Raw genomic sequence first — 281,703 nt, forward strand, 5'->3', positions numbered from 1 at the left:
TGCAAATCTGAGTGGCAAGACAGACCTGCATTGTGCTGCAAAGATCCTGCATTTTTCCAGGGAGTCTTGAGTTGTGGCAACCCACCAATTTCTTTCTGCTGCAGACTGTTAGAAGTAACATTGTCATGGGGGGAAAAAAAGATCAAATCACGGAAGTGGTCAGTATATCCATTTGTAGCAAGGTATTTTATTTTTATATGCAAAAATTTGCATAAACCAACAGAATTGTTTTTGGTTTAGGCTGAGATAAACGCTGTCATCCCATAATTAAGGGTGGATCCAATGTATGCATCCTAGAAGGCCCAGGGAAGCAGTTTCAGTATGTCTTAACAGTGAGTCTGTTCTAAAAACCTTACCCCGTGCGGTCACTGCAGAATTAAAACTTCTGCTGAAAGCTTTATGCCTTGCTTAAACCATTTCACACCACCTGCAGGCTCAGAAAGGGAGTCTCCACAGGGAAGTGTATTAGAGTAATTACGTGAGGGTTGCTGTAACTCCCTGTGTGATGCTAACATTAGACTGACACAGTTCTTGTCACTAAAGCTCATACGCAGCACTTCGGCCACTCATTTATTATTAGCTACACCTCTTCTGAAAACATCATTGCTGATGCTGTGATTCGAGGTCTGCAGGGCCAGGTCCTGCCATGCTGATGTCTCGCCGTGGACAGGTCATTCTGCTTACCTGTTGTCAGTTGGCCAAGCCAGAGTGTGAGGCAATGATCGAGGCAGTGAGAGGTGAAGTATTTGGTGGCTGCTTCTCCTCTTCCTGTTGTGTTTTGTGCTTGCTTATTAACCAGATCCTGTTGGGAGTAGGAAGTGGCAAAAAGCTGTGGACAAAGTCAAGAACGTCAGCTTTGTACAGGCAATTGAGCCAGCGTGAATTTGCCACGTATGCTTGAAGCTGAGCTCTTCTCTTCCGGCGTTCTCCTTTCAAGATCTTAGAGAGAAAACAGAGCTTCTGAGTCTTTCTGGCATCTTTTCTTCCACTCCAGTAGCCTAATACCTTGTTTTTTTCTGTCATATATGCCTCTACCTCATCTTTTTGCTGAATTAGGCCTTCTCCCTAGTCTGTCCCTGAGCACTTATGTGGCTGCAGTGCAGCGAAGGATTAGCATCCAACTGCTGAGATCAGACACTCCATGTGAAATTAATTTAGATGGCTCTGCTATTCAGCGAGCTGATATCAGCCCTTCTCCTTTGTCAAAGTGAAAAACAAGAGCAAAAGGAGCGATCCCCTTTCCTTGGCCTCTCTGGGATGAATCTCCTATTACATCCGTGACCAAGCAATAGAAGTAAGAGTCCCAATCTGAAACTTGTTTGCACCTCTAAGTATATTACAGACATTCCTGAATATGTTGATTCTGGCTGAAGAAGAACTGATCCTAGTGGCTTCTGTTAGCACATACGGTCTTGGGAGAAGGGATGTGGTTCAACTGCACTTGGGGGAGTAGGGTATGAAGCTCTCTACCTGAAACAGCTCAATGTGTGATTCCCTCGTGCCAAGGAAGACAAACACTCATCCTAGCCTGTGCTCCTACAGCAACTGGCCTGCTGCATTTTCTTCAGTTGTCCACAGAAAAGGAATCCATCCCGAGCTAAAGGGATGAATGACTGACCAACAGCCTCTGCGCTAAGCTGAGGATGTGGGTGAGCTAAAGCAGCTCTGAGCTGGAGCAGTGAGATGCAAGCATGCTACAAGGTGATACTTCCTTCCAAAGCCGAATGAGAGAGAGGTGTTTTCTGCCTCTGTATTGGGATACAGAGCCCTCCTAGCTGGTACGCTTAAAACAGAAGCAAAGGGTGTGGGTTGGTGGGAGGGTGTCCCACCTCCAGCCCCAGAGGTGGCAGAGTCCTTGCCTCTGGAAGAAGGGTGGAAGTGCTCCGTAAAGGTTAAGGGTGGCAGAGATGAAAATGCTACAGCCCCGGGCCTTTCACAGGATGGAGTCTGACTCCTTTGGATACCAGGTGGCTTTCTGATGAGCATTCAGCTACTTGACTGTACAATCCCTGTAAAATATTTTAAATGACAAAACCATTCACAATATGTATAACTGGAAGAAGTGCCAAGATTCCTAATGCAATTTAGACATAGCTATGGGGGAGGTGGCTGTGCTTGGAAGGACATTATGTACAAAAACGAGGGGAAGGGGATTGTATCAGATGATCCACAGCAGCCCGTCTGCCAGCACAGCATCTGTTTTTAATTGGCTAATCAGATCCTGTTTGAAGCCTTTCTCAGCTGTGCTTCCCTTGAAAACCAGATTCCTCGTCCAGATGAGGCAGGACTGTTTGCGATTACAGTGCGGTTGGAACAAGAGCAGCAAGACTCGAAACGTATTGTGTGCTCAACACTTTCACCAACATTTCATGGGAACATCTTACTCTAGCAGAGACGTAGCAAGCAAGAGTCTCTTCTTCGTTCCCTTGGTCTATCAGATGAGTCTGTCCTATGCTTTTTGGGGTTGGGGAGGAAAAGGAAGATAAATAAAGGTCTATCCCTGTGTTGTGAAGGGAGGACCATCTGAGGCGTCAAGCCTCAGTTTAGCATCCTCTAATACTGGTGTTTCTGGGTGGAGGCACTTGGAGGAATGAGATCTGGAAGTCAGCAGTGGCACAAGTAGCCTGGGCCAGGCCTTGGAGAAACCGTCTGCCTGGGTTTGAGAGGAGACGGGGCTGTACCTGGATTAGACACACAAGCCAGCATCCTCACCGAATGTGCAGTGTGTCTGCCACGTTAGTCAGTGTGGCCCTGACTCATCTCTGCCTGCTGCTTGCAGTTGAGCTGCTATCTGCATGTATCATTTTCAGATCACCCATCATCAAGGGAGCTGTGGGAAAATACAAAGACAAGAGCTTAATCTCAGTCCGTTGGAAACATTCTGTAACTCTCTGAGAACACCAACACCAAATGCTCAAGAGAAATTGTCAGCACGATTATTTCGCTCTTGCTGGCTTTGCGGTGATTTTTTTTTTTCCAGAAAGCAATGAACAACAGTTGTTGAGTAGTCAGTAAGGAAAACGACTGATTTAATCATTGACCCTTTAATAAAGACCTGGGGTGATGGACTCAGCATCTCAGCTGGGACCAGCTGTGTGGCCCATCACAGGGTTGTGCACGCACAGATGTATCAGGAGGCTGGTGTCCTGTTCTGGGGCCGGGTGCACGTCCTGCAGAGCACACTAAGTGTTGTCCGCTGGGTTTACCGTGTTTATTTCCTAGAAAGAAGTAGTCGCAAGCTCTATTTCTCATCCTCACCAGAATGTCTGCACAACAAGGAGCTCGTAACTTACGCGGTGTAAAAGGTTAATAGCAGCAGTTGGCTCACATAGCGACTTGGACACGCTTTAGCCATTGCTAATACTTTGGCAGAAGGAGCTGTATTTACATGATCTGAATAGGTTTGCTTATTCACAGGCAAGATGTTACCCTGTCTGCCCAGGAAGGGCATTTCAAAGGTGTCTGTGCTCGCTGAAGGCTCACAAATGCTGTCACAAGAACAGGGGAGGTGCATCGTGGCCCCTTGACTGAATTCGTACTGCGAGAAAAGGAAATGCCGGCCTGGCATTTGGTGGCTCTGCTGATTCTCCAGCTCGCTGATCCAATGGCAAACTCTTCACTGGATCTTGCTGAGGTGGGTTTCTACTGGAGCAGTGAGCTGCTCTGACTGCTGGCTACCATGTGCCCGCTGGGTTGAACATGGGAAATGGCAAAGGAACCATTTGGGGTAGGTGGGTTCATAGCAAATGGACCTATTTTCTCTTCAGCAGCCAGCAGTAACTTCTAAAAATGCCTTTCGGTGTCATTCAGAGCTCGCAGGAGAAAGCCTCTCTGGTTCCTTATCAAAATGCCTCCGGAAGGCCTTGCACATGGTACGAAAGGTGAACCTGGAAAAAGTTACTGAGCAAAGACCAGCTGGTGGTTAGCAGCATGGGCAGGATGGTAACGTTACAGAAGTTCAGAAGTTTTAGAAGTGCAGAGAGATAAGAAGGACCGCTAAGCAGAGGAGCTGCTCTGCTAGGAGAACAGACAAGAGCATTGTAGATCTCCAAAACGCAAACATGTTGTGCTGTAATGGTAGGACAGCTGTATGGGCAGAGCCAAATCAAATAGTTACATTAGAGGGAAACGCTGCTTGTCCTGTTTCAGAAACAGTTTGTTTGCACTGGAGAATCTCTTTGAACTTAACTTTGTTATAGCGGTACAATGAGGCGCTTTCAACAGACTGATCCGGGAATTTAAACACAAATAAAATAAAAACTTACAACCCAACAATTGACAGCCCCAAAGCAAAACACGTAGCAGTGTTCTGCAGTCTGGCTAAAGCCATCGGCAGGATTTATTTATGTGCCCGCCGGAGACAACTAAGCCCACGGGTACAGGGTGGGCACTCAGTACACAGAGGGGATGGATGGGTGCATGCAGATGGAGTGGCCCTGAGCAAGATGCCCTTTCAGATGTTTCCGGAGCCACTGATGCAGCTAGGCAAATGCTCTGCTGCATCGCATTTAAATGTTTCACTCTACGCCCCATGAGCATCGTTGTTATCACCAGCAGGCAAGACCAGTCAAATAGTCATTACAGGAGCAACGGCGAAGGCAATATTTGACCGCTCGCAGTGAGCTTTCCAACCCAGTGACTAAAAACAGCCTCTGGGGCTGCCCCCTGCAAAATCCCCTCCTGCCCCATCCTCCGCTGGCACATTTCCAAGGGGACTCCAAGTGTGACAGACCCAGCAGCTTTTGTGATCATTTGATCATTTTGGGTGGGGAGGAACAAAGCTGCTTAGGAGCCCCCTGGACCTATCAAGCATCCTCGGAGGTGCCAAAGGGCCACGAGTTGGGTGCACACCTGCACCTCAGGAGTGATGGGGTTGTGCTCACGCTGCCCAGCGCCCTCTTCTTTGAGCCACCAGTACCCTGCACGGTCTGAACAGCACGGGGTTTGGGGTTTGCTGTGCCTGGCAAATCCCAAGGGAGGAGCAGTTCCCAGACAGAGGCATGGTGCACACGGAGCCAGAGAGAAAGTCTTTTCTCTTGGCACCGTAGCAAGCCCTAACGAGAAGCAGCCCACCCAAGCGTTTGAAGAATGAACTCACCAGGAGACTCCTCCGCTCTGATCAGCCTCCAACCATCTCATCCGCTTGTGAGGAGTAATAAGCCAGGGCACACAAGTTATTTTCGTGCACGCAGTTTGAGTAACCTCACACAGCGCTGCAGTGCAGCAGGGAGCCTGGAGGGCCCACAGAAATCCTCTCTGGCCCTTGGGGAAGATGTGGGAGCGGGGTAGGGACAAGGGGACAGAGTGTTCCAGTTCCCAGGGCCCAAAAGTCCATTATTGTGAACATGGACATGGGTTAAAAATAATGCTGATGGGGGACCTGGTCCAAGCTCCCACCTGACCGCAGCCCAACATTTTTGGCAGAAGAAGGGAGAGCCCGGGCGCTCCACAAACCACATCCAAAGCGGCCCAGTGGAGCACAAGCACCGGCGTTGTTTGATGCACACACAGCGCACAGATGCCTTGCATTTAGTCCCCTTGTAGCATTCCTTCCAGAAATTTTCCAGAGATTCCTCTGTGCTCTGCCGTGAGGATACAAATCATATCAGCTCAGCCTCAGCATCCTCCCTGGGGAGAAAAAAAAGGCTTGTTCCTTGGGGTGAGACTCATCTTTTCAAAACATTGCTCCCAGGGGCAAAGGTGGCGATCGCCTCTGCTTTGTGACATATTTGTTGTAGGGCTTTTGCTTTCTGGTCCATAAAAAAAAAAAAGCAAAAGTAACCAAGAAGAGGATTACTGTTGTTTTGTTGTTGCTGTTTTGTCATGGATTTGATTTTTGAGTCCTGACTCGGGTTCTCTTTGCATGACCTGCTTTCCCTAACGTGTCAGTCCTAGCGTTTTTTGCCCTGCTTTCTGCCGGAAGATGGCTAGATAAGGGTAATTCGTGATGGAAACTTTCTCCATTTCTAACTGAAACAGCTAACGATCTTTGACTGTTCACATAAAACACCTTCCGACAACTCGTCAGACATCTGGAGACAAGCAGCTGCTGGGAGGAACCAGCCCAAAACACACATGTTTTGAATGATTTGACTGACTGAAATGTTTTTTTTGCCTCTTGGTCACCCCTGTTTTCCCCCCTTGGTTAGGCCATGTCAGATCCATGTTCTACATGGCCGCTTCTGGACAAAATCTTCCAGGAAAAAAGAGCAAGGAGACCTGGTTTCCTATCCAATAAATAAATAAATAAATAAATAAATAAATAAATAAATAAATAAATAATAATTCTCCCTTCCCTCCTCGTAAGGAAAGACAGAAATCCACCTCTCCTTTCTGTTTTCGTGCTGCTTTGAAGAGAAAAGGGACATTTTCAAGTTGTAGATGGAATGAAACAAGGTAATTTACCCTGGCAATTTGTGCTGATGCTTTTGGAAGGCTTTAGGCCACTGTCTCAGCAAAATGCAGCCCCAGCAGGCTCGTGCCCTACCTGGCAAACCGCAGCTAGGCAAGGCGAGGCCGAGGCACATTTCCCACACCACACCACCGCTGAGTGCAGCCAGGGGAAGCTCCAGCAGCTCACCAGCCCAAAGGGATCTTCAACTCAGTCAGCCCGAAAGGACCTAGAAGGGAATGAGCTGGCAGTCACCTGTATTTTTCACAGGACTTTTAATAAGGTCTGCTGGAAGATAATTCACAGACACTGCGTGTGGATACAGCATTGTGGGCAGCACGCTTAATTTATTTTGGCTCTCTTTTGCACGACGAGCAGATGACACAGCAGACAGCTGCCTTGCAGAGCCATTTCTGACCGGTCATCAAGGTCTCCTCAAGATCCTTACATCCAGGACAAGGCCTCAACACCCTTGTTTCACCCTTGAAACCATCCACCACTGAGCTGCTGGGCATCCCAAGCACACAAAGGTGGCCCCAACACCCTGCACAGACATGAAGGAGAGAGGAGGAGGAGGAGGAGGGGAGCTGAAGCAGCTCACAGAAAGGGGGCACCTTGTTCCTGCAGCCCAGGAAACACCTGGCTCAGACTGGGAGCCCAAGTGTCCTGTGCATGCAGTGGGATACGGCTGGTTTCTCTCTCCTTTTCTCCTTCCCCCGCTCAGTACATTATCACCACCTGGGATGCTAATAAAGGTTTTGTGTAGGCTGCACCTGGCCCTATGGCTTTGTCCCCTTTTAGTTGTTGCGTGCTCTTTCAGAACTGCTGTTCTGAGTAAGAAAGGACACCAAGAGGGAGGCTATTTCCAGCCACCAGCCCTGCTGTGTCAGAAACAGCCAGTCCTGTCCATCCTGGCTAAAACCCAAACAAAGCCACTCAAAATCCTTCAACAGCTGACATCCCTGTAGCATCCCAGTTTCAGTGTAACCAGGAGGCCTCTGGTACTAAATGCTTACCCTCTGGGCTCCAGCTCCTCTGGAGACTTGGCCTCTCTTCAGGGCTGTGGCTAGGCCACATTGGCCCTCGTACTTGCCAGCCCATATGGTCCAGCAAATGTGATCCCCTGGACAAACAGGACCTGCAACTCACTTCACCCCCTCCAGCTCAGTGCCCTGAATGATAAAAGAAAATCAAATCAGAGTTACATGTTGTGTAACTCTGATTTGTCAGGGATCATTTCCTGACGCTATCAATGCTCTGGAGGTCCCTACTTGAACACCAGCCAGCTTTTGCCTACATACAGCCCTAGGATAGCCCCAAACCTGGCCCTAGGGTCAGAGGTTCCCCTTCTCATTTTCTCTTGGTACTCGTCTGCCTCACCCAAAGCCATGTCCAAGCCTGCAGAGGGCCTTCACCTCCCAGGGACTCTGCTGGGGGCATCTGGACATGCCACCATGCAGGGCTCTGTATGACTCCAGCCCCACACAGCAACAAGGCTGCCTGTGACGTGCCGCTTTCTTGTAGGTTGTCTAAATTGGGGCCTGGGGCAGGCACCAAATTCATTACTGAGAAGCCAAGGTAGGAGGAAGTGAAAGCCACAAGGGCCATGACACCTGTTCGGCCTCTTTGTTTCTTTTGTCTCTCTCTCTCTCAGGAAACCTTGAGTTTCTATATTTGAGCACTGATTACCTCCTGAGTTTGTCCTTATCCTTGTTTGTGAAGTTTGACTGAATTCACACACTCCTGTGTACACAACAAGCTGCCCCAAGGCTGCCAGGGTGTTTGCACACCTGGCCAGGCTCCCCTCAGGCCACAGGGGCACGCACTCCTGGGTAGGAGGCATGCAAGGCAAACACTGGGCTCTGCAATGCTGAAATGCAAGCAGACCTGTGGAGCCAGAAGGGATCTGCTGGCAGCACAGGCACGGCACAGGCACATTATTTTGGCCCCCACACTGCTGTGCTTCTGCTTTGTCACTGTGCCACAGGGTCCCACGCACCTGCTCTGCCACCACGCTTCACATCCCACCACCCTCTTTGCTGCTCCCAGGCTCTTCTGTTTGCAGGAGGACACAGTCCTAATGCAGAGCATCCAGAACCACACAGGTTCTTCCCAGCAAATGACAAAGAGAGTTTAAAAGAAGGGACAGGTGCCAGAGGAAAGTGAGGACAGAGCATGGGAAGAGGTGCTCAGGGATGCAGCATATTGGTCCTTGCCCTGAAGAGTGGAGCAAGAAAAGGCAGGAAAGCTGCAGGGGGCATTTTCAGCTGAGCACAGAGAGGACAAGGCTTAAAGTCAGTCCAGCCTTGGAGCAGGTCCTCTGTGACCTGGTCAAAGGCACGTGCCCCTGACAGAGCTTCCAAGGGCAGCAGATGAAAGGCCACCAGTGTGTCCTGCTCCTTCTTCCCATTGACATTTCAGTGGTCAGGCTGAGCTAGTCGTGATCTCTCTCTCCTTAGTGACATGTTCTCCCTTCTGAGATTTTCTGTCCTTTGCACACCAGTATCACACTCATCCATACAGAGGCCTACTAAGCACCCATACTGCATGGTGGGCCTGCCCAACATTTCTCTACTCCATGTCAAACAGGCGAGAAGCTCCTTGTTAAAAGTGCTGCCCAAACGCTGCTCTGAGCTAATATGTGGTCTCCAGCCCAGAGAGCAAGCAGGTTGAAACAAGGCTGGGAGCTCACACCGTGACACCAGAAGAAAAGGGTGAATTTACTATTAAAACCCAACACCCAGGTGAGCGTGGCCTTTAAAATGTTCTCAGTTGTGTGGAAACAACCCCCTAGCAGCTTTTGACTAGCACACACTGCGGGAAGCAGAGGTGGGAAGCCGCTCTTCTCATATTTGACCTGTTATGGTCTACTCTTGAATTATCTTCTCTGTGCAGCCGTCTCCTAAACAGGCTTTGCCTTGAGACTTCCTTATGCTTGGCTGGGCTTCTTGAGGAGGAAGCACAGGAATCCGTGCAAGCCCGCGCTGCAGCGAGGAGTGTGTCGTAGCAGTTAGCTGGAAGGGACACAACACTGTGTGACTATTTCTCTTTTCATTTCCTTCTCCTTACAGGTCTCCACTAACAAATTTAAAAAAAAGAAATGGGGTTAAAACTTTCTCCCCCCGGCTGAAAGGCAAATCGATTGACCCAGGGCGGCGGGGCGGGACGGCAACAAAATGGCGGCCGCCCAGCGCACCCGGCCCGGGAGCGGGATGGGGCCGGCGCTGTCCGCGGTGCTGAGCGGGGTTTCTGCCCCTTGGGGGGCTGGATTAATAGGGTGGGGACGAAGTGTAGAATAAAATAGCGATTGGACGTTGGAAATCGGGTTTAAGGCATGGAATCGTGGATTGTAGAATATCCCCAGGTGGACCCACAAGGGTCATCGAGTCCAACTCCTGGTACCACATAGGTTTACCCAAAAAATCAGACTATAGGACCACGAGCACAGTCCAAAAGCTTCTTAAACTCCAACAGGTTTGGTTCCATGACTATATCCCTGGAGACCCTGTTCCAGTGCCCAACGACCCTCTCAGTGAAGAACCCCTTCCTGATATCCAGCCTGAACTGCCCCTGATGCATGAGTTTCTCCACCCTGTACCAGCTCTGGGGTACCATCATCTTCCAACCCTACAGACAGAAAATAACACCCAGTCATCTTGTGTGCTTCACAACATAATCCACATTCCAAACCAAATTTTCTAAATGCTGAAGGGGAGGGCTTCTTGCTGAACTCTACAGCAACCTGAAGTCTGGGGTGAAGCAGAGAGGCCGAGGAGTTTCAGAGAACCACTTCTGTAAGGACACACTGATAAGTGTCCTTACAGCTTTCAGCAAGCCTGCCTCTTCACAGACACTATGAGAATCCCTCCAGGCTGCCTCTGACCTGAAATTAATACAAATCACAAAATGATACTCAAGGCAGAGGTGGCCCATTTATCACTGCTCCAAAAAGGCACATGCAGCAGCTGAACAGGTGTGTGATGCATACAAATTATGGCAAGGAGCAATAGAAAATGACTGAGGGATTTACTCAAAGAACACAGCAAGCATGCACAAGTAGAACAAGTCACTGCTCATTCATTCAGGCAAATAATCAGAGACAGAATAGAAAGGGGAATGGCTTATCTCAGCCTAAATACAGGCATTGAAATACCTGCTTCTTTCCTCTCTCTTAATTGTAGAGCCTGTGTTTCTCTGAAATGAGAAATAAAACACAAAAGCTTTCTTCATTAGCAATATTTATTTAGGGTGAGCAGAACTGGTTTGCAGATAACATGACCTGTCCTAGAAAACTTCAGAGAATAAAGGTAATTGGCTAAATCATGCAGGAATTAAATAAAAAGGTATATATATCCACTTCTGCAGACAGGATCGGGGGTCTGAACGTTAGCCATTGCCTCGTTTTCTCTTTGTAAAATGAAACCTCTCTCTTGTACCAGCCTCACTGATCAGTGCACATTACACCATCCACTTTTCCCCTATATGGATCGGGGATGGATCAGGGAAAGCAGGAAATTAGAAGAGGCAAAGAGATAACATCAGAAGACTAGGATTCAAACAGTCCACCATGGTTTTAAGCTTTGAGGCCAAGAAAGCTGAAAGTCAAGAAACTCCAGTAACACTCTCCACCTCCTAGCATACATCTTCCTTTTCCAAGCACCAAAACTTTGTTGTAGAAAAAGAAAAAAAAACTCTCAGGTATAAAAAATGGTTGTCAAAACCTCCTCTCTAAAGCTGTAATCACTTAAAGGTGTCCATGTGAAACTGTTTTAAGGAGCATGTACCCATTTTTTAATACTGTGTAATAAGCAGAAAGCATGCACAATCACCTTTTCATTGTCATAAAGGAAAATGACTTCTTTGGCTATGTGAGTTTGTCAAGCTATCCTGATTGTACAAGCCATATTCAAAAGCAGGATAGTCATAAGTGGGCAACACTACATGAATGTGTGGAAGTCTGACCTCCATCAAGACACTTGTGAGGGGGCTCAGATGTCATCTTTTCATTCAGGAGGGTCCGTCTGAAAGACTTTCATTCTGTATTGTCCATCAGGATGGTTTTTGGTGGGTAGGGTGAGGACACCTATGTCTTTCCATGAAGATGGGGTGGCTGATCTCCTAAGTACTATTGTTCCACTGTCAGAGAAATTATTTTTTGTCTCCACCAAGGCCTTTTGCCCTTAGGGTGGCTCTAAGGAAGGGAAAAGCTGCCTTGCACTCAGCGGAGGCACTGTGCACCTTGTGATGACCACTGGGACTGGTGATGCACTCTGCTGTTGAGTGCATCCTAGCTGCCACTGCTCAGCAGGACAGGAGTAAGTGTGGAGCAGGCTACTGTGGGGGAGCCCCTATGGCCAAGCAAGGCTATGGGAGGATTCTCAGAGCTGACACCAGACTTCCAGCCGTATGAGGTGTGTAATCTCAGATCTGGGTGGACTGACAGGATTGTTTACGTGTGCTAACTGGGGCTGGATGGGGGCTTACACATTTGCTAGCTGAAACTGGAGAAGGCCATTTGTACGTGGTTACTTGACCCCTCAAGCCGGTGCCACAAAATGAAGGGACATATCTTGTATCATCTCTCCTTAGCCTACTTCCAGTTCCTCTCATGTGACTTAAGCAAGTGGGGATGGCTCTGTTGCTCTGTAGTCACAGCAACACCTCAACACCTGCGGCTGCTGGTCAGGACCTGTATTACCCCATGCTCTGCAGCGACACAACAAACTCAATGCCCTCACCCACAAAACAACATCCTGAAAAAGCCCATGTACTCCCTTACATGGACAAGGCATTTGTTCACTAACCTGTAAAACTGGAGTCAGAAATGAGGATTTATGCGGTTCTTCCTACATCCCCTCTTACAGTACTGGAACAGAAGCCATATACTTTCCTTCTCCTGCAGTTTACCCCGTACTCCGAGACTTAACATTAACATCGGCAGACCAGAATGCTCTCCAGCCAACTCCTATCACAAGTTGCTGTTTTCTAACAATTTCCCCCATTACTAATGGGCTGAAGAGCAGTTTGTCATTGAAGCAGAGCACCTTCCCTTCCAAACATTGTCAGAAAAAAATATTAAACACTTCCATCTTTTTGAATCTCTATTAAGAGACTTACTTCCAAACAATAAAAGGGTGCGTGCCTTCAGTACTGTAAGTTTTGTTCCAAAAATGAAATATCTTTCTATTATCTTCAAGGAAAATACTTCTTTAATGTGGGAATATAGCTATTTGGCTATCTAATATGTTATTCCTAAAGAATTTTCCCCTTTTGAAAGCTTATTCTTTATCCACAGAGTTTTCCTCCCATCTGTTTTACTCACAATTTCCTCCTGTTGGGATATTAGGCTTTTAGAAACATGCCACAACATATCAAATCACAGTTTCACTGTTTCACATCCTGAACTTGCAAACACATTTCCAAAACAGCCTCCAGACCCCTGCACCCCTGCTCTCTGAACCAGTCTCGTTTGCACAGTCCCCAGCCACTTCTCAGCACTGACTGAGTAGGGAGACTCAGTCAGACTTGTTTTAGAGAATAAGTCATATGAGGAGCAGCTGAGAGAGCTGGGGTTGTTTAGCATGGAGAAAAGAAGGCTCAGGAGAGACCTTACAGTACTTTACAATTACCTTAAAGGAGGTTGTAGTGAGGTGGGGATCAGGCTCTTCTCCCAAGCACCAAGTGATGGCCTCAAGTTGCACCAGGGGACGTTTAGGTTGGATGTTAGGAGAAATTTCTTTACTGAAAGGGTTGTGTGGCGTTGGAACAGGCTGCCCAGGGAAGTGGCTGAGTCACCATCCCCGGAGGTCTTCAAGAAACCTGTAGATGTAGAACTTAGCAGCATGGTTTAGTGGTGGACTTGTCAGTACTAGGCTAAAGGTCGTACTAGATGATCTTCAAGGTCTTTTCTAAACTGAGTAATAGGTGAAAATGGCTAGGAGAATGGGTTAAACATAATTGAAAGATGTGAGTCTTTCCCCTTTGACAAAGCTATGGTCTCTGAGACAGACTTAGCCCCTGAACACTGCTCCTGTCATCACAGCAGGGCTTCCTGGCACGTACACAGAAGTGAAGGAAAAAAAAAAAAAAAAAAAAAAAAAAAAAAAAAGGCAGAAACAAGCAGGTCACCAGACTTTAGGGAAGACTGGATGTCAGAGAATGTATAGACATCTCTTCCCTGAAAGGGACTTCTCTGCCCTGTTCCCTGCAGACCTTGGGCTGAAATGGCTCCTAACACCCAGCTTGACACGAAATGGCAGAGACTCAAGCAATCTGCAAGAACAGACCATGAGACAGAAAGAAATGCTTGCAAAGAAAGTGGGCTTGAGAGAAAAATTCCTGGTGTTTTTGTCTGATTTCTGACTGCTTGAGATAAGATTCTTCTTGACCCTTGTCGGTGTAGATTTCTGAGCCAGTCACTCTGGGATTTCTTCATAGTCACTGGAGACAAATTGTCATTTTAGAGTCTGAGTTTGGACCCCAGCTAACCTGAAACCAGAGCCTCAGAGAGCAAAATGCCCCAGCCAGGCTGTGCAGCCCAGCTGCCTGTTCTCACAGTGACTCCCCGGGCTCAGGACGCACGCTGTGTGAAACGCTATGAGCAACTTATTTTAGGTGGCTGCACATCAGGAAGCCTCGGCCAAAATAAACGCCGAGGTTTGTTCCAATGCATCTAGATTCTAGAAAATAATTTTTATAAATGATCTTTCATGAAAGAAAAATATTGTTGCAGGCCTGTGCAATATTTCACCCTGATTTTTCAAAGAAAATGTGATCTTCACTCCGAAGCATAAGTACTACATTAGCCTGAATACCAGTCAGAGCTACATTTTGCTGTCCTTATCACCTACGACAGGAATATCGAAGTAACATCTGGGAGCAAGGCTACAAATGGTAACTACCTGAAGAAAAATTAAAGTAGCAACTATGTAATAAAAGTAAGATTTTAGTTCTTTAAAAATATCTTCAGTAATAGGTTCCTCTGACCTTTAAAACATTTTTTTAAGTTTCTTTAGAACACTTATATAGCAGTTACACCTTATTTTTAAGTGCTTCAGTTCTCTGCTGCTCTATACTGCGAGAACGAAGATTTGGTTAAAGTCTCGATAATTTGCCAGCACTCTGGCATGTCTGGATTCTCAAGAATCCATCGCTACGGAAATAAAAAGGAAATTAAACCACTAGAAAAATAAAAAAAGTATGTTAGGTTGCTATGGAGCCTGATTAACAAGAGCAAGGAAATGTGGAGGTAAGATTCTTACTTTATGCTTAATTCACTCCATTATGCAGTGGCTATGGCAGGAGATTCAAGGGCCCCGTGCCACCGCTCCGCACTCACCTGAGCACCGAGCCCTCTCCAAAACCCACCAGGCACCCAGGCCCCCTCCTCAGGAACCAGACAGAGTGCTGCCAGCTTCTAGGCAGCTCTGGGCACCTGAACTTCACGTTTCTTTTTGCAGGTTTAGCCATTTATTCAGCCTGTTTCAAACAGCCCCGTGAGCCAGTACTATTACATCGCAGCCTATTTTTGATCTATTACAACTGCAGCAATGGAAGGCCTCCTCTGAGATGGCCCCTCTCACAAATTACACATCGTAATTTATTAAGCATGCCTGGAACAGCCTTGGGAATCATCAAGAAATCAAACTGTTTTTCTGCCGTTTTCCACTATTTGAGTACAGACTAATATAATGACCTACGACAGGACTACTACTTTTCAATGAAGTCTGTGATCCAGAGTTCTTGTCAGCAATGGATGTGCGCTCTTTGATAACAAGCGGGTATTATAAGACTGCAAGAAAAGTCAAAGGATCTCTGAGATGGACTGGAGCTCCTCTCACTGCTCATTCTTTATGAGCAATAAGTCAGGCAGTGGGGGCCTTCAAAGTAAAAGCAGCTGGTCTGGAATTAAAAGTCATAACTTTACAAGTAGTTTTGCACTTAAGGACAAGACCACTTCCATCAAACACAATATTGTTAGTTAATGAACTCTCATTTCTGAATTACTTTTTTTCTTTCTTTTTCTTTTTTTAACTAAATGAATGCTTTCCATTTCAATTTTCTATTTCAGTGAATCTGGATTTTCGGCAGTTAAAACAAAAAAAATCAGGTTCTGGTCACACAAAACAAAAAGCCAAGAGTACCAAAGGGCAGAGTTGACACCCTAACTGCTGAGGCCAGCCGGGTTTGTAGCACACGATAGCAGAGCAGGGTGTTAATCACCATGATTTTGTATTGCAATTGAGTAGTGCAAGAAATTACAAACCAGGAGGGTCTACAACGAGTACCTGCATGTGAACATGGGCACAGTGTGGCCCCCTGCGAGTCTCACTGGCATGTTGCTTCCATTGCAAGAGTCAGATGTGCCTGTAAGAACACGTATCATGCAGCTCTACCTCAAAACTACAATTCCCCAATTCATCTCTGTGCTTTAAGTTACCCTATCCTTCTATTCTATTTCTGAAATGAGTGAAACAAATGCCCCAGCACCCCCACCCTTCCCTCCCTACCCCAGCAATATGCAGGGCTTCCAAAATATCCACTCCTGGCCCTGTCAGCAAGCCACTGGGTTACCTAACCGTGCTGCTTCCTCTCCTCAGGGCTCGTTTTTTGTCTGTGAAACGGTAGTAAACAGGAATCCTCCTGTCACAGAAGTGCTGCGAGGAGGGAGGGTAATGGCTAGTGTAAAGTGTCTATATACTCAGCTAGAATATTTCTCCCTGTTCAAAGCTTCCTCCCATCCAAAACAGGCACCATTTTTTTAACATATATATATATTTTTTTACAAGTATTCCTCCAGAGTAACTCCATGAATTTGATCCTGAAGGCACAGTCCCATGTGCACATGTTGCTTCCTCGGGTTGAGCAGAGCTGCAGAGACACCTTCCAGGGCAGCCAGCAAGGCAGGAGCCCCGGGCACATCGGTCTGCCAGGCTGTTAGCAAATCCATCCTGCTGTTTGATGAACCCCCTTGGGAGCAGGAGAGTGGGACTGATGGCAGGCTCTCTTCCCCAAAATAGCTTACTTCCCCCTGGTCTTGAGGAAAGCTGCCTGGGAGGAGAAAGCAGAAGGCGGCTGCTCGTGAAGTCTATAAAAACTACATCAGCCCTGGCAATTATTCAGTACTACGCACCATTTGGGGAGCCCCAGATGAACAGTAAAACAGCCCGGCAGATGACATGATGACTACCAGATGTAACAGCAAGAGCAGTTCAGTCATGCTGCTAAGTCCTGCCCCTGGGATACTCGTCACTGCGGTATTTTAGGTGGAGGGGTGCAGAGGAAAGGACTGAGGAACTGCTGTTAAGCACAGTGGCAGAATATAGGCTTCGTCTGCTGTCTGTACCTTGCATTTGAAAAAAATAAAAATCCCAAAATAACCTGCGTCCTGTACCTTTGTGGACATGGTGCTGACATTGTTTCTAAGCCACCTGCAGGTTTCAAAGTGCCCGCAGCAACCTCAGGCACACTTCAGTATGCAAGAACAACCCAAAACCATGAGTGCTGCTGTCATTTGCAGGCATTTCACCACACTTGTAGGTCGGTGAGCTCGTGAACAATGAAGTTGAGTTGCTCTGTCCTTCTACTTTGTCAGGGTTTGACCACAGGACTCAGACAAAATGTTTTTCTAATACCACCAAATGCAAAGCGCTACATCTGGAAGCCAGGAGCACAGATGTTGTCAATACCAGATGGGAGACGGAGCTTTGAAAAGCAGCAGATGGACTCTGAGCTCGCTGCAAACAACTGCCAGCAAGAGCGCTCGGCATGCCATAACGCTACGGTAAAAACAGCAAGCACAATTTTGGGACGCAGGCATCAAGAAGTTGAGAAGTAATCTTAGCACTATTTCTTTTCCGTGGCTACGTGGAGCACTGGGCTAGCCACTGGGGCTGGTTCATTAGATACAGAGAAAAAACAGAGCTCCCAAAGAAAAGGTTTCCAGCTTCCAAATCGGATACATGCAATATCAGGCTTCAAGGGCTCATTTTCCTCAGTTCATCCAAGAGCTGAAGGGATTAGTGGCTAGCACGAGACAGCCTGGGACGTTTCAGCCGTGTTGATAAGGAAGCAGCAATCCCCAGGTCACGGATTCTCGGGAACCCATCGCTACAGAAATAACGTCATTCTCAGCGAGGGCTACAACCAAATATTAGAACAGCTTCTCAGAGCACACGCTAAATTTCAGGCAAGCGCTTTAGAAAGATTGAATGACTTTCCAGTAGTTATACTGAGATATAGCTTTCAGAGTAAGTAATTCAGATAAGGGAGATATAGGGGGTGGAGAAGGGAATTGCTGCAGGTGGCAGGTTGACTCCGAAGGGAGAAGAGTGCCCGCAATGAGACCTATTCGTGGGTGCAATTCACGTGCTTCACATCCTACATGCTCAGAAGCCTTGCCTTGCAGTGCGAAGGCAGCAACCGAAGCAGAAGGCTCACATTGCAACCCTTCCCTTGTAAGGAAGGCAATTTTCCCTCTGCCTGATGTACAATCAGTATAATCTGTAGGTTTCACCCTTTTCTGAAGCAGTTTTGCTGTCCAAGCACCATACGAGTCAGATAGAGAACAAAACTAATGTTTCGGGGATGGCAGTGAATGGGCACAGAGTGTTCCCTGCACAACTTAGCAGCCATGAAGACTCAGTGCAGCATTTTGCTGGATTAACTAGCCTAAGTAACTGGTTCCTGGTGGTTTACTGAACCCCCCATCTGAGAGCAAACGTGGTAACGCTGCAGCAGATAGCAGAGCTTCCCTTCATTTACATAAGCGAACTACCAGCTTCCATCTAGCAGCTGCTCTGCACATGGCTCTTGGCAAGGCTCTGTTTTTCCAGCACGATGACTCAACTCCTTCCTACTAGGAAAATTACTAAGGTTTGGGAGGTTAACTGCTCCCTCCGCTAGGCAGCCTTGCCCAGAGGATATGGAGCTTATCTTTTTATCACCAAACCAAACCCAACAGATTACAGCGCTGCTACTACAGTAAGACACGTCTGGTACGTCTAACACCCACACTCGAGTGGTGCATTGCATCCTTTGATACATCTCCCTCCTTAGTGGAGGCTGCATAAATGCAAACCCTATTTTACTGCTGAAGACAGCAACCACCCCTGTTCAGTGTGTTAGGGCACTAAATCTAGTAAATATGTAGTGAGCAATGCTCAAAATAAGCAGGCACACAGTCTGGTTCTCCCACAGAAGCATCTGCTCTGTCTGTAGGAGGGCACATCAAGCGCTGGCTTCAAAATATTAAAGCCAACAGGAGCCACCATCACAGGAGGCAGGCAGGAAATAATTACATCCACCAGAACAGCAGTGACAATTTGGAGGACCAGTCCTCTCAATCCTCCTGCTCCCTGTCACAAAACAGAGCTCATCTTGCTCAGCAGGGGTGAGGCTGGGTTCTGGCAGTACCACCAGACAGGATGCTTGTTTCCACTGACCATGCAGCAGCAAGAGGGTAGAGCAGTTCACTTCTTCATTTATTATCAGTTTTCACCGTGCTGGAGGTTCCTCGTGGAACTGAAAGTGTGAGCACAGCCACTCGCCTAACCCCGGCCGCCTGGCTGTGGCACCGTCTGACCCCACACATTTTAAAGTCTGGTATCCGAGAAACCTACGGGAGGCTGCCCAAAATAACTCCCGAAACTTTTACGACAAGATAAATCGAGGGGTTGAGGTAAGGGAGTTTCAGGTGACAAACAGATGGTTTGTGGCACCCACCCTCTGTGCAGCTGCATTATCAGTTCTCCATTTAAGTCCATAAGGGAGAAACTACACCTTGGAAAGGGACTACACAGGCTCCACGATTGCCTTTGTAAGATCACGGTGCTCCTGCTAGCCTCTGCAGAAGTTTCCACTGCAGTTGTTACAAGGTCCTGAAGGCTGGACTTTCCTCCAGCGTTACCTAACTGAGAGGGTAAAGCTTCTCTGAGCTCTGGGAGGGATTAGGAGCAGGCATGCTTTTTATAGTACATTTATTTTTGATTCTATAGCAGCAAATATACTGCCACACATCCCCAGCTTTTATTTAGCTTTGACCCGCTCAGCCTACATTGACCAGTAAGTTTTAGCAGTTCACTGCCAACAGAAGCATCAAATCTCAGGACAGAGGGAAAGCACAAAGACATTCAGCTTGTAGGTACCTTAGAGGGTTGCTGCTCATAGGACTAGGGACATGCTCCCACATTTCACTCTCAGACCAGCAGCAGAAGGCAAGTGCTTCTTTAAAAACCATCACTGTAATTTAAGTGAGAGATCAATCACACACCTGTCTCATTTAACTCACTCATCCTCAGCCAGTTGAGAGGCAGATCTGTAGATTAGTGATAAAAATTCTTGAGGAAGACCTAAAAAAAAAAAAAAAATCAACCATTTCTTCCCCTCCACCAGTGTATTTATACACACCACTCAATAAGCTGCAAGGACTCCCAGTCAGCACGACTCTGGTGCAGGAATAACTCGAGGCAAGCAATGTTTAGCATAAGTTTATTTGTACAGGAATTGCAGGATCATTAAGGTCCAAAACCCAGTTCCCAAGGGTGAACAAGTGAATACCACAGTGCAGAACAGCAGATCGAGTTCTTGTGACCAATCTCACATCAGGGCTCGTCACAAATCCAAGTACTCCTAGTATCTTGTTCTGCCAGCCTAAAGGAAAAACTCACTTTTTCGAACAAGCATGAGATTTTCCAAGAGCCGACTTCTAATATTAAAAAAAAAAAAAAAAAAAAAAAAAAAAAAGGAAATAAACATAGAAAAAAAGCTTTCAAATTTCAACAAAAAGTGTGGTTTTAATCAGAAAGAAAGACAGACAAGCCCAATGCAGATACTTCAGTGAGCGGCCTTCTCTTCCCATGGAGGAGAGAAACTGGAGTGCTCCAACCATTCCCACAAAAGCTCCTACAACTATCGCCCGGCATCCCACCTCGTAATGAGTTTCAATGAAATTAAAGAGCAGATATGAAAGACACTTTGCCATAGTTAACAAGTCATTGACAGCAATGGTTTGAGTAAGACTTCGACGCAAAAGCTACAAGTATCACTTATCCATTTGGCTCTCCCGATGCCCAAATTAGACCGATTTGCCAGTAACAATGGCCAGCTTATTGCTTATTTCTGTGCCTAACATTCATGGCACTCTGATTCAACAGGTTTAGTAAGAGGGACAGCAAACAATTTGTCAGTACGCTGAATTGAAGCAATTTGCCCAAGTTATTTCCTAAGAGGCCTTTTCCCAACCAATGGCACGACAAGCAGAGATCCCTACAAACGTTTGCAGGAACTCTAACGATCAGAAAAACCCACAACATCTAGGCACAAAAACATACCAAGTGCTTAACTCAGCAACTCCATCACAAAAACCATGGGGTTTTAAGTCTCAGTAAGATCTCCAGGTACTTGCGCTAGATTTAAACACTACCTTCTTCTTTGTAGATCAGCATAGGGATTTCAGGGAAGTGACTAAAATCCACCCTGGTCTCCGTGGTAGCATCTTGATCAAATATAAGACTTCATCCAGCTTACAAATGAGCAAAAATATCAATAAACTGTATGTTAAGGAGGACTCGGTGATAAATATTCAGAACAGATGCTTAGCCTCAGACTGACTTAGCCCCGCAGAGTTTAAGCTACAGGAAGAAGAGAGCTATTTTAAAGCATAAGGTCTCATTTCCCAGAAGCCTAGCCCTTAGGAATGATGCACAGACACAAGTCCTGCAGTGCAGTGTCGCTGTAACTTCGCTTTGATGCTGCTGCCTTGAGGGAATGCATTGGGGAAATAGCCTGTCCCAAACCTCCACTTGCTACAGAAGCAGAGGAGAGTGCAGGTTTGCATCATTTAGCACTGAAGGGAGACTGAATCAGGCAGCCTGAACTTGGCCTAGGGTCATCACTTTAACCTAGCACTTCTTCTCGTGTGACTCCCAGCTACAGGGTCCCCCAAAACCTGACCCCAAACCAACCAGCACGCAGCAGATTAAGCTGCTGCTACCTGCAACAGCAGGTTGCCAGGACAGCTTGAAGTCAGGAAGGGGCAGGCTGCTGGCAGCACCACGATGAAAAGCTATTAATTATTTCAGCTCCACCTAGACTGCCGAGCCGGGCTTGTTTTGAAGGCAATGAGACCACACATCATCCCAGCAATCCCTTATAACTTAGTGCCAATACAATAGGTAATGTGCAACTCCAGGCTACAGCTTAACTGCTCAAGACCTTCAAATCCAGACTAAAAAGCATCAAGTATTTATCATCCCAGAGCAATGTAAGATGCTGACAGGGGAACACAGCAGTCCTGCAAAGCTTAAACCGAGGAAGGCAGACGTTCAGAGAACAGCCATTCGACTTTTAAGAAAGCTTCCTTAGGATCCTCTGTTACAAGAGACATTAGCAAAAGCACAAATACTTTTGGCAGGAAGCTTGAGTTCTCCATAGCTCTGTCCCAACATAAATCCAGGAGAGCTTTCTAGCACTTTCTTTTCTATTAGATACATCTGGCCCGATGTACAGCAGCCAAGGTACTCAAAGACCAGTAAGAAACAAGGCAGCTTGCTTCAAGCTAATGAGGACTGTCCCCTGAGCATGGGCTGCTTCTCCCACAGGAGCTGATGCACAGAAAGTTCCTAAAGATCAGCCATGAGATTTCCTAAAGGTAAGCTGTGAGATGCTGTAAGACCAGAGTGTAAGCTACTTGAAATGAAAATCAAACACGTTCCTCTAGGCACAGCTATTTTTTTTTTTTTTTAAAGCCAACTGCAGCTATTTAAGAGATGAGAGCAATTAAACCCTTAAAAAGGCTTCCTCCCTTCTGGTGATACTCCGTGCTGGTCCAAGTATTGCTTCTCATGCAGAAGTTACTCATTCTGGCAGTAAGCTTGCTCTAAGTCTGACACACATGACAACACCAGCCAAACCATTAGTTTTTAAAAAAGCCTTCCAGCTAGTGTCTTGGGTGAGAGGTACCTTGCCTGTATGCTACTCCAAGTCCAAGCCACAGTTTATACAAAAGAATGGGTTTACTTTTGAATCCAACTCCTTTGGCAGACTATTCAAGAGCCTTCGATAATAAAAAAAAGCCACCAAACTGTCTATTTGCTACTGAAGATGCTTACAAGACTGCTGGAGAAATTAACCTAAAGCATGCCTGGCTGCAGCCAGCTTCCTCAGTTGGATCCCTCCCTGCCTTCCTAAGCTAACTGAAGCAAACAGCAGCTCTGCTGCTGTACTGATGTGGTCTTCATCAATCAGTTATGTTGCAAGTTCTCCCACTTTTCATAACCAGAAGTCTTTGGTCCTACCAAGAAGAGGCAGTTTTTCACTGCCAGGTAAGAGCTGCACTGCTACTCTTTACCTTTAATACCAGCTGTAGGTGTTTTACCTGCTTTCTGCTTTCCCTTCTACACATAAATCATTTGTTTGATCCAGCACTTTGACTTCCAGCTGTCTGCGTGAGCTTCTGAGACCCAAGAAGGGTTAGCAATTAAGTATCCTTAAACACTGCACTGCTACATATTAAGTATCTCAACAATTTGCCTTCCTAGTTCTGCACCCCTTTCTGTTTCTAGTACTTCTCTGGTGAAGCAAAGGAACCTCAAGATCATTTGCTATACATATTTTATTATTGCAGCTCAGTGAAAAAGTCTTCCAGTCAGTTTCTAGTACTGCTGCATACAGCACCGTGGAACTCCGAACCATCCTTATAAAGCACAGGGGCATCAAAGCAGCAAGTTCAGCACATACCCGTTAAGAAGGTCAGCCTCCAAGGGAGCACACGCTCTCTCAGAGGCTGTTCTGAAAGCAGGGGTAGACTTCCACTACACACAGCCTCTGTGGAAAGCTCTGCTTAGGGTTTATATACATGAAGTGAAGGTTAAGACTGCTAAAGACAAAGATCTCGGCTTTAACCTCCCCAAATCCTATCTCATACAGTGACCAAGTGATAGTGACAAACTTAAAAAAAAAAAAAGTGATAAAGATTAACCCTTAAGAGGAGACAGAAAGGCAAGCCTTCAGGACCTCCTGAATTTGTACAAGAAAAAAAACCCTTAGGAGGCACTTAAGGAATTTATGCTGTGGCAGACGTGCACATCAGACTACAAGTTAGTGGTTTGGTTTTTCTTTTTTTGCCTGCTGTGGACCCATGAGGAAGAAAGTTAAGTCACACTTCAGTGTAAGAGCTGCGCTACTTTCCAACTGTGCCAATAACTCTTTTGAAAGAGACTTTATCTTAAGCCTATACTTAATAGTATTTTCCCCATCTTAACCATTCAAACAGCAGTTCCAATTTAAAGGTTTTAGTGCCTTATTCCAAGGACTTAGTCATTTTTTTAGATCAGGTTTTGGTGCATGTTTAGACAAGCCACCTTCCATCCCTTTTTGTACTCAAGAAGGGTTTAGCCAGCTCATGCTTTAGGGACAGATTTACTAATTCATCTTCAACTTCCAAGACGTTATCTTGAACTTGAGGCAGGCCCACATACACCCATGTACAACAGAAAACACCCTTCAGGCCCTCTACGAGAGGGACAATATCCATCCTGTCATCAGTTCTACACAGCCAGAAAGTAGAAGCAGCCCAAGCATGACACAAGCCCACTCTTGCACAATTAGTTCAATAGAAAGCTGACTAAAAATTGAACTGAGGAAGTATAAAGTAATGAGATTAGGCAATAGAAAGCAGAGTTCGGGATCAACTTCTGCTCTGCACAAGACGTTTTCCAGTCTTTGCTCTATTAACTAACCCAGTTCACTGAATACTCCACACTTAGGTGACATTAACAGCCATTTCCAAGACTGGTGCCTAGTTTTGTAACTATTCCTCTAACACTTGGCTGCTGGTTCTCTTCTCCCAGTGAGGAGGTAATAAGGCTCCTTGGCATTTGTAGAGATATACTGAAAAAGGTTCTTCACACATCACCTGGCTGTGTATTCCTACCACACACCAGGAAATGGATAGTCCGACAGTCCTATTTATTAGAAAGCCTCCAACTGGCAGTCATTACTTGTGTATTTACACTCGGCAACTCGGCTTTTAGTAGCCTCCACTCAAGAACGCTGGAGAGAAACGATCAGTTGCAAGGCAACCAAGTCGGGTAGGACTGGCTATATGGCACGGGAGCATTGGCAAGGTAGTAGTTGCTGAAGTTCACATCACTAACGTAAGGTGCTGGCTGGTAGTAACAGGTAACAGTAGTGGCATTAGGGATGATGTTCTGCTCCGCCAGTACTCTGAGAGCCAGCAGAGAAATCAAGTTGAGAGTCTGCCTTCGCTCGTGCCCCATGAGACACACCGTGCTCTCGTTCACCACCCTGCGCAGGATCATGAGGTAGTCATATTTGCTCCTCTCTTCTTTGGAGAAGTGGTTCTGGAGGTAGGTCTCGAGCTTGCGCTGCTGATCCAGGATGTCTGGGAAGTCTATGAAGAACCGGGAGCACATGTAGCGCTCCAGTGTTTTGATCTCATCTTTATCCATGGGCCTGAAGTCCCGCACTAAGAGGTTACTGTACTTCAGAAGCCCACCACCTCGGATCTCTTCAGGATTTTTGGTAGCTATCAGCTTGTTCTGGAGGTGATCGAAAGCTGCTTCGAAGTCTCCATACATACTCTCCCCAATCACAGTTGGATGGAAGTGCTCTGACATGGGGTTTTCCGAGTAGTCATAGTAGAAAAGCAGGGAATCCAGTATGATTTGGAAGGAGTCCACACTGAACTCGAACTGCCGTCTTATACAGTCTACAAACTTCAGCTCCACGTTCCTACCATGTTTGTTGGAGAGTGATATCAAGCTCCAACGGTCTGATTCTGTGGACACTTTAACCAGCTTCTGGATGTAGGCTTCCTTCAGTGTTACTGGACTGATTTTTAGCTTGCTTACTCCTTCTGGCAAGAAATTCAGGAGGGAGCGCAACACCACATCTCGAACTAGCTGAAACTCTGCCTCACTCGGAAGAGACACTTGAAAAATGAGATCCAGGTCTTTGCACCCCAGACCATTATCCTTGACCAGGACGTGGCCAGCTGCAGAGCCGTTCAGACGGACATCATGTACCGCAATGCCTGCTTCATTCAGCCTGCTCCGAACGGTCTGAACAATGTCCTTCAGAGTTATCTTCAGCGTCGGGAAGTTACCTCGTCCATGGATCGGGACCACCTCTGTAAGAACCTCATGCAGGCGGCTGACCTGCTCCCAGTTCAGTACGCTGCATGACATGCAGTCTGTATTACTTCCTTTGCTTGCCATGTTCAGGTTTTTCTTCTCCAAAGAAACTGTAAGGAGGTGGAGGAAGAAAAAAAATGTAAGTTAAACTTTCGGTTTGCACTTCCTAAACATACATCTTATGCTCTGCTTGCTGTCTACATGTAGAACCTAAAGAGAAATAATTCTACAGACTAATGATTATCAGCAAGCCTTTCACCCGAAATGATTCTCAGCTTCCCTGCTTGTTCAGGCACAAAATGTAGTTGTCTGTGTCCTTCTTGGTGATGCAGAGTTAAGTACCGCACCACAGCAGTTCATTTCAAAGGGCAATTATCAATGAATAATACAAATAAGCTTTGCCCAGGTTTCTAAGATCCGCAGTACCAGCTGAAGCCAGAGAGAACCATAAGCACAGAAGGCTTCCAAAAGCTAACCTTGAACTTGTTTCATTATAGGTAAAGCTCAAACCTCTCTCCAGCTAACACAACAGTGGAAAACACTCAGGTGTTTTAGTTCCAGGGCTTAGAGATCCAATCCACTGAAAGCACTCCAGTTATGCCAGAGGCACAAGATTGCTTTTTCATAGAAGTTCTTTTTTTGTTTTTTGTTTTTTGTTTTTTTTTTTTTTTTAAAAAAAAAATAGTATTTCCAGTAGTTTCCATTATCTTCCTCTTACAGGCTAAGGGAGAAGTCCACCTTGCTCCTGCAAAAACTATAGAACTTCAGCATCTTGGAGAGCATTTCAGCTACAAAGCCAGATAACAGAACTTTTAAATTTGCATTCCAGTCTGCAAGCAGTTCTTTTTCAGATACACTACATAATCAAATTACCTTTTGGGCAGTATTCCTACTTTCCCTGACCTTTTTAGTCGTTTGTGGAGGGAAAACAAGCTTGTAAGAGCTAGCATATATTCAGGTGGGATTAAGGCGCACATGTCAGCGTTACACTAAGGACTTGAGAACCTCAATGACCAGATTTTGTCACAGCCTAGTCCAAGCATTAGCACTTTAAGGAGTGCTGTCACAGCTCTCATAACAGTTGAGCAGATATTCTCTGGTACTTCAGCAGCTTGTTTTGAGATATATCAATACTTACATATACTCTACAGTCACTCAACTCCAACAGGAGTTAATATGCTTTTCTGTTTTAAGTGTTACAGCTTTTTATGGTGGCCAGGTGCTCCCTGACAGCTACAGACTGAGGTCTCACCTTCATCTGCCCCAAGTACTCGTGAAGGCTGCGCTGGCAGCTGCCAAGGTCAGACCACTCAGACTTAGCTCAGTTAACTCCTGCCTACCGGGAGCTGCTTAAAAAGCAACCACACTGTTTGGCAACACGAACCAGCGCTGCGTGGGGAACGCTTCAAGCAAGATTCAAGCAGCAGCTCTTGTTATCTCTTGCTTGTCAGCCTCCAGCTTTTGGCTTTCAAGAAGCTCTTTGACTGTGTTCACGGAGGTGACAGAGCGAGACGGCAACGCAGAAGTGCTCCGGGGGAAGCAGCTTCTGTCCTTGGGCATAAGCAGCTGCGTATCATATCAGCTTCAGTAGCCATGAAACAAGCTTGCGATTCATAAAATAATTAATCCAGGACAAAGCAAGGGTTTCTTCAAACACAGACCTTAAAGCTCCAGCACAGTATAGCCCCAGAGGCACCGAGGCTGACAGGAGCTGCCCTCAGGCATATTAAAATACACTTTCACCTTAAAGCACTATCTTCTCCACAGCACGGGAGCCTCTCCTGACTCCTGGCTCACTCTGCAAGCCCACAGGCTCCTCCTTTCCAGCTGTGGGCTCCTCAGCAGCTGGGGCGAGGCACACAGCACCCCACGGGAGCACTTCTCCAGCGGAGCTTTCCACCCCACCACCCGCGCCTGGTTGGGCTCCAGCGTTTTTATCGTGCAGGGGCACAGCGTGCATCGCTGCCCTTATTACCACAGAAATAATCACCACACGCCTAGCCCCAGAGGCTCGCACAGCGAGGAGCTCCGCGCTCCTCCTCGCCTCGCCTCACCCCGTCCCGTCCCCGCTCACCTCAGCCCGGCCCCGCCGCGCCGCCCGGCCCCGCTCCCGCGCACGCCTCCCTGCCCCCTCCGCCCGCCCTTTATAGCCGCGCCGCCGCCCCGCCTCCGCTCCTCCTCCGCCCTCAGGGGCGGCTTCTCCTCACACACGGACACACGGACACACGGACACACGGACACGGTGCCGGGACCGAGCCCGAGGAGAAGGGGACCGGCTGCCTCAGTCACGGGGAGCCCAACGCCACAGGGGTTGTCCTGAAGAGACACCCCCCCCCCCCCTCGGGGCAAGAGCCTCAGGGAAGAAAAATTGCACTTGCTGCTGGAAACCCTCAGTATTTGGGGCAAAAGAGGAGAAAAGGGAGCAGGGGTGGTTTCTGTGCGCCTCGCCGTGCCACAGCTGTGTTTGCAAAGCACTGGGAAAAGCACATCTGGAGCGCTGTTCTGTCACACACGCCAAGGGGAGATGGGTTCAAAGCTGATCCTGTGAGAGGAGGCTGAAATGCTGCTCTTCGCTCAGCCACCAGAAACAGGCCCTCGGCCACCAAAACAAAAGCCGGGCAGGGATATGGGTGGGTTTCTTTTCTTTCTGTATCTTCCTCTATGAGCACACTTGGCGTAGGTCAGCATCTTTTTGTCTGCTGACAGCACCATCCCTTCAGGCTAGTGCAGTAGAGAAGGAGGGGAGTAAAACTAACTTGTTTTAGATACCTGCTAGATAACAAAATCCATAATAGGGTTGCCTGTGACAGAGTTACAGGGTTGAACTTCTGAATGCAGGACATCTTTTTTTTTTTTTTTTTTTTCCTGTGCTTCTGAAACAAGAAAGAGAAATAGGGAACTCAAAAAGGAGTAATAGCAGACATGACGGAGGCATAACCGCCGGTAGGGAAGTGTCTCACTCAGAGGTTAAAATACTGAATGGTGTCCCCTGTTAAAAAGGTGTTTTCAGCAGTACTTCTGCCTCACATACCATTGTCTATTTTGGATGGTATGTTTTCTGTTCCCTCTTGGAGAAACAGCAATTACACGTTGAAAAAATATTTTGTAGTATTTATTTGACATCAATAAAGGCAAAGAAACTTGCAACACAATGATATTACAGATGTTAAAATACTGATAGAAGGATCGTACTTTATTTGTTTAGAAGTTCTTGTTTCACAAAAATGTGAAAACAAAGGGGTGTCTCAACCATGTCTTAGACATTGAGTATGCTTCAGTGGAAGTGCGGAGCTCTTTGTCATGAATTTAAAGCTCCCAAAAATATGTCAGTCACTATCCATCGATCCTACAGGAAGGCCAGAGGGACTGGATTTTGAAACCTGCTGGGCCAGACTTGTGTAGGTTGCAGGAGGAGTGAGGAATGCATCTTTGAGCAATGGACGCCTAGGGGAGCGAGCCCATTTCCCCCTGGCAGGAGCCAGCCTCCTGTTATCCATCTGCATCTGTGCGGTGGATTCCTGTGCCGTGAGGATGGAAAACACGGGAAGGCACAGCCCACTGGAGAGACAAGAGATTAAAAATGCACGAGTGCTGTGGCTGCTGAGGGGGTTCTGACCCCGTCCCAGAGCACATAGTGCCTGACATTTAGGCAGGACTGACTGTCCCGCTGTCAGCTCGAACACCAAGCATAGGGAGAAGTGGCAGGAGACAATCCCAGTCTCAGCAAACCCTCCTTTCTTTGAGAACAACTGGGGGACAGATTCCTGCTGAGAGGCACCATCTCCCTCTGCTCCTGGACGATCACCCTCTTGCCCTTCTCCCACAGCCGCTCCGTCCCTCATCTCTGCCTGCAACCCCACAGCTATGCTCGCTCCTCTCCTGCCTGTAGCTTCCCTGTGTTGGGTTCCCCTTTGGGACACACTCTGTGGGAACCATTTCAAAGAGTTTACAGAGAGGATGGGGAAGGAAGAAAGACCAAATGGGTGCTGGGACATTACCGTAACAGAGGGAAAAAAAAAAAAAAAAAAAGAGTCTGGAAACCGCCAAAACAGAGCTAAGTATGAAGTTTTATAAACACAGAGCAACGTGTTCATTTTAATCCAGTAAATAGGGCAGCAAATTTGGCAGATGAAATGCACTTAAAAACTTGTAAGTCAGCTCAGTGACCTGGCACTGTCAGATTAGTTTCCTTTCGTGATGCATTGCCGAACGTAATGTGTCACTATAAATCTTGCTAGCTGCAACTGTTAAAGCCATAAAGTGAAGTAGGGTTATTAATACACACTAGTAAAAGCTGTCAGGCTCTATTCTGTAATTGAGCATCAAATCTGCAGTTGGAAAACGTTCCCTTTTGTTTGACATGTGGGATAACTGCATGTCTGCTGATACAGAGAGCATGGAGACAGGTAAGAACATCCCCGTCATGTGGGGTTATTGTGAAATCCTCTTTCAGAGTATCAGGACTGAGCTCCTCTCTCTGTTAGTAGCTGCCTCTACAAGTCTTTGAGGTTTCCTGTGGGGAGACGCAGCAATTTTCCCTCTCGATAAATCAAAATAGACATGTAAAGTCTTGTATAGACCCACAGAGTCTAATGCTGGGAAGAGTAGTCTTTCACAAACCTGAGGTTAAATTTGCCACTAAAAGCACAGCAACAGCTGAAAGGTTGTCCGAGGGATGAGATGCTGCTGTGTAGGGCTCTCCAGCTCCCACCAAGTTCCCGAGCTCAGCAAAAGCTGAGAGGTTTTTCTCCAAGAGGCAAGAAATGCCACCGGGGTGGTTCACCAGCAGGACCCATGCAAAGCATGACCTTCAAATGCTTGCTACATGGAGACCTGAGGAGGATGCAGAAACTGAGTCATTGTCTCTCACAAATGTCTTAAGACGTGTTTCCACCTGTTGGCCCTTTCACACAGCATTTTTGCTTCTGCAGTAGACCCAGTTTTGCTGATCTGGAGTGGGAAGCCCAGGGAAGCCCAGCACTTTCTTTTCCATTACGAATGAGCAGCGTTGAGATTTCTCCCACGTCATCCCTCCCTCGTGATGCATGCTGAGATGGAATGCACTTACTGGAGCGAGTGGGCAGTGGTCCGTCATCTGAGTTGTTTTTCCTTGCACCTGAGCTTGCCCCAGCTACTTAATTAGTCACACGGTTTCCCAGAACCCCGGGGGAGAACGAACCGTTAACAAATTTCGGTGGCGTAGGAGAAGACAAAAGCTGAAGAGGGGGAGGAGGAGGGGGAGTTTGCAAATCAAACTGAAAAAAATATTTACTCTATTTTGGGAGTTGTGAGCAAACCCAGGATACATCACCATATGCTCAAGCTGCAGGTGGCAGACACAGCAAAGGGGGGTTCACAGAAACAGTGAAGCTGTTTAGGGAGTGCAGCCTCAGTCGTGTGAAGCTCTTGCACACGAATCTTGTACTTTCCCTCACCACAGATTTTCACTTTGAAATTACAGCTTTTTCCCATTCCCTCATCATCCGTAGCTCAGGGAGCTGATGTACAGGAGTGTAGCGATCACACCACACCTGCAGCAACCCCACAGGCATCGGACAGCAGTCTTCTCCATGCAAGCTCAGTCTGTTGCTTCTGTCACTGTAAAAAAAGAAAAAAAAGGCTACTGGTCACCCCTACAAATTCACAGATTTGAAGGCTAACAGACATGATTAACTATCACTTAGTACTAAAAAAATACTGTCATAAAACTCACAGCCCCTTCAATAACATATACTTTCCTGCAGACTTCATTCAAATCCCTCCAGAGTTGGATAATCCAGTGCTTTGCCATAGTAGTTTGTTGCAGCTGTTAGTTACTTTCACAAATAAAGGTCCACAGAGTTTGATCTGGTTTTAATTTTCACCTACCTTTATTTTCAGTATGCTTTTCTTTTTCCCTGCTAGATGATGGGGGCTTTTATTGAAAAGTTGCCTGAATTCTTTATGATTTTTTTTTCTTCAACAAGTCCTTTTCTTCTAGCTGGTGGCAATGGTAACTGGAAAAGGAGGTTTTGCATACATAAAGTAGGTATGTAGTTTAAAATAATCTAAATCAGAGCTATCAGAGACTCCCCTAACCCATGCTCAGAGGTCAGGTTTATGCCACTGGGCAGTGAGGCAGCTCAGGGAACTGACCCAGCTGAAAACTGATCCAGCCGAAGAGGTCAAATTCAGCTGGGCTAGCCTGCTAACAGGGCCACCACGCAATCGCATGGGCACCAGCACAAGCACGGGAGGTGAGGCAGGTTGACAGCAAACTTTACATGGACTGAGAAGCCCTCTTGGCCTGCTTTGTGGGCCACCAGCACTGTGCATGGAAACTCTATAACCCTGTAAGCTGCTGCGTCCCAGCACAAGGCTGACAACCAGTGCATGCTCTCCACCAGTATGGGTCAGGGAGTCCTTGAAGAGCACGTGGGTGGGTAGCATCTCTGTCAGGATTTCTGCTGTGGCCTGTCCTGCAGTGTGACAGCTGCTCCTCCAAGCCCCAGCTCCATCCACCTCTCTTGGTGGATGGGGATAATAATCTCCCTTCCCACCAGGTTTAATCTCACCTTATCAGGTCTGAGGTGACTGCCAGCCTCACCCCCCTACATGGCCAGCTGGCATCCTACAATGCTCTGAGGGGTCCCTGCAGACTGTTTTTGCAGCAGTTCAGCCTACAGCTGTCTCATCCAGGGCTGTGCAAGAACAATCCTCCCAGAGAGAGATAATCGGGGCTTTCAGGCTCTCTTATCTCATACAGGGGAGGTAGGGTAAGGTTACACATCTCAGTCTGGGAAAACAGCATTACCATACCTCTTTCTAATGAAACCCAACATTTTCCTTCTGTTTAGAAACTTGTCAAGCAGCCTATGGGCCTTTCTGCCTATGCTGGGAAAAACTTGCAGCTACATGCTAGAGATCACTTTAGACAAATAAAGTTTGAGGAAGTAAAGTATCAGGATCTTTTGAGATAAGGAAAGGTTAAGGCTGTGGATGTGCTGCATGGTGATGTTTTCCATGGGTGTCCTGCTAAGACAGCACATCTTCCTCTGTGGGAGTAAGAGTGCTCTATCTCCTTTCATCGTATGACAGGTCTGAATCCTATGCAGGGCAGAAAAAAAAAGTAGCTGCACCAAGATTTCTGCATTGCTCCATGATCTTCCATAGCTTAACTTGTAATAAATCTTGGATTCAAGGAAGAAGGGTTGCCTCTGTCTACACGGTATCAGATTTCAGCACCAAATGCAAGTCATGGCCTGGTTAAGAGATCAGAACAGAAATAAGGAGTTAGTTAGAAGTCTCTTGCAGTTTAAAGTCCACTTGCTGCATGAGAACCAGCACAAAACAGATGAGTGTGACAGGTTTCAAGCTGGGACAGGCATTTGATTTTTAGTAGCAAGAAGCTACTCAGAGGTTTTACGCAAGGCTTGTGAGGAATTACTTGGTCTGGACTCAGTTTTAGGTTACAGTGAGAAGCACAGTCAGTCCGTAAGGTGTGTAACAAAAATGTTTAGAGGAATGCAAAATCTGTGACAAGTAAAAGGTGCTTATAGTTTGAGTCCCAAATGAGAAGCCTCAGTCTAGAAAGAGTTAAAGCTAACTGCTGGTAGTTTTATTCTGTAAATCAATTTTACTCATGCTTATGTGGATGTGATTGTGTAACAGATTTTACAAGTGAGCTGATTTTGTTTCCCACCAGATTTTCTGTGTGGCTGATTTTCTGTAGAAAAACTCAGCTCAGATAAAGAAACCTGCTTATCGTGAATATCCTACAAAGGTAACAGACAGGGAATGAAGGGCCCTCACAGCCCTAGGGGTTGTTTTAATCTCCAAGCCAGCAATTCACAAACACAAACCTGCATACCAGAGTTGGTTCCAGAGGCTTCCCAAATAAATACTCCTCCAGGCCTCCTTTCCTCACTGAATGTAGTGTTTACATCGCAGGACTACATTGAGGTAGAAGTTTAACAGAAATCTTTGAAAAAATGTAGGTGCTAGGTTGTCCTGCAGTGACTGATCTCACCTTTAATCTGTTTGTCCACTCAGGCCCTATTGTTTCAGCAACGCATCTGGAGTTTTATTAACAATGCTTGCTTTCTGAGTATTTGTAAGACCACAATATTCAATGCTTTCATGGTTTTCTCTGTGACTAGAGTTTTTTCTGTGACTGGAATTAAGTACATTAAAGGAGGCTGTAGCGAGGTGGGGGTTGGTCTGTTCTCCCATGTGCCTGGTGACAGGATGAGGGGGAACAGGCTAAAGTTGCTCCAGGGGAGTTTTAGGTTGTATATTAGGAAGAACTTTACCGAGAGGGTTGTGAGGCATTGAACGGGCTGCCCAGGGAAGCAGTGGAGTCACCATCCCTGGAGGTCTTTAAAAGACGTTTAGATGTAGAGCTTAGGGATATGGTTTAGTGGAGGACTTGTTAGTGTTAGGTCAGAGGTTGGACTCGATGATCTTGAGGTAGCTTCCAACCTAGACAATTCTGTGATTCCGTGATATTCCAGAGCTGGCATGTTCACAGCCTCATCGTAGCACCTGAAAGGCTGGCAGCACCGAACACGTATCAGCTACTACTTCTCGCCTTATAACATCTTATAAATGCAGGTTGGGGAAAAGAAGGGTGGGGGGTGCACCGCTGCCAGCCGCCCCTCACAGCTCCCCACAGACCCCGCCACCGCCTCCATCCCGCCCCCCTCCGCCATTTTGTGGGCGGCCGCCGGCGGCCGCCACCATCTTGTGGGCGGTACCGGGCGGCCGCCATGGCGGAGCCCGGTGCGGGCGGCATGGTGCCGGTATCGGCGGGGCTGTACGTGGGCGGCGCGGCGTCCTGCTCGTCCCCGGCGTCGCTGGCGGCCGCGGGGGTGGTGGCGGTGCTGACGGTGGACGCCGAGGAGCCGCCGGCGCTGCCGGGGGTGCGGAGCCTGCACGTTCGTGTGCTGGACGAGCCCGGCGCCGACCTGCTGAGCCGCCTGGACGAGTGCGCCGCCTTCATCGGCGCGGCGCGGGCGGGCGGCGGGGCCGCCCTCGTCCGCTGGTGAGGGTCGGGACCGGCACCGGGACCCGGACCGGGGCTCGGCTGGCAGCCCCCCGGGGCTGGCCTCGCCTCATCCTGCGCCTTTCCCTTGCAGCCATGCCGGGGTGAGCCGCAGCGTGGCCGTGGTGACCGCCTACCTGATGAAGACGCAGGGGCTGGGCTGGGAGGAGGCGTACGCCGCTGTCAGGGCGGCCAAGCCCGATGCCGAGTGAGTGCCTGGGCTGAAGGAGGGGGTGAGGAGGCGCTGCCCCTCTCCCCTTGCCCGGCCTCAGCCCCTGCCCTTCTCTCTCCGTCTCTCTCAGCGCAGGGTGAACCCGGGCTTCCAGGGGCAGCTGAAGCTGTACGAGGCCATGGGCTGCGCGGTGGACAGCGGCAGCGCCCTGTACAAGCGGTACCGCCTGCAGATGCTCAGGGAGAGGTACCCCGGTGAGTGGGGGGCTGGGGGAGCGCTGCCCATGACAGGCACTCGAGCTTGAGGTGAAATTTGCCTCTCTGGTCTGCCAAAGGCCTGGGTGGGTGATCACAGCGTAAGGGCAGTCATACGGTTTTTCTGCTCTGTGGTTTTTTGCCCCATGGGCAGCACCAGGCATCCAGGCGGATCTTTCTGCTGTGTGCTTGCTTTAAGTTATCATTGTTCGCAGTTCTAAGCCACGTGCCCCCATCTGTGGTCTCTGACCTGTGCTGCTGTGGTTTGTGACTGTCTTTCACTAGCTGTGCATCAAGATCTCTGTGTCTTGTGTGCTGTAGCGTATGACTATGGTGGCGGGCCATGGTTCACAGATCATTTAAAAAAAAACACAACAACAACACACTAATTGCAGAGCCTATTTGATGTCATTCTGCATGGACAGCAAAGCAGTGGATGTCCTTCCATAGCTAGACATCTCAGGTGGGATGAGCATGATGCATCCATCTATCCTTAAAGGCACACAGAAGCACATCAGTGAGATGCCACTTTACAGACTGAGCTCAGTTGTTGTTGACTGTGAGTACTGCCCTCAGAGTAGTCGAGCCTTGAGTCAACCAGACAAACAAACGTTCACATCATATTCTCTACACAGTTCTAGCTCATCAGTGGGAGAAAAAAGGGTATTTGAGACGTTTCTGAGAAACAAATCTGTGATGAACTGTTCTCTAACAATTCCTCCTATGCTCTTATTTCCTGTTTAAGTGAGAATACAGAGCAAAAGGCAACTAATTTGCCTTTATTAAGGCCAAATTCTAGATTCCATTTCACTGGGCTGAATCCTAATCTTACTTGTGGTGGGATGAAGCTGTTTTAGTTTGACCTTACCTAATGGAATGGGTGAGTGAATGAATTAATGTGGAGAAAGTAGCTTTTACATACAGTGACTAGGGCAGAGGCATGGTGCTCTCCCGCTGTAATGTATCATGGCTTTATTGATCTGATTTGCAACTTAATCTTGTCTGCTCCGCAGAACTTCAAGACTTACCTCGAGAAGTCTTCGCTGTTGATCCGACCAATATGTGTCAAACGCCGAGCACAGAGGTTCTCTACAGATGCAGGAAGTGCAGGTATTGAACCATTCATATTTCCCACAACATAGCATTTTGAAGTGATCTCAAGAGGAAAACAGCCTGTGTAAATCAGTGGGTATGTCATTATTGTTAGAATAGGGATAAGATCTTCTGTAAATGTCCACATAGCGTGTGCCACACACACTATATATATTGTGTCTCTAAGTTTCCACAGTAAAACCAAGCATTTTACTTTTTTTTTCTGCTTTTTCCTCCCTTCTGTCATGGAGGACAGGCGCTCTCTATTTCGTAGCTCCAGCATTTTGTCCCATGTGGAAGGAGACGGACCAACAGCCTTTATTCACAAGAGAATAACGGAGTCAACGCAGCTTTCTGGCGGTGGCCCTGATAAGTGCACCTCTTACTTCATTGAGCCCGTGCAGTGGATGGAGCCAGCGTTACTGGGAGTCATGGAAGGACAGGTGAATGTGTTTTATTTTTTATTTATTATTATTTTTTGCCAAGATAAACTGTTGCTATTCCCTCATGTGAAGGCTCCCACACCCTGTCCTAGGTCTCCCAGCCTCTCCTGCATCAATTTTGCAGATTACTGATGGATTCTCAGATGTGAAATATCCTTTTATAAGGAAATGAGCTTGAGATCTTGTTGGCCTGAGAACACTGGCAAGGGTGTTGGACGAGGGTTTGTGAGACTTAAAAACCTGCTGTGGTCTCAGGCTGGCTGAGGCCTAACTCCTGGAACCACACCAGGTCTGATGAGCTGCATTTCCACGCCATCCCTTCTGCCAGCACAGCTGTCTCCTACACCCTAGGGCATGGCAAGCACCAGCCCATTCAGCTCTCTTTTTGGCCTGTTTTTCTGTATCATTTCAGCTACGGGGACAGGAGCTGGCTTAGCGCAGGTTGCCATAATTTAATTTACCGCAGAATTACATTTCACGTGGAATTACATCTGAACGCAGCTTGTAACGGGGTCATTTGTTGTTCTTGCAGCTTCTGTGTCCCAAATGCACGTCGAAGCTGGGCTCCTTCAGCTGGCGGGGTGAGCAGTGCTCTTGCGGCCGCTGGGTGACTCCTGCCTTCCAGATTCACAAGAGTCGAGTGGATGAAGTGAGAACACTGCCGGCTGGTAACCTCCTCACTGCCAAAACCTGAACTCATCGCGGCTCCTGGTGGACTTCTAAAGGACCCCAGAAATGCTGGGTAGCCCACGATTGCCAGAGCTGAGGTTATGACTCGCACCCCCTTTGTAATACGATGGAATTACTTGAACACCTCCTCCGTTCTCACTTTCAGCATCTCTAATACATGATGTGTATGCATGTGTATATATATAAATATATATATAAAGGCAAAGCATGGCCCTTAAAGAGCTGTTACAGTGTCAAAGATGTACAGAAATGCCTGAACGTGAGTGAGAATATACTATTTACAGAAGGTTCAAACCCTTATATAGAAAGAACGTTACCATATTATTTTAAGGGTGTGGACAGTTGTACTACTAATCTGATACAGGAGTTCAGAACAATTTACCAGAAACAGGCACCTTAGATTTTAAGAGGAATATTCCACAACATGACATACAAGGCAGGGAGATACTTCAAGGCTTAGTGAAGTGCCTTAACCTTGGCACCATTACCGGGTGCTGCATTAGCACGTGTCACAGCAAGATCAGTGATGCTTCTGTTACAATAAAGCCCCTACACTGCAATATGACATTTTCCTGATAATGTCTGAGGAGATTATGTAAACTACTGGAGCGGGGGATCTGAGGTAAAGTGTCCCTGCTAAGTTGTTTGTTCCAAGGTTAAAGAGACCCCAAAATGATAAAAGTAAGATTTTAAGGAAGGTGCAAGCTTTGCTTAGGGTATACTGTGAACACCACCGTGGCACAGCTTTGGTTGGACAGCAGAAAATAGGACAGCTAAAACTACATTAAATCCATTTTATTCTCATTGACTTCAACAATTTTTTAATCTTTTTTACACAATTTCCAGCAACATACATTATGAAATATACAAGATAAAGTAGGTGGCTGGGTTCTGCCCATCTTTTTGTTCCTCCCACCTCTGTGGAGGGAAGACTTGCAGTACACAGTGAACATCAGAATCTCAACACTGAAAACTGAGACACAAAAAAAAAAAAAAAAGACAAAAATATATATGAAACTGTTTGAACTGGTCACACGTCAGGGCCAGGTACAGCACAATAAATATTAGAACTGCATTATCTTAGACATCTTCTGTAAAGTTTATAACATCCTCTATTTAAAGAGATAAGAACATCTGTTTTCTAGCATGAAATGCTACATAGTACAGTGCTGAAGGGTATGAACAACGAGGAATCCAGCAAGAGCTTGAGTGGTGACTATTCATTCACACATGCTCATCGTTAAAATAAGCAGCATTCACTGAAAGTTTCGTGAACTGTAAACCTAACCATTCACTACCAGAGTATCAGCTGTAGTAGTAGTTTCTTTTGGGAGAACCAAAAATAGGAAATCCATTTAGGTTTTGGCTGGGCTTTCCATGGCAAACAGCGAGCTGATACCGTAACGGGAGTGGCAGCGTTTGGTCCTTAGCGCCAAGATCCCTTTGCACCACTACTATTCAAAGCTGGCAGCTGGTGGAAGAACACTTCAGTGCGGAATGAATGCTTAAACAACCAGGCCACTGCCAGTGTCAGCCACAAGTTATGTTTGGTGACCATACCAAGTCAGCAGCTGCCAGCCAGGCGCGGTGCTGCACGACAAAGAAGCGTTAGATGTTGTCTGACCCAAGTGAGAGCCCAAAGACTGGAGAGGATGACAGCATCTTTTGCTCTCTCTGCAGCAACGCTCGGAGTGCTGGCACTTGAAATTTGTCAGCAAGGCTGCGCTATGCTCACTCCTCACCTCAAATCTAGTTTTGCCAATAAGCGAGCCCGAGACACAGCAGTTTCGGCTGCTTGACTGACTGTGCTTCCAGAGCATGGTGCAGAAGTCACCGGTTTCTCTTGCATCATAATCAAGAAGGCAGAAGTAAATCCGCTCTGTACTGTTGCCCTTCCTCCTCCTCACCCCCTAGCCCCAGCAGCTTTACATCACGGCATATTTTTACGCGCGAACCGAGGACCTGTGCCACTGCCAAACAGGCCAAGGAGGCAGAGGTGGGGCGGGAAGGTTAAGCACGTGCTTTGCTTTGCCTAAAAGCAACCTGGACACTGCACTGGAGGCAAGTGTTGGTAGAGAGCACCACCTAGGAAGGACTGCGTTCCTGGTCCACGCACGGAATTGCCACAGCCCGTTACGGCCTGTAGGACGAAGCAGCAGTGCCACGCTTCACAAACTAAAGCAGCTGAGTGTTGTGAATTTTTATGGGGTGAGTGGGATGTGAGAAGGCGAAAATCTGCTGGAAACCGAGCAGCTATGGCTTTGACTTTAGCTGATGCTCAGTCCAACAGTCCCATCTGTATTAGGTAGGAAAATAAAACTCTGTTTCTCCAGTGTACAAAAGCATACTGGCTACTTGTACATGCTCATCTTCTAGTCGGTCCTTTCTTGGAGAGAGCCACAACTACCACAATTCGATACCGACAGGCTCGGTTGGAGGTTGCAGAAAGGCCAGGGTAGTGAAGAACTTTGGTCATCACAGTATGGTCAAAAATTCTGCTTCAGAATAGGGAGTTTCATGATAGTCACTTAGCAAAGTGCTAGACCTAAATGCCCTTACCACTGCCAGCTCAGACCGTACCACACGACTGCATTAAGATTACACCTCCTCTGCCAGTGCAGCTCACTTGGTTGGGTCCCACGGCAAGAGACGGCTTACCAAGAGAGCTGGGAGAGGGCAAGGGGACGTTTTGCCTGCCCTAGAAGTGTACAACAGCATTTCTTCACTCAGCCGGGCCCATTCGCACGTCACTCACCATTTCAGACACACAAAGCAATGCCGAACACAAACTGAGAGGAATGTTTTGTAAAGACACTGAGGATGAACAGGGAAACGGGGCTATTTATCAACTCAAGTACTGTTGCATCATTCTTGTAAGGTAGGGAAGCAGAGGAGTTGAGATGAGGAATTTGGAGGACAAAACGGAGTGGTCACAGAGGCCGAGTCTAGTCTTCCAGACTGCGGAACGCATTCTGCATATCCTCAAACAGCTGAGCGTAGTCTGCCTTGATTTTTGCTTCACCATCTTTGACAGGGTCCTGGAAAACACCACGGCGGATGAACAGATCAGTCTCAAAAAGCCTCCAGTACTCGAGACAACCCTGCTTTGCCAGTGCTATCGTTTCCTGACCTCAGCATTAACACCTGCTAACTACAGAGCAGGCAGTTATAGCTCCGTGTCTGCTTTCTGTCTGTCCTTTGTCTCAGCAACAGCCCCAGGATTTAAATCTCATCCACTTCCCACATTCAGCGAGCAGGCAGAGTGGATGCTGAACAGAGAATTATTTGCATGAGCAGTGCTTACTTTACCTACTGAAAAGCAACTGATTTGGAGAGGATCCAATAATGCTTAGCGTCTTTTTTAGTCCTGTGTGATCCAAGAGCTGCAGCTCCTGGATCTGCAGCTCCTACCAGCTCCTGTCCCAAGAGCAAATGGAGTAAGGTTCTTGTGACTCAGAGAAATGCTCTGCTGTATTTTTGGGGGTGCATTCCCTGTAAATGCAAGAGTTACTTTGCCATCACTCAGATGTTGATCGGTTAATTTAAATAGCCTTGTGAAATCCTAACAAGCTCAAGGACATTTTTGAACAGCTGCATTTTCCTCAGAATACCTTTCAGGCAAGGCAAGGGCAAATACTGTAACAATCAGCCTTGTTCTGAGGCTCCAAGGCCTTTCCTGAAAGAAGCAACAGCAGTCAAAAGCTATGAAATCTGTTAAATGCCTTCACCATTCCCCTCTCAGCATTACGTTCCTCTAGGTCAGTGCAGCTCTTGGTGAGTGCTCTGTGTTTACAAGTACGATTGCATTACCTATCACTCCAAAGTGCACAGACAGCAGGACATTTAAGTTCATATGCCTTTTAGGCTGTTGCTCAGGAAACACATTTTTTTCTTTCATAACTATTACTGTGTTAGAGGGCCACCTCCACACAACGTTTTAATTCTACAGATTCTATTTTTCAGCCATGCCTATCCACTGCTACGCTGCATGCCAGATGTCTTCTAGTGGCCAGGGTTTGTAAATGAAAGTATTACTTCCCCTATTTCCACATAACCAGCTCTCAAGCAAGCTCCCACGCCCAAGTGTATCTTGTTTTGTTCTTGATGGTTTCAGAATATATACCAGGGATCTGCTTGTTGCAGAAACAAGCCGGTACCCTGCAGGAATAGAACACTGGCACACAAGAATGCTCAACTTTAAACATAATTTTATCTCATGGCATTAAGTCTTGAAAGATTTGTGATACTGGTTTATAAGAGTTTTAAAATAAGCATCGCATTTTTTAGAGAATATTACTTAGCTACTTCGACATCAGACAGTGCCACAGGTTACTGTCCTAGCAGTAAATGTTATGACCAGCAAGCTCTGCGTGTGTTTTAAGAGAGGAGTAGGAAAGCTGCACTTTAAAAAGATGGATACCGAAGTTACTCAGAGGATAATCCAATGTGTAGACCTACAAACAAACATACCTTGAATTTCATGGAGGTAAGTCTGTAGAGGATTTCGCTCATGTTCTCTCGGATGATGGACCACGTGATCTTGTTGTCACTCTGGGCTGTGGTTTCTACAGCACGGCGTGCCATGTCATAAAATGCAATCATATTGGAGAGCATTCCCACGGTTTTATAGAAAGGGCAGAACCTGATGGAACAGAAGAAGATTCGTCAGGCATCTTGGAACAGGACCAGCCTTTGCTTCTGCCTTCACAACAATGCTGAATTCTCACCTGAGATAACAGCCTGCTCTATTCCACAGGTTTCTGATACATGCTGTCAAAGGAGATAGTGAGCCTACGATTCACCTAATCAAAAATGTGGGACCTATTAGAGGCAAAGGCAATCACCCTGAAGTGAGGTTTCCTGAACACCCAAACACTGAACAAAACAGGAGATCAGTAACCATCACTGTACAACTCTCACATTCAGTCCTTCTTCCTGTTTGGTCCGTTATGGGATTAGGCCTTCTGCAAGCAGCCTGGGAGAACCTGACAGTTCCACAAGTTTCTTTGCTCACAGGAACGGGAGTATTTTTATGATAAGAACAATCCAGAGGCTCAACACACAGAAAGTTTCTTTTTTAATGGATAAGTGACTGCCACAGAAGGTTCCTCATTATTGTTTCTATACATCAAGGTACTTCCTGTGCACCTCTGTCCCATACAAGCATTCCTTGCCTTAGCAACATAACCCAAAGGCACACACCGTCATAGAACATATCTAAGTTTCTAGTGATTAACAAGAGAGCTACAGATTCAGACCTCACCTGTCATAAGGCGTATAACCATTCTGTTGCAAGAAGTCATCTTTTATCAGCTTGGCAACCTCCAAGGTAATCTTGTCTGTTTCTGCCAAAGAAGCCTAGAAAGAAAGGCCCACCGTTAGTTTGGTACTCAGCTCCACTGAAATCACAGAATAGTTTGGGCTGGAAAGGACCTTAAAGACCATCTAGTTTTAACCACCTGCAATGAGCACAGACTTCCACTAGACCAGGCCAAATCCAACCTGATCCTGGACACCTACAGGGATGGGACACTCACAACTTCTCTGGGCAACCTGTTCTAGTGCCTCACCACCCTCACAGGGAAGAATTCTTCCTGATATCTAATCTAAATCTATCCTCTTAGTTAAGAGATACATTGAAACATTACCTTCCTACATAAAGAAGTAAAACCATTCGCCCTTCCCTAAAATTCTGATATCCATGGAAGAACAGCAAGATCTCAGCATTTTAGATCAATAAATAATATAAGGATTTGATAGGAGCCTCCACAGCTAACCGTGGGCTTTCCCTTTGTGGCAGTCAAGAAAAATAAAGACGTTGATGCCAGCAGTATGTTGTACTGTGCAGGGCGGACACAACCCTGCTGCAGAGTTATTACTGGCACCACAGGGCACTCACTCTTCCCTACCAGTCTGAGTGCTTCTGTAGTGGGAACACCACCCGCAGTTACAACCACCAGGCTCAGTATCACTTCCGTGACAAGAAACCCATTCTATCCTGTTCTGTAAAGTAGTCTTTTAGAACCTATTTTTGTAAGAAAGAAATTGCAGAAGGCCCTAAGATGGTATTTCCTTTCCTTCCAAGGCATATCTAAAGAAGAGAGCTCTGCTAGGCAAGATCTGGTGAAAGGCCTCCTCTTAGCTGGGCTAGAACATCGGTGAACAGGGCTAGCATCAGGACCAAACTTTCTTCAAACAACAGTAGTTGCAACGTGTTACCAAGCATTAGCTGTACCCTGTAAATCAGCACAGCTTGCCTATGTACCATGGAATTAAATTACTCTCAAATATGTGCTGGGCGCCTTTCAATTATCATATGTACAGTGCTAAGCTAAAACAGTTTTCACTTGGTCCCTTTTGAGAGCTCTCCGGGGAAATTTTGCTGTCCAAGTTCAGCGCTCCATCCAAAACAGTGAAGTGAAGGAAGGAAATTAAAGGATGCCTGTAAAATGGAGCCATGTGTCACGTCACAGGTCTCCATACAGAAACTAGATAACCGCCAGTTTTAGAACAAGCAGACCACTTCTGTTTCTGCGTACCAACTTGTAAATACCAGCACCTCTCTTCTGCTGCTGGGAACATGGTTTCTGAGAAATTGTAACTTTCCAGGCTACTAAAAATAAAGGTCCGTCTGCATCATCTCTCTTACAAGGTCTACTTCCAACAGAGTGCTATTGCAGTTTGCAATACAGGGCACTTCAGCAGGACTTGAACACTGGAGCGAAGTTTCTGAACTCCACCATTAGATGCCCTGCAATCTAATTTACATGAGAAAAGGAGCCTCAAGACAAGATTTATCAAATCCAAAAAGATATGTGTCATTAGAAGTCAAATAACATACAAGAAAGTTTCACAGAAGCATGGTTAAATGCAGGAGAGCCTGGCATCTCCCAGCGAACGTTTGCCTTTTTTCCACGATGCAGTATCCATCAAGTTTGGCCTAGGATATGGTCAAAAGCCTGTGCTTGCAGTAAGGAAGTGGAGGACAGCTCACAAACCCCCTGTTCCCTCCCAGCTGGCTACTCACCTTCCCCACAAGCTGCACAATCTCTGCAAGGTCTTCCTCTTCTTGTAGGATCTCTTTTGCCTTTGTTCTGAGAGGGACAAACTCTGTAAAATGCTTGTCGTAGTACTCATCCAGAGCGCGCGTGTATTTGCTGTAACTGATCAGCCAGTTGACAGAGGGAAAGTGTTTGCGTTGTGCCAGCTTCTTATCCAGGCCCCAGAAAACCTGCCAGAACCAGAAAGATCCCCTAGTTTTTCAAACTGAAAGCAAAACAAAATAACTGAAAGCAAAATGAAAACACACACACACACAAAATCACAACACAACCAGCAAGTCTGAGCCAACAACACAGCAAAGGCTATCACAAAGAAGCCTGAGAAAGAAAAAGAAAACCTGCTTTATGCTAATTTAACTATAGCAGCGACTTTCAAACACGTATCTCAAAAAATGAAGAAGTTGTTTAAGCTGAATTTAGCTTGAGACTCCTCCTAACAGAGGAATATGCAGTAACAATGTCACTAGTGGAGCCTAGTTAAGCAGAGCTCTATTTAACTTTGCTCCTTTTCCCAAAACAGGGATTGGCAACCAGTTGCAAGATATTCCTCTCCCAGTCAACTGCTGTGAGGATTTTTTCCTGATTTTGATGTACCTACTAAAAGTGCTTCACTTTCCATCCTAGCCATGAGTGGCCGTGCTTCAAGTGCAGCTCGAAGGGCTGCAATCAGGAGGCACACGGATATTCCCGAGCAGTCACTGTTGGCAGGATTTGCCACCTCTTCTCCCTCTTCCAAAGGCTTCTCAAACACATCAGTTCAGAGACCGTCTCGTAAAGTCACCTCTTACACTGTTAGAACATTTTCCAAAGCACCCTACAAAGTTGCCTGTATCAACTGTGTTCAGTTTTGGGCCCCTTGCTACAAGAAGGACATGGAGGTGCTTGAGCGGGTCCAGAGAAGGGCGACGAAGCTGGTGAGGGGCCTGGAGAACAAGTCCTACGAGGAGCGGCTGAGGGAGCTGGGCTTGTTCAGCATGGAGAAGAGGAGGCTCAGGGGCGACCTTATCGCTCTTTTTAGGTACCTCAAGGGAGGCTGTAGCGAGGTGGGGGTTGGTCTGTTCTCCCACGTGCCTGGTGACAGGACGAGGGGGAATGGGCTAAAGTTGCGCCAGGGGAGTTTTAGGTTGGATATTAGGAAGAACTTATTTACCGAAAGGGTTGTTAGACTTTGGAACAGGCTGCCCAGGGAAGTGGTGGAGTCACCATCCCTGGAAGTCTTTAAAAGATGTTTAGATGTAGAGCTTAGGGATATGGGTTAGTAGAGGACTTGTTAGTGTTAGGTCAGAGGTTGGACTCGATGATCTTGAGGTCTCTTCCAACCTAGAAATTCTGTGATTCTGTGAAATCAAAGCTCTCACATCAGCACTGGCACAAAGGTACTGAAGCAAAACCATTTTGAGCCTGACAGTGTGGGCAAAAGAGCTGCAGCTTGAGGGACGTACCTGCACAATGCCCAACGTAGCTGATGTGACAGGATCTGAGAAGTCGCCACCTGGGGGAGAGACACTGAGCGGGAAGACAGAAGGAGAAATAATCAGAATCCCTGTCACGGTTTAAGCTGGAGTACCAAACATATGACTACTCAGGTCAGTGATCACAGGAACAATCAAGGCTAGCACCGTTTCACATAAATAACAGATCGCAAGCTTCTGCTGCATGATAGTGGCAGCGCATTTACACAGAGGTGATACCAAGCGTACCATGGATTACAGTTATTTCAGTAACTGATTGGTGATATCAAGGTATGATTTTCTTCGCTTTAGCTTCAGGTAGTAACTCCAGCTTGGATTACCAAACCCATCTCAAGAGGAACAGATTCAATAGGCATGCTGATAGGGCAGTTTGAGACACAGTGAAAAGATTATTTTACAGAAAATATCCCCCTTTGAAATTATTTCAGGTAAATATCACATATTTATCTATACTATAACCAATTCAATTCCATTTGGGCTTGACATGCCTTCCCAAACAGGTAAAAACCTTCCCTTCCCTTCCCTTCTCCCTGGTTTGACATCCCTTGCAGTGCCAGTGCTAATGACACTCTTCCTGGAGCTGCTGACTGACTGCTGCGACTGTGACTCCACACCTCACAGAACTACCCTCCATGCTCATTCTTTCTGCCCCTATGCACGTTTTAGCATTACTTAAGGGTGAACAGAGACTAAGCATCTATTTACAGATCTGTAGCTCTGCAGCTGGACAGAGCAACGAGGCCTTCTTCTCTGAAGGCACTTTGACTTACAAAGATATACGGGAAGAACTGCAGCCAGTGTAAATAAAAGAAACACTCACGCTCCAACAATGCTGACGCTGCCCTCCCTTTCGGGATTTCCCAGACACTTCACTCTGCCAGCTCGCTCATAGAAAGAGGCTAGACGGGCACCAAGGTAGGCTGGGTAACCGCTGTCTGCAAGTATCAACACACAGGAATCGAGTCAAAGGCTCTGAGTTTAAAGGACGCATTTACAAGACCGGACTGAGGAAAGGACTACTCACCAGCTGGCATTTCAGCCAGTCGTCCCGAAATTTCTCTGAGGGCCTCAGCCCATCGGGAAGTAGAGTCTGCCATCATGCTGACATGGTAGCCCATGTCTCGGAAATACTCAGACAGGGTGATTCCTAGAACAAAGACAACAGCACGCTGCAGGATACAGTTCAGAAAGGAATTCTACTTTCATGTAAGAGGCAAACAAAATAAATAATTTAAGTTCACATTCTGATGTCAACAGAGACTGAAAGGTACTCTTTCTTCCCACAAGATCATGTTCATGCTGCCTTTTTTTTTGTTTATTTTATTTCACTCTCCCCATTTTTGCATACAAACCACTCTGGCCCATCTTATATTTCTGTGTGTTTCTTGAAGGAGACAGGGCAATATCATTGCCAGTGTTCTTTGCCTCACTGAAACCATGAACAAAGCCTTTTCTTACTCTAAAATGTCTCCTTCCTTTCTAAGCTACCAGAACACAAATGTCAGAAAAGATGTTTTATCTGACAACTTTTCATTAAAAATATTAAAAAACAAAACAAAAAACTCTAAGAGGCTGCAAAGGAAAGCAGACGACTCAGAGAGCACTATTCCTGCCCACTGAGTAGCTGTACTTGTCAGTAAAAAGCAATTCATGAAGAATGTAAGCTTACATAATTAATACATGGGGCAAATCTAAATGAGACCTGGTGTGGCAAGTTCAACTTATAAGCAAGAATTAATGAGTGGAGATCATAGTTACATACAAGCAAGTCAAATTCAATTGTGACACTAGAAAGACAAGGCCTGAAAGGGTCGATTTCTGTAATTAAGCATGTTTCATGGTACCAACCATCTCAGGAACTGAAAATATTAGAGCATGATGGCTTGCTCTACACACAGAGCCTTTTCCAGCCTGCTGTAAATCTCACCAGTGTAGATAGAGGCCTCTCTGGCAGCCACAGGCATGTTGGAGGTATTTGCAACCAGAGCTGTTCTCTTCATGATGCTTTCTACCTTGCCATCAACTTCCATTGTTAACTAAAAGGGGAAAAACAAGACAAAACAATTACTTCAGCTAATTATTTAAACTGTAGTTCTCACCTTGTATCAGGACGCTGTACCACAGCCAGTCTAACAAAAGCAGCGACCAGATACAAGATTTCAGGACGCTACACAGTTTCCCCGTCCAGATTGCACACAGCTTAGCCCTAACGTACACACCTCAGCCTCATTTCACCTTCTGCAAGCGGCAATCCCTATTAAACCCACTTCTTACCACAAATGAGTGATGACAGATCCACTGCGTCAGGTAGTACATTATGTTCTTTCAGCCTCACTTTACTAGGCCAGAAGAGCCAAATATCTTACCCTCCCCTCCTAAGTCCATGAGGAAACAGAGCGTTTTTTCTCCCACCTATACCAATCTGAGATCATTTTTGACAACTGGACATAAACCCAGATACATCTCTCAGATGAAGTCTCACAAGCATGTGAACAACAGAACGCACATCCTGACATTCAGGCAGAACTCTTAAAAATATCCTGGGATCTACTTTTTTCATGGCCGCTCTCCAGCTTGGCATCCTCATCTTGCAATCGACACAAGCAAGATTTCTACCCCTCATTTCTAACAGTGGAGTTTCAACCTAACAGTTCAGACTATCTGCTCTTTCCCTTACTTTACAGAAGGCTGTGCCACAACTAATCCACAAATATCTAACAGGCAGGACGGAACCTGTTGCATTTTTTTTTTTTTTTTTTAATTAGGTATTTTCTACTGCATCCTTTAAACCCAAATGCTGCATTTGCTACATGTGCTAAAGCTAGAAAAGTGAGAGAAAACGCCAATAAAAAGTAGTATCTTTATAAATTACACCCAGGCATTCATGTTGGCTTTATTTTAAACAAATTAAAAAGCACATTCAAATACTAGCCCAGATGTTTCTTGAGGGGCCACTGAAGTCATTCCTGAATGAGCCAAAAGTAATTTCTGCTACTACAGTCAGAACTAACAGCCAGGAAGATCTTTTCAAGCCACTATGCCAATAAGAAATTGTACTCAGTAACAATACAGTATAATAGCAAGTCTTTCCAAAATGGTTTAATCTCCATGAATTCTCCGTACTAACCTCAGGGAAATCTCTCAGCACTTCAGACATTTCATTTCCTCGTTCTCCACAGCCTACATAAATGATGACATCACTGTTGGAGTACTTTGAGAGAGACTGGGAAATCACAGTCTTCCCACAGCCGAAGGCCCCGGGAATCGCTGTTGTGCCCCCTTGTACACACCTGAGAAAAGAAAAGGGACTCTGATTTGCAAGGAACTCAAGAACAACTCTCTCCCATCTCATAATAATTCCAATAAAGCTGTGTAATTAAAAGCAGAACGACAGGAGTAACATTCAGTGTTCTAGGTGAGAAGCACAGAGGTATTTCACCAAACCAGAAGACTGAGGGAATAAACTACCCTTTCCTTCTACTGCCCTTGAATTATGTGAGTTATGCTGGTACAACAGCTCTGCTTTCAGGCTTGAAACATGGTTGTTTTCACAGCTGGAAGCACTGATGGAATGCAAACGTCAAGAAAAGAGTATCAACTGCACTTAAGTGCGCATTATAAGAATAAAAAGCACAATATTTTAGGACCAAAAATTACCAAATTCAGTGCCTTGGAGGTTAGCCATTTAAAAGGGCATTTTGAGTTACAATTCTGCGTGATAGTTTTCGTAAGTAGTGATTCTAGAAATGCACAACCTCAAGACCATGGAAACAGATCCTACTCATGTGCTCAAATGGAGATATCCAAGCTTGAAAGCTATAGTCTTTCTGTAGATTTGGTAGGATTCCATGTAGACTTGTCAGTTCTTTGCTGGATTAATGAACAAGAACTATCTTGTCAAACTTCCTTTTAACCTTTTTCCACTAGTAGGTTCTCCTGGCAGATATATTATCAAACAATATTATCAACTAGGTGTGGATATTTTTTTTCTTCTGTTCATTGTTTTGTTTTTCTTTTTAGATTTATGTTCAAATACAAAGTGAAGGTTTGGCGTCTGTTTGCCCTTAAGAAATTAACACCGCCCTCTCCCCTAAAAGAGATTTCTTCCATACTAGAAAATTAAGGGTAATACTTACGGGAAGAGGGCATCCAGCACCCGTTGGCCAGTTAGCAAAGGATGATTCGCTGGTAACTTTTCAGTAACAGGACGGACTTGACGTACAGGCCAAACCTGGACCATAGTGAACTTCTCCTTCACACCTTCAAACTCCAGCTCTAAGACAACATCCTACCAAAGAGCACCAGACATCTGAAGTAAGCAAACAGTTGCACACTTCATATAGAACTTCATACAGAACAGGAAGGGTACATCAACCCTATGAAAGAGACATGGAATATCCTGGTAACCGCTGTTTGGGAGACTTACTGAAGTGTCATAGTTTCCCGGTGGAGCAATGTATGTGACTGTACCCCTGTTCCGTGGGGGCAGCATGATTTTGTGCTTGATAAGGGAATTTTCATTCACTATGCCATAAATATCTCCACCCGTGATGTGGCTGCCGACCTGAAATCAGAACAAGTCTATTAGTCATAAGTGAGAACTCTAGTTTAAAAAAAAAAAACGCTGACAAAGAATCATATAACCATAGCTATTAAGTCTAGTACCGTGATTACTTCTTTTGTAAGTGCTTTGTTACAGCACAGCAGCCCATTTACATAACTCATTGCTCCAACATCACATTGCTAGCAATACTACGTGTGTTCAGAAGCATTTCAAGGCTTAGACTGAAGCAATTACTGACTGGTGCAAGGAATTCTCCTTGTTCCTTCTATACCTCTCAGCCTAATGTGCTAAGTAGAGAAAGGACAGCATATGCTAACCTGAAGGACTGGAATAAAAAATAATAATAATTAAAAAAAAAAGCATACGCCAAGGGCTAAAGCTATGATATTTTCCACTTCTAAGGCTACCTTCACTGAGTGCTGTTGTTATTCTTTTTGCAGAGGTAGCACCTGCTAGTGTTTAGTGCAATTCCACTAGGCTCTTTATAGTGCTGCAAGTAAATTAAAGCTTTGAAAGTTTTCCATATGCAGCAACAACACCCAGTAAGTCACACAGGGTAAGTTTTCACGATGCTTGTCTAGTCCTCACTCTCATATATCCCTAACTCCTCCTTGCACCCCTTTTCATGAACTTAATTCATTGTAACCATGGTTACCAGCAGTGACAGCCTTCACACTCTGCTGTGGCTCTATACTCCAAGAGGAGAGGAGCATGAGAGGACGAAAGGCTTACCAGAACCTACCCGCAAATTTCTAGAAGGTGTGAAGTCCCATTTGACATCTCGGCTCAAAGCGGACACATTGACACCTCTAGGGATATAGATACTTTTGGTCAGAGTGCTGATGTCTGACAGAGGCCTCTGGATACCATCAAAAATAGCTCCCATAATGCCAGGTCCCAGTTCCACCGAGAGGGGTTTGCCAGTACGCAGTACTGGATCTCCTACAGAGACACCAGCTGAAGATTGGCTGAGGAAAAGTTCATCCAGACCAAGGACAGGGAAGAAGGCATCACATCCACATCATCATACTCTTAAGTCATCTTTCTAACCTTAATATGGTATTTTTGTTAATGTTATATATCATCATTTGAGAAGCATGTCACCTAATTTTAAAGAGCGTTTGTCTTAGATTAGCATTTCCCTCATCTCTAATGTTGAGCTGTCCAGTCTATGAGCTCCAAAGATGCAAAAGGCCCTATCAGAATACCAGAGAAACCCCCAAAAGCCTATGTAAGACTTGAGAGGTTAAATGCAAGTTGACCTCAGAAAGCCTTCATTATCCTCTCATGAGAGATCTAAGAGTAAGAAATACTTAGACGTTGGACTTGTTCAATGTATTGATGGAAGGCTACTAAATAGTGCAACGATGAGCCAACTAAAATCACAAATTATTAGGTACAGACACAGTCTAGTAACCAGTTTACCACCCAACTCTCCAAAACAAAGCTTTGGGAGTCAGCGCAGGCTTTTTCCTGGCCTTTACACACAGGCAGAGCCAACTCTTAAGTTTAAAAGACTGAGAAAAAAATAGTCTGGCTTCAAGTTTAAAGAACTGCTCTTATGTTCTCTTTTACACTTGCAACAGGAAATCCACTTTAAGGCTAGATTTCAGAATACAGGCTGTGCCTTGGCTGGACACAGACTCCACAAGCACAATACAGAAGCAAAAAGAAGAATTTATCACATCTGTCGGAATAGTCTGTCCAGAAGAAATCCTGCCCACTCTGCATTTCCTTCTGAAGTGCAATACAAGCAGAATTTTCAGAAGCAAAGAAAAAAACTATGACAAATACTACTGCTTGGTAGTTTTGCCAATCGTGGTCAACATCTGTCAAACAACTTTGTTAGCAAGGAGCTGTAATACTTGAATTCACGTGAACTTCAATATATATTACTTGGTTTCTACATAAAATAACAGGAATTTCTTTGTCACACAGCCAAACAAGGTAAGATTTACCTCAAAAGTGTCAGAATTTACAAAAGATGTGGCAGAACAGATGCTGCTGCCTGCTGGCATTGGAACTACCAAGCGCTGGTCCCAGCCAGCTTTGCTCATCACCTTTACCATAACCATCGCCGTGTTCTGGACTGAACAGGCCCGAAAAGGATACACGTTTCTTCATACACCTGGACAGTTGCCAAATCACCTTCCAGTCGGATGATTTCCCCCACCAGTTCGCTGTGGCCTACTCGTACCAGCTCATACATGGCAGCTCCTGCCATGTTGCAAGCGGTGACCACTGCAGAAGACAGACACACACGTGAATGTTTTTCCTGTCGTTCAGCAAATTTGCTCATCAGGAGTCAGTAAGAATTGGAGAGCACACGCCTGGTATTCGCCCAAATCAGAAGCACAGTTTTGATTTAACAAAGGGATAACTTGGCTGCCACAAGTCCTGATATTTTTAGTTTAAAAGCCTACAGAAAAAAAAAAGCCTTCTTTTCACATTTTACACTGTTCCTTTATGTTCATAAGACAATACTATCAGAGCATAGTACGCAGACAAATCCTCTGGTGTATCCTGACAGATGGTGAACGTTAAGGGTTTTGGAGGTGCACTGGACTTCGCAGGCATCATATTCAATAGTCACTTCTCCCTTTAAGTTAGCTGGGCCACTTCCCCTTCTGATTAAATTAAAGCATACAAGAAAATGTCAAAAGGTCACCTGATACCTGGTAGTTACAGCAAGATGCCGTTGGGGACTTGCATTTTCAAGTTTATGAATTTCTGTTTAGCTCAGTAACGTTTCATACTAACAAACTGCTTCCATCCACAGATCAATTTCAGGGTATTTGCTAAAAGCAACACATACCTTTATGTCTGAAGTGGCAGACATCTGCGCAAGTTTTAAGGGAACTCTATTTTGATATTATTTTGTAGAAAAAGGATGTGTATTTCAAGCCATTTAGTTAACCTCCTACAGATGAAGTCTACTTTACAACAAAGTTTGGGCCTGCAGCCTTCTACCATGTTGACTTAGATTTTAGCAGGTTGTACATGGACTACTACACAGGGTGTTGCTTTTACTACAGAGGGTTTTAGGACAAAATTTATCATGTCTTATATCGTATCCCATTTGCAGTTAAGGAACAGGCATTTTTCTTTAGGTACATACAAGCCGTGGAAGTTTCTCAAAGCAGCTTCACTACCAAAAATACATGCTCTTCTTCTGTGCTCACATTACTATGCTTTCCTTCATCTCTTGAGGGAGAGGAAAAGCCAGTACAGTTTGCATGTAATTCAAAAGCTGTTAATAGCAGAACCCAAATAAACCATTTAAGGTGATAAAACAGGAGGAGCAGTCATCCTTCTCCCAGCTGTAATACCACCACGTACTGCCACCCTCCCTGACACCTGCAGCACACACTCTGTGTGGTAACACAGGGCAGCCTGACAATGGCAGAGAATTGAGTGTTACAGAGTGCAAAGGGTCAAATGGGATTGGGTCTGGAGCACAAGTCCTATAAGGAGCAGTTGAGGGATCTAGGGTTGTTTAGTATGGAGAAAAGGAGGCTCAGGGGAGACCTTATTGCTCTCTGTAACTACCTGAAAGGAAGCTGTGGGGAGCTGGGGTTGGCTGCTTCTCACAGGTAACTAGTGATAGGACCAGAGGGAATGGCCTCAAGTTGTGCCAGGAGAGGTTTGGGTTCGAAATTTGGAGACATTTCATCTCAGAAAGAGCAGTCAGGCACTGGGACGGGTTGCCCAGGGAGGTGGTGGAGAGTCACCGTCCCTGGGGGTGTTCAAGGAAAGGTTGGAGGTGGTGCTTAGGGACATGGTTTAGTGGGTGACATTGGTGGTAGGGGGATGGTTGGACCAGATGATCTTGGAGGGCTTTGCCAGACTTTATGATTCTATGATCAGTGAGAACAGACTAAGCATCACATACGTTTATAGAGAAGCTTCATGCAGTTTCCTGAACAAGTGGCTTTATCTCAACAAGAATGCTTGCTAACTATTTTTTTGAAATATTATTCCTCAGCCTGCTTACTGGTCATTATATCTTTCAAAAAAAACTAATTAGCCTTAAAACCTTGCTAGTATATTTCTTAATCTTTTATCAGAGTAAAAGGCAGCGATCCTTCTTAAAAAGGAAAAAAAAAAATCCCACCCAGAACTTTATGATACTTCTTCCAAGTTAACAAGTAATAATATTTCTCGATTAATAATAAACTAGATGAAACAGAAGCTATGATTTTGCTTATGAAATACCTACCAGGTCCTGAGACTCCATGGACGTAGCCAACAAATGCCTCTCTGTCCTCATCACGGATTTTGGGTAGCTTGGAGAAGTCCATTTTGTCTATTTAACTGTACAGAAGGAAAAAGAGAAAAAAGTAATTTCAGAACACAAGCATATGCAGGAAGTTCCTTCTCTCCCTTCCCTCTGCACATTTTGTTTCCATTTAGAAAAAACACTGAATAATTCTGAACTCATACAGCCCGAAGCACCTTACCCACTCTGGTTTTAAAGCAACAGAATGTTAAAAAGTAACTCGTTTAAGCAAACAAGAACTGGTTTCCACTATTGCAGACACACACAGTGAAACATCACTCCCCAATATGCTGCACAGAAGAGACACACTCCAAAAATACCCTAAAACTGCTGGTCTTCTCTCAAGCCAAAGAACAAGATGTTTAAACAGTGGAGAACCTCTTCTGCCATCCACGTCTCATCTAGCCTCCTTCAAAACCCAGAGTTTTCCACGATTCTGAGTCCATGATTCTGATGCTGTATGCAGAATGTTCTGGGGCTGCTTTACCACCACGGTTCTTTAAAAAGCAAGACTTCAAATATTAGTTGTGGAAATTCGAATTTTGCTATCTCAGATTGCTGAATCAGAGTGTTCAGAGCAAAAAATAAATAAATAAATAAAATGACAAGCACCAGCACTCAAACGTGAAAGTCTGCTCCACATCCCTCACAGTCAGCAAAAGGTTTGAGGCAGTCTTTGCTCTTGGTGAAACCTGTGGAGCATTAGAGAAGAACTGTGCTGAATAATGGCCAAAAAAACCCACCGCACAACAGTGAAACAATAGCCTTGCCATTTGCTGCCTAGAGAAGTGAAACAAGGAAAAGCTCGTTAGAAGCAGACCTCACGGATCCCTGCCTGTCCTGTAATTGGCGGTTGGGCTGTCCTGCTTCTGGCGCCAATAAGAGCAGTTCAGGGTTTTGCTTTGTCAGCCCTTATCATGCTTTGTGTTACCTTGGAAACGGAGCGGTGTTCAAGCACAGCAAGGCAAATGTCTGCCCACTTCTACCTTACTGACACTTTTACAGTGCTGGTGGAAGCTGCAGCGTGGTAGCCCCAGCACACGACGTGCTCTGCTCATCACCAGGGCCTACCCAGCGCTGCGAACCTCGTGCTGCATCTGTGCACACTCACAGCCCCCCCCGAGAAGCTCGACCTGACCCTGCGGTAGCTGGTATTTGCCATCCTTAAATCTTATGATTATTTTCCATCTCTTTAACACTACGTTACAGATCCTCTGCCTATCTGTCCCGATGAGCAGCTTCTTCCAGGCTGCGTTTCTCACTGGAGTGGGTTGTGTAACACGGCTACCAGGGGTTCCTCTCCCAGCAGCCACCCCAACAGTTGATCGTGACTCAGTCGCTACCAGCCTGGAGTGGAGCTGGTAACTCAGAGCTCAAAGCTTCTCTAAGTGAGGCATCTGTGAGATCCCCCTACTCTCTAAAATGGCAATGTAGCCTTTAAGCTGCCTATTGTTCGGGCCCTGAAGATGACTTGAATTTCACTGCTTATTTTTCAGAATTCCCCTCTGACAAGTGGCAGAGGGAGGGCCTCACAAAGCAGTCTGCAGTCCCTGAGCAACTGGTAAGAGCTGGTTCTAATTGGACCAACACGATCGTTTCCTCTTTTTCTTTGCTTCTGACAATTAAAATGTTGCAAAACTCGAGCACAATTACTGTTTGTACTGAAAAAAAAAAATGCAGCCGGTCTTATAAAACCCACCCAAAATGCTCACTTCAACAAACTGCACGAAACAACTACCAAACCTTCTAGAGGAGCACAACAAAGAAAGGGTTAAACCATTTTTTCCTAAGTGAATCAGTGGCACTCTTTGGTGACTGGACAGTACGAAGTCCCCTAGTAAAGACTCAAATTACCAAGGTAAGCAAAAGTGGGAAGAATACTGGCCAGCTTCAATTTAAATTAACTTTTCGTATCCAAGTCAAAACCTGAAGCTGCTGCTTGAAGCAAGCATTTATTTTTCAGGGAGGCAAAGAACCACCTCAAAACTGTCATTCCACAGTTAAAAGGCAACATCCTCACACCCAACATTGGCCTCTCTTGTTCCTGTGGCTGCTCTTCCTACAGCCTTCCCCATTTAAAGTGCGAGCCAACTCCTGCTTCAAGCGTAAAAGAAGCAGTGAATTCTTCCTCACCTTTGCTGACCCCTTCTTTAAGGGGCTACACATCTTTTAGCCTTGAGTGCAGATTAAGAAAAAAATGTTATTTGTCTCTGCACTGCTTTCTCATCGTTGCATATCAGCCTTAGATGTTTATTTTGGATGGAAATGTCTCAGAGGGCAGAAATGTTATCTGCCTGCGCTGTTACATGTCTGCCTTGATAACACGACTTCCCTCAAGCGTGCCAGAATTTGCTGAGCATCGCTTCATGTGTGGGCAGACAGCACATACTGACCCCCGAAGCCACAGCAGCTAGCCATTTTGGAAACCTGCTGATTCTTACAGCCTTCCAGAGGCCTCTCGCCAGCACAGGATATGCAGCTCACTCCAGCAAACTCTACTAGCACACCTACACGAGGTATTAATTTTAATTTTAACCCCCATATCGTAACAAAAATGCATCTTGTATCTTCCACAACTTATAAATTAGTAACCTTCCTTCTCTCAAACTGTTCAACTATTAATTTGAAACAAGCTTTAAGCTCTAACATGGTCGTATTCTGCATCACAGTGCCACAAATCAAAATATTACGTGCTGCAGTAACATCTCAGACTGAAGGGTGCTTTAAAGTAACACTTTAGTCGCCGTTAAAGAAGAAATAGCCAGCAAACACGATTTTCTATCTTGATTTTTCCCCAGCACAGTGATATTACATTGCGGGGTAACCCCCCGCAATGAAAGTATGCTGCTCTCGGTGCTGTTTTCTGTTACCATTCCTTGGTTCTGCCTCAAACATTTGATCAGTTTGCACAACGATCTGCCTAGCCACAAAGATCTCTTCAAAATTAAGACTCCGGTGAGATTTTTAGAAGGAGCCTCCTTACAGCAAGGAAGAAAATCCGTGAGTATTTGAGGTAACCACAGAGTCTTACCTTATTTTGCAGAAATACAGAGGAACGCAGACCCCCGCGAACGAAGCGGCGCAAGAATTCAGCAGCTAAGCATCACCACTTGGGAAAAAAATTGTCCTTCTGGTGCCCCTGTACACAGGGATGAGAAAGCCTGCTGCAGAGGGGAACGAAATTTCTGACACACAGCAGAGGCACAGCCACCTGACTTGATGAGTCATCAGTCTCTCTCCCACCAGCGCTGAGGAATGCCGCAGTAGCAAACGCGGCTACCTAAAGCCCGGCCGAGCTCCCATCTGCGCCCTCCATGGCGCCCAGGACTGAGCCCAAATAATTCAGCAGCGGGCTCCAAGGGATGCATAAAAATCCTGGAGAAAGGGAGAGAGAGATGCCTGCTTTCTGCCTCCGGTGTAACAGATCCGTGCCGGTGCGCTCGGCTCCCCACCAGCTTACCAGCACGAGTGTTTAACGACAGAGTGCCCAGGGAGGCGCTGACAGCACCGCAATGCTAATTGCTGGAGGATTTAAGCATAGGTATTGATTCCTGGCAAAATAATCTTGTGGGGCTTACCACTGCTAACATAAAAGCCCTCCCCCTCGTCGGCAGAAGCGTGGATGCAGCTGCATGATAGCCAACGCCTCAGCTACACCGACTGATGCTCCGCACCGAGCGACAGCCACGTGCACGTGGTGCCAAAGATCAGCAGGCACTGACACTGTCCTGCATATCGTACAAAGGACGAGAAGCTGAGGGGTCTCTCCCAAAAAAAACGCGTGATCCCAAGAGCTCCCTGCAACTGTCACAAGTTTGCGAGGTCATCTTTGCAGGTTCGAGGGTAAGCAACATGTCATGTTGGCACAAATGCTCAAATACGCCAAGCAAAGCAGTATTAAATAGCGCAAGACTCGCAGTTCAGAGGCAGCAACATCATGTTAGCAAGTCAACAGCGCTTGGATTCATTCTGCTGGAGTAAATCTGAAGTAAGGTCACGGATTTTACTGCATCTGAAACAGAGCAATGTGTTTCGACTTCTTGGGTAGGAAAACAGAGTTAGAATACAAGCCCATACATTCAATATCCAGGAAAGCCTAACAGGCAGACGCAGTAAAACCGAGGCAAATAAAGTTTTCCAAAGAAATAGATAGAGGGCACAAATCCCACTATCCAGATGCACAAAGATGTGTTGCAGGAGTCCCATAAATATGGCAATCATTGATGTGGATTTGCTGGAAGTTGGACACTTCATACTTCCCCTTTGAACAGATGATATTTTTAAGAGGAAGTATTAAAAAGTACAGTGCCGGAGTTACTAGACAAATGCAGAAGTTCAGCAGCATTTCTGCACCTACAGTCCGGGAGATTTTCCCGGAAGGAACAGCATGGCCAGAGCTCTGACACAGGTCACTGGGAACGGAGGACAAACGCTCCTTCACACCACACAGTTGCAATTTTACCATAATACAGCAAGGAAAACGATTCCAGGTTGCTCAGGCACCGAATAACAGAATTCCTGAGGTTGGAGAGCGCCTCTGCAGATCGTCCAGCTGGGTTCTGGTGACCTCCAAGCATGGAGACTCCACAAACTCTCTGCACAGTGTTCCATCACTCTCGCAGTAAAGAAACAAACAAAAAGCTTTTTCTGATGTTTAAAGGGAACCCTGTGAATTTCACTTCGTGCCCACTGCTTCTTGTTCTTTCAACAGGTACTGAGAAGAGTCTGGCTCCATCTCCCTTGTGGCTCTCATTATGAATTTATGCACTTTGTGGTCAGGTTCTCCGAGCTTTCTGTTCTCAAACCTAAGTTCTCAGCCTCCCCTCTTAAGAGAGATGCTCCAAACCCTCAACCAATCTGTGTCCCTTTTTCCCCCATGTGCAAGGCTTGCCATTTGCCATTGTTGAACAGCATCAGACTCCCGTCAGCCCATTTTTTCTAGGCTGTTTATGCCCCTCTGAATGGCAGCACAGCCCTCTGGTGTGCCAACAACTATCTTCCAACTTCGTTACCAGCTGCAACATAAGAGAATCATGCAGGATTTACCTCCTGTAACATGCCTTAGTTTGCTCTTCATAACGAACATCACAGTATTGAGGCACTGACTGTACCAACCTTCATGCCCTAAGCCCAGAACTAGAGGTATCCTTGTTTCCTAAACTCAACAATACAGACAGCCTCCCATTTAAATATTCAGACGGTTCCACTTGCCACAGGGCACACTGAGGTTGTCTCTGCTCTTGGTAGGTCAGGAATTTGTGTAAATAATGCTCACTCAGAGCTATGGAATGACCTGCAACTCATTCACTGCATAAGTGCTTTGACCCACTGGGGATTTGCTCAGCTCAGTAGATAACCAGCCTTCTGACTTCAAACGCAGTGGTCACACGGTACTTAGAATCAGTAAAGATCCCAGTTTTGGCAATTAAAATATTCCCGTTTCCAGAGAAGCCACTTTGTGTGAGTAAATCTTCACCACCTGACTGCTTAAAAGCCACCCAGCGTTCCACAATACATTTTTCTACAGGGGTTCTTTCCTCTCAGCCCAGAAGGCTTCTCCAGAAGAGCTTTAGAGGTCGAAATGGATGAGCTTCCCCTGATTTCTGAGCCATTACATTAGTTTAGTAGCTTCCAACTGTGAAAAATTTGGCATTCCTTTCAGGCTGTAGTGCCTCCTGCCCCTTCTTTGGCTTGATAGGCTTTCACACAGAATAAAGATCTAACACAGCAGAGATCCAAGCTGTAACAGAGAACACCAATGCAATATTCATTTCTGTGTCCTACAGTGACCATTGTTTCTCATCCTGATCCCATCTTCTGACTGCTAGGGCTGAGAAGTTCTGCAGCCATCTGTTTTGTGCAACAGTCTGTCATTTCTCCTAGACAAGCAGTATTTTCATTAACCTCACCAACCTTACAGCAAAGCTTAAGTATCCACCCTTGTTTTCATAAAATAAAACAGTCACTCAGCTTTTAGGTGCATTTGGCCTTGTTACTTGAAGTATTTCTCATAGGGATATTAAGGACTCTTCATTTTATTATGTGATGTATTGGACAAACCAGCTAGCTTGAAGGGCTGAATCAAGAATGATTTTGCATGAAAGCCTTTAAAAAAAGATCTAATACACCTCGGAGATAGAAGCACTCTTTTCCAGCACTTTGGTGTAATGAAACACCTGGTTGGAATCACAAATATACACACTGGCATGGGACTCCCATAAAAAGGAAATTAAATTGAGGTTGACTTTCCCTGTAATGGAAAACTTCACCTTTATGTTTTAAAGCAAGTTAAACCACATTTGGGGATTTTATGTTCAATTACCTGAAGTATTTACAGATTCTTCAGAACAGCCAGAGCCCCTCCAACGTAAACTATGTATGATGGCAGTTGGCTGAATATCTACTAGGTGACACATATTTGTCACAATAACAAACCCCTCAAGATTTCATGGATCTAGAAGAAATTCAGTAACAAAATTGACTTTTATGAAGTCCTTATCAATGCTCTTTGCATTTAGCCACGAAACACCATGTGAGTTTTTCTGAAGAGCTGCTTTTAAAACTTTCTATTACAGTAAGAAATGAAATAATGATGTAATAATGAGAAGGACCAAACGTTTGTCCCACTAAAGATTTACTTTCACGTAACAGAGGCACCCTCTAGGAGCACCACTGTCCCTTAGGAGCTTGCATCTGCGACAGGTCAACTTTCAGCATGAGTTTCAGCTCATTTAACGGTCTAGCAGGAAAAATCTCAGTTGTTAATTGATGCAGCAACCATCTTCAACATTATCCTGCTCAGGAATGCAAAAAAGCAAATGCTAATGCAAACGGCCCAGTGCTATGGACACATGGTCATGACTGCAGCTTCTCATACTAGTTTTAGTACTCCTTGATTACAACATCCTAGAAGAGCCACAATGGACTCTCCAAAATGATGTGAACAATGACAGAAGAGCTGTCGACAGCTACCACACATGCATTAGATCACTGTCCGACAAACTATTTCTGGATTGAGCAGTGACACTGAAATTTACTGTCAGAAAAGCTCAGTGCAGTAACCAAAGTGATGACCTAGGAAATAAATTCAGCAGCTAAGCGGGATTTTCATCTGCTATTTGGTTAAGTGATAGGAATAAAGTCTGCTAGACTATGACTTTCGGGATTTATCCATGTATCTCTAACCAGTTTCAGAATAAGAATATCATTTTAGTACAGAAATGATGCTATTAGGTAAATTACATATAGAAGTCCAAAAAGCTGGCAGCAAAAGGTCAGTTGTTCTGAGTGGGAGAAGGTCAGTTGTTCTGAGTGGGAGGTGCTTAGGAGAATCTGACACAAGCAGGCGAAATAAATGCATGCAGAGATGAGATAAGCTAGCCAAAACAAAAATTACAGATACACATCGTAGAACTTATTGCTGCAAGATACAACCAAATCCAGACGTTTAGTATAAGCTCAGTCTTCCACTTTCAAAGGTGGAGGGGAGAATGATGACAATACACACACACAAAGCCCTTTTTCAGAACAAGGCCAAGATCCAGTGCTGACATCCAGAAGATCCAACCTAAGGCAGTTTTGCATGATGGATCTGTACGTAATCACCTACTGAAGAAGGAGCCTAGCCTCTGTACAGACAGAAAGGGTTGATTCATTCAGCTTCCTGTGCTGGAGCAGATCCCCATTTCTCTCCATCCAGCTGGAAGGCTGAAGAAGTCACATGCCTGAGGACAGTGAGTAAGAATGAACAAGCATGATATCCCCATTGTTCCAATCACCTGTTTTCCTTGATTGTGTTCCATTCAAAACAATCATGTGGATACCATTGCTCAACAATACCTCAATATTTCCAAATCTAAAAAAATAATAATACTTTTCTTTGTAAAAAATGATACAAGTATTGGGGAAAGAAAATCTGTTTTAGTTCACTGTGGTAACTTCTGCCTAAGTGCTAATATATTTCCATGCACTTTAGTTAAAAAAAATAATAATAAAATAAAATAAGGGCGCTATTATTGGCCAGCAACAGCATGCAACGTTTTTTGGTCAACACCAAAGTAACCAAATAGATCTACCAAGTTCTCCTGTAATGCTTTCACTCTTTTTAAAAGACTGGGGATGTCTAATTAGGAACATAGCTTCAGCACAAGCAAGCATGAGAACTCGAAGAGACAGTACTGTGATATCAAAACACAAAAGGAGGACCAAGGTGCATCTAAATGCATCTCCAGGGGAATCCTCCAGTAATCTGCTGGTCTACAGCTGTTTCAGATGACCACAAGTCATGCTAGTACCCGTGTGCATCTGGAAGATAAATGCTCCAAGTTTCTACTAGGAAAAAAAAAGACTGAAGCACACTGAAGCCTACAGACTTTGCAAGTTTATATTGAGTTATAAAGCAGTTAACATATACTTAGATCAAAATAAAAGTTAAACTTAATCTAAGATGGTATGAAAATTAAGGAAGTAGTACTAATCGCTCCTGGATGAACTTTAATAGCAGCACTATCTGTAGAAAACTGCTCTTGATTGGGAAAATGGAAGGGTGCATTTTCAGGAAACTGAGATCTTGTGTTACTATTGCAACACGAGACTTCAACCCCCATTTGAAGAGTCAGCTGATGTCAGCTGACATTTTCCAGCCTCGTCTTAGTTTCTCCTTCTCCACCCTACCAAACTGATGCTTCTGGTTGTTTGACATTAATGCCATGCTTTGTCTCCTGATCATGGAATTAACGCTAGCCTTTTCTGCCATACAATAATACAACAGTTTTCAAGAAGACCTGACCTAATAACCTGGAAAGCACAGTAAAAATAATCTGCAAGATTTCTGGGGTATTCAAAGACCTGTAGACACTGACTTCAAAACACATATTCTTAGTTTAATAAAACGTAACAAAATTACGAACAAATAATAAAACACCTTTAAAAGTACTGCATACAGAAGCCAAACCTTCATCTGCTGCAGGCCTGCGGAGTGCCAAAGTCAGTACAAATTCAGCAATTTACACAATATATTAAGAATCTGCCTTGTAGTTGTTCAAACTTTCACTCGGCAATGCCAACCTACACTTGGCACATGCTCACTGAGGTGCTACAAGTGGGCAGGCCCATGAACCAGCTTCAGCTTGCTGTTGGCAGGTTTTCCTTCTCTTCCCTCTCCACTTCACCAAGTCCTATTAGCATTTTAAACACTGCGAGGGATCAAATGGCTGGTGTGCTCCGCTGAAGCATTGCATTACAATGAATAAAATTATCACCAAACTGTTTTTATTCCCCACTGGAGTACGAATGCTGTAATTTGTCATAGGAGAAGCGAGTAAAATGTAGAAGAAATCGCTTTGGACGGATAGATCCTGATACGTACATGTCACGTACCTGAGGGTCACGGCTAGCGATGAGAGCACCCGGAACGAAGCCCCTTCACCCTTACCTTACTTTTAAACGAATTTTACGGGCAGATCACCTCACGAGGGCTCAGCTTCCACCCCTAACTCCAGGAACACAAACCGCCCCGGCCTCACCAGCGGCGTTATCAAGCGAACCACCACCGGCAGGCCCTGGCAAGCAGCACAGCGGTGCCACAACACCCTCAGGGCACAGCGGGGGAGCCCCCCCGGTGCTGGAGCCCCACAGACCCCACACACCGGGCCGGGCCGGGCCGGGCCATCATGGCGGCGGCGGCGGGCACCGGCGGCCGTTGGCGACCGTTGGCGGCCGTTGAGGGCCCTGACAGGAGACCCCCACGCATACAACGGAGGCGAGGGGAGCGGATTAGCGTGGGTAGGTGGTGAGAGGGGGGAGTGAAGGAGGTGGAAAGGGGACGGGGGGGCGCGATCCTCACCTGCGGCGCCCCGCTCCCTGCAGCGGCCGCGGCCCGGCTCAGCTGACGGCGGCCCCGTGTGCGCATGCGCCGCCGCCTCACCACCCTCACCACCCCCCCTCCCTCCCGCCCAAGCCACGTGACCCCCCGCACGCGCGCGCGGCGCCAAGCGCGCTCCTCTCCCTCTTCCCCCCCCCCCTCCTCCCCTTCTCGCCCTCCTCCGCCAATCAGCGCGTGCGGCGCGCGGAGGCCCCGCCCCCGCCGCGCACGCGCCGCGCTAACGGCCGGAGGTGAGGGGGCGCCGGGGGGCGGGCGGGTGGCGGCAGCGGCCCATGTGGAGCGGCCGCGGGGCGGGGGGGCGACGGGCAGCGGCCGGGGCAGGAGGAGAAGAAGGAGAAGGAGGCTGCGGTTCCAGGACGAGCCCGGGACGAAGAGGACGAGGAGGAGGAAAGCGAGGCCCGAGCCGCGCCGCCGGGCCCTGCACGCAGCCAGCGCGGACGGCGGGTAACGGCCAGGCCCGGCCGCGCCATGAAGGGGTGAGTGCGGGGGGGCCCCCCCCTCACGCCGCGGCCGTTAACGGCTCCCTAACGGTTCCCACCGGTTGGTTCCCGGAGCCCTTCAACGCCGCGGCCCGGCCCTGCCCCGCTCGCCGCTGGCTGCGGGTAGCCGAGGGCCTCGCCCGGCTTCTCCCTGCCCGGTGACCTTGCGCAGGGCTCGCCCGGCCGCCCTGTGGGGCCGCGGGCCTGCCCCTCGCCGTGTGAGGAGAGGGTTTCCCCCGTCTGCTTCTTAAAGCCCGCGTTATGCGAGGCTGGGGGTTAGTGTTCCAGTCTGGCGGCTTGCGGCAGGGTGAATGGGCGCTGAGGTGCTTGAGGCTTTGCTAAGGGATGGTGAGGGGTTTAGTTTATTAGCCGCAGGGGGGAGGTCGTGCAGCGAGGCTGCTTGATGGCAGGGGCTTTGCTGTTTCTTACAGCTCATAAGCAGCTTCCAGCGTCGTGAGTGGCTGGTGAGTATCAGTAGAAAGGCTTAGCGATGGCTGTGGTGAAAAAGTAATGAGCTAACTCTGTTAGATAGCTGTGCTTGGGGTCCCGGGTAATCCTGTAGTCACCTGGGTGCCCTAGACTTAAAAAGGGCCCTCTCATAGTTGGAGTGATGGGCTTCATGTGGAGTGCTGCTCGGTGGAAATAGTGGTGGGGATGTGATCCTTGCTCAGCAGTGCTCCTGACACGAGAAATGTGTTTTCCTTCCACCCTCCATCCACTAAATGGAGCGGCTGAGCTGCCCAGGCCAGGCGGCAGCCGCTGAGGTCTCCTGGCAGGTTGCAGCCCGAGTTGCCTGCTCTGCTGCCGTGCTCCACTAGGGGCTGGAGCCCGGCCTTGCTTGTGCTGCTCAGGACTTCTTACAGGAACTTCTTTTAAACTTACTTTTTAAAATATGAAAAACTATGGAAGTAAAGAACCCACAGCCCCCTTCTGCTCCCAGAGCTTTGCTTAAGTTTTTGTTCTCACTTAAAGGCAGCTTTATCACTAGTGTGGCTTGAGAATGAATCCCTTAAGGTTTTCTGCTTGCGTATTTCTGCTTTTCTGGTATTCCTTCGTGTCTTTGAAGAGCAGAGCACGTTCCTGTCTTGTCAAAGCACTGTTAGCACTGTGCAGCCCGTTCTTGTGTGGGATAAAATCTTAATATTGAATCCAGGTGTTGTCTAAAAATTCAGATTGAGGCAAATGGGATGACAGAACTCAAACTGAAAAATAACTGAGTTTCAGTACGATGAAAGGGCTCAATGAGCACTGCAGAAGGAACACATTAAATTACATAGGGATACTCTGGAACAAAAGCAAATTGTTTGTCAAGCTACAAAGATCAGAGGAGATCTCTAAAAAGCAAGTGCTCTCAGAAGATAGATCCCAAAATAGATCTAAAGCTTCAGATAAAGCTTCCAGCTTAGAGAAACTAATGTGTTGTTTGAAGAGATTCGATCTGTCTTCAGCATTTAATCCAAAATTGTGGACCAGTTCTTCTGAACAAACTAACTCCCATCTGAGCGCATTTTCTCTGGGAGTGCATATGTTGCATAGTAACACACACCACAAAGCCCAGCGATAATTTTGGGAGCACAAAGACCCATAACATCAGCTGTAATTATGAACAGTCTACTTTGGCAGAGAAAGAATTAAGAAAGCAACTAGCAAGTTCACAGATGTTTTTGACATTTCAGATCTAAAAGAGACTGTATAGTCAGTGTGTGTTGCTTTCAGCCCTCTGTTCCCCAAATCCAACGTAACACTGGTAATGACACAGAGCAGATTGTGGTGTTTCTGTCATCCAGGTATGTGAGATTAGGTGACCTCTTTTCCAGAGGACCTCTGAGTTCAGGGAAAGTGAAAGTTTTGTTTCATTTAAAACTTTCTCAGCTGCTTAAGATTTTTTCTTAATTGATGGGCTAAATACCAGTGTCTGAGCTTGATAATTGCTATTAAATCCCACCTGGGTTTGTGTTACTTGGTATTATGTTTGCTCTTCTCTCATCTTCTGAATGATTTAGGAGGAGACTTCTGTTTCCCATTTTTCTTAGACATGATTTGGAAAACTGAGATAATTCACTGTTCTGTAAGCGAACTTGATGAATCTCTAGAGGTCCATTTCATCTTTGTCATTTATTCATAAATGTTGTTATTGTTAGTTCTGGAATTTGAAAATCTATTTTAGAACTGTATTTGCATGAGGAAAAATAGCAATGGTAAGGACTCAAGTTTTACTGCCTGTAGTAATTTGGCTCTTTTTGTGGAGCAGATGTAAATAATACTCCCTGTGCTTTATTGGTTTTGCGGGGCTGATTTAGTTGTTGCTCAATAGTTTTGTAGTTTTGTTACAGTTGTTATGCTATTGCTTTTAAGGAAAGAAAACAGAAAATCTCGTGCTGATTCTTGAGCTGCTTGCTGTCTGGGGCCTTTTGATGCCTTTATTGTCCTGACTCGTGTCAGTTCAGAGGAAGCCCGTGAGGATGCCCTCCAGCCTTTCCCTGTTGCCCTTCTCTCAAAGCCATGCTACCGGAGGGGTGCAGAGCATGACTAGATGCACACAGACACAGCTCCCTGGTGCAGCAGCTGCTGTAACCGAGAGGTTTTGTGGTCTCACACTCCTCTAGCTGGCTTTGTGCAAGTGGCACCGCGGCTGGGGAACGCTGGTTATAACAGAAAAATATCAATATTATATATAAACACAGTGAATAGTTAGGGTAAGCTCTGATACCTCGGCTTGTTTTGCCTGGATTCAAGCAGCAAACCCTTCAAGGCCCTGAAGCTGTACGTGTTTCTCACAAGAACAGGGAATTCCCCCCCCCCCTCCAAGTTAGCATTACAGAGTTCGTGCAGAACTGTTGATTTGTTTCCATTTGCAAGGCACAGCGCTAAGCTTAACGTATATGGGAGGAAGTTCCAAGTTTATGAGAAAACTGCTGAATTGTCACGTGTACTGGAGGCAGGACAAAAAAGGTAATTGAGCCTGAAAATCAGTGTTTGGTTTCGGGATTTTTCTGAACCTAGAAACGTCCAAGCGTGAGCTGTATTTTCTGCACTTGATTTCTTGGTTAGTAAATGTAGACCTTGCCTAAAGCGTGCTTACAGTCGGCTTAATTTCTTCTAAATCAGCTTATTGAAACTCAGTGCAGTTTACTACAAGTTCTTTAACCAAACTTTTAACTTCTACCACTTCAAGTTTAATTCCTTAACCAGGTTAAGGTGCTCTGTGAATTAGGAAGCTTTGGCAGGAGAGGAAGAGAGTTGGGGTTGTAGTCTTTTTGTGAAAGCATCCTGCAACCGAATCATTGCTCTTGAGTGGAGTTTGACCATTCAGTTCCTTTTACATATATATATGGGCTTGCTAGTTTGGGACATGTTGGTTTGGGCAATTCTCCTGTGAAAAATGTATCTTTAGTTACCAAATGCCACAGACTCTGCTGCCATCTCCTGAAGACAAAAGAAATGATGCATCCTCCTTTTCCACTAAAATGGGGAATAATGGGTGATGGTTGAGCCAGATAAATACTTTTATACAAGTGGAAATGATTCAGAACTTAAAAATCCTGCCCATTTGGCAAATACTAGAAGTGTTCAGACCAATAATCTGAGAAGGCACTAGATATTTTTTCCCAGAAGAGGAGAAGGGAAGGACAGGAGAAGTCAGATCTCTGTATTTGTTTGGGAATCGATAAAAGAGAAGTGCAGTGGTCCCTTGCATCCCTTCTGCTTTAAGTGAGGCAGGCGATGTCAGGGTTACTTTCTGCTGAAAGAGGTGAAGGGAAGAAGTGACCCATGTGTTCTTCCTGGGAGCTTCAGAGGAGCAAAAGTTTGCCAGGAGGGAGATTGGAGTTGGCAACGGAGGGGAAGAGAAAAGAGAGGAGCAGTCAATGCGTAGAAGACTTGCTGGTTATCTGGAGCCTCCTGGACTCAAAGACCTGAGAGCGGAGAAGCACAGCATTGAAATGGGGTAACCGTATTTGTATCGAAGAAAGCATATTGAATTAATTCATTAAGGGGAGGAAATGAGGCTTTGTAGAAAATAGAACCAAGCCCACTTCCACAACAATCTCATTAGGAGACTAAAATTAAGATATTTGAATTTTCCTGGGGGCAGAGTTATTCTTTGGCTGGGTTGAGAATGCCATGCAATGCGGTAAGATCTTGATGTATGAAATGCTTCCTCAGCTCACGTGACCTTCCTTCTCCCTCTCCCCTTTCTTTCCCAAGCTCTGTTTGATTTTTGGCCCTAGCAGACTTGAATCTAAACCCCTGAAAAGTTTTCCCATTTCCCCCATCTCACCATTGTATTATGTGTTCTCCTGAGTACAAGGCTTGGGGCACTTTTCTCTACTTGGTGCTTATTTCTTGCCAGTAAGGATCACAAATTAGATGAAAATTTGCAGTTAAAGGAGGTTTTGTTTGTTTTTAATAAGTGGCTCTTAAGCACAAACTCTTTGTTTGAGACCATTTTATTCTTCTTGAAAATTAGGAAAATGAGAGGGGGAAAAAAACATCCTTTTGTGCTTCGTAAGTTAGGAGCTTACAATGACTGTTGCCTTTAGAAATGTTGAAGTTAAGCACATAAAACTGATAGCACATTCTGTTAGTTTTTCATAGTATGCTTCTATAATATGTGATTTGAACACCTGAAATAATATCTGTGATTAAAATCCAAAGTATGGGCAGGAGACCCACAATGAGTTGCCGTGTTTTCTTTACTAATTAAGAGCTTTGTGAGGAAAGGTGTTTTGGCAACTTACAGAAATAGTTTGTCTGATAGTTCTCTGTGGAGAAGTTTGTTACCTAGTAGAAGTACAAGAAGCCTCTCTGAGGTATTCAGAGGTATGTAAATCAGGCACTTTGTGAACCCAGCATCACTCCTGTTTTGAATCTGCAGGTAAACCTCCGTTCTCACCTGAGGATCATTAAGTACTTCATGAATGTTCATTAGTGGAGGTTGGTGATTTCCTAGGGGGCAAAGATTATAACTTTCATAGCCAGGGGTATTGATGGTATGGAAAGGGGCTGTAATTTGTAAGCAGTCCCAGGGTATCAGTAGCGGAGCCGCAAAACTAATTTTAAGTCGTTCCAAACTGGTGAAGGATTCCTGCTTTGACCAGAATCCTGGTTCAAAACGTGAACGTGGCTGTGAGCTTACCTGAGTAATGAGGAGAGTGGTTAGACCAGCAATGGAGAGTTAGGATTTCTGGCAGTTCTTCATCTGCTGGGTGATCACAGGCGAGATGTTTCCTCTTTTTTGCCTTACTTTGATGCACCTGACCCAGGTGCATCAATAAGCTTTTACCTCATGAGGTGCTTTGAAGAAGCAAAGTGGTGTGGGCTACTAAGTGATGTATGCATGGCTGCTTCTCTGTTCTAGACCAGCTATTAATTATTGCTATTATTTTGGGGTTTGGAAGTTCTGCCTGCTGTGTGTGGCGATTCCTGTTCTTTGTGTCCAACTGTGGAATGGGAAAGCTTTTAATTTTCTTGGGAAAGTTTATTTTTGACACTTGTTGAAATGACCTTATTGTCTCCCCCTTGCTCTTGCATAATCAGACAGCTGAGACTCTTCGTGATTGTATTGCCACTTTAAGGTTTTTTCTTTGCCTTTTTTGGGGATGGGGAGCTCAAAATGTAGATTTGAGCTTCAGTACATCAAAGAAAATAATTGAGGTGGGAAAATTGTGGGGCTATTTTAGCATAACTTTGTTTTTTTTGCATGGGAAGATCATCCAGTCCTTTGTATGATCCTCAAATTCTCCAGATTGAGGCGGAGAAAATTGTCCAAATATAATGAAGAAAAATTGAGTGAAATGCACCATGTATTTTCTGTAATAAAGGAGAGGGGACAGGGTGGTCTGGAGTGTGTCTTGTGGAATTGCATCATGTTGGTGAAATCTGTTCACATCTAGACCCATTTGAATTGCAATATGGGCAAAGTCTTCTGTTAATTCTGGTTCTAAAACTACATAGCTTTATGTCTGTTGCTGTCCCTTTTTACAACCCAGCACCCAGCTGGGGGTAGCTTCCAGCAGGGTATCAGGTGTTGTGAATACGTGGTCTCAGTAGTAAGTGGGGCTAAAGAAGACCGGGGGCTCAGGAGCAAATGGGTAAGAGTTCTTGCGTGTTCGGCTTCTACTTATCCTTCTGGTTTTCTGACAAGTGAAGTAGAGCAGATTTACAGCCCGCAGATCTTCTGGATAATTGAAAACATACTGGTCTGCCCACAAGAACTAGACTAACTTGTGCGCCTAGCAAGACAGCTCATCTGGTTGGGTTTTTGTTGCTTTTTTTTAATCTAGAGAGGCTCCTTTGGCTTTGGAGCTGAATCTGAGCAAAGCCACACCCTTCAGGTCTATAGCTTTCATAGCTCTGGTTTGGTTTTATTTTATGGGAGTGGATTATCCTGTCTAGACTCCTGCTTTGACTTGGAAGCCAAAATAGAAGCAATAAAGCTAGTTGGCTGCTTAGTGGGTGACAAGCCTTCTCTGAAGTCCTCTAATTTGTTCGGGTGCTCTTCTTCCCCTGCTCCCTCTCCTGCCTCTTCCCCTATACCTCAGTGAATTTTGTGAGTTGCAGATAGGGTTCTGCTAAATTTAGAGTGCCAGATGCTTTAAATAAGCCTGAGCCCAGCTATCAGTTACACAGAGATCTGTTTCAGGCAAGCACATCCCTCTGGGGAGGGACTTGCACTATTTAAAGCTGAATGGGACTGAGATTCGCACAGCATGAGGAAACTCAGCATTTCTCCCTCTTCTCCCTGATGCCTGCTCTGAACTGGTGTCCAATGCTTGCTGTTCCCTGTGACTGAATTAATTTCTCCTCACAAACTGTGACTCTGGAAATTGGCTTTTATGGGCTCTCCTCCTCTGTAGCAGTTCTGCGTTACTATAGAGCAGGAGGCAGAAATGCTAATGTCTTGCTTAACCTGTGTTGCTTCCAGTCTGAATTTAAGCCACTACTGGAAAAGCAGCCTCTGTGCAAATTGCAGCTGCAGACAGGCATGCAGCTGCAGTATAATTAATTGGGTTGCATTTGGTCCTGCAAAAGGTGTTGTGTGTTTTTTTTTTTTTTGTTTTTGTTTTTTCTGGCAAGTGCTTGAAGGATCTTAGGGCAGTGCATGTGAGAGCAGGAGTGTTGGTGCTCATGCTCTGGGCGTGCAGCCAGTTTCAGTAACTACTCTGTGTCACCTCTCTCAATTCCCACATCCATCAGGACTTTGTGAATCACGCTTTGCTCTGCTCTGACGTAGCAGGCGGCGTTGCTGTGCACCAGAAACCAGCTCACCTCACAGGCGAAGTCTGGGCGTGTGCCTTCTCAGCAGCTGAGCTGCAGTACGTTGCAGCTGGGAGAAATGCAAGTGTAGTCCCAGGACACATCAGGAAAATACTTTCAGTGAGGATGGGGAGAAGCTACTGGGGTTGTACAAGGTGCTAGTTTGCATTTAGAGTGCTGTGAGCAGTTTTGGTCAACTGTGTTTAAGGAAAATTAATCTGAAGGGGTGCAGGGAAGAGCTAGGATGACAATAGGGCAATAAAGAGGGAGGCTGGGATCTTGGCTTTAAGTCAAGATCAGGAAAGTTGAAAGAGGGCACGGTAGGTGTCTGAGAAGCCAGGCTGTGGGGTTTGATGCCTCACATCAACTGCTGAAGCAAATGAGCAGTGCAGAAGAGCAGATGGGTAGGGCTTGAATACATTCAGGGTGGGAATTGGAAATAAAACTTTGAGGATGATGATGGCTTGGGAGTAGCCTTGCAATGGATGATGTTTAAGAGGCTCCAGGGGCTGGAACTCCTACGCTTTCCTAGATGAGCACCGTGTGTAATGAGGCCTGATGTGATGAGCCACGAGTCCCTTCTGTCTCCCTGTTAAAACAAATTGCATGGGGTGTTGGGCCTGCAGTGCTCCAGAAGATGTGACATGTAAGATGGATACACTTGACTGCTGCCTCCTGCATATGGGGAGATATTTGAGATGCAGGATGACTGTATTAAGTCTGTATCTTCTTAAGGATGTTATTGGAATAATAGAATAACTTGTTAAGGAAGGACAGGTCACTTCCAAGTGCTTCAGGTTCTCTCATGATGTAAATTTTTCCTTGCAACAGTAAAGGATAGATGTTTGTGGTATAGCCTGTGCCCAGCTGGAATACACAGAACAGGCCTAATCAAACTAACTGATACAGGAAATTTGTTACTGGTTTGACTGAAAGTAACTTGAGAAAACTGGTCTACTTGTAACTAGCTTGCTTTAGGAAAAAAAAAAAAAGGCAATAGAAAAGCTACTGCAATTACTCTAGTGGAAAGAAAGGAGTGGCCAAGTGGTGTACTTTGAAACTAGGGCCTTAAAACAACCCCAGCCTCAAAAGATCTGAGACAAAGTACCTGTAACAAAGTGCATGCTGTTCCACATGTGATAAGGTAGAGCACAAAATCACCTACTCACTGAATTATCCCTGCGCTCCTCTTGCACGGCTCTTCCAGAAGCAGTTTAAACTGGGGTAAGCTAGCGCTTCTGCTCAAGAAGCAGTTCTGCCTCTGGCAGTTTTTTTTCCTCTGTGTTGGCAGCAGACTTTGTGTGGTGAACCCAATCGGGGGACTGATGTGGGTTAAAACTAAACTTTTCTTTTTTTGGCTAAGTTAGTTTTAATTGGGGTTGGTTCACCACATTGTTGCACAAACCTTTGTGCCAATAAGAGGGTGGAAATGAGTGGCTTGGGGACAGCAAAAGCACTGCTTTCATTCAGCAGCAGGGAAAGCTTTCCCTTGTTTTTACTTGAGGCCCCAGTGGCACTTTGGCTGTGCTGTCCTCCAGCAAAGTGAACTCTCATGATGTGGGTCTTCCTTTCCATTGGCTCATTTAGTTTACTTATTAAAGGTGTGTAATAGATGTGGTGTTGATTTAATCAGCCAGTGCTATACATTAACATAACTTATGGTTTGAGTACATAATATTTAAACATATGTACTTAGCATACCAGTTTACGCTTCCTGTGGTGGTTCTTAAACTTCTTTTGTATTATCCTCCAGGATAACTTGCTGGCCCTGCTGCAATTCTCAAGCCAGGAGGAAGCAGCTAGTGACAGAGCAGAGGAGGTTGGCAGGAGGAGATGGCAGGAGGCAAGCAATGAATGTGGCAATAGGTGACAGGGGTGGGGAGCCCAGGGGCTACAGGAAATCGGTCAGAAGCACGTTTCAGCCACCTGCTGCTGGAACTGTTTCTCTGGCCTGACCGCTTGAGAGGTTATGTCTTGGTCTGTATCTTCTGAAGAATATTATTAGAATAATAGAATAAAATAACTCCTTAAGGAAGGACAGGTCCCTTCTGAGTGCTTCAGGTTTGCTCATGATGTAAATTTGTTTTCCTTGCAACAGCTCCCTTTGGTTTCCACTCTGATGCAGACTGCAGCAAAAGAGGCCTTGTCTTTGCACCTGGTATGAGATTACTGAGGTGTTTTTCTTGAGCACAGCACTCGTGGACACTAATACATGCGGGAACCTCACATGTTATGGTTTAATTCCTGCCCTTTTTTGAGTAAAGGTGGCAGCAGTGCTGGCTGGGATGAGGCAAGGATGCAAGTTGCTTTGTGCATGCCTGAAGAAGCCCTGCCATGCTAGGCTGAACAGCTGTGCCAAGCTGGGCGTAAAACAAGTGTTAATTACCTCACTGTCTAATAACTTTGCTATCATTTGATAGCACGCTTGTTTACCGTGCAGTACTTCCGTGCTGTGAGGAGATCGTCCCTTACAAGCTCAGCACTTCATGTTGGAATATAATTCTCAGAAGGGCTTGCACAAGTGGTGAAACATGAAGAAGGGAATCCTACTATTGAGAGCAAACTCTTCTAGAAGGTGGAAGAAGTTGTAAAACAAAGGGCTCGTGGCAGTAGGAGCCATGGAAGATGGATACTGCTTACTGTTTGAGCAAAGCATATTGGCTTGTAGCTAGAAACTTCAGCGATATATCCTGCTGCTGCTTTTAGTATGCCTGGGGATGTTGGCATAGGTAAAGTGTAAGATTATGGACACTCTGGTTTCTTCTGTCAGTTCTGAGATCACTGTTGGAGAACATACTGTCCATTTCTGATGAAAGGTCCTTCAAGAGATTTCTGTGCAACAGGACAGAGCTCACGAGCAAACTACAAGCCTTCATGCTTAAGAAATCCCCCTTGCATTGAGGAGGGGGAAGAAAATGACCTGTTCATTGTGATGTGGGGAAGGTGAGGAGCTGCCTGGAACAATCTGTAGGCATCCGTGCTGCCACGAGATGTTTGACACAGAAGATTTTTGATCTGTTTGGTAAATATGTGATGAAAGGTTAGACTTTGTACGCAGCAAGGTTCAATATGCGAGTACCATCATTAGTTCTGTGTAGTTAGGATAGTTGAAACATATTAGTCTGATGGAGAATTGCACACTCATTGATGGTCCATTAGTTATGGCCAGGTGGTTCTCCAAAAGGGAAGCCTTGCTTATCAATTGTTCCTCTCTTGCAGGGCTCACTAGGTAGAGTGAGATCTGTGTCAGAGCGGGCAGTGGCGGTCCTTGGTGCATGAGGCTGAAATAGCTTTGCAGAACGGGAGGCTGTGGTTCTCCCTGTAAAAGAAAAGGGGAGAGGTGGGTGTGAGGGCAAGCTAGGCTTGTTGAAGTAAACGTTAAACTCTCTGTTCCTGTAGGTTTTTTTTTTCTGTTAATTGCTCTGCAGCCTGAATAACTGCCTAGAAAGCATTGGATACCTATCACCGTCATTGGTAGTGGCAACTAAAACCGATATGGTATCTCGAGTACTAATTGTTTAAGGTGATTTTTGATGCATAATAAAGGTCAGTTAATAAAGCAGACAAAGATTATGCTCAGCATTGTTGGTACAGTTCCTGTAGGAAAAAATGCTGTTGGTTATCATCTCTTCTTTGCTTTACTGGATTATGTAAATTGAGCTGAGCTGTTGTGCCCTAGGCATCAGCCTATTTGAAAAAAACAAGCTGACTAGGCACAAAAGGCGTTGGAGATGGAAAGCAGCTACATGTTACTAGAAGTAACGTTGAAGACTGGCATACAAGGATCTCATAAAACTGCCTTTTTTGAAAACATGTACATTTTTAAGAAGTAGCAAACAACCTCTTTAACGGTGTTGGGGCAGAAAACAATCTGTCTGTGTTTGGTAAAGCCGGGGTTGCAGACGAACCTAGAATTGTGTATATTTCTAACTCTGTAGGCATTGGCTTTGTTCCTGCCTGCATCTTCTGATGACTATTTTAGAAAAATATTGCTTGTCTTTTATTTTTCATTCTAGTAGTCCTTGCTAAAACTACTTGCCTCCAAAGAAATTGGCTTGGGGACATATTGCAGAAAAAAAGTTGTTCATATGCTTCTGGATATGATGCAGTGTTTTTACCAGGAAGTTAGCCTCATAAAAGGGAAAAGCTTGGAATGTTTCTTCTCAGCATAATTCATCGCAGTACTGGTATTTCAAGTCTGTCTCAGTCATTCTTCCTGTTGACTTCGGTGATGATCATAATTGATGCGTGTGCCACCCTGAAAGTGGCACTCTTACATATTAACAGGCTTAATAGGAGTTCGCTGCTGCACACAGTATTGCTGCATTTTAGAGACAGATATGTAATACCAACTTGTCTAAGCATTAACTTCATATTGATAGTTGGTAGAATTAAGGCTGTCTTTGGAGCATGGGTGAAGACTTCATTTTCTTGGTATCTACCTAGCCTCTTGTCACTCCCAAGATTTCTTTGTTGTAATGTTCCTACACAGGTAAGTATTCTCCTGTCTGCCAACCCAATAAAACATATGTACTATAGAGTATGTGAGTGTTAAGTGTGGCCTGAGAAACTTCTGACAGTATAGCACTACTTTTCTGAGTTAAATCAGCTACCAACAAAAGAGTTGATTGTATGAACAGTGTAGTTCAGATATGCATTGAGCTGATTCCTAGACAGGACAGTTCCCTAAACATGAAGTAACTCATTTTTGGTGTCCATAGAAATGTTGGAGTGTGTCAGATGTTAAGCATGTTTTGGTTTGTTCCAGTAGCCGGATCGAGCTGGGAGATGTGACGCCACACAACATTAAGCAGCTGAAGAGGCTAAACCAGGTCATTTTTCCTGTGAGCTACAATGACAAGTTCTACAAGGATGTACTGGAGGTTGGCGAACTAGCCAAATTAGGTACAAACTTTTTTTTCCAGTAACTGTGGGCTGTGGTGGCAGAAATGCTCATTGTTGCTGTCCTTAACGGTTTTGAATTGCAGATCCTTCTATTTTGTTGCTTAACATAATGAGAAATAACTGTTTGGGAGCCTTAAAAAGCTACAGTACCAACCTCAAAGGGTTTGTGTTCTAAATAGCTTGCATTTCACTGGGAATAGACATGTTTTCTGTTACAGCAGGAAACTTGATGTTTGCAGCCAGCTTACCTTCTGAAGTCATTGCTAGTTGGTTTTAACTGAAATAAACCAGCCACTGTGTCAGAGCACCGCTGGTAATTTCACTCAGTGTTGGCCACAGTCTAATTTTATCTGGGTGGGGGAATTAGCAACAGGGAAAGAAGAAAGATACAGGGCTTAACCGAAGGAGTTGCATGTGCAGTCTGAGTCTTGTGGCTGATAACGCTTTGTGTCTCTCCCTGGCAGCCTACTTCAATGATATTGCAGTGGGAGCAGTGTGCTGTAGGGTGGATCACTCCCAGAACCAGAAGAGACTGTACATCATGACACTTGGATGCCTGGCACCCTACCGAAGGCTAGGAATAGGTAAGGAGATCTTTTGTGTCTGAGTTCTAAAAAGAAACAAGGTTTCTGTGCAGCTACTGAAATTCCCTCTTAGAGTTTTTTCTACTTTAACCAAGATAGCCCAAGATTGTGCACTTCTAGAGCAGTGATTTCTCTAGAAGGAGCACAGGGGAGAGAATGATGTATGACATGCTCTTGCTTTCTTGCATTTCAGAAATTGACTTTTATTTGTAGAACTTTCTAATTCAGTACTTCAGATTCTTTTAATCACATCATCCTGTGATAGAAACACACAGCTTCTATAAATATGCAAATCAAAGCATAGAGATACCATGCCATAACTTGCATGCTGGCTGCATACCTCTGACAACTCACAGAATATTGTAGCTCAGTTGGAAGGGACCTACAAAGATCGTCTCATCCAACTGTCTGACCCTTTCTGGGCTAACCAGAAGTTAAAGCGTATCACTGAGGGCATTGTCCAAGTACCTTGAACACTGACGTCCATGGGGCATCAACCACCTTTCCAGGAAGCCTGCTCCAGTGTTTGACCACCCTCGTGGGAAATAAACTTTTCCTAATGTCCATTCTGACCGTGTTCTGGCACAGCGTTGTGCCCTTCCCATGCATCCCATCATCAGTGACAGGAGCAGAGGCTGCACCTCCTCAGGGAGTTGCAGAGAGCCATGTGGTCATGTCTCAGCCTCCTTTTCTCCACGCTGGGCAACCCAGGTGTCCTCAGCCTCTCCTCACAGGACATGTGTCCTGCCCTTCTACCAGTGTTCCCTTCCTCTCAATGCTTTCAAGTACATAAACAACCTTTTTGTATTGCTAAGCCCAGAAACACAGCTGTCCTTCATTGGGTCACTTCTTCAGTCTTCTAAATGAAGGCTTTTTGCTAACTTTTTATATAATTTTCCCACTGCTGACTTGTGCTACTCAGGGGTAGTACCTGTGTTCTGTCTATACAGAAATGACTATTTCTCTATGTTGCAAATCTGCAGGCCAAGTTAATCAAAACCTTATGGTATTAGCTACTTGCTTTAAAAACCTGAAACCAAGAAAAATATTTTAAATCTTATTAGAAAAACTTAGCAGTGTTCTCACTAGTTTATACATTGCTTTGACCACATCTTATCCGAGTTTGAGACCTTGAAGCTTGTATTTAGATAAGGTGCTCCATACTTGTGCTTATGGGCTGTTTTTTCTCCAGAGAAATAAAGAATAAAACTGAGTGGAATTTTGTATGTAGAAAGACGGTGAAGTACTTGTATACTGTATTTGATTTGCATTTCCTAGTTCTAGTAACCTCTTCCTGAATGCAGCAGTGGAGAAAAATCATAAGCTATTTAGAGAGTTGATTTATTCAAAGTTGGTGCATTTATAATTATAAGAGTATCATTCACAGTGATGGCTTTGCAACATGTATTTCTTACAACTGATATTTTTTCAAATTCTGGTGCTCACAGACGACATCTCCATATTAAATTTTATTTTCTGATTTTAGAGCATAGTGCTGATGTCATCAGTGCATGCTCTTTCATTTTAGCCTACCTTTGGTTAACCTGCCTCTGCTCAGGAAAGCTCTTATTGATTGTGCGCTTCTGGTTTTAAGTATTTCTTTACCTTTTGGCAGGAACTAAAATGTTGAATCATGTCTTAAACATCTGTGAAAAAGATGGCACTTTTGACAACATCTATCTGTAAGTAAATGGGTCGCGCCCATACATTCAAGAGAACTTGAGGGGTACTTGGGAACATAGGGAGGGAGATCCAGAAGCTTTTTAACATCTATTTCAGGGGGGTCATGAAACATCTTTCCTTGTAAATGCTAACAAGAAAGCTGGGGGTTGTATTTTGAGCTGCCTGTGTGATGCAGAGAAAACCAAGAGCTTGCTTGCTTTACAACAGCTTCTCTACATTTGCTGAATTTGAAAGCAGTTTAGTTATAAAGCGATGATCTTTAACAGAATTACATTGCATGAAAAAAAAAAAGGTGGTAAGTTTTCCATTTGAGGACAATGCTACAGTAAAAAAAAAAAAAGTATTGCATGTAGTTTTGAGTCATTTGCTATCTTTTATGATGGTATGTGTTAGACCATCAGCACAGGTGCTTGCAAGCCTGACTGTTTATTCCCGTTCTTGTGGTGTGACAGGTCAGCTGTTGTGCAGCAACACAGTAAACTTGGTCAGTGACCTGACCCAGCTGGGGAAAATTGTTTTTTTGGCATTTTAGTTCTGGGGTTGGTTGGTTTGTTTTTGAAAAAAATCAACCACGTGTCTACATAAGCACTTGGCATGATACCAACGTGTGGAGTACTAGGGTAGGGAACTGGGCTGTTTGAGAGGGCTTTGCCATCTTAATAGATCCCAGTGGAAATAGAGCCTGAAATCCATGGATGCCAGAGTTTTGCTTCCCCTCACTGCTGGTTGCACGCTTCTCCTTCTTCCTGTGCATTGGCATCTGTGATTACCAAGTGACCCAAAGCATTTTTGACCAGATTGCTTTTCTAAACTATGTTTTCCCTGCACATAACTGTCTGGTTGTTCCAGCACAGGCACTGGGCACTGCTGGGGGTAATCCCACAGCAGCTTTGGTTAGATGCACTTAGGCTGCCACAGGAACTGCACCCTGAGCTCTTGCCAGCACTGAAGATGTGTAGTGAGGACTGTTTCATACACTGATACTACTGTAGATAGAGTGACTTTCTCCTCAAGCTGAGGCCTACCGTGCCAAAAAGGTGCAAATCCTCTACTAGTGTAGCTCTGTGTGCACTCAATAAGAGGAGCAGGTATTTCAAAGAGGAGTTTGATTAAAGCTGCTTTTGGCTTACATTTCTGTTCTCTTCTCAGAGGAAGTGGTAATGAATTCTCTCTCAGATGCCTGCTAATTGGCACAGGCTTTCTTTTTTGCACATTACTGTGTGCACAGCAGAGGAACTGTTTGCTGTTATTAATGAAAAAAATCCTTCATAATCCTTCTTTCAGTTTAATAGAGTGGGATTCTGGGATGATGATAAATAGCTCCCACAGTTGGGCACAACAAAATTCTTTGATTGGCCCGTTGGTTTTACCGCTCTCTGTTGCTTGTGCCCCTACAGACTGAGCATACTTCTGCAGTATAGGCACCCAATTTGATATCACTGGTTAAGTTTGTTGTTATGAAATTCACTTTTAGATACTTGGTGTTTATTAGACTTGACACTAACATCTTTTTGTTTTGCTCTGCTGTTACTTCTAAAGTTGCTTTGGTTCTATGGTTATGCAGCACGTTGTCATGACAAAGTGATTCATGAGCTAGTGCAGTGTCCACTGAATTTGGGGGGTATTTGATGAATACCTTTTGCTGAGCCAAGCTTTTTTTTTTTTTTTGTAGAACTTGTGCAAATAAATGCCTTAGTTGCTTAGAGGGAAGAACTAGTAGCTGTTTTCTTTTTTTTTTTGGAGGCCTTCAAATTCTGGGAATACGCTGGAGCAAGATCTGTAAAACCTGTGGGGGAGGGAAGGGAGGAAAAATCTGTAAGTTCATAGGGCTGATTTGTGCTGACTTATTTTTTTGTGAAGGGAGAAGCTCAGTTAGCAATGAGCAAAGAGTTAAAATCATATCAAATGGCATGTTAGTGCAATCACCAGTTAGTTTTGTGTTACAGGATGTAGGGATCATCACTCAGACAGCTGTTTTGGGCCATCTGAGAAGTGTTTCTAAAGGAAGTTTAAAAAAAATTTCCAAAACTTTTTCTATGTATTTCTACAAAATTTCTTAATTTAGAAATGATAGATAAGTTGGGATTACGCAGCGGTATTGCAGAGTTTCTCTAATATGTGTTCTTTAAAATGGTTTTATTGAGGTTTGAGTTTTATTTGCTAATTCTCAGAATGATTGCCACAGGCCAGCTAGGAGCTGTGTTAGCTCAGGATTAAATTAAGATCAAAATTTTGAGTCCTGAACTACACAATCATTCCTGCCTCTGTCTATTTGGCTCCTTTTCTTACCTTGTTTATATTTATCCTTTGTTCACAGTGTGGATGCACAATTTTAACCCACAGAGTTCTGATACCTGTCTGTCTCTCCTCCTTTCTATCCCAGGCATGTCCAGATCAGCAATGAGTCAGCAATTGACTTCTACAGGAAGTTTGGCTTTGAAATCATTGAGACGAAGAAAAACTACTACAAGAGGATAGAGCCCGCAGATGCTCACGTGCTGCAGAAAAACCTCAAAGCCCCTTGTCTTGGCCAGAACGCAGATGTGCAAAAGACCGACAACTGAACAAAACCCCAACGAACACTTTCTTGCACTTGCTTGTCGCCAAATAAGGAAAGAGAGGCCTATTGATTTTTTTTTATTCCACCCCTTAATTTTTTTTTTATCTTGACCTCTCTCCAACAAAATGTAATGCTTCTTCCAAGGATTGTCAGATCATGGGGGTTTTTTTTTTTTGATCTTTTTATTTTTAGGGGTGGGAAGAGGTGTGCAGATCTCTTTAGTCTGAGGTGCGGAGGGCTTGAGCAGGTTATCCTGATGACAAGCTTCCTTCAGAGAATTAATCTCTTTCAGTAAGCAGAATGTAAATCTGAGGTGGGGGGGGGAAAGGAACAGCAATATCTCATCCTTTGATTCCTACATGATCATGTTTTTTATAACCTACAGGGTACTTTACTCCCCCCAGCCTTTGAATGTTACTTCAGTACTTACCGTACTTCCTCTTAATTCCCCCCACCTCAAAAAAAAGTATTTTTAGTTTTTTCCCAATATTTTTGAGTATGGCTTTTTCCTCCATCTTTTGCTGAGAAGGGCGGGCTACTTTACCATACCTTTTTACTCTGCCTGGGCTGATCTTTTTGAATGCGCTTTTTTTTTTTTTTAAAATAATCCTCACCCAAGCTGGTGCTACATTTCTTAACTGACTAAGAGGAGGGTTTAGAGTGGTCTTTGTTTTTTTTCTTATCTTCACTTATCAAATTCCCAGCAGACTTCTGCCAGAGTAAGAGCTATAGCTGGTGTTGGCAAGAGAAAAAAGAATCCTGAGGCAAGATCTTTGTTCTAAAAAATGGGTGAAACGCTGTCGGGCTCATTGAAAGTTAGTTTTACCTGTGTTGTTGGAATGGGAAAAGTGATTGTGACCATCTTACTTGCTTTGATCACATAAGGCAAGCACCTGTCTCCAGGTAAATCTGCTACGGATACTAAATCTGTGGTGACAAATCCGAGATGAGGAAATCTGAGATGAGGCAAGGGTTGAGGAAGCCAGGCAGCAGGGTTGAGAACATAAGTAAGAATCTGACCCTAATCACATAGCTTTGCATGGGTCTCCTGGATTTGCTTGGGAGTGGCTTGGCTTGCTGTGTTTGTGCTCCTTCGGGAGGAGGTGGTTTAAAAACTGCACGTTTTGCCCCCTTTGAAGATTCTTTTCCCCTTTTTTCCCTTCAGCTGTAATAATGCAGTTCTCCTCTCTTCAGAGGGTGTTCATGGAGCACTGGAGAAAGCAGCATATTCTAGACCACTTTATGGGTTTAGAAAAATAAGCTGAATGGCTTCTTCCTAGTACTGTAACCTCCAAGCTACAGTAAGCTCTGTTAAGCTCCGCTTTGCATCCTTCCACGCTTTCTTTGTGTGACCATCAGTGCTCCTTTCTATGCACTGTTGGCAGCAGTTTTACGTATGCCAATACAAATACCAACTTGAGCTTGGACTCTTCTCCAAGCAGCTGGGAAAGTGCACTGAGCTGAGACAACACCAGCCTGCCCCATTCCCCAAGTAGATGCAGAACTGCATTCCTTTCCTGTTTGAGTTTAAGTTTGATCCTGCATCTTGAATTCCTCCACTTCGAAAGCCTCCAACCTGTAGTGCGCACTGCAGCATACATCTTGGTAGTAGGTGCTGTCCAGTCGTTTGAGGGTGACTTGGGAACCAAGGGTTTTGAGGTGAGAGCTATCATAAGGGAAGGGATGGCACCCCTCATCGCACACTCTGTGGCCCTCAATACCTGAGGGGTGACCGTAGAAGCTGCTTCAGAATTACTGCTCCTTTCCCAGAGGTGTGGGGTGTTTATCTGGACAGACCTATGCTGGGAACCAGCTACACTCTTTGCTGGGTTTGCACTAATTGAGTCTTGGTGATGGGCAGATGTCTAACAACAGAAGCCCCTCTGCATGGCCTGGGCACCTGTGTTTGCAACACTTGGTAGCAGGCTCTGGCCAGGAAGCTGCACGCCAGTTTCTTTGGCCAGAGGCAGCCTACTGATGACAAAAGCTTATTTTTAGGACCTGCTTGCACTGGTGGTGTTGGCAGTTCCAGCATCTTTCTAGAAGGGGATGTACTGAAGCACAATTAGCTTGTCATATGCCAGCATAGTTTCCCTGGCCATCTGTAGACCAAATCAAGAGAAGTATGTGGCAGGAGAGAGAGAGAGAGATAGTATTGTACTTGAGGATGTTTGCGCAGCACAGCTGTAACTCAGACCATAGCTGCCTCTGGTGCCAAGCAAAGTGCTCTTCATTCTTCTAGAACTAAGTGGTAAGTGTTTGGGTTGGGTAGATGGGTGTGGGGATATGAACTCTTAGGATTTGCTGTTGTCGTAGGCTTCCACAAATCGGTGTGTTTCACAGACAGTTTTCCTTCAGGTTTAAAAGTACGAGTCTGATGTCTGAACTTACTTGGATTAACCTTTGTTTCTGTCTCTTTTTGCTTTGGGCTGCCATCATTCTATGAATGTATCCCTGAAAACAATTCTTAGAGCTCCTATTTCACAGCAAACCTGCCTCATTGTAACTTCTGATGAAATGTATTGTAGGAGAGGTGGACGAAAGAGTAACCACGCATCCAAGACTCCTTTTCCCAGGCTATTAATCCTGGAAAACGGTTGTTGAATCTTGAAAACAAGGTTTAATCTACATCTCTTAGAAAGCTGTGTTCCCTGTACATGGAGGAGAGTGAAGGTCAGTCCTTCTGAATGACAAACAGTTGCGTTAGTGTATCGGCTGTGTGGCTGTAGGAGGACAATGCCGTAGTGCTGTTTTCCAGAGACACTGAAACTGCGTGAAGCATGAGCTTACTGCAGAGAACTTCAGTTACTTTATATTTTGCTGCAACAGGACCTCCTTGTAGCTCAAAAATGATGACTTATAACGGCTTACGAACAAATACTTTTTTTTTTTTTTAAGTTAGGAGTTTAAGTGGAAAGGAAAAAAAAAAAGCCACCAGCATTTCCTGTTCTGGATGAAGATGTAGCAAGAAAAGGGTATGCAACTAGCAGCTTTAGAGCATAAGGTGTGTAAATAAGCGTTATTCCTGAACCTCTGCAACCGGTTTTGTCGTACATGGATTGAAGTATGAAGATGATACCTACAAAGAGACTCCTACTGGAGGACACCATGGTACAGGGGAAAAAGAATCATCCAGGAGAGATATCCCTCATTTTTGGGAGGGGGAAGGGAGAGAATTTATTTTGTGTATACAGAAACTGGCTGAGTTTACATGATGCAGCTAATGGTTAAACCTGCCAACTAAATATGACATACTGTTACAATTGAAACAAATTTATGTGATATTTTGTTAATTCTTGATGGTGCCCTGTGATGTCTAGTAAAAATTTGATCCCCCCAAACATCCATTGTTATATTCTCCCCCATGTTGTAATCCAGGGTCAGCTGCTATCCACAAAGTCTGTGTTTTGTAAAGTGTTTGCTGACTTGGATGTTTCTTTTGAATCTGCGACTGCTTCCTGATTAATTTGGCTGAGACCACCCCTGGTCTCTTGAGTTTCAATTTAGTTCAAGGTATGCTGTTTGCAGTTTACAAATGCATTCTCAATGTTACAATTTAAGTTGCAGGGGGAGCAAATTCTTTACAAATAAGATGGTCCATTTTTAATCTATATCATTGCCCTTGTTGTACATCAGGAGCATGTTTTTGTTTTTCTCAAACTCTTTAGAAATACCGTTCAGAATAAACGTGCACTATTTGAGTTATGTCACTTCTGACTGGTTGTGTGTTTTTTGCAGCCCAGCTGTGTCCTTCTGAGATCAGATTTAGAACATTCTTGCACAGCTTCATAAACTAACTGTGAAGATTTCTAACATAAACCGTAAATTAGGCTGCTATGTGATGAATGCCATGTGTGCCTGATGACTGAGGAAAGTGGGAGTTGTTTGTTTTCCCTGAAATCATGAGCCTTTTCTCAGAAATCCTCAGCCTTGTGGGGTGGAGGGAAGGAGAGGAATTACAACTGTCCTGGATTACTTTTGCATCAAATAGTGAGCGGCCTTGAAACAAGCAGACCAGGCATCAAGAGCCTAGTGCTTTATAGTTAAATTATTAACTGTATATTATTTATAACTTATTTGAGTTAAACTCAGGCTTTTTATAGGCTAAGTATTTTTAAAGGATTGAAACTAATTGCTAGCTATCAACAGACAATCTTTGGAATCTTTGGAAAAAGAAGTCTGTACATGTAAAGTAATTTATTGTCCTATGTGGTGAGTGTTCTTCAAAGCTGACCTTTTTTAGAAAGGTACTTAAGTGAAACTCACCTCTTCATAACTATTCTAGTTCCATCTTCTTACAGACATTTTTAAGCTGATTTTTCAGTTCCTTTCGTGCTTTGAAGTGCCATTTATGGAGTGATGTGTTGTGGTACACTTTTTTGGGGGGGTGGAATGTAACCCCAAATCTGTTACAGTGCATCTGCTTATGGAGATTGCTTTATCAGTGCTTGGAGTCTGCGTTCGTTAGGATACCATGCAAAAGTTGTCTCAGACTGCAGACTTGACTGAATTCCTGAGCTGCTGCTAGCAGCTGTCTTCCCTGACCTCTACTGGAGGGCCTAGAAGGCACAGCTGGAGATCTGTCTGGAGAGCAACCCTCATCTGCTTTAGCACCACAAGGCAGCTGCAGAAGCTGGAAGACTTGCTGGACTTCAAACTGCCCCAGCATTCCAAACCCCTCGGCTTATTTTGATCTCTTCAATGTTTCTTTCCTTCTCTGTGCTTGTCCCAGTCACCTCTCCAACCAGTCTGTAAAGTTTCAGACAACTCAGTGACTCCTGTACAGGGAAACTAGCAACTACCTCTGATTGTCCATGTTGCCCTCTTCTACAAATTAGGTGGCTCCTCTACTACTAGCTGAAGGCACGCAGTTACTCCCCCCCAGTATCCAATACTCAGGTATTTACATGGCCCTTGTAACACCTTGTGGTGTGCTATGATCTCTTTTAGCACTTCACATTTGTTCCTGAGGCGATGCAAAGTACAATTACAACACTAGTATCCAATTAAGTGGTAAATCAACTCATTTACTTCACATGGAAAATTGGGATATCTTTCTTGTTTCTCTGGTAGCCAGTACTGGAAGGCTCATCTGTCACTCATTATTATCCTTACTAAACTCCACTAAACTTTACCTCACCCTACTCCCTTTTTACAGTATGATAGCATTGAGGAAGATGGACCCCAGCATTGATTTTTGTGGGAGTACTTTTGTAGAGTCCTGTAGTACTCCAGGGCACCATGGGGTAGCAAAAAGTGAACTTGTTTTTCCTGGTTTGGACGAGGGCTGCCTTTTTAGGGAAAATCCTTAAAAAAGCAAGGTAAGGATTTTACCCTTTATGTGTGAGTGATGGGCTGCTAATTAGGAGTGCTAATTGCAGGGGGGTGGTGGGGAAGGGTAAGGGTGTCTGAGGCCAGTGTTTAATGACAGAAACAACTTTTAATTTTTTATATATATATATTTTTTTTTTATTTTAAACATTTTTATTACTTTTTTATTTTTTATTTATTTTTTATTATCCCTATCACATGAGTGTTCCATAAGCAAAACGTTTTAAATGGGGGGGGGACAAAATAAAACTTTTATTTTATTTCAAACTTTGCCGGCCGCCGGCTGTGGAAGCGCTGGGAGCCCGCAGCGCTCCCGAGCCCCCCTCAGGGCCCTGTGGGGCCGGTAACGGCCGCCCTGAGGTAACGGCCACCCGCCGGGGCGGGGCCTCCCGGGAGCTGCTTCCCCTTTAAGAGCTTCCGCCCTCCCCCGCTCTCTCATTGGCCGGCCGAGCTGCCCATCTCCCCCAGTTCCTGTTTCGGCCACCTGAACTTGCTGACGGCACGCGCCGCCAGCCTCGACCCCTCCGCCCTCCGATTGGCCCCGCGCCGCCTTCGCCCCTCCCCTTTCGAGCGAGCGCCACCTTCCCCCGCCCACCTCCCTCTGATTGGCCGCGGCGGCTCGACCCGCGCCGTCTGATTGGCTGCGGCGGGCCGCGCGTGCGGGCAGCAGGCTCGGCTGCGCGGAAGGGGAGCGGAGAGGAGCAGAGAGGAGACGGCGGCGGCGGCGGAGGATGGTGCCCGCCGTGGGGGCGCCGCCGCCCAGCCCGCCCAGCCCGCCGGTGAGGGAAGGGAAGGGAAGGGAAGGGAAGGGAAGGGAAGGGAAGGGAAGGGAAGGGAAGGGGTCGCCGTTAAGCCCCCCCCCCCCCGACCGTTATTCTGAGGGAGGTGACGGTTGGGGGGCGCGCGCCGGGCTTCGTCCTGTTGCCATGGTAACGGCGCGTGCCCCCCTCCTCCCCCCCCCCCCCCAACCGGGCCCCTTTGTCCGTGAGGGGGGGAGCGAGCGGGGCCCGGTTGTGTCCGGGGTTTGTTCCCGGCGCTTCCCCCCCGGCTGTGCCCTCAGCTCCTGGGGGAAGGAGGTAAGGATTCGGGCCGAGTTCAGGCAATTTTGGCGGCGGCGGAGGCCTCACGTTGAGCGGGGTAAGGCAGGAGGGTGCGTTGGGTCGCTGGCCGTCAGCACCTCGAAAATTGCATGCCTTGATTTCGCTTTTCGCATAACATCTTCGCTTTCTATTATATCGCACGCAGATGCGCTTATTGAAAGCATTAAGCAAAGGTAACAGTGGTTGCACGCCCGGCGGTCAGAAGTAGGTGATGTAAAAGCTTGGTTTGGAAACACGACTTTATAGTTTCTTTATTTCCTCCGTATCCAGTGTGTTGGAGCAATGCTGGTTATGTTGATTGTGTTATACAGCGCTTTAACAAACTGTGGGGTGCTACCTGTCACACGTGTGCAATAAGCAAACAAGCAAGAAGGAATAAATACGGAGAAATGGTCCTTAGTTTTATTATAAGGATTTAGAAGTGTAATTCTGGCTTTCAATTATTGCTATAATAACAATTATTCTAAAATAATACATACTTTTTGGAGTGAAGTAGTTTTGACAACTGGAAATACATTCATCACTGGGCAGGAACTAAACTTAGAAACTGTTCATGTTCCAAGCGCGATTTTAAGGTGAGAATAGATACAACCACATAGTATTTGGGTATTACTGCCTTTCAGCATGATGTTATCAACAGCTGGAAGGATTTTAAGAGTGGAGAGAAGACTGGTGCTGGAGCCTGGAGGAGTCTGACAGCTGCAAGGAGAGAATTAGGTTGTGGGTGCGTGCTGGGGGCTTTGCTCCTTTGGCTCCTGGCTTTCTAAGCAGTAAGTGCTCCCGAGAGCCGAGCGGGGATGGACTGAAGTGTCTGTCAGGTGTGTGGTGTTGTGGTGTGCGTCTGGCACGTGCCTGCTGTGTGCATCATGGGCTCGACTGTTGTAGCCGAGCACTAGCCTTAGGCTGCGATTTCCAAGACAGCACATGAAGAAGGTGGCAAAAATTAAGCAGCAGTGTTCTGCTGACCCCACGGGCTGAGGTGCTCCAGCCTTTCTCTTCTTGTGTCAGTGTAGAAGGTGCTTCCAATTTATTTAAGGGGAGGAATTACAGAGCTGCTTCTGCGTGTTGTTTGTTTGTTATGATTTCAACATGCTAAGAAAACAAACAACACCTCAGGCTTCCAGGTACTGAAGTCTGACAAATCAGTCAGCGGGGCGACTTGGAATTGAGCTCTGTTTGCATGCGCCTTTACTTTGCAAAGCCGGGTGGCACAACGTGTGTGGCACTGCACAGTTTGGGCATGAGTTAATGTAATGTATGGATTGAATTTGGATTCTAAGCAGCATAGAAGTCAAATACTCATGGAGGACATGGGTGGGGTCATGCTGAATTTGGCAAGAGCCAGTCAATTGTTTAATTTTTGTATGGGTGCTTGTGTTCTTATAATAACCCTTTGGATCCAGGATGGTCTTAAAGTTAATTTCGTAAATGACAGATGCCTGGGAAGAAATAGAAGTAGCATTTGATGTGAAGGGATCTTCAATGAATCACGGCTGCTTACATCTTAACTTTTAAATATATATATATATATTATTACACTCGTGTGTGTGTGTGTATAGATATATACACACACTTATTGTGAAGCCTTTGCCACTCTGAAGGGTAGTGAATGAGTGTCACAGCACCATGTTTCAGCTGATGCTGTTTTCTGTTAAGTAACATAATAATGAACATTGTCCACAAATACCAGAATCCCGTTGGAGATGCGTGCCTAGCTGTGTGCACAAACCAGATGGTTTTAGGAAAGTGGGTATATAAACTGTGTGTATATGTAGCATCTGACAACATTAATATCTCTAAGAGTTTAATAACAGGTTGAGTTACTGTTTTGGGGCCTCTGAAGACACGTTACACTTGTCTTCAGCTTTAAGGACTGCTCACCTCTGGTGTTTGGAGTCCCTTTAGCTAGCATTCTTCATCTCTGTTATATTTGTGACTCCAAGTCGAGTCCCTCAGGTACATACTTTCCTATTTTGAAGGGTTTCAATCACAACATGGTTCTGGAAAGTCAAGGGAAAGCATCTTGGATGAACCACTGAGCAGTAGGGCTTCCCTTTTTTCAGACTGCAATAAAGTTTGTAAGGATCGTAGCTCCCTGATGAAGTAACGCTGTGAAGTGCCACACTTATATAATGGTAACGTAATGCCACGATTAAATACAATTCCAGCTTTTACGTGTGCACTTCATGTATCCAAAGCGTGCTTTGTTGTGACTTGACAAGTGTAGCACTGCTGCCATGCTCTGAGTAAGCACAAAAGTGATTCTGCTGTGTGCACAGGGTTGACAAATCTTGTGCAAACAAAGTTTGTTTCCTGTATGAAGAGTTGTGGCATTACTCTTCTAAGATGAATGAGTTACTTTGAAGCCAGGACGGGATAGCGGGGCTTTGACATCAGCCAAGCCGTGTGCCTTCGTGCTTCAGATGAGAAGAAAGTAGCGGGCTGTTAAAAATGTGCAACCCCGATTGTGCTGGTACTTTCAAAGAACCAAAATGAGTTCTTTGGGGCCCCTCTCTAGTGAGGCTGGATCGATTAGAGCTTGAATCTAGTAGCTTATAAGTCTACGTGCACATTTCTCAGATCTTAGGATCTGGCAGTCATTGGGATGCCTGACTGCTTCTGTAGCCTGTAGTGAATGGTTGGCTTGTGGGGCATTAAATTCATGCCGGCCTTCACCCTTTGCCTGCTTTCCTGCATCAAAATAGCTAGAAATTGTTAGCTAGAAATTGAACACTGGTCTTAGGTTGTCTGCAAACTGCCTTTTCCTCAGTGCCACAACTCTTCTTTCTCATTTACTACAAGAATAACATGGTTCTATGCCAACGCGCTTGCACAGCCCCGTGTTTTCCTCTCTGTGGCTCAAGTTCAGAACTTCTCCTGCTGGAGGGGACTTAGCATGTGCCTCTGTTTGGAACGGGAAACTTCAACAGTTCTTTCCTTCATTTAAGTGGAAGTAGGAGAGAGCTGAGAGCTTTAAGATGTTCTTGCCAAGGTAGTCCCAGGTGGCAACTGGGGGATAATTTCAGACAATTATAGAAAAAAAGAAGATGGAAATAAAGTATTTCCAGTTTAGAGGAGGGTTTTCTAGTGAAGTAAAACTTGCAGGATCATGATATTTGTCTGTCTGTTGTTCCTGTCCCTTGCCATTACCCATTTGTTTCAAACTTCCACAAAGTAATAAGTTGGAAGTCTGCTTTTAGCTTCTTCTCCATTACTGGCGGTGAATTTCTAAAATAGTCCTGTGTGATTTTTCTGGTGTTCACAGAACTATTTACCTCTGGATAGCTCATGTACATTTATTCTCCCAAGCTAAATAACTCGTTCCTAAAGTAGACAAAGTAATTAATCCAGATTTCCTATGGATTGCATCTAGTTGTGCTGTTTTTCTGGTGTCTAACATACTGATCTCGATTTTAAATTTCTTTCTAAATGTGGCTGATAAGACAGTGTGTCTGTCCTAGTCACCTGGTCTCAGGTATCTTTAATTCTGACCTCTCTGCTACATCTGAGATAGTTTTGTGTGCTACTGGCAAGGATAAAGTTGCAAACTATCTGTCAAACATCCAGACTGCAAGGGGAGTCCCTTATTCTTGGAACTGAAGAAGGTGCCTGCTGACCCCTTTTATCTAGAAAAAAAAACTTTGGAGAGCAAAGAGGAGAAATAGCTCTCTTCCAGCTGCTAAAACCTTTTGGTAGGAGCCTGGAATAAAAAGGACATTGCAAGGTTGTGGGGTTTTGCTCATTTTTGTTGGGTTTGGAGTGGTGGTGGTTGATGTTAAAGCTTGTTACAGCTGATGGTAGTGAAAGTACTGTTTCTGAAATCCTGTGCTGACCTTTTCTGAAGGACATGGCAGTGCGCTCTGAACAGGTGCTTGGGAAGCGCTTTCACACAGTTGCTGTTTTGCAGGGAAGTTTGCTGTTCTCATGCTGGGAAGTCGATGTTCGTAACCGAATCTCAGGAAGGATCTCTTCTGCATGTTTTGTAGCATTTCAGTTCTAGGATATTTTGCACTGCTTATTAGTTAGGGACTTCAAGAGAGAACAGCAAGTTGTTTTAGCGAGTGCCCGTGCTTCTGGCATAGCTACAAGAGGACGTTCTTCCAGCTAACTCGATACCTCCTCAAGACCTTATAAACAGACTTTGCGAGGATCGTTTGTAGTGGCACAGCAGGCCAGGTTTAAACCCAAAAATTAAGAGGAGTATTCTGGGTGCGGTAGCGAAAATAAATGTTTCTGTGTTGATTTTAAATCGATTATCGAGCCCTGTAACCCAGTACTGATCTTTGACTAGAGATTTCTTTTGGTGGCAAGGTCATATCAGAAAGCAGAATCAGATTAGCTGGTGCTGAATCTAACTTCTCATTTGTTCAGTCTGTCTTGAATGTTTCGAATACAGCTCTCCAATGGGAGGCTTCCTCAATTACAAATAATCGTCTAGCTTCCACTAATCAGAGACCAGGAAAACTTGCATGTTACCGCTTTTTCAGGAAAAAGAAAGGACCTGTTCTTCAGGTGACATCCTGTCAGAAAGGTTTGGCTCCCTGCTAGATGCTTCTGCACCAGAGTGGAAGTGCACTCACTGCCGTGGTACAGGCTGCTTTTGTCCTCTGCTACAGGGAATGACGGCCTGTCACAGAAGGAAGCTGTCTGCACACCACTCTGCATCCACTTAGCCTTCCCCCTCAAAAAAAAGGTCTTTGCCTTTTTCAAGCATGATGTAATTAGCTATGTCTCCAATTTAAAATTAATCTCATGTTTTGAAGTGCCCAGTGGATCACTGAACATTGAAAACCAGGGAAATGAGCAGTGTCTTGCAGCTTAAAGAAGTGCCTCATTTTTTCTCACTTCTTTCATGAAATGGGTATGGGGTAACCTTTGAGTCTTAAATATCCAATGAGCATGGATGGTATCGTGAGGATTTCCATGGTCATTTTTCCCCCAATTTCCCAATAAGAGTTCTGGCCCCTTTATTTTGATTTAAAATAGCTGGAGACCCTCTTTAGGGTTTGTGATTTTAACTTGTGTGCTACTTGTGCACTAATCACTCTTTGCCCCCCGGGTGCCTGCTTCCATATAACAGTTCATCCCGGTCACAGGAGACAGTTTATGTAGGCATTCTCCTTTGCTAGCATTTCATACCACCTCAGTCTGTCTGTAATACCACAATCATCCACACAATGAGTGAAGGTGGCAGCAGCTCGCTTTTGGATGCTAAGGTCCAGGGGTGCCTCTCCAAACAGCTTTCAGAACAGCAGAGCAGGTAAGAGAGTTGGTTCAGTGAAGTGGTAACTCCTCTCTGTCTCCCACAAGGTTTCGGTGAATGAGGTCAGAGCAAGAAGAATAAACAGGACAGGTGGATCTTCAGAAGTTTCTTAAGCAGATCTGGTCAGGATTTTTCAGATGAACGGCTCTACAGCAATACTCTCTTGAAATGGCGTGTTAGGAAATGGTCACAAGCAATTATGGCTTTAATATTACGGAATTTGTAAGTATAAACCAAAATGACTGTAGATGTGGGAGAACATTGCAGGAAGAAACTGGCTTATCATTCAAGCAATGTAGTTATAGAGGGAGAGAAAAAAGACTGCCTTTCTAGTTCTCTTGCATGACCTTATGCAACATCCTTATGGAAACTTAATTGCTTTAAGTCAGTAGGAGGGAAAATACCAATGTCTTTGAGGTTAGATAGTACAAACAAAAGAGGTAAAAAACAATTCTCTAAAAACAGTGCCTTTTTTTCCCCCATCTGTTGTTTCCGGACAAGTTAAATGAATGAAGTGGATTCTATAACGAGCTGTAGTTGGTCAGCATTGGTTTGCTGACAGTAACTTTTGCAGAAGCTCTTGGAGCAGCCTGCTTGCTCAAGGAAATTATCAGCTGGTTTGAATTGGGAGCCTGTGTTCTGTGAAAAGCTGAGATAACTCTCCCCTGCCCTGTCATCTCTCATACACCCTCCTAGACCAACCTGGCCCACCCTGGTCAGCCAGCACGTGGGTGCTGTAGAGTTAGTTGGTGGCAGAGCTGAGCAGTATCCATCTGCTCACCGTCAGTGTCAGCGCTGACCTTACCCGTTCTTCTCGGCCCGGACTCAAGTTTTTTTTGTAAACAATTGGGAATTTAATGTCTTGGATTTCTTTTAGGTCTGTCAGTGGGCCCGGCTGTCATCAGCATGTGCAGTAACAGTGCAGTAACAATAAAACCTTCAGTTCTTCAGAAACCAAACTAAAAGATACCAAAGGTATTTTTCCTCTTGAAAAGGACTGTTTTTTCTTGTTGTTTTCCTGTACAGTAGTCTTAAAAGGTTACTTTTAGCAGCAAAAGCAGTTGGTAGGTAGGTAACAATCACAAAGATAAAGCTCCAAGTTAAATTTTCTGCAATTGAGAATGTGAAATGAGCATCGAAGCGTCTCGAGGGGAGAATAAAGAAAAGGCAGTAAGTCGTGGCATTTTATCTCAAGGGCACCTTGCTTGTGATTAAAAGCTTGAATTAAGTCCCTGGTTGAAGCTAGCCTTGTGTAAAACATACATGGAAGACTGGACAAATAGTCACTTGAATGAAGAGGACACTGTCTTGCTGGAAAGGAATTAGCATTTGTGTAGTAGTTACCCATGCCTTGGAACTGATCTTGGCCGTAAATCATGACCTGAGGTACGAAACTCCTAAGAACTGCGAGACTGTAGCGCTGATTAAAGTGCATTAAACTTAAATCTTCAGAAGACAAAGTATCTTTTCATTTCTGGGGTTGGCATTGCATTTAAACTAAAACCAGTATTTCAAGCTAACGTTGTAAGAGCTATAAACTACATCAAGCTTGGGAGTAAATAGCCATAAATGGCCAATTGCACCTCCTTGATCTGTCTAAAGAATTTATAATTTGGTACGTTATTTCTGCAAAAGATATTCAGCTGAGTCAAGTGAGCATGTTGCATGACTGAACTTAAAATATATTTGCCCCTGAGCTTATAAAGCAAATACTCGTCTTCTGCTGTGGTGAATCAGAAAATGAATCTCTCCTGGAAGCATTACTTGACATGGAATAAGTAAAGAGAAACCATTGTTCAAGCTTTGGTGTGGTGACAGCTGCTAGGAAGAAAAGGAGGTAGGATAAACATTATATAGCAGCCCACAAATGTCTCTGCCTCAGCAGCAATAATTTAATTTTTAATTTTCAGAGTCTGTGTTTTCAACAACTCTTTAGAATACCACCTCCCTACTGTTGCCAGCTCTGTTTGGGGGTTTATCAAATAAAATACAAAGGATTTTCTCACTATAGGATAAGAACAAGAAAAAATCTTCAGTTCCCCATCTTTCTTTTCATACAGTCTTGAAATAGATGCCCCAGGGTGGTATACAAGTGCTGTTTAATACATCTAACCACTTCTTTTCAAGGAGCAAATTGGAACATGAAATAAACTAATGGGTTAATTAGCTAATGCGTACAGCTTTGTTTGTTCTTATCACTCCTCTAAAACTGCTTTGAAACTTTGGGGGAAACATTGTTTGAATTGTGTGAATCTCAATAAGCTTCTGGCTTGAAGTAATCCCACAGTAAAGTGAAGTTGGAATAACACTCCTGGTACTCCTGTTCCCTGCTCCTGCTGTAGGAAATGAGCTATGCCTCCCAGCAGAACTGAAGCATACGAAATGCAAACTTAATAGGTATTTATATTTGATATTTTGTGAAGCTAATACACTCAATGTGGTGACATCTGGCTTGAAATATGCAGGGAATGGCACTGCTTAGAAGAAGGTTGTTGACCCCCATTAAAAATGAAAAAAAAAAAAAAAATGAGCAGAGGAAGATGAAACAGGGAGATAAGACATCTTTGACACTTTGTTATAAGAACTCTCCATTTTCTCAGGATCTAAAAATGTTTACAAGCTTTATTAATAAATTTCAAGACAAACTTCCCGTAAGACTTTGCCTTTCTTCCCAAATACGGGAATATGGGGTATCGCTGAATCATTTAAGGCATCTGCTAGGGAGGAAGGAATAAGGCCAGTGGAAAAATACAAAGATCTTGACTTTAGGAAATGGGGAGCCTGGTATTAGGAGTAAGAATTCAGCTGAGGGAAGGCAGACCCTGGGCAGAAGAAGCAGCTTTAGTGTGACAGCATGGAGAGAAGATGAGAATAGGATGTGATCTGGTTTGGGAGAGGGTTGGTTGTTTTTATGCCCATTAGCTCGGACACATCTGTGCTTTATCTGTAGCCTCGCACAGTAACTGGCCATCTAAATTCACATTAATGCTTTCTGCTTTAGATACACTGTACTTCAGAAATATTCCTTTGGTTCTGAAATTGTATAAATTTGAAAAAAAATAAAAAGAGCTACTTGGTAAATACTTAGTCTTTTAAAAATGTTAAACTCACCAAAATGGAGATGTATTTCATCTTTTTTTTCTCACTTCTAGAGTACTTGACATGGTCTAGTAATGTCCAATAACAGATGCCAGCTGCAGAAAAGTCAAGAAACAAGGTGCATGACTACCACAGGATGCGATCAGTGTCTTCCATCTTCTAAATACAGTGTTTGTTTGTGAGCTTTTCAGTACTAGAACTACGTCCACACACTCTGTTGCCCACATATTTACCCCACTGCATAGAAACAGCACAGCATATGCTAAATTGAATGCCCAATGTGCCCTCTTGCCTAGTGAGTTCACCTGGTACACGAGGTGCTGTCTTAAAGATGGACATACAAGAACGTAGCATCGCCAGCCAACGAGTCTGCTTCTCATGCCTTTTCTGATGGCTTCAGTGACAATAGATTTTGCTGTTCTGCTATTACACAACTGAAACATCAAACGCTGAAATGAGGTGTGCAGACCTCAATCCTGCAATGTGTATGTGAGCACCTCTCTGGTGGCCAGCAGTGTAAAAGATGCCTGGGGTATGACCAGATCTACTTTTACAAGCAGGATTGGACATCTGCTAAACTCTCCCAGTTAATCCCTTCATCATTCAGCATGGCCCCACCTGCCTGGTACAATGATTGCAGCTAGGATGTGTGTGAGGACTGCTGACCATCACCTCAGGGGAGAAGTTATAAATGTCTCGAGTGTGGAGCTGGGTTTTCTGGCCGAATTTTCAGTAACTTGAAGGACCTGAGATACCAACTGGACTAGTCTTTTTATACATAAACAAAGCCAAAATTGTTAGTGGATTAAATTAAATGGGTTTAGCTTAAATTAATTTAAAGAGAAGAAATCTGTTTTTAAGATAGTATCACAAGGTAATCTATAAGAGAGTGAATGAAGTGCTGAAGTCGCACCACTACTTTCTCCCACAATAAGAGACTACATTAACTCTCAGTTTTTCTCACACCTTAGGCAGAGCGTGGCTGGTGAGAATGGAGAAAGCAAAGCCTGTCGAGAAATAGGAGTAGGTAGTGCTGTGCTCCCTGTGGGTGAGGTGAGTTTTGCCTCAGCTAGGCTGTACACAGTGCCCAGCGGAGTGGTGTAGTGCTGTAACTCATCCTGCACAGCACTGCGTCTAACTTTGTGTTGGTGTGCGTGCTCTTGTGTCAGGTGGAAGGGCTGACGTAGGTTCTTGAAACCTTCACGCACTTTGTGTTTCCTGAGCTGGATCTCTCTGCAGAGTACTGCCTGTTTGTTTTATTTTGTGATTCGCCAACTTTTCCTCTGTCTTCCTAGGAATAGATACAGTGCTTAAATAAGAGACAGTGTGGTCAATGGCATCAGCTGCAATGTTCATCAGTTAAGGTTTACTGAGTGAGAGTGCCACGTTCAACTTTTAAGGGTGTCGAAAACACCCATACTGAACACTCCCATACTGGAGAGCAACTCCCAAGTTCTGCTCTGGCCCAATGAGGAATATTTCTGTGAACTTTACACATACATGCATGCATACTCCCTTCCGAATTGTGTGCTTCGGTGTTTTGGGAGCTCTGTAGGTGGCTGGGTTCCTAGTCCATAGGGATTTTTTTTTCCTCATCTTTTGAAGGTCTGTGTCAGTAACGGTAGACTCAGTTTACTGAAGAACAGCTTGATGTTGGAAGTTGTATTAGAACCTACCTGCGCTTCCTTACAGTAAAAACAAGCAAGCAGACAAACAAAACGCCCTAAAGATACAAAGCCTGGTAAAAGAAGGCGATGGGCTTTCCAGAAGGAGCCAGGGAGAGGTGAAGCCACCAGGAGTCTGTGGGCCCATGGGAAGAGTTGCAAGAACAAGTTGGCTGGCGAGAGAATGAGCAGAAGCATGAAGCTAAATACAGACCTCTGTCTTGTCAAAAATAAAATAAAAAAATCCCCTGGTGTCATCTACAGTATACTTCACGTTACTTGGTCTATAAAGCTCTATGCTCTAGTAGAAGTGTGATCATTCATCACTCATTTAACCTTATCTTCTGTTTTCTTTTTGACATATTTTTGTTTGTCTTAATACAGGCTACTTATGTGCTCGGGCTGAGCACAGGTGCAACGTACTCAGTCATCACCTATAACTTAATTTCATAACTTTATTTTTAACTGAATTTTATGTATCTGAAAACATGAACAGAGGGTATTGGTTTGGTCTGTTCTAAACTGTACACTAACTCAGTAACAAGCAAGTGTTGTGACTTTCTGCATTATGAGGTCATCTCATTAGAGTGCTATTAAACAGTCTAATAATTAATGTCCTCATTGTGGTTTGTATTTTGCTTAGCATTCCAACTTCATTTAGAACTGGGAATTGAAAGCCTATTCAGCTAGGAAGTGTTGATGAAAAAGACAAAGATCAGCTGTACCTCCTCCCATTCAAAAAAGCAAACAAAAAATCATATATTCTAATTTTCCTTTTTGCTTTCTTTAAGTAGTTGGGATTATAGTGGTTTTTTTTGTTTGTTTTGTTTTTTTGTTTTGTTTTTTTTTTTAGTTTAAATTAACTGATTAGAAACCAGTTCTTCATAGACAGCAGCAGTTCATACAGCATCTGTATAGGTAATGTACTTAATTTTTAGTGCTCACATGACTAGCCCCTCCACAGCAAGCTGATAGACTTCTTTGTACTGTGTAGTGTGGCCCTATCCTTGTGGTCAAAGGCAAAATGGTGTAACGAATGTGTGCTAAGAAGTCTGTAGAGTGCAGTTATCGTTAATTCCTTCCCCAATTTTCTTCAGGCTCTCTTCTCTGAAACCATGCCAGAGATGACAGAGAATGAGACACCTACTAAGAAGCAACATCGGTGAGTTTCTGTGGAAAAATGATTTGTGTGGTTCTGTAGTCTGTGGTCATACTGCAATGACAAAATTTCTAGCCAAACGTTTTTAAGGGGTAATAAGGGTATTAATGAGAAGCTCTGAGGGTTGACCAGGATTGATCCAAAAGTCAGGGAACTATGGCTACAAACCTGCCTCTTGCTCTTCCCCTGTCTATGGTGAGTTATTTGTCAGGTGTGTCTACCTTGGCCACCAAGGCAAAGGAGTTTCTTTATCACACAAACTACCCAGATGCATGTGTAAGACTGCGTCACCACCTAGGTTAGACTGCAACCTATATTATTGCAGAGACTCCTTGCAGGTGTTGGGGGAACACTGTGCTCATTTTGATAGACAAGTTATTATCTCTTATCTCAAATCGCAGGGAAATCTTAAATCTTCTCAAATCTCTGCTGGAAATCAAAACACACCCGCAGGTTGACTAGCAAGTCTATAACCAAAATTTCTAACAAAGGGACTCAAAGTTCATTACAACCTCCCCAAGTCTTCATTCCTGTGTAGTAGGTGATTGATCTAACACTTGATGTGGCAGGGCAGCCCTTCATTCCCTAGTTACACCATCCATCTATGCTACCTGGCCTTCTCGTATACAATTTACGATAAGAATGACAGATGATTGTTTTGTATATAAGTGGGAAAATTGTACTTTATTGTAAATTAAGAAAACAATGATCTCCTGCATGCATTTCAGTTCTGGTGGTGCATATTTTCAATGAACAGAAGATTCGTCTCTTCTTGAGTAGCTGTAGAACAGATGTGCAGGCTTCAGTGGCATTTATTTGACTTTAAGATGTTCATCTTCTGGCATGATTTCTTAGCAAATGTCTCCAGATACAGCCATCTGCAGTAACAGCACTGTCTTGTAAAGGTTGTCTGAGTTACACACTGCTTTTGGTGAGTTACCATAAACAGATGCCAACTCAAAGCACAAAAGGGTACGTGGCTAATAATAATCACACGTGTCATCCACATAGATCTTGCCTTCTCACTTCAGATTCCTTGTTACGTCTGGACTATGCTTTAACAGTGAGTGGAGAGCAGAAAATGCCATTCCACTTCTTGCAACTAGACTAAGAGGGCGCTGCTGGACAGAAATACTTTTGATTTATTTTTTTTTAATGAAACATTTCTTTTTCCATAAGACATGTGCTTTGCTTTAGTAGATTTCCTGAAAGTATTTGCCTTACTGCATGAATAAGCTACATTCGATTTTTGTATGGAGAGTACGTGTTTAGGATTTACTGACTTCAAGCAAAGCAATTTGAGGCTTTGCACAGTGATCCTGCTTGTTGCTGTTGGTCCAGAAAGCCCAGATGAACATATGAAAATAAAGACAACCCTCACACCCCAAAAGCATAGACAGAATTTTGAGGCAGTAAAGAGGAAAAGTTGCAGAAGAACAGTAATTCAGGCTTCTCACACAAGGGAAACATTTCATACTAGAAGGTATGATATCTGAAGGTAACAGATCTGAAAGAATCAACTTGTGCGGTAATTTTTTCTCCTGTTTCATTGATTCTGTGAATGTAAAAGCAATGTTTCAAACAAACAGCATTCCTGTTGCTCAAAATTAATGCTTTTTTTTTTTTTTTTTTAAATAATTAGCTTTATTGAACATTGGATAGTGTAATAGTTCCTGCTGAACAAAACCATAAAAATTCTGCTCTGTCCTGTAAATAGGTAACAATAACCAAATTGAGTATTACAGTATGCTGTTTTGCTGGAATTGATTTAAGTCTGAACACTAATTATTTTTTTGTTAGAAACTGTTTAGTACCAATGTCTAATACCAATCCTTTTGAGTGTAACTTCTGCTGTGTTCTTGTTCAGAGCAGAATACAATATTCAGTATTTTTAACTGTAATTGAAATAAGAAAATGAGAGAAATTTATTTGTATGCAGATTTTTTTCCTTCTGTTTCATATCACTGTTTTCCCTTTATGCTTAACAGAAAGAAAAACCGGGAGACACATAACGCAGGTAGGAACATGATTTTTGGGTTTTGGTCTAGAAATAAGCACGTATTCTTTGAACTATTAAAACTTACTTTGCATGGAGAAGGTCCCTTCATAGGAGTTTATTACATTAAAAAAAAAAAGCCACCCTAGCAAAAGCATCTTTCTGTGGTCCTGCTTAGAATACCTGTGCACAAGGGCCTCTTGATTGGTCTCCAGGTTGCTGTTTTCCACACAACATGTCCAAGTGTGAAAGTACGACCACGTACCCAATCTTACCATTGCTATTAAACTAAAAAGTGAACAATCTCTGTTCAGTTATAAAGGAAAATGAATGCACAGGCATTCACTCACAAATAATTATCACCTCATTTAAAACAGAGGTAAACACTTAAGCAAATCAGAGAGAGGTATCTCATCCAAGAGCTTTACAGGCTACGTGGATTAGAAATACTTCTACAACCTGTCCCTTGGGCACCCACCAGCAATTCTGTGTGAATACCATCTGTATGTTTTAGGACTTACTTCCCTCGCACAGCATGCAGCCTTTTGTCTCTGTCAGATTTTAGCTTCAGTGTCATTTGATAGGTATCAGCAGAAAGGCTTCGGAAGAGTCTGACAGATTCATCTATATAGATAAGAAATGCTAGGCTCTGAATCTGGTCCTCCCTTCATTAAACAATACAAATGTGTGGTCTTTACAAACTCAAATGGAAAAAGCACTGAGCAGTTTCCATGTGAAAGCCATGGAACATAAAGCTTGTAGGGCTGTACCCAGGGTGCGGCCAATTTCTTAAGGATTAAGAAGTATTAGGCAATAATCTTATCAAGCCTACTTTTAAGATTGCCAAACTCATTCTAATTCTCAGTTCCTGTTTTGCTTGCTGATAGCTTTCCAAAGTCTTCATCTTCTGGGCTGAACTCTGCAAGATGTGGGGACCAGCTCCCTCCAACCCTGTAGCTTGCTTAGTCATTAATATCTGGACAATCTGAGTAGAGCAGATAATACTATCAAAACAAAGGACTAGCACTTCACAACCACTGTGGTATCTGTATGTATAAAGAACAGTAAGAGATACAAAAACAAATTCCCAAGGATCATGGGTTTTAATGTCTATATAGCTGCTCTTGTATGACTGACCACTAGGAATACTGGTGAAACTGGCATCCATTAATGAGCTTTTAAATCCATATATGGTGTAATTGGATAACATTATGTAAAAATTACAGGCTTAACTCTTCAGAGCTGTTAAATTGCTTTAGAAGGTAGGCTATAGGATTTCTTTAAAAGCTGAATGCAAATGTCTGCCTTGGCTTTAAATAATAGTGTGAAATGCAGCTTTAGTTCAGAGTAACTGATTTGATCAGTTTTTATTTCTTTTAGGAGAAATGTCTTTAAGGAGTCTGTTGTTCATTTGTTCTAAATGAGGGTAGCCTTTTGCTGTAGACATGTTAGAACTGGGAAGAAGTGCAATGATGTTCAAACATTGCCCCTGCCTTATGTCTGGCAAGTGACTTAGTCCTCAGAGCAGAGAGGACACCTTGTGGATATACTTTAAATGAGGTGTATGAGACAGATTCCCGTGTGCTTCAGTTCCTTTCTAAATGGAGACTTGGGGCAATGCTTTTTATTTCCCCCCCCCCCATCAGATTTTGTCTTTGTTTTACATCATAAATTTCTTGCAGAGGACCCTTTATCTTGCTGTATTAGAATAGCATTTAGTGTATCTAGGCCTGTCTCTGTGAATACCTTTCAGTCTTCCCTGAAATAATAATAATAAATAAAAACTTCAGTAATTTGAAAAATGTAAATTGAAGTGACAGACTGCTGAAATAAAACTGCTTAAATCAGTATATCCTTGGTAAAGGAGCACAAAGTAAAGCATTGTTTCACCTGTAGAAAATGTACAGTAACCTTTGGGTTACTGTATGTTTCTGTATGCCATTAAAACAGCCCTGCTGTACAAAACATAAGGCACAGTGAATGACACATTGCTTCAAATCTTGACAGAGCTATGTCAGAACTTTATTCAGGCTCTTGTGTAAAAAGAGCTTGCAGAGAAAACGTAGAAATCTCAAAAAGAAAAAACAACAAAAACTTACATAAGACTGAACTATATTGGAAAGAAACTGACAATGGAGGAAAACAGAGATTAATACTATCTGGAAAAAAAAAAAAGCCCAGAGGTACTAGATATGTAGTGTAGACCCTTTTTGCAACAGTGTCTAGGCCTCATGAAGAATTAAATGATGTTACTAGAGGACTGTAATTTAAACGACCTTCTCTAAATAGGTAATTCGCCAGAAATATTGTTTATTAAATATTTTCCTTAGTCCCAATTATAATTAGAACTTGCACAGCAGTTATAGCTTTGAACATAAAAATGAGAAACTGATAGTGCCTAGAGCTGGAGCTAGATTCTGTGTTGGCTGCTACATCAATATGAATTTAACATTCAAATCTGATAAAAAAAAAAAATCTCTCTTTTGGTGCTAAACTTCACCTTAGGATTTAAGAGACACACATTTTGTTCCTAAACCTGCAACTGATTCTTTAAATAATCTTGTTTCATTTGTTTTCTGTATGCATAAAGTTACTCTGTCTGCCTTGTGAAAAGGGTTTCATAGAAATCAGCTAAAAAGCATTATCAAAACCTGAATTATGAGTTGCAATAGCTCTGCTTTTTCCACAAAGGGGTCCTGAACATCCCCACCTTTTAAAGATACTGCTTCTTACATTACAGCTCTTAGTGTCATTGAATGCTAATTCAATAACTGAGCTTTACTTTAGAGGATTTTTTTACCCTACCATATTATTAAGGTCCCAATAGCTCAGGAAATAATATATTTACGAGCCCTTACGTTGGTATTAGTTGTCCTGCTGTTGACTTGTCCAACTAGATGACAAAGTGTACACACTTTTTTATTTAGTGGAGAGACATCGAAAAAAGAAGATTAATGCAGGGATAAACAGAATTGGAGAACTCATTCCCTGCTCTCCAGCACTCAAGCAGGTAAGTGTTCATTCAGAGGTACATAGAAGTTTCCTGTAAAATGCTTGTGTGTTTCCTCGTCCGTAGAAGTATAAATACTTATTTCGCTATTTATCTCACAAAGATCACAGAACTGTCTGAATTAACGTGCTTGAAATCTTATTAGTTCTTAGTAGTATTAAAAATAAATAAATAACAACAACAAAAAATGATATGTAATAGACTTCCTTTTTGGAAGTACAGGGCCACATTAATGCAGTTGTACAGATTTTGAGCTTCATATCTGAAGGTGTTGCACATAACTGTTGAAGGAATGAGTTGGACATGTGACCGACCAACTTTCTCTTTGATTCACATTTGCGGAGAATTTTTTGAGAAGGCATGAGACAGACTCATTTGCCTGTAGCCATCTAGTCATCCTGCCGATGTCTGCCTGTCTGTCTGATCCACAGCTTCCCAAAGTTCTCATTAAAGGCGCCTGAACATTACTAACAACAGAAGATAAAAAACCTATTTCAGCTGCTGCCTTTCCTGTGTTGACCAAATAGCTGCTCACCCTCTCCTCCGATGAAAGGGTGGCAGGATGGACAGAAGTAGGTTGAATCTGGCCGATAGGTTGCTGGTTGGATTGTGCAGCTCCTGTTTGTCAAGTTGTTTTCTACTGCTTAATGTGGTCTTTGCAATGCTCAACTGGTGAAAGCTATGGGTTAAGAAAAATCATTTTTCAGGTCATTCTCCAGTCCCTCCTCTGCCCTTTGCTGGTGATCGCTTAATGTCCCAAGATATAAATTGAATTGCATGTACATTTCTTTCTGTAGTCTTCGGTATAATGAGATGAAAGCAATTCTGAAAGTCAGATGCTAATAGTGAGGTAAGACAGTGTCCTTGTGAGAGATGAAAAGACACAATGACAAAGGCTGATGCACAGAAGCATCTTTTCCCAGACACAACAATCTACAGCAGAGACTATTACTACAGAACAGCAGAACAAGAAAGAAACAGAAAAATGAATGAGAAGTTTAGCAGGCAGAATGAACGTTATCTTACAAAAAGAAGATGGTGGAAGGGTTATGGTATGTTTATTCATCCCATAGTATCCGGTATATTAGTTTCAAAATTATGCAAATGCTTCCCTGGATAATTGTTCTGTGATTGCTTCTTTTCTAATAAAATATGTATGAAGCCGTGTCCTGGAAATTTTGAGTCGTGTATATGTTTATTAGTGAACAATAACGATGCTTGCTGCTTGGATTCTGTGGCTTAGTATTTAGGTTTTGGCATCAGAAAATTTCAGCTCCGTCATGAAATATTTAGTTCTTTAAAAACTCAGAGCATTTTAAGGTCAGTATCACCCATGAAATTTCTGGTTCATCTTTTAATAAACAAAGAACAACAAAAAAAATGTTCAGAGAATCACTCTTTTTTTTTTTTTTAATGAAGACTGTTGGAATAATTGCAAGATCTGTTATTGGTAGATCCAATAATGATGAGGTTTCTCCTAATTTTTTCTTTGTTTTTCCTTTTAAAGAGCAAAAACATGATCCTGGACCAAGCCTTTAAGTATATAACAGAAATGAAAAGACAGAACGATGAACTTCTGTTAAATGGAGGGAACAACGAACAGGGTAAATAAAGATTTCACTGGAGGCTTTAGAATTTCTGTCACTTCTTTCCAATGTGTGTCTGTTAGTATTGGCTGACAACAAAGCCAGGGACTCAACAGACTTGATGAATCCCAAGACATGCATGCAGGAAAAATACATCCACTTAGAATAACTCGAAACAAGAAGTGAAGAAAAGCCCAAGTGCATGTTCTTGTACATAGCTATGAGATATAAAGCAATCATATTGTGATATAAAGTAAAGAGCTCATGGGTAATGCAGTATCATCTAGCAGATTCCATCCCCATGTATTCTACTGTAACATGCAGACCAATTTCTGACACTGCTAGATTTTTTTCTTTGGAAAAACGGGGTTTCCTTCAAGCATATTCTTTTTTTCTCCTTCCAAATACTTTGAAAGTAGTAGCAATCTATAAAAATATAATACATAATATAAATTCTTATTTAACAGATGCATAAAAATACAGTGACGGAGATGTGACAGAAATAATCTCAGAGCTAATGTTGTGGTTTGTAGTTTTTATTTCTCCACATAGAATAGAATTCTATTAAATTGTTCATCTTGTTGATGTAATTGCATTTGACAAGCGTAGTTGATTTTCCTAGATAGGTGAGCTGACTTCCAGGTGCTGTTTTTTGTGGCTTTACATAAGCGCATTGTATTTAGTTTTGCATATCATTTTCGTACATAATGAAACTTAGTGTCCTGGAAGGTCATGAGATTACCGATTCAATAAAACTAATTTTAGTGCCTGCAAAGGATCAGGGAGAAAAAAAAAAAAAAAGATAGCTCACCATGTTTGTTTTTCAATTGGTAATTAAATGATTAGTGTTCAGTTTCATCTGTGTTTTTTTTTTTTAAACTAATTAACATACTTAACTATTGGTAGTGGAGTATTCTGTGGCTTTCATTACTTTCCTGATCAATTGAAGGGTTTACCAGGATACTCTTAATTTACATTATTTAAACCATTTGAGGTTATTATTATTATCCATACATTGCTAGTGATGTATTTCAATATTGCATAGAACTTACTCTCCAAATCACATGGTAGTATTACCTGGTATTTGTACAGGTGCTGAAGTAACGGATTGCTCTCACTGTTTTGTAGCTGAAGAGATAAAAAAACTCCGGAAACAATTGGATGAACTTCAGAAGGAGAACGGGAGATATATCGAACTACTGAAAGCAAATGATATTTGCCTGTATGATGACCCTACGATCCACTGGAAGGGGAATCTCAAAAATGCAAAGGTTTCGGTTGTTATTCCTGGTGATCAGGTTCAAAAGAACATCATCGTCTATTCAAATGGGAGTCAACCCAATGGAAATAACCAGGGAGCATCTGTCCAGGGAATAACGTTTAACGTTAGTCATAATTTACAAAAGCAAACAGCCAATGTTGTGCCAGTTCAGAGAACATGCAACTTAGTGACTCCTGTGACAATTTCTGGTATTTACCCTGCAGAAAACAAGCCACGGTCTCAGAGTACGGTTTCTCCACTGGCACCCGCTCAGCCAGTCCCAGCAGGGAACGTTCTTGAGCTTTCCACCCTAGAGAATGAGCAAGGTGTGCTTGTTACAGCCACCTCACAGAGCACTTCTCAATCTGGAACAGAACAGGAACTCCAGCGTTCTCTAAGTAATACATCACAGAATGATCAAAATCTCCCCAAAAGTAAAAATGATGAGGGGTGCCCGAAATTAATGAAGAAAACACTCCTGCAGGGAATCAGCCTTCCTTCCAGTGCCTCCACGGAAACCTCTCAAGTTCAACAGGTGAATGCAACCTGCTCAAAAACACCTAATTCTAGGAATGAATTTCAAGAAGGCTGTGTAATTTCAACCAGTGACACAGGTTGCGTGCCGTCTGTGAGACTGTCTAGTACAGATAGCTTTTCCTCTGTAAATGTCCTCAAAAGTACAGACTTGGTAAGTAGTGCTGGAATGCCCATGACTTCTGCAGCAGAAGGAATTAAGGCTGTAACGGCAATAAGCACTCTGCCTGCCAGTCCCCTAGAGAACTGCTGGTCTTTTTCAGGCTCTACAGGCGTTGGCACTTCAGACTTGAAAAACATGAGTAGCCTTACACGCATGCCTTCAGCTGGAAACACACAGACCACATGGACAACTTTGCAGCTAGCAGGCAATACTGTTCAGCCACTTAGCCAAACACCATCCAGCATGATGACCGCGCTCCTGAATGAGCCCGGTAACGGCGCTGGTACTGTATCTACTGCTCACAGCAGGCCTTTGACTACAAGCATTAGTCTAAGTACTTCTCTGCCTGGAGACGTGCAGGCAGCTGAACAAATCGTAGTTACCTTGCCCTCGTGTCCGTCCTTACCTATGCAGCCATTAATCAGCCAGCCGCAGGTTAAAACTCAGGCTGCAGGAAATATCCTTCCACTGAATTCAGCTATGCAGGTGATTCAGATGGCGCAGCCAGTTGCGTCAGCCGTAACAGGAGCACCAGCCAACCAGAATGTCATAATTCTCCAGCCTCCAAACACCACGCCGTGCCCTCCAATCGTGAGAGCAGAAGTCCCTAGCCAAAATGTCAGTCAACAAATTGTAATTATACAAGCTGCTAGTCAGAATCCGCTTCCTCTCCTCTCTGCCCAGCCTTCTGCTTCTGTAAGAGTTCCCATGAATGGGCCTGCTGCGATCGCAAACTCTAGCAACTCTGTACAAAATGCCCCTCTTCCACAGACTTTTGGGGGGAAACACCTTGTCCATATATTACCAAGACCATCCTCTTTGCCATCTTCTAGCTCTACACAAACATTTTCAGTTACGATGTCAAATCAGCAGCATCCTCAAACTATCTCATTGAACGGGCAGCTTTTTGCATTGCAGCCTGTGATGTCTTCATCTGGAGCTGCCAACCAAGCCCCTATGCAAATTATTCAACCCACCACCAGCGAAGATCCAAACACCAACGTTGCCCTCAATACATTTGGTGCTTTAGCTAACCTCAATCAAAGCATATCACAAATGGCCGGACAAAGCTGCTTACACTTGTCTCTCAGCCACCCTGCCAATCCCACGACTGTCCATAACCAGATCGCCACGGTTAACTGCGTGTCGTTACCAACTTCGGTGGCGTCTGCAATATCTGCAGAGGGTTCAGTCTTAGCTAGCGCATCTAATTCAATAAACGCTTCCCCCAAAAAAGCTGCTGCTGGCTTGCCAGCTAATACAAAATCAAAAAGGACAAACAAAAAACCAAGTACTAAAAAACCCGTGGCAGCCAACAGTAAAGTGTCCTGTCCAGCGATTCCTTGCAAAGATGCGGGGAAGGTAGACTGTGCTCCTGTGGAAACTGCAGCAAAGCTTGCAAACAGTGAGGGGCTGCCTGAAACCACTCCGGCAGCATCACAAGCTTTAGCTACGTCGCAGGCAAGCGGTGTGGCAGCACCAAGTGGCACGAGCGTTGCTGACTGTCATTCCAAAGAGCCTGAGCGCTCTGAGCAGGCAGCAGGATCCTGCCCTGTGCCAGAGCTGCCTGCATCCTCGCCCCTGCAGCCCACGGTGTCCGAACCATTGGTGCCAGACCCGCCGGCTGCCAAAGATGCTGCTCCTCTCCCGCAGGTGTGTCGGTCTCAGAGCAATCCACCCGCTGCTTCTGCCTTGTCAGAGGCTTCTGCACCCCGCGAACCCCCTGGCACCTTAACGACCTCTCGTACTGAAGCACATGTGACAAATCCTCAGGTTGCTGGGATGGCAGCAGCACAGAGCAGCGCAGCAGATCACACTTCCAAGGCAGGAGCAATTTCAGAGTCCTGCACTGTTGCACACGATTCTTCAATTATCATGCAAGATGCGGACTTGTTAGAGGGGCAGGGTCTAACCAAAATGCTGTCCGATCTCACAAAAGACAGAACAGCTGAGGAAAAAAACTCTTCTTTTACCGTTCAGGGGGAGCATTCTAATTTTCCCATGGAAAACTCGAAATCAGCAGAATCCAGTGTTGATTTGCCTGAGAAGCAGGAACTTCTGTTAATGAACTCGGAGGGAGATTCTCTCTCCCAGCATCACACCTGCATTTCTGATCAGGAAGTAGTTAGTGCTTCCCTCATTGCCAGCAGGCAGGCAGACTCCCCGATGTCCACCAGCTCTGGTAGCAGTCGAGGCTTCTCAGTGGCATCGATGTTGCCAGATACCACCAGAGAAGATGTTACGAGCAGCACATCAACCAGTACGTGTAACAACTGCACATTTTCAGAACAACCCGACATCGTAGCTCTTGCAGCAAGAGCTATTTTTGATCAAGAAAACCTTGAGAAAGGTGGAGGAGGAATACAAGTTAACATGAGGGATGCCATCCCTAAGTCAACTGAGGTTGCATCTTTGGAGAGAGAGCAAGCGACTTTCAAACCTTTACCAGCGAAAGAAAGCAATGCAGGGCCATTAGAGACAGCATCCAACAAATTCAGTGCTCAGGATACGGTGCAAGCAAACGTTGATAGACAAGTTGAAAAACCAAGCTGTTCCGTAGGAGGTGTGGAAACCTCAAACACTTCTTTGCAGATTTCAGCCTCCCAGTCACCAAGCATAACCAGTTTAAGCGTGAATAATCTCATACACCAGAGCCGCATTGTCCATCCCCTTGTGAGTTGCCCAAGTTTATCCCAGCCTTCAGAGCCGCCAAGTGTTCCTGCAACGGTGAGCCTCTCCCTCCCATCTAGTTCGTATGTCAACCAGTCTCCGGGACCAGCTATGATGAATGAATATGCTCAGGAGCAACTGAATGCTATCAGGGCAAACACCATGCAGGCCCCCCAGCTGCAGGAATCACACTTAAAGCAGCAAGGCCACGAAGGTCGCAAAGACTCTGCCAAGCGGGCTGTGCAAGACGACCTTCTGCTCTCCACAGCAAAGAGGCAAAAGCAGTGCCAGACAGCACCTCTAAGGCTCGAAGGGATGGCGCTGATGAACCGAACACCGGAGAGCATTGCTGATCAAACGCAGATGCTGGTCAGTCAGATTCCTCCTAACTCATCAAATTCAGTGCCATCGGTGAGCAATCAAGGGCACACGGATGGCCTTAGCAGGTTATTCCCATCAAACAGCAACTTCGTAACGCCAGCTTTGCGACAAACTGAAGTCCAGTGCAACTCTCAAACATCGATTTCAGAACAGCAAGGTCAAGCAGGGCAGCACTTGCAGCCGATTCAGCACGGTCCTTCTCAAGGCATATCTCATCTCCACAGTAATCATCCCTACTTAAAACAGCAGCAGGCTGGGCAGTTAAGAGAAAGGCACCACTTGTACCAGCTGCAGCACCATGTCACTCACGGGGAAAACTCAGTCCACTCTCAGCCCCACGGTGTCCACCAGCAGCGAACAATACAGCAGGAGGTGCAAATGCAAAAGAAACGAAATCTTATCCAGGGAAGCCAAGCCACGCAACTTTCTCTACAGCAGAAACACCATGGGAGTGATCAGACGCGGCAAAAAGGTGGTCAGCCTCATCCTCACCACCAGCAAATGCAGCAGCAGATGCAGCAGCACTTTGGAGCTTCCCAGCCTGAAAAGAACTGTGAAAATCCCGCAACAAGCAGAAACCATCACAGCCACCCTCAGAGCCATATAAACCAGGAAATTATGCATCAACAGCAACAAGATGTTAGCAGCAGACAGCAAGGTTCAGCCTCTGAACATGTATCAGGGCATAATCAGATGCAGAGGCTTATGACCTCGAGGGGCTTAGAGCAGCAAATGGTGTCCCAGGCAAGTATCGTAACCAGGCCATCGGATATGACTTGCACTCCTCACAGGCAGGAGAGAAACAGAGTCTCCAGCTACTCTGCTGAAGCACTCATTGGGAAGACACCCTCTAATTCAGAGCAGAGAATAGGAATCTCTCTTCAAGGCCCTAGAGTTCCTGACCAGCTCGAAATGAGAAGCTATCTCGATGTTTCTAGGAATAAAGGGTTGGTCATTCATAATATGCAGGGCCGTATATCTGTCGATCATACGGTTGGCTCAGATGTGCAACGGCTGTCTGATTGTCAGACCTTTAAGCCAGCAGGACCCAATCAGCAACCAACAGGCAATTTTGACGTACAAGCCTCAAGGAACAGCGAAATTGGTAATTCTGTGCCATCCCTCAGGGGCATGCAATCGCAAGCTTTCCGAATTGGTCAAAATACCGGGCCGTCCATTGAAAGACAGAAGAGGTTGCCTTACCCGCCAGTGCAGGGTATTCCAACAGGAAATACCCTTCCATCAAGGGAAAATGAAAACACATGCCACCAAAGTTTTATGCAGAGTTTACTTGCCCCTCACCTCGGAGACCAAGTTAGCGGAAGCCAAAGATCCCTCCCAGAGCATCAGAGGAATACGCAGTGCGGCGCGTCCTCCACGATCGAGTACAACTGCCCCCCGGCACGAGAGAGCGTCCACATCCGAAGGGATGGTGACGGTCAGACCAGGGAAAGCTGTGACATGTCTATCGGTTCAATTAACACGAGGAACAGTTCTTTAAATATTCCTTTCTCGAGTTCTTCTTCCTCGGGAGACATTCAGGGTCGAAATACAAGCCCAAACATTTCCGTACAGAAGTCCAATCCCATGAGGATGACCGAGAGCCATGGGACAAAGAGTCACATGAATACGCCAGTTTCTAGCAACATGCATGGCGTCGTGAGGCCCACTCACCCTCACCCTGCAGTTTCTCATGGAAATGGTGAACAAGGGCAACCATCCGTTCGTCAGCCAAATTCTTCAGTTACTCAACGGTCCAGGCATCCCCTGCAAGATAACGGAGGCTCTAAAATACGTCAGCCTGAACGGAACCGGTCTGGAAATCAAAGACACGGGAATGTCTTTGACCCTAGTCTTCCCCATCTTCCCCTGTCTACCAGTGGCAGTATGATCCTCGGGCGCCAGCAGTCTGCGATAGAGAAAAGAGGAAGCATCGTCCGCTTTATGTCGGATGGCCCCCAGGTGTCTAACGATAACGCAGCCCCCGACCAACACACGCTCTCCCAGAACTTTGGCTTCCCTTTTATTCCAGAGGGTGGCATGAACCCGCCAATAAACGCCAACGCCTCTTTCATCCCACCCGTTACCCAGCCTAGTGCCACTCGGACGCCAGCCCTAATCCCGGTCGATCCTCAAAACACGCTGCCATCCTTCTACCCGCCATACTCCCCCGCCCATCCCACTCTTTCCAATGACATTTCTATCCCTTACTTCCCCAATCAAATGTTCCCTAATCCGAGCACAGAAAAGCCAAGCAGCGGAGGTTTGAACAATCGGTTTGGATCCATTTTGTCCCCTCCCCGGCCTGTTGGTTTTGCTCAGCCGAGTTTTCCTTTGCTTCCAGATATGCCGCCGATGCACATGACCAACACGTCACACTTATCCAATTTTAACTTGACGTCTTTGTTCCCAGAAATAGCCACAGCTCTTCCTCCAGATGGTTCAGCAATGTCGCCTTTGCTTTCCATTGCAAACACATCTGCTTCAGATTCTTCCAAGCAGTCCTCGAACCGACCTGCCCACAATATAAGCCATATTCTAGGTCACGATTGCAGTTCAGCTGTATGAAGACTGATCGACTGACTTCTAGTCTGATGCGTTGTTTATATATTTAAGGAAAAGAAAACGGATCTTACTGGCATCCCTGAAGAGCCCATTCATAGCATCACTGTTTATTTGCCTAAATGTATGTATATGGGTACGTTTTGTATTTATATACACACTGTATTTCCACCCACCTTACTAACTTTAAAGCACCAGTGCCTATAGCAATGCTTACTTACAAGAAAACGGTAAGAATGCAACATTTAGAGCTGTGCAAATATTGATTGTTGATTTTACAACAATCGAGTCTGATGGCTGATTGTCCCGGGATAATCGCCACCCTCAGTAGTACTTGGATGTAAAGAAAGAAGTGAGAACATCCGAACGAGAGATAGGAAAAAATGCTACAGATTTCATTTTAATTGTGATGTGTTTACCTAAAACTATAGATGAACTTGAAGTGGCTTGGGTTTCTCTTCTTCCTTTGTAAAATATTTTCAGGAGCCTCATAACAAGTCAAGTCTGTGTTAATCCAGCATTATTTGATAAAGCCATTCGTTGTGCAGCTTTTGTCTCTTGAAGCTTGTCACATACACGTGATTTAAGGCTGACTTTACCTGGCAAAAATTACTGTGTCTCTATGGTCAGCAATTAAAAATACTGGTTTAGAAAATTGAGATTTCTTTAAAGCATGACTTTGCGTTTCTAAGACAAAATTTATTTGGATCCGTTTTAGGAATGGCATCTGTTACTGCTGAACTTGGTCAACATTTTAATGCAGCTTACTACCCCTCCTGGGGTAGTCAGCAGAGACAGCAGCCCTCTTTGTTGCCATTTCATTGTTCATATGCTGCAAGTTACCTCAGGGTGTTTCTTGAACCTTGTTTAGCACCTTCTTAATGTCTTTTTTTTTTTTTTTTTTTTCCCCCCATCTCCTCTTTTGGCCCATGCTCAAACACCAGCTTTCTGGTTTCTAGGAGTGTCAGCCCTCTGTTGCATTGGACAGCACATGGGAGGAGCACTGTGCCCATGGCACCCCACAAAATTAATGGGGGTCCTCGTGGGCACAGCAGCTCCTTAACATTGCCGACAGCGTTGGGGCCTAATTTAATATCAGTACTTTGCACTTGAATGCACCTTTTGTCTAAACCCGTATGACTGTGGGTGAAGGAGGAACACGAACGTGTCAAGATTGAAATATTGCATACCAGGAAGACATGGTTTGAGCATTGTGAGGAAGGGGGGACATGTTTGTGCGTGCATGAGGGATGCGACGAATGTGTGTGCGCTAGCCAAGTCTCCAGTATGCTTCCACAGATTTTGATCCTATTTCATTGAATGGAAAGGGAAAAACTAGGTAAGGTTAATTTATTTAATGGCTCTACAGTGTGATTTTTTTTTTTTTAAGGCACAAATACGTTTTTTAAGTGTGTGGAAATACCATTTCCGACTATATTCTTCAAATAGCATGGTAGCTTCAGGTTTCCTCATATGCAATCTTCCCACACCCGGCTGAGAGGCTTTAGCATAAAAAAGAATTGGGCAAAACAGGCTGTAGTCCATCCTGGTGATGTCTCCTTTCTTATAACCTGGGGTATGATGTTTTCCTGCAAAGCTAAGTGAAACGGTTCTGCTTCAAATCGGGGATCACCTTTTAATTCAGATGAGGAATATCTTTAGGACACTAAACGTAAGTGGTGCTTCGCTATTTTTGTGTTTATTAGAGCTAACTGATGGAACCTTTATTTTACTTCAGAGCATGCCTGCTTTTCTGCACTTGCCTCAGACCAGCAGCGTGTGCTCCATGCAGAGCCGTAGCCTCAGGAATGACTGCCAGTCCTCAGAGCTGAGCGGGCAAACTGCAGGTCTGTGTTTGGTCTGAGCCATTCTTATTCTCATGAAGTGGCATTTGTTATGAGTAAGCATATTTGGCTTTCAAGATGTGAGAAGTTAAGCCCTGGTTTAGGGACTTTACTTAAAGATGTTAATCCTGCTCATCACCCACGTCGTACTGCATTAGTGTCCTCTGCTGGGAAAGCTCCACTGCTCCATGATGTCTTTCAAAACTGGAGAGAGCCTGTAAGCTTGCCTGGATATCTTTGTTCCTTCGTGTTGATTTCACAATTAATTTCATTGGTCTTGTATCAAGGTTTAATGCGATCATGAGTATTCAGTATAGAACATATTGCTTGTGTTGGTTTTTTGTTTGTTTTTTAAGGTGTACATTGTTTTCTGAACAGGCAGTAACTGCATCAGTAACATTCGTGTGCCCCTTTTCTGTTTCCAAAGATGACCAAAAAAGCAATCTTAATCCCAGGACACCTGTAGTGCAGGCCATTACCACAGAGGCATCTCAGTGGTGTAAGGCCTGTGATTTTGCAGCAACTGCACAGTTTGCTGGTGTGTGGCTCAAAACTAATCACTGTATCACCTTCATTCTTCTCTAGAGGATTGCACCTTGTGTTGTCTATTCTTCCCCCCCCCCCAGATTCTATTATTTTCACTGTTGACTGGCATTTAAATCAATTTAATTCAAGAGAAATTGGCTCTGATGTGTGGTGCTTTGGGCTAATTGGCAGCTGGGGCTGGTTTTTGCTCTGTCTGGCCGGGTGCCCTGCTTTGAGAGTGACTTGTGGGCTTGCCATGGAGCTCAGCTTCTCACATTGGTGCTCGCCTGCCTGTAGGAGAACGTTTGATGGGCTGGATATTTTGCATCAAATGAGAGCAAACGAGATGTTAGGTACTTCTGTTAGCTTTTAATTATGGAATTGCTTTGTTTTTCCTCTTCACTGCAAACTGATTACCCCCGCCTTTCCACATGGACCAGGCCACAACTCAGCTTCTTGAGTTTTTTCCATAGTTCAGGACTTTGGCACCTTGGTGCTTCAGCTGTCTGAGCGCTGGCCCTTTCTGAGGGCTTTGCTCTCAGCATGAGGAGCGAGTGGAGCATCTTCACTGTTGAGCTGAAAGAATATTTTTCTTTTTCCCCTTCCCCTAACATTGAAACTGTTTTTAGGTATCAGGTTGATGAAATTTTAAGGAAGGCTTACCTTACCTCAGACCATGCCCTTTTTTGGGAAAAAAAGTGTGTGAAAAAGGAGCTTCTGTAAGTTTTGCTGATGAAATAATTGCTCTACTTGTTGTCATAGGAATTCTATAGGCAAATGCATTTTATTCAGCAAACTTCCATCATGCCAAGAAGAATGAGTTGGTATTTTAAAGTTCTCTTGTTTTTAAAAATATATTTGGAAACGATTTCGTGGTTTTAATTGTAATTTATTGTTCTGAGAGTGGAATTGTCTCCTCCAGAACGGTTCCACTGGATCTTTCTGAAGGCTGCTTACTCTAATTGGGGGTTTGCTTTGTATTTGAAGAGAGGAAAAATACTCCGTATTGGTTAATTTAACAAAATAGTAGCGAAAGGGAAATGTTCAGAACTACCTCCGGGGTGGGACTGCCACAGTGGACAGGCGTTGTGGCTTTCAGTTTGTCCTAAACGAGTTCAACAAAAATAGCAAACGGGCAGAGGGCTGAGTTGCGGATATTTTCATGTAATCCTTGATTAATCCCTTAAGAAACCTGGGTGAATACGAGCAGGATCAGATTAAGCTGAAAGCAGGCAATAAACCAGTAATGTATTAACACTGCTGTGAGTCTGATTGAGAGAGAGGAGCTCATTTAAACGCAGCTAAGGAAACGTGGAAATGACTTGAGGGTGTGTGTGAGCCGTACCGGAGTGTGTCTGGTAGCTCCTGCAGCCACAGCACTGCTGCCCGGGGGCAGAGCACCTCTCTGAAGAGAAACTCAGTGTGCTGGGGCTGCCACGGGTTTGCACAGCTTGCATACAGCACTTTAAAGCTGCGCTGCTGCTGCAGTCGGTCACCAGTGCTGTTGCAGAAACAAATCGTTCGGCAGGGCGACTGCAAAGGGCGTCACTTCGTTATTTCTGATCTCCTGGTCTCTTTTTCACCTTGTTCAGAGGTACTTGTGCAGCCCTGGCTCCAGGACTTCATTCATTCATTCCTTTCCTCTTGTTTTCCTTTCTCCCACTGCCGCCGACCCAGCACTGCCAGCAGCTGTGAGGACAGGCATGCCCGTGCAGACGCAGGTTTGCACGCAGCTCTGCCTTCAGCCTCACGCTGCCTCCCTCTGCTGTCCTCAGTTAGAGCTAAGACCGACGCTTCATTCCCACTTGTTACACTGAGAGCAAATTATCCTGTGAAGCAGTGATTTACCAGAAATGTTTGGTCACGGTGATACAAAAGTCTTCTCTCTGCTAAGAATCCTTACTTAGTTCCATAAAAGCCATTATTAGTTGCTGATACCAGTTTTTATACGGTAATTTCAGAAGAAACCTAACTGAATTTTTACAAGCAGATTCCAGGTTTGCAATATGCTGTGCAGTTGCAGCGATCACAAATGTGAAACAGCCGAGACAGCAGTGGGTTGTACCCCTGTTCCTGCCTGCTCACTGTGAGAAGGAAAGCAAAGATGGATTTTGCCAGAGGAGATTAATCAAAGATGCTGTTGCCCCCCACAATGTAAATTATTTATATTCAGTCCAGAATTTTCTGCTGTGCTCCTGTTTTATACAGCTGTAAATTACTTGGATACAGCGCCACTGGAACGTCCTTACTATTTTGTAATGGAAAAAGGAAATCCGCAGTAGAATATATAATGAATGAATAGGAACATCACCTTGCAATTGTAAATAAGATCTTGTTCTGTTTATTTTGACATCTTTTTACAAATGTGTTGCATTTGGGTGTAAATATCCCAAACCATGACCTTGTTCAGAGTTCTGAGATTTCTATTGTTAAATGTAATACTTTGTTTAATAGCTGTAATAATTATTTGTATAGATATGAACATGATAGTATTTTATTAAAAAAAAAGGAAAAACGTTCTCTGAGTACTGGGTTCTTTTCTGGTGCAGCTTCTTTCCCTGTGTAAAAAATAAAAATGAAGTGAGATGGAAGGCTTTCAAGGTAAGTAAAAATAAAGTTTTGCTTTGAGAGTAGGAATTTAGTTATGCTTTTCCATCAATCCATATTCAGTAAGTATACGGGAATGATGTGCCACTTTATTTGGCTATATATAAAACTATGTGATCCAGAAGAAATGTGTACTCAATCTAAATAACGCAAAGTAAATATTGGCCCTGCACAGGTGGCAGTCATCAGTGCCTTATCGCACCTTCCCACCCCTCACGCTTGCAGGCCTGCTCTGGGACAAAGGCCCCGATCCTGCCGGGCTCATACAGGTGCTGCGAGTACAAAAGCACCGCTGAGACTGCCTGGAGCTGGTTCTTCCCCTGCACCACCCAAAGTCACTTGACTCAGTGACAGCGCTGCGCTGGCTTCTGCTCAGGAAGGTGTTCAAGGCCAAGGCAGGTGCAGCACTGAGAAGGGTGTTGCAGGAGATAGATATATAAATATATGCATTTAGATATATAAAGCCAAAAGTTAGTAGTGCTTACAGAACCAGCAAATGCTTGTACCATGACTTAGCAAATCAGCACATGTTTGTATTTAATAACCAACTGTTGAAAACAGTATCCGTGCAGATAGGGTGGTTTTCACCGAGGGAGGAAAAAAAAAAAAAAAAAGGAAAGGATTCACTGGGAAACTGAAGTGTTTGTTCCTCTTCTCAAGAGGTGTCAGAGCAGTTTGTGCTGAGCGTAGGAGGGATGAGCACATGGTAGTGGAAGCAGGGACCACGCGACCAGTGAGTGCTGCAGGACCAGCACCAGGAGCTGCTCTGTCGCTGCTGAGGGCTGCCCGGCCCAGAGCTGCTCAGGGGCCAAGCCAGAGCCAGAGCCGCTTCTGCCAGCGCCAGGTCTGAGGTGAGAGAACTGAAGCAGGAACAGACAGCAGGGAGGGCAAAGGCAAGAGGAAATTTAAGTCGTCGCATCAAGCTGTAGGCACAGAAGCAGCAGGGAGACGATTCCAGCTCCTCCTCCCCCCTGTCTTGGCGTGAGGCGCCTCTCCTTGTATTTAGCTGTTTTTCTGCTCCTTCTGTGCCAGTCGCTCCCGCGCTGCTGCTGACACCTTGCTGTGTGCCTGCCGTGCTCAGCGCAGCGAGCCCATATGTTGCTCTCCTACCTCCTACGCTGACCCTTCCCACTGCTGTTCAACACTGCAGTTTCTGCTCTCAGAGACCATGACCAGCTTCTTGGTTAGCAACAAGAGCAGGCTTGGAACAAGCTCTGAGACTACAAGAGGCGAAGCTGCCGCTTTTTCTCCTCAGCTAAACCCAGGTTAAAGCAGTCCTGCAGGCAAAAGGCCATCCTGCACCCGGCTGAGCAGCGCAGAGAGCAAACAGGACTTTGGATCAGCCCCACCAAGAGCAGGATCCTGACACCCTGCCAAGATCAACAGGTTCTGAAATTGACGTCACTCCCCTGCCCGGCCCTGTCTCAAGGGGTCTGAGGGAGGCAGAGTCTGCAAAATCTTGTAAGAAACTGCACTGGAGGCACTGGCCAGAGCTGCCCACTTCATGATGCGCCAGCTGCTGGTGTTGACGGGCCATGTTCTCAGCCCCTCTGTGCTCCCAGCACCAAGGATTTAGCCCATGCACTGCAGTGTAGCCCACACAGAGCCGCGTAAACCCACCACAAAGGCCCCCACAGGGCTTGGCCTGCACTTCTCCAGGCACTTGCTAGAACCGGAGCTGGCCAGCGCAAGGCCCACGGTGAGGACTCCATCAGGAAGTTTTCTCCCTTCTCCTGCCACATCTCCAGTCCTGCCCCAAAAGCACTGCCTTGCTTGCTTGTTGACTCACCTCACCAAGTGACTTCTTCACACAGCCCTCAGGTGCCCCCACGCAGCCCTGCCTCCGTCCTCTGCTCCTCCTCGTGGAGCCAGGAATAAAGAGGCAGAGAGGAGAGGGCACAGAAGGTGCTGGCAGCACTCAGTGCCATCACCGAGCATTGCTGCCTGACCTTAAAGCTCCAGGAAGAGCACATCCTGCACACCTCAGCCTCCTGAGCCGCACAGAGATTGCTGCCACGGGCGGCGGTTTCGCTGCGCAGAGAACTGGAAGTGCAGAACTTGGGCTCCTGCAGCAGCCCCTGCATCTGTGGGTAGCAGGACAGGGTAGCACAGAGCGTGTGTTGCAAATGTGTGTGTATGCACACACATATAAAAATGTATTTTATATATATATATATATATATATATATATATACACACATTATATATATATGCATATCTATAGCCAAACATTCATACACTTCTAGGTACAGAAACCCAACTGTCTCCATCGGTACAGCAAGCTGACAGCTGTGCCGAGCGGGATGGATCTCCGCAGCCCCACTATGAAGCCCAGATCAGAGTGGCCCAGTTTGCTGCCCTCAGCAGTAAGGATTTGGGGTTTTTGCACCTCAGGTTTCCCTGCAGTCTCTGCTTATGGAGAAGAAAAAAGAAGCTGCAGGCAAGCCTGTGTAGCTGGTGTTGGATTCTGTCGCTTTAGCTAGACCAAGAACAGACGGCAAGGCTGCAGGGTGGCTGGATAGACAGCAGGGACGCTCCTCAGCCTGAGCCTCCTCTGCAGGCGCTTCTCAGAGAAAAGCAAGTGGCATCTTTTTTTTTCTGCAGCCCACGCTGATACCTTGAAGGAAGAGCAGCTCACGCTTAGCAACAGGTCTGCAAAACCTGACCTTGTTCATGCCTATTCCGAGTACCGAAAATACACAACTCCATCTGCACAGCAAGCCTGCAAGCAAGCCCAAGCAAGCCCAAAGCGTTAAAACCCAGCTCAGCACTCCACTGGAGGGGCTGCCATGCCAAACAAGAGCCTCTGTTCCCCACTGAATTGTCCTCATGGGGCTAACTGGAGCAAAGAGAACAAGCAGAGGCTCAGGAAACTTTGCGAGGGTCACTGCTTGCTCTTAGTGACACCTGAGGATGCCAGCAGGCGTCCCTTGCCCCAGGCACTCCCCTTGCCGCTGCTGAGAGCTGTAGCGGGAAGAATTCAGATCAACCTGCCGAGCAGGGAGCCAGGAACATTCATTTTATTGACCGTCTTGACAAACTCCAACTTTAAAAAAAAAAAAAAAAGTAAAATAAAAACCAGTTAGTCCAAAACCTTCCTAGGAGATACAGACTTCTCAGAGTAGGAAATTACCAGAGTCTTCTACTTTGGTAAACACAACTGGAACGGAGCCGTTGCATCACTGAATACATGCATATACACCAAGGGAAAAAAACAAAAGGTCAGTTAACAAAAATAAGGACAGCAGGCCTTAAAGAATAGTTTTTAATCCAAAATTAGCAAAGCAGGTCACATTTTAGATGCAACACCTGCAACAATTCACATCTCATTCTTTTCTTCTTTTAAATAACTGATCATTCAGGATCACAAGAATGTGAAGACATTAAAAAACTTCAGATGCAGAAAAGTTGAAGAAATGGGGGAGGTAAAAGTTTGGTCCAGATCTCTAGACAAAGAGCTCAACCCCAATGTCCCCAAAATCTCCCCTGCGCCCTGGCAATTATGGGAACCTGCTTTGCCAAGTTTCCCAAAGCTTGCAGGAAGAGAAAGTCTGAGGCTGCTGGACAGCTTCCCTACTCCCCCCTACCCCTTTAGCAAGGCTCCTGGGCTGGGCCATGGAGCAGGAACCAAGGAGCACAGCACCCAGGGCTGTGCCTTCACCACTCCATCTCCTTCATGGTCACAGCATGTTTGGTGCTGTAGGGAGACCACCGCCCTGACAAGCAGTTGCATAGGAGCTGCCAGATAAGGGGTGGGAGGTGTTTAACACGTGTGGGTGAGAGGGGCTGCGACAGCAAGGTGAGGCTCTGCCCCTGGCAGAGCACTGGTGAGCGGCTTTAGCCCACCAGCCACCTCCAACGCTGCAGCCCCTGGACATGTTCCTCTTGTTACCGTCGCTCCCCACCGGCTACAGGAGGAGCCTCTCCCGCAGAAGAGCGAGCTGTCCCCGGCCACCACCTTGGCTTGGATCCTTTGCTCACCCAGCAGCTGTTCTGCACGCTGGGGCAGCGGTGGGACAGAAGCCAAATGCAACCCCTGGGCTCCCAAAAGGGACCCTCCAAGGGCAGCAGCCTGCAGGGAGCAGGCCCCGATGCAGGAGGAGCTGGGTTGCACCTCTCAGGCTCACCGGAGAGGAAGCCGAGCACATCAGCAGGGAGGAAGGGAAGCAAAGGTGTTAGGTACACCTCCTGTTTCCTCCCTCTTCGCTGCCTCCGGGACCCGCTGCACCCACGAGACAGAGGGCTGCGCGCTGGTCGCAGCTGCTGGGTCGTGCCTGCCCCAGAGGGCGCGGTAGCGGAGGAGCAAACATCATCTTCCCTCCCCGTCCTGCCTCGGTTACCCCAGCACCCCTTGGTGCTCGCTGTGGGATCCGGCTCCTCCGCCCCCACGGGGCTGCAGGCCACTGAAGCAAGCCCGTTCCCCACAGGCACCGGTGGTCCCGCGCCTTCAGCCCAGGGGATCGAGGACGCCCCCACGCTCAGAAGACCGGGATCTTGTCCCTGCGCACCGTGTCCAGGTCGTCATCCAGGGTCAGCAGGACCTAAGGAGGGAAACGCAAGGCTGCTTCAGGTCTCACAGGCCGGCCACAGCTGGGGAGATTGGCTGCGTGACCCACAGCCCCTGAGGGGATTTGGGGCAAGGCAAATTAGAAAGGGTGAGCCCTGATTCCAGTGGCAAGGGAGCACCCCACTGGGAAGGATGTCTCAAGGCAGAGCCAAGAAGATTTGGGGCACTTCTGTGGTGTTGTAGGGTGGCTGCAGCTCCACGTGCACTTGGAGGGACAAGGAAAAGGAGGAGAGGGTGAGGCCATACAGCAGAGCTGAGAGCAGGGCCTACCAGAAAGGAGAAGAACAGAGCAGCTGCGGAGAGGAAGTGCCAGACATCGTGGTCATCGAAGAAGCCCAGCAGGATGCACGGCCGGTTCTTCTCCCGGGACTCTGCTGGAGTCTCCTAGGGGAGAGAGCAGGACCCTGTCAGACACACTGAGCCCTCCGGAGAGCACCCTGCTCTACCCCTCCCTGAGGAAGCTAAGAAAAAGCACTGTGGTGACTGGACATGAAGCAAGAACATGGGAGGAACGCGATGTAATGCGTCACACCTGGGGAGGGCAACATTTTTGCCCGCAGAATTTTAGTTTATTTTAATTTTTGTAGAAAAAGAACAGGAAGGAAAGGGGACGAGAGACAGGCACAGGCAGAAGGAATGTAAAAAGGAAACATTACCTCCCAGCTGCTGAGGGTCTGGAAGAAGAAGTAGAGGGCAGCCGCCCACACCACTGCTGTGGCCACGATGCAGAACAGGGGGATGGGCAGGAGCTTCTCGGAGCTGCGGAGCTGCAGGGAGGGATGCGGCCTCACCACGGGGGCTTCCCAGGGGCCGGAGCCACACACGGGGCTGCCTACCTCCATGAAGGGTCGCCCACCCCAGGAAGATGCAGTCCAGTTGTTACCCTGAAGACAACCACTGCACAGCATCCCCTTCCCAATGCCCCTAGTCCCACCCCACGCCCCACCAAGGCCTCCCCGTGCCCTTCTGCAGCACTGCAGGAGCCCAGACCATGGCCAAAAGGAGGTTTATTCCTTCCCTTTCAGAGGCAGACAACCCTGAGGCAGCTACAGCTCCCTTCTTTACCTTCATGATGATGTAGAAAGCCAGGTACAGCAACAGGTTACAGATAAAGATGCCCAGTATGTAGGAGGCAAAGTCTCGGGGCCGATACACCAGCCCAAAGATAGCACTGAGGGGAGAGAGGGGAGAAGAGACATTAGACAGCTTCTTTCATTGGAGACTGGGTACATCCCCAAACTGATCAACACCTGCAGCTCCCCCCAGACCACAGGACATTGCTGCAGCCTCCCAGTTTCCTGCAGAAAATAGTTTTCAGCCCTGTTCCCCATTGAAACACAAAATGAAACAGAATCCTCCACATTCATCCACTGAGAGCGACCAGAGATGTCCAAGGAAAGGCGCTGGGTTGCTTCCACCCCATGGCCAAATGCATCTCACTCAGGAGGGCTTGGCCCCAGATCTCTGTGTTTAGCAAAGGGCTTCTCAGGAGCACACAGCCCACCTGCAGGTCCCTACCGAATCCTTCTGCCCACATGCACAAGTACCCAAGGCACCCGCAGCCCACCACTTACAAGGACCAGTTGACCAGGTTTCCAACGATGAGCAGCACCATCCTGTCCTGGAGAGAAGACATTGGTGAGAGTATGAAAGCAGAAGGAAACAAGAAATTGCCTCAGAAATTCAGGTTACCATTATATGAGGATTTGGAGTCTGGTTCCTGTAAGCTTGTATGCATCTGGCACAGTTTTGCTCCACAGGAGCACGTCGCAGCTGGGCACTGCTCTGGCCCTCACAGATTTGAGGAGAGCATTGCAAAACAGAGACTAAACACCTACATAAAATGCCCAGCCCATCACTTAAGAATCAGTCTCAGGAGGTTCATTTGTCTGTAAACCTTTTGACTAAGTTCCCACTGTTCTCCTCGTTCGATTCCTCTCCCCACACCAATTTATATGAAGTTTATTGCACAGAAGAAGGACATTTGAAAGAGGAAGCTGGAAAAATTTCGGATAGCTTCCCACACATATTCACAGAGCCCTTTTTCACCAGTCTCACCATTAGCAACGGAAGAACTTTAACTATGGCAGAAGGGTTACATCTGTGGGGCATGTGCATTTATGCTTACACAGCTGCTTTTATGACATGGCTATTTCAGGCCAGCCAGGCTTATTTTATGCCTGAGTGCACCAAGTTTGCTTGCAAAATTCAGTCTGAGGCTTATTGTGAAACCGGGGAATTAAAAAAATAAATAAATGTAGCCCATAAATAAAAAACTTCATTTGGCTTCAAACATTAATTAATGCTCTCTGCCCAAGGGAAAGCGATCAGTGGGATACAAGGTAACAGCTACTGGTTTAGCTGTTGTTGGGGTTTGTTTGTTTGTTTGTGTTTTGTTTTGTGATTTGATTTTTTTAAACACTGTCTGCCCCGAGGTGCTGTAGCAGCAATAGCCATTGTGTAAGCCACATGGCTGTGGTAGTCACTGTATTCCCTGTAGAGACTGTGCCGCACAGAGCCTTAAACCAATTCCTTTGAACTGATGTCTCCAGAGAGGAAGAGCAAAGGCAAATACAATCACGCTTGTATCACCTTTGCTTTGATGTTTTATTCACCAAACCTTAGATCAGAGAGGTCCTGCTGGGGGTAAACAGCTCCAGGAGAGATCTGTAGCTACTTATACATTGGTGGATCCAAGGAGAGGTGACCAAACGCTGAGGGAGGTGCTGCCATGTGAGAAATCACCTACCATGTACATCGGCCGGCTGCACTGCTGGATGCAGTCTGTGTACAGCACCATCGCTGCCCGACGAAATATCCCCAAGTCTGACAAAGAAGAGGACAGAGAAGTCAGTGTAGCTGGTGGAGTGAGCTCCAAAGTGCCCAGAGGAGAAAGATGCAGGCACCCCCTAGCTAACAGAGGACCCAGAGCGTGGAGGTCAGGGTGTCCGCACATTCATTTCTTGCCCTCTGGGAGCAGCCCTTGCTGAGCAGAAGGGCAGCCACCAGGGGATGTCGACAGTGTTTGGCCAAAACAACAGGTTAAAAACCCAACATCCTGCTTACACAGCTTGGCTTTGCAGCCATGTCTCTTTAGGGCAGATGGGTATGTAGGAAGTACTTCCCATGGAACAAGCTCAAGCCACTCCTGCTCCCAAAATCATTGTGAAAAGTTCACTGGCAAGCCAGCAGGGGCAGTGGGGATGGACGGACATGCATGCACATGAACACCCCTCTGAAGTCACAAATGTGGAGCTTGAGAAGGCTCCTGTGCCAAGGCGAGAGCTTTCCTGTGCTACACTGTCCCCTTCCTGCTGAGGAGCAGCACAGCTGCTGCCAAACTGACTTCACTTCTCCAGGTGGCACCTGGGCCTGCCCACCCCTCACATCCATGCATCCCCAGCCGCTCAGCTGCTGTTCAGTCGGTTCAGAGAAGAACGGGAGCTGCTCCCAGTTACCTGAATCGGGGCCATCTGAGGCAGACAGGAGCAGAAGAGGAAGGAGAAACACGTTTGTAAGCAGAGCACGAGAACCAGGATCCCCACCAAACCTCCTCCCTCTCACCCCACGAGGGGGGTTTATCTGGCTCACCCCCCTGAGCACAGCACCAGGGAAAGCTGCAGCTGTATGGCAGGCCCAGCTCTTTTGGCACCACAGAGCAGCTGGGTCCTGCTGATTCCCATGTCTGGGAAGCAGCAGCATGAGGACTTGAGAGGCCAGGAAGAGCAACAGGTGAGGGAGAGGACAGGATAACCCAGAATATAAAGAGCAAACCACAGGGCAGGCCTCACAGTTGCACCAAATGCCACTGAGGTGGCTCACATGGGTTTGAGCAGGAGGCACCTGCACGCCCCAGGGGAAGAGGGCTCAGCCACAGCACTCACCGATCTTGAAGCGGCCCATGTAGTAGATCTGGGTGCTGAGAGCCAGCGAGGCCAGAACATGGATCATCGAGAAAATGACCCAAAACCACATACCATTTTTCCCAAACACCTGAAAGAAAGCAAAGACATGTTAAAAGCAAGATGAGCCCTGTTACCAGCAGGATGATCCTTTTCTCTCCTGTGTCACCACGGTGCATTAGATAACCCCACTGAGCACGGAAGAGAAACCCCCAAATCCTCCAAGCCAAAACAGATCTATAAATCCAAACATAGCTCAGGAGAGCGAGAGGAGCTCAGCACTTCAGGAGGATGGGCTGTTCTTCCCGAATGTCCCTTCAGACAAGGGTGACAGCTCAGAAGGACTGCAGCTGGCTCAGGGAACGGAAATACAGGGACGCCCAGATCAGGCAAGCTCTCCCTGCCAAGCTGGGCAGCAGCTCTCTGGTCAGGAGCTGGATTTTACAGATGCAGTCAGAGAACCAAGCATTACTTTAAACAACCATTACCAGCACACCAAGTGCACTACTGCAATCCCAAAAGTATAAAGCTGCTCTGCGGGTAATTGTAGGCTTTTGGTTTATTTTAAGACTGGAAGTGACCTATCAATGCAAGTTAATGCTGCACAAAGCTGTTACTGCACAAAACGCTGGACAAAAATATTAATAAACATTAATATTTCAGTTATACATTGAAAAGTCCAGAAACTCCAGTTTGCTGGCAGGCTGTGACCACACATTCCCCTCCCCTGGGGCCACAGCACATGCCTGAACTTTTCCTTTTGCATTGAGAAAAAAAGCAAGCAGAAAGCCTCTGCATGAATGGAGCAAGAGAGACATGCAGCTTATAAGCTCCACCCTGCAACTTCAAAAATATCTCACAAAAAAAAAAAAAAAGCATCCCATAATAAAAAAGTAAGGTTTTGAACCTGTTTTGAATGGTGTTTGTGCAAATCTAGCACAAACCCCGTCCCTGTGAGACCAGGGAAAAGAAGGAGGAAAAAGACAAAAGCACCAGAAACTCCAATTCTCGCAGCTGCTTAACACACTTTTACCCAGCTCTGCTGGTGTCCCCTGTCCTTTGAGCATTTAAGCCATATTTCCAGCCACACCATCTCCTTCCCAGAGCACGTAGGTAAGAGGGAGCCATACCACGCCGAGGACGGCCAGACAGATGACCACAGCAAACGAGGCATAGGCAGAGTAGGCGCTGGCATTGATGTCTGGGTGGCGAGTCTGGTAGAGCTTAAGCATGCAGAGTCCTGCGATCATGTACATGAAGGAGGTGTCTGTGGAGGGAACACAATAAAAAGTAAAAGCAGGTACCGCCAGCAGGCTGAGAAAGCTGCTCAAAGGATGTGCAGAGAAATGGGGCAGCAGGGTCAAACCCAAGGCCAGCTGGCACGAATCCCTGACACTGCACTGCATCGTTCAGCAGCTTGTGCTTTGCTGCCTTGCAGCACACTTACCATGCTCCGGGGCAACAAAAAACTCTCAGCAACCCCATTCCAGTGTTAGACAACCCTCCCAGTTACAAAAAAAAACAAACATTTTCTTGCATTTGAATGGAGTTTCCTGTCCTCATCCTGTCACTGGGCACCTTTGAGAACAGCGTGGTTACATCACCTTCATTCCCTCTCATCTGAAATTTATGCATGCAGGCAAGATTTCCCCTTTCTCCCCAAGCCTCCTCTTCTCCAGGAAGGTGAAGGGGCCCCACAGAGGAAAGTTTCCACTGCAGTGGCAGACAGAGGCTTCCTGGGCTTGAGCACTCAGCCACTCAGGCTGTGCATTTGCTATCTTCAGGCTCTGAGCAACAAAGGCAAGGGGAGTTCATGCCAACAGCACACTACCAGAGTCCCAAGGTCTGGAGAGGAGGCCAAAATGAATTAATCGCCATCATCCAAAGCCTCTCTACCTCCTGACTGAGCCCTGAAACAGGCTCAATTCAAGAGGAGACAGAGCATGGCCTATCCTACTTCCAGCACAAGAAGGAAAAGGCAACTCAGCTTACCAAACTGGAAATTGGAGTAGTTAGGGCAGACGTGGTAACAGGCACTGAGCACGCCTTCCATCATCAGAGCGATGCCCATAGCATAAAAGAGACCAAAATGCTTTGGGATCCCATAGTCCTGGAAGAGAACAGAGCTGTACAGAAAGCGTCCTCACCATCCTGATTACAAGCAAAGTTTCATTCTCCATCACTTCATCCCTCCTAGCCCCCACACGTGTCCTTCAGCCTGTGTGCAATTGTAGCCACACTGCGTGGCTGGTAGGATCCACAGGCAGCAAATCCACATTAACCACACAAGCCCCTGGTCTGAAGAGCTCAGATGACCTTGTCACTGACACCTTGAGAACAAAGTGTCCCTGCCCTGTCGCTGTGCTGTGCTACATCCTGCACAAAACAGAGAAAAATGGGGACCCAGAAGAGCAGCCTTGCTCTTGCGGTCAGTGAGGGGTGAAAGGCACCTGGGTAGCAGAGTCCATCAACACAGCTGAGAAGGCATCTCCATCAGGATCTGGCTGGGATCTCATCTGAAAGCCCATAAGCACCAGATCCCTAAATCTGCTAAGGCCTTTACTTGCTACCAAGCCAGCAAAAGAGCTGTCTCTCTCCAGAAATCACCAGCATGACCGCACACAGGGCTGCAGATTTCCTCCATCATCTCCCAGGGCATGCTGAAGAGACTGCAAAGGTTCTGCCTACAATGAGCTCTGCTTCAGAGCTTGAAGAGCCAAATTCCTCTGGATTAGCATACAATGCTTTGTGTCTTCTTGCTACTGCTTTCTAGAAGACGGATGTTTCTCCCCACTGCCACATCATGGGACAAAACAGGGATCCAGATGTGCTCCCAGACCTCTGTCCCTGTTTCTCCACAGCAAACACCAGGGGAAGAGCCACAGCCACAGGAGTTGTTCCTCTGCTCATCTCCCTGTCTTTGCAAGTCCAGGCTGGGTAACCACAGCAACACAGACACACTGCGAGCAGCAAAGTGGGGGGGGGTGCAGGAACACGTCTCACCTCCACCCTTTTTCAGGGAAGGAAAAAGAGGAGGATTCAATCCTCCAGCAAGGCAGGCTAACTGAAAACCACCGTGCATGCTTTGGTTGTCAAATTCACCCTGCCTTCCCTTCCTCCCTCCATGTGGCCCCACGCAGCCATATTCCCTACCAGGGTATAGATATCTTTCATCTCCATGGCCCGACGGTGGAGGATGTCTCTGCGCAGCACAATGAGGAGGAAGAGGAAACCCAGCAGCGTGTGGCCCACATTGCTGAGGATGTTGTTGAAGGCACTGCAGGAAAGAAGAAAGTTTAAGACAAGGACGAGTTTAGCAGCAGGAGGCTGAACCCCAGGCCACAATAAACTGAATGCATTTTGTCCCCCCTTCCCTCCTCATCCTCCACCTCAGCAGCTGCCAAACACCTGCCGGTTTTACACACTGGATTATAATTTCAGGTCGAGTAGTTCGTCTGCCTTGGTAGGTTTAATACTTTTTTTGTGAGATTCCCAACTCTGGGTTCTCTTTGCAGTCCAATATTATGTCAGAGAAAGGCTGCTTTGATCTGAACTGCTCAGCCACTGCTGAGCTCAACAGAAACTCAGGAGGACTCTGTTTAGAGCCCTAAACTCTCAGCAGGTCTTATCAGCATGGTCAGTGTGAACCTTGTAAGGATAAAACCCCAACCTGCACACAGCATGAGCACCCTGGATGCATAATGCAGTGACCACAGGGCTCACTCACCTCAGCACCCCGAGGGGATGAGCACACAGAAAGTTGTAGTAGCAGATGTCCTGATTGCCTGTCACATTCACCACCTGCACAGAAAGGAGGTGGGAGACCTGATGTTAGCAAATCCTCCCCGCTTGGAGGCATTTGTGCTGTGCAAACACAGCACATTTACAAGGTGTAAGTGACAAACTGCATGTATGGCACTTCAGGGCTGCAGCTCTGCAGCCACTACACTCTGCAACTTTTCATGAGCCACTGTAGCTCAGGATCCACAAGGTCTCAAAAAGCAGCACAGCTTGTGGCAGCAGCTCAGGGTGCTTCCGACAGGACTGGGGTGAGCTGCTGTTGGCTGAGCCCTTGACTTGTTTGAAACCCAGCTGGTCAGTTTTGTTCTCTTCGCCTAGCTTCAGTACTTGGGGCAGAGCGGGGACCAGGTGCCAGTGTTTGAGAAGAAAGTCACTGTGGAGTCAGATGCAGAGGTATGTAGGGACCAGGAGGCAACCTAGCAGAAGCACTGGCACGGGGAGTACCAACATCTGCAGGCAAAGCTTTTATGGGGGCCAAGATGTTGCTACAGGCCACAGACCTGACAGCGGTTTTTGGAGAAAACACGCTGTGTGCTCTCACCAGACAGCACTGACAGAACTAGATGAGAAACAGATCCACTTGCAAATCTCTGAGTAACAGCAGGATAGCAAGGACTGGAAGAAATCACTCGTATCATAGCAAATTGTACTTGCTTTCGGTTGTCTTTCAGAGATAACAACAGGTTCCTCCTGCCTCTAAAATGAAATAGGCCCTAAATGAGGCATCGGAGGATAAGGAAAACAGAGGAGCAGAGAGCTGCAGTCCCTGCTTACCATGCAGAAATAGCAGAACAACTGCAGCAGAATAACAAGCTAGCAACAGTGATCAAAACCTGGTACAGAGCAGCTAAAGTAAACTGCTCCTCACAGACAGAGCAGGATTCCTCAGTGACCCCAATTTCACTGCAGCTGTCACCCTTGCACCGCGCAGCCACAGAGCACGTTTAAAGGCAGGATGACCCCAAGCCCTGGGGACAGCCCACAAAGGCCAACGCACCGTCTGGTAGGTGATGACAAGCTGGATGACGGGCAGGGCATAAAACACGGCGATGGTGATGATGTTCCTGCAGAGAGGAGGCAGAAGCAGCAGTTACACACCAACACCATCACTGCACCCCCAGCACAGAGCCTCACGGGGCTGGTGGAGCAGCAGGAACACCCCAGTGCCTAGGGGCACAGGCCCTTCTCTCCCAGCCACAGCTTTACACCAGCTCTGGTTGTGATCCCCCTGAAGCAGAAGAACAAATGAACTAATGCAAACAGGAGGCAAACACCACGGGCACAAGAAAAGCCAGGATGTGCACCACAAGCTTGCGTGTTTGGGTACCAAATCATTGAATGATTTGGGTTGGAAGGGACATTAAAGATCTAGTTCCAGCCTGAACAACCTCAACTCTCTCAGTGTTTCTTCATAGGAGAGGTGCTCCAGCCCCCTGATCATTTCTCTGGCCCTCCTCTGGACCCACTCAAATAGATCAATGTCTCTCCCATGCTGAGGGCCCCTTCCTGCAGTACTCCAGGTGGGGTCTCAAGTGAGCAGAGCAGAGCAGGGGGGGGAGAATCACCTTCCTCATCCTGCTGGCCATACCTCAAATTCCCCCTTCCCCACTACGTTCTAGCTCATTGCTTGTTACCACACTTTAGAGAAGTTAATGCAAACCAGTGACCATTGCCAGGATCGTGTGTGCACAGCTCCACAAACACCCTCCTTTCAGGTACGTGGGATCTGCAGTTACTGGATAGAAACGGATGTAACGGGACAGCTCAAAGAATATCCTCAGGCCTAAACTGTGGTTCTAAAGATGAGCATGTGGACGTGGATGGGGAGTCAACAACCAGAGACTTGGTCCCAAGCTTGGGCCTTGCCAGTTTGTGTTCTCCTTACCAAAAATAAATTTTGTATTTTTTGCTGACAATCCTTCGGTCCTTCCTGGACAAGTCCGACAGATAGAGGAATACCTAAAACATCAGTGAGAGAAGAAAGAGAGAAGAAAAAAAACAGAGAAGAACTAATGAAAAAGCCAGCAGAAAATCTTGACGTACTTAGAAAACATGCAGCTTGGTGCAATTTACACCATCTTTGCATAGCAATGTGAGAGCTCCTTTGCTCATCAAGAATCCCTTGATTCTGTGTTGAACAAGTCCTACAAAAGTGGAAACTGAAAATCCCTGGAGAGTGACTCTGAGATCAGTGTTGGTCCCAGCCCAGCGGTGTCCACGGCCCCAGCAGCAGCCATACCTTAGTGCGGATGACGTTCTTGTCGCTTTCAATTTCTGGCATGGTGTCGAAGTCGCTCTCCTCCTCCACAGAACTGTCTGTGTCAGAACCAGCTGGTGGCCCACGCTCAGGAGAAGACAACTGCCGTCCACCACTGGAGCTAGACTCATCTGGAGCACAGCAGGAAGAAGGAAACACGCAGGGTAAAGGCCGAATCCCTCTATGCACGACAGCAAGGGGGATGCCCAGATATCAGCAGCAATACACTGGGAAGAGCTGATGTGATTATTCGGGGATCACATTTTTCCACGATCACAAACCTTCCTAAAAGCCTCAGGTATCGGCTAAGAGCACTTTCAAGGACCATCTCTGTTCCTCCTGTTCCTTGTCCCTCCTACCTCCTTTCCCCAGTATTCTTTTTTTATTTTTTCCCCTGCTTTTACCCTACTACTTTTCATCTCTAACATTATCTCCTCTTTAGTAGCCTGGTCTCCGAAAACGGGAAGTCTGAGACCAGCCAGAAAGCTCTAAAAATACAATCAGGCTGTTCAGGGGTCAGAAACAGAGTGACATAGATAAACTCTTTGAGGCTTGGACATTTCCAGTGACAGAGACTCTCGGGGCACCTCTTCCAGAGATTTGGCACTTTTTTGGTGGACCCTTCCTTACCCCTCTACCTCCTTCCCCCCAAAGTGCAGCCTGGCTCTCCCCAAGCTGCAATTTCATTTGAAGCAGTTGCACGCAGCTACTAAAGCAGCTCATAGCTTTATTCCCTTCTGGCCCTAAAGCACTAAATCTGCGCCTTCCCTGTGCCCCCAGTTCTGGAAGACACGGTACCAATAGCACCATAGCTGCTTCCCTCGGGGGTGCTGGATGTGATAGGGTGCGAAGACGTCATGATCCCGGATCCTGCAACAAGAACAGACCCAGAAGAGCCAGTTAGTTCCACATCAGAGCTTCAGAGCATCTCTCTGAGGAGAATGCAAACAGCTTGAAGAGTTGGAGGGGCTTGGGAAAAGCGGCATTTCTCGTAACAGATGGCACCCTGTCTCCCTCTAGAGCATACTGTGCAAAGGGGAAACTCCAGCTTTGCAATATGAAAAAAAAACACCTTCCCTTCAGCCTCCCCACAGAGGTAGTCAGTCTGACTCACAAAAGCATAAGCCTCTGTCCAGCATCCTGTAGAGATCACATCACTGCAAAACTTGGCAAATACTATGGCAAGTCTCATAATATTCAGAGCACCCTTATGAGTTTTCAATTCTTCTCCTTCCCTTCCCCCTGTATTGATCTATTCAGATATCACCATCTCCATTTATCCCTGGAAAAGTCAGACAGCCCTTTGGCAAGACAGCTACTACACAGTTTTAACCAAGCAAAAGTGTTGCATGAAAAAAAGAAAACAATCTTGTGTTGATGACAAGAGGGACAAGTCTCTGAGGATTGAGAAGTCCCTGCCTCCCCCACACACCTGAAGCACGGAGGGCTGTACCTCCCAGTCAGGCTGCACTGGGACTTTCTTCCCCTGGCTCCACATTCCTTCTTTTTGCCTGGTATCTGACCCCTGGGGCATGGCCCAGTGGCTGAACTGGCTGCAGACAAACCCAGCAGCAAACACAGCACGCCGAGCCCCTCACAGAGGGGTCAGACACCCCCATCCCAGAAGGGAAGGAGCAGAGCAGTGGGAATAGGACCACGCTTTCCAGTGGTGGCAGCCAGCAAGACTGGCCTAGCTGCCCGTAAAGCTTTGCCCTCACAACGTTGTGCAGCCAGTCAGCAGCAAAAGGATATAGGACATGGGACAGCATGTAAAGCCTTTGGCAATGACCCCTGTCTTCCCAAACTGCATCTCCAGCTTCCTAGTACCTGACCTCTTCCAGACTCACAGGCACAGGCAGACTCCACTCTCCAGACGGCGGTTCCAGGCACCTCTAGCACCTTACACAGGTTTTCACACCATTTTGATTAGCCACATATGTAAAAAGCCCCCGCAGCCACTTGGGACCCAGCTCACCCACTAATTTCAGCCCCATTTCCCCGTGTGTGAGTGAGGCAGCAAAGTAAATGCAGCGTCCTAGGTGTGGTTCCTCCAGCTATTGTCTCCTCCAGGCAGCGATGGTGTGGGATGGGAGGTGTCCCAGGGGATTAAAAAAATAAAAATTTACCCACAGAAACCAGGTATTGGCTGAGTGCCCAAAGGGGCATACGGAGTCACGGGATATTCAAAGACAATGGGCAGAGACGGGTTGTTCAGCACCTCCACCCACACTTTCTTCACGGGGAAGGAGTGATGGGGAAAACAAGAGCTAGGGCCACCACAGAAGAAAAGAAATTTCAGAGAGTGGGAAGAGGAGAAAAAAATAACAGAAAGCCAGCATGCCCTGGGTGATCTGGAGGACAGGGAAGATGCAGGTTATCAGTTTATAGGCATCAGTCAGACACACACCCTGAAGAGACAACAGGGAAAGGAAGAACGTGTAGGCAGGATGTCGTTCTTCTCTAGAGAAAGGGATGTGGCTGTGGCATGCACCAGGCACGTGAAGGCGGCGTGGAGTACAGGAAAGAGGACAAGTCATGGAAGGAGCAGGTGCCCCAGGGAGGAAATGCAGAAATGGTGAAGGAATTGCACTCCTGTTGTCCAGCAGTCCTCCCCCTCTGTGAGCCCAGTCTCCCACCCTCTGGGTCTATGTATGCACACCCTGCAGGATCCAACCCCAGTCACTCAACATTAGAAACATTTTAAAGCACATTTTTACACTCCCAGCTCATTTGGTTGTGAAGACCACCTTTCACACACACCTTGTGTCACATAGCAATGCAAATGTGGATCTCAGTGGCTGAAGAAGCCACTCTTGAGAAGCCAAATGTCCTCAATTGCCCGAAGAAATATTAACCCGAATAATGCCAGGTCAGAGTGAAGTTCCATAGCTGATCCTTTAAGCACAGCTCGGTTATGCTCATGGTAAGTAGTAAATCTAGGAGACTGAAGGAGCTAGGGATTTTTTTTTTATTTTTTTTTTTTAAAAAAAGAGAACACACCAAGAACCTTTCAAGTTCTTGCTGCTAAATTGTAAAGTCCTCTCGTTCCCCAGGAGAGAGGTGCAAATGATGATGTTGCTTTACCCTCAGACCAATGCTTTGAACTATTTTTAAGGCACTGAATATTTAAACAAAATGAAACAGCCGACCTCCCACACCTCACCAGGAGGCCCAGTGCCCCCTGTCCTCGTGACAAAAATGTTCATCTTTCACCAGCAGCCTCTCGGATACAGCTTGGTTTTTATAACACAGAAATCTGCAGTATGTAGAAATGTGGGTGCAGCATAAAGTAAACAGAATCCAATACCAAAGTAAATAACACAAACAACACTACCTAACTGTATTAGTCATTCATTTACTTGGTTCTCTGCAACCCCCAGTTAAAAACAAATTAAAATTTAATTTGAGAGAGAGAGACTCCATTCTTAAACCAGGCAGAGGAAATTTTAAAGCATAAGAGCTGAAAAAAAAGTAAACCAAAAATCAAAGTGCTTTATTTAGAAATGAACAGACCTGGCACTGGGAACATTAGCCTGTAACTAGGTCTGGCTAAGGCTTGTCCTTCCTTCACCCCTCCAAAAGCCAGCTCCTCAGAGCAAAGGTCCAGACCTGGGTTTGGTGGACCCTGCTTCAAATGCCTTTTCTTGTAAGGGCAGAGAGGAAGCTCTAATATCTTTCATTAGCACCAGAGATTGTGTGGTACATGTACAAGGAAGGAAGAAGGGTTGAAGAGAGAGAAGGTACTTGACAGACTGCCTGTCTCCTGCCTTGCCTAGGACTTGTTCACTTAAAGCTGGCACACAACAGAAAAGAGAGCTCACCATCCTCAGGACTCAATCTTCCAGACGAAGCCTTCCTCCGAACCCTGAAAGAGAGCAGACAGCACTCATGAAACAGCCAACAAACCCCATTGCCTGCCAGCCGTGGCAAAATTATCTAGAATGCTAATAGGCCAAAATGCTGCAAGCTCTAAAACCAAGAGAGAGATACAAAAACCCACAAAAGAATTAAAAAATAATAATAATAATAAAAGAAAGATGTACTATTTTTACTGGAAATGGCTCTGTCATGACTGCTTGCTGGCTACCTCTCCCATTTCCAAAGCAGCAGAGTTTTTCCCCCTTCCATATGCACCAGGGGCAGGACAACCAGTTATGTTATTATCCCATCCTACACTGCTCAGTATATTGGGAAGAGAATCTCAAGTCACCTTCCGATCCCCAGGTGCCCCTCTCAGGGGACTGGGTGCATGAAAATCCACTGTAGCAGGAGCTACACACACTTAAGTAACTTCATTGAACTGTTCCAGTGAGATGTTCGTCGAAACATCATTGAAGTTAGGCCAAAACCCCCATCTTGGAACTGTTTCATTTCAAAGAACCACACTTTTAAGATCCCTTCTTCTGAAGCAGCAGAAAAGTTTGCCACCTTTGGTCTGAAAAGCTCCATGATAATCATGGTTCATGTAAAACCAGCCTGCTGTTTGCCAAAGGCTCTCCTTGGCTCTTCTCATGCCAACCTTTGCCCAGTGGGCCAGGGAGTAATGCAGAAGAAACCTTCTTCCACACTTTGGACAAAGGATTTGTCACTGCTGACACAGGCACAGCCTGCTGCCCCACCAAGGCTCATCATGTGCTGGTGGTTACCTGCCCTACAGGGGCAAATCTTACCTCTCCGCCGGGCTGCTGTGCCCTTCCTGCCCCTCTACTCCTGTTGTCACTCAGGAAGACCACCACCAAGTAACAGGGTACACTGGGGCAGTCAGGGAGAGTTTTACTCCTTTTCCACACCAAGAGCAATGTGTCAGCAGCTGTGCCCAAGTTCAGCTTTATTCACTCCACTGAATAATCAGGGGGTTGTTTAGATGCTCTGTTCAGATGCTTGCTGCCCCTTTTCACCCAAAATGCCACGCAGGGTGAGGCATTTCTAAGAATGAAGAGAAACAAGAAGGCTGTTCTTGTAAAACCCCTTGACTCACCTGATATAGTGCACAAAAGCAACAATCACTGAGCCCAGGTAAAAGGAGAGGAAGCTCAGGAAGCTGAAGAACATGGCCTGGATGTAAACAGACCCTGGGGAAAGAGAAGGCAGCAGTCAGCCCACAGAGCAGGGGGAGCCTGCCCTGCTCTTCCCAGCACCACCTGCTGATAACACCCAGCCCCAAAAAGCTCTCCAGACCCATGTGCTTTCTTCAAGAAGAGATGCCAAGAACCTTCTGCAAGGTCTCTCCCCGCTTTCTTTGTCCCCATTGCTAACCAGTCCCATGACACCATCCCATGACAGCACAGAAGCACCAAGTTCCCCACCATAAAGCTGCACTGCTCTGCACAGAGACACTGACTGTTAATAGAGGGCACGATCGTCACTTGAAGGTTCTTTGTCCGCTGTAGGTTCCAGGTTCGGTTGACGTTTCCTGTGAGATGCGAATGTAAAGACAGAGTCTGAGACACCATTTTTGCCTTTGGCCAAAATTCTCCTGGCAATGAACTTCTCTGCAGAGTGCTGCTTCTTGTCTTTCAGCAGGGCTTAGCACACTGCTAGTACAGCTCTGCTGACAGCTTTAGGATAAGACACCCAAAATGTGATTATTATTTTTTTTGGTGGTCAGGGAGACAGGCAGGGGACAGGTAGTGTGGTGGTGGTGGAGCTACAGGAGTCAAACATATCTGCTGATTGGCATCTTACTTTTCCTACAGAGAGGAAGCCACCTGACTTTGAGGCTAGGAATGTACCTGACCTGAAATAAACTTTTTATGAGGACATCTGCACCCTCACTCCAGTTTCAGACATCACAGGAGTGGTGATGACCACCGCCCAGAAGGTGGATACATTTGTTTTCTGACTTGGGAAAGCATTGGAATGAGTCTCATAAAATTATTTCTAAAAAATTATTACTGTTTCCTGCTCCCCCAAGTCATAGATCCCACGATAGCAATGTGAGAAAATGCCTTTTGCAGGAACTGCCGTGGGCCTCCACGCAGGCAGGAGAATAATACAGCAAAAGGGGAGTGGAGGAAAGGAAGGAAAAGAACAAGAATAAAGCTGCATCCAGCAGTGCCATATATTGCCATCCCACAGGCAGGACCCAAAGGATTTCTGCTGCTCCACCACCAAATTGAACAAGCAAATCCACCCCCCAGCACAACTCACCGTGGATGGAAGAAGGCACAGAACCCCCACAGGCATAATCCTCTGGCTTGATGACAAACACAACGAAGAACTGCTCACCTGGGAAGTCCTTTCTCTGCACAAAGACAGATCCATGAGAAGTGAAGGAGCCTCTCCCTCCATACAAGGCAAAGGTGATGCTCCAAAAGGCTAGAGGTAGGTTTGAATTGCTACACAGACAGCAGCCCTACAGAGGCCTGCCTGGTCTGGACAGAACCTGGCTTCTGGCTCCCCTCATTCTTGCTGACAATAAGATGAGTTCACCAGTCTGGTACAAGAAAACCAATGTTGAAGCATTTATTTTAATTAATATAAACCGTCTACTTTGCTTATTAGAAGGCCCTACCAACATCGCTCAGTGTAGAAGAGCCAAGGTTCAAACAGAAGACACCTGCTCAGAGAGGCTGCAGCCATGCTGACCTACAGTGCCAGCACCCAAGGCATAACACGTCTACCTCAACAAACACAAGCAAGGTTTTGCAGTCAAGATAAAATCCCTCCTTTCTATTATAATAGATGTAAAAATCCAGTAAAAGCAGAGACCCTTCCTGGAATCAACAGAAGAGAACTAGGGATACAAAGGACATTGTATAGCCACTGAAAAACATCGCTTGGACAAAAGTCAGTCTCACCTGCACCGTGATGGCTGCCTGCTTTGTCATGGACTGGTAAACACCGTTGAACTCCACGTTGTGGTCCAGGTCATACACTGGGCACTACAACAGACAAGTAAGCATCAAGCCAGGCACACAAGTGGATGTGGGGTGACACAGGGATCAAGACAACCAGGACCCATTCAAAAGTTAGAAAAGCTGCTCTGAAGATGCTGTTGGCCTGCACTCACTACTCGCCATCCCCACAAGAGGGCTACAATTTAATCCCAAATGAGGATTCAGTTAGATTGATCTCTCTGCCACTCCCACAGGGCAGCACATACACTCAGCTGTACACTTGCATGCTTGCTGCTCTGTACCATACACCAAGTTGAAAAAATCACCTGCCACTCTCTTGTCTCCTGCCCTTCTGCCACTCAAACACGGGGATGCAAGCAGGAGTTGATGTTACCCATTTCTCTCCCCACCCCAGGTATTAAAGGCAAATGCTGGGACTTCAGAGCTGGTAGCTGAGGCATCTTGCACCTCCCTCTGCCTTGCTGATGCCACGCTGCTGGTCCCTGCACCATCCAGGGAGGTGGGCAGTGAGGAGAAATGGGAGTTATTTCCCAGCTGCAGGTTACAGCCAACCTCCCTTGGCAGGGAGCAGCTGTTTTCTTCTCCCAGGGAAAGGGAATGAATAATTGCAAGAGGGAAGAGAGAAGATTGAAATCTCTGGATAAGCTTCTTGAACTCAGCATCTGTCTTTGCCTCCTTCTCACAGGACTTTCATTCCTCTTTCAGGTATCCCCCTCACCACCACCATGATAGGGTGAAGCCCTCCCTGGAGCCATGCTCCCTGTTGGGGCACGCAGCTTCTCACAGGAGGACAGCAGACAGCTCCTCGCCCTCCTCCCCTCAGACTTACCACAATATCCTGGACGGAGACAACCGAACACGGGTAGACTGCATCAGACACCACTTTAATGATGACTGAATCAACATCTTGAGGAAACTTGTACAAAAAATACTGAGGAGAAAGCAGAGTACTGAGAGTTACAGTCCAGAAATCACCTCTGCCAATAGCTTGCAAGTTTCTCTAAGGCACCTGCACAGCCCACTCTGGGCTTTGGGTTGGATGTAGTGGGCTTACACAAAATATCAGATTTCAAATATTATCACCTTACAGTAGAGAAGACCAGATTAAACAGGTACAGAGCACTTTTACCTCCCTGCACAGCGCACCACTAGACAGACATTTCCAACAAGCAAGATGCAGCACAGCTTTTGTTCCCCTTCAGCTTTTTTCCACCTGGTCAAGCTAAAGCAACTTCATTTTTATAGTCTGCTCCATTTCATATTGCAAAGAGCAATTTCCAGCTGTTTCTGTACTACTGTCAGGACATTATATATGGAGCATGTCATGGAGTTTTATCTCAGATGGGTTGGCTCAAAGAGTGACACTGAAAAGTATTAGGGCAAATGCTCGAACTTAGTCAAGAGTTTCATAAATTAATGCTTGACACTAGACTGTAGGATTTGGATTTTTTGTTTGTTTTCAAGGACAGTTGGGGAGGCAATGGAAGGGTTGCCTTCTCACTTCAGCTTGGAAAATAATTCAGCTATAGCTCTGGAAAATTTGGGAGAAAACAACACCTGCTGATATTCTTACTTTCCCTTCTGGAGACAGGGACATGCTTTGAGGAAGTCCACAGAACAGTCTGTGGGGTCAGGAGATGTACTCCCTTTTTGTCACAGAAAACTCAATAATGAGCTGGATTTCCCTGCCCCCTTCCCAGGAAGTAGGACCCCAAGCTGGAAGGACAGGGATAAGTCAGAAATGACCCAGGCTTTTCCCTAGTTTTCCATTTCTACTAAAGCAGGCTCCCTCCACTGCTAAGGGAGCACGGGCTCTGAAGTCCTCACAAAGTCCTCACAAACTGAAAACTCACCAAGCCGGCTTCTTCAGCAGACAATATTTTATCTCAGCCAAGCAATGACTCTGGCAGCCTGAGCTCTCTGATGACCCAGGTGCACTACCCTTGGAGAGCTTTAGAAACTTGAAGAAATCACTCGTGAGGACCCCTCTCTTTGTCTTCTAAAATCATGCTTATACGAGGGTGCATCATTACCGTAAGGGACACCAAGACTGACAGTTCTCTCCTGCAGACAGCGAGTGTATAAACGCATCCAGACAACACTCCTGACCTTTACAAGTGTATCTAATTTCTTCTTCCACCCTCAGGCATGAGCTGGGTTCTGGGTGACAATTCAGCAATTGTTATGCCTGTCTTTTTCCAGTCTTCATGCTATTACGACACTTGTCTAGAATTTTTTTTTTTCAGATTATTTAATACTTTGATTTACAAAAAATAACAGCATTATATCCACTAAGAAACACTCATTTTGCACTCTCTACATCTGGCCTATAATTAAAGTCACCAATCTCATATTATTCATCATGACAAATGACAGACTGAAGTCACAACGCTAATTCCCAGTTTAGATCCTAAACACCGCATTCAAGTTACAATCCTAATTAGTGAGGTTTTACAAAAGAACCATCACCTCCTGTGCTTCTGTAGTGCAAAATATTGTATTCATCTACAAAACAGCATAAGACATTTGAGACCAGATTAACTGGTTTGCCTGAAAATAGGAAACCTAAAACTAGGTAATGTTACTAACAGTGATTGCAACAGAAAAAAGGAGTACCAAGCAGCCTGCGTAAATTACATACTTTCCCAGCTCCACAGCCCACTGTATTATTTTATTATTGTATATGAAAATGCCAACAGCATTTTTATTCAAGGGAGGACTTGTAGTTTCTGCAGGGCTCTAAACAAGGCTGCTCAGCAAGACATGCAGCTCTCTACCAAACTAATAACCAGATTTATCAGGCATTTCATTTATCACCTCACACCTTGACTTGCTTCCCTGAATAAGGAATAGGGCTTCGAGCTCTGCTGTACAGCTCATTTATTGATTTGGTTCCCTCTGATGAAGAATTGCATCTTAGCAAGTCCTGCCATGGTAACTGAACCAGTGCTGGCTAGAACAAAACATTGGTGCACACCATCTTACTTCCAAAGAAGTGCAATAGTCCAATGGTCTGTGGACTTCTCTACACATTTCTGGAATTTTCTGAACTGCAGATGCTATTCATTTGTTCTAGTCACACTTTTTGGTGCACTCAGTTGTTTTGCAAGAGGATCCAAACATGTCAGTCAGTGTATCTGAGGCACTGCTACCTCTTCACTATATCCACAGAAAAAAGACCAACGGGAAGGAAACTTCCTTGCATCCTAAGTGGGAAACAACGCAGCCACGTAAGGCTTTTGTCATCTCTAACAAAGGATCGTGTGAGCCATTTAGATATGAGAAGACACACAAGCAACACCATGCAGGACTCCTCCTTACCTGGGGCTGGGAAGGGCTGGCAGTGAAGTTAAAGGGTTTGTTGGTCCTAGAAAAGAAATGCCAGCATGTTGAAGTCTAAAGCTTTCAGAGTTGCAATATACACAGAGTACTTTCAGATTAATCAAAAAAAAAAAAAAAAAAAAAAAAACCCACAAAATTCTCTAAAGGAAAGGGAAGGTGAAAGTAGGTAGATGGACCAAATGCCTGTACAACAGATGGATGAAACAATTGCATTTGCATTCACACATTCCAGCTTACTCAAGTTGGAAGTTCTCAAGCCTGGTCACCAGCAGCTCATATGCAATATTAAATGGTGCCATGGAAGCAACGTCCACAAATATGATCTGTTCAGATGGTCCTGTCTCAGATGCTGGCTCCGAGGGACAGAGGGTCCGGCTCACTTCTTGGTAATTGTAGGTCCTCTGGTAGCTGTAAGAGCCAGTGGAAAGACAGAAGGGAAAGTTAGGTGGAAAGAGAAAGACAATAGTTAAGACATTGTTCTGCAGTTTTAGAAATTATGTGATTTTTCCCTGCCTGTATAAATGAAATATTGGTCTTGGCCTTTCAGATTGTTCTGCTTTTTATTGAGAGCTCAAACTCCTCCTCTGTTGTTGTTTTATGGTATGCACATGGTTATGCTGGCCATCCTCAGCATTTCACTTCCCTCCAGGCTGCCCATGCCAACTGCTGATCTAGCACATCTGCCGTTTTCTGGCTTCAGAGAGAGGAACAACAGCTCAGAACAGGTGTTGCTGTTACCACCTCCTGCATCAGACAAGACACTGTGGGCTTCCTGATGCCAGGATTTCAGCTAGATGATGGAGTTCCACATCTCAGATGGTCTAAGGTGCCTTCAAAGTCTCAATACTTGTAGTGCCACTACCTCTGAGGTTACTGAAGCTTCACAACAGGATCATGTTCACAAAAACAAAGAAAATACTCCAAACCCAACCTCAGACTGAGCTGTATTTGGTATGAGAAACAGAATCTTATCCCCCAAATACACTGTAACTCAGCAGTTAGGGGGCTCTTTCAAGAGCTTTTTCAAGCCCTGGTCCAAACCAGAGGCCAAGAAAAACTTGCATACAACATAAGCAGCTGTGGAAATAACAACGCCATTTGGCAGACTCTGCTGACTGGTGACACAGGCAGGTTCAAAGCAGACATGTCCCCTGGTGCTGTGTGTACGTAGCTGAGAAACCATGCAGGCTGCCAAATTTGAGGTTACCTCCCAAATCACAGTCGTTCTGTGTTCAGCTGACAGTGACCAAGCTTTGCAACCAAGCTGTCCACACAAGTGGACAGAGCTAGCACTAGAAGAAGGCTGGTGCTGGATGTAACTGGTAGACCAATGTGTTACAAAAAAGAGACTCCAGTACTTACAGGCCTCGAAAAATGAGTGGGACCTGCCATGACAATACTCCCTTCTGCTGGCGAACTACAAACAGGACAGGATATTGGAGGTTCTCAGAGCTGCTGTTCACGTAGACACGCACTGCATCTACCTGTGGAAAGAGAAAGGAGAGAACGGGTAGCTGTTAGCAGAAGGCAACAAGCAAGACAGCTCCAAACTCAGGTGAGAGGAGCCCATCCCCTTAGACTGACCTAGATGCTGGCAATATCCACAGAGGGATCAACAGAGTTTGTCACTGAACCAGTTAGTAAGATCCAGAGGTCATTTAAGAAGCACCCCATTCCTGCCACTCTAATCCTGAATCACAGCCCTGTCCCCAACCCGGAGCTGGCTGTTAGACAAGACACAGTGAGCATATGCAGTAGATGAGAGGAAGAGAGTTTAGTAGTTTCTACTTATCCAGCTAGGAACAACCTAAATAACTCCCCCTTAATTTTATAACAACAACAAAAAATCACCCAAGGCTACCGACTAGAATTTCCTTGCTTGAACTCTAATGTCCCCAGCTCATTCAACACTACCAAGGAAGTCACAAAAACAACTGAAGAAGGCATTAAAAGTCAGGGATGAAAAAGCAGGTTAGCAGTCAGCATCTTTCTCTGTTGTTACAAACACTCAGATGACCATAACCCATATTTATACCACCTAATAAAACAGAAATACCCTTCTGAGTGCCCTCAATGGGCCAAGGAAGGATGCCTTGGTTTATGAGCAAGGCTTCCAGCATAGCCCACTGCACCAGCAGCTGAAGCCTTGCCTTACATTGTCCAGCCACCACACAGTTTCAGAGGTAAGACAGCTGTGAAGAAGGCAGCCCTCACTTTTCTGTTTGTTTTGAAAAGCAGGCAAGCAGTTTGTGTGGCCATGGCCCCATTTCCATTTCAAAGGAACACCTTGTTCAGCTCCCTCTCCAGTGCTGCATGAATTGCTCATGTGTTGTGCAAGCTCATGCCTTGTGTTCATCAGAAGACACAGTACCTCTTGATTGGAGGCCTTTAAATCAATGAAAACATATGAGGTAGATAAGAAATAAACCCACCAGGTCTTGCCTAGTGAGAATCTGTTTCAGCTTTTCAAGTGGAAGGCTCATCATACATATCTTCAACTTTCTATCCTCCATGCATAGGGAAGGCAAAAGGGGATGCCACCTTCTGAGAAAACATACAGAGCTGGCCAGGCAGCAGCAGGGCAGCTGCGCTTCCACTGAGGATACCAGAAATAAGGTTTAGCAGGAGGGTTTTGCAAATGCGTTCACAAGTCTAAAATAATAAAATTTCACGTTTATTCTTGTTTAGTCATTCTAGGATCACATGGGAGTTTTGTTTACTGGAATAAAATGCTTCCGTCTTAAAAGCCATAATCATTACCAATTTTCCTGCCATCATCACCGTAATGCAGCACTGCCAACCACCAATTCCTAAAAAATTAAGTCTTCAACAGCAACTTGAAGGGACAGTGGACCCAAATGAAGGGAGAGTGGAACTGAACAAGAGAATATCGTGAACACATGCAGCCGTTCTTCATCCACAGGGAAACCAACTGTCAGCTCAGAGGGATCACGGTTTAGCTACATGTCCAGAAGCTTTTTGCCCATTCCTGGTTCAAGCAAGCCCACCTCTGCAGGTGATTTGCACCACCTCTAGTTAGGCATCACCCTCTGAACTCTGCACATTAGCACAGTGCAACAGGAGCTCACATCAGACACCCTGCAAATAGCACTGCTGGGTTATGCATCCTCAGCTATTCACAAATGCAAGCTAGACGTTAGGGAACTGCACTTTGTGTTCATAAAAATCGATGCAGAAGACATAATTATGCTTATGTCACATGTAATTGGGTTTACTTTAAGTGTGTGCAATTCATTGGTATTAACTGGAAGACTTTAAAATCTGCATCTCTACTTCTAAATTCTTAATTTAAGAACTGGGATAGCTGTATGAAGTATATGCTAATGCTAAGTTGTATTAAAAAAAAAAAAAAGAAATAGCTACTACTTTTACAGTTTGCCTAAGTTTTGGACACAGAAGTGAAAGCCGTACACAGACGAAAACACCTCTTCTTCCCACCTGAGATCTTCTCTTGCAGTAAACGAAGTATTTTCAATAATGATTCTAAGAAAAGCAAAATAAGAAGTACATAAACAGACATTTAGAAGCTGTTTAGAAAAGCTAGCCAAAGGAAAAAACCTGCTCTGAGGTGTCCTACAAAACACAGCAAGGAGCTCTCTCTTTCTGTCATTGAAAGGCACAGCTTTTGATATCCACTGGGATACATTAGGGATAGTTCTACGATTTGGGCTTAAAATCCTTGGAAATGCCAGCTCTCCCCACTGTTACATTATGGTGTAATTACAGCGAGTCACGTATCTCCAGTGGCACAGCATATTTTTCAGCTTTATGAACTTCTCATGACTTTTATCCTACACAGGTAAAAACACGTGCTACCTGCATTCTGTCACGTATTATCTGAGGAGCCATGGCCATGTAATCAAATACTGCTTCAGAAGCAGACGAGCACAACAAAGCACATCCTTTCCCAAAAGTGAACTTCACCAGACTCTTGCCTGTGGAGCTCCACATCAGATGTGGGGAACCTGCTCTGCTTGACAAATGAGCCAAATATTGCATGGGCAGATAGGGGTGACCACGGCCTACCCCTTCCACACAGCTCATACCCAAAAAGAAGGATGGGAGAGCCGACTTTACCTGCTTAGGGAGTCAGGAATGGGTGGTGTCAGGGGCTAAATCTTCCTGAAGATCCCAGAAGCTGGGAGCAGCAAGTACCCTGCAGTTTAGGTCCCTGTTGGACAAGGCAGGGCATGAACCCAAAGAGTAGAGGCAGGTGGCAGAGCCTCCAGGTGTTTGTAACTGCCCAAGGCAACTCCGCAGAGCATAACCTCCCTGTATTTTACAAGATGGAGTCACCTCTGTAACAGCTTCCAGGACAAGCCCAACAGTAAGACTGCTCATCCAGTGACTTATTAGCACTCCACTCCCACATTTTTACCCTGACACCCTCCTCTTGGCCTCTCCACCCCCTGCTGAATCTGGCCAGAAGATTCAGCATTTTATTTTCGTGTGAAAGGGAAGCTAATTAAGACAGTGGCTGCAGGTACAATAATGCGGTTGACAAACTTTTTGACCCGGGTCCACACTGCAGTTCAAGGCCCTGATTCTCCTTGCTTGGGGTGGCTGGAATGTCCCTGGGCAAGGGTCACTGCCCTTACTTGCACAGGGCTGCACATCGCCTCCTCTTTGCTGCCAACACTAACACTCTTTTCTCTCTCCTTAACCTACAGGGGAGTGCACTAAGCGTGTCTTTTTTTTCAGATCTCAAGGCTCTCCCAGGTTAAATGCCCCATTAGTCTGAAGATCAGACAAGTTTCCACCAAGGAAACAAACAAAAAAAAAAAGGAGGGGGTGTAGGAGGAGGAAAAAAAAAAAAAAAAAAAAAAAGAGCTCCCTATGAATCCAAGGCTGAATCCAAGATGTTTACTTAACTAACAACCAGCATTGCCAAGATTAATACATCCTGTTAAGGGCTGATCATCTGTTTTCGGGCAGCCCTGCTGTTTTGGCAACTGCCGTTCCAGACGCCCGCGGGGCCTGCTCAGAGAAGCGAAGACTTTTGCAAGTTCTGTCTGCCTCCATGCAGTTAATGTACAACTTCTGCAAAGCCTCCAGTGTTGCAACGGCGTGCTGTGTGCCCACAGCAGTCACCACCTCCATTTTCCAGATGCAGGGACTCAAGCGTGCAAAGAGAGGCAGAGGGCCACAAGCAATGAGTTTGGAGCTTATCAGGGGAGAAGCTCTGCTGGCAGACCTCAAAGTCTTAGCCTTTGCAAACAGACCTCGAAGCAAGTTTGTTTACATTTGCCATTGCAGATCCAAAGGTTTTGACACAATTAACGGAGCTGGCCTCCCCCAGATGACACCTCCATCTGGCCTGCTCACTGATGCTGACGGCCAAAGCTTGGCAAGCTGAGCCCTGGAGGACAACAAGCGCCTGGGTTACCTGTGCCTCCTGTGCCTTTTGCTAGAGGGGGGCTGCAGTGTTTCCCCCGGGGTTATCGAGAGCAACAACTGTCACAGAGCAAACACTGAGGCCTAGGATTCACTTTCTGCTCTGCATCTAGGCCAGTACCAGGAGGCAAACCTAAGCATTCGTTCTCACTTCTTACCCACGTGAAAAGTGGTATATGCTGTGTAACATGCTCTGGTAACAACAGACATGGAGAAGGCTGAGGTACTCAACAAGTTCTGTGCCTCAGCCTTCACTGCCAGTCAGGCTGCCCACGTCTCTTGAGTCCCTGACCCTGTAGATGAGGGCTGGGGGAGCAAAGCCCCTCCCGCTGTAAACAAAGAGCGGGTTCGAGACCACCTGATGAAAATAAAACGTGTACAAGTCCATGGGGCCTGATGACAGGCATCCCAGGGTCCTGAGGGAACTGGCTGATGGAGTTACCAAGCCTCTCTCCATCACATTTGCAAAGTCCAGGCAGTCAGGTGAAGTCCCTGGTGACTGGAAAAAGGGAAACATCACTCCTGGTTTTAAAAAGGGTAGAAAGGAGGACCCGGAGAACTGCAGACCAGAGAGCCTCACCTGTATGCCTGGAAAGATCATGGAACAGATCCTCCTGGAAGCAATGGCAAGGCACATGGAGGACAAGGAGGTGATCCAAGACAGGCAGCACGGCTTCACCAAGGGCAAATTGTGCCTGGTCGGTCTGGTGGCCTTCTGAGATGGACTGACTGCATCACTTGACAAGAGAAGACTGACCAATGTCATCTACCTGGACTTCTGCAAGGCCTTTGACCTGGTCCTACAGGACATCCTGGTCTCCAAATTGGAGAGAGGTGGATTTGAAGGGTGGACCATTTGGTGCATAAGGAATTGGCTTCAAGGTTGTGCCTAGAGAGTGGTGGTCAATGGCTCTATCTCCAGGTGGAGGCCAGTGACGAGTGGTGTCCCTCAGGGGTCCATCCTGTTTAATGTCTTTATCAATGACATAGACAGTGGGATCAAGTGCACCCTCAGCAGGTTTGCAGATGACACCAAGCTGAGTGGTGCAGCTGATACAACAGAAGGAAGGGAAGCCATCCAACGGGACCTCGACAAGCTTGGGAACCTAATATGGTTCAACAAGTCCAAGTGCAAGGTGCTGCACCTGGGTTGGGGCAATCCCAGGCATGAGGACAGACTGGGAGAAGAACTCATTGAGAACAGCCCTGCAGAGAAGGACTTGGGGGTTCTGGTGGATGAAAAGCTCCACACAAGCCAGCAGTGAGAGCTTGCAGCCCAAAAGGCCAACTGCATCCTGGGCTGTATCAACAGAAGAGTGGCCAGCAGGGTGAGGGAGGTGATTGTCCCGCTCTGCTCTGCCCTCATGAAGCCCCATTTGGAGTGCTGCATCCAGGTCTGGGGACCCCAGAACAAGAAGGATGTGGATCTGTTAGAGCATGTCCAGAGGATGGCCATGAAGATGCTCAGCAGGCTGGAGCACCTCTCCTACAAAGAAAGGCTGAGAGAGCTGCGGCTGTCCAGCCTAAAGAAGGGAAGGCTCCAGGATGACCTCACTGCAGCCTGAAAGAGGGGAGATTTAGATTAGAGGTTAGGAGGAAATTCTTCACTCAGAGGCACTGGTGAGGCCCTGGCGCAGGTTGCCCAGAGAAGCTGTGGGTGCCCCATCCCTGGAGGTGCTCAAGGCCAGGTTGGATGAGGCCCTGGCCAACCTGGTCTGGTGGGAGGTGTCCCTGCCCATGGCAGGGGGTTGGAATTAGGTGATCTTTGAGGTCCCTTCCAGCACAAACCATTCTATGGTGTAACTGCTATAGATGATTTCTCTCCACCTTCCCACTTTGTGTCTCCTCCTTGCAACGGGTGTTGAGGAGCTGAGCAGAATTTAGGTGCAGTTACAGGGAAGCTTGGGAAAGGAGAGAAAGGATTAATATTGAACTGCAAGCACAGCTTCTCTCATTTGCTCTCAGCCACTCTGACTTTTTGTTATGGAGTGCAAAGAACTCTAATTAGCAGAGGAAGACATTTTGCCTGGCAGGTGATCTGTCTAGCAAAAGCATCACAAGGGACAGGAATAACAGAGCCGTACCTATGAACAGATGTTTGCGTCCTGTCGGGACAATTAACCCATCTCAAACATTTAATCTCTACTTTGCTTCTAGATCCTATTGTCTGGATATAGACAATAAACACATTTGCATGCAACAGATTTCAAAATCTGGCCACTGAGCCTTTGTGAGCAGTCGTATCTCTCCCTTTGAAATTCAACACTCAGCATTTGCCTCAAGGGTACCATCTCCAGCAAAACACTTTAGGAAAAAAAAAAAAAAAAGGCAGGAGGGGAGGGGAAATCAAAGTGTTTTATTTAGTTCAAACATCATTCTTCCTCCCTACCTCTCCAAAGATCCTTCCATTTTAAGAACAAGCAGTTCTGACCCAACAACTCCTCTCTGCTGCAGCCAACCCATCACACACACCCCTCTCTCCCAGCGCAGAAATAAGATCCTAGCTACGCTGCATGGAAAAACGAGGGGGAAATCCAGCTAGAAAGTGCATTTTTTGTTTCTCATGATAACAATTCCCCACGCTAGAACAGAAGGAGCTGGTTCAGAGCCTCCTCTGCATCCGCCCCCACTCACTCAGCACTGATGGGATGAGGAGGAAGCTTCGCCTGGGCAGCAAGGTGGTCAGCCAGGCTGCTGCCTCTGCTGCAGCACCACCACTGCTGAGGGGCTTCACTTTGGACCAGGCACCTCCAGTGCCACAGAAAACCTCTCTCTTCCACATAATCCTTCTCGTTGCCAAGCCTCTGCCATGCACATCTCTATTCAGCAGCCAAGTTAGCGACAGTTTTGTCTCTCAGATGACTGAACGTGAACTTTTTTTTCCTGTGTTTCAAGGTGGACGGAACAGTCAGCTGAAAAGAGAGGGAGCTCTCAGTGCTACATTAAAACGCGTTAGACCGGGAAAGACAAATATTTGCGCTTCAGTTCTATCACCCTGGAGATAGGGGGAGAAAAAATAAAAGGAAGAAATTAAAAAAATGCAACTGGATTCCATTCTCGAGATGGGAACAGGCAGAAGGAGCCGGTCCCAAACTCACGCAGCTGACCAGGACCAACATGGCTGTGAACATTAAGCAAAATAAACCGGGCTCTTGTTGACACAAAAGAGTCCTTGGACTGATTATGAAGTCAGCATTTCCCACAGAGATTACACATCAGCTTAAGGCTGCACGGATGTGAATTTATGGGCAGGCAGGAGGTTGGAGCAAGGGCTTCTGCTGCAAGCGGAGTGTTTTGAGGATGTCAAAACCCTTCTCACCATCTCACGGTTGGGAGCAGTTGAGGCAGGGAAGCAGCACGTGCCCATTAGTGCCCAGCTCTTCCCATGGCCAGCCCGACAGGGGGAAGCAGAGACCCTGAAGGAAACTAATTATGGGGTAGCAACTGGACTTACAGAACATCTTTCCTGCCCTTTTATGAGATATGAGCATTACTCCTGTCTGATGGGGAAAAAAAGAAAAAGAAAACAAAAAAGTGGAGCTCAAAGAGCATTCCCTCTCCGTCTGACACTGTGCCCAAACGCCAGTAACTCTTAGCTGCTGTTGAAAGCAATCTGCCAAGTAACCTTGGTCCACAGTTTTCTTACAGCATCTCTGCCAGTATTAAATAGCCAAAGCAGCATAAACCAAGCGACAGACTCTGGGTATGTCAAGCCCAGCCTGAGTCACATTGTTCCAGGATGAATATTTTCATTTAGAAGTTCCACTTTGTGCAAATACGCTCAGCGTGGACTTACGGCCTGCCATGGGCGTTCCCATGAGCTCACTCGCTTGTAACAGTATCTGTGCAGCAGAAATGGCAGAAAGACAAACACAAAGCATGCTAATATTTTGTTTTCCTTTCAAAAAAAATAATTATATCCTCAAACCAATGTCACTAGGGAGACTCTAGGCCGGACGGAAAGAAAAACTAGGAGTTGCCACGCTGTGTGAAAGAGGTACCTGGTTTCTGACCACCCTGAGACTTCAGGGTGGCATTAAATAAGTAAATAAATCAGTAAATCCCTTTTTGAACAGCTTGCTAAGGAATGAACTGTTTGCTAACAAACAGCATCTTCCTAACCCCTGCCAGCTGGAACTGTGAGCTAGGACAGCCCCTGAAACCAAAGGGGTTTGTAACCTTCCTACATCCTCCCCCAGCCCAGACTCACAGCAGTAACTCCGGGATGCACACCACAACACAAACATCTGTCTTGGATCCCAAGTTCTTCACTTCCATCACGCTGGTGTGGATTGAATTATATCTCCTGCATGTTTTCTTCTCATTTAACCGTCGTATGTTTGTTTTAAACCCCCCAGAGCTAGCTTGTTGCTACGTCCAAAGAAAAACACCAGCACAGACAGAGCAAGGAGGGCTGTTTCTGAAGTCCGCCGTGTTCCTATAAGTACACGCAGCAGGAAACAACGTTTGCTTATGCAAGCACACTAAACTGTATTCTCAAGCCGGGCAGATGGCACACCCTTGCAGTACAGCTTTTACAGGCTGCACTTTCATTCCCTGAATATCCCCTGAAATAGCAGGCGAGGTCTGGGTAGGAAAAGACATACCTTCCTACCCAGCAACTTCTGCTCAAGTTATTTAAGGACATTTCAGCCTCCGCTTACAATGTAAATGTTTGTCTTATAAATCGCTGCGCTGCTCTTGGAAAGGGCTCAAGCCCAGGAGAGGCGTTTTGGTGAAGTTGCCCTTATTCAGACCTTTCTTTTTGAAATCGAAACGCTGGGGGGGGGGGGCTATCCATATGTAGGGTTTTTTTTTTTCATAAAGCCCACATATGGATATTCTCCTTCACCCCTCTAAGTAGAAAAATAAATCACAAAGCACAAAGAACTCAGCTTAAAGCAAAGCCGGGTGCCCACCTTTCTTTCACTTAAGTTACCCCATTTTGGCCAGGGAGCAGGGGGTTGCTCAGTTCCTTTCCCCAAGCCCCATTACGCCTGCAAAACGTGTTCCAAAGGAAACTCTGTCGAACCTTGCTAGGCTTCAGCCACCACACGTTGTAACTTCCTTTGATTTTATGGGCTTGGACACCGTGCCTACATTTCTGGCTCAGAAGACATTTAATTTAGCATTAGGCTCCAGAAATGGTGAGCTCTTCCAGCACCCCGTGGTGAACGGACTAGCTCCAGCAGCCAAAATGCAACAGCGTCCAGGCCCTGGCTATACTGCAATAGCCAGAGCTCTGCTGACCTTAAGAGATCTCCTTCTTACCTAAAAGCCCGTAGTCTTACCAACTGATTTGCTTTCTACCTGTGTCTCTGTGGCTAAAATGGTGAGCTTCCACTCAGCACTGAGGAAAGACAGAGCCTAACCTGTTCGTCTCCCTGCGGCTCAGGTTTGACCATCTCCAAACAGGAAACTAAAATCTTACTGCATGCACAGGATAGCTGTGGGCTGAAACCTGGGCTGGAGCCAAGAGCAACATGACAGAGAAGACACCCGGGAGAGCACGGGGATACTCTGAGGGAGCTCAATTCCAGCCCGCAGAGCCCTACACGTGCAGCCTAAAAGCAGCCCAGGAGCTGGAGGTGAAAGAGCGGCTCGTAGATTTGCTGCAACAAAAGGTGGCTGCTGCTGGAGTGGGACCGACGTGCACGTGAAACAGAGGCTGTGACAGACTCTTTCACGCAGGGGCAGGGGAACCCAAGTGCATCACACTCTGAGTTGGAAAAGGCCCCTGGTCTCTACCTGAGGGCTACACAATTTGAGGCATCAAGCTGAAAGACTTCTGTCCTTCTCACTAGCATTGCTTCCCCTCTTCCCTTGGGTTGGCCAACATCTTCCCCAGCTGCAGACATGAGGGAAGGAAGGGTTGTGATGTTAGCAGGTCTCAAGGCAGCACACAGCCTCTCTCCCTCGTTCACTGGGGGGGAGCTTTTACCTCTCAAGCAGGCTCCACGTAAGAAGCAGTGACTCCGGGGCTGCGCATCCTCACATGACACGATTGCTAAGCAGAGAAGCCACAGCCTAATCTGCTGCCAATGCCGGCTTACCGTGAGCATGGGCCATATGGGAACCGAGACCGGGACTCTGTTCGTACTCCTGGCAAGGGAGGAGGAGGAAGAAAATATCACCCACTCATTCCCCTAGAATAGGTGCAGCCTACTGCTCAGCTTTTGGGCTCATCGTCACCGAAATGCATGAATGTCCACGTGCTGCATCTCAATTGCAGCAGTTTTGCCTAGAAAAGGAAGGCTGGAAACTCGTTCTCCTGAGAGATCCTTGTTTTTCTAAGCACCCAGGTAATCCTCCAAAACATGCACTCAGCTGATTCTCTGATTAGGAAGAAACTGTAGTGTCTCCAACAATCTCGTTCCTCAAGATACTCCCAGGCTTCACTTTGAGCCTGGTAGAGGAATAACCCCCAAGTCCAAGATGAGTACCATTTGCCTTTCCAGCAAGTTAACCATTAGTGACTGCCAGAGCTTACAATGGAGGAGAGATCAGCTCACGTTGAATTTCCTCAGTACTTTGCCCCAGCCTCCCTCATCTTTTTGGAAGCCCTTGCATTACTGCTGTTGTGGAACTAAGCAGGTTCCCTTGCTTCTCGCATAAATCCTTCTCTAGCCAACGGCACATCCAGCAGAAATGCTCAGCAGCTCTTGTTCAGCTTCCCAGACTGACACACTGCACAGGCAGCTCCAACATGACATCCCCTTCCCTCCCTCCCAAGTAGGGACATGTTGAATATTTGGAATTTGAGACACTCAGGAGCACGCCACGTTCATTCCCCTTCTCTCACCTCCCCCCATCATGGATGTCTCCAGTTTAAACAACCCTAAAATAAGATAAAGCTGCTTGCCCAACTAATTGCTCACTACTACAGCATGTCTGTGTTCGCTGGTGGAGTGCATATCAGCAGGAACAACAGCTGGGTTTATTATTTTTAATTTTTTTTTTTACACTCACGGTTAAACATTAAACAAACAGCTGTGCAGAGAGGAAATTTTCAAAGTGCAGCTAGGAGAAGAAAAAGAATCAGAAGAGCAATAAAAGACCCCACAATAAATGAAGACTTGCCACCATGGAGGACCGAGGAAGGAGTTTCTACCATGGAGGGACCAAGGAGGGACACGTGGAGGCCAGTGCTAGAAGCTGCTCACAGCAGAGGTAGCTGTGCTCCTCCTCCTTCAGCACAGCCCTACTTGTACAGCTCCACCTCAGGAATTGAGGCCTAAACCCTAGCTGCCAAGCACAGGAAAGCCTGAAAGCTGTCCCAGCTCCAGACACAAGGTGAAGCATTTCTGCCCAGCACCTAGGAGGTTCACTCCCCCCTCAGACTAGTAAGGTATACATATATAAGTTTCTTCCATGTGACCAGGTCAGCAGGAAAAAAAAACTTCTTTTCATTTCATACGCACAGAAAAGGAGATGCAAAGATATGAAGTGACTTGCCTGGCTCAAAGCAACTCTGCTCCAGCACCCTGAGCTGCACTTTGCTCACAAGTAGCTGTATACAAGGCAAAAGAATCCGATAAGGAAGGCTTTCCCCTTCCCTATGGCTTGCATAGCTGTATCCCCGAGAATAAGGAGAACTACGTGGATGAGGATCATCCTTTGAGGTCAAGGAAGCACAAATTTTCGGAAGGAGATAGGTCTCTGAAGCACCAAACAGGAGCGATGGCCTTTTTCCTCCTTTCCCTCATCTCTCATTCAAGCACTTCTCTATCCAGCTGCGTTTTCAGATGTGTCCTGGCAGCCACAGCACGTGAGCAAACAGAGCACTTGCAAAGAGCTGATGGATCTCAGGCCAGCCCTCGTGCCTTGTCTTTGGCTCCAGGTTGTCCCCTGCCTTGAAGGCCTGCCCTCACGAGAGAGAACAGCAGAGGGGAACAGCTGAACCCACAGCATCAGCAAAACAAATCCCTGCTTCAGAGCCAGGCCACTCCAGACCTGGCTTTGCTTCAGAGGGAAAGCAATTAAACTCGCCCACTGCAGCCCTTCCTAGTGGAAAAATGCTCTTTTTATTCAATTAAATCCCCTGTAACTGAGGTTAATGTTCCATGTGGTATCTGCCTCGAGGTATAAGAGGCTTCTGGCTGACCTGCCATCAGCAGAGACAGGAGGAGACTGAAGGGATCGGGAAGAGCAGAGCTTGCACGTGGCCGGCAGTTGGCTAACACTGGCTGAGTCTCCACTCCCTAAAAGTTGGAGTCCAACGACTGCCGTGGAAAGGAAGGATTAGCACTCCGAGTTTTTGCAGGATTGATGTTCCTTCAGAAGATCCAACAACTGCTGAGTTAACGGCATGCCCCTAAGCATCCTAAGCTTGTCCACTCTTGGACAAGCAGCTTGCCCACAACAGCATCATCCCTGATTAAAGTCAAGGTTCTCACCACCCAGCTTCCAAACTTTGAGCAATCACCACCAGAAGGGAGATGCAGGACGATCAGGACAGACCTACCTCCAGCTCTGACCAGGCTGGCAAGAGGAGACCCAGTCAGGATTGCCCTCATCAGTTCAGGGCCACAGCCACACACGAAGCCAGTTACCTTGGTTAGCCAGCAGGCTTAGCTCAGCTCAGGACCAGTGTCTGTAGGGCTCCTCGGGATCTCTTCTGGGCACCCCTCGCCAGAAACTCTCCTAGCACAGTTCACGTTTAAGTGGTTCTCCCTTTCAAATTAGTTTTCCTAGCCGGAGCCACCTGTATGGCACTCTTTAAGCATGTTGATGTTTGGAGAGTTCTGCATTCAAAAATGATCGAGCCTCAAACCTGAACTTTCCTTTCCTAGATGTGCTCTCAACCAGCTCAACATCACTGCAGAGACTTCAGAGTCCAGCATATGGGGATGTGGAGATTAGCACCCTAAGGTCTCCACTTAAATGTGATGACAGTCATTGCACGTTGTCTCTGCTAGCAAGCCCCAGACACTATTTTTTCTGCCAGCAGCCTTGGCTACAGTACCCAGTACCTGTAACACCACGAGAAGCCCAACTTACGTTACCCTGAGCTTTTACAGCAAGGCTCGCGTCCAAAGAACAAATTTGGCCTTTCGTGCTCTGTGGTGACACCCAATAGTTAAATAAACCTGGGCTGGCTCACTTGCATCAGCCCTGAACCAAAATTCATGCCCCATAAATACCAGGTGCATTTTATTACACTGTGACACACAGAACAGAAGAAAGACAAGTCTGTAAAGGTCTGGATTTTGCAGGGTAAACCGAAGCCTTATCAAAAAGTTCCCCCCCTCCCCCTTTGGAAAAATCATGCTCTTAAAACTCCCTTCATATAAAAAAAAATAGGAATGCAGTGTGGAAAGATAGATGCTTTCCATTTTCTCTCGTTCTGTGCCGCTGAGGACAGGAGGGTAGGTTCATTTGTATGGTTCACCATCTTTCGGGAAACCGAGGCGTTCTCCCCGGTAATTAATGCCCGATCCAAACAACGGGGGCAGAGTTTCCAAGGCACCACTTAGCTACTTGGTCTAAACATGACATTAAGAAAGAAAAATAATAAAAATAAAAGAGGGGGATGAGGTGTGGGGGGGGAAGCCGCAGCAGCTAAGCCTGCAGAAACGCCGTGCTTCCTCCGTGCCTTTGGCAGCGCTGCCCCGCAGTCCCCTCGCCCCGCAGCTCACCTGCCGGGCTCCCGGGGGACAGCCCCGATCCTACAGCAGCTCCCGAGCTCCAGGATGTATTTAGAAAAGGGTTGGAAAAGGCTCACCCAGCGCGGTTCCCGATCCCCCAGCCTTCAACCTGCCTCCCCGCAGGTGCTTGAGGGGGCTGCGGGCAGGGATGAGGGGGGGGTGAGCAGAGCCTGCACGGCAGCGGGAGCCCCCCCCGGTGCCCGTTCCCCTTTTCGGGAGGGATCAGGGCGCTTTGCCAACCCCCCTTGGAGGCTCCTACCTGCCCGGGCTGCCTGCTGTAGGCGAAGGCGTAGAGCCGCTCGGCGCTGATGTTCACGGCGCCCCGGTAGAGGCGGCCGAAAGCTCCCGGAGCGGGGCTGCCCCCGGGGCCGCCCCCCAATGGGGTCGGAGCCGCCGCCGCCGCCCAGAGCAAGGCGCAGAGCAGGGCCCCGGGGGTCGGGGGCTCCCCCCCGGCCATGGTCCCGGTGCTGCCGGCCGCCCGGCTGCTTCTCCCCGGCGGGGCGGGCGCCCGGGAGCCGGGGTTGGGATTTCCTCGGCCGCACGGGGGTGGGGGGAGGCGGGCAAGCAGCGAGCACCGGGCACCCCCCCACCCCCCTCGCCCCGAGCAACTTTGCTGGGAAAGGACCCTCCGCGGGGAGGGGATAGGGGAGGGGATGGGGAAGGAGGGGGAGAGAGGAGGGAGGAGGGTCTCCGCCGTGTGGCCGGCCCCAAATCGTGAGCCGGCGGTTGTCAGGGAGCTTGTCCCCTTCGGGGTGTGGGATTTGGGGTGAGGGGTATGCAGGCGTCGTCGGGTGTGTGGGGACTTGGGCACGGTTGTGGCATCCGCGGGGCTTCGCATCTCACACAGGGGCCATGCCAAGCAGCTGGTTGGGGCTGCTGAGAGCTGGGGGATAAATGCCGACGGTTTTGAGCTCAGTCCAGAGGTGTGAAAGGCTGCAGCACAGCGTCGGTCCACGCTTCTTACGCTTTTTGAGGTGCTCGTGAAGCTGCTACAAAAGTCAGTGTGATGCTCTCAAGCTTTTCAGCAAGATGACAGCGATACTGTCAGGCTGCCAAAGGGCCAGAGGTCTGTCTCTGCTCTCCCCTCCTATGCTCTTTTGTTGGAAACATGCCTGGGAAATGTGTCAGATCCCATGGCGCAGGGATGCACTTTTAACTCAGAGAGGGTAGAGCATCACCGAAGCGACCTGAAAGGCTTTTCAGACTGAAGGCAAACTCGTAGAGGCCACGGTTTTATAAAGCCAGCCTTTGTTCTCCATGTTATCTCTGGCCAAAGCGGTTTTCCAAGCTGTGGGGTTTGTTTTCAAGGCTGAGAGATTTCCCGGGGGTTGCTCTTCTTTGGAGGAAAAGTTGTAAGGCTCAGCAAAACAACTCAGCTTACGTTATGCTGCCATTTTGGTCCCTGGGCTTTTGTGCGATCTCTGCCAAGAGCAAACAAACAAAACAATTGTCAGTGACCTGTGTTAGTGAAGCAGACCACATGCAAGTCCCTCTGTCTGCTGGCAGAGCCCCAAGAAGCAGCACTGAGGGCAAGCCCCCCACATGAGATCCCCTGGAAGATGGGCACTCCACCACCAGGAGTGCCTTCCAGCCTGGAGTTTCACGCAGCGCAGACCAGAAGACCTGAGCAATGTCACCTCTGAGCTCTTGCAGCTCTGTCTTGCCTCTTACTGGGACATGGGATGACCTTTGGTGGGGGACTTCGAGCAGTGGTGGCACTGGGAGACTTGTGGCTTCCCCTCTGCACTCTGTAGAAGCCAAAGCTCCTAAACCACACAGCTCCCTGCTCGCCCTCTGCCTCCTTCAGCCCCACATACCCCCCTGTGGCCACCCTGGCTAGACATATATTTTGGTATTCTACAGAAAACTACACATTTTCCCCTCAATTTGAATTTTACGATTCAAGTTTTCTGTTCAAAACGCAATGCTTTGTTTTTGTCTTTATTGAATTTCTTCTTACTGTTTTGAGGCTCTTTCTGTGATTCATCAATGTTGTACTTTTGTTCAAATCCTTGCCTCCAAAGTGCTTGCAAGACTGCCCAACTTGTGTTATTTACAGAAGTTTGAAGTCAAAGGTCAACTCCATCATCCAAGTCACTAATTAAAATAATCAATCTTAGCAGACAGATCAGATCTCTTAATTTAATATACCTTCCTATTGTCCAGAAAAGAGCCACAGCTACATTTTGGGAATTGCTGTTCAATCACACACTCCTTTCATGTTAATCCCAATCTGACCCCTATTTGCCTTTATGAGGACGGCGTTCAATGTAATGTCAAAAGTCCTGCTGAAGTCTGAATGTTTCATCTGTTTCTTTCAGCACTTCCTAAGTCAGTTATCTCTGCAAGGAAATAAATTAGCTTACTTTGACTTGATTTGTTCGGGACAGATGAGCACTGCCTGTTTCTCATCACTGTATTGTTTTTTAGTTGCTTGCACCCTGCCTGCTGAACAGCTTGTTTCATTATCTTTCCCGATAACAAATGGAGGTTGGCTGATTTATAACTCCTCACTCAGCCCTGTTGGTAAAGACAAGCAGCCTGTTTTCCCTTTCTCACATCCACCTAAATCTTGTTCTTGAATGGCAGCGGGTATTTTGGAAGAAAGAACAGGGACACTGTAAGAGACAAGATGCTGATCCAGAGAGATCATGGGTCTGGATCAGGGGAAGTGTTCTCACGCGTGCCACAGCACTGCCATCAGGGGACAGCAAAGGCTGGCTGCTCCCTAAAGCACAGGGAGCTGAGCATGATAACATGGCCAGCAGGGCAGGGGCTTCACCACCCAGGGCCCCATCCCACCGTACCCAAGCAAGATGGACAGGGCAGGCCTGGAGATGGCAGCTGGGGTCAACAGAGAGTCCAGACTGTCAGGCAAACCCTGAGCAGGTCTCAGGTCGTGGCTGTCACACAACTGCAGCTGTAGCACAGGCAGGGCTCAGCACCTGAGCTCCAGCTTAAAAGCAACTCTCGTGGGATGAGGGAGGTCAGCCCTCACAGAGGCCTCTCTGCACTGTGCCCTCCAAGGTCACTGGAGCAAAGGGGGGCAGCCCTTGGCTGTGCTATCTCTGCGCTGGCGCCGAGCCCGGGGCGCCAGACCTGCAGGAGGGGGGATGTTCTCAGGGCCCTTTCCTCTGCATGTGTTGGGGCACACATCTCCTCACACGGACATCCTTGTTCCCAGGATGAGCAAAGCCCAGGGTTGTGAGCGTCTTGGGGAAAGGAGGCTCACAAGAGTGCCTTTTTTTTTTTTTTTTTTTTGCCATAGAACAAATGTAGGAAGTCACATTGCTGCTGGAAAAAACACTCTAAGGGAGTGATATTTCTCCTGGTAACCAGTGCTGCAAAAATATCCAGGACGGGAGAAAGATCTCAATTACAAAGGAATTCCCTGAATCATACTAATATGGAATATAAAAGAGAAAGAGTATAAACATAACCAACCGCATTGTTTGGAAACTTATTTTGGAAAATGAGGGTTTTAAATGTCTGCCGTTTGGGTATGCAGTCTCTACGTTACATAAGCTCCACTGTGAGTAAATAGATGCTGTAGATGTTCAGCTGGCTTCTGCAGAGATAATGGATCATTTTCAGAAGCTGCTGTAAATGTAGTGTGAAGCACAAGCACTGAAGGGTAGACAGGCTTTAAGACAACTGATAGAAGCCCAGTAACCTGCTCCCCATTTTCTGATATGTGGCTGAAGTGTTTGAGACTAGAGCTGGCTGAATAACAAGTGTCTCTGGCTTGTAGTGTATTAGCTTATATGACGTACTTAACATTTATATTTGATGGTAATTAATAGTAGCAGAGAGGTTTATGAGATTTCAAAGTAGATGATATATTGATCTAATTGTGCCACGATTGCTTTCTTCTCTTTCCAACAGGCCTTGCTCTTCAAGACAGTTTTAAGCCATGCTGGGACAGAATTCCAGATGTGTCCTTAATTTATGCTTGTGGTTCCACATTTTAAAATAAACAGAAACTAATGAACCCAGTACATTACCTTACACATATGCCTAGGATCAGGGATTTATTATTTTTTTTTATTTTTTTTTACCACAGGCTGGTCTGATGTTCAGCTTCAGGTTGCGTATGGTATCTATGTTTAGTGCCGATAGGAAATGGAATTTCAGGCGCAACTTACAGCATAAAAAACAAAATGACTCAGGCACATTTTTCAACTCTTCAGCAAAGGCAGTTGCTGCTAGTATCTTCCTGTCACTTTTTTTTTTTTTTTTCTACCTTCATAATTTCCATCTTCTTTTTCTTCTGGTATCTTATGCAAAGCAATTCCTTCCCTCAGCACATTGACCATTACCACCTGCCTCTTTGCACTGATGTTGGTTAAGCCGGAGTTAGATTGATATGAACCACTGGGAAATCATCATTTCTAAATATCATCACCTCACAGACAGCAGGAAAATAAATCACAAATCATCATTTCCTAAGCATCAGATGTGGGTGAAGGGGAATTTTCCTCTTCAGGGCATGATTTTTGAATGCAGAGCTGATAAACCCTACAGCTTCACTTTTCACCTCCAACAGGCAAAACATTAAGCTCACATTGTATTATTAGAAAGTATCAGCTTTAACCTTTCAGAGTAGTTCGCAGCTCTACACATGTGACCCAGGGAAGCGGAGGATCAGCGGCGCACTTGTGGGGCGAGCCTGTAGGAGGTCGCTTTGCTCAACCAACCGAGGGCCCCCCTTTATCTGGATTTAACAGCGTGTGCGACATCCTTTTAAGTTCCCCTCAGCAGCATTTGTCCTGCCCTTCGCTACCTACCGGGCGGGCCCTGAGGCGGAGCCCAACCGCCACCTCCCTCCCTCCTCAGGCGGGGCCAACGGTCCCGTGGCAACGGCTGCGCGCGAGGCGGCGGCGGCCATGTCGCGGGTGCTGCTGAGGGGGGCGCGGGCCCGGCCCCGCGGCCCCGCCGCTGCCGCCAGGAAGGGGCCGAGGAAGGCGGCGGCCAGGCGGGACTGGGACGTGAGTGCTGCCCCCTCGCCCTCCTCTCCCTCCTCTCCCTCCTGAGGCTGAAGAGCGCTCCCAGCCTCCATAGGGATATCCTTTTTCCTCACCGATACCCTCCCTAAATGTGGGATGCTTTCGATGTTCTACAGGTGTACCGCTGTGTGATTTTATGCTACATATGTTCTGTCTCGTTGCTTTTTACTCAAACTTAACAAAAAATAAATAATAAATATAAATAATCAATCCAATAATATACATAACAAATCCAGTTCCCTCGCTGTTCTTGTTTTTGATGTGTTTTCATGTGCCTTTCTGCAGAGTACTGTCCATGACCTGACAGTCCACCGTGCCACGCCTGAGGACATCGTAAGTATCACATTTGTCACCACTCCTTTCCTATAACCACGAGATTTATCTGATTATCTAGCATAAATGTATGCTATACATACTGGGATAGCTTTCTGACTGCAATTAATCTCCCTTTTTAAGCCTCTGAACATACAGTTCTTTTACTATTTTTTGTTTGTTTGTTTGTTTGTTTATAATATGTCAGGCATCCATAGATATTTCTCTGGCAGCCAGGATCTTCTCAGTTCTCTGTTTCCATTGGGAAGCAGTAACTATGTTTTTATTTCAACGTAGTGTATCCCATTATAGATAAAAAAAAAAAAAAAACACTCTGTGGAGTAGTTTGACATTAAGCCTCATCTCTGCCCAACAGACCAAAAAAATGTGCTCTATTTTGGAATTTTCTGTAATTCTGAGGGTGTTCAATCTTCATTTAAACAATTTTACAGCGCTTCTTTACATTGAATGACTTGTTCATTACAAAATACATTAATTCCATTTCTTTTTCATTGGTAGCACTGATCACCAGGATGGAATAGACAAGAAGAGCTGTTGTTGATTTTTAAATTTTGACTATCCGTCCTAGTCAGGATGAATAGATACAACAGTGGAGGTAGACATGGTTATCTTGATGTTATTTGGACACTTTTGCAAGCACTTGACACATTTGATTTCTTTAATTTGTATTTAAACTGAATACGTATGTATCATTGTTAGAAGAAGAGCAAGAATTTTGCAGGTAACTGATGCTAGTGTTAAGTCAGGAAAATATATCTCTTTTTACACTTATTATTGGAGGGAGTGTTTATGTTTTTTGCCTCCATTTACAGTTGAAAATACTCCTGCCGAGTCAGCAGATGGAAAATGAGTCTCCCATCATTCACCTTTGCAATTGCATTAAAAGTAGCTAGTACTGATGGGATCTGACATTTGTGGATGTTTGTGTGCTATCATTGGCACTACCATGAAAGGAAAGTAAACATCCAGTGCATGAAGGATAAAATCAAGGAAAAGGGATTGTTATCATTGTTTTTAGGTTGTACCTTGATTTTTTTAATTGGGTTTCTTTCATGTTTATGTAGCTGCGTCGCCATGAAATACACAAATCAAAAAACAAAGCACTGGTCCATCTAGAACTGCAAGAGAAGGCTCTGAAAAGAAAATGTAAGAAACAAAAGCAACTGGACCCCGATTCTTTGGAGAAGAGGAAATTGGCTCTGATGCGTGAGGTAAGAGCTAAATCTGCGCTTTTCAGCCTGTTGCAGATGATTTGTAGTGGGAAAACTGCTCTTGCACATAGGTAAGAATTTGTTCCTCTTTTTGGATAGTTGGACTTCGTCTGTGTGTACATCCTCTACTTGCAGTGATAGGAATAGGCTGCATAACGTTTTAACTGCTGTATAGTATCTTAACTCATCTGTGCAGTTGAGCATTTCATCCTTGTTGCCTGGCTATGCCATTTGTAATACTTCAGGCGTCTTTGAATCTGAACATCTAAATTTTAATGTTGGCCCTACACGGATGGCCCTATAACAGTCTATTTCTAAAATACTGTTAGTCCGTTACACTGAATGGTAGGTGGTGAATGGATTAACATAGAGGGGATGGTTAGGATTAGTCCTGTTTAATTATCTTTAGTAACAATCTGAAACGGGAAGGAAGATGAATTCTTAAATGAAATTCATAGGTCAATTTAAATGAAATTCATGGGAGAAGATGCAGCACTCAGTGAGTATGTTGAGGGTGTGTAAATGGGCCTAAAGCGGTTAGAAGCTAATATCACTTTGTTTTCTGCTGATCACAAACAAAGGTGAGCTAATTTACCTTGGGAACAATGCTCTAAATAAATTCTTATAACATGTTCAGCAGGTAAGTGAAACGTAGGAACCTGCTGATTCTGATCTAGTAGGGGAGCATGAAAACAAAGTTATCACGATAACTTTTGTGTGAGTAAGCGCATCAACTTAGTTTTAATTGCTTTAGGCAAAGGATATCATGTTTTGGAATAAGTAAGCATTACCATATTTTTTTCCTATGTAGATCTGGCATAGCATTGTCTAAAAACCTGCATCAATTTGACATCAGATGGCTAAATGGGAAGTTAGTATCAAGGATAAAAACTGAATGGTGATTTGGAGAAGTGAATATACGAGATGATTAAGAGACATGAATACTCTCTGATTTGCTAAATTGGTTATGAGGCAAAGTGATCTATTGCAGTGTAATTCAGGCTGAAAAATCTAGACAGACATGGAAGCGAGCTGTGTGGGGGAACTGCGAAATGAGGGGAAAAAAACAGGTGAAATATCACTGGATTTTTTTGTTAAATGAGGCTGAGTATAAAGCATTAGTAAACTTATCGATGGGCATTGAAAGAAACTCTGTGAAGACAATAGCATGTAGTGCTCTGAAACTGCTGCATGCTGGTCTTAGGATTTCCAGGAGAGCAGAAATTAAATCTGACAAAAGAGGCATAGTGTACGAGGGCATAAGTAAGCCTGTCTTTCTGTGGGATCTTCTAAAGTACTTTTTTTAGCTAAAATTGAATAACTATGATAAAGTGGAGATCACTTGCATATTGTGTTAGGTTTATGTGGCAAGAGTTTGGTAGTGGGATGGGTGCAGGGGTGGCCGTCATGGTTCCAGTTGACATGGTTCCAGTCATGAACTTCAAATACTGGGGGGGAGAGAGACTGAAGCTGTATCTTGTCAAAAATGTGTGAAGATGGCTGAATCATTTTGTTTTGCTAGGTGCAGTCAACTGTATGTGTGTCCATTGAAGCTTTTATGAAGGCTTGTGGCAGGATTTTGATTTTAAGGCAGGATTTTCAATAATCAAGGATGAATGAAACAAGTCTGCCTGAATTGGTTTGTACCTATTCAAATGGTTCATTTTTTGGGTGTCTATCAGATGAGACAGTGTTGATGGGGACCCCAGAAGTGATAACTACTTCACATTTCAGAAAAACAAGATGAATTCTAGTCACTCAGGATGAAGTCTTCTGATTTGTCTCAATTGGGATCTCACTGTACAGTGCCAACTTTGTAAAGATTGCCTTCTTGGCTATCCTTTTGCTAACTGTACCTGAACAACAAAGGAGAAATCAGTCTGCACCGTATGAAATATTTCCTTATATGCTCTACTTTCAGATTCTCTCTGATCAGTACCATTTGCAAGATGTATTGGAACGATCTGATGAGGTCATGGCTGTGGCAAAACACTTGTTTGGGGATGCTCCTCGCACACGAACAGGTAGACCATCTTATTTCTATGTGAGAGTACGTTTATCTTATCGCTTTTCATAAATAGTCTTATTATACAAAGTATTCTTTTTAAGTGTTTTCATCTGATGTAACACAATGGATTCTGTTTGTGTTGGACGAAACACAGATGAGGATAACCATGTGGCAGGGAAGAGAGAGCCGTGGCTGGTTAATCCGCTGTACCAGTCTGTTGTGGAATTTCTGGTGACTTCCTCTGAAGCATCTGATGCTGACCATTTCTGCAGCAAGTTACCAACGTACACAGAGTGGCAGTTTGTGCACCTAGAGTAGTTCGGATTCTTGTTGCTACGTGGATTGCCTGCTTGTTCTTGGATATTGCTGGAGTTGTATCAGCATCTTGTGAACGTTGCTTTTCCATTTCTTACCCCGGTTTATGAGTCCTTATGCTGTTTGCATATGAAATCTTAAGTTCATTTTTTCTGTTTGGGCTGCCATTCTCTTTTGCTTATAATTATGGTTTCACCCTATGTGCTTTTTCTGCACAAGTTTATTTACACAGGACAGAAGCTTGATACATTGTAGCTGAATGTCTTGAGATAACTCACTGGCCTTTGCCAGTTAGTCAAAATGACAAACCCCTGTGACTCCTCTTTATACAATGTACAGGAACTTGCTTTTTGGTACTAAGTCCTGTGAGGTACTACAGACTGAGTCCTCTGCATTCTTCCTTATTTTATATGATTCCTTTAGGTTTCCCTAATGTAACGGTGGCTCCTAACTGTGACGTAGAATCACCTCAAGGACCCATCATACAAAAACACGATCCTCCCACTGAGCTTTCTATCCTTAGTGAATCTGTCATGGATTCCCAGGTAATGTATATTCAGTTCCACACGTGTCCCACGTTTCTGGGTTGCACAAAATAAGAATATTCAAAGGCAGTGTTTCCAAGCAGACCTAAACCTTTCTTCTGTGTATGGTGTAGCATCTTGATAATACACAGAGAAAACTGTATTAAATTGACATGAATTTGTTTTGCAAGACACTGGCGATCATGATTTTAGTTTAGTTTCTTTTTTTTCCAACCTTTAAGTAAGAGAAACACTAATTTCTTATGTCTCACATTAGTATGCTTTCCCTTTTAATTATCAGATAGAGAACAAACTGATTATAAACTAAAAAAAAAAAACACAACTCTTTATGTTAATTAGAACCAATTGCTACCTATTGAAATATACCTGTTTTTTCAACTGTCTGCATACATGGGGACATGGGCTCCAGTTTATTTCAGATCATGCACAGATCATGCTCACTTAACTCCACAACCTTTATTAGTACTACAAGTTTTTTTAATACTGTACATTATTGTACAATTATTTAGATTTGTGTAACAACTTTAATGTTCATATAAATTCATTTAAATTTTTATTTAGATTGTGTCAGCATTACATTTTCTTCTCATAGCATGAATTATACCAGGAATGCTCACTTTGGTTTGAGAAGTGTCATATGACACCTCTGAAAAGTAGCTCACTGCTGAAGATCTGTGGAGATCTTTATTCTGTTGTTGATTTATAATTTTGTTTTGGAGGTGTGGATTTAAACAAATTAGGGGGAGAGAGGTAGCTTTTTTTCTTGAAGCAATTCTAATTGATGTATAACTTCTTCTTAAAGACAACTTGATATTTCTCTGAGGTTCCTTTTGTTTTCTTTGTCTCCTAAAAAGGCTCTTAATGAAGTGCAAGAAGAAGCATTATCAATCTGTCCATCGGAAGATGGACAGCATGAATCTCTGAATTTCAAATCCAGCGTCAATGCTGACAGGTCAGTGCAAATATCTGTTCAAGCTTCTACTTCTTTGATACTGGAAATAGGAGTTCAAAGGATGTTGTATGGAAATAGTTAAGTTAGTTGTGTGTAGTCTTTGTTGTTGTTGTTGTTGTTGTTGTTTGCTTGTTTGTTTCCCTCCCTGCTCCTTTTCTGACCTCAGAATTCTAGGGAAAGCCTTTGTTTTAATCTTAAACCTGGGAATGAATGTGAGTAGGGAACTCACCTGAGTAGTTACAGGTATTCTAAAAAGCTTTCTCTAGATTGCAAAGATAATCTAGAATCATGCTGTTATCATATCACAGTTCATTATTATGCTTGTTTTGAACATAGGCTGCTTCAGATACTGAGAGAAGAAAATTCATTGGTGAATTCTCGGTTGTGGGCTGAAAGGGGTATGAGAAGAACTACCTTATCACAAGAAGTACCTTTAACTCCAACAACTTTTTCTCCATCATTGGATCATTCAGGTTGGATTTGCCAAATCGCAGACTATCAAGGGTTATTAAGCTGTTTATAGGATTCCATCCTGAATTCCTGTTCTGGGTTGGGCTGAGAGAGACTTGCTAATTTGGCTCAGATGATCTTCCGGCCTAAAAAGCCAAATTTTCTAATTTTCTAATAACTTTGTAATGCAGTACTATTAAGAACGTATCTCCAGTTTCATGTATTTTTTGTTTTGTATTTAAATCAGCCCTCAATGCTACCAGTGTAGTCAAGAGAATCCATTCAAGACTTCAGAATGAAGACGAAGAAGAGACGCTAGACTCAACTTACACTGTGAGACAAGTGCTGCACCCAAACTCAGGAAAACAAAAGCAAATTTCAGCAAAAAGTTTAGTATTTTTTAAAAATTACATACCTTCCTTTGAATAAGGTCCTCAGTATCATAGCTTGAAAGGGATCTGTAGAAGTCGTCTCGTTTGTGCTCCCTGCTCACAGCAGGGTGAACTCCAAAGATTGATTAGGGGCCCTCATCCGTCCAAGTTTTTGAGCATCTGGCATTCCACTGCCCCTTATGTAGTGTGTTCTGGTGACAAAGCAAAGTCCATAGCAAGCACGGAACCACCAATACGTGGTACAACCCATCACCTTGCTGGCTATAGAGTTCTCCCTCCTGTGGTGCTTTTCTGTTTCTAATACAGCTTTTCAGTCAATGCTGAACAGCTTTATGAAGAATTTCAATCCACATACTCTACATGTAGTTTATACCCATTGTCAATCCCCGTAAACAGCTGTAACATGAAAAGATAGTTGTAAAAGAGTCACTCATTAAATATGAGACCTGAAAGCAGCTGAAATTTTTCACTGGCTGGTCGCTGGCAAACTGTTTCTGTGCTTTTAACTGAGAAGAAAAGTATAAATAGGTTTCTAAGATAAAAGCGCCAAACAGCAACACCAGAGAGGTACTAATGCGGTGACAGAAAATGGGGGTTTTGATTATTGAAAATGACTAGAGTGACTGGGGATGTTCTCTTATGGACCTCTCCTTTGATTTATTTCAATAAGCAATATAATTTCATTCCTATTGCAAAGCTTTCTATACAAATTGAAATTTCAATGACTTTTTTTTTTCTCCCCCCAGTGAAAAGAAAGCAAACTGTACAGAGCTCAGCAAGACAGAGGAGAGATGATTCTCTTGCTCATTCAATCCCCATTGACCTTCAGAGGGACAATAAATCCAGCCTAGATGTTCTCAGCTGTATGTTACACGAAGTGGAGCATGAACTGGAGGAATATGAGCGATGTACAGGCCGTGAGGTTCAAAAAGCTCCGAGAAGTGAAGGCCTCACTGGATTTACCTTGTCCCTGGTGAATGCTCTCTGTCGATTGATGCGCTACCTCAAAGAGGTGAGAAGACTTTGAATTCCATCTGTAGAATAAAAGAAAAAGGATATAAACTTTAATCAGAGGCGTCAACTTTGGTCCTTCCTGGCTCCCAACCAATTTACTTTGAAGTCTAATTATCATTACTTATTATTTGGATTGCATGCAATTAGGAGGTAAAACTTAATTTGTTAGAAACAGATATCCCTAATGAAAAGGGAGGAACTGACTGCAATGAAAGTCTCCAAGTAACTATTTGCAGAAGGTATTAATCAAATTACTTTGAAACTTATTTTTTACATATGTTCAGAGCTGTAGCAGCGTATTAACTACAGCCTTGTTTAGAAGTTCATTTTCTTCTTGGCCTCTCAAAGGTGATGCTATTGTCACTAGAAAAAGAGTACCCAAATCTTCAGTTTTCTTTGAGGAACTCCTTAGCTTTCTTCTTCCATCCGTAGTAGCAACTTCACATTAAACAAGAATGACCTGAAGTGCTTACTATAGCATTGCACAGCTGCAGTTCAGTGGAATTTCATAAAGACAACTACCTGTAAGCTGTGGGGAAATAAATACTGTTTTAAAAAGTTTTTATTTCATCTCTAATCCAGAGGTATTCAAAATGCAGCAGTGGCTCACAGATTCATTGAGCCTTTGTGAAATTGTGAACTAGATTATGACAGTTCTTGCACTTTTAACAGATGCAGAAAAATGTGTTGCCTAAATACCAGTTTTCATTTCATAGTGAGGGCAATAGATTCCTAATGAACATAGAACTGTCCTCTTTTGGTTCCTTTTCAGAGTGTATAACCATTGAAAAAGTACTTTAAAAACCTGATTTGTTTTACTGTTTCCTGTATGGATGCATAACAACGTATAAATCGAATATTGGGTAGCACAGGAATATGAAAGATTCTTCTTTAAGACCTGTGTTGGAAGCAAACAGTGAATGCTCAATTCAAGATTGAAAAATTACTACCATCAGAGGATGGACTTCGGCTGAGGTGTGATATTGAACTATTCCTGTTTCCAAATATGAATCTGTATTAACTACAGTAAGTTTTAAACTTTTTCTCCCTATTTAGAGTGAAATACAACTGCGTGAGAAAGAGTTGATGAGGCAACGTCATGAGGAGATGTTGAATGAGCACCGAGAACTGATTGATGCTTTGACTGCAGAAATACTTCTAGCGAGGGAAGAAAACATTACTATACAGGTACCAAGCCCCTTTCCCCAACGTGCTACTGAGTTTTGCTACAAATATGGCCTGAGATGCATTGTCCATATGTTCAGGAAAGAAAGTGATAAAATTGAATGAGGAGTCTGAGAAGAGCAGTCATGGGGTGTGGGGAAGGGATGTTTGTAAAGTCAGCATTTTATTTTATTTTTTTTAATTATGTTTAAAGCTTGACAAAATGCTAGCTGAATGGTGAAACTGAAAACTGAGCTTTAATATGTACAATCTAATGGTTTAAGCACCTGCCACTAGTGGAGCAGCGAAGTGGAATAGATGTAATACTACATTTTCGTTTCTTCAGCTTGTGGTGGAAGTAGATTTTTTTTATTATTATTAGTTACCTTTGGCAATGAAACAATAAACAACCTTGGAGAGGAAGTGGGATGATAAATAAAAGAAAAGAAAAAATGAGATTTTTTTTTGAGGCAGGAATAGAGACATGAATAATATCTCGGTCGAATCTCACAAATTCATGCAGTGGTATTAAGAGGCCAAATTTATTCTCGGTGCTGCTTGTGGTGTATAATTTTCTAATTCCTGTTTTCATGTTGCTAGAATAAAAAATATTTCTCTCTTTCTCCCATCCTTAGAAGAAACTTCAGCAATACATGATTGTAACAGATGAACAGATAACCTCTCTCACTCAAGCATTTAAAAGTCTCCCTATGGTAGAACCTAGAAGAGAACAAAGTCCAAACCATTTTGGAACTGCAAGCAACAGTCCAGCAAGTGGCCAAGGTATGTGTGTGCATGTGTGGAGAAAACTGGAATTGTGGCTACTTTATTTCTGCAGTAGAAAATCTGGTATTTAATAGATGTCTACTTGAATAAACACCTCTTGTGAACCTGCATGTCACTTCTGGAAATTCATACGCCATGGGTTTCTGCTGTGAGCAGAAGCACTTTGCTACAGGCTTTTTTTTTTAAGTAGTGTTATGGGCTGAATTCCATCCCACTGGCATTCATGTATCTGGATCTGGACTTGGAAACTATCCATAAAGACAAATCATGGGCTTGAACTTCTTAAGTGACAAGTCTTTATTTTCCTGAAAAAGAAGGCAGAAGGAGAGCAGCCTTTCCTCACAAATGGGAGGCGTCCTTCTGTTCCTTACCCTGTTAAGATGCCTTACAAAATCAGATTAATCCTGGAACTGGTTGTCCTGGAAAGTGGTGGAGTCCCCATCCTGGGGGTGTTTAGGAAAGGTTAGACCTGGTGCTTAGGGACATGTTATTTTGGGTGATATTGGAGGTAGGGTGATGGTTGGACCAGATGAGCTTGGATGGCTTTTCCAACCTTAATGTTTCTATGATTCTATGAATCCTGAGGATCTTAATAAAATAAAATTTAACTTAAAAAAAGTGAGAAGTGTCCAGCTGAAGCAGGACCCTGCCTGTCTGTTGCTGAGGCACTCTAATAGTATGAGATTGGTTCCTCCGTTAAACACTGGAGGTCGCTGCTGACCAGAAACAGCAGTTGGTTAGACCTGTTAAGCAGCCAGGGGTAAGTTAACTAGAACATCTCTGGAGAGAGGGAGGGTTGCTGAAGAAGGAGTTGGAGGGGGAAATATCATGACAAACAGCATGTGAGGAGGATGCTTTGGAAAGGCAGCTCTGCATGGTGAAGCAGGGGAAGAAGATCTGTCTCACCTCTTGCCAGGATCATTACATAAGGGGTGGAAGGCTTTAAATTCCATCTCAGTAATGTGAACCATGAACAATATCTTAAGCAAACAGCCTCTTTTGCTTGTCTCTCTGCCTTTGCAGAGTGTTTCTTGTCTCTTGTATTTTGGAATCACAAATGTTCTCCCTGATTTTCTGGTAACTTTCCTTTTGGGAACAAATATCCTGGGCAATATTGTTAAGGGTGAGTTCAAAGATAGCATTAAGGGAGCAGCGTATGCAGACATATTAAAACTACTCTGTTCTCACAGCTGGCTACAGCTTTGACTCCATGCTTTTCTTTTTTTGCCTCCCTGGTAATCTGTACCTTCCAAGTTGTGTGTCTACGTGTCTTGTGCATGGGCTGCAAACAGCTCTCTTACCAGTATGCTGAAATTGTGAGCCTGTGTATGATAGCTTATTTTGCTCTCCTAAGCCCAGTAAAGATTTTTGTTATGTCTTAGAGTTTTGTACCAGGGGACCAGAAGGAATTTAGGATTATGTGAGGAACATATTCTAGTCTGTCTTTTTAGATACCTGAACATAAGAATTGTCATTGGCACTTTTTCCTATACTGCTTTTGCTCTGAAACTAATTTTTTTTTTTTTTTATTCTACTCTGGCTTTGTTTTTTTTCTTTAGAAAAAACTGATCTGAGCTGTTTTGAGCCCAGGAGCGATGAAGGCAACAGGGAAAATATGCTGAAGTTACCACAAGAAGAACTGCCTTTCAAGTTTCCTCAGAAGCCAAGTGCCTCAAGTGGTGTAGGAGCAGGTAGAAGCTTGCCGGCTCACATCTTCCAGCCAGCTGTCCTGTTGTCACCACCTCGTCAGAAGAGCAATCAGGAATCGTCTCCCCTCCAGAATGGTGAGATCTCTGGCCAAAGTAGGCTTTTATTATTTCAGTCTCTCGGGCTCGTATTTCCTTTGGAAATGTCTTTTCTATCAAAGTTTTTACATCTGAATGCCTAAGCCCCTTGGTCCTGTAGTTGGAATACCCTGCTTCTGCACTCAGATGTGCATTAGACTTTCTGACCCCTGCAGTTCTCCATCTGTAGTCCTCTGTCAGTGACAATCCAGACGGGCATTTTTAACTTGTACTGGCTTTGATTGTCACTGTTTGCTGTAGCTCTTTGTCTACGACATACAGCACATCATCTGGGCTCTCCCTCCACTGGTGGTGTAATCCAGCCTCTGTCACCTGTAATGGTGGAACCACTGAAGACTGGAAATCCGGGACCTTAGTGCTGCAGACAAACAGGGATGACTGTAGGCTGCGTACTCCTTGAGCTAATCTCCCCAGCAGAGATTTTTTTCTGAAAAAACTGGGAGCAGGTTTCCATATGGGTTTCATTTAGTAGTACACAGGAAGTGGTTGAAGAAGTTTGTGGTGAAATTACATGGTGACAGATTAACTCACAGTCAGGATTTGTAGGCTTTGGGAGTTTTTTAGGTTGCTGAGTATGATGGGCCCCTGTAAAGCTGTGTTGTTGAGGGACAGATGACTGTGTCAATGACTGGTTTGGTTGCTGACAGGAAACAGGCCACAGCAGTGAGGCTTTATGCCTTCTCTCCTTTAGTCCTACCCCTGTCATCTGTATTGATTTGTAACCCTTTTTAGTCGGAAACATAACCAAAAAATCCCTTTAATTTTTAACAACTTGCCAGAACAATTGGAAATTTATATCTAGTTTAAGCTTCTGGTAATATGCAGTGCTGTGAAGAGACACATAATAAATAAGGAGGAAATGAACTAAAGATAGTTTTCTTCAAAGAGCATCATCTGACTTCAGTCCCACCGAGAACTGTCAGACATGGTCTGCCATTTGAAACAGGAACGTGAAACCATACTCGTAGACTTTGCTATCGTTAAGTATGTGAGAAATGCATTGTTATTCTTTTGAGACTGTGAAGAATGCTAAATGGCTCAACAAATACTTTTTGAGTATTTTTTTTTATTAAAAATGGTTCATAAAACAGTGGATATAGGTTTAAATTTTTGAATGTCGTGCTCTGCTCCAGTGGCAAAAGCTGATGTTTGGGAAAGAATGGCTATTTGGTATGTAAAACAGGGAACCCCTGGTTTTGATCACAAAATCCAAGTTGGACTTTGCGGGTGACAGCGCTGGAACATATTTGGTCATGTGTGTGGTGTGTTACCGGTTTGCTAACAGTGACCACAAGAATATTCAACTATTTCTGTTGGCCACAGTGCTTCAACTTCTTAAGGAATAGGTAAATTATTATTCCAGAAGTGTTGTATTGCACCATTCCAAAAGCTTTGTTACGTTACCAATCCAATATAAACAGCAGAAGAAAATACATACTTACAGTTTATTAGATAAGGTAATTGGTTTTTGGAAGATGGAGGACTTACGCAGAAGCAGTGGTTGATAAATCAGCTAAGACATTCAAAACATTTCTCTTCTCCCTGACTTTTCTCTCAAGCTCATGTACAACGTAAGACTATTTGCAGCAGGAAATAATGTTGTTGAGTCCTTGCAGCAGGATATTGCATAGAGTGATTTTGATCAGTGACATATGCCATTTAGGCTAGATATTACAATTCAAATTCCTGCTTGGTTATTACTAGCCTGATGCAATAAAGTTACTATTCATTTTCCTTTTTTTAAAAAAAAAAATCATGTCTCTTTCATTACTCTTCCTTTATTTCTTGTTTGTAGTATTTACAACAATTTCTCAGTTTACTGAAAACACTGCGAGAGAACCAGGCAAAGAAAAGAGCTCACCCTCCTCCCTGAGAACACAGAGCACAACTGAGGAAACCAATCTTATCACTCAAAGGCAACCAATTCCTACTGCAGACAAAGACTTGGAGAGTTCCCAAGAGAAAATCAGTCTGCCCTGCCCAGCTGATGCCAGAAAAAACAGTGCAATTGAAGAGTTCTCTCAAAGTAGTGATCTGTTGGGACAGATAGCTGAGCTTACACAGCAGAACTCACTAATTAAAACTCAGCTGAGCAAACTGAGAAGCTTCTCAGAAGACAAAAGTGCCTGCCTACATCAGCCAGACTCGATGCAAACTACAAATCCTAGTTCAGACTCTTCACAAGGACAGGTGAGAATTTAACAGAAGGATGGATTCCCTTTTTTGCTGGTCTCCTTTCCTATAACTTATGCTTCTAGACTGTTTCTTACCTGTCAGTTTTTTTAAGGAAAAGAGTAGCAAAACAGATATTCTTTTCATTCACATGGACTTTGATTTTACCATTCCCTTAGGAGGTCAACAATAGTTCCTCATATGGGGCCTATGTTGTATACAAGTGCTGAAAAGCCCCATGAGTGCAGCATGTTTATATGCTTTGAGTATGGTTGTGCTGCAAAGAGAGAGGTGATTGCAGTAAGTATCTCTCTTGTAGCTTGGATAATACTATCAGTGAAATAACAGAGGATAATCAGAGAATCATTTCAGTTGCAAAAGACCTCTGAGATCATCAAGTCCAAGCGTTAAATACATTAATAGTGAAAACACTGCACCAACCCACAGGTTCTTGTCAAGTTTGTAAAAATATGTATTTAAATCCATGCCATGGTGTCTCTTCTGCTACTGTCACCTGGAAACCCATGGAATTTGAGTGAGTTTGGGTACATCTCTTGCAAATACTTGATACTAGGGTGCGTACTAGTTGGATCTGTCTTGGCAATTTTACTGCGTGGTGAAAATCCCCAAATCTTTGAGAAAGAGAGAACTTCAAGGCTTCAATTCACATAGAAAATCTTTAATCTGCAACTAAACAGCTATTCAGTGGCACTCCAGCAAGTGAAGTTAACATCACAGAAATGTCTAATCCCTCCCCTCGCTGCTATCTTTCCTTCTGTTCCATCACAGTGGCTAAATTACCGTTCAATTAAACATACTAAAGATTTTAAATTCCTTCATGTAAATGTAGGCTGAGAATGTGCTTACCATCCTTGTTGTAATATGTATAACATTAAGTCATTTAGTTGTACAAGATGATGCAAACTTCTTAAATGATCTGTGAATTGCTAGAGGGTTAAGGGGTGCTGGTGCTGGTACTGTTTGAAATGATGCAGATGAGCTATTTTTCCTATTTATTGGAAGATCCTTTTAAAACATAGTGTTTAGTCAATTAAGAACCTAGATAGAGGACAGTGAAAGGGACCAAATCAGATCTCTCACAGGAGGCGCTATATAAGTAAACTTAATTGTTTTTTCACTTGAAAATTAAATGTATAGAAGTACTTGATATACACTGCATGCTCTCCCTCAAGGTGCAAATTTAAGTTTTTTAATTGGAAGTATAATTATCCAATTATCTAAGTAGACTCCTCTTGTGGCAACGAAGAGCTTGGAAGAAAGAATAGCAGAGCTGAATCGTCAAAGTACAGAAGCACGTGATAAACTGTTGCAGCTAATAGATCAGCAGAAAGTAGCTGCTGCCGATCTGGTCTCTCCAATGATATCTTCAGTTCTGCCCCCGTCCCTAAATTATACTGGTAAGTACCCAAGTTTGGGAGAAACAAAAACTGGCAAGGTGGTGTTTTTCCCCTTTTGTGGGTGACCTGTCCTGAACTGATTGTAGTTGTGGTCAGCAGTACACTTTCTGTTAATGCCTGTGTGGTGCAAACACTCCTTGGTTTTAGAGGTGGAAGACTTCAGAGAGCTAAAAAAAAATCTATCAGCTAAAATTCCCCTAAAATTTGTTTCTTAGTAATTAGTTACTTTGCCGCAAATATCGTGTTTCATGGTAAATTTGTTCTTTGCTGTGCCCTTGTGTGAAGAACAGTTCTGCTACACAGTCACTGAAGGGCAGAACTAGGCTTTGTTGCCAACAGATGGCAAGGGAGATCCTTGATGTCTGAAATTCCCGATATTTTCATTCTTCTTGCAGCATGTTAATCAGTCCTCTATGATGGAGAGTCTTTTTGGAAAGACTTAAGTATTTCTAGATAACATTTTTAGAAGCTTGATGTATCTCAACCACGTTTTTGAAGTTTTAGGTCTTGTGGGTGCTCTGTCCCTCAGGCTACCTTGCTGAGTTACTGCCAGTGCTAACAGAAAGAAATAACTGAAGCTTCCATTTATCTGAAAAGATAAATGAGTGAAGGGGATATTCTTGCCAACTCAAGATCTGTAGATTAGCTGCCATTTGTAACTATAAACAAAAATACTTTCCAGCAGAGGAGGCCTTCTTAATTTTATTTTTTTTTTCGTGGAGTTACTGCAATTTCAAGCAGAACTGTGTGAGCATGTACACACATGCTCTATCTAGGACACCCACCCTTTTCCCCCCTTCATAAACCACAGAGGATATATAAAGGGAAGTACTTGAGTGGGGAGAGGAAGGAGGAGGAGGAGAGACCGCATGTGTGCACATGCATGCAGGTGCATACGCAGTGACTCACGGAGTGGGATCTTAACACTTTTTGCACTTCTACAGCTGTTGTAAGATAAATGCAGTGTGAAAAGTAAAATCTAAAGGAAAAGAAGTAGAGAAATCTCAAGTTTTTGAGCCTCCAATTACTTAAAAAAAAAAAAAAAAAAAAAGAAATGTTTATCCAGGAAGGGCCATTCTGTTTCCTTGCACATTGTCCATAGCTGCTCTGAATAACTGCTTTCAATATCTGTCATTAGAAGAGGATGGATATTGGGTTGAATGGACCTTCAACCTGAAGTTTTATGTCCATACGAATATATGTTTATGTATTCTATGCAATTGTGAAGACTTACGTGGTAGTCCTCAAAAAAAAAAAAAAAGTGAAAATGAAATGAATATTGTGAAATGCTGCTGTGTTCTCATCAAAATCAAGCTATTCTTTATTTCATAGAAAATACAAGGAGGACAATTGAAGTGTCTATTCCTGTGGCAGCTTCTGCGGACAGCTCCAAAGAGAGTGTTTCCCCTGCCAGTGTGACCAGTGTCAGAAGGTAAACGTTGAGCCTTTACTATTTGTTCTTTTTGGTAGTGTCTTGATCATGTGCCCAGCAGAACTGTAACATGATGGAAAAATCACCACGTCTTTCTCTTGTTCCATGAACTTTCCCAGATTACATCAAACTCTGCTCTTTGAAAATAGGACAAACATCCAATAGCTTCTTCAAATGTCATTGTTTGTATTTAAAATACCTCCAGTGTGACATAAAACTGATCACGTGAGATATAAGATGTGATTTCATTGACTACTTCCTTTTTTTAATGGCATTTTGGATGTTTACAGGTCTGTAGGGGACTCTAGCAAACCTTGTTCACCCCTGAGTGCCATGTCAGAAAGTGTGAAACTAACTCCTGTCAGTCAAAGGCCAAAGGTAAGACTGCAAAACCTTCAATGAGTAAGTTTGATTGCTGTGTCATATAAAGAGAATGCAAGATAGATAAAGAAGGGAGTAGGGAGCTCAGTCCTACCGTAAATCTACTGAGGTGAAAGGTAATTGACTCATGTCAGTTTAGATTCCGGACAAACTGAGCACTAGTCATGTTGATTGTTTGCTGGTGTTTATAAGCGAGTATTCCTGTAACTGCTCTTTTTGCTGTGTCATCTATTTCTATTTGTGTTTAGAACAGGGAACCTCTTTCAGGCTTTCACTGGTGGCTCCAGAAAATCTCAAGTAGCCTTTATGATGTGGAGTGATGTGTAAGAGGGAAGCAAGCTTTCGCCTAGCAACTGCACAAGTGCTGAAAACTAAATAAATCTGAAAATAAAGAACAATCACTGATCTTGATTACTGATTCCTAATATGCAAAAAAAAAATAGATTACAGAGATGTTTCACATTGGGTTCCAGACAGTAGTGTAGTCCGGTAAACCATTCGTAGATCTGTTTGTAGCAACTGTGAGAAGATACTAATGCTGTCTTTCCAGATATCCAAAATAACCTAACCTGGGAGTCCAAGACTTCCTGCCCTGATAGGGAAGTAAACATCCCCACAGGGGAAATTCAGAATGCTTCATGTAGATGTGACTTCAGCTAGGTGTCTAAAGTTGACAGCGTGATTACCTCTGTGGTCCCTGTGGCAGGCGATTGCTTCATATCAGGGAAGTGGATAATCCTACGCCAGCAAGCGCTGACTAGCAAGTCTGTGGGAAGCTTATGATGTATGACTTTCAACTTGTTTCCTCTTTTGCAGGCAGAAAAACAAAAAGAAGAAGGTTGGTTCGCATTGTCAATGCATATTATGTAAAGGAAGCTGCGCTCAAGTCCTTTTTTTATTTTAATTTTCTTATGAACAGCAATTTAGGTCACTGTGGTTGCCCTCTCCACATGTGCAGTTTAACTCTGGAGTGCTTTCATGTCAGTATAAAAAGGTCAATATGGGATAATACTCCGTGTGGCATGAATACAAGAAGGAATTCCTGGGAATGAGTTTCCAGACTGGATGCACTGCATCACCCCTTTTCACTGAAGCTGCTGTAGCAACACAAACGGGCTGCACACTGATCTGATACCTGTATTACACACACTGAAGAAAGAAGGATCTAGAAAATGTGTGTGGAACGTAACATTTCTGGAGCATGTATTTGCACATGACTTGGGATTGAAAAAATTCAAGAAAAACAGAGATGAGGGAATGCACATATATTCAAAAGCAACCTGGAGATTAGGAAGCCAGTCTGTTCCTGTTGGATGAGAATTTGCTTCAGAAATAAATTAATTTTTTCCTTCCATGTTTACAGTTGCTCCCCAGATTTGTATTTTCTGTGCAGTTAATATATCAAGGATTGCTTCTGGACTTGATCACTTTTTAAATATTTTATTTTTATAGTAAACGTAAAGTGGCTATTGGAAGTTGAAATCAGAATCTCTGGTATATACTAAATGTGATCTTTGATACAATAGAAAAATGATGTAAATTATATTAAGCTCTTTTAGCATGTGTGTGTATAATACTCTAATGACCATGTTTGCACATTGATTTTATTTGACATTTTAAAAATAGCTGTCATTTTAGTATTAATGATTGACAATAAAATACATTCATTCCTTACATTATAGTAAACCTGAGCAAAAAACTTTACAATTGATTTTTTTTTTTAAGAAATAAAATCCAGACTTACATTTTTTTTCTAAGTAAAGTTGTTTTCATCTCTTTATTTTTTTTAATTGACCTGGTCTAGTATCCCTAAAGACATTAGTGAAGTGTGGCATAAAAAGGGGCCAGTCCCTATCCTTTCAATCAGTTCAGCTTTAAGAGAATGAAGAATTTATTTTATTTTCTACTAAGAAGGGAGCAGTTGCTTTTAAACACGCTTTCTAAATTTAAAAAATGTGGGATTCAAAAGAACACCTATTCAAATATTCATTGAAATCTCTGCAATTTATTATTCAAGTACTAACTTTGGGAATTGAAGGAGGCCCATAATAATTTTGTGAGGCAACAGTTAAAACTGTTTGGAGGAAATAACTGCCTCTGCATGAGATGTTTGGTGCCAAGGTTGGAAGGGACTGCATAACCGTGGTGCCTGCACATTAATGCTGTTGTTGCTGACTTCCTCTAAGCTATCAGTTAGTTATCAGCTGCCACACATGCTTTGTAATCAGGGCAGAGATTGAATTTTTCTCTTCCTGATTCAAGTAGGCTGAGATTTTGTTTTGGAATAAAAGAATTGGAATCAACCTTTTGAGCCATCATCTGGTTTCCTTGAATTGGAAGCTTCCTTTATCAAATTGTTTTGAAGTTGAGTCATCTTAGTTGTATTCCAGCCTTGTAAGTGCTTACTGAGAGAAGTACTGCTGGCTTTCCTTTTGATTGCTGAGAGTAAGATCTGAATCTCCTTGGAATCAGTAGAACTCAGGTTCAGGAGGACCACGGGGGTCCTGCTTCTCAGTCAGGACTAGTGACCTGTTGCTGCATAAAATGGCATTGGTGGTGCAGAGCCCGTGGCCATCTGAAGCAGAAGGACCGTGCAGAACTACCGCCCGGGTCCCAAAAGCTGCGTGGCTGTGGTAGCAAAGTGGTGCCCTCCAACTAGTCGCCCCTGCCTCCTAGCACAGCCAGCTGGCTCAAGCTGTAGTGGAAGTGCATATGCTGGAAGTCTGTATCATACTACACCACTGATAAGAAACTCTTAATGATTTTTTTTTTTTTTGCCTGTTCTAGACAATATAACACAGGAGAATGTTTTAGGCCTTCATCTTTGTTTTTTGATTGTGTTAAATCGTAGAAAGGCTGGTGTCATCCAGACCCAGAGCTCAGTGCAGTGCTTTTATTGCTAATGATTTTAAGAGTCTGCATGGTAAACGTTTTACCTGCCTCGCTTCCTTTCTTCCAGGTGTTTCACGTTCCTCCTTTTTTTGTCTTACATGTCAGCAGAAGGACATTTGGCCACAGACCGCAGTAAACACAAAAGTAAAAAGCAGGTATGGAAAAGCACTGCAACCTTTGTTTTTCCTTGTCATCCTATTTTAAGCATTGTTCCAAACAGGAGTTGGTTTCCATTTGAAAATGTTTCAGGGGAAAAGCATGAGAAAGTTTCCTACCAGTGTTTTGACTGCAAAATTCCCAGTTAAAATCATTTCAAATAGCGCTTTCGTTTTATTTTTGGAAATGGGAAAACTGAGTGTTTTTCTTGGGTTTTCAATTGTTTCCTCCCTCCTAGTCGTCAGTCCTTGGACAGTTACACGAAGGAGGCTCTGTGCAATGCCTTGCTTGGATTTTATTTTGGTTTCAAAATTGTAGATAGTTGATAAATAGCTGAGGGCAGGGAGCAGAGAGATGAAGTCCAGAAACAGGTCTTGCTTTCTGTTTTATGCTGTAATTTCTAGGAAACCAGAAGGTTTCTAGGACTGACAATTTAATCTTTGTTTCATGTTAGACTTTAGGAAGACATACAATGTCCACAAGCCCTTTTTAAATGGAAAAAGCTCCAGTGAGAGTATTTCCCTCTGCAACCTTTAACAGTACAGGATTGCCAGCACCATCATTTTGCTGTGTGATGGCTTTAAATGCCTTATGTTAACTGAACCCTAGGGGATCGGAGTGCCTTGCTTTTGCCAAAGTCTGGGATGTTTTATCTGTGACTAGCTTCAAGAATGTAAAACATGAGTTAAATGTGATAAAGGAGTTTTCAGGCACACCATTTTAGAGATGTTCCTTGTGAGAGCTGAAGTGCGGTATCAGAATAGTGAGGTCAGCTGTGACACACAGTAACTATTCTATAAAATATGATGATTACGTTGTAATACCTGGGTGTTGTTACACTGAGTGCTAACAACGCCATTTTTCAGAGGTTTATCCACACGTTTCTGCAGGCACAGCTCATTCTGTGCCTTTGAAAAACATCGTCGCAGCTGTCAAAGCTATTTGAGGAATTCTATGCAGCAGCACCGCTCCCCTGTCTCCCTAAACCTAGTCCCTGCCCAACCCTTACTGAACCCCATAGGCTACAGGCAAGACTCTTCAAGAATTCAGGCTTTCACTTTGCCCCTGCTACAGAGATAAAGCTACACCTCCAGGGACACAGGCAGCTGGATAGATGGAGTTTGACAAACAGATCTGCTGGATGTAAAACTATTTGTCTCCATCCACCCACGTACAAGTTACCCTGAGCGGGTGGAGGCAGTGCAGGGGCTGGACAAGCCCTGTGGCCGCGGGATAAAGGCAGCTGGCTTGTGGTAACGGAGGAGCCTGCAGGCAGCTCCCACTCGGTACCCGCTTGGCACCACCTGCACGGCCTTGCCTTCAGCTAACGGTGAAGCAAGAAGGCCTCTGAGGGCTTCCCTTCTGTAGAAATGATTAATAGAGTTGTTTGCTTGCAAGAAAACTCTGTGCGATAGCGTGAATGGCCAAAAAAAGAGGAGCTCCTCTCCATGGGTGGGATCTGTGCGGTGTGCTGTGGGAGGAATCCATCCAGGGTCCGCGTAGCATGAATTTTGGATTCCTCCTGTCTGAAGGGATATAAGGTTTACTCACTATCGATACTCCTCTTGTTATTCTAAATAAAACAGCTATTTTATTAAGGTATTTGTTGTCAGTCCTGTCTTGCTGAGATCCATAAAAAGCTCTGCATCAAATCCGGATGCAGCTAAACACGATGCATGTTTTACATCTTACATAGTGTTTGTTACCTAAAGAATCTGAGAGAATCTGAAAATTGGATTTCTTATCCAATTTTTCAGCTTGGGAAACTGAGGCATGGAGCAAGCTATGGAAAATTCCAAGTTTCCTGGTCCTAGCACAGCACTGCCTTGGGCTGGGCTGGGCTCAGAGTCACGCTGCCCCTGCACTGTGAAAGCTGTGCCTCTGACTGGATGCATGACCACAGAGTCCCAAGCCACCTGTGCTCTTCCGAAGCACAAGTTCTGGTCAAGAACAATTTTATCTTCATCATCACAATTTTATCTTCTGCTGTTTTTACGTGTGCACAGCCCAGCCTGACAACCTTCTTGTGTATGGCTCTATCCCATGACAGGATTCACAAAAGTTCTTCTGTCCTTTCCTTCTGTGGCACCTGAAGGGTGGTGGTGGGAAAGCAGGCTTTGGACAACATGGAAGAGGAGCCTGTAAGTCTCACAGTATTCATTTTCCATCCTAATAAGATAGCATTAATACGTATATCCCTTATATTTTATTTCTTAAGTAATTGCATTGCCTTGGGAGCACTTCTTCAGGCACAGAAAACACGGGTCATTCTTACACGTCACTTCAAAGCCACCAATTCCCTGGGCAAGAGGAGCGAGAAGGCACGAGGTAGGCAAGGAAAGGCAGATGGAACCTGCAGTAACCTCCGCTAACTGCAGACGAGAAGTGGACTCCAGCAATGGGTGGGGTAGAGCTGGAGGAGCAGCTGCCAGGCTTGTGTGTCCTGCCCTCCATGAAGCTGTGCAGCAGTTACCTCACCGTTTATAACAATTAGTCACAAGCTCCCACCCAGCCTTCTTGAGAACTGCTGGGTGCAACTGAGACGGCACCAAAGAGGAAAAGGGTGAGTGCCTCTTTTCAGCCTAGCAAGCTTGCCAGCTCTGGTGACCAAGCACAGTTTCAGCAGAAGCTTAGAAAAAAAAAAAACAAACAACCCTTGTTTCTGCCACAAGACATCTTTGCCTCTGTAGGCCCTGCACAGCAGCTTGGGTGAGTGTCTGAGGTAGGAACGAGGAGTGAGGTGCTTAGGAAGAGCTACCATGGAGTAGAGAAGTGATCCCAGAGAGATGAAGTTCTTGCTGGGATACCTGAGTAAAAGCCTTTATATTCCTTCCTTAGAATCCTTCCCTGATTCTCTCTCTCTCACACACACACTGTATGCACACACGAGAACAAAGCTTTGTCAGGTCTCATACTGACCACTGACCTTATCTGGGATGCCGCCTCCAAGTAACCCCCCCAAGTGGCACATTTTGTTACCTCACACTCACCCCATGGATGCTCTTTGCTCCCACACACACACATCTCCACTGCGTGATCTGTAGTTGCTCTGTGAGCAGCAGAATTAATTCAGCTTGCTCTTTGCTGGATTGCTGCCCCATTTGTCCAACTACCTGCCACCACCATAGTAACTGCATCCCCATGGAATAACCTCCTGTAGGTAATACCCTCATGACCCCATGGTCTGGGCAGTGAAGGGAAAAGGGAATGGCTCTGTTTTCTTCTCAGTGTGGGCATGAAGTGTCTTACTTATCCATTTTCTTTAGCTTTTAGGAACTTACTATCTCTAAGGTGACCACCCCTGTCTCAAATATGGCTGAAGGGTAGGTTAAAAATCTACTGGCAAGGCCTAAGAGATGTCACAGAAGTTGCTTCCTTAGAAAATCTGGCTTGAAAGAATTCCAGTTTCATCTTCCCTTCCACAAAGGCAGGCAGGACACAGGAGAGATTAAAAAGAAGATATATATAGCTGGCAGAAAGCTAGAAGTGGCAGCAGGTGGCTCGAATGCTGCAGGGAGGAGGGGAGAGCAAGAATGCCCGGTCAGAAGCCACAGCAGGGGCAAGCCTGAGCAAAGCCAGCGCTGCTGGGTGCATCAGCTGCAGCGGCTTTTGTCTTCAAAGAGCCACTGCTGACTGAAAGGGCACTGCTGACCACCTCGAACTCAGTGCTTCCTGTTGCAAATCATGAAGATGTGAGAGATCAAGCTTTCTCTTCTTGCTGCCTGCTTTCCGTTTCATGTGTTCGCAGATCTCTGTGCCCTGTGCTTCCTGTTTGCTCTTTCAGGATCCAGACAAGCACTCGTGCACGGTGTGTACCTCGTCCACAGGTTTAGCCTGATGGTTGTGCTGTTTTGCTGCCTTCTTCCCTCACCTCTGCCATGCTCTGCAATGGTTTATGTCCTGCTGCTGCAGCGTGGGTTGGATGTGTGACAGCAGCTTACAGAAACGTACTTCAGAGTCGTGCATGAAGGTGAAGAGACTTGGGCTTATGTTAAATAAGGCTCTTCGGTTTCAGTTTCTTTTAGTCCCTCCAACTCAACCCCAGCCTGAAAGGAAAATTCTGCTAGAAAATTTGAAAGAGAGTCTAGGTGTGCACGTGTGAAAGGAGATGTTTGGTATTGAAAGCGTTTCTCAGAAGAGCAATATTCCCAGAGACGCCATGTGGAAAGCCTCTGAGAGACTCTAGGATAGACATCCTCTCTTCTCTATCCCAGTCAGTGACACAAGCAGGGGATGGGTGTAGCCTTCCTGCAGCAGCTGTCACATTCCCCATGCCTTCAGCTTCCAGAAATTGTGTCACGTGAGACTTGGCCTGGAGGAATGAGCTCATGTGCCTTTTAGGCCCAGCGCAGGCGGAGGTCAAGTGGCACCTCCTTTTTGGGAGGCAGACTTACTAATTTTGGCCTGATTCTGCCGTGTTAGAGAGCGGTCCTACTCCTTCATCTCTGGTGGGAGTCATCTCGGTCACTGATAAAGAAGAAAAAAAAAAGACAGCTGTGTGGCCCCACAAGTTACAGGGCACTGCCCAGTAGCAAGAGCGCTGCAGAGTTAAGGAATGTATGTACTCAGCCCAGAAATTTGGGCTGAGACAGCAACACATGAACTCACCCTTAAGCATTTTCTCAGGAGTCTTCTGACTCTTCTTGTGGGATTTTCCCAGTGACCTTTGTTTCCAAGCCTGCAGCCTGGGTTACATGTGGCAACACCAGCAGCAAGAAGCTCCGTGCAGTTTCAATTAGAGAACTTGCACGCCCTGATGTGTCTATCTGCAGGCTCAGAGCAGATGTTCAACAAGGAACTTTTGGAGGTTGGCTATAAAGTTTGGTGCTTGATTGCCACAGGAACAATCCAGAAACGTGATCTGTCCCTCAGTTTTTGTTATAACTAGGCACACACAAAAACTATGTCTGAGATCATATACACACGAAACCTGGACCCAGTAGGAGGGTGTCACTCACAGAAGGCACACTAAAGACCTCTATATTATACTTTATACCCAACCGTGCCTGCCACCAGATCTAAATTTGCCTCACACTTTGTGCTGAGGGGCAGGCATGGATGAGCTTACATCAGCCTCTGTAAACAGACTGATAGAAACAGACTCCTCAGGAGCCTAGTGGAAGACAATTTGGATTCCTTGTTGAACCGGGGATTTGGATATTCCAGGTGAGGTTGATGTAAACAGGAAGAGTCGTTAGCGGTGTGGCTAGGGAATAGACAACAAAAAACAGTTTGCATGGAAACAAGCAGTGGTGCCTCGAGTGTTCCCAGAAGACCAGTGTGGCTGCCTGGCATGTGCAGAGAAGCCTCTGAACCACAGCAGCTCCCAGGGCTGACAAACCCACAGTGGAGCTGGAGCTGCTGGTCAACTGGAAAGCAGCCAATGATCTGTTCCACTTCTCTTTTCTTGTAAAGTCCCCAGATAAGCTGCTTTCCTCCCTCCTTTCACTGACATTAACCCAGGCCTTGGCATTTCAAGAGGTTCTCCATTTTCTGTCAATAAGACCTCTTTCTGAGCAACTTTCAGAGCTTTTTTATTATTATTATTATTATCAGTCATCTTTGACATTTCTGCAAGCCCTGCTCCTTGTTCCTGTTCACTAATGACTTTTTTTTTCCCCCTCACAGCAAGACATTCAGAAAGAGCTCCCTAAAAGTAACGGAGTACGTAGGAATAGGGAAGCATGAGGCATCCCATTCCACACAGCACATTGGTTTGTTAGCACACTACTCACAAAGATTCTAGGAAGGCAATTAGGCTTTTATGATTTTTTTTTTTTTTTTGGTACATGGTGAACAAAGTGTTGCCAATATTTCTTCAGGAAAAAAAAATATATTAACGGGAAAGCAGCACAAAGCTCTCCTAAAATGGGCTAATTAGCAAATACAATGGTAATATTAGATAAAAGAGAGGAAGGGGGGAGGAAACCATCTAATCTTCCATGTCTCTGCATGATGATTCAGTGCTTAGTGTTAGGAAACAAGCAGCAGATAAACAGGAAAAAGAAAGAGCTCCAAGGAAAGTGCGGTAGGCAAAGAACAGGTCGCCCAGAGCAAGCGTACTGAGCAGCTCTGATAGTCACTTAACAATAGGAGCAGGAAAAAGGACAGTATGGAGAGGATTCCGTTTCAAGTAAATCTTGGGTCAAATGATGGGGGTAATTAGCTATCCATCAGCTCTTGTGAAATGTGGCAAAAGGAAATCATTACAATTTAGTGTAATTGTAATAACATCTGCATTGTTTTGTTTTTGTAGCTATCCTCTGTTGGCCGTCAGTGTTTATAAGTTAACGTGTTCTCTTTCTACCCTTACCTTTTGTCTGGCTACAAAGCAAACTCTGAGCAATCTGAAATGGGAGAGGGCGTTCCTGTCCAATTCTTGCAATGCTTTGCAGCCCAATGTGTTTCTTGGAGATATTCACAGGGCACCAGCATACATGGCCCTTGCATTGCCAACCACAGCTTAGGTCTTTGTGGCATAGGTGCTTCCTCCACTGACTGGCGATAGCCAAGAAAGCAACATTGTGAGGAAAAATAACCAAAACCAAAGCACCGCTGGGGTTTGTACTAATGCTGCTTCAGTTTCCCAGGCCACTAGGTTAGCACTTCTGCTGGCAGTTCTGCTTCTCTTCTTTCTCTGAGAGTTTCAGGAGGCTTTCATGACTGTTCTCTCTCGCCTGTTTCACTGTCGCTTCCTCCAGTCACAGGGAGGTTGCTGCAGATGTGTGCTGACAACTCCTGGATACGTGAATCAGCAGCGATCTGTCCTGTGCTCCAACCCAATCAGCCTCAGAGGACATGACTGGATCAAATCAGCTCAGCTGGAACATCATTTTTCCTCTGCAGTTGCCAGCTTTGACTTATTTCAGCTTCTTTCTGCAGCGTTGGAAGATGCTGCCTCTCTCCAGATAGCTCGCCTGTTTTTGCGCAAGGACTGTGTTATAATTCTTCTACCATTTTCTTCCCACACCCACACTTAGAACATCATTTGCTATTCCTTCCACCAGAGTGGCTGAAAGAACCAGTCTTTCCCCTCTGCCACGACATCTAACATTGTTATCAAGTCATCTCCTCTCACAATGACTGCAACTTTTATCCTCTCTAACCCCTACAGCAACCACTTCACTTGCTAACAGTTCATCCAAAGGAGGCCGCTAGACACCTTGCTTTTTTGATCAGCTTCAAGGTTTTTAGCACTTGACCGTGACCTAGCCTTGACCGCATAAAAGACACGGAAAGATTTGAGTGTATTGCACAAAGAAGACGATGCCTTTGTTAAGCCATTATGAGTCAAAGTGTTGTTAACACTGTTAACGATATTAAGTATTTACACATTGTTCGGTTTAGATAACCTGCTCTCAGCAGTCCTAAAAAAAAAAAAAAAAAAAAAAAAAAAAAACACAAAAAAACACCTGACTGGAGATCTCCCTCCTGCTTGTTGATTTTTAACACAATTTAGGAAACTTAAAATCCAGATTCTCAGACTTCATTTGTTTCATGTTGGTATTCAAAAGGGCCAGCAGGATGGGGCAGATAGGGACATGGTTTATTGAGTGATATTGGTGGCAGGAGGGTGGTTGGACCAGATGATCTTGGAGGTCTTTTCCAACTGTAATGGTTCTGTGATTCCTAGGCTAACTAATGGGAAAGCTGGTGCAAAGTCCAGTCGTGAAGGGCTGAATGCAGCATGTTATTACCAGTATCATCGCTGTTAGTCAACGTGGCTTTATAGAAAAACCTTTTCTGCTTTAAACAATTCTGACTTCATTCTTTGAGGAGCTTACAAGTTAGATGGATAAAAGTAATTCTGTAGATACCATCTAAGTCTAAGCATCTTTAATGTTGTCTCGTTTCAAAGCCCATCTCCTACAATATTCTGAACTCCCAGATGAAATGAGTCAACACAGTTATCAGATGATCTCCAAGGGCAGCCATGGAGGAACCTGGGCTGGGTGACACTATTTCTGCTTGGGTCGCCCAGGCAGCTGTTCTGTTCTGGGCTGTTCACCGATTTTGTGACCATCCAGGAGGAAAACCCACAAAGACCCGACTGAACACAACTCGCAGGCAGGCAAAGGCTCTGTTGCGAAGACTGGCTGCGAAGGCTGGTCCAAGGTGGCCTTCAGCAGCTTTGTGGAGCAGTCACGCTCAGGTGTTAAACCTTGAAGTATGGGGATGGAAGAAGTGGAAACTTCTGCCCATGGTGGGGAGAGGAGCTGCTGCCAGAGTGCTGGCTTGGAGAGGACAGCAGGTGTCTGAGCAGCAAAACCAGTGCCTCCAGCGCCTCAGCAAAGAGTGGGGCAGAGGGGGAAGCGATCACACAGCGGACTTTGGGGTTTGGGTGCGATGTGTGCGAGAGCATGGCGTGTTGTGCCGGAGAGATGAAGCGGGAGGAGATGAGAACGGGTGAGTTTGGGGAGCCCGGAGAAAACGCCCCTGTGGCGAGCACGCCTCGAGCCCGCTTGCTTTATTGCACAGAAAGCTCGAAAGACAACCAAAAAATAAAGAAATACGTAAATAATAATAATAATAATAAATAATAATAATAATAAAGTGTCTGTCTTTTGCTGTTAGCCTGGGCCAACCGCCCCCAACGGCCGTCCCCCGTAGCAACGGCGGGGGGGCGGGCGCCGGGTGGCCGTGAGGGGAGCCGGGGCGGGCCCGTGAGGGGAGCCGGGGCGGGCCGTTGGCGGCCGTTGGGGGCCGTTGGCGGCCGTTAGCGGGATGCCGGGCGGAGCGGGGCGGCGGCATGGCGGCCGCCTGGCGCTGCCCGGCCTGTGCCCAGCCCTGCGCGGCGCCTCGGCTGCTGCCGTGCCTGCACTCGCTGTGTGCGCCCTGCCTGAGGCGGCTCGGCAGGCTGGGGGAGCCGGCGCGGGCGGGCATCGCCTCAGCCACAGCCGCCACAGCCGCCACAGCCCCCACAGCCGCCGCCATCAGCGTGCTGTGCCCGCTGTGCGACGCCGAGGTGGCCCTGCCGCCGGGCGGGGTCGGGCAGCTCCCCCCCGACTACGTGGCGCTGGGCCGAGGCCGGCCGGGCTGCGACCTGTGCGCCCAAGGGGCGGCCGTGGGGCGCTGCCAGACGTGCGGGGCCGCCCTCTGCCCCTTCTGCCGCCAGGCACACAGGTGAGGCGCCTTCCTCCCCGCGGGGTGGGTTTTGAGCTCGGAGAGGGGCTTGGCAGCAGGGCAGGAGGGAGAGGTGGCTGCAGGAGGGTGAGGAGGTGGAGAGGAGGAGGCTGCGGTGATGAGGGCAGAGGAAAGTGGCTTGGGAGAAAAGTGTCAGGAAGTCTGGGTGGCCTTCTGAGGCAAGGAGGTCACAGGCCGGCTCAGGAAAACACCCACAGGCAGCAGGCAGGGCAGTCTCTTAGCCTGGATTAATCAGCTTGGCCTTTTCCCTCTTCATTCACTGCTCCTTTCCATTTCATAGCAAATTCCTTCCCCAGAAGGAGCCGCTCGCTGCCCTTCCCCCTGCCGATACTGGTGCCTGTGGTGGAATGGCTTAGGCTCTTACTTACCTTTCCGTGGGGCTGCAATTTTTGGCATACCATTCCGGTTAGCTAATGCCTTGCAGCCCCTGCGAGCTGCTGAAGAGCGATAGACCGAGACCTTGATCAGCAGCCTGCTGCTGCACTGACAGAAATAGCTGTACGGGGGCATAAAGCAGCAGAAAATTTGTCCCAGTGGCACGCTTCCTGCCATATGAACGGGTATCATTTCTTCGCCCTGTTAACATCTGCAGGCTTGCACCTGCTTTTTCCCGATGGTGTAACAGAACAGGGGCCAAGGAAAACAGGTTTGAAGCGATTTCTTGGTGGGCAGGGAAGATTTCTAAGTATCTGAGTGCCACTGTCATGTCTTTTGGAATAAGTGAGAGATGTCTGAGGTCAAAGTCAGGGAAGTGTCAATGTGAAGGATGTTAAGCAAATAATGGTAGAAGGCACTGAAAGTGTGCTGGACCCAAGGGAAATTACTGGGAAGCAAAAGCAAAATAGACCGCATCCTGCTCTGTGATTAGCTTGCTTTGTGTTGCCAGAACAACTCTAGACCTTGGTCCTCGGGGTGTTTCTCAGCCTGTGGCTCAGAGCTCCCTCTGCAACTGCCAAAAGTTACCTTTTGCACATGTAGTCATTAGTGCAGGAGACAGGGAGGGACAGCTTTTACGTTCTGGTCAGTAACCAGCTGACGGCATCCAAAATAGCACAAAATGCAAATACTCCCCTGCAGCCCTGTCACACGGTGGATGGCTGGGTAAAACAGGCTCTTCGTATCCAATCCTTGGTCTCCTCTGAATGGGGTCTAACCTGGCAGCGAAAGGAATGGGGTTTGACTTTCGTAATAATTAATGTTTTACCAACAGACTGCCGTCCGGCTGTTCCCTGAACTAGATTTCCCCCTAAGGGTTATTAGAGCTCATTTGCCTCAGCACATTTAAAGCTGATGGAAATCATTGGGCTGGCAGCTAAGGAGCCTGACACTGCCTGTTCCTATCCAGACCTGACTGTGGGTGAGCAATTCTGTTTCAAGACTTTGCACATCACCCACCTGCTGCCTTTGTCGCAGCGGGCTCTGGGGGTAATTGCAGCAACCCCACTTCTGTCAGGCTCTGTGCAGGAGCTGCTGGCAGGAGCAGCCTGACAGCCCGCTCCCTGGTCTCTGTGTGGCAATGGTGGGGCACGCGGTTCTTGTGTCTGAAAATTGTGCTGACAGCATACAGGGAGCCAGGCGTTCACAAGGGGTCTTGGGTGCTTGCATTGCGTGTCCAACGTGCATAAATTTGTGCTTGCTCCCTTCTAGGAGACAGAAGAAGACCGCCTCTCACGCTGTGACAGAGCTGGAGAGCAGCAAGGACTGCGGCCAGGCTGGGAGGCCTCTCTTCTGCCCATCCCATCCATCGGAGGAGCTCCGGCTGTTCTGCGAGCAGTGTGACCAGCCCATGTGCCGGGACTGTGTCGTGGACAGGCACCGGCAGCACCCCTATGACTTGGCCAGCAACGTTGTCCACAGGCACGGGGACTCCCTGCGGGTGCTGCTGGAAAGCACCCAGCAGCGCGTGAGCACCCTGGAGGACGCGCTGAGCCAGATCGATGGCATGGGCAGTGCCGTCCGCGTTCGTGCAGAGGCCGTGGCCGCAGAGATCTGCCTGTTCGCCAGCGGGTACGTGAAAGCCGTCGAGGAGCACCGGGAGCGGCTGCTGAAGCAGCTGGAGGACTTGAAGGTGCAGAAGGAAAAGCTGCTGCACCTGCAGAAGGCCCAGCTGCAGCAGCTGCTGCTGGACATGAGGACAGGCATGGAGTTCACGGAGCGCTTGCTGAGCAGCGGCTCGGACCTGGAGATCCTCATCACCAAAGGGGTGGTGGCGAGCCGGCTGGCGAAGCTGAACAGCGTCGCTTACAGCACCCGCCCCAGCGTGGATGACAGCATCCAGTTCTCTCCCCAGGAGAGGGCAGGGCAGTGTTGCGGCTATGAGGTTTTTGGGGCCATTCTCAATAAAGTGGTTGATCCAGCCAAGTGTACCCTGCACGGGGAAGGTAATGGGGTGCTGTGCCGCTCAGTGCTCCCTAAAGTCACCTCTCCGTTCCCTGTACCCACGCAGCGTGCGGCTTAAGGCGCCGGGGGCTCCCTGCAGGCCAGGGGGGCGGAGGGATGCAGCAGGCTGGAGCCCTGCTAGAGGTGGCAGCTGCTGGGGATGAGACCCCACAGGAGCTGTGCTGAGCAGGGAGCCCGAGAGCCAGCCGCAGCCGCCCTCTGCAACATCACTGACAGACCCGGGGCTCCTTCGCTCCTTCCCATGTCAAAGGGTAAGCGCTGAGGTTCCTAGGGCTCTTCCTGCTCCCCCCAGCTTGCACAGTGCACCTGGAGGTGGGAAGTCTCCAGCTGGGCCATGAGCACCCTGGTCCATACAGGGTGGTCCGTACAGGGCTCTCTGCACTCTCCTGGGTCCCAGTGGTGCATTTGCTTTTTCCTGTGGGTGAGGGAGCTGTATAGCCAGCAGCAGAGCCCTGGCTGTGCTCTGAAATGCTACCGAATGGGCAGGAGGTGGCAATTGTGGCTCTTTTGAATCCTTTCTTGTCCCATTTCTCTGCCTTGCAGATCTCTGCATCGCCCGTCAGAACGAGCTGACTGGCTTTACCCTGCTCTGCAATGACAGCACGGGAGAGCAGCTGCGGAGGGGAGGAGAAGCCGTTAGGGTCACCATCACCCACAAGGACAAGAAGGATTGGTGGGTATTTCAGAAAAAAAAACAAACAGACACTGGGTTTGCTTTTCTGTCTCCCTTCCCCTGGCTCCCTCCTCGTTTGGGCAGGTGGGTGGAAGTGCTTCAGCATCTGGGTCACGATCTGTAGGGGAAAAGGCAGGACAGTTCTTCCCACCAGCATAGCAGTGCTTCCTAGTGGTCATTTACAGCCGTGTGGAGTTTGACTCACACTTGTACCGAGTCTTAAAGGTTTCAGTTCACAGTGGGTATTGCACGTTGTCAGGGCGAGCTGTTGCTGCTTCCCCCACACCACCACCAGCAGACACGTAGGGCACCTGTTTTGTTAATACCTAACGAGTGTAGAACAACATCAGAGTTAGGCAGCCAGGCCACTCAGCCCAGGAACCTCTGGCAGTTGATGGAAGTGCTTAAATTAACGTTCTGGGGAAAAAAAAGATCATTGTTAGGACTTCATCATGCTTCCTCCTGTAGTTGCAAGTGTTGAGCACCTTAACATGCTTGGAGGTTTTCTAGCACAAGCAGGGAAGGCTGCACTCGACCTCCCATTTCCACAGTGAAAATGACCGACCAGAAAAATATTTTGTAACTGTTTCCATGCCATGCTTCTTCTTTGAAGCAGCGAGACATTAATGCAAATAACAGAACCAGTTGGGGTTCAGTTCTTTAGAAAAGCTTCTGTTCTGTTTTATAGCACACACACTGCAGCTAGAGCAAGAAACCAGCCTAACTTCTTCCAGGATTCAGTCTTGGGGGGATGACCTGATGAGAAAAGGGATAGGATGCTAAAAGTTCTTGCTATGGGGAAGTATTGATGAGCCATACAGAAACTACTGGGTGCACAGATGCCTGTCAATAAAATATCATTGTTCAAGAATATTGTTCCAACATACCTTCCTCTGCTAGGTGCGCTCGTGTTGTGGGAAGGTGTAAACAGGAGGTTTATGTGGATTTTGCTTTGTGGGGTAGAGGTCGCTGTGGCCACATTAACTCAGTTTCTTGTGCAGTTGCTACATCCGTTGCTGAAAGCTGTCTGGCTTTGGGGAGAGGCACGGCAGCTACTGAAGAGCACGAAGTGTCACCACACAGTTCATGGCAGGAAATGATGTAGGCAGCTGTACTGATGTGAAGCGGTGGGGGATGGGGAATACAACCTGCAAATCTGGAAGATTAAAGACATTCATGTCGTGGGGCACAAGAGGCTAATTAGTGAGGATTAGGGAGAACACCTTCCTCCCCGCAGAGCTGCTTGCTAATTTTCTGCGGAAGGCTCTTCCTGTGAAACAGGCCATCGGTTCCCAAGGAACTAGCTGATGCTTTTTCCCTGTCACTCTGTCCGCCAGGGTCCCTTTAAAACCTGGTGAGCTTCACTTGGGAAAGGGGAGATTCACCAGCAAGGACCTAGAACTCCTCAGAGAGTCGAAGAGAAAAGTTGGGGTCAATGCAGTTGGGTAGTGGTTGAAGTGACTCAAACATGCCTTACGTCTTCCTCATGGGCTCTCCTGGAGGCAAGCTGCTCTCTGAAGCTTTGAGTTTACCCCATTTCTGAGGGCTCTTATCAGATGGGATCATCTGGTTTGCAAGTGTGCCGTCAGTCGTCTTCTGCTCTTTCAGCGCTGCCACAAATCCTTGCAGCACAGCTTAGCTTTGTGTGACTTCCTTTGTATGGTTACTGCAGCTCCTGGTAGCAGGTGTATGTGAAAGCCGCTCAGTGCTCGAGCCTTGCTCACGCATCCTGTCGAGCTCGCTCGAGACCCACAGCTGCTGAACATGGGTGAGGATGAGGAGCTGACCACATATCTAGGCCAAACAGTGGTTCATGTGTGAATTCGGGAGCAGTTTTCTGCCAGTCACTGACCACTGGGACTCCTCTTTGTCTGTTCGTAGTGCAGTCAAACCAACGGTGTGTGATAACGGTGATGGGACCTACCATGTTTCCTACAGCCCTGAGGAGCCGGGCTTATATGCTGTCTGCGTCTGTGTGAAGGGGCAGCATGTACAGGTAGCATTTCTTTTCTTTTTTCTTTTTTTTTTATTGGTTCTTCTTTACACTCTTTTCCCTTTCTAAGTATTAGCTTAAAATCTTTCTGAGGATTGCTCCTATCACTTGCCAGTTAAAACTGATCATATTGATCTGTGACCGACAGGATGACCCGGTTGGTTTTGTGCAAATGCAGACACACCATCTGATATTATCCTCTGCTTGCTTGTCCTCCGCAGGGCTCGCCATTCACCCTGACGGTGAAAAGCAAGTTCCGCAAGCACCAAGGAGTGTTCCACTGCTGCACGTTTTGCTCGAGTGGAGGGCAGAAAGCCGCACGCTGCGCCTGTGGGGGGACCATGCCAGGTGAGCGTGCAGCTTTCCCTGTGCTGCTGACATCAGGAGGGTTTGTTTTTTTGGTCATTCCCCTTTTTTATGGAACCCTGGCAATTTTGGGTTTAAATACACATGTACCTCCCTTTCTTAGATAAGTCCTGGGGCTGAAGCACTCGCTGCATGGCACATTGGGATTTTCTGACCCCCTCTTGGTCAAGCTGATGGTGCCTTTTCTCTTGCAGGTGGCTACCAAGGCTGTGGCCATGGGCACAAAGGCCACCCTGGCTGTCCCCACTGGTCATGCTGTGGACAAGTCACAAAGAGCTCGGAGTGTTTGGGGCCGCCCAGCGACAGCTCACAGAGGAGCTTGCTCAGGACGGTGGCACTCTGAGCGGCCAGGTGAGCCCCGGGGAGCTCAGGTCCTTCCTGGTGGATGAGCGCAAGCCACGAAGATCCCCGCAATCACTACAGAGCCTTGTTGCCAGAAAATAACACTGCGACGGGTGTGAACTGAGGAATGGGATGAGGGAAAATAAAATTGTGCCTTATGTTCCGCCTGGGGATGTGTGTGCAAGGTTGTTTTGTGCCCGAACAGGAGCAAACTCCAGGAGTTGTACTGATGCCCGCACTTTTGAGGACTCGAGACCTGTGGGTTCAACTTCTGAGGGGAAACTCGGTCTGAGCAGTTACCTCACAGGAGGGTCAAGGTGTACCTCATTCTGCGGGATTGGCAGTCTGCTGTCCTTCTCGAAGAGGCCAAAGCTGCTTGTTGGGGCGCATTCCAGTCTTTGTGTTCGTGCTTGGGAGAGGCTCGGCAGCCTCAGCGCGGCCTCTGCCTGCCCCTCAGGTACCTGGCTGGGTTCTGGCCTCAGATGTGTGCATATAGCGCAGTCGCACTCCTGGGAACTGTTGTGTTTGCAGCTCTCTTGTTTTCTCCAGGTGGGCTGTAGTCTCGTTACACCCTCCCTGCAAAGCAGGAGCAAAGCAGATCAGTAATTTAACTGAAAAATTCAAGAAAAACCCACGGCACCGATGAGAACAGGAACTAGAATGTAATTCACTTGGTCTGTGTGTTCTCCATGGAGGTGGTTTGGGACACAGCATTGTTGGGGGTGATGTGGGATCCAGGAGAGCATCCGTCTCTCCAAGGAAAGGTTTGAGGGCTCTGTAGGAGCCAGAGGTGCAAGCTCCCAGGTAGCTGTCCCAAACTTAGGGAAGAGCAGCATCAAGAGATGTATTTCAGCAGATCTGCTGGATTTGCAACGCTCTGATTTTAGGAGAGCTTGTTCCCTTCACCCCAGGGGAGGGAGGATGCATCTCCTGTGTTTGTGTGCATGCTGCCAACGTATAGCTGGGGAAGCAGCTTCTCTGAGGAGGAGGAAGAGGCAATTTCTTGTGAGGGCACCTGCTAATGTGCAGATTGCTGCCTGCCACTTGCCTGGGTACCTTCCTGAACAAAACAAGTTTGTGCCATTGACACAGGGAACGCTGCTGCCCCGGGAGTAACCTCAGCCCCAGGTGCGTGTCGCTGGGGTCTCGTAGCACTGCCTGGGGAGCTGGGCTGGGGACAAAGGTCTGACTGTTGGTCACTGGGGAGAGGAATGCTGCTCTAGTGTCAACAGCGGGGGCTGGTTCTGGCTTTCTGAAGGATAATAGCCGGGTTGTTAAAGCAGAAATCTGTGCTGTCTGTTTGCTTGCTCAGACCTAGAAGACTGATGTGTTGTTCTTCCCTCCTACAAAGCCAGTTTGGGAACCTCTTCCTCCCAGCACAGGAGACAGATAGCCTTATGCAAATGCTGGTTATAGCTGCCCATTAATCATCCAGAAAGGGCTGTCAGACAGGGCAAGGTTAGGCAGTTTAAGTCTCCAAGTTAGGCAATTTAAGCCCCCGAGCTGCTGACTCTGAAATTTCAAAGTGAAAGTTTAATTTGAGGCAATCTTTGATGGAACAAACCGTAACCCATTCTTGTCCTCGCTATGTGCTCAGAAACGGAAGATGTTGTAAAAAGAAATGTGGCGTTTTTTTCTGTGCCTTTCTATTTCTTACCCTCCCACCCGTGCATGTGTGTCGGTTTTAATTGGAACTTCCCAGCTGTGTTACAGAGGGAAGACATAAGCACAGCACTGCCTTCTCGGCACAAAAGTTCTGTCTAAAATATCGCTGTCCTCTCCAACACAGAGGAGCGTGGAGCTGAGGAACGTGCTTTCATGTTATGCATCTTTTATACACCCTGGCGCTGACATTTTCCAAGAAGCTGATCGTGAGAATTACACCAGTGAACACAAAACCTTCATGAAACTGCAGCCAAAAAAAAAAAAAAAAAAAAAAAAAGGAAAGAAAGTGATGAAGGTGAGGAAAAGCTTTCCGAGGCAGGAGGATGACTTAGTCTTCAGGCAGAGAAAACATGGGAGGGTAGCGGATCCTACTGTGGTGATTCTCACCCATTTCCAGCCCAGGGCAGCTCACTTGAGGTGAGGGCTTGCTCTGGCTGCTGCTGCTTCCACCTTTCCTTCAAGCTGAGGTGAGGCCAGGCACAGGCAGAGCTGATGAGGCAGCACCAGGCTCTCCTTCCAGCCCCCAGGGTGGCTCCACCGGTGCATCCATCTGCAGTGTCCCTCAGGCACCTCTTGACACCATTGTTAGTGGTGTGGGACACGAGGCTAGAATGGTCTCCAACATTTTGGGCCAAATCCCCAGGATAGCTTTCATCTTTTTCAGCCTGCTGACCGCCTTCACCTCTCTTGAACATTTCATCAAGTTCTGCTGCTTGTCAGCTGGCTGCAACTGCATCTTCTCCTGGTTCTTCTCCTTCACAGATACCTTCCCCAGCTTTCCAGTGACGCTGAAATAAGGCATGAACGTGCTGTGAGGGAACTCTCCTGGAACAATTACTACTTCTGGAGTTGTACCACGAAGGGCACGTCTGGTTCTTGTGCCCATGCCTCCTGCAGACCACTGAATGTCTTCTTGCCCTTCCCCCCCTCCTTTTTTATTATTTTTTTTCTTCCTGACCCACTTTCAGCCCTTCCTGCCCACACCGTTCCCTCGTGCGGGCAAGAGGCAGTGTGTGATGTGGCCAGCTCTGGGGCCCAGCAAAACCAGTAACCCTTTGGGCCTTCTGCAGCCTCAGCCAAGGAAGCCGATGTCTCTTCTCCAGACGCTCACCAGCTTTCAGACCATGTGGGACCAGATCCTGCCATCATGTCTGGTGGGATATCGCTAATAAATCCAGAAGTGGTAAGAGCTGAAAGGATTCTGTTACCACCAGACCCAGTACACACATATCCTTATTTTTTTATGTCAGATATCCTTAATAGCTCATATTTTACCTTACAAACGTATGGAGAGGGGGAGTTTCCAGCCTGAGAACTACTCTGTAATTAACGTGATGTTACCCCGGGTGAATGGGACCTGCCCTGGTCCCCCCAGCGCTGCCTGTGCCCGAGCCAGACCTGTTTTTCCAAAGTGGCAGTAACCTGATCGTCGCCCCAGAGTTAACCAGTGCTGAAAGGGGACGCCTGGTTCGCGCAGTGCACCAAGGGCAGCTGTAAATCAGGTGTCACCGAGGGCAAGAGGATGTTTCTTCAAGTTTATTTTCCACCAGATGGGATGGCCTAGAGATATTCTTAGCTTCTGGTAATGCCTAGCTAATCTGCAACAAGTTTGGTGATCAGCAGAATGCTACAAAATGAATCAGACTAAAAAGTGTTATTCCTTGCCAAAGCAGAGAGGAAGTGAAAACTGTATAAAGTCTGCATTTTAAGTTTAAACTATCGCAAACATCACGGGGCATAAGTGATTCTGAGATGTCCTTTCCTCAGTTCCATTCAGAGGCTGTACGATGAAGGACGAGCTTTCAGTAGCAGCCCATATTGGAGCATTAGGAGTAGACTTTGCAGCTAGTTTGGTTACTGATGAGTGTGGATACTATGCTGCATCTTTATCTGAACCTCTAATGTTGTTTTTTGGTGTTGGTGGTGATTGTTTTGTTGTTGTTTTTGGTTAGACTGGGTATAGGGCTTGACTGTTCCCAGTTCCTCCAGACATCATCATTTTTGCTAGCTCCCACCAACCACCGAAACTCACTGGCGATGTCAAAGGACTATCAAAAATTCCCCTTTTACCATCTTTCCTGGAAAGCAGTCCACACATAGATGATAAAATATGCAGGTTCCCTTTTGGGAAACCAAACAGTGGTGAAAGCTGCCTTCCCTTCTCTTCTCTTCACAGTCTCTCTGCCCTTCTCAGCCTCTTATCCCCAAGAGTTACTCAGCCTAATCCCAGCCTCAAGTGAGACCAGACACTGAGGGAAAGGCTCGGAGAGTCTGCTCCAGTTTCTTTCCTTTGCGTCCCCTCATGTCTACTGTAACAGGAGGAGCTGGGAGCAGCAGGAGCTGGGCTCAGGGAAGAGAAGTAGGTTTGTCTGGAGGAGTTCAGCAGAAGAAAACAGCAGTCAGAAAAGGGGCCATTGCCACACTGGTATGGTTCTTCTGAGCTCAGAGGAACCTCTTAGCACAGAGCAGAGCGGCAGGAGAAGCTGCATGTTGCAAACGGGGCCAGGAAGGGGACCCACAGGTGGGACCTGTCTGCACCCCACCAGTGATGGGTCAGCTGCGGATCTGCGTGGGAGACTGCTGCACTCTGACCTCGGGATCATCCAGCTACCAGACCACGGACTGTGTTATATTTTATTTTAAATCAAATTAAATGTTTCCTTAATGGATGGCGTAGGAGGTCTCCCCTGTTCCCCAGTGACTTTAACCAGTCAAAGGCATGGCGGGGGAAGCTGAGATGCTCCATGCTTCCTCATTCCTGAGAGTTCACTGCTTGCACTCACCACCCCTTAGCTGAGTTCAGTTATTTAAGCAGGACAGCCTGGAAAATGCATCGTGCAAAGGGCAGGAGCTGTGCTGAACGCTGCGTGGGTCCTTCGGGCACCTGGAGTTTGTTTTGTCTTCGTAGGTGCGGCGACCATGGCATCCCAAGGCCAGGTCATATTCTGGAGGTATGGCATTATCTGCGTCTGCTTTGGGACGGAGAGGAGGGAGGGAACTGCTTTTTCCAGACTCCTTGACTGCATCACTCTGCTGCCAGGAGCTTCCAAGAGTGCATTTCTTTGCAGCTTGACTATGTACTGCTACTGAAATACCAGAGTATTCACACCGTTGGGTGTGAAAAGATGAGTGCCTGCCCCTTGCTGCCCTGAGAGCAGTCCTCCAGCCCTGCCAGCGTCCCTTTTCTGCCCTGTGTGCAGCAGGTCACTGCAAGCAGCTGGCTCCTTCGAGGCCATTGCCTCCTCGGGCTCATCTTGAACTGCAGAAATGGCCCAGGGAGGGAGGAGACTTTCTGGAAGCTTCAGAGGAGCAGTGGGAGGATTTTGTTGACTTCAGGGAGGAAAAAAAAAAAAAAAAAAGAACAGAAAGAAAAAATATCACAAAATAGAAATGATGGGCTGAGAAACGTAGAGTTCTGCAATCATCAAAGGCTCATGGGAACCCCAAATCCCATCCTTTTTGGCTACCCCTCTTCCTCACTGCACTGCTCTTGCTGGGAGGGTGAGGGGGTGCAGCAATGTTCCCCTGGGCTCAGGCAGCTTGCGGAGCAGACAGCAGCCTGCTTGCCAGGTTGATATTTGTCCCTGGCTGCCTGCTCTCAGGGAAGGCAGCAGCTGGCAATCGGTCCTGGGTGCTCGGCCACCCAAAAACAAGAGCTGCAGCCCCCTGGTTATAAACGCAGCCTGGTGGAAACCAGGAGCAGGTGTGCCACCCTCCTCTCTCCCCTGCTCCAGCCCGTCTTCCCCTTCTCCCATCCCTGCTGCTTCATGCAGGAGGGACTTACCCGCATGGTGCAATTCCCTCGAGCTCCTTATCAGCCCTGCCATCGTGGCGTCTGAGGAGATTCAGGCAAGATTTCAGATTCAGGCAAAATTTCGTAAGCAACTGATGCAGGCTCATGGTAAGCGAGGGAGGAGCAGTGCAGTCTTACGCACACCACAGGCTCTCTTGCAGGAAGCTGCCGGATGCATTGGGAAAGTTGTGTTCTCCTCCCGAGGCTCTGATGCAAAAGCCACTGCTCCCTCTGCGCATGGGGCATCCCAGATTCAGGCAGCTCACAGTTTCCAGACCACCTTGCCTCCACCTCCTGCCCACCAGCAGCTCTGCGGAAACGTGCCGGGTGTGAGGGAGGTGGGCTGCATGGTAACGTTGTCCTTTTTTTTTTCCCCCAAATAGCTTGACCATGGTCATTATCGTCCTGGCTGCGGTGATCGCCCTGATCATCGGGTTTGGTGTCTCAGGTATGTGGCTGCTCAGATTTCTTGCTGGTGCCAGGGGCAATGAAATCCTGCCCTGGCATCTCCAACCTCCATCCCGAGCATGGGTTGAGGTGTGGCACCGTGTGGAAGTGCCAGCTACCAGCCTTTAATTAAGGCTTGATTTATGGCGATTGCGTGCAAGGCGATCGAATGAGGATTTCATGCGTGACTTCAGTTCTGACATTCCTTGGCAAAGTATCTCTCCATGGCATTAAACCACATCCTGGCTCTTGCGTAGCCCTCCTAAAGTACAGAAGAAGGGAAAAGCTACAACACGTACCATTTCAGAAGCCACCTGCAAAGCATTGCTGGTCACACTTGAACCCAGCCTTGCCAGTGCTGTGGTGCTAACTCAGGGCATTGTCCTCTCCAAGAGGACAAGAGCCTGAGAGCTCTTGAATGGTCTAAATAATGTTGAGATTTATGCACACGGGCTGAAGAACGGCGCTTGGCACTCAGAGCTCGGTGAGGAAATCTTTCTTGGCTCTGAATTTCCGAGAAAACTTGTCACAGGCACGCATGAGCCCCGTCTGCTTGGGGGCAGCTCTGATTTTGCTCCAGGAAGTGAATTCTTGACCTGTGCTTTCGCAGTAGAATTACAGACAATTTATTTTTTTCTGTTTTGGTTTTGTTATCTTATAAAAAGGGGGGGTCAGCGTGGAGCAGCCTGGACTGCTGGAGGTTTGGTGCTGCGTTAGCTGGAATTGCTACCACCCTACCCTGCTTTCTCCTCGCAGGAAAGCGCTCCATCAGCGTCACCGCCTTGACGTCCCCCGGGAACATCGGCCAGAGCGGCCTCTTGGGCTGCACCTTCGAGCCCGACATCAGGATGGGCAGCATAGCCATTCGGTGGGCAAAGGCTGGAGTGGCCGGGCTGGTTCACGAGTTTCGAGGGGGGAAGGACCACCTGCAAGAGCAAGACGTGGAATTTCAGGGCCGCACGGCGGTGTTTGCGGAGCAGGTGATGGGTGGAAACGCTTCCCTGGAGCTGAGGGATGTGAAGCTGTCCGACGCCGGCACCTACAGGTGCTCCGTCACCACGTCCCGAGGGAGCGGGGTGGCGGAGCTGCAGTACCAGACGGGAGGTGAGGAAATGCTGCCCAGACATACAGAAAATAAACTCCTGCTGTGAAACGTAGGCTGGCGTGGCCAGGTCTGGCCAGTAGAGCAGGTTGCCAGGAGAGGTTGTGGAGTCTTCCTCCTGGAGATCTTCAAAAGCCACCTGGACGTGGCCCTGGACAACCTGCTCTGGGTGGCCCTGCTTGAGCAGATTTTTGGGCCAGATGGCTTCCAGAGGGCCCTGCCAACCTCAGCCATGCTGTGGTTGTGTGACCTGCCTGAGGTTACTCAGGCGCTGGAGCCGGTGTGAGCAGTGGCCACCACGGGGCCCTCCACACCTGTGTAGGACAGGGCTGATGGTGGCCATGAGGATCTCCTCCCCGAGAGGCTGGTTTCACCAAACCTCGCCAAAGGAATTGCACATGTCTTGGAAGGGGGGGAAATCCCAGCTGAAGACTGCTTGTGAGGTTTGGAAACATTAGTTTTGTGAAGTGCCAAATTCGGTTGTGTGGCTTTACCGTTTCCGTCATCCCATGGCATGACACAAGCTGAAAGCTAACACTATTTTTTCCCACCTCCATGAAGTCCCAAAGGGCAGGAAGTGCTGCGTGGCTTCGTCAAGCTTTTTGATCGTGTCCCAAACTTCTGAGTGTCCAGAGCAGGAAAAATAATTACATGTAAGAGAATAGGATATTTTCTTCCTTTTCCAGAGGTGTTAATGGCCTTACTCTCTCTTTCCACATCCTTGTTTCAGAGAAAGATTATTTTAGCACTTTTAGGCATTTGCTTTTTTTCTTACATTTCCCAGACGTAGTCTACTGGCTACTTAACCGACTGCAAAAGCCTCTATTTTTAGAATGGGCATTGCCAAATGATTTTCCAAAGATCCGGATATCATGCCTGTTAAAGCCAGAAGTTAACCTTTTCTTTCTAGACTTAAGATAAGTCTCCAGCCAGAACTGCTGCATGGTAAAAATTCTAGCATATTCAGAACCTTTTCCTGTTTTTATAACTTATATATTAAAAAAAAAACAAAAACAAACACCACCAACAACAAAAAAAAAGAAACTCTCAAAGCAACAAACTGCCCATATCATAGTTATATGAAGTATTACATATTTGCCAGATTGAACCAACCTTAAAAAGTGCACTGACACAGCTGAATTTTCACTTATGGGTGTTTAATTCTCCTAACACCTCTGGCCTTGGTCATCCCATTCCCTGCTGGCACAGAGCAACGTGCTTCTAAGCCCAGCGGTTTCACCTGTTTCTTGTTGTCTCTGGTTCTTTCTAGTGAGCTGGTGGTGAGTTACGCCAGCTACATGATGCAGACAACATGAGTCTGTTTCCTTTCTCTCCCTGTCTCTCTCCCCCAGCCTTCAGCACCCCAAATGTCCAGGTGGAGAACAGCAGCAGCGGGGACACACTGCAGTGCGAAGCGCCACGGTGGTTCCCTCGACCCACCGTGCACTGGACAGCCTACAGCCACACGGGCAAGTGCCTGCCCCGGGCTGCCAACACCAGCTACGAGCTGAACGCCGAAAACATCACCCTGAAGGTGGTCTCCCTGCTGCATAACATTACCGCTAACGCCACCTACACCTGCGTGATTGAAAACAGCATTGCCAAGGCCACAGGCGACATCAAGGTGACAGGTAGGGTTTAACACCACCCAGAGACCACGTGCATGGCAGGGGGGGAGAAAAATGCATCCGTGTGTGCTGGGGGGGCTCCTGCAGCACTGCCTTTCCTGTGTCGGTGAGAGGTTTTGGTAAAGGAAGGGAAGGCAGGGGATCACTGCTTGCTTTCCACTGCTGGATCCCAAATAGTAAAATGTGATCTGGCGGATTGGTCAATATTCTCTTATCCAGATAGGGAGATGCCTAAACCTACTGGATATGTCTGTAGATTGCATTAAATCTGCCACTAAATCCAGGCACATCTCTCTCCGGGGTGTTTGGTCCTTCTGTGCCAGACCTTCTCCACGGTATCAATCATTCCCTTGGCACGGGGACAGGACGGGCAGGGAACAGGAAGGAAGCAGGAACACACTTCACAGGAATGCATTCCTTCGTATCTTAACAAAAGCCAAACAACCCCACTCAACTTTTGACATTTTCTTTGGCCAGTTCAGTTTAGATCACTTTTTTTTTGTGACACACCAGAAGGCTGTTAGTTGGCACTGGTGACAATTTCTCTGACTGCAGCCCACTCCCTGTGTTTAGAAGTCCTAATTCACAGGAAAACAAACTTACCAAAAAAAGGCTTAGCTGGAATTTGTGGCATTCCACCAGTTGCAGTCATAGCTGAAGTGTTAATAGTAGCACGACTCAGGATTTAGCAAATGAACTAGATCTTTCCAAACTTGTTCAGGCGTGTCTGCACCACACCGGTATCACTAGACTAATCATTTTTCCTGGCATTGGACTCATTTGTTAGTTCGGTTCCTACAAGGAAAAATAAAATATCAGTGCTTCTCTAGAAACATTGGGATAGACTTCACAATCCTAGCCGATCACCTTAACAATCAACTACCATCACTTTCACAGGTATATTAAAAAAAAGTAAGTAGTCACTTAGGTAAAATATCTGTGCTTTAACAGCAGGGCAATTGCAGAACAGAATCTGATCTATAAACTATGTGCAAACTGGGATTTGAAAGGGAATGTGCTGGGTTTAAGGCTGTTATTCAGTTATTTGTCATCTACATCATCCTAAATCTTCAGCCTCTTATTTTAAGGCAAACCTGTGTAGGCAACACTTACCAAGAGCATGGATAGGATTTGTAGTACCACTCATTAATAAGACCATCAGACACTTAGTACTGGCAATATTATATTGCATACATGACTAAAACATTTGGATTTATATTTCCAAGCTACGTATCTGTGCTCTGTACTGGTATTATCAGTCAGATGTCTCAGTCGTTCTGAAGAATTAAATAAGTTATATATAAATATAATTATACATTTAAATAATTAAATATAGGAACACTGCACTGGAGGGAACCCTTTGGATACTTGACTTCAGCTTTGCTACCTCAGGCACATATACCACAGAATCCTAAAAAATATTTAAAATCTATTTTTTCATCCTCTCTCCCACTAATTGGAAAACCATTCAGGGTCTTGCTGCTGTAAAATGGGTATTTGCAATCAGTTTTTAGTATCACAGGATATCCTGAATTGGAAGGGACCCGCAAGGATCATCGAGTCCAACTGTTGGCTCCACACAGGAGCACCCAAAAATCAAACCATGTGTCTGAGAGCGTTGTCCAAACACTTCTTGAGCTTGGATATCTTTCCATATTGTACGTGGAAAGGGTGATAGCTCTGCTGCAGCGAGGGCTTCATAGCAGCAAGTTCCAGCAAAAGAGGCAGTGTCCATCAGTATTCAGAAAAATGAGGAGGAAGAAATGCACTCATGTTGCTTTTCTTCCCTGTTCTCCTTTCTGGTAGCCTCTCACTCTTCTTCCGCTCCAGATTTCAGCATTACCAGGGGGACCAACCTGCAGCTGGTGAACCTGAACGCAGAGTCAGCGTCCTCCTCCCTTCCAGCCTGTCACTGGATGCTTCTGCTGCCCGCGTGCCTGCTGTCACTGTAAAACAGTTGGAAACGCTGCTGGACACAGGAGGTGAGCTTGGAAAGGGAAACCCATAGGCATAAATGCTTGGTGCCACACATGGTGGCTCTTGCTGAGCTCTGTCACAGCAGCAGGCTTAACTCAAGCCTGGCAGAACGGGAAGATGTCTTCCTCCTGCCTACAGCTCAAAGTTAGGTGGGACACATGGCTTGTCCCCACCACAGGCTCCCTGATGGCTTTTGTCATCGCTTTCTGCAACTCCAGATGTTCTGCTCTTACACTGTCTACACCATCGCTTATTCTTCCCTTCATTTTCCCTTCGTAATTCTATGATTTTATTTTCCTTCCCTCCTCAACCTTCTCTTTGACCCTAAACGTTGACTTCTGGCTTGCTGCTCTGAGCGCTCTCTGAGCCTCAAATACAGTTCATGGCTGCAAGGCCAGGTGCAAAAACAAACAACAACAACAAAAAAAGAGCAAGTGGCTTCGGTATTGATTAGCATTGAAGCAAACTGGTGATGGAGAGCTACAAAAAAATAGCCATAAAATGATCATCTCTGTCCTTCCATGCAGTCATTACAGCTACCCTGATGCAGAACATGCTTCATGCTTTCCTCCCTCTTGGGGTGAGAAATTTTTAAGACCAGCTCCCAGTTCTGAGAGCACGGAGTGGCACAAAGCGAAGCCAGTTGATTTTTCCTTTGTATTTCTCACTCATGCCAACAACAGGATACTTTGGCTTCTGAACGAGACTGTGATAAAGGACAGTTGCATAAATAAAGGAAAAACTCTGATCATGGGAACGAGATGTGTTCTCTTGTCTGAAGTAACACAGTGACCAGAGCTCCGATTGTGGACAGAGATAAACAGGAAAAGGGTTACCTGTAACGGGCCGGGGAAATGGCCCTTCAAACCCAGAACACTAAAAGCAGGCAAATCAAAGAGCTTTATCTGTCTCATGTTTTGTGATTCCCTGAATATATTAATAAAACTGCAAGCCATCTATTTAATCTCCTCAGAAAACCATAACGAATCTCCTCTTCTGAAAAAGGCATTGTGATGGATTAGAAAATACCCAACAGGCTAACTGGTGGATTAGAAAACTGCTAACACTGGAGTAAGCGTTAGGTTTTCAACCTCGCAAAGGTAAACAGCCTCTGAAGTCCTTTATTAGGCCAGATGATGACATTTGTAACAGGAATTAAAAGAGGAGCAGGAGAGTAGTAATAGTGGGAGCAGACAGATGACTAAAAAAAACGAGGAGGAAAAGAGGGAGCACAATTTTACTGGAAAGTTCAAGTTCAAAAATAAACCCAGTTATTCAACACAGTTAAGACTACATGTACAAATTTGCCTTTTTGTTTTTTAAAGTCTCTTGTCTAGCACTTCCTATCTATTGCTGAAGCACCGTCTGTTACTACTTAATTTTACAGGATACTTTCAGTTGCACTTTTTGATCAGATTTTGATCTCTGCATCTTAGGTCCTTACAGTCAGTGTTTTCCTCAGGCTGAGATAAGCTTGTTTTTGTTTGGTTTTGTTTTTCTTGGGGGAGAGAGGGGTGAGCTTCAGCAAAATCTTTCACCATTTCCCAGAAAGCATCTACAGGAGGTGGGAAAAAAACAACAACTGTCAGAGCAAAACTTGTGCAAACTTTGGCTTTAAGCTGTTTTGCAGCCTCCTTTAGGAGGGAGTCTCAGAACTTTGCTGAACGAACAGAGGCATTGGTCAGGTCTTGGGCCATTTGTGCTTTGTTCTGGAAGTGCCCAGCAGGCCTTGAGAGTGAAGACAATTTATACATGCTCAATAAACCCATCACCTGGAGTTTAATTGTAAGGGAACACACGAAACCCAAAATAGAGTGGCTGTTCACGTATGCACTACACACTGAGTAAGGTGGGGCAGTAACTGCGTGTAGGATTTACTAACCTGTAGCACAGGATGAAGGATCTGGCTGTTATTTTGCCAAAAACAAGGCAGTACACTCAGCCATCACTGCGAGCAGGTATCGAGTGCTGATCTCCCTCCCGTGCGTCGTACCAGCTAGGCCGCCGTGCTGCTACAGATACAGGCACCTACCCTTGCAGTCATCCCCTTCCCAACCAGTGGCAAACAAACCTGTAGTGTGTCGTGAACTCGTACCAGAGCTCACTGCATCCTTCTTGTGACCAGCCCCAGGTAACGTTCAGGCCACCGTTTAAACTGTGAAACAATGCTTGTGTAGTGTGGTGATTTAGTGCCACCACTTAGTCTCCAAACAGTAATTTGTTCGCTTCCCTTTTCCTCTCGGAGGAAGGCAATCCTTTAAAATAATTTTAATCATTTCAGGCAGGTGAAGGAGAATTTCCCCTGTGGCAACTGCAGTTTCCCATGAAGATAGCGAATGATTTGCAAAAGGCCTGGCTCTGGCTCCTAAACCAAGGATCTGCATTCTGCTTCAGTTCTCCATACAGCAAGTAAAAGAACATTGAAACAGACACTGTTATTTGAACTGCATTTTAATAGCTTTATTTAGTAGATACTACCACATAAAATGCACACATTGTGTGCCTTAGGCCCAGAACAATGGCCACCAAGCAGGAGACACCAAACACCTCTCCCCCAAAACGCAGTCCAAAACAGCCGTTGCAATGGTCCAGAACTCAAGAATTGTGTAAGTCACAGCAGCTTCTTGATTACACCCTTCATGCTGTGCTCGCCAGCCTGTGCTCCCCCTGGAAAGGGGCAAAGAATAAAGCTCCTAATCCCAGGGGGTGTTTCCATAACTCCCCTCCCGCTGGGGGAGATGTTAAGCCGTGGCTCCCTCTTGGCCGTGCCTTGGCATCCTCCCAATCCTCTCTCTGGTCAGATAGCACAAGGCTTTTTGTTCCACTTCTTCCACGTTCAGGCACAACAGGCTCTGGCGAGGTCCCGTCTGTGACACAAACTCCACTTCACCGCTCCGAAAATTTCTCAGCTGCAGGGGAGCTGAAGGGGAAGGACACAACCTGTAACAGCTCAGCGGATGGCTCCTGCCACGTTCGAGCAAACAAATGTAAAAGCTGCTGGGGGAGGGAAGGCCTCGCAGCAGCTGCTTAGCATCTGCTAGACCACAAAGGATGGGAAGATTAATGAATACAGGATTAAAGCATTTAGCCAGCATTCCTGCAGCTTAGAGGAAACAGACGTTTGCACGGTGGATTTGCTGTGAACGACGCGCGTCTCACAGAGCTGCGGCACTGAGCTTTGTGTCTTTTCTCACCATCAAGCTGGCCGTACGGTGTCACAGCCAGAGGACAGACCCAGGAGCACAGCATCCTCTGGTGAGCTCAACAAGCAGCCCCTGGACTCACACCCAAGTGCTGGGTGTTAGCATGAGTGGCCTGAGGAGGACATCCCCTTGATAAAACAACTGCAGAGCTGTGGCATGACATGCTCAGACGCCGCCAGCCCTGAACTCAAAACTCTTCAGCACTGTACATCCTGTGGCCACAGTGAGGATTTCCAGACCTCCTCTTGACTCTACCTGACATCCTGACTAAGGCTGAAAGCTGCTTAGTTTGAAAGTTCACCCAGTAACTCTGGCTGGCCAGAACCCTTCCCATCCCAGGGCTGGAAAACTTGCTGTGAAGGTGAGGGCTTTTTTTAGGTATGAGGCAAACTGCTGAAATAAACCTGTTACCTCAGCTCTGGGGAATGGGAGAGTGGAAAGGGGTTGCTAATAAAACACGTTCTCAGCACCACCACATAAACACACACGCCTCTCATTGGCACCTTAGAACAATGACTATCCTGGCTGTTTAACCAACATGTTTTCCCAGAACCACACATAAAACGTTAACAGAATAGTTCCAAGTTCCTCACCACGACTGCAAGGCTAATTCAGTGCTATTTTTAAGCTTCTGTGTAAAGTAAAACCAACAGTACATAAAACTCACTTCATACAACAACGTTCTACATTATTTCTGTATTTTTGTAACCATAGCTCTGCTGAGACATCTTCGCCCTGTGCTGCAGAGCTCACAATTCCACGGAAATCCTCCAGCGATCCTGTTCTGCGGGCAGTGAAGGCGGTTCTCCTTCCCCGGCATGGTGAGCCGGCTCCTCCCTTCCTTCCCACACCCACCCAGCGTCACAAAAGCCAGCGGTGTTTGCTCACCAGGCTGCAGGATCTTGGAGGGCTTCCTGTCTAGGCTGAAATCCAGCAGGATGGGGCGGCAGATGAGAGGACTCCTGCAAAGGCTCCTTAGGTAGCAAGCGACAGGATCCTCGGGATCCTCGACACACTAAGGGAAGCGTGAGCTGTCAGTGAACGTGCTGAGGGAGGCAGGGAGCCACTAGAAGACCCGTGGCAAAGAGGAACCCAGTCCAGCTGAGGCTCAAGCCCCGCACGCCGCAGCCAGTGCCTGAACAAACCACTCACCCCCATCCCAGGAGCTTCCCCGTACTGAACGGACACTCTGCCCCTGCTCTGCACGCAGCTCTGCACGGCTTCCCAATCAGGAAGGCTCAAGCCCAGCATCGCCGCCACGTGCTGGTTCCTGCACAGCACCAGGGCCTCGCCCGTCCCGTCCTCCACCAGCACCCTGCGGAGACAGCGGGCAGGCTGAGGGGTGTCACGTCCCAGAAAATGGGTCTCAGCCAGGAGAGAGGAGTGTTTGTTCACAGCCAGGACGTGAGGAATCGCAGCTCTTAGCTTCGCTGTCCTGTCTTCAGCCCGTCCGTGATCTGCCTGTTCCCTCATGTGTTGTGTAAATCTTTCCCTCCTGCCCTCCTCTCCCCGGACCCGATCCTTACCGTGCACTGGCTTGCCTCACTCCCGTGTGCGATGGGCAGGGCGGGCTGTGTCGGGTGCACTTCCCCTGAAGGAAGAGGAAAGCCACAGCTATGCACGGGTGGGCACAGGAGAGAAGGGGAACGGCCGCTGGTTCTCTTAATCCCCCTAATTAAGGATGCAAAGGATTAAAGGATTTCACTGAATTTCCCGTGGATGCCTTGGGAAAAGTCTGCATGGGGTGAAAAAACATGCTGCAAGGTGATGAACCCCAAAAGCAGAACACGGGGGAAAAGCAGAGCACTGAAACGGGATTCTCCCCCTGAATGCCCTCACTCTACCCGCACTCCTGCCTGGTATCAGATGCATCCTTCCTATCGGCTGTCATTTTGGTCCCTTCCCAATCTGCACGTCTTTTTCAGACCCCGGAAAAAGAGGTGCTGGAATTGGGATAGGAACTCCTCCCTTCTACCCGGTAGCATGGGATGGATGAGTAGAAAGTCTGCAAGGCTCCTCCCGGATTATCCCCAGCGGCTTGAATACCTCTTTGAAGATGCTGCTGCACAGCGAGCAAACCCACTGCAGGGACAGGGTCAACACACAGGACAAGTGGCATAAAATCCGCGCCTGGGGCAGGTTTTGGAGGTGAAGTTGCAAGTTGGACAGAAACACTAGTGAGGGGGATGAGGCTTTTCCGGCAGGGCTAGAAGAAAAGGGAACACGACAAACGTGAAACAGAGAAACCTTTAACGGGACACTGAAAGGTGAGAACAGACCCTATACTCACCTGGAAGGAAGAAGTAGATGAGAAGCTGGCAGAGAGAGGACGGTGACACAGCTGGAGGCAATGTACGTGCAGTAAACGTTGTGGAATCTGCAATATGAGAGGGTAGATGCCAGAAACAGCTCAAAGAAAGTAAATTGACCAGTTTTTTGAGACGGCTGGTCTGGTCTTAATTGCAACATGCTAAAAAATCATTTGTAGTGAGGGCTGGGGAGACAGGGAGGCATGCACAAAGGATAAGGAAAGCCCAAACCAGAGGAGAAATGGTTTCAAAGACAGTAAAAGGGAGGTCAGATCCAGAGCAGGACCAGATCAGGGACCTAAAGACAGCGGTACCTGGAGATTTTGCGCTCCAAGTTCTGGAAGAGGATCTTGGCTCCAGGAAGCAAACCCCACAGATGCTGCGTATAGGTCGCAGCGATGTAAACGTCCAGCACAGCCGGGGAGCCTGAAGCAACGGAGATGCTGAGCTTCACGCTGTGATCGCTGCCTAGCAGACTCCCTGAGGAGGCAGAGAACAAAACACACCATGAGCTCACGCACAGGCAGCTTAGTCTGTCACTGAGCTGAACCTATTTTCTCTCTCATCACAGTGAGGCTACTGTTCCATTTCCCAGGCAGAGGATTCCCACAGCCACCACGCACACTGTGCGATTTCCCTTCTGACATACAGTGGGACACTTCCCCCTGCCCTCAGATACACAGCCAAGTGCAGTGGGTCTCTGAAACAAAAACAAGCAAGAAGCAATCCGTTACCGGACGAGGCTGTCATGAAATCTTACCTTTCTCCTTGAGAAGGCTGAGAGTCACAGAAGGCTTCTCGTTCTTAGGAGAGGCACACAAGATCCTCTCCACTATCTCACCAGAGAAAGAAACCAGGGAACCTCTGAAACTGAGAGCAGACCAGAATCATAGCATTTCCGTCTCGCCTGAAGACAAAGGCAGAGGAAAAAGTCCCGACCAAGATTGCAACAAGAAAGGTCAGTCGGGGTTAAGTGCAGTGCTGTTACTTCAGCCCAGCTTCAGGGGAACTCGCCCTTGAGCACCTGAACGACTGGATACAGGGCAGCTTGCTGCAGCCTACCCCACCCAGGGACAAGAGGCCCCCCCATAACTTGCTTTCTGCTTTTTCAGGTGAAGAAATAACAGAAAAGGGGAGAGAAATGACAGCTTTCCTTCCTGCTTCACTCCTGATTATTTCTCTTAGAGGAGGAAGTCAAGCAAAGAAAAACCCAGCTAACCATAGCACACTGGTAAAGGTTTTGGGGTGTGTGCGTATCACCCCAGATTAAACGTGCTTTGAAAAGGAAAGCTTCCAACCTCATTATTTATTTGAGCCCGTTGCATTAAAAACAAACAAAAGGAAACAAAAACCCTTCCACATTTTCCCTGCTGCACCTGTTTCCACTTCTGACAGGAATTTATTGTGGATCGTTGGCACCTACTCCACACCAGCAGCAGTGCAAGCTTTTTCTGGACACCATTTTGCAGACACGTAGCCTGCAATCCCTTTAGCTTTGATGATCAGGACAGAGTCAGCCTGGGCTACTTGCACATAGGAGTATTTCTAACCAATACTTGTCGGGCAGATAATTCGTTAGTCATTAATTATTCATTTATTAATGTTGTGGTGTCTCCAGCAAAGAAAAAAAACGACCCATTCCATAAGGCACAGCCGCATCTAGCACAGGGCAGACCAACAAACCTGGTGCTCAGTATTTCAGGAATCGAGGCAATTCTCTGGTCCATGCCCGTCAGCACTGCCTTGGCTGCCAGCTGGAATTGGGAGAGAGAGCGACTCAGATGGGTTGCAGTTTATCACAGCCAGAGCAGTCAAGAAACTCTGCATGTTTTGAGGTACTTTACATCAAACTGATGCTTCCTCCCCAGATTAATTCCGAGGCAGGCAAATACAAAGCCCAGCGGTAGCCCCTGATGGAGCTTAGAGCAGAAGGATCTCAGCGATGAGATATTCTACACTGATAAATCTCTGAGCCACTTCTGGAGAGACCCACACGTCACCCACGAAAGCCCAGGGCAGTAAGGCAGTGCGTACCTGGCGCTCGGCGGGGCTGGAGAGCCACATCTCGTGCTGTAAGTGCCAGGTGTCTTGGACAGGCAGGCATAAGGGGCAGGATGACCTGCCCCAAAACTCCGCTGGCACAGGTGGAAATCTGAGCTTGTCAAACACTTCCAAGTCCTGAGGGAAGAGTGATAAGGCAACGAAGGTGACTATCAAGGGAAGAAGGTGAAAGCCACACAGAAAAGAGGACTGCTGATGAACAGTGGTTTCAAGAAAGAAAAACAACCACCACTGAACTCAAAGCTCTGATAGTTTGAACTAAACACAGAAGAGAGGCAGCTCCTTGGCAAGCCAGATGGGAATTCCAAGCCTAGAACAGAGAAGTCAGAGGGTGACTAAGCTCATCTCCCACATGCAATTTAGCAAAAACTCTCCAACAGGAAACAGCGAGACAACCTCCCCCTTACCGAGCAGCGGGGCGCGATGAAACGATACAGCCCGTCCAGGTGCAGGAATGGAAACCATCGCAGCGACTTCCCCATGAAGAGCAGCAGCACCTGGAAGGAGACGGGGAGAGAGAAAGGGAAAAGGTGATGAGAGATGGTAGGAAAAAGGTAGGAAATGGAAAGTAGAGCAGAAAGGGAACGGGCCCAGCAGAGAGTGTCTTGGTTGAATAGAAGGAACTCCCTTGGAGCAGCACAAGGAAGTTACCTGTATAAATACACAGCTGTACCCAAGACAAAACACTCTCCCATTGTTTAGAAATCTAGAGCTTTAAATTATCACATATCCAGCTCCCAGACATATCAAACCACCCCCAAAGCCTTCTCCCGCCTCACTTCTTGCTGTTTCACGCCCTCTTCTCCATCACAGCTGATCTCCTCCAGAGCTGGTAGATTCCCAATCTCTCTGGGGTGGTTCCACAGCACAGGTCTGCCCAGCCACAAAACCGTGGCTTGAAAACTGTTCTGTAGCTCGTGTCCTTCTCCACCTCCTTCTCTGGGTAGTTGGTAGTTGCGCAACATCAGACCCTCTTTCTGGGTCACCAAGAATAGCTGAGATACACAGCTGCTTCTTCCAGTGCTGCTCGGGCCCTTCTGACACCTCTCTTCTCTGTCAGGATCCGGTTTGGGATCTTCCAATTTCAGTATTTTTGCCTCTGGGGTTTCCAGCTCAGATGCTGAGCTGCCATTACTCCTTTTCCTCAAAGAGGTGCTGTTTTCACCCCTGCGATCTTTCTGGATTTGTCCTTCCGCAGCACGGAGAACCTGAACGTCCTCGAAGTAGAACTGCACGTAGACACTGAAATGACAAATGGGAGCAATGAAACTCCCTGCTCCCCGCAGGTGGCTGCCTAAAACAAACACCCATCTGGCAAAAACACTTCTGGGGAGTGCTCAGCAGGTATTCAGAAAGAGCAGCACGAGAGGGTGAACCAGAGGGCAGCTACCAGGCCGGACGTATTTTGAACAAAATGGAAATGGTGGATTTGTTGCTGATAAAAATCTCCTTTCCTGTAAGTAGCAAAGGATGGTTGCTTTGGCACTGAAATGCTATGCTGATAAGCAGCTCTACCATGACCCAAAATAGGTGTGGAACTGCAGAGTAATGGTTTTACCAGGGCACTGAATAGAGGGACCCACCTGCTTTTTTTCTCCCGCACGTACTCTGGATTTGCCAGCTGCTCCCAGGAGGGAAAATCACTCTGAATGAATCTTTCCACGACAAGCTGATAGTTCTCCACCTGCAAGAGTGATCCTGCAAAGAAAACAGAGAAAGGAGCTGAGCTAATGAAAAGGGAAGACAAAAACAGCAAGCTCAGTTTCCTCATTTACAGTCACGAGGCTGGGCAGTGACAAGTTCAGCATCTCCACACCAAATCTTCTCTTCCTTGTTTTGTAACCGGATGGCAGAACAGCAAAAGCCCAGCACCCTGCAGTTTGGCTCTGCGGGACATACCTACGAGAGCTGTGTTGGCAAAGGGGCTCCCATCCCTGTGGGATATCACACAGGGAAGGCTGCTGCTGTTGTCCTGCAGCTGGAGCAAACTGCTCCTGGAGGAAACTCTCAGCACACCTTGCACTATCTGCAACACAAAAGAAGATAAATCAGAGCGTGCACAGCAGCAGCCCAAACCCAGCCCGTGTTCAACATCACACAGCCGAGAAAAGCGGCCTCATTCCCTGGCACGAGGAACAGGGGAAAGGACAGCAGCTGTAAGGAGAACTGGGAAATCTCGGGGCGCAGACGGTAAAGGGAACTAGGCACTTACCGCTCGGGGCTGGAAACTTCCTGCCCAGAGCGTGCAGTAGGACCAGGCCAGCCTGCGATTCAGCTCCTGGGTGCCCATGTGTTGTGCCTCCACGGGGGAGAGCAGCTGCGAGGGACAGAAACCTTCCCAGCTCTTCTGTTCTGCCATGCCACGCAGTGCTGAGAGAGATGGGATCTGGCACGGGGGATCCAGGGTCAAATACTAAGAGAATAGGAAAAAAAAAGATAAGTAGTAACAATAATAATGATAAGAGCAGAGTTTCTTCCCATCAGATAAACAGAAAACAGCTCACAGAGCATTTACCTTCCTCAGTGGACACTGGTGTGTTTTTGCTAGGATTTCGTTACAGATATCTCTTGTTTCCTCTCTGCCGGGTACCACAGCCTGCAGAAGGGGGGCAAGGAACTTCTCTGCAGCTCCAGGGTTTTGGTGTACTGAGCTACGCAACAGTTGCTGGTGCCCAAAGAAACAAGAAAACCTGAAAAAAAAAAAAAAAACGCATTAGTAGACCTCACTTTTCAGTGGGTTTTGCATGTAAGTCAGGTTAGATGTTAGGAAGAACTTCTTTACTGAAAGGGTTGTGAGGCATTGGGACAGGCTGCCCAGGGAAGTGGTGGAGTCACCATCCCTGGAAGTCTTCAAAAGACGTTTAGATGTAGAGCTTAGGGATACGGTTTAGTGGGGACTGTTAGCATTAGGTCAGAGGTTGGACTCGATGATCTTGAGGTCTCTTCCAACCTAGAAATTCTGTGATTCTGTGATTCAGGGATTCTGTCTGCTTGTTACAAGTAAATGTGCGGACAAGAATTAAGGAAAGTGCAAAAAGAAGGCAAAGTGATTAAAAAAGGAACATTTAAGGGTGATGCACATTGAAGCCAGGCGAGCAGACAAGGAACAGGAAGAGATACAGAAATGGACAGACTGGCAAAACCTCAAAAGTCAAGCGGACAAAAAACCCACATGAAGATAACCTCCCTCTAAGTCACACAAATGGACCTCCACGCAGTCTTCCTAAGCTTGATAATGATTACTCATGTTAGGCATACTTGGTTTTCTTTTACAGGATGCAAAAGTCACAAGACAGAACAAAACAACCACAGATTGCTCTTGTTCTGATATTTTCCTTGCGCTGGGTTCCTTTCAGAAGCCTACCTCACCGCTTTGAACACCTGAAAGTGATGGCACTTCCAGTCAAAACAAAGTCTTAACAACAGAAGGTGAAATCAAGTCAAGAGAGGGAGTAACTAACTCACTGCAACAACTTTCAGGCAGTAGCAGAACTTAGCAGTGACATTTGAAGCTAATGAAAACTAAAACTTATAGCTAGCATCATTCCCGGAGCAAAACCAAAGCTGTTTTATTGGAAAGCGTGGTAAAAAATCACAATGCCAGTAAAAGAGAGGAAGACAGAGCGTTCTACAAACTGCTGTTTGTCTGGGTGATCAACCCTAACTATTCCGGAACAAACTGCTCCTGTGAGGAACTAGGACGTGAGAGTCTTTATATCGTCTGTGATTTGGTTCTAGCAGTTCCCAGCTCCAGCCTCAGTGCCCACGCTCATTTACCAAGCAAGCCAGGTTGGAAGGTGCACGTCCCTACAGTGCCTCTGTGCTTCAGAGCAAGGCTGTGTAGGTGGGAGTCGGTCAGCACGTGCTCTGGAGCACTGCAGCTTCCAGAGAGCAGTGGGCTTACTGCACGTGGACCTGAAAAAAAGCCCGTCATTTCCTCTGTAAGGTACAAGCACCCAGCCTTGATGTGAAACCTAATAAATGGTTGGCTTAGGCCAGTTAACCAGAAGCAATTGGTGCTGCCATCAGTCTTCAAGCACGCAAATTTTGCAAACGTGTGGTTTCTATGATGCCCAGGTAGCTCAGCAAGCACATTTGCACAACGCCTGACTTGAGAACTATGCTCACCTCTGCTCAAACGTCTCCAGGAGGCTGACCAGCCAGAGGTAGCACGGCATGTCGAGACTATAGCGGAAGAGCAGCTGTAAGTAGAGGTTTCCTGAAGTGGCCGGCGGCTGGTAAGGGGTGCTGAGCCTTGAGAAACTCTTCAGCGTGACGGTGCTGTTCAGGCAAGCACCGAGTACAATGGAAGGAGAGGACACCACAGGCTTCTGTATGAGGTGGACGTCGATGAGCTGAGAGACAGACATCACAATTTAAGATAGGAAATGAGCAGGCTGCCACGAAGCCATCACATGGAGCAGATCTCCATGCTGCAACCCCCCCATGGGTGGAGGAGCCCCCGGTGGAGCAGGTGGATGTGGCCTGGAGGAGGCTGTGGCCCACAGGATTAGGTTTTCTGACAGGAGCTGCAGCCCATGGAAGAGCCTGGAGCAGCCTGGGAAGAAGCGGAGGTGATGGGAAGGTGGTTTGAGTTTGTTTCTCACTTTCTCACACTATTTTTAATCAGCAATAAATGGATTTTTCCCAGTTTGAGTCTGTTCTGCCCGTGATAGTAATTGGCAAGTGATCTCCCTGTCCTTATCTCAACTCAAGAGCGTTTTCCCCCCATTTTATTTTCTTCTCCTGCCTGGCTGAGGAGGAGGAGCTATAAAGCAGCTCGGTTGACAGCTGGCCAAGATCAACCCACCAGACCTCACAACTTTACCTCCACGCATGCCCCTGGCCGCAGTCCACGCGCGGAGTTCAGCAACTGCTGGTAAGCGAGGCACAAGCAGACTTTGTTATCGAGTTCATAGAGACCAGCTTGGGCATTGAGTATTTTGGTGACGGTTCCCTAAATAAAAAGCAAACGGAAAGTTACAATTCAGGATTGTATCCCAGAGTATAAGAGACTCATAGGACTGAGTGACAAGGAAATAAATTCATGATGACAACGAGATCTTGCAGGCCAGGAGCTGAAGCCCTGGTGCATGAGTGGGTGAAGGCTAATGCTACAAATCCTTACCACGTATGAGATCATCTTGGACTTTCTGGTTAATCCTAGCCTCTCCTCTTCAACTCTCAGTTCTACGGAATCACTGAGCTGCTCTGTGGCCCCAAGGGAAGCAGGCAGAGAGGATTCTCCTTGCCAAGCACTGTCCAATGACTGCTCCTTTACGTGCTCCTCAGAGTAAGGCAGAAGGCAGGAAGAAACACCAGTGACAAACATCCTTTGCCCAGATTTCTTCAGGCCGGACACACTCAGGCCTGTTATTGTGTACCTGCGACCCAACTGGAGAGCATGGTGCCATGCCAGCTGGCTGGGCGTCTAGAGCAGAGAAAGAGAAAGCGGCATCAGCATCTCCTGCATGGGAAACATCTTATTATTGCCAACCCCACCTAAAAAATCTCTTCTTTTGAGAGGATCACCTCACACTCTTACTAAAAGGGTGATATCTGCAAGATGTTCAAGGGCAGAAGGGAGAAGGGTTGTACGTCTGCAGGGCATAGCAAGAGACTGTGGTACGTGGGCTATTGTAGGCTGCATGGAGTAAGACAAGAAGCGTCACTAGTAAAAGGACATGTCAATTAAACTGAGAAGTCAAGGGCAAGCTTCCAAGAATGGATTGACCAACAGGTACACAAGTGAAAAAAAACTGTGGGCAAACTCCAAGGGCTTACCTGCACCAGCACAGGGACGCTAACAGCTGAGGTGAAGCACTTCAGAAAGAGGAAGAAGAATGTCTTCTGGTGAATACAAAGGAGAGGGCTGCGCCTGGCCAGTTCACCTGCCACGTTGAGCTTTGGCCTCTTCTTACATGGAATCCTAGAGGACGATTGAGGAAGCACAGGACATCAGAAATGGAAGAACTCGAAGCATCTCAAAACCAAATTACACCAACACATAGCATGCACCTTCCGGCCATAAAGGATCTAACAAAGTCATGCGGGCCATTTCTCAGAGAGGTTTTCAAAACAACACGTGGCTACAAAATGCTTACTCTAACTTTTCATATACTAAATCCCTTCGACATTTTTAAAATCCTTAATGCTTGAAGACAGCAGGATCGTGTTGAAAAAATTCACGTTCCAAGACAAGAGCCAGATTACAAAAAGCTTTACCACAAACAAGAGGCCAATTATAGGTTGAAAGGGGAAAAAAGAAAGTCACAAGCAATTCTGCAGCAGAAAACAGAACTCGGTTTCGTAGATCCATGCAATATGAAACTCTGAAGTCCCTAAGCCTATAAACAAAAGCGGCCTGAAAGCAACATCAGTCTTATTGACAAACTTGTCAGACTAAAAGAGCAGCAAAACTGAAAGCAGATGAGAGGAGAAAAGGGTGGCATATATTTAGTCATTTCACGGTTTCATTTCAGAAAATGAAGGAAAAAGAAAACACACCAACAAACATTTTTCTTTTAAAGAAACAAATACTTACCATTTTCACTTAAACACCTACTGAACTTCAAAATAACCCTTCCACTTACCCTGAACAAAGAAAATGTTGATTCTTAGACAAAGAATATTATGTAATTTAATAAGTTTTTAAAAATAAACGCCAGGACCTCAACGTACACAAGTCCCAAGAACAATATTTGATGAACTTTATTAACATCTTTAAGGAAGGAACATGGAAAAGTGGTCAGATATCAGGGACCAGCAGAGAAGCTTGAGGTTAACCAAAGTCTAATAGCGTACACACTGAAACATGAAAAAAGTTTTCTTGTTTGAAGTTGTTGAGCTGAAACAAACACTTATGCTCAAATAAGTTGTTCACAAGCAGAAAGCCCATTAAACCAGAAGAACCTAAAGCAACCTCACTAGTCCATTTTTAGTGTTGCATCTGGAGTTGTCTGCTCACGAAGATAAAACATTATCTAGCACAACCTGAAGTGATGAACCCGAGTAAGACTTGCAGTTCCTTCGGCTACTTTTTCCCCTGTCAGAAAAGGGGAAGAGCATCTCTGGTCATAGGCTTGCCAAGCTGGTGAAGAGGGCTTCAAACTGGAGTTACCAGGGGAGGGGAACCTCACTCCATCCAGTTTGACACCAGTGTCAGTGATGGGTGCCCAGAGCCTGGAGAAGTGTCATGGGTCAGCAGGAGAGCACCTGAAGAGCAGCACAAAGGAATTCCAGCCAGTAAGGCAACTTCAAAGAGGAAGTCAGGCAAAAATGGCAGGAGACCTCCATAGATGAATAAGGAGCTCTGGCCAAACTCAAACAGAAAAAGGAGGCCTACAGAGGGTGGAAACAAGGCCAGGTAGCCTGGGAGGGATACAGAGAAATCATCCAAACAGCCAGGGATCGGGTTAGGAAAGCTAAAGCCCTATTAGAATTAAACTTGGTTAGGGACATCATGGGCAACATGAAAGGCTTCTGTAGGTACACTGGTGATAAAAGGAAGATTTGGGAAATTGTGGGCCCTCTGGAAGGAAACGGGAGACCTGGTCACCTGGATGCAGAGAGGGCTGAAGTACTCAATAGGGGAAGAGCAATGGACATCATCTACCTGGACTTGTGCAAAGCATTTGACACTGTGCCCCATGATATCCTTGTCTCTAAACTGGAGAGACGTGGATTTGATGGATTTGATGGATGGACCACTTGGTGGGTAAGGAATTGGCTGGGTGGTTGTGTTCAGACAGTTGTGGACAATGGCTCGATGGCCAAGTGGAGATCAGGAACGAGTGGTGTTCCTCTGGGGTCAGTACTGGGACCGGCGCTGTTTAATGTCTTTGTCAGTGACATGGACAGTGGGACTGAGTGTACCCTCAGCAGGTTTGCCAGTGACAGCAAGCTGAGTGGTGTGGTTGACACGCTGGAGGGAAGGGATCCCATCCAGAGGGACCTAAACAGGCCTGGGAGGTGGGCCTGGGCAAACCTCATCAAGTTCAACAAGGCCAAGTGCAAGGTCCTGCACCTTGGCTGAAGCAATCCCAAGCACAAATACAGAGTGGGCAATGAATGAATTGAGAGAAGCTCTGAGGAAGACCTGGGGGTGTCGGTGGATTAGAAGCTCAACATGAGCCAGCAACATGTGCTTGCAGCCCCAAAAGCTAGCTGTATCCTGGGCTGCATCAAAAGCAGCATGGGCAGCAGGGCGAGGGAGGTGATTTTCCTCCTCTGCTCTGCTCTTGTGAAACCCACCTGGAGCCCTGTGTTCAGCTCTGGGACCCCCAGCAAGGGTATGGGGCTGTTAGAACAAGTCCAGTGGGCCACAAGCATGATCAGAGGGCTGGAGCAGCTCTCCTATGAAGACAGGCTGGGGGAGTTGCAGTATTTACTCAGAGGGTGGTGAGGCACTGCAACAGGTTGCCCAGAGAAGAGGTAGATGTCCCAGCCCTGGAAGTGTTCAAAGTTGGATGGAGCTTGGAGCAACCTGGTCTTTAAGGTCCCTTCCAGCCCAAACCATTCTATGAATTTCATGTACTGTAAGTACCATTTCCACTGAAGAGAACAGCTAACTCTTAGTATCAGACATCTAACTGGCACCTTTATCTCAGCAACCTGATAAGAACTTGACCAGTGGTATATACCAATTTCATATTTGAAATTAATTCTGGATTCTAATGATACTTTTGTTTCACTGTAAGTAAAAAAAAAATAAGGAAAAAAATTGTGCTAAGCAAAGTAGTGAACTTTAGCCTCAGCAAGAGTTCTTTCGAGTGATCATTTTGTTCTCATGCTTTTTCTGTAGTAGATAAACTGTAATTATTTCCTGATGTATTTTGACTACTTTGCCAAAATACATAAAAAAATAATCAAGTAAACTCCTGAAAAATAGCTTATGGATGAAAAGTGGCTTTATTCCGTAACATTTACTCCCATCACTTACCATCCTGCTCCCACCTGTGTTGCAGGAGCATAACGTGGCCCTTCCTAAGCCAAGCACTCTCCGTGATACCTGCTAAACCAGAGCAGCAGCACCACGTCACCAATGACCGCGCCAGGCATTTACCTGGAGGCAAGCAGCGGCTCAGCCGACGCCAGGTAGATGACTGCAGTGCTCTCAGGTACTTTCTTCGGGAGGAGATTTACCGGTATGGGATCCAAGAGGATTTCTAGGTACCCTGCTGCACCCTGGTCTGCCTGCGGTACGTATGCCCAGCTTGGGAAGAGGAACAGTGACTCCAGCCACTCGAGTTCAAAATGCAGGAGCTAAGGCAAAAGACAGAGAAATAAAACCTTGAGATGAATTACAGTGTTTTTCTCAGCATTGCTTACTAATTTGCCGTTACAGACATCATAAACTCTACCGCTGGGCTTCATTACTAAACGAGAGCAGTGTTTTCTACCCACTTCCCTGTCTTGCACAGAGAACTTCTGGCCTTCCAGATGCAAATCTGGTGAAGATTTGCTGAGCTCTACAACGAGCATTTCCTGAATGATATCATTCCCTCCGCGAGGCTTTGTTATTTCCAGGCTATTTTTCTAAAATTCTCGCTTGCCCTCCTTTGCCATGTTTTGCGTTAGAAGTTGATACCAACACAACTAATTCACTCTGGGCTATTCTTCACTTCCCTGGCAGGTACAACAACCTCGCTGCTCTTTCATCGCCATTCTAGGGGTTACCTAGTACTTAGACTCCCCGTCCTATGACCTTTAAGAGGCTTTTTGTATGACAGCATTGTCACACAAGTTATTACTTCCTCAAAATATGTCATCAGTGCATCACTGAACAACCACTACAGTTCTCCAGAAAGTTATTTTCTTCACCGCTGGCTGAAATTCAACAAAACCAGGATTCTACGATCTCCATGTCTCCCAGGCCACCTCGTGCTGTTCAAAGCGTAACAGAACTGTACATCAGGCTCACTCATCTCTTTCTCCAGGCCAGTTTATTCAATATTTGCTCTCCTGGCAATGACAAATTTGACATGTTCCATCCTCTCCCCAGGATGTGAGCTTACCATTTTCATGTCAGTTACATAGATGTGTTATTTTTCTCACTACAGACCCTGGCAAAGCATTTGAAGCCTGTGGAGCTCTGAGACAGAGCCCCAGAAGCAGAAATAGACACAGAATCCCTCCGACAAACAACATACCTCACAAGGAATTATCCCAGTATTGTCCTTCACATATAGGCAACCATCTACCAACTTCTCTTTGTCCTCTTGCCTTCCATCTGTTAAATAGCCAACCAAGATCAGGTAAGCCCTCGGCAAAGAGCTGTGCGTGGGTAAAGCACCTTTTCCCTGACGAGCCCATTCTTTAAATTCTTTAGTGCTCCAGGTCAGGTGGCTGCAGCATGGCATGCACTGCTGGCTCTTTAGGTCAGAGATGGAGATGAAACTGGAAAAAAAATGAAAAGGAAGAACATAAAAGCATGAACTCAGCCTGCAAAGTTTAGGGATTACAGTGATCTTTGGAGTGGACAAAGCTTGGCCAAGTCAGAAGAGCCTAAGCCGTTGGCAGGGTTTGATGATACCACATGGCACAAATCAACCCATTCACTGGCATTTATCAAGGATCTCCCTCAGCCCAGCCAACAGGTCTGTTCTGCCCAAGTATCCCCTTCGAAAACAGACACCCTTTGCTGCTACAGACACCTGAGTAGGCAGAAGACCTGGAAAATGTAATAACTGAGAGCTGACAAAAGGGAACGTTTTCAGGTTTTTTTAGTAACGGGGAGGGGGGAGGTGGGAGAGAGGAGAGTTATTAAAGACATTTTTGGCTTGAATGGGAGACTGAGAAAGCCAAACAACTGCTCAAGACACCTTACATGGCAGTAATGAACATAGGTAAACACCAACTAATTCCGTCATTTAGCGTGAAAAGGGCTGAACTGTAGCCAAAGCAAGGCTGAACAACTTCTAGATGAAGGCTGTGCCAGTTTCGGAACAGATTTGCTCCTGTGGATAACTTACACAATACAAAGTGGTGAGATAAGTCAGTAATCTTAGGCTGTGTCTTCACCTGTAAGAACACAGCCAAGTGAGCCCTGAATCTTTCCATCCACATGCTGAGCCTTGGCAGGGCGTGAGAAGGAAGAGCAACGCTGACATCAACCACAGTTGAGGCTCTCCCCACCTGAGCATCTATCATGCTTGGACTAACCACAGTATCGAATATGGAAGAACAAAATAGCATCCTCACTGGACTGTAAGCTGGCTGGCTGTGCTAGAGAATTAACAAAAGTCCTCTCTCCATGCTAACAGCAATACTGTAAGAGTTATTACTATTACCAGTCTCCGGCTAGTGATTTGGTACTTGTTTCCACTGAGGCTGGCTGACAATTTCAGGTTGTGAAACTGCAGCTGTATTCGCAACACCCACTTCTTCAGGAGCGGGAGATAACCACACTCAGAGAATATGAATTTGAAAAACTTCACTTGGTAAGTCAGGTATCAATAGTTCAAAGCCACAAACTAGTCTAGACGAGTGATGGGTCTGTGTAAGCTATAAATAGTACTTGTATAAAAAATTAATCAGAAGAGATAAACACATGCAGGTACTTGTGTATTTGGCACCTCAACTGGAAAAGGATGAGCTGAAAAGGATATAAGCAAACTGCTGCATCCTCAGAGATACAGCAAAATTGGGATTTATATTGATCTACAAGCAGAACACAGTGTTGTTCCTGTTTTCATTACACGTGCTGATTGTTTTTTGGAGAAATGAAAACTACAGGAGTACGCTGGATCCTGGTTATCACATTGATAATGACCAATCCCTCCTCTGGTGCTCCCGAGCTCGAAGTCTGACTGTGGGCACCATATGCTTACAAACAGCCCAGTAGCCTCACATACAAGGGGTTTTAACAAACCTTCCCCCACCATGAGTTGGAGATGGCAGAAATAGATCCAGGTGATCCAGACCGTCCAATGTGGACCCTTCTCAGCAAGCTGCATGCTTTTCATGACAGTAGAAATACAAAAGGCTTCTACCCACTAAAACAAGGAGGTAGTCTATCCTAGATTCCTGCTCCACAAACCTCAGCGGGCTAGCACCGACGGGTGCCAATGCAGCCCCGCGGGATCCAGCTGTGCACTGTCCCGCTCTCAGCACCATGCCCCACTTGGCTTCCACACCCTCCCCACCGCAGACTAGTGGAGCCGGCGCTTCATCATACCCACAAGAGCAATCGGGGGCAGGTGGAAGCCAAGAGGACGCATGCGGTTACCCGTCTGCAACAACAGCCCTCCCACCCCCGGCATCCGGGGCAGGCAGCGCAGCGCTGCTTTGGCTGCTGCTGCTGCTGCTGCTGGAGGTGCTGGTGATGCTCCTGCTGGTCGTGGTGGTGATGCTGGTGGGGGTGATGCTGGTGGTGGTGATGCTGCTGATGGTGATGGTCCTGCTGGTGGTGATGCTGGTGGTGATGCATGCTGCTGGTGGTGGTGGTGATATTGGTGGTGATGCTGCTGATCGTGATGCTCCTGCTGATGGTGCTGGTCCTGCTGGTGGTACTGGTGATGCTGGTGGTGGTGCTGGTCCTGCTGCTGGTCTCAGTGGTGGTACTGGTGGTGCTGCACCCCCAGCCCAGCCCCGCGCCCCCCGGCTGCACCCGGAGCCTGCTGTGTGGGTGTCTCCACCTCATGCCCGACCTCCTCCCGTCCCCTGTCCCCTGTCCCACGTCCCCTGTCCCCGTCCCGTCACCTGTATCCGAGCGGCAGCTCCCCGCGCCCCGCTCCCCTCAGGCACCCCAGCACCGCGGCCAGCTCTGGTGATGGCGGCGGCTCCGCTCCGCCCGACCCCTGTCGGCTTGGCAGCGCTCGGCGGGCGAAGTCCTCGGCAGCCTGCAGCCAGCGGAGCTCCTGCGGAGAAGCAGACACACGGGGCCTCAGCATGGCGGGGCCGGGAGCCCCGGGGGGACCCAAGGGACCCGGGGGGACCCGAAGAAACCCGGAGCTCCCTCACCGCCACGCTGGGCTCCGCCATGATGGCGGCCGGGCTCGGCACCACGGCAACGGGGCGGCGGCGGGAAGCGCGCGGGGCCCGCCGGGACCCCCCCCTACTTTGTTCGCCTCAGCTCCGTGTGTGGAGGCTTGCGGGGTGGGGAAGTTTTTCTGACATTGGTGTTGTTTTGTTTTTAATTTTGTTTTGTTTTTGGAAGGCCCAAGGGCCGTGCAGAGCGATGCCTCGTGCACTCGTGTGGTGGTGTGAGGTGAATGTGATCGCTCCGTGAGAGCTGTGGTTCCCCCCCCCTCCTCGTTCCATCTCTCCCTTTAGGAACTGTTTTTGTGCTGTCCTCGGTCAAGGCAAGGGGACGAGACAGGCAAAACTTGATGAACCTCCTCCATCCCTACCCCTGGAGGTGGCTGCTGCCAGGTAAAAGGCAGCCTGGCCATCTTCAGCCCTGCTGACCAGCCAGAGGCTGAAGGAACGGAGCCATGAAGCTGCGCTGCTCCGGCTACCTGGTGCTGCTGCTGGTTTCTGTACAGCAGATAAGCAAGACCAGAGTAAAAACAGGAGCGTGGAGGTGTTTGGTTTCATCTGAAACAATTCAAGGAAGGCCCAGTGTTGATTTTATGCACGTCTGGGGCTTCTGCATGTGAAACGGGAATGTTCTTCCAAACCAAAGCTTAGTAGCTCAATCGAAAGACCTCTGAGTGCAGCACAGAGATAACTGCAGAAAATGGGAGGACGGTGCCCTGTCACAAACCTGTCCCCTCTCCCTGCTAACTGGGTGCAGCAGCTGTCCACTTGTGGTCCCTCCTGCTCATGACACCCGTCTCTTGAAGTAGCAATGGCCAACGCTGGTCATCCTCAGCTGGCAAGGGGCAGGAGTAGATACCTAACATGCACAACGAATAAAAGTTAACCCAAGAGAAGAAATGGTTCCGCAACATGAGGGCGAGGTCTTAGGGGCAGCAAATAAAATAGAGGTCTTCATCATTTAGCCACCTACTCCTCGCTGTATATGTTATTTTTCATTATATTTAAAACACTACCTTTAGAAGCACGTATTAAGCAGAGCTCACTGCCTACGCTGCATCGTCACATTACTTCCCACCGCCCCTGCAGCTGCTTCATTGAAATGTACAGGAAAACATGTTTTAAATTAAAAGCTACAGGGCGTATACACTCTAAATATGCTACTTTGGGCTGATAAATGCATTTCTTAAAAGTACGTGTGTGCTTACAATGCAGTTAAGGGGCAACGAGTTCCCTTAGAGCTGCAGGCTGCAGCTCCACACGAACCTGCGCTAAGTAAGGCCGAAAAGGTTGTGTGTCAGGAAATGTTAAGATCACAGCGAGCCTCCTTTTCCGTGTGTTTTCCGGCAGTTTCGGTCACACGCCACCAAGCTCCGATTTTTAAGGAACACGCGTGCAGGCAGGCACCCCGGCGGCGCGCAGCCACCTCCGCTGCCCGCGCTGGACTTTGCCCGATGCCTTCGGAGCTAAAGCTGTCCCGGGAGCCCTAAAAGGGAGCCGAACCCTAACAGGGAGCCGAGCCCCAACACGGAGCTGAACCCTAACAGGGAGCCGAGCCCCGGCTGCCCGCCCCCGGGGGCGGCCCGGGGGGTCGGGGCCGCCCTCCTCGCAGCCGCCGAGCGCTGCCTGCGGCAGGAAGCGGGAGCCGGGCCGGGCTTGCTCCGTGCAGCTCCGCCCGGGTTTGGGCTGGGTTGATTTGAGCTGATCTGGGCTGGGCTGGGCTGGGGCCGCTTCTCTGATCGCCGGGACCCTGCCATGGGGACGTAGCGGGCGGCGGAGCCATGCCCGGCGCGGCGCTGCCCCGCAGCTCGCTATGCACGGTAAGTGCACGGCGGGGCTCGGCTGCCGGCAGCCCCGGAGCTTAGGGGCTGGTGGGGTCCGAGGGGTTGCGGGGGGGGTCTCCGTGTGCCCTGGGACCGCGCCCGGTGTCGGGGCTGCCTCTCCGCGGGGCCCCGCTGGGCGCTGCCCGGGGTCTCGCCGTGCCCCGGGGGAGCCATTTTCTCCCTCAGGGGGGTTGAAGGCAGTGGGAGGTGCGGGGCCGGGGCTGGCGTGCCCGGTGGCGGTTCCGGGATTTCTCCTGACTCAGGGATAACGCCGCTGGATTTACGGGAACGGCCGGCGGGTTCCCGGAGCCCCTGAGCTCCCCTCCCCGCCTAGCGAGGGGTCGGCTCCGGGCAGCCCCGGGGGCCGGAGCCCGGTGGTGCCGCGGTTCCCTCAGGGAGAGGCGGCCGGGAGCCCTCAGGCGGGGACCCGAGACGGGGGAGTGCTCCCACAGCGGGTTTTTGCGATTTCAAGGGAGAAAAGGTTTGTTTGTTTGGTTGGTTGTTTTTTTTTTTTTTTTTTTTTTTTTTTGTTTTTTTGTTTTTTTGTTTTTTTGTTTTTTTTAAGGGATCGGACAGTTTCGTGACTAGGCTGACAGCTGGGGGTGGAGGACAGGCGTGTGGTGATGCCGCGGCGATGCGGGTTTGGCTGTCTCTGGGGAGTTGTCCCGTGTGTTCAGGCTGAGAGCCTGCCTGCCCTGCAGCTTCTGGCCTGCCTGTGTTTAAACAGCATCTCACAGCTTTACATTCTGCCACGGAGCTTGCGAGACCGACCTGCTTATCCCCGAATACCCGAGCTTTCTAGTGACAGAGGCTTGCACTTGTCTCCTCTAGCCTTGTAACGCCGGGTAACTCCTTCATTTGCCACCAGACACTCGTGTTTCCCCATCCCAAAGCCACCTTCTTCCATAAGCTTTCTGCACGTGGAAGCTTTCGGGAGCCAGTTACACAACTGGTGCCGGCGAGGCAGCGCAACCAAAGCTGTGGGCTGGGAGCGCTCCTTGCCTTGACCCCAGCTGTGGGTCATGTACATCCCGGGACCTAGACAGGACACGTGAAGTCACTCGCATTTAGATTTTAAAGGACTTAATAATATGTTAGAGGAAGAGCGCCCTTTAGTAGGATTTCTTTTTCAGGACATTTTTTCCCTGCCTATTTGCATGGGGTCATTTCAAGTTCTTAATGACACCGCACACTCATTCCAGATAGTCCACGTCCTTTCCATAAAACCATACTATTTTTATTAATGTTACAATTCCCGCTCTGTTGCATGCCCTCCTGTCTTCCATTTACTTTCCATATCCTTCCACGTTTGCCCTCGTGGCTTTTCTTACTTCCTTGATGCCTCTGTTCTGGGGTTCTGATTCTTTTATGTTTCCTCTGATTCTTCAGAATTTCCTGTGATTTGTTCCTGTGCTTTCTCTCTTTCTGCATGTCCTTAGCATAATTTCCTTGTCCGCTGTGTTTTCACCCTGCCCTTCCAGCTTTTACAGCAGAAAAAAAATGGCAGCTGCCTTCACTGAGCCAGTGTGTTTCCTGTCTCATTGAAAAAATAAGTTTATATATAAGGGTGGTTTCATTTGTTAAAGGCAGTCCAGATTTATGAGGCCAGCAGCAGGCCTCTGATGAGGGTTTCAGACCATGGCAAGCCTGGCAAGTAACAAACAATAAAACCACTTTCCCAGCTTCCAGGGATCTGTGATTGTAGAAACTTTGGAGTCATAATGGTGTCTTTGTATTTGGGAGTCCTGTGTGTGTTTCTCCTTCTGAGGGATGTGATGGTCGCTTCTGGAGCCCAGACATACCGCTGGCACCCCGGTGCTGTGTCAGGGAGCCCCACACCTCACCTACCTGTTGGCCACACAACTACCTTGCTGTGTTTGGTCTGAACCTGTCCCCTGCATGTTTTGGGTGATGCCAATTAGTTCTTTCTTTGGAAGAGAAAGAGAACAGCCATCCCTGCTCATCATCTCCAGCCACCATAGTTTATCTTCCCCGTGGCATTCATGACGTGGGGCCCTCTGGATTATCCTGTGCTTGGTTGCCTCTTCTACAGGCCAGTGTTTTTAGTCATTCCTCTTATGGCAGCCATTCTGTACCACTGATCACCATTCTTCTTATAATTTATGTATCAATTTAAAGTAAGATAATTACGTTCTCAGGACTGGAGACCAGTACGGTTATCTGGATTCCAAGTACAAGATCTGAATGGATTTACATGTTGATGTACCAGCACTCTCTGTTTTGTTCTCCAATCCTTTCCTAATCGTCCACAGCACCTGATTGCATTTCTGATTGCTTTGTCCAACCAGACTCTTTCCATTTTTTTTATCTGCTTATTAATCCAATTTTAACTTGTATCCTTGATGACTGTCTACTTCCAGCCAAATGAAGCATGCTGTTATCTGGGCCTGTGCCGATCTGAATTACGTGGTAATTTCAGTTCTCGCAAGTAACCAGTCTTGTCAGTTTGGGTGCCTTTCCCTTGCTTTTTAAGTAACTTTTTTATTTTTTTTTGCATTAGCGTTATTATTTGGGTTAAACAATCATCATTTGGGCTAAATATTGTCATTTTGCTCCCTCTTACCTATTTCAAGGCATTTTGTGTTACAACCTCGGCCTTGCCCCGTGGATAGCCACCGGCTTCCCTTGAATGCCTGGGAACACGGGCCCTTCTCTTGCAGGCTTGGGAACCTGACAGCAGAACGAGGATCACAAAGCTATGTTTTTCTCTTAAAGCAAACAGGAGTAAGTCAGATCGAATGAATCACACTCGGTGTGTGGCAATCACCTGAAGCTTAAAGAATCCACCGAGTGAATCACTGACAAGGGGCGTGAGCGTGGCTGCAGCTCACCTCATGCAAGGGCCAAGGGCTGGTGCCCAGCTTTGCAGCCATACTATGTGAACACATCTTAGGATGTGAAGTTCATGGTCTTCATTAACATACACATTTTTAAATAAGATTTCTAAGGCTTCCCTTCAGAGTAGTGTAAAAGCTCTTCTCAGTCTCCTGGTTTTAGACAAGGCCTACGATGTAGTATTCCGCTCTCCAATCTTCATAAAACGGAGGATTATTTTAATATTAGCTCTTGTATCCTTCTTCTGACCTTTCCAGGTTTTAGTGAGCAATGAGAAAAGCTTCCTGTAAATGTTGCTTTAATACACATTTCTCAATGCTTAAAGGAGAAGTTCTGGTTTCCCGTGCATCTTCACATATCAAACTGAAAACTGCAGCCTCAGAGAGCTTTTGGAAATGGATGAAGCAACCAAAGAACGCAAAGCTAATCCTGCACCCTGATTTCTTTTCAGTCTTACCTCTCTCTATTTGCTTCCAAACTTCCAAGCCTGCAAATTTTTATGACTCACCGAAAGGGCTAACCGCTGACTGACACGTAGGTTGCTTGTGCGTCGGTGTATAATCCTGCTGAGCCCTAAAGCAAAAGGAAGCTTCATCCTTAATAGAAAGAAGTATACAGTATATGTTAAGAAGTATTTGAGAAGTTCTGATGGCTTGCACTGCCTTTTATTTGCAGGTATTTCATCAGCTTACAAGTGGAATTTGCAAAACGGAAGCTTGCCTTGAGAAAAGCAGTCGAATAAGTTTTTGGAGGCAAACGCTTTGTTACACGTTCGGTTTGTTAGATGTGTACAAAAAAGGAGTAAGCCTCCCAGTTTCTGGATTTCAACAGTGCCTCTGGATTTATCAAATTGTTTTATTCTGAAATTTTCAGCCTAATGCTTCTGTCTCAAGGAGATGTAAACTCTGGATGTTATTAATGTGGGGTATTTTAAGCACTTGCCGGGTGGTGAGCAATGCTGTCTGAATGGTTTGGGATACTCATACCCAAGGCCTGATCCCCTCCTTCCCACCCAGTTTGCTTTCTCCGAGTGGCCTTCCCCTTGTGCTGACACCTCTGGGCATCCACTGGCTTTTTGGAAGGGGACAATCTTGTTCCTTACACGATCATCCCCATCATGACCCTCTCCAAGGCCCTCTTGACCATAGCTATCAGCCAGTAAGTGCATGGAGGTGTGAAAAGGAGCGAGGGTTGCCTCCCATGTGATTTGGGGATACGCAGCTGTCACCCAGAGGAATGGGGTGGCTTGAGGAAACGGTGCTTGTTTTCATCCACAATGTTTTGTTTATTTCTGCAGCACTTTCAGAAGTGAAGCCTCGAGTTTCTGCTGACTCTTTTTTCCTGGGCAGTCCCCGCTAACTAAAAACATGAATCACCGGTGTGCATGATGTGGTTTGGTGGTTTGAATTATCATTTGGCTTTGGTAATCCAGGCTGCCCATTTTTCTGAGCAGCGCTGCTTCGTGGCTGCTTGTTCTCTCTCCTGGCAAGCGGAGCTGGAGCTGAGAGTTGTAAATTCAGTGATGGAAAATCATTTTGCTTCTGTTGTACAAAACCTCTAAACTCTGCCTTGGTGCCCTGCTATCTGTGCCTCAAGGCTTCGGTGCTTGATAATTTCGTGTATTTTCTGAACTCTGTTAAGTTTATCACGGGTATAACCTAGTGTTAACAGCTGAACGGTTTGGGAGCTGCTTAAAATGGTGTTTTTTTTTTTCCTGTGTGAATGTTTTTTCTGAAAGGCCAAGTCATCGGTTGTGAGTCATCTTCTGTGGTCTGTGACTCTCCATTCCTCAGATTTCAATCAGTAATAATGAATGTGCTGATTCTGGTTTGATTACACATATAGACACACTTTCACTTAATCTAATTAAAAATAAATCAGGAAAGGTGTTTTCGATTTCTTTTTCTTTCTGGAGATGTTTCTCACCAAGCTTGTATGTGCTTTTGGCTTGGTCTTCGATGCTTTCCTCCCTTGTTTACATTACTGGCTTGTTTGACTTTGGGGCCAGCTGCATATATTCCGTTGTTAGAGGATTTATCATTGGCTAGAGAATCTTTTTTTTTTATTTATTTTTTACTATGGTCTGTTATTGTCAGACCATCTGTGTAAATGATCTTTTACCCATTTTCCTGCAGGCAATCAATCTTGTAAGACTGTCAGCTGCCGAAACAAGTTTTTTTTTTTTTTTTTTTTTTTCTTTTTTCTTACATAGTGTTGGACTGCTTGCATTTATCCTGCGGTCAGCTAATTACATCTGAAACGACAGCTATTTAAATATGTGATTCTGTTTTTTTTTTTCTTTCCTTTCCTGTTCACCGTTTTAGCATCTGGTATATTGAAGATATGTGTCGCATGACAAAGCGCTCTGAAATTCTTGGAAAAAAATGGGTTTATTGCCTTGTCAGAGTTGCAAAGACTTATTCTTAAAGTTTTAAAAGGCTTTCAGGGACGTTGCTTTCTCCTACAAGGCTTCAATATTGAGAGAGAAACAGGGCAGCATGGAGCTGTCACAGCCATCTCGTTTTTCGTGCCCTTTCTGAAGACTGCAACCACAAAACTGGTATCAGCGTTGTGGTTTACCCTCTTTGGTTTGCTTTTCTTTTGCTACAGCTCTCCTAGCCAAAGAAGCACAAAGAAAACAGAGCTCTGTAGCTGTGCTTCTACAGCCAGGTACCTCACCGCTTTCATAAATGCAAGCTGGGAAGACGTTGCAGGGAAGTTAGCGCAATAAAACTCAGTGTGAGGTTGCGTGGACAGGAGAAGAGGTATTTATTTGAAGAAAAAAAAAAAAAAAAAGAGTTGATTTTTATGCATTCTCACTGCCTGATGCATAGACTACATAGGCACACACTCTCCCCAACACCGTCAGAAGCACTAACATGTGCACGTCCAGGTGACGTGGCCAGGTCACTTGTGTGATGCAGAGGACGAGGGATGCTGGCCATCAAGACTTTACCACGCTGCTGGGGTTCTTCATGGCACTGCAAACTAGTTTTTGGACAAGTGCTTCATGGCCTTCAGGAGTCATCAGCTGGTATGGGATCTTTGCTGTAGGATCTTGCTGAATTCAAGCTCTGCAAATTTTGGGCCAGGTTGTTTCCTGGTTTTTCTTTTTCCCCCCTTTTTATTTTATTTTTTTTGTTTTTAGTTTTTAAGTTGTCTGAATGCATGTTTGAAATACACACCTAGGGTCTGTTTTTCAGCTGGGCCAACAGGCAACGGATTTGTTCATGTGCTGTGCTGCAATCTTGTTACATCCTCCCGTGCAGGGTCTTTTGTCGATGAGTCATCTATGCTGTGGTCTTAGCAGAGTGTGGACCTTTTGGCCATGGCATTAACAGCACATTTCTCAATCTTACTGCTGGGAATGGTGTCCAGGGAATGGTGTCCTTCGTTACCAATACCCGCTGTTCTTTTAACTCCCTCTTTGCTCTGCTGTTGTTCCCAGTGTGTACGCACACTTAGAGTCATAATGCAGTCGCACCAACCTTAATATTTCTGTTAAAATTCTTGACAGCAGTCATCTTCAAAATTAAAACTGGTAAGAAAATCTTAAAGGAGTGAAAAAAAAAAAAAAAAATTTACAGCTTTGTGGCAGACTTTTCAGGCTGGATGCTAACAGTGTCAGTTCAAAAAGAAAAGTGTGTTTGTTGGGGAGAAGTTGAAAACCTAACTTTCCCACTGCTCTTGGGCAGGCTTGCTCAAAAAAAAGTTTTGGAAGCCTGTCTGTACTTCATATTGCTGTGAGATCAGCCTTTTTATTCCAAACTTGCCATCTGGTTTATTTATTCAGTGAAACTGCAAGTACTGGATGCATTCTTCTCCCTGGAACAGTTTCTGGACGGACCGACTTGCTGTGTTCCCTTAATGAAACATTCCTTTGCTCTTGAGTAACTTTCTTGCAAGCTGCAGCATTTTCAAGGCATTCCATCTTCAAACTGAACATCACAGACAGCGGTGGCTCTATATACAAACAGCTTATCATCGTCTGGCATATTGGCTGCTGTGTGGCATATTAATAACGCTGGTGACAGGCATGGCTTTGATTTTTTTTTTTTCCATAAATAATCTCCCTCCCTTGCTCTTTTGTCAGTTGGAGGTCCTGATTTGGTCGAGTCAGTTGAAAGCACTGTCACAATAATCCTTAATCATAAGGGCTAAAGTCAGCTGCGCAGCCCGTCAGGGAATATGAGGCTTTCTAACCCTGTTTTTTTTCTTTCTCTCTCTTTTTCTCGCTCTGTATTTACAGGTAATCTTAACATTCGTCTGTATGTTGACGGAGGAATCTGTAGAAATTGCTCCAGTGCCATATACACTGCAAGCCCGCCGGGTGGCTTTGGATAGAAGAGATTCCTTTAGCCCCTTGAGGAGAGAAAAGAGGGAGGTGCACTGTCAGCTTGGACAATACCTACATCCCAGTGAGACTCACTGCTGCATGAGGTGCCATGCAGGTACGGTACTGTAGGATAAGTACATTAATAATGGCCTTTGCCTCAGAGGCATTCCTCTGTCCTGCTCTCTCAAACTCTGTCTTAAAGCTACATCCAAACTCCCTTTCCTTGGTAGAAATTCTTACTCGCTGCCTCTTCTCTTCCTCTGTCAGACTGTGCTGGTGAGAGGAGGAGTACTCAGTCCTTACCCTGTCAGCTCCAGGGTTTCTCTGAGGAGCCAGTGACTCCCAACCTCCCTAAGACAACACATTTGTCTTCCTGTCAGATCTCTGCTAAGTGATTTTTGTTGCAGGTACCTACAAGGCAAAAGACTGTGAACGGGCTGACCAGGCACCCGTCTGTCTTCCGTGTGCTAATGGCACATTCACAGCTGTTGACAACACCATGTCTAAGTGCTTCCAGTGTAAACAGTGTCGTACAGGTGAGCTGCAGCATTTTTTTTGGGGGGGTTAGACTGGGGGCTAATAATACCTGTCATTGTAACGGTGGTCTCAGCTGAAGGTGAAGTTGGAATAGTCACTTTTTTTTTTTTTTTCTTTCCTCAGAGCTCAGTCAGATAGTAGAGACCCAGTGCACCCCAAAGCACGACACTGTATGTGGCTGTCGGAAGAATCAATATCAGGATGGCGAGGCTGATTTCTTCTACTGTAGGAACTGCAGCTTGTGCCCCAATGGGATTATTGCCAACTGTGAGTATGGCATACTCAAGTACGGCTCGAGTACAGATGTACCTATAAGCAGCTGCCACTAGGATAGACATCTGCAGCTCCAGTTTGGGCTGAAGTCCAGCTCTGCGCATGTCTCTTGAATGCTCCTGAGGTTGTTGTCCTGAAGCTATCCCCTCTTCCTTACAAATTCAGTATATCCTGTCCCCTTCAACACCTCTTACCCTGCCTAGCATGAGTTTTATTGTCTCCCTGGTGAACACATTCCCTCTGGCGTTCAGTGATCTTTGTCAGCTTCCCATGCTTACACCTGTCCTCAAGGGTCATCAGCTTGCACTGTCCTTGAGCAATTTCCTTCCCTCCTGTCTGATGTAGAACTGTTTTAGTCCTGTCTCTCGCTTGCCACAAAACGTATACTGCTTACTCTAGTGTCTTTTCCCTCCCTTCATGTACCCGTGTCCTTCCTTCACTACTCTTGCCTCCTTCTTCCCACATTTTTTTCAGTGTCCGTGCTGTGACTTGCTGAAAAGCTTGCTCATCGCTTACACTCAGGGCACAGCAGATCACAAGAGTGGATGTGTCTGTCCCATGGCTTGAAGTGATTTCTCCCTGCCCCAAACGGACTTCCTCACCAGTCCCAGCTGCTCGGGGACCACATCTTCCTCATTTTTGCCTAACTACTGCGATTTCCCCTTCCTGTCATGCTTGAACTAGGGTGACTTTTCCCCCTTTTGTACTGGAACTATCCTTATCCATCAGGCCAGTCTCAGCTGCACCGTGACTTTATTCCCTTTCCCAACCTCTGCACAGGTCTCTGACCTACCAGGACAGTGATACCCTCACCTTTGTTTTTATTTATTTATTTTTGCCCTCCCCCAAACCCATCCTCAAAAATAGACCGAATCTTCTTTCTCTTCTCCAATAGCAGTTCTCCAGGCTCTAAGAAGAATAATCTCCCGCCCATCTCAAAATGAATTCTTCCCTTTTTGTTTTCTTCTCTTCTCTGTCCAGATTATGGCAACAGTTTCTCCTTTTCTCTGCAGGTTCAAAGAACAGAAACACGATTTGCAGGTGTAAGCCTATGTTCTACCTGGCTTTTGATAACACTTGCAAGCATTGCAACAGGTGAGCTTTTTTTCCCCTGTGTGTGAGCCTCCACTGAGTAGGAGAGAGAGCAGATGCAAGTCCCACAGTGGGGAGGGAATTTTTCTCAAGCTTTTGTCCGTCTCGATTTTACAAAATTCTGGCTTTCTGGGGCAATTGGTGGTGTCCTCCGCTCTGGCCCTCTCCACATGGCATCATGGTGAACCACTGAGGACCCGCAGTCACTAGGCACACCGCATTGCTCTGCTTTGCAGGCTCATCTTGATTTCTCTGTTATTTAGGATTGTGCAAATGGCTGGTGTCTCGTTTCATGCACACTCATATCTCTCCGATTTGCTCTTTCAGCTGCTCTGGAGAAGAATGCTCGCAATGTCACAGCCCAGTGACTACCTCACCAAATTCATCTGGGCTGAGTGAGTACTGGGGGAACTGGGAGACAAGGGAATCTTTCCAGTGTGGGCTTTTGTTCTGTTGACACCTGTCAACCCGTTACTTTCTCTTCCCTTTCAAATCATTATTCTTTTTCTCATTGGCATTTGCATGTGCTCACTTACCATTCTTTCTCCAGTATTTAACTCCTCCTTTCTTGGTCTCTCACTCATTTGCCCTCTTCTTTTTGTCCAGATGGGAACCTCGTCCTTGGCATCATTGTTGCAATATTTGGAGTTATCACTGTCCTCTACATTGTAAATAAAGTAGTGAAGCTGGTTCAGGAAAATGGGATAGCCTCTTCTTTCTACTCCTGTGGTGAGTACAGCAGCATCTGCCGTGACGTTCATTGGGATGGACATCACTCTGCTGGGTGAATGGATGTATGCATATGTGTGTGAGGGAAACAGTGGGATCCCATTACTCTGCCTAGCTGCAGAAATGCAGCTAGAGGAATGTGAAAGCTCAAACAGACAAGCTTGTTGATGCAGTTCTTGCAGCTCTGCTGCTGTGCTGTGACTGGAAGTGCACGTGAGCTCGTTGCTGGGAGATGGGCATTTTGCTATAAAACCTTTTGAGGTCAGGATCGTGAGCTGCTTTCCTGTTTTCTCTGGGAAGAGAGGAAGTGAAAATAACTTCTGCTTTCTTTCTTTTTTTCTTTCAAGTTTCTTCACTGCAAACGAGCAAGGAGCCAGTATCTGAGGTGAGCAAGATGATGTTTATAAGAGCTTCCCTTCCTTTTTCAACCACGTTAACCTGGAATCCGGAGTAATGTTGCTCCCCTTGGGCTGTTTTCAGGCCTTGTGTTTTTAAATAAGTTGAGTAACAGGGTTGTTTAATTCAAAAGTTTTTCATTCCAGAGGGTGGATCCATTAACATTTTACTTCCTCTCTGCTAGGGGATGCTTTTCAAACTTCTGTCTCTGTGTTCAGTTTTTTCCGGAAGCATTGTTTTTTGAGACAGCTGATCCTTAATCCCTTTTTCTCTCTATATGCCCCAAGTTGAGAGAATTGAAGTAATTTTATTTTGCTTTAGATCTTGAACCCAGAAGCCCCTGAGTACTGCTTTACAATGTTTCCTTAGGTCCACTGTTCTTCCCCAATTAAGAGGGCCCAAGCAATAGTCCAGGAAGGTTTTCCACAGGTCATTTGACATACAAATGATTTGGGGTCCCAGGCTTACTTGATTTTTGCAAAAAATTATTTCTTCCAGACTGCCATTTTTATGATTGAAAACAAATAAAAATCTCCTCAGGAAATAAATGGTTAGTACCTTCTGCTCAAACAAGACATGTTGGAAGAATTAAAACCTCATCACCTGCTCCCTACCTATCTTTGCTACATTTTTGTATATAAAGCTAGTGATTCCTTGCAGGAGATGGGTGCTGTGGGTGATTCTGGACTAACGCAATGTCTCTTTCAGGTTGAGGTTAAAAGGAGTGCAATTTCTACCCTTCCTGAGGCCCAGAAGGAAACAGAACTGTTGGTGAATGCGGTGCCACCATCTGCACCCCTGCCACAAAGTTCACATGAGCTACCAGACTGTGTCAGACCCGCCAGGAAGACACAGCTTCCAGACAGTAAGTGAAACTCCCCCATCCCTCCCTAGGCAAACCAGGACTTGATTATGCAGATGTGGCTGGGAGGATGTATGAAAGCGTACCAGGTGTGCGTGACCTGCGTGCATACTTCATGCATGGCACAATACAAATAAACACACCCAGACCCTGCGAGTCTGTATATGTTCAACATCAACGCGAGGCTTTCTTGTTGTTGCCTTTTTTTTGCTACCAGCAAAATGGATTCTTATAGGTGCTATCATGGTGTCAATCTTAATACTTCTGGGATGGTGACACAGAGCTTTTTTTTCTTTTTTTTTTTTTAGGGGGTGGAGGGGCAGGATTGTGTGGCAGCAAAGCCCTGAATATGTATGCTTAACTCTGCTCATAACGCTATACAAGTGCATAGGGAAATACCACATTGTTTTTTGAGGGATGAGAGGGAGTCTGGACATCACATGAGCCTGTGCAACTACCCTGTAGAAGACCTGAACAGGAGGGGGCAATGCACAGTCCCAAGGCACCATCTAGCCTTTCAATGAATGACATTCCCCTATCCTGGTTCTCACACTTCGTTTCTTCTCTTCTCCCAGATCCTGCTATCCTCTACACCGTGGTGGATCATGTCCCGCCATCTCGGTGGAAAGAGTTTGTGAGGCGGCTGGGGCTGAGTGACTATGATATAGAGCGAATTGAGCTGGAGCATCGGCGTTTACGAGATGCCCAGTACGAAATGCTCAGACTGTGGAAACTGCAGATGGGCCGTGCTGCAACTGTGGAGCGCATCAGCTGTGTTCTCAACCAGATGGAGCTGAGTGGCTGCAGTGAAGCTATTCAGGTGGCTTTGCTAAACCAGAACTCGCCTCAACCTTGCAGCATCCACAGCCATCTTTGATCTATTTCTACTTTAGTCCCCCTTGCTGTGACTGTTGAGAGAGGATCACATCTCCCTTCCTTTCCTTGTCTCCCCTTTCCTATGACTCCCTAATCTTCTAACCCTCCTTAAATGGGTTTGTTGGAGACAGCAGCAGATTATGCTGGAGGAAGGCCAAGGTTTGTTTGCAACCACCGAGTTCAATGCCTTTTCAACCAAGAAAGACCTCTGCAACAACTCCTTTCCCAAAAAGGGAAAGCACCTCATAAAGGAAGTGGCGTGCAGACTCGGACCAAGGTGAAAACAGGAGCTCAGAGTGACTTGATAGCTCAGCTACTCTACAGACAAGTTGTCGCTGGAACAGGAGCTTCACCCAGCATACAGCAGGCTAACTTGGAGGGTGACTTGGTTGAGCTGGCTGTTCAAATGCTAGAATGCTTGCTCTCTTCTTGCAGATCTATTTTTCTGCAATATCAGACAGTTAAGCTGGCTCACATTGCAGCCATTTGATTGTGAAATCTGACTGAAGGGAAGTTGTGGGAGGACATGCTTATTTCTGGGAGTGGGAGAGGACTGCACCCTTTTGGTATCAGCTGGTTAACAAAGTGCTGTACCTTCAGCCCTCTCACTGTGGCAGAAGTTGCGGAGATTCAGAAGGGGTGGGTCTGTGTGAAACAGGGTGACATTATCCTTTCCACACCTCCCATTGCCCGCTGGTGCAAGAGGAATAAGGATTCTGAGCCAAGGGGTCAGATGAAATGGTTGGTGCTTTTTCTAATGTTTTTTTTTCTTTTTTTTTTTTTTTTTTTTCTGCGTGTAGAAACCATATAAGACAGCATTAACAAAACACCTGCCTGCGTTTGTCCTAGTGCAGAGTGGAAAAGAATGCATGTGTCCGTGTGGGTGGGGAGGTACCTACGTACCTGGTAGTATGAGTGCCTCTGCAAATCTGTGCTTCCACACAGGTCAGCAGGCTTCTGTCTGCTTTTTTTTTTTTTTTCCCTCTAAATGATTTGCTGAATCTGACCTAACTGCAAATGGGACTGTGTATGTGTACATATATATATATATATATATATATATAAAAATATTTTAGTAGTTGTTCAATAAAATCACACTACTTCCTGGCGTCCATTCTGTGAGCGCTGCTTGGGTACCATCTTGAGGCTCTCAGTATTCCTTTCTCATGGGTATTATTACCCTGGGTGAAGTTGAAGCAGCAAAAAGCAATAAGCCTGCATCAGGTGCAGGTTGTCCACACATTTGTGAATGTGGATTTTTTTTTAATCTCTTGTCCTTTGACTAGACAGAAGCTTTCTATTGTAAATACACTAAATGTTTCAAATTAAAATTTGTATTTTTACCTTTGCCTCTGTTCTGCTTTTGTCCATGTGAACTTAACTTCTTTGGCTTGTGGGTAGGAGCAGAGAGTGGGAAATGACTTCTAGAAGTGGTAGGAGTGGGTTGCACCTGAGCTGGGATGTTGCTGCGCTGAAAAAGTTTGTATTTAAAAAAATAAGTTACGGTCTTTTGAAGATAGAGCTTAGCTGCTTTCAAGTCACAGGAAGCCCTGAGGGCAGGAAGTGGGACTGAAAACAAATCCAGTTGTAGGTCTTTTAAAATATTCGTGAGTCAAATGGAATGCCTGCATATTTAAAGTGAATTTTAAAACAATAGGAAGGAGTCTTGTTGATAAGTATTTGGATTTTTAATGAGAAAAATACCTATAAACAATAGTCAATTATACTTTAATATTGCTTTGCAGAGACATGTTTTTATATGATGAACATTGAGACAGTAAGTTCCTCCTGTATCAGTGAGAAAGCTTGAAACTTGGAAGTGAAATGTGTCCAAACTGACAACAGGCAGTGACAAAGCCAGGTTTTAATTCCCAATTTCAGGCTTTGCTTTTATATATTTAAATCAAGTGAGATGGTACAAAAGCCCATTATAATCCACCTTTTCTTTCACAATTTGTGTTCGACAAACATATCAGTATAATAATAGCTAGAAGTACATGCTCTTGATATTATAGAAGTGAAACTAGGAAACTCAGAAAGCTTTTCCTGGAGTGCTACCTAAGGCTTTTTCCCCCACATCAAACTGCATTTAAAACCCAGGTACACTGGAGTTCAGCGTGCCAGGTAAGCCAAGAGCAGCCCACTACCCCACCGTTAGGCTTTCCACACCCCAAATTCAGTACATTTAAAAAAAAAAAAAAAATAATAATTCAGGATGGTGAGAAGCTTCAGAAGGCTTTGAAGGTGTTTTCAGCGTAACGGAAGTCAGTTTGGCATGGCATGGGTGGTGCAGCTGCGAAAAGAGAAGACTAGAGGGCAGCCTTGAGGAAAAAAAAGGAAATTCGACCTGTTAAACGTGTGTGCTTTTTATTTATTTATTTATTTATTTGTCACAATTTTTCACCGAACATCTCAATCCCCAGTAAACTCCCCCAGACTTTAAACTCCCCCCTCCCCTTTCTTTAACCCATCCCCTCAAGATGGCGGCTGCCCGCTCCTCCCTCACAGCGGACCGCCCCTCCCGGTGCTTTCCCCCCCACCCCCCCGCGGGCCCGCCTTGGTACGGCCCGGCAGCCCCCGGGGCCCGTTGAGGAGCCGCTTGGGCGAGCGCACGGCGCTGTGGCGGTGGGGGGGGGGGAGCGCCCCCCGTCAGGCGGCCGCCATGTCCCTCAACAAGTCGATGCACGCCCGCAACCGCTACAAGGACAAGCCGCCCGACTTCGCCTACCTGGCCGGCAAACACCCCGAATTCCGGCAGCACGTCCAGACCACCCTCTCCGGCAGGGTGAGGTAGGAGCGGGGGGCCAGGGGGAGAAGGGCCGGGGGTGGTGCCGGAGCCGCTGCCGTTCGTTGTTTGTTGCTTGCAGCCTGAACTTCAAGGACCCTGAGGCGGTGAGGGCGCTGACCTGCACCCTGCTGAAGGAGGACTTCGGGCTGACCATCGACATCCCCCTGGAGAGGCTGATCCCTACCGTGCCCCTCAGGCTGAACTACATCCACTGGGTGGAGGACCTCATCGGCCACCAGGGCGCCGACAAGGCCGTGCTGAGGCGGGGGATCGACATAGGTAGGCGGGGGTTAGCTCGGCCTTTGCTGCGGGTGAAAGGGGCCGATGAGAGCGGTTAGGCATCAGTAGGGATGAGAAACAAACAAATTTGCTTTTGAGAAGCAAATCTGGAAGGTCATGGTGCTGAAACTGGCAACCTAACCCCATTAGTAGTTCATTTGGGCAGTATTTCTCTGCACTCACACGTGGATGACTAGCAGGCAGTGCTTTGGCTCCTTGTGGCCCTGAACTCCCTTGAACGGCTACATTTTTTCTCTTTATTGCCAATGTAATTCTTTAATTCTTTAATTCTTTAATTTTTAGCATGGTTTCCAATAGACAAGCTCTAAGTTTATCTCATCATGTGGTGCATGCACATCTGCTTTCCTTTCAGAACTCTTAAACTTGTTACCCAGCTTCAACACATTTGCTAATAGGTAGCGTTTTCAAAAACAATTTCTAATGACTTCATTGTAGCAAATAGCTAAGTAAAAGAGAGATCCTTTAACTTACCTAATTATTGGAAAAAGTTTGCAGTCAGTTTTGATATTCTCATTTAGGGAAAGCAGTAGGTCATCCAAGAATAACATAAGAGGTGCTCTGGAAATAATTGTGCATGCTTTTGCAAGCTTACTGATTTTTTCTTCTATGCTTCAGTAAGTCCATATAATAGTAGTCTCCTGCTGTACCTCTGAACTCTGTTTTTGTAGCGGTGAGATATTTATTCTTTTTACCCATGTCCATTAACTTTAATCCTAAGTTTGACTGTCACTGGTAATTGGACTGCCAAGATGTGCCATGAATTTTAAAAGAATTCATGTTGTGCTAGAAAGTTTTTTTCTTTGTTACCAAGTTATGTCTGGATATTTTTTTCTAGATACCTTAATTGAAACCCCCCCCATTTTATTGTTTTAGGCTTTAGGAGAAAAAAAAGTCTCATGTCACTTTTTTGTGTATATGTGTGGTTGCTGTATGCATAAAAGTAAAATTATTCATGATAGATAATAGAAAAATGCAGAAGAATTTTTTTTACTTTCTTTTTTTTTAGTAAAACCATATATTTAACTTTCACTGTATAAATTAATTATTGTCAAATAATAGCTTAAGAAAATAAGTTGATTGTTTACTAGAAAACTAGTTCCAGGTAGGTTTGCAATGTTCTTTACTTATAGACGTATCTTTGACAACGCTGTGTTTTAAACTACTTAAGCTTCATTAAATAACCAAGTAATGGGTGATCAGTGGTCAATGTTTTCTTGAAATTACTCCTTTTTTGTTGTAAAAAGTACATAGTTAACAGCTACGCTGTGTATAACACTGTTTTGCCTTGTTCATGGCTTTTTGCATCCTCAGGGACGGGGGCATCTTGCATATACCCGTTGCTTGGATCAACTTTGAATGGCTGGTATTTTCTTGCAACAGAAGTGGATGACATGTGCTTCAATTATGCCAAGAAGAACGTGGAGCAGAATAACTTGTCGGATCTTATAAAAGGTATGATGTAATAGTATATGTACTAACATACAAATATTGTGTCCTATTTTTCTGCCATGTTCAGGGGCTTATCAGATTTAGTATTCTTGCCAAATAACATGCTCTGTTGTTTTTCCTGACACAGAGTGTTTTCTAAGGTCTGCTTATGCTTAAACCAGAAAATCACAGCTTATGTAGAATGGAAAGTGTGAATAAAGAACTACTCATCTTTACAAAAATTGGAAAGTTAAGCTTTATCCTAGAGGGTTCTTCTCTCTTCATGTTTTTTTTTTTTTTTTTTTTTTTTTTTTCTCTTCTTTCCTGCTATTGAAGTATTTCTTAAGAGTTCATGCTATTTCTGCTGCTAGGAGTTGCTCCCCTCAAATAATTCTCATGATACTGGTACCTACGCTTTGCTTGTACAGAGTAAGGCCTCAGACCTCATTTCTGAATGAGGTCTTAACAATACCTGTGGTAGTAGTAGAATGCAAGAGGATGGAAAAAATTCTGTGGGAGCCCTAGACACTATAAAGCCAGTCCATGATTCATCTCTGAAATAAAAACTTCGATTCTGCTAGTTTTTGAAACATTTTTACCTAAATGTTTTCCTCTTAGCCTGTCCTCCATGTCAGTCTTGAGATCCAAGTCTCGATGTGGGGGAACAATGGCAGTATTCTGTTACGGCTCTTAGGATTCCCAGTGGTGTGGTGGTATTTCACTTTACTGGTAAAATCTCTGGCAAAGGGAGATATCTCAGGTGAAGCCGTAGTGCCAAAGGTGATAAGCTGGAGTGACTGACTGCTGTTGACTAGAGCTACAGGCAAAGCAGTTCCCCTGAGGGCACCTGTAGCAAGCGGCTGCCTCCAAACTACCCACCCTGCAACTTCTTAACTCCTGGGTCTGAATTGTTAAGCTAGAGCTGATATGCTACTGTAGTCAGTAACTTGATTTCCTGATTGTATTGTATTTTTTTTTTTTATTCCCAGAGGAAAAAAAGTATTGTTTTTTTGTCTGACAGTGAAATACTGCTGTCAGTAACATTCTTCCAAAAATAATCTTTTCTATATGTGCAAAACAGGAACTGATAATCCTGGGAATTAATTATAAATGCTAAAGCTTCAAAAGCAAACAAACACAAAACATGTGGAGTTGCATGTGTATTTTATTGGAATGGGTTGATGTGCAAGATTTATTGTCTAGTTTAAAAAAAAATCAGCACCCTCTATATAATGGTAGGTCAAGGTATTTTAATAAATTTGATCTCTGATAGCTTTTAAATTTGTGGTTGTATGTGAGAGCTCAGTGTAACTCATGCAGTTCCTATTGCTTTAAACTAATGTCTCACATTACTACTGTGTCATGCTTAAAGGTTGTTTATATGCTAATCCTTAACGTAGTCTTTATTTGCATGCTGATGTTATGTTTTTTGTAGACTGTATTGTTAAGTGCAGTTTTAGTATAATACATTGTTTGAAGAAAGACTGAAACACAAAATGCACGCTAGATAAAATACAAAGTTCTGTACTGACTCCATCTGTTTTCTATTAGTGGTTAAAGTACCACAGAAAACTCTTCTAATGGATGCACTGAAAGAAGAATCTGAGATCATTTATGACTTCTGCATGTGCAATCCCCCCTTCTTTGCCAACCAGCTGGAAGCGAAGGTAAGCTAGCAAACTAATGCAAGCACTTACTCTAGTAATCAGCGAGTGGGAGGATAGCAACAATTTAACAGCATCTCTTGGGGAAAGTTCAGTGGAAAATCCCAAACCATTGCAAAATAGCATTGAAGTTTTCTCCTTTCCTACCCCCTTGCCCCAAAGAGATATTGAAAAACTAACCACTACCCCATCTGAAGTGGAGGGTGACTAGTAGACTTTTTTCATGAGTTCTTGCCATCTTATAGAGTGAGTTTAGAAAATAGAGCCTACCCAGCATTTCATTACAGTCACTTCAACTGTTTGTTCTTATCCAGGGAGTAAACTCTCGAAATCCACGGCGTCCTCCTCCAAGTTCTGTAAATACAGGAGGGATTACAGAAATCATGGCGGAGGGGGGAGAGCTGGAATTTGTCAAAAGAATTATTCATGATAGTCTGCAACTGAAAAAGAGGTTACGGTAGGTGTTCTGTTCCAGTTAAAACTTTTATCTGCTGCTTTGGTTGAAATAATGCGGAAGTGATATTTTAAGTAAGGAATGGAGCCGTGTTATCTGTTTGGTTTCTTTAATGATATGTACACAGCAATAATTTGGTCTCAGTTTATATAAAATTAATTGTTCCTGAACATCAAACAAGTACTGGTTGATATGGGAAATATTTAAAGGCAGGAGATTAAAAAAAAAAACACAAAAACCTGTAGAAGTGAAAGTTGTAGCTTGCTGCTCAATTAGCACACGCGTTTGCTGAAGATGGTCAGTGTGTATTCTTAGGGGCTTCTGGGATAGGAGGTTTTATGTCATTGTCTAGTAATCTGTTCGTTGCTTAGAAGCTTCTGTCTTTTCATGGTTGAATTTGGTAACTGCAGCTTTACCTACTGAATGGCAGTGTTGTACTGGATGCTATCTTGGGTGAACATAAGCTGAAATAAAAATCACAGTAAGACTCCTTTTGAACAAGAAAAAAATGTAATGTCTTCAGTTTTTTTCCCTTTTTCTTTTTTTTTTCATTCCCCTCGTGAAATATGGGTTAGGTGATGGGAACCCAGATAATGAGTTATGAATGAGCAGAATTGGTGGTCAGTAGGTCTGCTGCTTAGGCCAAAATGATTATCAATAACTGAATATTCCTTTTCACGCTGATTCACCTCCAGAGAAAGTGGAGAAATTAAAACAAATTATTTTAAGGGGCAATATCTTCCACATGAAGTCACTGTTCAAGACATGATTCTTGGTTTTTAGATGCCATTTCAATATTAGTCTTACTGCATTTTCTAAAAATCAGCGTTTCCCTTACCATTTTTTCTCCTATCCTGATTCATGTTGTACTTTGTCCTAGTCACTGTTGAAGAGTGTAATTTTGTTCTTTGGTTTTGTTTTTAAATCTTCAATTGTTCATGCAGATTTCCGATCCAAGTTGTTCTTTTTGTTATTTTCAGTTGATGTATGTTTATAAAACACTTTGTTAATATATTGTCTGCAGATGGTACAGTTGTATGCTGGGAAAGAAATGCAGTTTAGCACCATTGAAAGAGGAACTTCGAATCCAGGGGGTAAGTTCTTATAAAGTCCTGTATATGTTCAGTTCAATATACACTGTGTTCCAATGTGTGTGTGTAATTATTATTGAATGATATTTTTGAATCATTTACAAGAAAAAAAATGTGATCCTTGTTAGGCAAGCACTCAAAGCAGTTGAGATTTAATTGCTGCAAGATCAAAGATGATAGATAAATTGTCCTCTATCATCTTTCTTTTTTTTCTCCTGTTTCGTCTGTCATTTGTAGAACTGTCTTCATCCTTCCTAGAACTTAAAGGGCTTCTGTTTTAAAAGTCTTAACAAAGTTGTTGTAAACATTTTTTTGCTTTCTTTCCTTTTAGCTAGCATGCAATCTATCTATTTGGTTGACAAAATAAATTGCAACATTTATTTTTAAAGATGTAGTTTTATTTGTTTAATTCGCTAACAGTTGAAACTGGTGTTAGTTGCCAAGACAAAGAACTGGAAAGACCCGGAAAAGGCTGAATGAACTTTAGTTAAAGAAATAAGTCTCATGTTTAGACGTAGAGCTTAGGGATATGGTTTAGTGGGGATTGTTAGCGTTAGGTAGAGGTTGGACTCGATGATCTTGAGGTCTCTTCCAACCTAGAAATTCTGTGATTCTGTGATGTCTTCTTTCCTGTATGTTGAAGAGCTTGCTGTTGTTATGGCCTCTGACATCCTCCATCCATCCTTTTTCTGAGCTAATACTGTAACCTCCCCATTTAAAAATTCCTGCTTTGCTCTGACAAACGTTTTACAACCTAGCCTTTTCTCATTGAATCACCTTCTGAATGTTGGAATAGTTTCAATGAACTGAAGGATCCTGTTCAACCGATATATACAGTTTAAAGTTAATTACCAACTTTTATGTTCTGTCATTGTTTTCTCTGTGGTCAATTCTGGCACCAGATAAAACGAAACCTTGTGCTAGTGATATCTCGTGCAAGAAGGGTGTGCACAGGACTTTTTTATGGCTTGCTGGAGGAAGGATAGTCTTTTATGATTTCCCCTACACAGAAAATGAGTTATGAGATCTCTCCTTGCGTATGTATGGTGGGGAGCAGAAGGAAGGAGAATGTGTGGTGACATCAGTTATCAGAAAGATGAACTACAACCCGTAGAGAATCCCTAAACTCAGTGCAAAAAGCAAACACTGAAGTAGGCACCAAATTTGACATATCTGACTTTCTTCCCTATTCTTGCATTGTTTGCACCTCAGTGAAATGAGAGAGATCCTTGCCAACCATTTACAGAAAAGCTGAGGTTTTGCTTTTGTATTCTTGATATTACCAATTCATTTTTTTTCATAATCTCTATTATAATAGCATTGGTATTACATTTGTTTCAACCATGCACATGCTATTTTGTGATTCAGGTTAGAATGTAGCATGTTTCAGGAAGAATTTTGATAGAATTAGAAATATAAACCTTGGAGAAGTTCTAGGATTGAGATTTTTCCTCTTTTTTTTTTTTTTTTTTGAAGGCAGTTCTCAAAACTAAGATTATTTTGCTGTGCAGAGCTGGGGCTTATGCTCTGGAGCTGATGATACTTCAGAGTCAGCTGGAATTGTTGATATTTATCCTTGCTATTACGTAGCACATTATCAATACCATACATAAATGCCTTACAGCATATGTGGCAAGTCTAGTTAAACACTATAATTGGATCTAAGTTTTATATTTAAATACAGTATAAGTTCAAACTTGATTTTTTTTTTTTTTTTTGGCAAAAGAGAGAGAAATGTTACTGAGCACGTTTCTGCCATCTGCAGAAAGTGAAGGGCTTGGGTTTGCAGCCCTTCGTTCCCTTTGTTCTGTGTTCCTTTGCTACAGCAATGGGTTCAGCATTCAAATGTAGAACAGGAGCAGGTCCTGAACAAGGAGAAAGGATGTGTTTTTCCAGAGACAGAGTACAGATGTGTGCAGGATCACTGCACAGAAAGACTAGTGTTGCATGTTTCTGAACTTGAACTGGGAGCCCTCAAAAGACACAGGTGAGAAATTTTGGTTATGGGTATGAGCCTGGGTACTGACCAGCTTTAAGTGGCACTAACATCTATGAACTACGCCAGAAGGAATCTCCATTCCTGTCATGAGAAAATAATTATGCTAAATTCATTTAGTTTGAAAATGTGCAAAGTAGAACAATGTTTTTCATTGATATAAAATAAAGTTTTATATTGCTGTTTTTGCATAGGTTCCTAAAGTTACTCACACAGAATTCTGTCAAGGACGCACCATGAGATGGGCACTGGCATGGAGTTTCTATGATGACGTACAAGTACCTGTAAGTAGCTTGATTTTGGCTGGCTTGTGATTGTCTGGGCCTCTTATCTGAGGAAGTGCCTCATGGGCTGTGAATGCACCTGCTGGGAAACAAGCTGTTCTTCAGAATGGAATATTGATGGGATGGGCTGTGTGGACAGTGGCATTTCTGTCTTGGCTCCCAGTCTGTTAGCTGGTGTTTCCGACAATTCATGTGTATCTGTGTTTAGGGAGGAAAAAAGAAGCCTGCAGGGAATTCCTGTGTGTTTCAGTGAAAGTAAGGGTCACTTATAAGACAATTCAAAAAGCTATAATTTTTTATAAAACTATAAAACTATAGTTTATAGTTTATATATTTTTTTTTATAAAAATTATAAAAATTATAGTTTGTAAAAAGTTTATATTTATTTATAAAAATTATAGGTTATAATTTTTATATAGTTTATAGTTTATAATTTTTAAATAAAACTATAGTTTTATAAAAAATATAAACTATATTTTATATAAATATATAAAACTATACTGAGGTTTGGCCTAGATTTGAACTTAATATTTCCCTCTGAGAACTTGTTTTTAAGTTGACATATAGATCGTTACCAAATAGATGGAAACACTTTTAGCTGCTTTAGACCTGCCTACATGATTTTAAATGGAGCCTGTTGACTTTCAGTAAGGGGAGTCAGTTGGTTTTTGATACAAATGAGTGCATACTGGAAAATAAGTATAGGGAATAACCAACCTTAGAGAAGATCTTCCAAGTAAACATTCAGTAAACTTGGATCATGACGTGGATCTTAGGAATAGAAATCAGGTGTGGATTCCCCAGAGCAGCCACACTTTGTCAGTACACAGAGGGATAATAGTTTGAAAGAACCAAAAAAGCTTTTTGCTTAACATCTGAAGATAAAATCCCTCCCTCTGTCCATCATGCCCCTGTCAGAGGTTTCTAATAACTCCTTGTAGTGAAGTGGAGCACAGGCTGTGTCAGTGACAATTTAGTGGCTATACTCTTAATCCACATGTATTCTGAGTACAAGTCATCCCGCTAATACTGCACAGCATGTAACTTTTTGGTGTTAATGCTGGTTTTCTTTCTTCTAGTCACCTCCCTCTAAAAGAAGAAAGTTAGAAAAACCTCGGAAACCAATTACATTTACAGTCTTGGCTTCTACAGTCGAAGAGTTATCCACCAAAGCTGCAACTATGGGCTGGGATGCTGTAGAAGCCATTGCTGTTGTTAGAGCCTGGGTAGAGAAGATTCTTGCTGACCTGAAGGTAAAATATTAAATATTAGATGTTAGAACAACATCTTACTTTAAAGCATAGTATGGATAGTATGAATTTCTGCTGTCTTCTGCAATAGGTTCAGCATAAGCGTGTTCCCTGTGGAAAAGATGAAGTTAGCCTGTTTGTGACTGCCATTGAAAACTCCTGGATTCATTTGAGGAGAAAGAAGCGAGAGAGAGTAAGGCAATTACGAGAACTTCCTCGAGCTTCTGAAGACGTTCTTCAAGCAATGGAAGAGGAAAAAAGTGGCCAGAAAAGTGTGAGCAACAGTTCGGACTGTGAAAAACCCAAGACTGAAGACTCTGAAACAGGGTTTATGGCACCCGATGAGGATGTCCACTTGACCGCAGATGACAAGCTAACGGAAGAATCTGCTGCCAAAGAAGAACATAGTGAGCACATGGAGGAGGAGGAGACAGAAGCAAAGCAGGCAGAAACGTCATGTAACAAAGGTTCCAGTAATGCGAAGGAGGAACCTCAGCCTTCAGAGGAAGCTGGCAATCCAGCAGTTGAAAAAGGGCAGAGTCCCAAAGAAACTAGTAGATGTTTTCTTTTCAAGTGTTTAATGAATGTGAAGAAAGAAGGAAATGATGTACTAGTAGAAATGCACTGGGTTGAAGGACAGAACAGAGACTTGATGAACCAGCTGTGCACATACTTACGGAACCAAATTCTTCGACTAGTTGCTAGTTAGCCCTTTTTCCCATTTTGGTAGAATGAGTCCTTAAATTTTGTAAACTTTGTAATAGTTTAACATTTTCAGTCAGGAAAAAAAAAAAAAAAAGAAAAAAGTAAAGTGGAGATACTTTAAATATATTTTTTTAAACGTGCAAGGAGTACATGAAATATCACTTCATGTCCAATGAAATGCTGGGAAATAATCTCTTGTGCTTCAGCTGTAAAACAAAATGTTACAGTGCAACGTGTCTATACTGTGACCATTTCGAATATCAACAGTGCTCATTCTGGTCTTTTTTTCCTGATGCAAAATATATATATATTGTTACCAAGTAAGAATCTTTACTGAAGCATTTTCTTCAATCTTTTTCATACTAATGCAGGAAATTGTTACCTGCCTTGGGAATTGCCGTCTGCGGCTGAGTCCTCAGCTGAGGGTTTAAGTATGCCTCTGTTCCCTTAATGCATTTACCTGTTGGGCTACAGAGCAGCAGGATGGATATATCCTCCAACTATCAAATCAGATAAAAAATCACTTTAGAAAAATCACCTTAGAATACATATGATGCATTTTTCTGGTGTTTGGGCTTTGAAACACTGAAGAGCTTACTTTAAGTGAGCACCTGTTTGTATAGACTTCATTCTAATGCCTAAATATTGATGTCTATGGAGAAGTTAAATTAGTTGTACACTTTCAGAATCTGAAGAGATTATTTCTGGCTAGGTGACCTATTAAAAGCATAGAAGGCAAGTCTGTTTGTGCTATCCTGTGCTTATCTTTTCAGCTTGTTTTATGCAAGGATGCTGAGCCTCACAAGGTAAGCCTGTGTGCCTGTGATGCACTTGTTATTCTGAGGAAGACTGCAGTGTCTTGCTTCGTTAATTACCTCCACCTTCCACTTGTACAACATGAGTAGCTTACACTCCTCAGTAACCAAAGCTGTTACACTTCCAAAAAGAAAACCAATAGCGATTAGGATGGAAGAAGAGTAATAAAAGCAGTGTTATTGGTGTAAAAGCAGGTTAGTGTCATTGCGTCTGTAGCAATACGGGAAGAATCTCAAGTCACGCTTGTGTACAGCTCCACAAAAGTGTTAGGGGCATGCCAGGAAGAGGCAAAAGGTGTCAGTGGGACCGAATTTGTTTTTTGGGAACGGACGGGAAGAAAAAAACCACCTCAGGGAGCCGCCCGCTGCGGCCGCTGGGGGCAGAGGCCGCCGTTTGAATGGCGCGGCGGGAAGATGGCGGCGCCCCCGCTAACGGCGGCGGGGCGGCCGCTGCCCCCGGGGCCGGGAGGGGGGCACCGCTCGGCCCTCATGTCCCCGGCCCGGCCGTGCTGAGCCCCCCGCCCGGCCTCCAGCGCTCCCTGCACGGCAGCGGCTCTCCAGGTAGCGGCTGGGAGGGCAGCGGGGCTGCCGGCGGCGCGTTGGGCTTGTGGGCGCCCTCAGCCCATCGGGCAGGGCAGGGGGGAGCGCCCGGCGCTGCCCGGTTCTCCCTGAGGGAGGGGAAGGGAAGGGGCTGCGGCTGAGGGTGCGCTCCGGGGCCGGGGGGTGCTTTGGGGCTCCGAGAGGCTTCCTCGGCTCTGCTGCCCCGCTAGGGAGGTGAAGGGAGGCGGCTGGAGGCGGGCACGGTGCTGCTGGGTGCTGCTCTACGGCGGGTCCTGTGCTTGGCTTGGCCTCTAGGTGCTGCCACAGCACAGCGATCCGTACGGCCTGGGTGCGGGGAGGAGCGCCTGGCTGGAGTTGATTCAAGAGCACAAGAAGCTGGTGAAATGGACTAGATATAAAAACATGGCATTAAGTGTTCCTGTGTAGTGCCCTGATACCTGCAAAGGCAGGGGAGTGCGGTAGTTTTGCTTGATATCTCACCTATATGCGCAACATGTTTGACACAGCTGCTCCTAACTTCATCTCACAATATTTTTATCGCTCTCTAAACGATTTTCATCTCCCAGCCACTTCTGCAGTCAGGTAGCGTCTTCTCCCCAGCGTGGCTACGTGCTGCAAGATGCAGTTTTGTCAGCTCCTGTGAATGGAGCTGAGCGAGGCGATGTGCGTGTCTCCTCAGGACACCTCCTCCAGGAGGACTCAGTGTGTCCCCCTGACCCCACATTCTGCAAGGGTTTTCCTTCAGATACATCTAAATGCCCAGTATTTAAATCCAGCAGTGTGTCTCATCCTCATTTTGACTTTCTTAGCATTTTTCTAGTGGGTAAGAGAGGTTAGTGCAGTAGTACGCTTGTATACGTGGGTCTATAAAACTTGTTTCCTAAGGCACAAGTTTTGAAACTTATGTTCGGTGCTAATCTCAAGGTATTATTCCAAAGCTAGAATCATGCAATCCTTTACTCAAGCTGTCTTTTTACGCATTGTTCACTGTTTTTAACTTTAGGAAAGAAACTTGAGATCCCTTTGTGCATTTTGTTTGACTCTTTTATAGGGTTACAAATCCTAATTCTGCCATACTGGTGGCAGTCGAGGATAAACAAACCTGATCTCCTTTAAATGCCCTATGAGAAGCCTGTTCTCCTTGTGGCATGCTGTTATTCACTTCCAATAGTGCTGAATGTTTTGTTCAGTATTTGTACAGTGTTTTGATTATCACAGACCTGAGCTATATCATCTTTTTTATGTATTTGTGCACAGGACAGTGGTCAAGTACCAGTGATTGCTAGGTTGGGGTTAACCTCAGGAAGGTGGTTGCAGTTTTTCATACGTTAAATGTAAGTTCTAGATGCTACACAGTACATAGTACTACAAGCATAAGCAGGCAGTGTTTTTCTGATCTACCTTGCCCTTCCACTGTTACAACAATGGTGGAAAATTCCTTTTAGATTTTTTCTTTTGAATGTGCTGGTAGAAATCGGTACAGTAGAGCCAGTACACACACTGACTTGTTTTTCAAATAGCTTCAATGAGGTCTTTTGCAAAATGCTGCTGTGGGAACTAAGTAGTCGTGGATGATAGGGGAGGCATCGCTTTGGATCAGAAATCTGTTTTCTGTCTCAGGTGAGGAAAAGGACAAAAGGTTTGAGTTATCCTAATGATTTGGAAAAAAGGAGAGCCAGGGATGAGGCAATATTTGTAGCCAGCACAAAGTTATCTAGGGTTATAAAGACAAGAAATAAGCAGAAAGGAACTTAATTAAGCTAGAGGAACTGGCAATGTGGTAAAGATACCAATCAGTGTTGAAAAACAGAAGCAACACATTGTACAGAGTAGCTTGAGCTGCCTGTTTGTTTTATGTTAGTTATTTTAATTCATCTGTAAAGCAAAAAAAGAGCTTGGGCAGTTCTATAATCTGCATGGATTACTGGAGGATCAGTAGCAATAATCTAAAAAGGAAACAGTCTGAGTAAGGATGAGATGGCAAATACTTTGTAATGCTGTTACACTAATCACAGCTGAAATTCTGCTTGAGTCTGTATTTGGTCATGGCTATTCTGTCTCAAAAGCAAATATCAGAGTGAGAGTTTGGTGAAGAAATTATTTGAATGTGGAAAACCTAATACAAGGAGAAATTGACAAGGTGATGTCAGGAGATAATAAGAAGGGTAAAACATTCATAGGAAATATTGAAAAATATGGGGGAGATAGTTTCTCGTTACCTTTCCTCACAATACAGAGCTTGTAAAGAAGTTTGACATTTGAGTATCTGACCTAAATGATGACCTCAGATTGAAGGAGGATACAGGATGATACTTTTTGTTTGTTTTTCCCCTCTTTCCACCCAAAGGAAAATACCAGCAAGTAAATGTTCCTGAAGACCAAGCAGACAAGTTGCTCCTCGCAAGCTGGGGTCTTCCGAAAGCAGTTCTGGAGAAATATCACAGTCTGGGAGTAGTGCAGATGTTTGAATGGCAAGCAGAATGCCTAATGCTTGGACAAGTTTTGGAAGGAAAGAACCTGGTTTACTCAGGTATGCAAACATCTCACAGAAGCGATCCCCCTGACTTTCCCAGTGCCATTCACAAGAACACGTTGGGGTGCAGGGAACAGAAGAAGCAGGACTGGTGAGCTAGAAATCTGTGGGAAACACCAACTTAGGTGTCTACTCTACATGGGAAGAAGGTCACAGAGCAGCAATGGGATCGAGAACAGTTTAGAAGTAGGGGCAGGGTGATTTTTGTAGGTGTTCATTTAAGTTTTATTACTTGGTTGCAGAAGACATTGGGCCAGATTATTGAGTAATGCCTATGCCCCACTATGTTACACACCTTCCATGGTTTTTGTGATATCATAGTCCACATGATATCCTTGTCTCTAAATTGGAGAGACATGGATCTGATGGATGGGCCACTTGGTGGGTAAGGAATTGTTTGGATGGTCGTACTCAAAGAGTTGGGGTCAATGGCTCAATGTCCAAGTGGAGATCAGTAACGAGTGGTGTTCCTCAGGGGTCAGTATTGGGACCAGTTCTGTTTAATGTCTTTGCCAGTGACATGGACAGTTTGCTAGTGACACCAAGCTGCGTGGTGTGGTTGACATGCTGGAGGGAAGGGATGTCACCCAGAGGGACCTGGACAGGCTTGAGAGGTGGGCCTGTGCCTACAGGAAAGCTGGGGAGGGACTTTGTCAGGGAGAGGAGTGATAGGACAAGCAGTAATGGCTTTAAACTAAAGAAGGGTAGATTTAGATTAGGCATTAGGAAGAATCTTTACTCAGAGGGTGGTGAGGACTGAAACAGGCTGCCCAGAGAAGCTGTGGATGCCCCATCCCTGGAAGTGTTCAAGGCCAGGCTGGATGGGGCTTTGGGCAACCTGGTCTGGTGGAAGTCTGTGCCCATGACAGGGGGGTTAGAACTAGATGGTCTTGAAGGTCCCTTCCAACCCAAACCTTTCTATGATTCTCTGGCAATCATAGATGGCAACCAGCAACGTTCACCAAACATGGCAGGGCAAATCCATTTAGGGGCTAGGTCAGTAAGGTGGTGGCTAAGCTCTTCTTTCCAACCAAGAGACTGTAGTCTTCTTTTTTCTTTTTCCCCTCACTTGCTTATCTCTGAGCTGTTGTTGCTTCCAAAGCGGAGACGAGAGCACAAACTCTGGTTGCGGAGTGGAAGAGAATAGAAGAGAAATACTCTGCGATCCTCTTCACCCATTATTGGGATAACTACAAGTGTAGTTGTGACTGTGTGAGATGGGAATCAATTGAAGAGCTTTGCCCCAAATTCTCCTGTTTTTCTGTTCTGTTTTTATGATGCTTACTCTTTGGACAACTTTTTTTTTCCTTTAAAAATTAATAATAATAAAAATAAAATACGTTTTTCAGCTCCTACCAGTGCCGGAAAGACTCTTGTTGCAGAATTGCTCATTCTGAAGCGAGTCTTGGAGACCCGTAAGAAGGCTCTTTTCATCCTTCCCTTTGTCTCTGTGGCCAAGGAGAAGAAATGTTATCTGCAGGTAAGTAACATGCAAAGAGAGGAAATGGCTGGCTTATAGTTGCTTTTTAAAATGAAGTTTTTGCATGGATTTGAGGGGAAAAATAATAATTTTGCAATATAGTTTCAGAAATGAATTGTGGTAGAATGAGATCAAATTTTAAATTAAGTTTGAGAAAAAAAAAATGAAAGACTTAGCCATAAAGGGAAATTTCTAAAAATAAAATAAAACAAATAATTAAGGAGTAGATTAAAATATTTTATTTTTGACTGTTAGAGTATTGTTATTTGCATGCATTGGCAGATTTTATAATATGCAAGCTTAAAAGGAATTTTCTAATTAGAGATTGTGTCTAAAACACTGCAAAGGGGTGGTGTCAGCATAATCAGAAAGAAACTTTTTATTTTAGCTTTCCTTTGGGTGTTCCAGCAGAATGTTTTGCTTTTGATTTCACTTTGCTAAAAATACATTCTGACAGAATGTAGGTATGTCTGGGCTTCCTCATCTCAGATATTTAGAAACAAACATACAATGGAAGCAGTCTTTTTAAAACAAACAATTTTTTTTTCTGAAAGGTGTTCCTATCAAATACTGTTTCTATTAGCTAATGTGCCAAATAAAAATTAATAAAGGCGAGAACAAAATCAGTGGGTGTTTTTTTCTATAGTTTCTGACACTTAAGATATTTTGTATTTTATCAAACTGAGATGGCACCTTTACCTTGTAAATTGCTAGGAAATGTTACCAAGTGCAGAAGCTACTTTGTAGTGGTTGATAATGGAGAAAAGCTTTTTCTTTAATCTTGTAAAGCTGGAAAGTTATCTATGCTGAGTCCTCCTACTTCTGGCCTAAGGTTTGGCTTTAGCTGCACACACTTGGAATCGTATAGTATCCTACCCATCTGCTTCATAATATTTGTACCTTTTGTTAATGCAGAGCATAATGTGCCCAAGCTTTGGCAATGCAGTAATACTCATTGGAAGAAAAGGAATCACTCTTTTTTGACTTTCATCTGGGAGTCATGAAAATTTCATTTTTTTCATCTGTCTTAAAAAAAAAATGACAGTGGTGTGTGGGGTAATTAGTAATAATTGCCTGAGTTATAGTTTTAACCTGATTAGTTGGCATTATAAGTGTTAGGGATTATGGTTGTAGGCTGCAGTCTTTATGTGATTTCAGCAAGCATTGGTCAAAATTCAGTTGTAACCTTGGCAGAACATTCTGTGTCATTGGAAAACAGGCCCTGTTTCAGGAGGTGGATGTGAAAGTTGAAGGCTACATGGGAAGCATCTCTCCAGCTGGACGTTTCTCTTCTCTGGATGTTGCTGTCTGCACCATTGAGAAAGCCAATGGCCTCATCAATAGGCTAATAGAAGAAAACCAAATGGACTCACTAGGTAAAATGCTACTGCCTCACCACTGGGGGGATGAGTTTTTTCTTTTACATAATCTGAGTACATGTGGAATTATGGGATCATTTGTATTTGCTGTTTCCTATGCAACAGACAAGCTGTACAGGAAAGCAGAACAATTTTTCTTCATCCAGAGCCTGTCTGATTTGGATTTAGGAACTCAGTCTGGACTGTTCTACCTAGCTCAGTGACTGGGGAGTGAGTAGGTAAAATTGCAGCTTTAGTTTGTCTGACGTGGATGACAATCCACAGACAGATTATTTGCAGTAAGCAGTGATTCTCACAGTGAGAAAATATATTCTAATTAATGAAATTGAGTTATAAGTCTATGATGTGTTTGAGTCCAAGAATTTTCTGTTTGTTTGGGACAGAGGTTGTGTATGTATGTCATTAATGGTTTACCTTCAGTTAGCTCAAAGAAGAGGAGGAATTATTTTCAGTGCTTGTTGGGGTCCAAATAATGAATATTTGGAGCTGCACTGGGTAGGCATGGTGACTAGAAGGGATGTGGCACTCATCTCTCTTTTGTAGTCAGCTCAAAAGCCCTGTCTTTGCAGTGGGCTACTACAGTCCTGATGACCACTAGATAATGGTGGTGTCCATTTAGTGCTTAGGAGGAGACATAAAACCTGAGGAAGCCCTGTGTTTCTAATACGTACTTGGAAAGTGTCATGTTTTCCTAGCCCAATTAGATGATTGTTCTCTTTGTCTCTTCAGTAAAACTCTATCCAGTTGTATTTTGCATAGTAATTCTTCCCATCTTTGATCTGGCCTGTAACATAGCTTTATGTTAAAAATACAAAAATTGGAAAGCTAGATGAGTGTCAAACTGCTCTGAGACTTCCACCTGTAAAACTGCTGTGCCATGTTCATCTGGTATCATAATATCCTTTACCATTGTATACCAGAAGAGTTTTTTAAACACAATAGAGAGTAAGGGAAAGAAAGCTTTGCAGATTTTTTAAGAGTGTGAGATCATGGGATAACACATTCACACCTGGACTACAGGGGCTGGATCACCATGAATTCTTAGGCTGCCAGTGGGCTGGAAGATGAGTAGATGACCATGGCTGTGCAGCATTTTAAAATAATTTCAATTGAAGCTGCTGCAGTCTGACCCAATTCTCAACTGCATATCTTCATCCCTTCCTTTGCAAGAGGACTGATGATCGTGCAGTTAGTTATTTAAATATATGGCTCAAAGTTTGCTACTTCATTTATTTTTTTGTTTGTTTGTTTGTTTTAAATAGGGCTAGTTTGATGCTAGGTCAGCACCCTACGTGCTGTACTGCCAGCACAAGGCAACGAGTGGGGTCATAATATCCTCATTTATGTTGGTTTGGGTGCCTTACAAACATACCCAGTGTACTAAGATGCATTGTTTAATAATAGCATCTTTCAGAAGCTGGGGATATGCCAAATTCCTTTGGTTGGCACCTCCACTCCATCACTACATCTTTTTTTGTCCTTCGTGAGAAGAATGTGCCTGAGATGAGTCATATAACTCCGAGTACCAACAGATATGTGACTCTTCGCTGGCACATTCTTCTCACAAAGCAGTAGAACAAGGCACATGAACGCAGGATTTGAGTTTCAGTATTACATCCCCAGCACTGGTACCTCTTTAAAGCATTACATTTTTCTTACACCACTTGAAAGCACCTCTACTGCAACCCTCTTTTTCCCTTGTGTCCCAACATGACCATACAGCTGAAATAAGAGTAATTTTTCTTCTTTGTGTGCTTATTTGGAAGTAATTTTAAAATTCAATTTTAGTTTCAAAAGGCATCTTTAAAAACACGACAAATTTTCTATTTGGAGATGCATCTTCATAAAAGCTGTAAAATAAAGGCAGGAGCTGAAAATGCCTTTTTAACTCTCACCTAAAGCAAGCTTGTCTAATACTGGAAGATTGTACATTGCCTTCTAATTAATTCTAAATTTAGACCACTTTGTAACAAGGGTGTTTTATCTTTTGAGATGAGTTATTGGGAGATGACTGCAATTCTGCAATTCTGGCTGGATTCCATCTCAAGCTCGAGCTGTTCCTTTTGTTGATGTCAACCCCCTGCTGACAGCTCACGTTGCCTTTGGAAGTTGTTGAGAGCAATTCAGATCCTCTGCCTGGCAGAGCTCTCTTTGCTGTATGAGGCAGTTAAAAGCAATTCTGTGTTGCTAATTATTATATACCATGTGTCAGTTTTCAACGTCCAGGTACACAGGAAATGCTGTTCCTCTTGTTGTTGTTCAGCCTCTTGACACTGACGCTAAAGAAATTTTTGGGAGACCAGATTAGAGAAGAATCTTCCTTCTCAACATATCAGCTGGGAATAACGGATATGTAACATGGAGTTGTGATACTTGTTTCTTTTCTTAATTTAAACTTGAATAAATAAAAGTAGGTTCTAGAAAAAATCAATTTCTCCCCCACTGTCTTTAAGAACTTTTTAATTTTAAACAGGACGCAGACTTAAAGAAGTCTAGTTGTTCTAGAATAACCATGTGTGAGATCTTTCAGGTACTTCTAATATTTTATTCATTTTTTGTCAGCAGTCTGCTAGACACACCTAATTTGCAGACAGACAGTAGACACTGAAGGTGGCCTAATTTTCAGTAGCAATGCAGAATGATGCAATTATGGCCCTAATCGCACTCCTGAGCTCGTTGCTGAGTAAAAAACGCCATTGCATGCTGGGACCTGTAGTCTTCCTTGGCTGCAATTCCATTTTTAAGATAAGGATAGCTTTGTGAAAAATAGTTTGCCTGATGGCTCCTGCTATGTTATCCCAGTGGGTGCCTTCTGAGTACTGCTTGAAGAGAGAAGAGCTGTGTGCATCGTGTGACAGTCAGGTCTCATCAGCTTAGAGACTGCTGAGGTAACACAATGCTCAACTTTAGTGTGGGTATAAATATTTTTTTTTATAGCTGAGTAGCAGTAGAAAGTATAGAACATGTGGCCCATCTGAAGAACAGTGACATTCCCCTTGTTTTGGCCTGTAGATACCACTAGTCTTATACTTCATTTCAGGAAGCACAGTGTGTGCTGCTTGGTGCAAAGACTGGAAAGGTAAGCTGTATGAATTTTTCTTTAGGAGGTACCCCATTACACTGTTGTGTCTCAACTACTGGAAAAAAACAGTCAGATTATTGGATGGGAAAGCAGAGGGAAGCTTTTTTCTGGTAGCTGAATAATTGTCTCTTTGGTGACCAATGAATTGCAAGTTTTCATGAGTACAGAATAGAGGAAGTAGAGGAAGACGGAGGAGCTGGCTGGGTGGGAGTTTGTAAAAGGGGCTGTTGGAGAAGTGCAGTACTCTTCTAACTTAAGTGGCTTGAAAGAGAAGTGAAGAGAAAACAGAGAAGGAACATATGTAGGAAGGAGAGAAAAAAAAAATGAGAGGGAAAAATAGCATTGAAGTAGGTAATAGAAAGTCACTCTTGCCCTTAAGTTCCTGCTATTTTTGCTGTATCAGAAAGATATTTCATAGCTCCAGCAAAAACAAAAGCTCCACAGCAACAGAACTAATGAAACCCAGTGTCCTCTATGACCTGCCTTCTTTTATTTTTTTTATTTATTTTATTTTATTTTTGTTAAACCTTCCTTCAGCGTTTTCCATATCCCTGTGGCACTGTCTGCTGGTCAGAAAATCTACATATTGCTACAGGTTGGGATGTATGCAGGAGGTGTGCTGGGTGGCTAGGATGTGGTGGCTCTGTGTTTTTTCCTCTAAGAAGCAAAGAGACCCCAATCTACTCTAGATGCTGATATTCAGAAAGCTTTTCAGTCAGTATTCTTTTCAGTATTTCTACCCATCTTTCACATTTTATGGAAGCGGCTGATAGATTAAAAAGGTATTTGCAGGAGGTAGGAGGACAACAGATATAACAGTCACATAAGGATTTTTTTTTTCACTAGAAAGCCAGAATTAAATAGCAGAGCTCATTCTGGTTTGGTGGGTGAGAAAAGATATAATAGGAAGCCATCTCTGCCAGGTCACCTGCTCTAGGTTTCTTTGCCTTTTTTACTGACATCACTGTATGGTGAAGGAGCGATGTTTTTAATGTGAGATCATGATGGCAACAAAGCTTTTGACTAGCTTATTAAGGGCATTGGAGTATTTCCTTCCAGATACTCTGAGGCCTTGGGGACTTTTACTTGCAAATGGTATGGATGCTTCAGTACTGTTTTGCATGGTGACCAGATTGTAGCAACTCAACCTATTTTTTTTTTCAGAAGCTGGGTATTTTGTATGGTAGGTTGTGGGAAGTGAAATGTCCTATCGTTGGTCATTATTTGTATCTCTTAAAAGAACCAGTGACAGAAGAAAGTCATAACTGTGTTGGTAAGCACAGCTGGGTTTGTGAATTTAAATTTCCCTTAATCATGTGGAATATTAAAGGAAATCTGAGGCTATCTGTTCTTAGTTTGGAGGTTTATCAGTTCTAACCTGAGCGCTTCTCTTTATAGGAGTTGTGGTTGTGGATGAGTTGCATATGCTGGGAGACTCTCATCGAGGATATCTGTTGGAGCTCCTTCTGACCAAAGTTCGATACGTGACAGAGAAGGCTGCAAAACGGTGGGTGGACCAGGATATTTTATCTTATAACACTAAAATATGGATGGCTTAAATATTTTGTTCTCTAGATAATTGGAAATTTGGGTTAGCTCCAGGGTTTTTATGTGAGTGATGACCTAGACTATTTTGGTTATTAAGGTCTCATCATATCACCCCTCCAGGGGCCTGCTGTTTTAGTCAAAACCTCTTTTCCTCATGGTTTTTAATTTGAATGCTATCATGGGATTCATTCTCTCAAAAAAAGAAAGAAGGTAAAGTTTTCCTTTATTTTTTTTAGCATATTTATTAAAAACAAACCCAAACAAACAAACAAACAAACAAACAAAAAAAACACAGAACTTCAGACTTCTTTTAATATTTTTCCTAGACAAAGGCAAAAGGAGGAAACGGTATATCAGTCATCTTCATTTTTACCAGTTAAGCTGACAGAAGGGTCAAAATCAGCAGTTCCTATGCACCAAAACTCAGATTTTGCCAGCTTTTCACTGCTGCTTCCTGTCTTGTGAGTTATGCTTAGCCCAGACTGCCTCTTCAGTTGTAGGGGAACTGTCTTTTTGACACTAGTCTCTTTGCTGGATCTTTTAACCAGCATTTCCCACCCTGATTTCCAGGATCCAGCAGTGTTCAGGGTTGAATCACCTCTGACTATTTTCTTGGTTTGGAAGGCAGTATACTTCAGTATACTTAAGAGCATCATGAGTTACTTTGCCACTGCTTTTCCCTTGGCTTATCATGCACCTGCAGAACAAATACAGGACAGTTCTCGGATTTTCTCCATTCCTCTGAAGAACCAAGAAGGAAAAAACATGTCAGGGAAGACCAGGTACATCAAGGAATGTTTGAAGGAAGATGAAATAATTCAGCCTTCACCATATAGGCACTAGGGCCCAGATTTTTTATCTCTCTGTCAAAGTCAAATTGTCGTACCGCTTGCTGACAGGACGGAAGTGACCTTTTTGATGTTGTTTTTCTTTGATGCTTTTATTTTTTAACAGGAGCCCCTTTATCCAAATTCTTTAAATGCTGTCCAGCCTGACCAGTTAGCAGAATGTCGAGTGCTTTTAAAAGCTTTTGTCGTGGTTTAACCCGGCTGGCAGCTAAACACCACGCAGCCGTTCGCTCACCCTCCCCCCTCCCTCTCTGGGACGGGGGAGAGAAATGGAAAGTGAAGCCCGTGAGTTGAGATAAAGACAGTTTAATAAGACAGGAAAATAATAATAATAATAATAATAATGATGATACAATGGTGATAATACGAAAGTAATAATAGTATGTACAAACAAGTGATGCACAATGCAATTGCTCACCACCCGCTGACCGATGCCCAGCCTAACCCCGAGCAGTCCGGCCCCCTCCCCCCGGCTAGCCACCCCTATATATTGTTTAGCATGACGTCAGATGGTATGGAATACCCCTTTGGCTAGTTTGGGTCACCTGTCCTGGGTCTGTCCCCTCCCAGCTCTTACTGCACCCCCCAGCCTGCCCGTTGGCAGGACAGAGCAAAGGCTGAGATGTCCTTGGCTTAGTATAAGCACTGCTCTGCAACAATTAAAGCATCGGGGTGTTATCAGCACTCTTCTCATTCTAAGCCAAAACACAGCATTCCACCAGCTACTAGGAAGAAAATTAATTCTGTGCTAACTGAAACCAGGACATCTATCCACCCCTTATTCCATACCATTTATGTCATGCTCAGGTTACACTCTTTTCCATACATTCTAATTAGTCACCTATAGTAATCATGGTAGTGATAATATACAGTATAATATACTATTTAACATGGTGCAATTCAGTTCATGGGCTATTCTCACCCAGTATTAAATCTCCTTGAGGTACACACCGGACCTCTCCGTTCTTTTGCATTACCCACCAAGTATATCCAGGTCCCTGAGCGAAAACAATTCCACGAATAGGTTTGCCTTTTCCTGAGGCAGGAGTAGCCCAGACTGTTTTACCCAGCATATTTTTTACATGCACTACAGGAACTTTATCCCCATCTACAGTACGTAACAGGTTTGATTGGGCAGGTCCAGCTCGGTTGGTAGATCCCCTAGTATTGACTAACCAGGTGGCCTTTGCCAAATGCGTATCCCAGTTTTTGAACGTCCCAGCGCCCATTGCTTTCAATGTAGTCTTTAACAGGCCATTGTATCGTTCAACTTTCCCGGAGGCTGGTGCATGATAGGGGATGTGATACACCCATTCAATACCATGTTCTTTGGCCCAAGTGTCTATAAGGTTGTTTCGGAAGTGAGTCCCATTGTCTGATTCTATTCTTTCTGGGGTGCCATGTCGCCATAGGACTTGCTTTTCAAGGCCCAGGATGGTGTTCCGGGCGGTAGCATGAGGCACAGGATATGTTTCCAGCCATCCGGTGGTTGCTTCCACCATTGTAAGTACGTGGCGCTTGCCATTGCGAGTTTGAGGGAGTGTGATGTAATCAATCTGCCAGGCCTCTCCATATTTATATTTCAGCCATCGTCCTCCATACCAAAGAGGCTTTGACCGTTTGGCTTGCTTGATTGCAGCACATGTTTCACAGTCATGAATAACCTGTGCTATAGCGTCCATGGTCAAGTCCACCCCTCGATCACGAGCCCATCTGTATGTTGCATCTCTACCTTGATGGCCTGAGGTGTCATGGGCCCATCGGGCTATAAATAATTCACCTTTATGCTGCCAATCCAGGTCCACCTGAGCTACTTCAATCTTAGCAGCCTGATCCACCTGCTGGTTGTTTTGATGTTCTTCAGTAGCCCGATTCTTGGGCACATGAGCATCTACGTGGCGTACTTTCACAGCCAGGTTCTCTACCCGAGCAGCAATATCTTGCCACAATGCAGCAGCCCAGATAGGTTTGCCCCTACGCTGCCAGTTGTTTTGCTTCCATTGCTGTAACCATCCCCACAGGGCATTTGCTACCATCCATGAATCGGTGTAGAGATAGAGAACTGGCCATTTTTCTCGTTCAGCAATGTCTAAAGCCAGCTGAATGGCTTTCACTTCTGCAAACTGACTCGATTCACCTTCTCCCTCAGCAGCTTCTGCAACTCATCGCGTAGGACTCCATACAGCAGCCTTCCATCTCCGATGCTTCCCCACAATACGACAGGACCCATCAGTGAACAGGGCATATTTCTTTTCATTCTCTGGCAACTGGTTGTACAGTGGGGCTTCTTCAGCACGACCCACCTCCTCCTCTGATGATATCCCAAAGTATTTGCCTTCTGGCCAGTCCATGATCACTTCCAATATTCCTGGGCGACTGGGGTTTCCTATTCGAGCCCGCTGAGTAATCAGTGCAACCCACTTGCTCCATGTAGCATCAGTTGCATGATGCGTAGAGGGGACCCTTCCCTTGAACATCCAGCCTAGTACCGGTAATCGGGGTGCTAGGAGGAGCTGCGCTTCAGTACCGACCACCTCCGAAGCAGATCGAACTCCTTCATATGCTGCCAATATCTCCTTTTCAGTTGGAGTATAGCGGGCCTCAGATCCTCTGTATCCCCGACTCCAAAACCCCAGAGGCCGACCTCGAGTTTCCCCAGGTTCTTTCTGCCAGAGGCTCCAGGTGGGGCCGTTCTCCCCGGCTGCAGTGTAGAGCACATTCTTTACATCTGGTCCTGTTCGAACTGGCCCAAGGGCTACTGCATGGACTATTTCCTGCTTGATTTGTTCAAAGGCTTGTCGTTGTTCAGGGCCCCATTCAAACTCATTCTTCTTACGAGTTACTTGGTAGAGTGGGTTTACAATCAGACTGTAATTTGGGATGTGCATTCTCCAAAACCCCACAACACCTAGGAAAGTCTGTGTTTCTTTTTTGTTAGTTGGTGGAGACATAGCTGTTATTTTGTTGATCACATCCATTGGGATTTGACGACGTCCATCTTGCCATTTTATTCCTAAAAACTGGATCTCCCGTGCAGGTCCTTTGACTTTATTTTGTTTTATGGCAAAACCGGCTTTCAGAAGGATTTGGACTATTTTCTTCCCTTTCTCGAAAACTTCCTCTGCTGTGTCACCCCACACAATAATGTCATCGATGTACTGCAGGTGTTCAGGAGCTTCCCCCTGCTCTAGTGCAGACTGGATCAGCCCATGGCAAATGGTAGGGCTGTGTTTCCACCCCTGGGGCAGCCTATTCCAGGTATATTGGACTCCCCTCCAAGTGAAGGCAAATTGTGGCCTGCACTCTGCTGCTAGAGGGATGGAGAAAAATGCATTAGCGATATCAATTGTGGCGTACCACTTGGCTGCCTTCGATTCAAGTTCATACTGAAGTTCCAGCATGTCCGGCACTGCAGCACTCAGTGGTGGCGTGACTTCGTTCAGGCCGCGATAGTCCACTGTTAGTCTCCACTCGCCATTAGACTTTCGCACTGGCCATATGGGACTATTGAAAGGTGAATGAGTCTTGCTGATCACTCCTTGGCTCTCCAATTGACGAATTAGCTTATGGATGGGAATCAGGGAGTCTCGGTTGGTGCGATATTGCCGCCGGTGCACAGTTGTGGTAGCAATTGGCACTTGCTGTTCTTCAACCCTCAGCAACCCCACAACAGAGGGGTCCTCTGAGAGACCAGGCAAGGTAGATAATTGTTTAATGCCCTCTGTCTCTAAGGCAGCAATACCAAAAGCCCACCGGAACCCTTTTGGGTCCTTGCAGTATCCTCTTCTAAGATAGTCTATGCCAAGGATACATGGAGCATCCGGACCAGTCACAATGCGGTGCTTTTCCCACTCATTCCCAGTCAGACTCACTTCAGCCTCCAATACAGTCAACTGCTGAGATCCCCCTGTCACTCCACAAATATAGATGGGCTCTGGTCCTTTATAGCTCGATGGCATTATAGTACATTGTGCACCGGTGTCTACTAAAGCCTTATACTTCTGTGCGTCTGATGTGCCAGGCCATCGAATCCACACAGTCCAATAAACTCGATTGTCCCTTTCCTCCCCCTGGCTGGAGGCAGGGCCCCCCTAATCCTGGTCAGAATCTTCCTCGTTTCTGTGTTTGAAGGACTGTCTGCTGGAAGTTGGAGCAGCAAACTTTTCGGAGAATCCCTTTTTCCTGATTGTTTTCTTTTGCAACTCACGTACCCGTGCCTCTAGGGTCGCGGTAGATTTTCCATCCCACTTTCTCATGTCCTCTCCATGGTCTCGTAAGTAAAACCACAGGGTGGCACGGGGTGAGTACCCACCATATCGTCTTCCTTGTGTGGGTGAACGCCTACCCCTGACAGCTGAGACACTGCTTTGTACAGGTGCGAAGGAGAATAATCTCTCTTCAAGTTGGTGAACCTTTTCAGAAAGTTTCTCCCAAGTGTTCTCCTTTGGTCGGTGGGCACTGGTTGGTTCAGGTGGGGAGGACAATAGATTCTCTTCAAGTTGGTGAACCTTTTCAGAAAGTTTCTCCACAGCTGAGACGCAGGCCTGTAAGGAAGAGGAGAGACTTTCTTCGTACTGCCGGAGTTGTTTAGCCGCTTCACCCACTGTGGGTTCCTCATCCTCTTTCCAGGCCATTATTGCCAATGAGCTGGCATATGATGATGGTGCACTCCGTACAAACTTCCGCCACATGGGTCGTGTACACTTGACTTCATCTGGATCTGTGGATGTTTGTTTGAGGTCTGGATCCTCATAAATCACTTCCCGTACGGCTAATTCCCTCAGGTACTGGATTCCCTTCTCCATAGTGGTCCACTTGCCTGGTAGACATAAAATATCTTCCTTGAAGGGATACCTTTCCCTCACAGCTGAGAGGAGACGCCTCCAGAGGCTGGTGGGTCGTGCTCCATCTGCAATTGCTTTGTCAATGCCGGCGTCTCGAGCAAGGGATCCCAGCCGCTTGGCTTCCCTGCCGTCTAATTCCACACAATTGGCTCCAGAGTCCCAGCACCGGAGCAGCCAGGTGACAAGCTGCTCACCTATACAGCGACCAAAATCTTTTCGCACATCTCGTAGCTCGCGCTCGTTTAGGCTTCGGGTAGTTACTGTTGCTCTTTCGGCATCCTCATCTTCCTCCTCCTGAATCCTTGACGGCCCAGCGTCGTCATCATCTTCGTCATCTCTATACTTAGTTTTGGCAGAAGCCTTACCTGGATTGGCAGAAGACTCTCTGCGTTCTAAACGACTTGAATTTCTATACCATATTTTCACCTTCTCTACAGGGGCAGCTTGCACTGCTACTGCTCGTTTCTCTGACTTTGTTACAGGGTCTGCCACAGGGGTTGGAATGCCCTCTGCAGGGTCAACTTGCACTGCTACAGCTCGTTTCTCTGACACGGCCACAGGAGCTGGAGCGGCTACAGGAGCTGGAGCAGTTGCAGGAACCGGAGCTGTAGCGGCTACAGGAGCTGGAGTTGGAGCTGGAGCAGTTGCAGGAGCTGGGACTGGAGCAGCAGTAGGAGCTGGAGCTGGAGCGGCTTCAGGAGCTGGAGCTGGAGCGACTTCAGGAGCTGGGACTGGAGCAGTTGCAGGAACTGGGACTGGAGTAGCGGCCGGAGCTGGAACTGGAGCGACTGCAGGAACTGGGACTGGAGCAGCTGCAGGAGCTGGAGCTGGAGCGGCTTCAGGAGCTGGAGCTGGAGCAGCTTCAGGAGCTGGGACTGGAGCAGTTGCAGGAACTGGGACTGGAGTAGCGGCCGGAGCTGGGACTGGAGTGGCTGCAGGAGCTGGGACTGGAGCATCTGCAGAAGCTGGGACTGGAGCGGCTGCAGAGTCCACCGTAGGGGTCACAGTGGCCGTTGGATCTGTCACGGGACTTGGAGTGGCCGCAGGGTCTGTCACTAAGTTGATAGCAGTATCCATGGCAGCTCGATAGGTGTAAGCCAGGCCCCAGCATGTTACAATGATTTGTGTTACTTTGGAACTTCCCGAATCGCGACACCTTTTATTCAAGCATTCTGCCAGTTTTTGAGGATTTTGCAGTTGTTCAGGGGTGAATTTCCAAAACACTGGGGGTGCCAACTGCTCTAGATGCCTGCCCATATCCTCCCATACTCCCTGCCACCCACAACTATACTGCCTCCGGGCAGATCTCCGGATGAGCTTCCTAAGTAGTTGTTTAACTTTAAGCAGAACCTGAAGTGCATTCAGGAGGCAGAACAACAGGACTATGCTGGTCTGAGTATCCCAAGGATATTCAATATCTTGGAGAGCTATTGTAATAAACTCGGAGGATAAGAGGGTGGTGAAGGAGGAAGGGAGAGTGATCAAGGAGGGTACAGGGGTGGTGAAGGAGAAAGGGAGAGTGATCAAGTAAGAAAAATTATCTTCCCCTTTCCCCTCCACAGATTGACTCCCTAATGAAAAAAGGCAACAGATACAATTGCTAATAGTTTCCAAAATACAGTTTCCAAAGTATAGAATCGAAGATGTTACTGAGTACAAATACCAGGTTAGAGTCATGGCCAGATATTTCATCATCTCATAAGCCACTGATACAACACACAGTACCATAATGGTCTGAAACCAGGGCCCGGAGAGGATAAACAACATGACAGAGAGCACATACGGAAAATAACGTGCTATAATACTCAATTTGGAAAACAGGCGCAGCACAGTTGAGATTAAAGCAATCAGCATTATGACAAGTGACTATTAAGCAGGTCTAATACTTATACCAATTTTAGTTTAACACACTCTGGTCAGATCTGCCGTTATCTCAACCTTTCGTGCCCCACGTTGGGCGCCAAAAAGACTGTCGTGGTTTAACCCGGCTGGCAGCTAAACACCACGCAGCCGTTCGCTCACCCTCCCCCCTCCCTCTCTGGGACGGGGGAGAGAAATGGAAAGTGAAGCCCGTGAGTTGAGATAAAGACAGTTTAATAAGACAGGAAAATAATAATAATAATAATAATAATGATGATACAATGGTGATAATACGAAAGTAATAATAGTATGTACAAACAAGTGATGCACAATGCAATTGCTCACCACCCGCTGACCGATGCCCAGCCTAACCCCGAGCAGTCCGGCCCCCTCCCCCCGGCTAGCCACCCCTATATATTGTTTAGCATGACGTCAGATGGTATGGAATACCCCTTTGGCTAGTTTGGGTCACCTGTCCTGGGTCTGTCCCCTCCCAGCTCTTACTGCACCCCCCAGCCTGCCCGTTGGCAGGACAGAGCAAAGGCTGAGATGTCCTTGGCTTAGTATAAGCACTGCTCTGCAACAATTAAAGCATCGGGGTGTTATCAGCACTCTTCTCATTCTAAGCCAAAACACAGCATTCCACCAGCTACTAGGAAGAAAATTAATTCTGTGCTAACTGAAACCAGGACAGCTTTTAAAGTGGTTAACTGGACATCCTGCTGAAGTATGGTGCTGTGTCATTGGACCAGAAAATATTATCTGATGGTCATGGCCAGCATGAGTGCCATTGCTTCTCAGCAAGGCTTTCACAGACTAAGATAAATTCTGGAGCAGATTTTTCACGCCTCCAGTCCAAAAGAATGTCGTGGAACTGGATTTTTTTTAATCCCTGGTGGGGGATTGTTATGCTAGCAAATGGTTGAAGAGCTTGGGAAAGAGGTTCTGCTTCTCCATATCTTCCTTATTTCTGTCTTATAAGCGACCAGGGTTTTTTATCCTAGCTTTGGGGTAGTCTTGTTTCCCCTGTCTTGCCTTTTCCAGGATTACCAGTATGTTCTAAGAAGGTTCAGGCCATCTGTGAGCTCACATTAATTTTTCTGGCCTTTTTATTTTTTGAAGTCTCAATTTGTGGCTAAGGGCATGAATGAATGCAAGTTAGTAGATGTAAAATGTTGGCTTAGAAGCAGAAAAAGAAAACAAAACAAAACACGCCTGTCATGTGAATTTAAAAGCCTGAATTAAAGTATACATTTGGGTGTCTAAAGCTTTGTGTTTTCAGGTCTGTTAAGAGTCGATTATTTCCCACTGACTTGAATGGAAGCAGTTGTTCAGCACTTTGAGAACTGAAGCTGCTTTCTTCTTTACTGAACTAAGGGCTTTGGTTCCCAACTCTAGGAAGACCTTAGTTTATTATTATTTATCCTAAAATTGAGACAAATGGGTATCTTAATTAAGGCATTTAGTGTAGACAGACTGCAGCAGAGACTGAGCCATGCTTTTATTTGCATGCTCTTATTAATGGCAAGGAAGTAGTTAATTTGTTTGTTTTCAGTTTCTCCAAATATGCAGTCAGTGTCTAGCTGTTATTGCTTAAAGAAGCTTAAGATTTAGATTCAAAATGACAAAAAGTTGAATTATCTTGTAATGATCGCATAGCTTTTCATTGTGTTCACTAAGAGTGGAGTATGACTTGTTTCTTTTTCATAAAGCTTAAAAACAAAGCTTTGGACTTTAGACTCATGAAGGAGATAGATTGGGTTCATTTTCTCTGAATGCTGTTTTGCAGAAGAGTAGCTTGACTTGTTACTAACTTTAATTTTCTTTTAACCACTTCCAGACGGACAAAGACAACCGGCCATGGTTTTGGAGGGGTACAGATAGTAGGCATGAGTGCTACCCTCCCTAACTTGGGAGTGCTAGCCTCGTGGTTAGATGCAGAGTTGTACTGTACGGATTTTCGCCCTGTGCCCCTCATGGAGTGGGTGAAAATTGGCAACAACATTTATGACTCTTCCATGAACCTGGTGCGAGAATTCCAGCCCAAACTTCAACTGAAGGTAACAAAACTCTGAGCAGTGTCTTTGGGACCTTTTCTACAGCTAAAGTTGAAAAGACAGCTTCTAGTATGTTTTTAATTTTTTTTGAACAAACACAGTCATAAAGTCCTTTAGGTTTCTTGAATCTGACTTGAAGAACCAAATGGATAGAAATGAAAAAATGTGCATTTCCTGCTTGTAGATTCCTCTTCTGTGGAGTCTCTGAGGTGTGAATTTTCTTCCCAGTCCTCCAAACTGCTCTGTGTCTAATAAACTAGTTGCTCTGTGTCTAGATAAACTAGTCTAATAGTTGGACAATATGTGCTAAATGGCAGCAATATTTTGAAAGTACCCAGCCCTCATGTGCACAAACATTAGTAGCATGGTGGCACAGCAAAAAAAAAGGATCCTGGAAAAAAAAAAAAAAGAAAAAAGAAAGAAATGTTTGTGACAAGAATATCTAGAAGCTTACATTTATGTAGCCATATTGATAAGGTGATGTTGTATTTCCTTCTCCAGATATGTTTTGAGGTAGTTGCTTTGGATAGGTACTAAATTGAGAGAAAGAACTAAACTAGGCTTATGACTCAACACTTTAAGGGATTTAACTTCTTTTATAAGACCAGGCAATCCTCTTGAGCTTGAAATCTATCACTGCACCTTCACACTGCTCTTTCTTGGCCCACTTTGGGGCACAGAACAGAACTTGATGAGCTCACCACTTCTGTTGAATTTGGGTGAATCCTTACGCAACTTTCGTATCCTTAAATACATATGTACAGTTCTTGCCTTTGGTCTCCTGTTTTCATTTGTATTTCACTGCTTTTTATTACTTACCTTACTCTTACCTTTTTTCTCTTCCTTCCTTTGGCCTTGCTGGAAGAGAATCTGGCTGGCTTAGCCAAGCAAGATTGTTGCAGGAACTCTCAGGGTCTTGTAACCAAAAAGACAGGCTGTAAATGGTAGGGTTTTGCATGCACGTCCATATATTTACTCTCAATCTTTAGTCAGCAGTGCTTTCTGGGTGCCTCTTACTGGGGATGCTCAGACTACTGCACCTCATGCTTTTAGTTTAGCCAGCCAAGTCTTCCTTTGTAGTTACTGTAGAGCAATGTTTTACCTCAGAGCTTTTCTGAAGTTTAAAGCAGTAGTTTTTGGTCTTGTCTGCAGGAGCTTGTTTCTTTCCATTGGCTGTAGGAGTCCTCGGGGGAGTAAGCAAGGTGCCTTTACATTGTGTGGTATGAAAACCAGATTCTCCTCACAGATGACAGCATACAGTGCATCCCTCTGTAATGTGCACCTTGTTCTTTCTCACTGCTGTTAGCCATGACGTGGTAGTTGCAGTGTGGATTTCTGTGCACTGTGTAGTCTTCAATCAGAAACAGATTAAAAAAGCGGGACATAAAACCTTAGATTTATTTGTGGTTAGGTCTAAGGTGGTCCCCAACTATAGGTTGTACTAGCGCCTAGACTTCTGAAAGCAAGACAGAAACCAAGATGACAGTGCTCCATCTTCTTTACTTGTTCCTCTCTCCAATTTTGAACAGAAAATTCCTACTCTGACACTGAACAGTGGCAGCATTTATGGACCCTGTGCAGTGTGAGATTGCATTGAAAATATTTTGTCTCACTTCAGGGAGATGAAGACCATATTGTGAGCCTGTGTTATGAGACTGTTTGTGATGGCCATTCAGTTCTGCTCTTCTGTCCATCCAAGAACTGGTGTGAGAAGCTGGCAGACATCATTGCCAGGGAATTCTACAGTTTGCAACAAGCTGAGAGTAAGAGAAAAGTAGTTAATAGAAGATTGTGGTACGTGCAGTGCCTTTAATGCAAATTAATTTTAGTAGAAACTATAAAGATATTTTCTCTCTCAAGGTTGTGCAAGAAACTCATCCCTTTCCCCAGTTGTTGTGGACAGAGAAGGAATAGATGAGGTCCTGGATCAGCTAAAGCGCTCTCTTTCAGGTCTGGATTCTGTGCTCCAACGTACTTTGCCATGGGGAGTGGCATTTCATCATGCAGGTATTCCTCAATATCTTGGTCTTGAATTCCGTAATTGTCAAGTCATTTGGGTTCTTGGTGCTGTAGTTATCAGCAATTTACCAGTTTCTTTTTGAATTCTCACGTAGCTTATTACATAAATGAGATACTTCAATTATTTCTCAGTTAGAGGTAAACTTGAAATTCTTTTACTGTGGACAAAGATTTAATTCACTAATTGTTATGATGAATCTTCTCTCTGTTGTGTTAGATAACAACTTTTTAGATACAACTTAAAAATTTATCTGGAATACCTGAAAAATTAACTGATTTGCAGCTCAGGCATTTTCAAGTACTCCCTAAAGCCGCTATGGTATTTCAGAAAAATTTTCTTGAACTTAATGCTGAAACAGATGAGTAAATAGAAGAAATCTAACAATGAAAATGAAAATAAAAGGAGAATGCACTGCTAGTGCTTCTGGCTAGATCTTTTTTTTATTTAGGTAGTTAATTGTGCACGTAACCTGTTGATTCACTGAGAGAAAGGACCAACTGTGGAAGATACAACAGTATCTATGGCATTGAATATGTAGGGGGCATAACTCCAGATGCTTACAGAGTGTGTGTATTTTTTTTTCCTCTCACGAGTAGACTTGGACTGCAGTCCCCAAGGAGTGTAGAAAGATGCATATTAGTCCTGTAACACAGAATGGAAATAATGATGAAGGATTCCAGGGTCAGGACAACGAATGACTAAATCCCAGTTCCTTACTGAGTGTTACATCAAGCTTTCTTCTTTTCATTGTACTTATTTATTTACTTGCAGTGCATGTAAATATGTAGTAGGTAGTTCATCTTGCTCCAATGTGTACAAATACCTTAGAAAACCTAATTTATATCCATTACTATCAATTAAATCATGAAAACTTCATAGAAATTTTGATTCAATTATGCATTGAAAGAAGTTAACTGAGGTAGTGTTGCAAGTCTAGTTCCTAACTCAGAATGGTAAATGTTCATTGAATTTGTTTGTTCTTCTTCTTGCCTGACAGTAATATTATTAGCTCTTAAATGCAATTTCACTATTACTGGGTTTGCTAAAAGTTATCTTTCTTCAGGTCTTACTTTTGATGAACGGGACATAATTGAAGGAGCCTTTCGCCAAGGCTTGATTAGAGTTCTAGCAGCAACATCCACTCTCTCTTCTGGAGTGAATTTGCCAGCACGCCGAGTAATTATACGAACTCCCATGTTTGGTGGCAAACTGCTGGACATCCTCACTTACAAGCAGATGGCTGGCAGGGCTGGCAGGAAGGGAGTAGACACAGAGGGTAAGCAGAGGCTTTATTAACATTCCCTAAGAACAGTGTTAACCTGATTAAATCCAGGGCAATGCTTTGCAATTAGTGACTAATCATGATGAATTCCTTTGGTATTCAGTGTGATTAAGTTAATCAAGATGAATTTGTTTGGTATTAATGGAGTAAAAATTGCAATTCCCAGAGGATTCTTTTCACTGTATGAGACTGACTTTGGTATTTGCATGTCAGTTACTTCAGGAATGGGTTATTTTCTTTTTTGAATTCTTGTTATCTTCTAAGGCTCTGTTGAGTTGACTTAATTCTGTGATACATGGTCAGTTCACGAAAGCATTTACAATTTCAGTGAGAAAATTTACAGTTAAACTCCCAATGGACAGGCCTAAAATTTAAGAAATGCATTGAAAGTCTACAACCATAATTTGACAAATTCCTTTTGTTGTCTGAAGTTCTAATTTGGGTTTATTAAACTTCCACTAAACTTAACAGTGATTTTTATGGATCTTGAATGCTACAAAGAGACATTCTTCAAATGTAGAGAGTTGATCATAGATAACACGGTGTCTTCATGCATACAGTGGCACTAATTGATGTTCAACAGAGTGATCCTGCCTGTTACTTTAATTTGTGATGGAAATTTATCTTTCTCGATGCCATTTGGAAAAATTGTGTTCTACAAATGTAAACACAATGGAGAATACGAAGTTCAGTAGATGCAGGAAGTGAGATTTGTCCTGCTGATGGTTTGATTGGTGCTTGCTGGAACCCTATGTAAGCAGACTGTTCTTATATTTAACTTTCTATTTTTGCTGGAGTAGCATAGCAACCCAGCGTTTTGTGACCTATATCTCTATGAGCTATCCCCATACGTTAAAGAAAAGGACAGCTGCATGCTGTACTTTGAAATTTTCCAGACTTTGTCATTTGAGCATAAAATAATTCCTTGAAGTTTCTTCTTTTTTCCCCTTCAAGTCACAATAATTAGTACCCTTTTTGACAGTTCTGATGTGACTGTCTGTTTTGCACAGTAAGCAGTTGATTTTATGCTGATGAGCTTCATGAATGTACCATTTTTTCCCACTCTGTGTAGTGTTTTGGATGAGAACATAAAGCTACATTACCAGCTGCTACTCTTCCACAGAATAGGGAGGCTGGAGGACAGCAACTTCAGCTGGAAAAAATGCCATATGTAGATATGAAATTCAGCTGACAGACAGAAGTTAATCAGAAGTTAATTGATGCTGGGTTGAAGTTTTTTTTTTGTCTTTTTGTTTTGTTTTTTTTTGGTTGATTTGGTTTTCCAAGCGTTGCAGTGTTGGATTGTTTCAGGTTTTGATTTTTTTTTTTTCTGATTGGATGGTAATTTAAAAACATTATTTTAAAAAATGAAATTGGATTCTTTTTGCATTCATCAAAACTACCCGGTTCCCAAGGTGAAACAGGTAAAGCTGTTCAATATTGGTGAACAAAAGCTAGAAGTTAGGCTACAGATTCAGTTCTTTTCCATTCATAGGTAGAGAGATACATACGTGTGTTGAATGAGTTAGCTACAGAAATGCAAAATTATATGGTAAAGATAGATAAAACATAGTAGGGTCTTTTTGGTTTAATGGAGTTTTTTGTCTAGGTAGCCAGAGTCTTCTGGTGTTTGTTTAATCTGATCCTAATCTAGACTTCTCTCATCTGCAGTGTTCAATAAGGAATATTAGAGCAGTTTAGTTTCTTTTTATTGTGTCCTCTCTCTCTCTCAGCTGTTTGCTAAGTTGCAGTTATTGGCTTTAAGTTCTCAGTGGCATCTTGGGGAAGGGTTCTACGCAAATCTTAAATGGCTGTCAGATAATGTAGGGCCGAGTGGACACCCATCTTCTTTTATGTTTATCATGCTGAGGAGTCAAAGTTGTGATAGGGAGCTGTAGGTCACATCAGAAAGAAATGAGTTAAGGTTCATCATTGCCACCACTTCACAAAACAATGCTTATGGGTGGTTCGTTATATCTTCTATACTCTGGCAAAAGCACAGGGTCAACAGATGTCAAAAGTTTCACACGGCAGGATAAACAAATCCCAAAGAGACATCCTCTGAGCATCCTTTGGTGGCTACCGTATTACCCTAATTTAACATTCCTAGGATGTTACTAAGATAACGACAGCCAAAATGACTTTGGTGTCCAGGCTACGTGCACTTCAATCTTAAGCAGTTGTCATAAACCAAATTTCCTGTCCAGCTAATCCAAATCTAATGCTCTCTTTGTTAGTCAAAGAAAAGCTCATCTTGCCTGAAATTTATTTATTCTATACTAATTGACAAAGCTTCTCACTAGCTATGTCTCTCAGGGACCTAGTTTCTCTTAAATAGTTTTGTTGAAAAAAGACTTCTTTTTTGACCACTGCATTTTACCCCTGTGGTTTGTACTATTATCTCATAAATACATTAACTCATTATTTTTATTTTTGTTTCACAGCTCACCTTTTTTGTCTCCCACATTATTTCAGGATTAACTTTAAAATTCTATGTTAGACATTGTTAGGTAAGGTATATTCAGATGTACTTTCAGAGGAAACCATTCAGGATACCTAAGATTTCACATGTGTATGTATCTATATGCATATATATGCAAGCATGTATGCATTTATGAAAGTTCAAAGAATGTGTTGTTTCTTAGAT

The 281,703-nt window shown here is 45.5% G+C and overlaps 13 protein-coding genes across 17 annotated transcripts in view; 9 read left to right on the forward strand and 4 right to left on the reverse strand.

The window, feature by feature from the left end:
• Positions 1-24,456: 24,456 nt before the first annotated feature.
• Positions 24,457-25,629, reverse strand: TENT5C (terminal nucleotidyltransferase 5C). The gene has a single exon (XM_032207663.1). It carries the CDS (start codon positions 25,627-25,629, stop codon positions 24,457-24,459), a length of 1,173 nt encoding a protein of 390 aa, XP_032063554.1.
• Positions 25,630-34,286: 8,657 nt separating this feature from the next.
• DUSP12 (dual specificity phosphatase 12) lies at positions 34,287-38,022 on the forward strand. Of its 2 annotated transcripts, none has more exons than XM_032186438.1 (6): positions 34,287-34,567; positions 34,662-34,775; positions 34,875-34,993; positions 36,007-36,103; positions 36,342-36,528; positions 37,061-38,022. In XM_032186438.1, the coding sequence occupies exons 1-6, from the start codon at positions 34,293-34,295 to the stop codon at positions 37,220-37,222; spliced, it is 954 nt and encodes a 317-aa protein (XP_032042329.1). In that variant the 5' UTR covers positions 34,287-34,292; the 3' UTR covers positions 37,223-38,022. The 2 variants fall into 2 exon arrangements, with proteins under 2 accessions (XP_032042329.1, XP_032042341.1); XM_032186450.1 differs by having other exon boundaries at positions 36,360-36,528.
• A 23-nt stretch (positions 38,023-38,045) lies between these two features.
• ATP6V1A (ATPase H+ transporting V1 subunit A) lies at positions 38,046-64,503 on the reverse strand. 2 transcript variants are annotated; one of them, XM_032186424.1, is made up of 15 exons: positions 64,439-64,503; positions 54,535-54,629; positions 52,428-52,556; positions 51,058-51,272; positions 50,178-50,315; positions 49,888-50,039; positions 48,879-49,041; positions 47,679-47,787; positions 46,776-46,898; positions 46,572-46,686; positions 45,722-45,785; positions 44,246-44,449; positions 42,482-42,576; positions 41,689-41,860; positions 38,046-40,256 (listed from the first exon to the last, which is right to left on the reverse strand). In XM_032186424.1, the coding sequence occupies exons 2-15, from the start codon at positions 54,614-54,616 to the stop codon at positions 40,164-40,166; spliced, it is 1,854 nt and encodes a 617-aa protein (XP_032042315.1). In that variant the 5' UTR covers positions 54,617-54,629; positions 64,439-64,503; the 3' UTR covers positions 38,046-40,163. The 2 variants fall into 2 exon arrangements, with proteins under 2 accessions (XP_032042315.1, XP_032042306.1); XM_032186415.1 differs by lacking the exon at positions 64,439-64,503 and adding an exon at positions 57,626-57,854.
• Positions 64,504-64,782: 279 nt separating this feature from the next.
• On the forward strand, positions 64,783-85,655 carry NAA50 (N-alpha-acetyltransferase 50, NatE catalytic subunit). 2 transcript variants are annotated; one of them, XM_032191536.1, is made up of 5 exons: positions 64,783-64,953; positions 76,982-77,118; positions 77,583-77,702; positions 79,318-79,384; positions 81,769-85,655. In XM_032191536.1, exons 1-5 carry the CDS (start codon positions 64,946-64,948, stop codon positions 81,947-81,949), a joined length of 513 nt encoding a protein of 170 aa, XP_032047427.1. In that variant the 5' UTR covers positions 64,783-64,945; the 3' UTR covers positions 81,950-85,655. The 2 variants fall into 2 exon arrangements, with proteins under 2 accessions (XP_032047427.1, XP_032047435.1); XM_032191544.1 differs by having other exon boundaries at positions 76,985-77,118.
• Positions 85,656-87,980: 2,325 nt separating this feature from the next.
• On the forward strand, positions 87,981-114,627 carry USF3 (upstream transcription factor family member 3). The gene is made up of 6 exons (XM_032207447.1): positions 87,981-88,055; positions 99,500-99,564; positions 101,550-101,578; positions 104,485-104,567; positions 106,075-106,171; positions 107,282-114,627. Exons 1-6 carry the CDS (start codon positions 88,008-88,010, stop codon positions 113,728-113,730), a joined length of 6,771 nt encoding a protein of 2,256 aa, XP_032063338.1. The 5' UTR covers positions 87,981-88,007; the 3' UTR covers positions 113,731-114,627.
• Positions 114,628-123,178: 8,551 nt separating this feature from the next.
• SIDT1 (SID1 transmembrane family member 1) lies at positions 123,179-158,825 on the reverse strand. Of its 2 annotated transcripts, XM_032198417.1 has the most exons (26): positions 158,751-158,825; positions 144,792-144,913; positions 143,667-143,837; positions 143,409-143,454; positions 140,917-141,018; positions 140,028-140,111; positions 139,378-139,471; positions 138,569-138,640; positions 138,206-138,299; positions 137,049-137,092; positions 134,026-134,097; positions 133,210-133,358; positions 132,856-132,929; positions 131,968-132,034; positions 130,897-130,970; positions 130,323-130,446; positions 129,162-129,279; positions 128,300-128,436; positions 127,152-127,260; positions 126,726-126,740; positions 126,017-126,093; positions 124,842-124,888; positions 124,333-124,438; positions 123,924-124,034; positions 123,538-123,651; positions 123,179-123,241 (listed from the first exon to the last, which is right to left on the reverse strand). In XM_032198417.1, exons 3-26 carry the CDS (start codon positions 143,726-143,728, stop codon positions 123,179-123,181), a joined length of 2,055 nt encoding a protein of 684 aa, XP_032054308.1. In that variant the 5' UTR covers positions 143,729-143,837; positions 144,792-144,913; positions 158,751-158,825. The 2 variants fall into 2 exon arrangements, with proteins under 2 accessions (XP_032054308.1, XP_032054300.1); XM_032198409.1 differs by lacking the exon at positions 126,726-126,740.
• A 4,552-nt stretch (positions 158,826-163,377) lies between these two features.
• Positions 163,378-181,498, forward strand: SPICE1 (spindle and centriole associated protein 1). Its single transcript, XM_032191851.1, has 17 exons — positions 163,378-163,479; positions 163,783-163,830; positions 164,895-165,041; positions 166,963-167,065; positions 167,788-167,909; positions 168,764-168,861; positions 169,198-169,334; positions 169,559-169,699; positions 170,450-170,715; positions 171,774-171,905; positions 172,517-172,664; positions 174,227-174,451; positions 176,268-176,662; positions 177,891-178,062; positions 179,395-179,494; positions 179,785-179,872; positions 180,692-181,498. Exons 1-17 carry the CDS (start codon positions 163,378-163,380, stop codon positions 180,743-180,745), a joined length of 2,478 nt encoding a protein of 825 aa, XP_032047742.1. The 3' UTR covers positions 180,746-181,498.
• Positions 181,499-191,672: 10,174 nt separating this feature from the next.
• Positions 191,673-198,012, forward strand: TRIM45 (tripartite motif containing 45). Its single transcript, XM_032191977.1, has 6 exons — positions 191,673-192,046; positions 193,715-194,448; positions 195,011-195,140; positions 197,022-197,136; positions 197,355-197,481; positions 197,694-198,012. Exons 1-6 carry the CDS (start codon positions 191,673-191,675, stop codon positions 197,840-197,842), a joined length of 1,629 nt encoding a protein of 542 aa, XP_032047868.1. The 3' UTR covers positions 197,843-198,012.
• A 4,413-nt stretch (positions 198,013-202,425) lies between these two features.
• Positions 202,426-208,428, forward strand: VTCN1 (V-set domain containing T cell activation inhibitor 1). Its single transcript, XM_032192112.1, has 5 exons — positions 202,426-202,457; positions 203,683-203,747; positions 204,503-204,850; positions 206,201-206,479; positions 208,307-208,428. The coding sequence occupies exons 1-5, from the start codon at positions 202,426-202,428 to the stop codon at positions 208,426-208,428; spliced, it is 846 nt and encodes a 281-aa protein (XP_032048003.1).
• A 2,502-nt stretch (positions 208,429-210,930) lies between these two features.
• CTC1 (CST telomere replication complex component 1) lies at positions 210,931-229,030 on the reverse strand. Its single transcript, XM_032207964.1, has 24 exons — positions 228,990-229,030; positions 228,729-228,886; positions 226,178-226,424; positions 225,091-225,290; positions 221,811-221,955; positions 221,155-221,457; positions 220,855-220,983; positions 220,155-220,381; positions 218,542-218,716; positions 218,239-218,439; positions 217,926-218,052; positions 217,610-217,724; positions 216,806-217,268; positions 216,434-216,523; positions 216,000-216,143; positions 215,649-215,719; positions 214,726-214,835; positions 214,280-214,445; positions 213,947-214,033; positions 213,703-213,862; positions 213,183-213,247; positions 212,809-212,971; positions 212,545-212,671; positions 210,931-211,373 (listed from the first exon to the last, which is right to left on the reverse strand). Exons 1-24 carry the CDS (start codon positions 229,008-229,010, stop codon positions 211,195-211,197), a joined length of 3,873 nt encoding a protein of 1,290 aa, XP_032063855.1. The 5' UTR covers positions 229,011-229,030; the 3' UTR covers positions 210,931-211,194.
• Positions 229,031-230,681: 1,651 nt separating this feature from the next.
• Positions 230,682-243,530, forward strand: TNFRSF1A (TNF receptor superfamily member 1A). Its single transcript, XM_032198737.1, has 10 exons — positions 230,682-230,827; positions 237,936-238,137; positions 238,430-238,558; positions 238,683-238,826; positions 239,846-239,927; positions 240,252-240,319; positions 240,531-240,653; positions 241,001-241,038; positions 241,758-241,914; positions 242,487-243,530. Exons 1-10 carry the CDS (start codon positions 230,789-230,791, stop codon positions 242,786-242,788), a joined length of 1,284 nt encoding a protein of 427 aa, XP_032054628.1. The 5' UTR covers positions 230,682-230,788; the 3' UTR covers positions 242,789-243,530.
• A 1,848-nt stretch (positions 243,531-245,378) lies between these two features.
• Positions 245,379-255,486, forward strand: METTL16 (methyltransferase like 16). Its single transcript, XM_032207774.1, has 9 exons — positions 245,379-245,577; positions 245,655-245,854; positions 247,187-247,327; positions 248,855-248,970; positions 249,282-249,424; positions 250,446-250,515; positions 252,703-252,792; positions 253,872-254,045; positions 254,134-255,486. Exons 1-9 carry the CDS (start codon positions 245,450-245,452, stop codon positions 254,749-254,751), a joined length of 1,680 nt encoding a protein of 559 aa, XP_032063665.1. The 5' UTR covers positions 245,379-245,449; the 3' UTR covers positions 254,752-255,486.
• A 474-nt stretch (positions 255,487-255,960) lies between these two features.
• The window catches only part of POLQ (DNA polymerase theta), a 60,006-nt gene continuing 34,263 nt past the window's right edge, over positions 255,961-281,703 (forward strand). The window contains exons 1-9 of the mRNA XM_032192236.1: positions 255,961-256,123; positions 258,471-258,653; positions 260,006-260,136; positions 261,356-261,512; positions 265,996-266,104; positions 275,538-275,757; positions 277,373-277,517; positions 277,615-277,761; positions 278,838-279,050. Of these exons, the coding sequence (XP_032048127.1) occupies positions 255,961-256,123; positions 258,471-258,653; positions 260,006-260,136; positions 261,356-261,512; positions 265,996-266,104; positions 275,538-275,757; positions 277,373-277,517; positions 277,615-277,761; positions 278,838-279,050 (1,468 nt within the window). The remainder of the gene's footprint in view (positions 256,124-258,470; positions 258,654-260,005; positions 260,137-261,355; positions 261,513-265,995; positions 266,105-275,537; positions 275,758-277,372; positions 277,518-277,614; positions 277,762-278,837; positions 279,051-281,703) is intronic.

Source organism: Aythya fuligula, chromosome 1, assembly GCF_009819795.1.
Source record: "Aythya fuligula isolate bAytFul2 chromosome 1, bAytFul2.pri, whole genome shotgun sequence".
NCBI lineage: Eukaryota > Metazoa > Chordata > Aves > Anseriformes > Anatidae > Aythya > Aythya fuligula.

Coding starts and splice junctions, on each gene's coding strand:
- METTL16 (XM_032207774.1), top strand. CDS start 245,450: ATGTCCCTCAACAAGTCGATGCACGCCCGCAACCGCTACAAGGACAAG. Junction 247,328..248,854: donor CTTGTCGGATCTTATAAAAG/GTATGATGTAAT, acceptor GTTTTCTATTAG/TGGTTAAAGTACCACAGAAA. Junction 252,793..253,871: donor ATGATGACGTACAAGTACCT/GTAAGTAGCTTG, acceptor TCTTTCTTCTAG/TCACCTCCCTCTAAAAGAAG.
- TRIM45 (XM_032191977.1), top strand. CDS start 191,673: ATGGCGGCCGCCTGGCGCTGCCCGGCCTGTGCCCAGCCCTGCGCGGCG. Junction 194,449..195,010: donor GTGTACCCTGCACGGGGAAG/GTAATGGGGTGC, acceptor TCTGCCTTGCAG/ATCTCTGCATCGCCCGTCAG. Junction 195,141..197,021: donor CACAAGGACAAGAAGGATTG/GTGGGTATTTCA, acceptor GTCTGTTCGTAG/TGCAGTCAAACCAACGGTGT.
- NAA50 (XM_032191536.1), top strand. Junction 77,119..77,582: donor TGGCGAACTAGCCAAATTAG/GTACAAACTTTT, acceptor TCTCCCTGGCAG/CCTACTTCAATGATATTGCA. Junction 79,385..81,768: donor ACTTTTGACAACATCTATCT/GTAAGTAAATGG, acceptor TTTCTATCCCAG/GCATGTCCAGATCAGCAATG.
- TENT5C (XM_032207663.1), bottom strand. CDS start 25,629: ATGGCAAGCAAAGGAAGTAATACAGACTGCATGTCATGCAGCGTACTG.
- TNFRSF1A (XM_032198737.1), top strand. CDS start 230,789: ATGCCCGGCGCGGCGCTGCCCCGCAGCTCGCTATGCACG. Junction 238,138..238,429: donor CTGCATGAGGTGCCATGCAG/GTACGGTACTGT, acceptor TTTTTGTTGCAG/GTACCTACAAGGCAAAAGAC. Junction 241,915..242,486: donor GAAGACACAGCTTCCAGACA/GTAAGTGAAACT, acceptor CTCTTCTCCCAG/ATCCTGCTATCCTCTACACC.
- SPICE1 (XM_032191851.1), top strand. CDS start 163,378: ATGTCGCGGGTGCTGCTGAGGGGGGCGCGGGCCCGGCCCCGCGGCCCC. Junction 168,862..169,197: donor TCCAGCGTCAATGCTGACAG/GTCAGTGCAAAT, acceptor TTTTGAACATAG/GCTGCTTCAGATACTGAGAG. Junction 172,665..174,226: donor CAGTCCAGCAAGTGGCCAAG/GTATGTGTGTGC, acceptor TTTTTTCTTTAG/AAAAAACTGATCTGAGCTGT.
- SIDT1 (XM_032198417.1), bottom strand. CDS start 143,728: ATGGCACCATTTAATATTGCATATGAGCTGCTGGTGACCAGGCTTGAG. Junction 132,035..132,855: donor AAATACAAAATTTATTTTTG/GTAAGGAGAACA, acceptor TCCTCTCTGCAG/GAACATCATCACCATCGCCG. Junction 129,280..130,322: donor TGAAAGATATCTATACCCTG/GTAGGGAATATG, acceptor GTTCTCTTCCAG/GACTATGGGATCCCAAAGCA.
- CTC1 (XM_032207964.1), bottom strand. CDS start 229,010: ATGGCGGAGCCCAGCGTGGCG. Junction 221,458..221,810: donor GCGTCCCTGTGCTGGTGCAG/GTAAGCCCTTGG, acceptor TCTCTGCTCTAG/ACGCCCAGCCAGCTGGCATG. Junction 220,984..221,154: donor CCAAGATGATCTCATACGTG/GTAAGGATTTGT, acceptor CTTTTTATTTAG/GGAACCGTCACCAAAATACT.
- USF3 (XM_032207447.1), top strand. CDS start 88,008: ATGGTGCCCGCCGTGGGGGCGCCGCCGCCCAGCCCGCCCAGCCCGCCG. Junction 101,579..104,484: donor CCGGGAGACACATAACGCAG/GTAGGAACATGA, acceptor TTTTTTATTTAG/TGGAGAGACATCGAAAAAAG. Junction 106,172..107,281: donor TGGAGGGAACAACGAACAGG/GTAAATAAAGAT, acceptor ACTGTTTTGTAG/CTGAAGAGATAAAAAAACTC.
- ATP6V1A (XM_032186424.1), bottom strand. CDS start 54,616: ATGGACTTCTCCAAGCTACCCAAAATCCGTGATGAGGACAGAGAGGCA. Junction 46,899..47,678: donor AGAGGCCTCTATCTACACTG/GTGAGATTTACA, acceptor TCTTTGTTCTAG/GAATCACCCTGTCTGAGTAT. Junction 42,577..44,245: donor TTGTGCAGCTTGTGGGGAAG/GTGAGTAGCCAG, acceptor CTTTCTTTCTAG/GCTTCTTTGGCAGAAACAGA.
- DUSP12 (XM_032186438.1), top strand. CDS start 34,293: ATGGCGGAGCCCGGTGCGGGCGGCATGGTGCCGGTATCGGCGGGGCTG. Junction 34,776..34,874: donor GCGGCCAAGCCCGATGCCGA/GTGAGTGCCTGG, acceptor CTCTCAGCGCAG/GGTGAACCCGGGCTTCCAGG. Junction 34,994..36,006: donor GCTCAGGGAGAGGTACCCCG/GTGAGTGGGGGG, acceptor TCTGCTCCGCAG/AACTTCAAGACTTACCTCGA.
- VTCN1 (XM_032192112.1), top strand. CDS start 202,426: ATGGCATCCCAAGGCCAGGTCATATTCTGGAG. Junction 202,458..203,682: donor GGCCAGGTCATATTCTGGAG/GTATGGCATTAT, acceptor TCCCCCAAATAG/CTTGACCATGGTCATTATCG. Junction 206,480..208,306: donor AGGCGACATCAAGGTGACAG/GTAGGGTTTAAC, acceptor CTTCCGCTCCAG/ATTTCAGCATTACCAGGGGG.